This window comes from Aulostomus chinensis, chromosome 13, assembly GCF_037954235.1.
Source record: "Aulostomus chinensis isolate RoL2024-O1b breed Wild chromosome 13, RoL_Achi_v1.0, whole genome shotgun sequence".
NCBI classification, from domain to species: domain Eukaryota; kingdom Metazoa; phylum Chordata; class Actinopteri; order Syngnathiformes; family Aulostomidae; genus Aulostomus; species Aulostomus chinensis.
Genome location: NC_141332.1, coordinates 24,660,145 through 24,915,953, shown reverse-complemented (window position 1 = coordinate 24,915,953; position 255,809 = coordinate 24,660,145). Strand labels below are relative to the sequence as shown.

General features: G+C 44.1%; 6 protein-coding genes and 2 long non-coding RNA genes across 19 annotated transcripts in view; 5 read left to right on the top strand and 3 right to left on the bottom strand.

Moving 5' to 3' along the window:
- The window catches only part of adad1 (adenosine deaminase domain containing 1 (testis-specific)), a 7,281-nt gene extending 2,579 nt beyond the window's left edge, over positions 1-4,702 (bottom strand). Inside the window, exons 1-9 of one of the 3 annotated variants that reach the window (XM_086222271.1) lie at positions 4,564-4,702; positions 3,364-3,534; positions 3,049-3,189; positions 2,044-2,214; positions 1,764-1,835; positions 1,446-1,571; positions 1,023-1,146; positions 387-557; positions 68-143 (exon numbers count right to left, since the gene is read on the bottom strand). In XM_086222271.1, the coding sequence (XP_086078397.1) occupies positions 68-143; positions 387-557; positions 1,023-1,146; positions 1,446-1,571; positions 1,764-1,835; positions 2,044-2,214; positions 3,049-3,189; positions 3,364-3,534; positions 4,564-4,624 (1,113 nt within the window). In that variant the 5' untranslated portion in view covers positions 4,625-4,702. The other 2 variants (XM_086222272.1, XM_086222273.1) reach the window with 2 other exon arrangements.
- Positions 4,703-12,475: 7,773 nt separating this feature from the next.
- Positions 12,476-90,878, bottom strand: LOC147251497 (uncharacterized). 4 transcript variants are annotated; one of them, XR_015118958.1, is made up of 8 exons: positions 90,779-90,878; positions 89,920-90,087; positions 89,672-89,800; positions 63,374-63,484; positions 38,371-38,479; positions 25,561-25,701; positions 16,053-16,139; positions 12,476-14,469 (listed from the first exon to the last, which is right to left on the bottom strand). It is a non-coding gene; the product is annotated as an uncharacterized LOC147251497 (long non-coding RNA). The 4 variants fall into 4 exon arrangements; XR_015118959.1 differs by lacking the exons at positions 12,476-14,469; positions 16,053-16,139 and adding an exon at positions 24,621-24,893; XR_015118960.1 differs by lacking the exons at positions 12,476-14,469; positions 16,053-16,139; positions 25,561-25,701; positions 38,371-38,479 and adding exons at positions 54,684-54,837; positions 55,033-55,157.
- On the top strand, positions 72,810-94,232 carry tlx2 (T cell leukemia homeobox 2). Of its 5 annotated transcripts, none has more exons than XM_086222264.1 (5): positions 72,810-73,994; positions 80,247-80,459; positions 82,032-82,269; positions 85,035-85,215; positions 94,122-94,232. In XM_086222264.1, exons 1-5 carry the CDS (start codon positions 73,472-73,474, stop codon positions 94,170-94,172), a joined length of 1,206 nt encoding a protein of 401 aa, XP_086078390.1. In that variant the 5' UTR covers positions 72,810-73,471; the 3' UTR covers positions 94,173-94,232. The 5 variants fall into 5 exon arrangements, with proteins under 5 accessions (XP_086078390.1, XP_086078393.1, XP_086078394.1 ...); XM_086222267.1 differs by lacking the exon at positions 94,122-94,232 and adding an exon at positions 85,617-86,848; XM_086222268.1 differs by lacking the exon at positions 80,247-80,459.
- Positions 94,233-95,807: 1,575 nt separating this feature from the next.
- On the top strand, positions 95,808-113,553 carry npm1b (nucleophosmin 1b). The gene is made up of 11 exons (XM_086222261.1): positions 95,808-95,885; positions 96,206-96,288; positions 96,772-96,891; positions 97,375-97,468; positions 98,621-98,712; positions 99,074-99,129; positions 99,312-99,384; positions 103,181-103,279; positions 108,263-108,358; positions 108,451-108,525; positions 109,747-113,553. The coding sequence occupies exons 1-11, from the start codon at positions 95,837-95,839 to the stop codon at positions 109,798-109,800; spliced, it is 891 nt and encodes a 296-aa protein (XP_086078387.1). The 5' UTR covers positions 95,808-95,836; the 3' UTR covers positions 109,801-113,553.
- Positions 113,554-130,421: 16,868 nt separating this feature from the next.
- Positions 130,422-142,057, top strand: fgf24 (fibroblast growth factor 24). 2 transcript variants are annotated; one of them, XM_086222263.1, is made up of 5 exons: positions 130,422-130,514; positions 130,705-130,741; positions 135,393-135,561; positions 139,892-139,998; positions 141,768-142,057. In XM_086222263.1, exons 1-5 carry the CDS (start codon positions 130,483-130,485, stop codon positions 142,038-142,040), a joined length of 618 nt encoding a protein of 205 aa, XP_086078389.1. In that variant the 5' UTR covers positions 130,422-130,482; the 3' UTR covers positions 142,041-142,057. The 2 variants fall into 2 exon arrangements, with proteins under 2 accessions (XP_086078389.1, XP_086078388.1); XM_086222262.1 differs by having other exon boundaries at positions 135,393-135,570.
- Positions 142,058-190,247: 48,190 nt separating this feature from the next.
- Positions 190,248-196,611, top strand: pcgf1 (polycomb group ring finger 1). 2 transcript variants are annotated; one of them, XM_086222260.1, is made up of 9 exons: positions 190,248-190,380; positions 192,117-192,222; positions 192,340-192,492; positions 192,646-192,717; positions 192,916-193,021; positions 193,246-193,288; positions 194,978-195,061; positions 195,596-195,676; positions 196,423-196,611. In XM_086222260.1, exons 1-9 carry the CDS (start codon positions 190,294-190,296, stop codon positions 196,471-196,473), a joined length of 783 nt encoding a protein of 260 aa, XP_086078386.1. In that variant the 5' UTR covers positions 190,248-190,293; the 3' UTR covers positions 196,474-196,611. The 2 variants fall into 2 exon arrangements, with proteins under 2 accessions (XP_086078386.1, XP_086078385.1); XM_086222259.1 differs by having other exon boundaries at positions 194,975-195,061; positions 196,423-196,606.
- A 4,591-nt stretch (positions 196,612-201,202) lies between these two features.
- On the bottom strand, positions 201,203-203,346 carry lbx2 (ladybird homeobox 2). The gene is made up of 2 exons (XM_086222258.1): positions 202,735-203,346; positions 201,203-202,216 (listed from the first exon to the last, which is right to left on the bottom strand). The coding sequence occupies exons 1-2, from the start codon at positions 203,057-203,059 to the stop codon at positions 201,750-201,752; spliced, it is 792 nt and encodes a 263-aa protein (XP_086078384.1). The 5' UTR covers positions 203,060-203,346; the 3' UTR covers positions 201,203-201,749.
- A 10,405-nt stretch (positions 203,347-213,751) lies between these two features.
- Positions 213,752-217,396, top strand: LOC147251491 (uncharacterized). The gene is made up of 3 exons (XR_015119073.1): positions 213,752-214,722; positions 215,363-215,665; positions 216,833-217,396. It is a non-coding gene; the product is annotated as an uncharacterized LOC147251491 (long non-coding RNA).
- Positions 217,397-255,809: the final 38,413 nt, after the last annotated feature.

Sequence of the window (255,809 nt, the reverse complement as noted above, 5' to 3'; positions counted from 1 at the left end):
ATTCTCCTTTGTGTACCACAAAACCAGCCTCAGAATCCTCTCAGAAGGAAAAGTAAAAGTACAGCACCTTGCCCTCAACGGACAGGTGGAGGCTGATGTCATTGTTGACTTGCCACGCTGATATGGAGAGCGGGTTCAAGCGCCTGAGAATAAAGCAGAGTGCTGATGAAAAGCATGTCGTGTTTGCATTCCTAACAGTAGAATTCATGCAGCAATAGTTTACCCAAAATGGGAAACACAGGCTGATGGAATTGAATAAATGCCAACAAAGCAGCGGCATTTGATTTAGTGCAAAACAACATTGCCAGCGAACATTATCAGTACTACTGCAAAACAGCTGTGATTCAAGTTGTTTTTTTGGCTCAATACCACGCGTTGACACTAACAGCCTGGAGGGGATCTGGGCTGCACCCTTCGGCAGCTGGTTCATGTAGAGGTAGAGAGTGATGCCGCTCTTCAGGCAGACGAGGCCGCTGCTGCTACTCTGCTGGAAGATTGACTTTTTTGTCAGGTTGGATGTTTTGCTGAAGAACATCAGCAGGTGCCTGTACAGGAACCTGGTGACGACACAAAAATGGATCATGGGAATAATGCTTTCATTCTTGCTCATTGTTATGGTGGTTACACTGCTACCTGGACGAATTACCATTCTGGAAAAGGTCATCTAAGCTGCCCCACAAACTAAATTCAAAAGACTGAAAAGTACTGCAAAATGACTGACGCATTTCAACACGATATCTTTACCGACAACTGATTTTACTTAAAATTTGAAACATGAATCACACAAAAAGGTAGTTTTGTTCTTTTTAAATTATTTTCAATCATTTTTTGTTGTTCTACACACTGATCTATGAACATGTTCATAAGGCCCCCCTAGCCATTATTTTCTAGGACAACCCCGGTCATGATAAAAGCCTACAACATGTCTGCTTTTGGCGCATGAACACCTGCATCACAGAGTAACGAGGAGGCAATATTTGTGTGGATGCAAAGATCTACACACATTCATGTTGGTGACGAACCTCATCAGTGATCGCCTCGCACTAACCACCGCATGGGAGTCGTGCACAATGCGTCCAGTCGGCGATGCGTTTTCTTTGGTATTGAAATTTCCGGTGCCAAGAGCCACCACCTCATAGCCACTGGCTGGACAGAAGTTCACACAGTAGCGTTAAACAAGCTTGGCGGTTGCTTACAACAATTATAACAGAACACAAACCTGTAGTGACTCTGGTCATGTGACTTTTCCTTTTAAATTCCCAGGAAATATCAGCCAGACCTTAGTCTGGACGCTCCAGGTGAATTTATGCTAGCTAGTTACACAACACGTCACTACCACCAGTTACAGACTAACCCCGCCAAACAAAAAGGAGCAGTCAGAACAGTTTGACTAACCTACCATCTTAGCTGGTCACCCTGGAGGTTTAATCTTTGTGAACACTCACAGGTCTGAATGATGAACGCTGCCGTGGTGCCGGCACAGGCAGAGAACTCTGGGTGGCTGTTCATCAACTTGGTGAGCTGATCTCTGATGGTGTTTGGAATCTGGAGGTTGTTGGAATTGCTCCTTTCTGCCAATCAAGAAAATACAAACCAAAGACAAAAATCACGTCATCTGCTCTGATGCGTTTCAGGATTTCCACCCCCCCAAAATGCTTCACCAAACCCTACGAAACAAAATGTCTTTTCAGTACGGACAATTGGTTTAAACTGATGAATTCAAAGCGATTTTGCCATGAAGGCAAGAGACGTTTCAGTCTTACCAGGAACGGCTCTGTGAGGATGAACATCTAAGAAGGAGGGCCCCTCTTTAACAGGCAGCGGTGGAGGGGTTTCTGGTGAAAAGAACAATCAAGGAGGGAAATGTAATGTGTTCTTTTCTAATACTGCTTTACATCTTCATCAAGGAGCAGAAAAAAAGCTGTTTTAAAGCACTAAAGCACTAGAATTTAAAAGCATTAAAAAAAAGAGGACACAGCAACAGAATCGGGTTTTGAAACAGGAGAGGTGGGGGCATCATAACAAAGTGGAATGTAAACTGACCTTGTGACTCAGGGAGGGCAGTCGACCGACTTTCCAAGGCGGGCAGCAGATCCTGCAGGGCGAACTCTGCTGCTTTGAGCCGAGCCTCCTTCTTTGTTATCCCCATGCCAGTCTTGTGCTGTACCCCATCAATCACCGCACAAAAGGCAAAGTAAAACCCCTGAACGTTGCCTGCACAAATCAGAGAGAGTCGAAGAAATCACTCCCTACTAAATCCTCAACTGTGGCTGTGGATGCTGCTGGTGGAGTCAGAATTTGAGAGCCATGACTAGCCAAGTCTCTGCTTGTCATCATAAGCAAACAGTATGGAGGCTGATTTTACTTAAAAGACCCTCAAGCAAAAAGTGAATCAGTAAAACATTTGATGTTAAATTGAGTTGTTGTAAAACCCTTGAGTCTTCTGACTGCATGGCCGGTTTCTGGCCATTAAAGACAGTCGTCTTCCTCCCACAGACCAGGAAATCTCAGTTGTTAGCACAGCAAACAGATACAATAATACACATGTAAACATGCGATATAACAGCAGCAAAATCTACAAAGAAATATACGCAGTACAGACATGAGGAAATTAAAAAATAGCAACAGTATGCTTCCAGCTGGTGCATTTGTTTGAACCGACTCATGAGCGATGCCACAGTTAGTGTCCGTAGATAAGTGAGCACACGGCTGGATGAAGCTCTTTCTGCATAATGGAATCAGAAAAAGTGATGCAGCGGTGAAAAAAAAGAAGTTTTAGTGAGCTCACGGCACCAGTAGGACAGTATTTTTAAAAAAAATACACAAATTGGGAGAAATATCACCCATCAATAGTCGCCCTCCCTCTCTGCTTTGGAGCACATCCAATGGGATACTTTAATAAGTAGTCAATCAGGAAATGCAGTACTTTTAGAATAGGCTATAAGACATAAATCATATGAATAAAATGTCAAAACACAGGCTTCTTAACAACTGGAAGGCTGTAAAAAGAATTTGAACACACACACACACACACACCGTTCATTTTACCTGGGGTCACAGTCTCTTTCAATTCCAGGTGGAAAGGTATGACCTGGGCGAGCTGATGAAGCAAAGACACAGCGTTGGTCTCACCGGACATGTACCTGTCAATCATCATCTTGGGTGTGATCTTTGGTTTGCCAGCAGCACCTAAACCGGTGAAATAAAGAAACACATCAAGACACACAGGTTCACACCAATATAGACTTGGACATTAAGTTTAAAAACCACAAATGGCTACGCTATCTAACCAGGTGTTATATAAAGCTTATCAATGTTGATGAGGTCCTGTCTGTTTCAAACCAATGACATTCTGCAACTCACCGTAACAAAATGTGTTTCTGGACAGCTCCTTGGGCAGTGGCGGCGGAGAAGCAGTGAATACTGATGGTGAAGAAGGCAAATTCCTCATGAGAATTTTAGCAAAACATGCTCCTCGGGAACCCTGAAACGATCCGCCAGCGGGAAACATCTTGGCAACGTTTTCTCCGAGACCTTGGAGAACAGGAGGACCGTTAGTGTGCTGACACTTTGCAACACGGATACCTTAACAAAATCCCAAAGTGAGGCCTGAAGACTTCCAGAAGTCCTTAAAATGACACTGACCATCAATGTTGTCACGCCACACCGCAAAGAAACAAATCCAACCGCTCAAAACGTAACCTGAGGTTCAGAAAACCAAGCTTTTACTGGATTGTGTGTATCTGTTGGATGCCTGCACTCAACAAACACGTAAATATGGTGTTCAATGTGCAGGCAGGCATCTTCTCAACAACTAAGACGACGACTACCCAACACACACACTCCCATAGTTACTTCCACTGTGCGCAATTTCAAATAAGGCAATTAGCATCATCAAAACATTACTTGCTAACACTAAGCTAATTGTTAAGATACATTAACGGCATCGTCCTCTGTTACATCATGACAAAATCATATAAATATAAAATGACACTTGGAGAGAGAACTTATAACACTTTTTAACAATTCTTTTTTTTTTAATGTAGAACAAACTTAATATCCCGCCCCCATCGGTGTCAAGGATATTTGGCTAACGTGTTCGCTCAAAAATGGACGACAGCTAGCATGCTGTAGCTTAACGTTTGACACCCGCCTAGAAAACCACAGCGAACAAACTATAACGCCGCCATTCCTGTCAAATTCGAGTTCTTATTTATGGCACGAAGCTTCATTTACTCACTCGTTCTTTAACACGAACTCGACGCCTCTCTTTCTCTCTATGGATCCGCGGACACTGTCGGTTGATCGACGGACGACGCGCCGAGGGGAAAGCGGGTGTTTGGGCAGCTCCGACTGTTACACCGCGGGTTAACTGAAGCGGAACGTCGACTTCCTGCTTCTGCCTGGAGTTTTGTTGTTGTTTTTGTTTTATTTGCTCCGCTCTACTGTTCCAAATCCTTAAGTACCTAATTTTAATTTGCAGTAGCGGGTCAATAAATTGCTTAAACCAGGTTTATGTCCTCTAAAAAGCCTATAACTTATTATTGTCTGTGCTTTTCCTACCTGTTACAGACGAATGACTATGAGGATTAACTGACGATGCAGGTGTGTCGGGGTAGGTCATGCTCAGCCCCGAGTTTAAACTCACAGGATAACATGGTCGGACTGAGGATGCTCAGATGAGCTTTCTATGTTTCTGCTCTAAAATGTACCAGTATGAGTTTTATCTAATAGGATTTGTTAATTTAAAGGTGTTGTATCATTGAAGTAGTCAGGGGGGAAAAAGCAGATTACTTTTGTTTTGTTTCAGTAATAAATACACTTTTTGACGGAGTGATTCCTCAGTGACCATTAACTTGGAGGAAGGCCTTCTTTAAAAAAAATCCTCAAGAGAACATCCTGGTGAAAAAATATGAATGAAAGAGTATATTAAACATATTGATCACACATGAGGTTTTTTTTTTTAGGCCAGAAATAACCTCCATTTTGTGGAGCAGATAACTTCTCTGTTTCCTCTTCTCCATGTGCAACAAAATAAGAAAGCAATAGAGAGTCTAGATTTACATTTTCTAGCCCCACTTAAAAAGTGTGACACGTAGAAAGAAAACCAGAAATCCCAATTTGACAGTTAAATCTCTTGCTGTTCCAGAAACACTGATAATGTTTTGTGGGGAATAATTCAAGTGAGTGGAAATTAAAAGGTGGCAGTAAAGGTGGGCATTCCTCTTTCACCTACTATTTGTGGCATATCGGGGAAATAGGTGGAGCTTCCCCCTCCTCCTCCTCCTCTTCTTCTTAAACTCTAATTTGCTCACAGCAGAGGTCATACTCCCACTCGAAAAGTGAGTAAACATGATGCAACTCTGCAATTTAATCAGGAAAGATGAAAGTAGCATCCAAGTCACAGTTACCAATGCGTGCCTGGGAGATTTTTCTCTAATTTCCGCCTACAGGGATACATTAATGACACATTTCCATTCGTATCAGCATGGGCATCAAAGTTCAGTGCCTGAAGACAAATCAAGCTCATCTAAAAGGTTTAGATTCACAAACTGAATCTGAAGTGATGCAGCCAGTCAACTCAGCTTAGCATCGTGAGCTTGAAGCAGCTAGCTTGCCATGTCTTATGAGTTCTGACATCCGCTGCAACTCTCAACACCTGGACAATATCCTCACTTACTATTTTAGACTCAATCTGATTGAGTCAAACGAACATTTTCCAGGCTAACTTAAATTCATGCAGAGCCTGAGTGCAGTGCAGGGTCTTCACGCTGCTTGTGGAAAGGCAACTGCCCCAATCAAAACTATCTGTAAGTCAAGGGACTCTGAAAGCCTCTGGTCTCACTTTCCCCCTTGAAGAATCTCACATGAGGCAGCGATTAGCAATTGCAAGAGCACAAACGTTAAATGGAACAAGTGAGCAGTGAGCCTGCAGTGAGCAGCGGAGGTCCCCCACAGGAACGGATACGGTTTTTGCTCACCCACGTAGTTTGGGGACGGCCGCGTATCGACTTCTACGAATAGTAGGAAGCCGTCTGAAAACAACTTTGCACACTCCATCCTCCCATTTGTGCTCCCACAAACAGATAAGATGAAGGAAAGTAGCTGAGTCACTCAAGTGTGAGTAATCGCCTTCAACCACAAGTGACTTTTCCCATTAGAAGCTGGAAGACAGTTTGTTCTTAGGCGTCTCTCTTTGATTTCGTGGGCCTGTTCAGTTGGTTTGTGGGCTCCATTTTTACACACATAGATTGCATGTTTGAGCACCTTTATGATTCGTGTTAAAAATCCAGTCCATCCATCCAGACGTACTGCTCCTCCTGTGCAGTAAAAGGCGGAGGGGTATATGTCCAAATTGCTTTTTAAATAGCCAACATAAGGAAACAGCTTGAAAGGCCCGTTAAGATGCAACAAATATTTATGTTTCCACTGCACTTTGCAGCGGAGCCGTAGGGTTGAAAGGTTTATCTTTCTAATGCGGGGTTGTTGTTTGCTCCGGGTGGAAAAATCACAACGGCCCTGATTGGAAATGAAACTGTCAACCCTGGAAATGTTTTCTATTATTAGTATCTTTGCATGCACACGCCTGAACCCTCTCACCAGGTACCAAAGGCTAAACCCCTACAGAGAGCGGAGGAATCCCCCCCCCATGAGAAACATTTTCAGGACGCCACCATCACATTCAACCCTCTATCCACTAATGAGTATGCAGGTGTTGCAATGAAAGCTATCAGCAGCTGCATATATATAGCACGTCCCCCGAACTTTAAAATCTACATAAATGCCAATTTCTCCACTGTGGGATGAATAAAGGCTTGTCTTATCTTAGATGAATGTTTCATGGTTTCCTGTTTGCAGCTACCCACAACCTCAACTGATGGTCACTTTCAGGAATGAAAAGGATCACAAATATTTATGAGTCATCTTTTAACCACTATTCTGCCTACAGATAAATATAGAAGCAATTTATGATTCGACTCTTGCTGAATTTCTCCTATTGGCCACTAGAGAGCAGCGTATGAGTGGAGAAGAACTTGAATCTGCGGGTCAAAACCACGTCCCTCACTGCTCATTCTATGATTCACACGATGATGGTGTTTCCAAAAGACTCTGCAAAATCTAAAAATAAAACAGGATAGAATAAAGAACATTTAAACAACTGTAATTACAACAATAATAATAAAAATATCTTTATTTTTACCACCACAACCCCCATCGCATTCAATTTAAATCATCGAAAAAATCTGGAAAAATGAAAATAAAACTGACACGAGGGTTCTGCTACAGGGAGGAGGACCGTTTGCACAAATATCTGTCATCTGAACAGAATGTAAGATAAAAAATTGAATGCATTGCAGACAGAGAAGTTGCTCAGAATTGAAGATCTTGTATGACCGAAGCACAGGACGAGAAATCAAAGCTCCAGGTCCCAGGGTTAACACATGCACGCAAAGGTGCGTCTTCACGAGAGCGATCGCATGAGCTGCTGTACCGGCCAGAGCGCCCCCGGACCACCAGGAACCAGAGCCGAGCGCCCCATGGCTAGCGCATGTTCTCCCTGACAGCACTCCACCATTGATAAATAGCAGCAGCTCTTCTCCAGCCTGCTGGTGCAGTCGCGTTCAGCTGCAGCTCTCCAATGCGTCTCCACAGCCAAGATTGAATCTTCCCCATTCATTAGACTAAGTGGATGAGGCTCTCTAATAGGGGCTCCCTTCCCCTCAATAATTGCCGTTGATTGGCGTAAATTAGACCCTAGTTGCCAGACGAGTGATTCTCAACGACGATAATCCGATTCCCAACTCAAACTAATAGGATTTTAACTCTGGCTTTGGCCTAATGTCCGTCTGCAAACCCTGGCTGTGGCCCTATGCCCCATCTCGCCAGTGTCCTCTGGATCATATCTGGGCCAGGCCACGTTGAAGTGGTGTGTGGATTTGGCGAGGCTGGGTGGGGTGGGGGGGTTAGGTCATCGCTGTCCTTCACCCCCCATACAACATTCTTGGCATCCATTGGTCATTCATGGGTCACATCGTGGAGGGAACATGCGTGTGAATGTGACGGGAGTCTGGCGGAGGGTGGAGCAGAGCGGATGTGGGGTGATGCGTTGCTCCAGCTCAGGCCTGGACAGCCAGTCGGCTCCAGAGGCTGTGCTCTAAAACCTGGTCTGGACTGACCTGACATCCTGATGAATCCAATTTGTATGTTCAGAGCAATGTCCATCTTTGGAGGCATGCATTGGAAAGCTTTATGAATGCTTCAAAGGAGCTGTGTTCATGATTTAAAGGCTTTTTTTTGTGCACAATCACCAAAAATAAGGATTATTCTGTTTTTTTTTTTGGAAAGAATGAACCCTTTACATCCCCAGAATGACTAAGTGGCACAAAACTGTCTGTATCATCTACAGGATGGACCAACCCTGGTTTCTTTTTAAGTTTCCTTGTTTCCTTTGTCATACTTGTTTAAATTCTTACTCGTATTAGGCAGTTTAAGCGGCGTCCTCTCAAAACACACTCGTGGAGGGTCTTCTGCTCTGTTGTCACTGCGGTTTGGCACTGAAGGTCTCGGCGGAGCAGTCTTACACCAGGACAGGCATTTTATAGTCCCCCCCCCCCCCGTGAAATTACCATAAACGTGGGTTGTTTTAAATTAAAAACAATTTTTTCGTCCCCTAATTGACAAGTGGCGTCATTATCTTGCGTTTCCAGGGTGTGCGGACTCATGTGACGCGGTACTGAAAAGAACTTTTCACCACAAAATCTATCAACATCCATCATCCGTTACCAACCGTGCTCTCCCAACAGCAAGTCTGTAAGAGGAGTACACTGAATGTCCTTTTGTCATTCACTTGATAAGGGGACGGTGCTACTACTAAGGCCCGAGGACTAATGAATCTCCACTCCATTACAGCTGAATCGGACAGATTGCTCTCCTGGAGAAATGAATTGAGTTTTTTGTATTTGTGAGATCATTCTCCCTCCATTAACTGCTCTTTATCCCGTCTCTTCATCACAGGCAAATCAGGTTAGGCAGCCATGATTAGCTGGGGTGGCCTCCCTTTTTAAAAGGTAATTGGGTTTGGCGGCTCAGCTGATAGTGCCATTAGGACCAATAAAGGCTGGGCTTGGCTCATCGAGTGAAACAGATTCTTCAGCAGCAGATGGCAGACGGAGCGAGAGGGCTCTGATGCATTCAGGCCGAAAACAAAGTTTGTGTAACCAAAGTCGTTTCGGGGCATCGTTCCTGCCCCTCTCCACACCTTCCCCTTCTATCTCTCCGCGGCACTGGTGGTGACAGAGACAGCTTTTAATATTAGAGCTGGAGCCTAACACTGGTCTATCATGGCTACGTCAGTTTGGGCGTACACGCTCTCCTGCATGCTGACGTACAAAACCTTTATTTTTTCTTGATGATTTAGAACAAAGTTTACAGTAAAGTTCAACTGTAAAATATCCCACGTCCGCGGCAACTACCGAGCGTTGAAAAACCACATCAAAATATAGTTCAGCTGACATACTGGTATCAGAATTTCATCGAGCGCACTCACACGAGTCCAGGCTGCCCCGCACCCACGCCACTGCAGGCCAGAGCGCACTTACATCACCGCCGAGCTGGGCCACTGGTCGAGAGTCCGGCAGATCAGATGTTGTATTTCACTAAAAGGAGCTGGGAAAGAAGCCAGTGAAAACCCACGTCAGGCTCTGCGGAACCCACTCAGAACCAAACACACACACTGAACAACAGGTGACAAGTTTGCACCCTGAACGTCCCGATACTTTAACGGCGTGCAAGCAAACAGCAGGCGGAAGACACGCAGCCCACATCTGTGAGACTAAAGTCTTCATGGAGTCATTGACAAAAAGAGCAACGTCACATTAACAAGAAGCATAACAGAGATAATAGTACAGCAGGATTGAGATACTTCTAGATTTACTGAGCTCACCGAGAACTTCTCTGTGGCTACGGAAGGCAGAGCGAGCGAGCCGCGGTGATTTAGTTTGACATTAAAAGGAGACTGATGGCTGACACAAGCTAAATTGTGGAGGGGGGGGAGAAAAAAAACAACAACTCAGTTTACAAACACTCCAGTGCATCGGCCAGACCGGTACGTTCCATGTCTTCTTTATCCAGCAGTGTGCTCAGTAATTCACATGCTGGAGCGTTTGTAAATGTACATTTTTGGACAGTTACGCTCTCGTTAGCTGTCAGTCGTCATTAGCTTCAAGCTCCAGGCCACAGTGAGCAGCAGCTAGCTCTTCTGGAGGCTCAGAGGAGGGATGCAGGGACCTGTGTAAGCTCATAACTGAGGGCAGAACCACTTTTTAAGTGTCTGATCACTGCTTCACCTCAGTACGGTTGGCCTGGTGTGGGGAGGCCCCAACTCACCAATACGGGTAGGAGACTCAAAAATCCTGTGTTGTTGAAAGCCAGCATCCTCACCTGTTCGTTCAAAAACCTGCAGTTGACAAAGATCTAAGATGTTGGACAGAGACGTGCTGTGCGACCAAGGATCGATTCCCCCCAACTGTATCATCTGCTGTCATCTGGACTAAAGGGAAGGTGAACTTGCCAATTCCGAGAAATCCCGCAAAACCCCAGGATAACCTTACTGCATCTGGGGCTTCGTCCTATAGGAAAAGGTGCATTAGTGGTGACAGGCGGGCCGATGGGGACTGGTGCTGATGGGAGGTTTAGACGGCTGGAGGTGGGCTTGTGTATTATGTGGCTGGCCATTGCTGTGACTGTCTCCCTCTTATCTCTTCCACGGAGGGGGTCCAATCCCCACCGCTCCTCTTATCTCCACGTTATAGACGTGGTATCTTCCCCTTTTTCCCGGAATCTTCCCAGTTTAGTGGCATTAATATGTGAAAGGTGACTCTGCTGCCATTTTTCGCATTCTCCACCAATGGCAAACTTAAGGAAGCCATCTTCATAGTATCATCTTTAAATCATTTGTGAGATTTGATTTCCAGACATACTACATCCATAATATGATCAAGTGGGTTTCTGGTGACCTTATCAACCTTGAGGACGGCCGTAATTTTCAGCGAAATGAAGCAAAGCCAGTCTATGAGAGTTCATTGCCTATTTTGCTTTGCCGATATGTTTTCAGACATGACGTATTCCCAATCAGGTTAAAAAAGAAAATGTGAATGATCCATTTTCCTCCCGTACTGTCTCCGCACGGGCGATGATGTATTGTTGAGGTATAACCAGAGAGTTGTGGTACATTTTCACCTGAGAGCTGCACATTTCCAGCCCTTCTAAATAAAACATTGTGTCGCCAGGCGCCGGTAAGTGTCCCTCAAAGAGCAGTGGGAGGAAGGGCGAGGGTAAAAAGCGTCCAGGTTAAGTTGTTTGAAAGGCCCCGGGTATTAAGAGGCATTTTACACTTAAGAAGTTGGTTTCGCTGGGTTTTCTGTTTCCCCTCTTATTGATTGATGCTCAACTATCAATGCATAATAGAAAAGCACTCAGAGCAAATGCAGGGTTATGGCCTTGGGAGGGAGTCGGCTGACGAGACTGCAGCACCCCCCCCACTCCAATGCCATTATTGGCCCATAAAGGATCCCTCGGGAAGGCCTCGGTGTTCAGATCAGCACACACCAAATACCCAATTAAAAAAGGCTTTAAATTCCCTCCTCCTTCCTGGGCGAAAATCAATCTGAATTCAATCTATTCGGCTAGGATTCCGACAGAGCAGGTAATTGCCTATAATCGGTCAGGTAGGTGACAACAGCTTAAAGGGGAGACACTAATACAATCAGGTATTCGCTTTCAACGCCCGTCCAGGCTCAGGCCTCAGCTGTCGAAAACCAGGTAGAGTGCAGTTTATGTAGCCATCGGACAAAGGTGTGTGTATAAAGTTACACAAGTCTCCCATTGTGGTGCTCCAACAGCTGATGAAGAGATTCTGCAGCGGAGTGATACTTCCTATGAAGACAGGACAGATCTGCAGCTGTTCAATGATGAGTTGGCCAGAAGGAAATTAACCATCATCATAAATGATTGCTACATTCGGTCTTTTTTTTTAGGGGGGGGGGGGGGGGTTCAAATAAAACTTTGTTGGTTGTTGCAGATGAGGATTTTTATTATTTAGGGCAACAACAAAAAAATCATTGATTGACAGTTAAAACAACTGCCACGTTCATCAACGTTGAAAACAATCGTTAGCTGCTGCCCATCAGCCCGCGACCACATTTGGGCTCTACTTATTCCGGCTATCTTCTTGTTTTTATTGTTTTATTGATGTCAAACACTTGGCTACATTTTATTACATGAAAGATGCAACATAAATAAAGTATGTTACTGCAACCTTTGAAAGTAGACCGTTAAGGAACTGGCACTCACATTCTTTTAAAATAGGGTTTTTTTTCCCGCATAATTTGCAAAAACCACAGTCACGTCAGGATTACTTCAGCGAGGTTCTCAGTAAAGACGGGGGCATTACTTCATAATAATAATAATAATAATAATAATAATAATAATAATAATAATAACAGCATTAGATGAACAAGGCACTTAATGGAGGGATGCTGCTGTACATAATCCCACCCCACCTGTGCTCACAGGCTGCCTAATGTTTTTTGCTCTCTCTGGAAAAGCATTCGTCATTTTGCAGGCAGCCAAACACCTCCTCCATGTTAATTAAATCTCTCACGGCTGCCGTTGAGCAGGAAGGCACATATATATGTGCACGTGTGTGTGTGTGTGTGTGTGTGTGTATATACACATACATGTGTTGGATTCTGAGATCCACTGATGGCTCGTTTTTATCCACGAAAAGAAATTCACAAGTAAAAAAAAAAACAAAAACAAAAAACAACGTGACAAACAGCAACGTTCGGGGATGGAATGCTCGAGTAAAAAGTGGTAGAGGAACAAAACAAACAGAAATACAAGCAACGTTTGTCTTTCGGCAAAGAAAAGTAAATGTTTGCGCCTCGGAACGAACTTCTCTGCATCGTTTCTTATTAACAAAATGAATCAACTCTTGACTAACGAACAGTAGCGCAGAAACAACTGCAATACACTGAGAGGGATCTGCCTAAAAGTCACATGGTGTTTGGATTTTCCATCTTGCAACTGCAGCGGAGCGGCACGATTAATCAGAATATAATGAAAGTATCATTATTTCCCACGGTAGTTTTCAAAAACGCAGGACGGCACGATGTTCGTTTAAAGGCTGTGTGTCAAAAACCCCTTTTTAATCAATTATTGCTGTGCTGCAGAGACGTCTAAACATGATCTCCCACAAACTTATGAGAACATCTTGGTGTGGTACGGAACCCCACAACAGTCACACCATCATCCTTGGGATGAAAATGAAAGTAGCGGCGTAAAAATGAACATTATCTTCCAATCATCACGTCCCAGTTCCAACATCAAATATTTCCCCAAAACTGCATCCTACGCGACACACGTACTCCGCTGTACACGTCGCTCTCTGCTGTTGTTAGGGTGTTGTGAGATCATTTCTTTCCCCGCTGCCTTTAACTCCAGTTTGCCTGACTGGTAACATGATGTCCTGAGGTCAGCAGGGGTCAGCAGGTCAACGGCAGAAGGCTGCAATTAATGGATCTCTCAATAAAACGGGAGCTAATATTACCAACTCCCTCTCTCTCTCTCTCTCCTTCTCTCCCTCTCTGAGTCTGACTTTGCCAGAGTGGAGAGGGAATTCCTTGTATAGCAGACAGCGCGGGGCAAACAGCTTGGCTCTTGAAATTACTTTCAGTAATGGGTTCAGGCTTCAAAAGTGGGAGCGCACTTTTAATTGACCAATCAAAAGGAAACAAAGCAGCCGATCTTCAGACACGCAGCAGAAATCCAATTGAATTTGTTTCATTTCCTGCCAGATCCATTGCCGTTTTGGAACGCTGGGCAGTACATCAGTGCAGTTGATTAAGAATATATCAAATAGCCAGCTACTTTGAGAGACTTTGTTGCACTGAAAATCAGATTTTCCTCTTTGATAGCATTGCATTATCCCTTTGGTAAGAAATTAAAAAAAAAAAAAAAAAAAAAAAAAGGAAACGGATTGAGAAATCCTAATTCAGTGATTTATGAATTCACTTTCAGCTCTTAAAAAGGATCAGATTACGTTTTCTACAGAATAAGAACGAATTCAATCATGACATCTACAGTCCAGATTTTCACTTAAAAGGTGTGTTTGTGCAGTACATTTACCCTCTGGACTCATTCCATGATTTATGACTCTTTAGACGTAGGTTGTTGAATGACATTCCCATCCAAGTGAGGAAACAGCTTGAATGAGGAAAGGGAGGAAGAACTGAGGGAGCAAACGTGACTGTACAGCAGTCACTGGTCACCATCAGTCACAGGGAGCCGCTGCAGCTGCTCCCAGTCACCGTCACTGAACCTGCTGGGCAGCGTTTGTCCATCAGGGGGCGTAAAACACTCTCAGTTGCAGATGAATACACTGATGTTGGGATGTCTCTCAGATTTCAGCTGGAAAGAAGCAAGTCAAAATGGCATGTAATGATATCCCGTCACAAACAAGTACCATTTGGTGGACAATTACTCAGAAGTAGCTGCAAATACATGAAAGGAAGTGGTATTAAAACTGCAAAATCCAAAGTCTTGTCAAGCGTTTCTGGTCAAGCAAACTTACTGCAATCATAAATTTAACAAGATTTTATTTTCAGGCAAATATAATCTAATTTCATCAAATCTTAGTAAAGCACAATTACAGACTTTACTTATTTCAACAACACCAAAAAAAACACACCCGTATTTTAAAATACGACTATTTGATGAAAATCAAGCCTCTTTTCTCTTTTTTAAGTGAAATGCTTTTTGTTGAGTGATTCTGTCATATAATAAGGACTATTTTATTCTTTTTTTTTTTTAAACAATACATTAACAATTTGTGGCAGAACCTTTGAGAGATACTTGAGGAGAGCAAATTTTCAAACCAGGAAATAATCAGTTCTGAAGTAAAAGGCCTTGATTCAAAACTTTACTCCGTTGAAACAAGGAGGTGTTCTGGCACAAATCACTCCACACTTGGCTTACGTCAATTTAGAAATACTGTGTGGCTACAACATATCCTCCCCTCAAGATCATCACCACGCTCCACTTTTCTTCATTGTTGGAGAGGAGAAATGCTTTATTTGGTCATTTTGGAGCCTGCAATTTGCGGAGCTGTTGAACAGTCCAGGCGGACTGCGTTTGGTCCGGACTGAGTGAGATGGTGAAGACACACCAGCCTGTTTGTTGGAACGCAAAATGCCAAAGTTGACAAATGTTTAAAGAAAAATAAAATGAAAGTCCTGCAGGTAAAAGACACCCACTACATCTTTACAAAACACGAGAGACTGAAAATTAGAACCGACCGGAAAAAAAAACCATGCCAGCAGTCGTGCATACGGTCGAAAACGAGCATGTAGACAAGCAGAGCCGGCAGGTGTCAGTCACTCTCAGCACGTCTACCCGTGGAACATTAATCTCTGCACTGCCTTTAATACATAACCCGCCTTGATCAGCCAGGAGCGAGACGGCGCGACACAAGCAAGTGTATTTATTCATTTCCATTCAAGGCTGAACCTAAAAAGACCTTAAGATTGACACCAACTATGAAGCTTTTCCCAGTGAGATTAAAAGTGTGCGGTATTTTATTTGTAAGTGCAATGATCACTGCTGTTGCTGCACACTCGTAGGACGATGGTTCACAACTCTCCGTAAGATGTCTCGTGGATGTACGGAGGAAAAATCCATCCGAAAAAAAAACCCATTCCTTTTGGAAACCAAATTTGTCTTCAAAATCCTTAAAAAAAAAAAAAAAGCAGCACGTTTTTTTAAATTGAGTGTCAGAGGAGACGAGTGACTGAATCTGTTGCTCTCACAAGGACGGCGAAGGCTGCTGCGAGCGGCTTGTATTTGATTTCACAGTGAGGTGGTAAACATGCTGGTCTCTTCCACATCTCTGTTGTTCTGACACGCTCAGCTGAGACAGAGCAGCTCTAAAGTGTCAGCTTGAGGATGTGGGAACTGCAGGTCGGCTTTCACACACGCAAACTTGCACTTCTCACCTTTCAGCCCGCGTTACCGGTGGATGTAACTCTAAGTGTCCCATTGCTGCTGCTGATCACATGCTGGCGAATCGTATTTATTGAGCCCTGGAAAAAAAAAAAAAAAAGGTGAATAAAATCAATACAGACATACATCGCTTTTTCACGATCCCGTATCAATAATCCAGCCTTTTTAATCAATATCTCTGTAGATTGTGTTAAAATAGTAACACTGCCCATATATGTCTTAGCAGCTTATCTCTGTTATTGTTCAGGAACATGCCATTAATTTTCAATGATACAATTTTGAATTACCGTATTTTCCACACTATAAGGCGCATCGGATTATAAGGCGCACCTTCAATGAATGGCCTATTTTAAAACCTTTTCCACATAGAGGGCGCACCGCATTATAAGGCGCATAGAATCTAAACGACTGTAGTGGCTGGGGTTGCGTTATGCATCCACTAGATGGAGCTGCGCTAAAGGGAACGTCAACAAAACAGTCAGATAAGCCAGTCGGTCAAACTTTATTCGTAGAATACAAACCAACGTTCTGACAACTCCGTTCACTCCCAAAACAAGATAGTGCATTCACAAACGGGGAGGGGAACTTTTCCCTGATTCAGTAAACACGTAAAAGAAACAGTCAATCAAACGCTAGTGCAATCACAATATAGTAACTCTCGAAATAGTGCAAACAACAATATCTAAATAACTCAACGTTGTCCAAATGTTAATGTCCATATTCACAATATCTCCCAAGCCTCGTTCAGTAGTAAACACGTGAAAGAAACACGTAAAGCTCACTCTTTCAGTTCATTCCTCATCCACGAATCCATCGAATTCTTCCTCTTCAGTGTCCGAGTTGAACAGTTGGGCGAGTACGGCATCCAACGTGCCCGGATCCGTCTCGTCAAAGTCGTCATTATCCGAGTCAGTGTTGCCGTTGTTGTCTGGCAGTTCAGTGACGATACCGTTTTTACCGCGACGCCCCCTGACTACGGTAGCCATAATGAACCAATATTGATCCACACATAAGGCGCATCGGATTATAAGGCGCACTGTCGGTTTTTGAGAAAATTCAAGGTTTTTGGGTGCGCCTTATAGTGCGGAAAATACGGTAAATAGTTTTGACTCCCTTTTTTCCTTGTATTTATTCGTGTATGGTGATTTGCCAGTTACTCGACTACCCAGGTGGGACACAGCAGGCTGGATATGGAGTATTGTGATATGTTTCATGTCGTATCGGATCACGATGTATCGTGACCCACATATTGTGATACGCAGCGTTCGGACCTCGCCTCTATGTTGGTTTATGGCCAACGTGGTTCGGCTCAAAACCGGATCGGTGAGGCGCCGGTTAGCTCGACATAACCAGAAAACCGGTTCAAGAACCTAATTTTCTTCCCTAACCAACAAATTCCCTGCGGTTTAAGCATCATGAAGGAATTTGATAAGAATCTAAAAAAGGCTTCCAATAGCTACGCTGGCCCGGAACAGTCCTCAGGATCCAGGATCTCCAGTCCGGGTCACCTCACCCTTGCAACTTTTCCACAAAATTTCCAAATGACGTCAAACTCTGCCCATCTGTCTCTAAAATATCCCGCTGACAAACACGCCTGGTGGCGGTCACATGACCAGGTGGTGTCAGAAACAAGGAGCCAGCTATTTACCTTATTTAAGTCCAACGGTCCAAACATACGCGCCATTTCCCTTTTTCTCAGTATGCTTCCTTCAACAACGTGATGTGATATCAATATGTAAAGCGTGGGCTCTCTCAGGGCTTATCATTCAGAACGATGGTTCCTTTGTCTGCTGAAATAGCATATGGCTATTAGAGCTGATGAATCCCGAGAGGTGGCTTTTATTAACTCCATCTCTTGTTGATAGGTGTGATGGCACCAGCGTTTTGAGGGCGGGACACTGCAGCTGCCGAGGCACAGAGGGGTTTCATGTCCCCACACTGGGAGCTAAACTTAGGCCCCGAGGATGTGAATAGGACCTCTCGCCCTCCTGCTCTCCGCCTTTCTCCCTCATAGGCCCATCAAGCCTGAAGGCCACCCTGTTGACACAGAGTAAATCAATGCTCCCTCCCCGCTCTGACGTCCCCTCACTGCTTGCCCATCAAGAGAAGTTGTCCACACATTGGATATTCCCCCTCCTCGGCCTCTCTCAGTCTTTATTATTTTAATTAATCAGGATCGCTGCACCTGTCTGTCAATTCTGCGGGTCGCCATTCCTCGCAAAAGTAATTAAAGTGGCTGGCAAGGCATGCTGGGGGTTTGGTTTGGGGCAGAGATGGCGGTGCAACGTTGACAAGATGAATCGGATACAGATGCCAGAGCTTTCATTAAATCCACTCCTCCCCTTTCGCTCTCAGCACCCGAAGCCTTCTTTGTGCTCAATCAGCAGTGGCCAGGTAGGGAAAGAGTTAATAAAGCAAAGTGTGTTGTTTCTAATTGTGCGGATGAATAAATGATTGCTGGAGGACAGCTTGATACTCATGTAATAGAGGCCCAGATCATTCTATCCACAAAGATATCTGTCTGTCGTCTGGGTAACTGAGGAAACATCCAGGTCTGAGATCAAGAGCCATGGAATGTCTGGATATAATCAAATACGATATTTAGAGATATCACATCAATTAAAACATTTCAACAGATGTTCTTCTCATCCCGGATACGGAGCCGTCGACATTTTAGATAAATTCCCCGGCGCTTGTTGCTAAAGGGTTAGCGGCAGCTGGTGCATCGGAGGAGAGCAGCCGAGTACATGAAGCCAGCAGTAACAACCCTCAAAGGTACAATTTGTTGATGATCAACTATAAATCGTGACAAAATGAATGAGATACAAACACTTTGACATACCGAAAAAGTTCTGGCCCGCTGCAACTGAGCACGAGAACTCGTTAATTCGAGCGTAAAATCTGTAGGAGTTTAAATACGCACCTACGGTTCGGCGAGGCGGGATGCAGTCAGAGATGTGGTTTGCAAGACAAAAGGAAACACAAACTTCCTTAGCGTGAGCTCTCATTTGTATGTGAAAGAACAAGATCTCTCACACAAGCAGCAAAAAAAAAACAAACAAAAAGAGTTTCCTGCGTAGGCTGGCTACAGCCGCCACTCCCTCTGACTGCTACCGTGACTCGCTTTTGCTGAGCGAAGGACTCCTTCACACCTCAGTGCTGTGCTGACTCACCGTCACACCGCTGAGGAACAAAACACTGGCATAACCGACCCCACCCGTTTAGGTGCTGACTTATGACTGCTGTAAATGTACAGATTTGTTTTCTGATCGTGAGATCTGTTTAGGTTGAAGGCTCGGGTGAGAAAACCCCACACACCGACTTCTTCACTTGCAAACAGAAAATTTTTGGTTCCACGATGTTTTGGGGTTCACCTGTGGTCTTCTCTGCAACCGCTGTGCAAAAGTTTTGGTTTTGAAATCAAAGAGTTGAAGAAGTCCCGGCTCATCATTCACATGAAAACGCAGTTTGGTGCCTGACGTTTAAAACACAGCGTGGCAACTCGGTTTGTGACGAAAGAAAGAGCCCGTCGACTTCCTTGATGACACGAAAACAAAACCTCTGACGTTCCGCATGAACCGATGCACCTTTCTGTGCCTTTCTTTTACACACGCACCATTTCACGGCTGTGACCGCCTCTGCCGCTGACTCAGAGCACAACCGAGAGAGTGTAATACTCTCACGTGGAAAAGGCCGTCTTACACTACTGGGACTACTGGGACTGAAAGTTCAGACCCAAACCTGATACTGAGCTGCCGCCGTGACATCCCAGTCACCTCACCCCTGCCGGGCCTCGCCTCCCTTCCAGCTTCATAGCCTCTTGTTCTTGTTTTGAAAGCATTACATATGACTTTATTGGAATCATACATCGGTCACCTGGTGCAATCGCATCTTAAGTCATATCTGTGTTAGCTTTATGGCTCCGTGTTTCAATAACCTCCGGCTTGTAAGCACCTTCGGGCTGACACAGAGGAAAAGAAACGTCTCTGTCGTGAGTATTAACTTGGCCTTCTGGGGGCAACTTGGTGTCAATAAACCCTGCTGCTGGCAAGGCGACGGCAGGCTGGAATGGACAATCAGAGCGTCTGCGGGGGATCTGCAGGGATACATAACACGGCAGGGGCTCTGGGAGGCTCCGTGTCTAAGTGGGGACTTGGGGTCTTCCACAGCATTTTGGGTAATGATCTGCATTATGAAGCATCAGAGCACTTTACGAGAGTCCCTGAGAGAGTGGCGGCGGCGGCGGCGGCAGGGTTATTCACCAGCTCAGTCAAAACGAGACGTGACGCCATGTAACCTGCCGAACAAGGCCCCAGCTAAAGCTTTCCATTTGGATCAGTTCGCCAAAACCTCCCTCACCCCCTCCCTTCGTCACCCCCCCTTCCCGGGCCAGTGTCATCTTCTCCGAAACAGGAGCAGAGTGCTTTAAAAGGGGAGATGGGAATAGACCAGGGGGAGGATTGGGAGGGAAATGTGATTATCATCAGAAAAATGCAATGAGACAAAGAGTGTTTAATGCACAAATGCACAAAAAGTGATATTTTATTACAGCTTGAAGGCTTTCAAAAATTACTGGAAAAGGCAGGAAAATGTGTCTGAGATGGAGACTCTGAAATGCCTGTTTAACAGGATGTAATCAGCTTAACCCTGATGTGTCCTGTCCTTTTCACGCCAATATATGTTCCTCTGACCCCTGATTTGATTAAGTAAAACTTCATTTTGAGGGGGAAAAACCACTTTGTTGCTATTACTGGTGCATTTTCAAGATGGATGAATGTGGAAAAAAAAAAAAAAAGAAAGAAAGAAAGAGGGCTGCACATCGTTTTTGATGTCACTCCTTCAGCTGGTCTGCTGAATACACGCCGTCTCCCTTGAAAGGAGACTCTCATATTCCCATAATTCATGCTGCTGCAACATGAGATGACAGTGTTTAGGATGACCATGAATTACATTGACCATAACTGAGAAGCATTTCCTGATTTAATTTCTATAGAAGCTGAGAACGGCAGTGCTTGTAATGACTTTTTTTTCTTCTTCTTTTTTTTTTTTTTAATGCGGTTATTCCAAAACACGGAAGCTCATTTTCTCTGGTTGATTCATCTTAATGTCTCAAGACAACAAAACCAAAACTCTTCAGGTAACGCAAACATTTCACTTGTGGTCTTGAAGCCCCCTTTTTTTGTTTTCCCTCAGGATAACAGGTGAGCTAACTTGTCATTTATTTTGTTGTATTAAAATGAAAAAGACAAATGAAACCGTTAGAGAGCAAGCTGATTTAACTTGGAATGGTTTTCTCGGTACAAGGCGTTCAAAAAGTCATTAAAAGCATGATTATTCTCTCCCTGCGTAGTTTAAAAAATTTGAAAAATTAATAATAATAAAAAAAAAAACTTTGCCGTGCCCTTGTGAGTATAATCGCTGTTAAATTAGGGCTATTTTTCTGCCTATTTTGTCTTTAATTCACAATAAATTAAATGAATTTTTGTAATACATTTCCAGCTTCCTTGAAATATTGTGGCATGTAGAGCACATATTCCTTGGAAAAACGGACCTATTTGGATGTAAAAATGCCCACAAAACCTGATGGCACTTTTGTAAATAAAAACCTTTTTTTGGAGAACTGAACGGAACTGTGGTGAAACCCTGATACATCTGCCTCTGTAGCCGATGAAACAACCCTCGCCCGGGATCAATAAACCACATCTAAAGTGCCGCAGACGCGCTGCATCAGGTCGGAACGAACTAGCGCATCTTATTTTATTTTAACTAGCAACTGTTAGTTTCAAACACCTCAAACTCCTGGCGTGATGACAAAGGGAATTCAGAGGGAATCACTTTCAACTGGTTTTTATTCCCTGATCAGAGAGTTACCTCCATCTCGCAGGAGCGCAGACAACAAACGGAGCGCAGCGCAGCTCCCTCGCCTGCTGACGGAAGGCCTGAGAGGAGGCGGGAGGGAAGTTTGTTGACGGCATTTCAGCTTGAAAGATGACAAAGTAACTCAGAGTCTGATTATTTCATGATCTCAAATACCGGCTAGACTAATAAATACATTAATTTGAGAGAACAACATCAACAACAACAACAAAAAGATGAATAAACACAATCATGGGCAGTTCTTTTATTTGTATGTTTGTCTTTAAATGTTACTTCAGGACACTCCATCCTTTTGCCTTGGGTGTGTTTGGCATGAAAAAGTTCAAACTTATCAAATGTAACATGTTTGTTTGTGTTTCTTAGAATCTCTCTGAACAGTGAAAACTCAATAATTCAACGTTTTCAAGTTTTAAACTTCCACTTCATCAGGAAGCTGCCTGCAGGAATGAATCAGGAACTCTCCCCGTTATGAAACGGGTCTGAAAACGAGAAAAGAGAAGTCATTCGTTCAAAAAAAAAAAAAAAAAAAGACTCTCAACGTGTGTGGTTATCTTATTTTTGTGTGCAGAAAACAAGAAGACGCCACTGAGTCACTGGTTGACATCTAGTTAAACATGGTTGGTTGGGTTAAGGTTGTGAAACTGGTAGTTGGAAACAAGACTGGACAGGATCCAAACAGCAGTGCTACGGAAGCCCAGGAACCTCTTTTATTTTTAGCTTCACAACCACCACAAAACGGACATTTTTAGCACCTCAGACAGCATCTTTTTATCACTGTTTAGCCGAGTGGAGGGCTAAAGTGGTGGTCGGCCAGCTCGGCTGTGGGAGTCCCCGGTTCATTCTCCTGTGCTGCCCGCCGGTGTTTCCTCCAAACCGGGACGCCCGACATTTTTGGCTTCTCATGCCCCCAACGTTGCATCCAGTTTTCTTTACAAAATCACATCTTTTCAAGTCCGGTGCCGCCGAGAGGATGTTTTCCTCGTTAGAGTTGTGATTTAAACGGGACCATCAAGCCTGACTAATTATGTGCCTTCACAGGAGGAACCGGTCCACTGCTCTGTTCTCTAGCTGAGATCCATCAGGGCCACTGGATCCGTCTCTGGTCTGGGAGGAGTCATAACCTTGGCGCCGTTCATGGTCAGAGACTAATGAGCCACACGACGGGACTCACAGCGGGGTGATGTATTGTTAAGATTTGATGCCCAATTAAATCTTAACGTGTATTAAATATTACATGAGATCTGCAGTGGTTGACATGAGACTTTAAGAACTGCGGCGACCTGCCCTGGGACGTTTAAACCAGCTAATCAGCTCATCCACCGCCTCATCACACCGTCTTTGCTCCTGTTAGAAATGCTGACGTTAAATTTGGTTTGTAGAGACGTACAGTACATCTGGGTTGGTTGTGCCGGGATATTCACGCAGCTAAAGGAGAGAGAAAAAAAAAAAGAAGATTTATCTCGGACTGATAATCAAGTTGGTCGGTTATCGGCCTACGAATTTTACCGGACAGAAGAAGCGGGAACGACGTTTTAGGACGCCAACTTTGTTCGTATACTGTTCACAAAGAAACCTTCCAACAAACACGTTATTGAACAACAACCTTGCACTGGATTGCTGTAAATTTTGGAACAGAAATGTTGCTGCTCACGAGTGTCGACTCTAAGAATCTGTTTGGCTCACTAAACGTGCTCATCAGCCCTGAAAACAGCCTGCGTGCCGGTCGATCCCTAAATTTAACCCGGCAATCTATTCTGGTCTTGTCAGTCCGAATTGAGACATCCATCACTTAAACTCCTGACTGCTGCCCTCAAAGTCAATCCAACTGCAGAAAATCCCGTTTGCTCAGAGGCTCCACAAAACATGTCAGAGGACGCAATCAGATTACGATTTTGAAAATCTCCTCAAACCTCCGTGAACATCTCTTCCACTCCAAAATGGATTCACGTCATTTCATGCTGAAACCTTTTGCTCTCAGATCCATCTGACAAATCTCCATCTCCCCTTTCCCTTTTGTTGCTCTAATAGGTAACATTATCCCATATTAATGGTGCCGGCGGCTATGAGCTGCTACAAGCTGAGCGAACGGGTGACTACAGATCAGCCGGGTGAGGCGGGCAGATCATTAACCATAATTACCTCCAGCTAATCCACTTCCAAGCGGTACAAAATAAACAGCCAGGCCCATTAGAGGAGCTGACTGTCAGCCTGCAAGTGGCCTGTGGCTCCTTTGGCAATGATCTGAACCCACATGGGGATAAGAGAAGAGGAGGAGGAGGAGGAGGAGGGAGGGGCCGCCTGAGTGATGGCGAGCTCCTCTTCTACCTGATTGGGGGTGAGGGGTGTTACAGCGTGGAGGGTGGCGGTGATGTAGCGACTACATGCTGGCAGCGCTGGTGCTTTTGTTTTGCTTCACCCCCCCCCCACCTCCTCCCTTTCATGTACCCAGATGGTGTTCATTTTGACCTGCTTTGTGTTTGCCCCCACCCCTCTCCACTTCCACCTCCCATTCATTCTCCACCCTCAGGCGTTTTCCTCCTCTCTTTCTCCTCCCTCACACTCGCACAGTGTTCACCCATAACATTGTGTCACGTCACATGATTAAGCTCTTTCACTTGCGTTTGCCAATGATTTATTTGCTCAACCTTTATTATTCAGTCTGAACGTCTTTGTACCTTCTTGTGGTGAATATTCAATGAGCTCATCAACAGGCCTCCAGTCGCCCAAACCAAACATTTCATTAATTCTAGTCTATTGAAGCAGGCAGGTAAATGAAAGTCAATTCATAGGTGTAGAATGACATAGAATCCACACTGTTTTCTATTTAATTATACAGTTTGCACAGTGTTTAATGCGATGCCTGCAAAGAAAATGTCTAATATTGACTTTTTCAGCCTCATCTTTCACGACAGCAGCGTCTGAGACGACACAGTTGTGGGGAAAGTCAAGAGTCGGTGCTGAGTGATGACGAGAGAGAGAAGGAGAGAGCGAGAGGGAGAGGGAGAGGGAGAGAAAGAGAAAGAGAGGTATCAGGCTGGTGCCAAAAACCAGAATAAAGCCAGAATCCTGTCACAGGCAAAGACGGTCGTGTCTCATTTCTTGCGTCATTTCACATCATTTTTCCAAAAGAACTTCAGTGCAGGAACTGGATGGGACCGGGTGATACCAAACCAGGAGGCGGCTGTTTGGGAACCCTTTAGGGAGATTCATTTTTTTCCCATTTGTAGTTGCAAGTGTAACACTTTTAAACCAAGTCTTTTTAACCCCAACATTGTATTGTTATCATCCCCTGACTTATCGTAGGAGGTTGGGTCAACGTCTTCCTAATAGACCAGAGGTGGGTGGAGCCACCATAAAGTACTCAATCAATTACGATTAATTGTTTAAATTATCAGATCAAGACAAACGCAACCAAATCGACATAAACAAAATATGAAGAAGCAATGCGCAAATTAAGAGCAGGCCGAACAAAATCCCTCAGCAACAAGAACAGCTCATTAAATCTTTACACAATAACATAAACTGTTGTTATAGTCTGTGTTTGTAACTGTATCCCTGTAGCAGGGATTGTGTGTCGTCATCAGGGTGCGTTCGATTGGTGAAATAAAACAGGACGACCCTCACCTTTAAGTTGATCCTTCATTTTTCCTCCTGCCGTGGCCCGGCGGCGTCATGCTGCAATTACACCACAGGAACACTAGGTGGCGGCAGGAGCTTCTAGGCTGCTGTGTTTTCGTTATTTCAGTGTAGCTCCAACCATAGTAGCTAAAACAGCACAAACAGTTTTGGGGGTTTGAGTTAATAAAAGTTAAAAAGCAGTTTCATTTACTGAAATCAAAGCTGAGAATTGTTCTCAAAGCCTCGCGACACATTTAATGTTTTTGCTCAGTGGAGAAAATCAGGAGTGTGTTTGTCTCAAGTCTGATTTCAAAATAAAGTATAGAGGATGGGCGTAACCATCCTTCCATCCATCCATCCATTTTCCTCCGCTTATTCCTATTAAGGGTTTGGGGATGGGGGTGGAGCCTATCCCAGCAGCTTTCAGGTGAGAGGCGGGGTTCACCCTGGACAGGTCACCAGTCCATGGCAGGGCCAACACATAGAGACAGACAACCATTGGCTCTCCCAGCCACGCCTACGGTCAATTTAGAGTCTGGATTAACCTGGTCCCCTCTTGATGTCTTTGGACTGTGGGAGGAAGCTGGAGTACCAGAGAGAACCCAGCAGGAACAGGGAGAACATGGAGACTCACCCAGAAAGACCCCGTGCTCCAGCCATGGCTCCACACACAACCTTCTTGCTGTGAGGCGACAGTGCTGACCACCGCACCACCGTGCCACCCTGTACATATATATATATACATACATAAACATATATATGTATGTATATATATTTCTGTATGTGTGTATGTGTATATATATATATATATGTATATATATATATATATATATGTGTGTGTATGTATATATATTTCTGTGTGTGTGTGTGTGTGTGTGTGTGTATACTTCCTGTTGTGGTTTTGGTTAACATGAGCTGATTGGCCTTTAAAAAGCATCAAAGCAAAACAAACCTCACCACAGCAGCAGGAGCAGCTGAGTAACTCATAAAACAGAGAAAGCAATTGGAATTGAATTTCCACACAATTAGAACCTCTCCCTCATAATGAAATCTGAAAGGGGATTCTTCGGGCGTTGCTCATTATTTTCTTTGAAACGGCAGGCTTTTGACACAGGAAATTCAATTCATCAGGTGCAGGGGAGACTTCATTTTGAATCAACGGGAAGTGGGAAGAGTCCTGCCAACGGCTTTTTAATTCACCCCGAGCTCGAGGCTGACACACTTGAAAAGAGAAAATCAGATCGGTAAAATCAAAATGCTAACCAGGAGTGCTGGTCTGACAGGCCCTGGGATAAACACAAGCCTAGCAATTTATTGTTACAAGACAGAAGTGAGATATAAGAAGAATCCACGGGAGATGTTTGTTATCTCACTGGAAAAAAGAAACCCCTTAAAACTGGAGAAACACGCTGGAGCACTTCCTGAACTTTTTAAGAGTTTGAAGGTTAAACGAAGGAACCTGCCAAGGTCACTGCCCCCACGTCACAGTGGCTGGCAGCTGAGTGGAGCGAGAGGCAGGAGAAACCTGACCGTATTTGATTTTGCATGAAGAAGCAGACCAATGCTGCACTCTGGTGCAAATACAGCTTCCTGCGTCCAGTAGGTGGCGTGAGAGAACACGCACTTACCACATATGATGTTGCTGTACGTCACATGAAGACAACAGAAACCTTCTCCTGCTGTCGACCAGGTGGCTCTGTGACCGCCACTCAAATCAAGCTTGTGGACCTGGTCGAGGCGGGACTCTCGTCAAAAATCACACTGTTTAAAACTCTCAGTCGTGACAGGAACACGGCACTACGTTCTTCCAGTGTTTCTGACCAGACTTGTTAAGATCTGGTCGACCTGCTGGGAGGAAACACTGCTGCAACCACGACCTTTCTGGCAGAGGTATTATTAGACTGCCAACGTGTCTCAGTCAGCAGAGCTTGTGCAGTAACTCACATATATTAATGCACATAAAACAGTTTATTTGACGTGCTTTGACAGTCTCCTCTGGCACCTCTTCACGGTTAAGTATTGCCAAGACCCCAGGCCAGAGGGAGCTCGCTAACTGTACTTCACGTCTGTTGACAACACTTCACAAGGAGCACCAAATGGGCTGCATCAGAAATCAGTAAAATGTTTCATAAATTACATATTCTGACTGAAAACAGGTTCGTCAATGTCCAGTTTGGCCTTGATATCAAAAAGAGCCACTGCCTCTCCTCCTCCAGATGGCGCCTTGTGTGGCAGCTTCAGAGTCCAGCCAGAGTTAAATGCCTGCAAATAAATCACCTGACCGGAGGAGAGAAGACAGACAAACTGCAAATCAGCGATCGGGTTCACCCGACACGAAACACCGCAAAGTTATTTGGTTTCACCAACAGGTGCATTTGACTCAAATTTCCACGGTGCTTCCTTTTTATTTTGAACAACACCTGCTCTCACAAACTTTTCCAGATCAAGTGATCTTGTTTCCAGCAGCAGCAGCAGCAGCAGCCCAGAGCAACACTAAAAGCCACCCAACCCAGGAACAACCGGGAAACATTAACCGGCCGCTCCGCTACCCACTAATGGATCGGACCCATTTCATCAGCAATCTGACATTTAATGAATATATATTTTATCTTCCCGTGCCAGTTATCGGAATGTCCTCCCTTTTCCGAGAAATGGCCGCCCTGGGACTCTTTTGAACGAACCTTTTTTCCTTCAGCAGGCACCTGTACGCCAATCACACGCTGCAACCGGCCCACAATCCTCCCTTGTTTTTCCTCTTCTCTCTCTGTCTTCAATATGGTACGTGGATTAATAATTCATGACCAGTTATTAGGGCCAGTTCAATAGGAGATCTGCTGATGGAGGGTCGGTGCTCGGCGAGTGTGCCCGGAGGGATGCTGCATGTTGTTGTGTCAGCCCCCATCTGCCAGAATGCAATAAGGCAAACAATGGAGGCCTTGATTTCCACCAGCAGGCCCATAATCTTTAAATGGCTATTAGCTGAAGAGTGCAACCAGTCAATAACCGACAAAATCCTTTTAAAAGCTTCTCTCCCTCTCTCTGTGTCTCTCTCACTCTTTCCCTCTCTCTCTCTATTCCTTTTAATCTTTCTCAGTCTCATTCTTTGCTCTTTCTTTCTGGTCACATGGGGACACCGCTAAGATAAAACTCTCTTCGTGAAAGTTTTTTTTTTAATGCAACCAGCAGCGAGCAGTTGCTTTTATCAATGGCGGTGGTCACGATGAGAGGTCAGCGTGAGTGTCGCACGGCCTATGTTTGGTACCTTAAACTAGCATCATCCAGAGCGCCAGGGATGGTGGATTTTTGTATGCCAAATCTGAAGTTAGCATTGCCACGGATTCCCCTGGATTAGTGCGGAAAATAATCCCTGCTGCAAACAAAACTGTCCGATCCTCCCGGCTTCTGTCAGGAAGATGATCCTCCCTGGAAGTTATAAGCTGACGTGATATTACGAGCAAACTACACCACAGATGACCACAACTCAGCTCCTCGCTTCAACGCGATGATGTTTAATGTCCTCAACGGCCTCTGCGGTCTGGTTTAGCCACAAGACACAAAAGCTTCAAAATGAATGGCGGTTGGTATTTAATGATCGATTTTATCCTGTAGAAAAAAATGTGAAAATGTCACAAACCTCCTCGGACATTTCTCACCTCTCGGCAACCAGAGGAACCGGACACGGAACCCAAAACACTTCATGTACAAAAAAACAAAACAAAACAAAACAAAACAAAAAGAACGTTTGTAGCATTCAAAACATGGCGCTTGTTAAAATCCTTAAAAATCCACGCCAGCCTCAGGAAAATGTTTTGTCTGACACGTCTACCTAAAGTTAAGGTAAGGACAAGTGTCATTGAGGCCCGACTCCCTCCGAGTCCCACCACCTGAGGAGTCTCTGTGGCGAAGGGCGTCTCCCTGTGGAACGTTCTCATCTCAACCCTTCGCTTCTACGCACATCTTATTCAACTTGATTAAATCTCATTGACCAATTAACAGTTTAAGAGTATTTTGTCGACACACAGTCTCCTTTCTCACGCCGCTCCCGTCTGTTAATAGTCCTGAAGTACAGCGGCTGTCTCCCGGTGACATAACGGTGATATATTTTTGCTTTCGCCATCGATCACAAAAGATGAAGCTCAGAAGAGATTGAATTACTGTTTACATGGATCAGATTAAATTGTTTTTAATATACATTGTTATGAAAGCAATAATCTTTTTTTCTTCCATGGCTGCAATCATACCCTAATAAAACTCATATTCATTAGTGTCAGGGAATATTCCCTGCTTCCAATCTGCAGTCTTCTACCTGAGTCGCGGTGGCGGAACACATTCTGCCGTCGAGCTCAACAACCGATCAAACCACGGATCACGAGCAATCAGCTGACGGCGCTAATGTGCTTCTACTTGGAGGACGGATTCACAGCGAGTTCTTAGCGTAACGCCACCTCTGATCGGAAGGATGACATCACTCCTCGTGCTGGTTTTAAGATTTTGGATGAAGGCAAGTCAAGGTTTGAGCTGAAATACAACTCTGTTAAGCTGAAGGAACCTTTGTTGTCATGGTTACCGCAGCAGCAACTTCCCCAATGATTGGAAAACTGATGGAAAATCCCAGAAAAAAACTTCACGTGCACTCGGCTTTAGCTCCACACACACTCAACGGCTCAACAACCACAGCACAGCGCGCTCAGTGGAACACAAGGCTCTGGCATGAAATATCAATTTTGGGGACTTTCCAGAGCGACCACTGGCACCGTTTCATTTACGTCACAACAAAGGCCGCTCCTCAGGTGGTTGACGCTCACGCGGCCTCACAAACCGCTGGCAACCACACATGGACAACATCAACGTGGATTCGCGTGAATTTAGCCGTCAACTTTACTCCCTTTTACATTTGATTTTGTACCCCGAGGAGCGCTCGTGAGCCAGTGTAGGGCGGTTTTACCTGAAGCCCCCTCTGGATATCAGAGCTTCCCTTTCCACGGCAAAGCCCACCGACTCCACAGAGGAAGCACTCATTCAGCCCCGCCTGCCCTGCCTCTACTTCCTCCGTCCCCCACAAATATGTGCTAATCTTATAGCACCTCTAAACTGACTCAGAATTGCACATTTTCAAACAAATTTTTGCTGACACATCAGTATCATAAATGTGTAATTTAACTTGCTCCAAACATTCTGTGACGTGCAAGTCATAATCATTCAAACGCGGGGCTTTTTTTTCCCTCCAAGCTCCTCACAAGTGTCAATTCTTAAGAATCCTGCGGCGTCTCTCACTGCTGCTCATAAATGAACTTTGGGAGAAAAGCAAATAAATTACAAGGCTGTTCGGATAAATGACAAAGCACAACTCGGCATCATAAATCTTCAGAGACGCAGACGGGAACATCCTCCCTGCTCCACCGGCACTCTGGCGCTCCCTCCACAGCGGTCAAGTCAAAAACATCATCTCAAGCAGATTGGCACCAAGGTTACCACATTGTCACGCATCACGACTGGTGTTTTGACAAGCCGGCGTGACCTCTGTGTTGCACAATCACATGATTGCAAATGGTCAGGTCAAAGGTCAACGCTAATGGATGCTGTAGCAAGGGGAGCGGCTTCACGTCTGTGAGTGTGTGTGTGAGTGTGTGTGTGTGTGCGTAAGAGTGTGTGTCAGTCGTGCAGTTTCAAAGCAATTCAGCCACAGACAGGGAGTTTCCATGAGGCACTTATTTTGATGTACAGCATCATATAAACAACAACTGTGTGGAGCTTGAAAGCTCTACTTTGTAAGGTGAGAGTAGTTTGAGAACGCTGAGGATTTTACACTGCAAAAAACAAACAAAAATAAAAGCCTCAGCAAGTACAATTATAAATACAATAATAGAATTGATAGCAATTAAAAAAAAAAGTCATTATGTACACGAGAGGATCACTTAACAAGGAGAATCTAAGTAAGGAAAAATAAGGGGTTCAATTTACGACGATTTATCCTTCTGTCGAGGAAAATTATGCTCACTACAGTCGGACAAGATTTTATTATCTTATTGCACACACGCAAAAAAAAAAATCTCAACAGGGTTTGGGTAAATTTACTTGTTAAAAATGAACCTCCTTTATCATCTAGAGATGCAAGAAGCGCTTCTGTTTTCTGACTAAGAATATGACAAATATAGTTGCTGTTTGTTTTTTTTTAAATTGTGTTTAGAAACTGATTTGGCTCGGACAGAATAACATCATGAAGGCAATGAGGTCATGTGATCGCCAGCGTTGGTTTTGTCCATTTGCAGCTGCGTGATGAAATTTTGGGGACGGAGGTCTAATCTGTGTGATTTTCGATTTAATCCAGAACAGGACCTGATGACCTCATATCACCCTGTCCAGCTAACCATGAGCTTTAAATATGCTTCTTTTTTTTTTTTAATGCAGTTATTGTCCATCCTCCCCTGATACAGAGAAGAAGGAAGACCCCCTTCTCTCCTCTGGGCTGGCATCAGGGAGCTGAGACCCTCAAAGACCAGCTGGGCGCTAGTTAGCTTAGCTCGTTAGCTTAGCGTGGCCGAATGTATTTTTCTCCTGTAAAATGTCTGAGGCTGACTTTCTCGGCTGATGTGACGTCTTCTTCACATAAACGTGGAGAAAAGCCTTGATGTCAAAGTCACTGACACAGAACAAAAAAACAAGAGTCAGACGACCGATGGCTTGATTATCGGATGCGAAATAAATTTATCATCTTTAAGACTGTTGACAGTTGGTAAGTGTTTGTACCGTGCTGGGACACTATCAAAATAAAAGTTGGCATTCTTTGATGACACCAGTGCGCCTACGCAGGAAACAGAACATATGAAGGCCCAGACTACATAGGAAACGCCTGAATATGAGCCCCAACCTCCTCCGTCTCTTTGTGTCCTGTCTCTCTTCCTGTCTTTTCGTCTTACTCTTTTCTACTCTCCCTCCCTCCCGCGCTTGCTTCGCCCATTCCGTCTTATCTTTTCATTCTGCTGCCTCCCCGTTTTCCAGGTCTGCTTGTTCTCTTTCCCTCTTTTCTGCATTCTCCCTCCATCTTGCCTCTCCCCTCCCTCGCCACCGCCGCCTCCTCTGCATCCCTCAGTATCCAACCAGTGGAGAGTCATCCATCTTCATTGGGGAGACACATGTGCTGTTTTGACAGTAAGGGCTCTGACTGAGCGAGCGGAAGGAAAGCAGCAACCCCATGACAGCAAAGACACATTATCGGTGGGAAAACACATCCAGCATCAATTACTGCAGCCCGTCCGACTCCACCAACACTTTGGGTATTAGCTGTTGCTGCTGCCGTCTGCCTCAATGATCCCCCATCACTGGAGACGTGTTAAATCAATTTTCGGAGTTAATTCTCTATTAGTCAGCGCCGCGTGTTTGGTGCGTTATGAAAAGCGCGGATCCTAAATGATTTGAGTTAATTGTGTGCAGTGTTGTCGCGTGTCTTTTACTTTTTGATAATTACTTTTGTTGGATGTCTGTTCTTTGTCTGATGCTACCGTTGCTCACGCTAAGTGCCCACCTCTCCTCCTGCTTGTTGATCTTCTTACCTGATCGGTGGAAACACCGGGCTTTCATTTGTGCGGCGCCAAAGACTCCCGTGAGATCTTGTGATCACCTGCTTATCATGTGATGGAACTTATTCCCACATTTTAACGACTTCAGGGCCACAAAATATAACTTGTTCCTGTGCTTTTATCAATAGAACGCAGTGTAACTCGTCCCCATGATGTAATCCCTTAACGGCCATGTGATGCACCTTGCTCCCAATATTCCATGTATGAACATGTGATGTACCTGATACTTTGATTATTCCGCAACCACGAGATGAAATTTGTTCACACAACTTGATTAACTGGTGGCCACAAGATGACGCCTCCCTCCCGGTGCTTTTTCTATTTTTAATCCATTTGTAGCGATGGAGATAACGCAGTAACGTGTTGTCACAATTTCTTACGTCCCACGACAACACATTAAAAGATGGGAACAACTTATATTTTGTGGCCAAAGGATCTATATCTTCTCCGTCTGCAGCCTCTCCGGTGCTCCGTCTATCTGCTAACAGATAAAAACTGTCATTTATTCATCCGAACACGTCGGGAGGTATTACCTCACTGGCTGACCGTTCATCACATTAACGTCTTTTCACAAATGACAGTTTGATTGATAAGGGGCAATCAATCTGATATTGGAAACGGCGGCGATGTCGAGCCGTCCTGTAATTGCTGTCAGAGGTGATCTCAGTCAGTGTCCTGCCAGTTGGAGCGGTATTACTCTGACCTGAAGATGACAGTTCTATTAAATACGGCGTCTTCAGGCTGAGCCCATGTGACATGCACGTCCAGGACAGTTGCCATAGGGGCATTAATGACATCGCTGTCACTCAAACTGTCACTCGCCTCAACTGGTGCTTTCTCTGTCAGGAAATTAAGTGAACACCTTTGAGGAAAAGTCAATAAAACAATTTAACTTATATTTCGGAGAAATCGTGGTCTTTGTACTGATCCATTCATTAAAAAAAAAGAAAAAAAAAAAAGTGACTGACTTGCAGTTGCCGAGGCTGTGAATGGCGACTCATCTCATGTGTAACAATGACATTTTTACCAACCATGTGTCTGGAATTTCATATATATATATATATATATATATCTTTTTTTTCTTTTTTTTTTTAAGTGCCCAGAGAAATACGATGATTTCATTCATTTCCTTCTGATGTGAATGACCGAATGGAGGGAGTCTTGAACTGGCTGGAGTTGTGTGATCCATCAGCGAGCATCAAGTCAGCAGTAATCTTTGTCAAAGTTACATTATCAGCATGAGCTAATGCAGTGCAGATGTTAGAAACGAGATTAATTTGCTCTTAAACTGTATTACCACACAATCATAATGCAGTTAATGCATGCAATTGATGTTCACTGTGATGGATTACACAACTAAGGCCAGTTTGAAGAGTCCACTGATGTCTTTCCAATGTACTGCAAAGTAAATAGCGAATTAAAATCGGTAGGAAAAAAACAGAGCCGTATTAATTCTGATGGAGCAAACTCAACTTACTGAAAATGGCGAGATTTGCATCTTGAAACAGGGCACGTCTGTTGGGTTATCACGGGGAATATTTGTAAAAATATGCAACAAATATAAATTGAATAGAACATAGTTTTAACAGCTGAATCCCCAGGTAAGGGGAGTTACATATCATCTACCTGTTCCATTCAAAAAAGACAGTATATCCGCAAATACTTGGAGGGAATTCCTTCAAGTCTGTCACAAAGTTCCGCTTGGGCTCGGGGATGAACTGAAAGGTCAAAAGGTCAAGGACAGCCACCATTAAACCTCCTTCTTCTGTATTCTCTCTGAAAGTTACCAGGGAAGTCATATGACACGATGGCCGATGACAAAAAAAAAAGAAAAAGAAATAGTTGTAATTTCTTAAAAGAATGTTTGTTGGTCCCTGTGGGGGCGACCGAGGAAAAAGGCTCCACATTCACAGCCTCTCTAGGTCGTCTTCACATTTTCTCGTGTATCAAATGCTGATAATGAATCCACTCCATCTTCCTCCCCACTTATCCTCCTCATCATTACCCTGTGTTTCACAAAATCCCACCTTGTCGTCCTGACATCATGCGGATCGCAGTAATACGTCTTTGATTTACTACCAAAATGATCCTCTGCGATTTTATTTGTGCCTAATGTTGTTTTTAAAGTTGTCACATAAATCAAGTCAAATCAAGCGGAGGAAGAGGTGATTCTCCCTTCCTCCCTCGAGCATTAGCTCATCCTTTTCTCTCAGACACTCTCTCTGCCCGGCACTCACTTCCCGTCTGTAGGCGCTCATGCCGGGACGACGCTCGCTCTGTGCTTCCTCTTGACGACCCTCTGAGGTACATTTGATGTCAGAGTGAACAGCTTGTTTTCCTTTTCTCCCTCTGATTCGCTCTCTTGCTTCTTATTTCTTCTCAAGTCTGAAGTGCTGTCATGTTATTGGACGCAGGTTTGAGAGGCCACCGTACCAGATTGATGGGCACCAGGGAGCGCGTCCGTGACACCCGGGCCGGCCTGAGAAGAAGCAAAGAAAGAGCTTCTCTCTACCCCCCATCCATCATCCCTGAGCCCTAATCACCCAGTGATGGAGAACATCCAGGTTGGAGGTGGAGAGAGTTCTGGATGACAGACGTGCGTGTGTGTGTGTGCGTGTGTGTGTGTTTGCTGCACAACAAAAGCCCGTCTGTTTTCTACCATCAGCCTCTCCAGCTTCATTTATTCATCCAGGAAAGCGCTCGTATAATTAAGGTGTCATATCCCTGGAATAAATATCATACCAGGACCATCACCGTGCTACACCTGAGCTTCCCAAAGTGGCGGTTGGAGATTCAGATGACAGGAAGAAAAGATGATCCTCAGACACATAAAGAAAAATAATCAAAAAAGCCAATATAACAGATCCAGAAAATGATCAAAATGAAGCTGAAACATTTATCTTTCAACCAATTCACCAGGACTCAGTAGCGCCCCTTACAGCCGGATGAGGTTTATCAGGATCCAGAACCTACAGTTGGATCCAGATGACCTTCAAAAGCTGATCACCAGTCAACACCAATATCTGGTGCCGGTCTGTCATACTGCATCACAAGAGGCAATATCATGATATATATTACAAATTAGATATATAAATATATGAATGACAATTTGTTTGACACCGAGCCACACACACACACACACACACACACACACACACACACACACACACACTCACCACAAATGACCCGTAATCATTGTGACCCAATAACTGCTCGATTATTTCACTAGAAACGTCCGGCCGCTGTCAAAGCAGCTGAGCATGCCGGTGAAGACGCAGCAGACATACAGGGAGGACGTGGGACATCATGTTCCACGCAAAAGCGTAAGGCTTTAATTGCTTCTTTAAATTTCAGTAATGGGTTTTCATTTCACGGAGGCAATTATTTTGTCGGAGCTGGTGTCACGTTTTTCCAGAGAAAATGATACACACACTTGAAAAAACCAAGGCAGCCTCATCAGCAATTACGTGACTCAGAACTTTTCCTGCAGAACATCCATCAAATCCACGCCCCCTCCCACGTCCTGCTTTTGTTATTTGTTATTTGTTACTGGAATGATTAATAGTCGCTTAGAGTATTATTGCATTGCATGCTGCTGCGGCTCCTGCAATTACACAATACTTAGCTTCTCAGCTGTCAGCGATCCATGCAGCGAGGAGGGGTACGGCAGGTTCGCACGGCAGAGGAGCAGCAGCTGAGGTTAATACACTCACAGAGGGGATGTGTCACCTTGATCTGTTTGCCTGACAGAGTGTCCCTTTGAGTTATTTCCTCTCATAGCTTTCAGTGTCCGCAGCTGATATTACCCTGAAATACTAGAATTCAGCCGCAGAATGGCTGTGAATGATGAGCCACGCAGAATAACAGGTAATTTATCTGTTGTTATTGATGGCTGTTGTGTTGGGGAGTGAGACAAATGTCAGATGTAAAAAAAAAAAAAAAAGGACTTCCTCTTAAAGGCCATGACAAAATGGGAACAATGTTTTTGTTTTTTTTTAAATGTATCGACACAGTTAAAGATTTGTGAGCTATCGGTGATAGCTCATCAAGCCGTGCTTTCCATCTTCATGGGGGAAAAAAACAACTAGAAAACCCCTAAAACCCAGTGACGTGGGTTTTATCAACTGAGTCTTTTCCAGAACACGTAACATAAACTACTTTGTTATGTCAAACCAAAGCTGTAACTGTACAAGCCACGTACTATCACATGATCCCTGTGGACGGAGGTTCTTTTTACTCCATAACCACTGAAGTAGATCAGAACAGGCCGACAGACAGACCTGACTGGGACTGACGGCCACGTCTGCTTTAAAAGGAGCATTTTCTTTCAAAGACGTCATAAAATGAAAATGACAGGTTAAACTGTCGTTTTTTTGTTTTGCACGATGAGGGAATATTACGCAGAGTTAGGTTACTGGTGGTTTGCTTGTTTTCTTTGATATTATTTCCCGAACAAGATTTTGGCTCAGGCGGCGCAGTGGTGCAGTGGTCATCTCTGTCGCCTACCAGAAAGAAGGTTCCGGGTTCGAGTCCCGGCTCAGGGTCTTTCTGGGTGAGTCTCCATGTTCTCCCTGTTCCTGCTGGGTTCTCTCTGGTACTCCAGCTTCCTCCACAGTCCAAAGACATCAAGAGGGGACCAGGTTAATCCAGACTCTAAATTGACCGTAGGCGTGGCTGTGAGAGCCAAGGGTTGTCTGTCTCTATGTGTTGGCCCTGCCATGGACTGGTGACCTGTCCAGGGTCGCCTCTCACCTGAAGGCCGCTGCGATAAGCTCCACCCCCGTGACCCTTAACAGGATACGAGGTAGAAAATAGATGGAAGGATGGATTTGGGCTCAAAAGAATCACGGGCCTAAGGCTTCCTGTCCCACATAGAAGCCTTCTGAGTTCAGAGCTTTAAGCAAACAAAAGACAGGATGGCTTTGTACTGTTTTGTGCTACGAGGTAGCGCTGAGTCTTAAATCAATCATGAAAACATCTTCAGGCTGGGATTCTTGCCAAACGTGTGAGATCTCACCAGGCGGAGTCTGGTTACTAGACAACTCCTCTAACATGGCAAAATGTCCAAACTGCCAGCCTCGAGTAACCACGGTAACACTGTTTACTGAAAACTCACAGCCTTCACAAAGGTCTCAAGATGTTTCTCGGCGAATTTTAGATGGATCTGGTTGATCCAATTGGAGGGGTACACCAAAATGTTTAAATTACAAATAAAATAAAATACGAACAACACACTTACTGTTTCCAGTAGGTGGCGCTATGACGCATCTGCTCCAAAATGTAAAGAGTTCATTTTTGGTCCATTCACCGAGTTTGGTGAAAACCGGCTTCATCGTATTTGTAGAAATCTGCAAACAAACAAACAAACAAACAAACATTACCTCCTTGGCAGAGCTAATAAAGCGCTGGAGCAAGAGGAGTGCTGCAATGTAAATAAGAAAAAAGGGGATACTACATGACCTCATTCAATCCAGCCATTAGTTCTGAAGTAATGCACACGCTGTTATTTCAGGTAGGAATGCGGCTCGTTTATCAACGTCAGATGAAAGGTTTTGCAAGTCAGAGATCCATTAAAAGCTGGTACTAAGAGTTCCTTTCAGAATATTATATGAGAGCTATTAGTTTCCACTGTCCAACACAGTAAAGATATGATTGACTCTCATCTCAGGGGGCAAAAGTTTTATCTCCAAAGCCTGGACTGCTCTGCCAGCATCAGTTGTTAATGTAATGACTAATAAAGGCATGTCAATCTCTTCCTGCGAAGGAATGCAAAACACACAGCATATTCATGTCACCAGAAGGATTTTCAATTTCGCAAGTTTTGAAAAGTTTCCTAAGACATTTCATTTTTCGACCTTGAAAATGAAGGAACCAAGCCAGACCATCTCATGTTTTACCAGGTAAATAAATATCAGGAAAAATACGTCATTTAGAACAGCAAAGAAGTGATTCAGGACTCTTTCTGACTCATTTCCAAAAAAAACAAAAATAATCTGTGGGTGAATTGCTGCACCCTCAGTTTGAGGCAAGGTATGTTTATCAGTACATTCAGACACACAGCAACTCCCAGAGGCATAGAAATACAACGCCATTAAAACATTAAGAAGACATCAAATCGCGTTTAAAGACCAAAGAAAATAAGACAAGGGAGACTTTAAAAGATGACGAGTACGAAAAGCAGAAACAAGCAGGTGCACAGCCGACACATTCTCTACATGAATCTTTTTATCCTTTAAGCCGAATGAGCCGACAGTTTCAGCAGACGTCAGAAATTCAGGAAGCTTCCCGAGTAAGCTTCTTCACCTTATTTGGTTGCAGGAAACTGAGTTAAGATTTATTCACGCCTGAGACCGTTTAGAGATTTACAGTCAATGATTTTTCAAATCTGTCCTTGTGATTTAAGCCCCAGTGGGGTGAGCGCCGCTGTCTTGATGTTACTCTGGCAGCACCGTCCTGGATGAGCTGAGGTGATCTGCTTGATCGATGTTAAGCCCCAAGAAGGCAGTTGCAACAGTCCAGCCCGATGAAAAGTGATGAATTTATTTGCTTTTCTGCGTCTTATCAGATTGAAATCCTTCAATTCTTCATTTGTTTTAAGGCGGTCCATAATTACACCCAGACTTCATGCTTGAGTTGTGGATTTTAGTGTCATGAAGTCAAAGCGATTTCTTTTTTGCAGTCATCATCAATTATTTCGGTGTTCTTAGTTGTAGATCATTCTGGCACATCCGCTCCCCCACAACTGAGCAGTTCACGTGTTGACTATGTTATGTAAAGTTGTGTCATCTGCATAAACTTAAGGGACAGTATCATATCATGTGCCATGGTCTGAGCAATAGGGAGCACGCAGATACTGAATAGAAGAGGGCCAAGAATTGAGCCTTGAGGAACTCCACCTATTTGTTTGCACACATTGATCTGACACTTTGCTGCCGAGACTCAAATATTATTTTACATATATGTCATCTAAGCTGCTACGGTGGCAGTACACTGTAGTAATGGTATTTTTTAAAGCTACATATCCCTTTTGTTTCAAAATTTTAATCCCTACACATACTTTAAGCAGTCTGATTGTGACTCGATTTTAGTTTACACCATTCCAAAAACTGCACAAAGCCTCTGACACCATTGTCTCAAAAAACAACAACAATAACAACAACAAAAAAAACATAGAGGGGAAACCTCGATGTGGTTAAGGTTTGGGGGGGTTGTGGTATCTTGACTCATCTTAGCGAATGTGAAACTCGAAACATAAATAGAATTGTGTGGTCCGCAGGAAAGCGCAGAGCAAAGTTTGGTGGTTTGACGAGCCTTCCACCTCCGCAACGCTGACACACAAAGGAACGTCTCTTGACTTCCTCCTTTGTTCTCCAATGTCATAACGACAACAGTCACTAGAGGGCGCTTTATGGGCTGGTAAAATGCTCGCATTGTTTTGCTGAGGAGTTTGATCTGACTTCAGCTGCTCCCGTGTTGTTCTGTTCGAGCCTGCGATATTTAAATGTGCATATGAAGAGCTGCACATGCAAACTGCGATGAAATCGATTTCACATGACTGCCTCATATAAACAAACCAAAATATTATAATGATAATAATAAAACAATTTGTGAAGCAACAATCACGTGAATACACAAAATTTATGTTGCTGGAAAAGCAGGACCACAAGTTATATCAAAGGTAAAGTTTGATGTCCTGACAAAGTGAGGAAACAGAACTATATGAGGTAAATCCATCGAGTATGATGACTTGTAATCTTTCAACTTGTACTTAAGTAGGTTGTAATCAACGTGAAAATTCAAGCCATTTTATTTAAGTTACGTGCATCAACAGTTGCATCATTCTTCTCTCCTCGGGTACTTTACAGATCTGTTTGTTCAGTCTCGTCTAAGATAAATGGCTCCTGTCATTCTTTGGTTATTAGATAAATTGGGTTTATTTTTCAACCTGTCTCCTGCCCTTCAACAGAGAGAAAAATCGTAACAAAAAAAAAAAATGTGAAGATTAAGTAAACAAAATGTCACATCCCGTCTGTGAAAACTGTTCTTCGGCTCCTATGAATTTCTCACGTATGAATTGACCCCCGGAACTGAGAGAGCAACATGGAAATTCCCTCTTTAAGATTTCATGTTCCTCCTCTCTCCACTGTCTCTGCTGGCGTCGCCCATTAAAGTGTTCATGCTGTTCACTTTATCATTCTTATGACCCCCATCTTCGACATCAGTACTGAGGCTGTCCTCCCCCTCTGTCTCTAATTCATCATCCTTTATAGAGACTAATAGGCTTGAGGTGACACCAGGGAAAGCCGCCGATGATTCCTAGCTGCTCAGATCCACTCAGAGTGAAGGGTTTTCATTTGCCTTCCAGTCACGCTGATATTCATTTGTTTCAATGGCACCCAATTTTCTGCTGGCTTGCAGCACAAAACGGCAAAACTCTAAGAGTCCTCTTAAACAGAGATGAACTAGTTACCGGTTTCCTATAATGGGTATTTTATTTCATGATGGCTGTATATGCAATAAATAAGTGGAAGGTTGAATACAGTTTGCCTTACTACAAAGTTTAAGGCACCAGTTTTGAGTGAAGGCAGCTTCTGTGGAAAACTTACTTTTGAACAGCCTTTTAGGATATTTACGGTAACGTGCAGCATAAGAAGGCTTGCGATGTTAGCAGGCTTAGTCGAGTCCAGCTAACATGCTAACATTAGCTACGACAAATGGATCATTCTACATTTCTGATTACAGTAAAGGAGTTGTGAGACAGTACAAGATGTTTATTTCTTGGTAATTAAAAAAAAAAAAAGCACAATTTCACATTGCTAACTTATTTGTGGGTTTTATCCTAAACATCCCTTTTCTAGCTCTTGTACCAGGAAACATCTAATAGGAATAAGAGTATTATGAATATTTAAGTATAAATTCTGAGTTGCAGAGGAGGCATACAATATTGCAATACGCAAAAGAGAAAAAAAAACAATCTCAAAGTATTGTATTTCCAAAAGTGTTATTTGTTTAATCCACAGACAGCTTATTAGCAGGCCGTTTTAGATCACATCATCAAAATAAATTCTAAATTATTAGATGAATTACCAAATTGATGACAGCATCATTCGCCCGCCCTGATTTTAGACAACGTGGGAAGAAGATGCTAAATTAGTCTGCACAACCGTTCAGCTGTTAATAGGATTTCCAATAACAGGTAGCGTTTATTAAACCGACTGCCGTCTTTGGGGAAAAATATTAGGTTGAGAAATGGGGTTCCTTTTCAGACTGAATAATGAGGGATATTCATTCAGTCTGGACTGCTTCAGAAAGGCTGACTGCCCTCCTGTTTCTCCTGTTTTGACGACTGTGTCACCACTTAAAATGACAAGCATGAAGCAAATATACAATATAATAATGCTTTTAACCGCCCAGTGTTTTATCAACAACTACTACCTGTCATGAAGAGCAGAGTTAAAACAGTAACCGTATCCGGTGCGTTCTAGACCATGTGGAACGTTCAGTTGCAGGGCCTGGCGTTTTTACCTCCCAGACACACTGCAATTACTGTTCCCGACAATCAGTGGAGCTCTACATGTACAGCATCTTAAGTTCAAAGTGTCAAAAGGACAGATTGGAGCAATGCATTAAAAAAAAAAAAACAATAAGAAAAGTAGAGTTGGCTAAATAACACTTTAAAAAAATTAACACAATTACTGGGGGTCCTGTAAATGGAGAGCTGTGGGGGACCAGGGGAGGGCAGCAATATGCCTTGGCTGCGTCTAGACCGCCAGAAATTAAAAGAAGAAGAAAACAAACAGCGCACGTCGACAAAAGGAGTTTTCTATTGGATTCCTGCAAAACGGCGGTGGCTGCGAAATCATGCAAACCTGAAGTGTGACACTTGACTGGGAGGTCCCAGTGACCACGCCACCAAACCAGTGCACTGATCTGCTTCTCTCCTTAATCAGATGGTGAGGCAATGAAAACAAAACAACTGAAAGCAATAAACATGAACCCAAAGTTGGGTTTTTCTCATGTTACACCTTTAACTTTTGCCTGTTGCACTGAACTGCTATCATCAGAATCCACTCGATGGTTTGGAAACAGACGACTGCTAATTTTAATGCCTCTGAAAATTGTAAACGCTGGCAGGTTTTTACCGGTGCCCTCTTTCACAGTTTGTCTTAATTTCAAGGAAATCTCACGCAGACCGACTGAAAACATGTAGACAAATTGCGGCCCCGGTGAAAGGGGTCAGATCTCAAATCTCAAGCAGATAATCTCAGAGCAAAACTTCCCATCTGCTCTGCCATGCTGATCGGGCGTCCCAGAGGAGCGCTTAAACAGACTGTCTAGAAATTAGGGAGTGCAACCAAAACTCTCGATGGAAAAGTTGTGTGACTGTTGGAAAGCAGTTTATCAGCAGATGTCATGACAGGAAATTTATGGTGGGAAAAAAAAAAAAAAAAAAGAGCTTTTAATCTAATTGCGTCTTCATTTCAACAACAAGTTTTTCTAAATGACAAGTCGGGGTAGCATGTAGTACTGATATTAATAAGAACTATAAAGTATTGGTAGCATGTGAGTAATACACCTGATGACACCATAAATAATCCAGCGCTAGTAGTTGCTGGGTCACACTCCACCATCACATTATTTTGTTCTAAACTTCTCCAAGCAGTTGATCATCTTTCGGCCACATGAGCTGAGTTAAAATCTGATTTTGTGTCACCAGACAACACGGATGAAATAAGATGACACCACTGAGAAAATTCAGCTGCTTCAAACACGCCATGATGAATCCCCTCAGATAAAACGCCTCTCTAAAAAAAAAAAACGTCCCCCAGCGGTCAGGTGGTACTGCGGAGTTATTTTTGTACAGCGCACCTCGAGATATAATCGTCCTCAAAGGATTGCCAGAGGTTGCCACCACCTCAGAGGCTGAAGTTGACCAATAAACTCACTTTCATGCAGCTTATGCGCCACAAACGAACACCTTTCTGCACGTGCCCCACCTCCAAAAAAAAAAAAAACTTTTCCGAGACGCAAGATAAAATTATTTATGTATCAATTCAATTAATGCAAGTGCCACACATCCTGGAAATCAAACTTTTTATTTTTTTGACTGAAAGTGCCACTGAGCAACGTTCACATGAATGCACGGGGCGCGAGTGAATGCTAACGCTAACGCCGCAGTTGTATGATTCATCACTAAGAAACAGTTAATAAACTGTCTAATACTAAAAACCTCTAGCACGCTGCCCTGTGACACCACCTTTCAAAGCCCAAACCGCTGATGGGTTGACTTTGACGCGTGGACTCTGGTCCCCATCTTAGAATCATAACTGTTCATATGGGACAACGGAGCTAAGTGCTAAATCAATGGGGCCGGTCTCTCTGATGAGGATATAGCGTTACCAAGACGGCTGTGGCACGAGCTGGGACGGTGTTTCCCTGGGGGAGACTTTTGGAGACACACCACCACCAGACAAAGTTTCCATTTGTGGTTTATGAGTCATGTGTTAATAATGATCATTAATTTGGTAAGTCACCTTTTCGATCAATGTTCTGTCCTGACGACGACGGCTCGTCTTCTCTGGTCTCGCATCTGTTTGGAGGGTTTCTAATGAGTTCTGCTCCAAGTTTAAAGATGTAGGTCGGACCCTCACAGAGGAAGAAGAGAATGATAAGAATAAATGAGGCCTGAACAAAGCCGAACATACTGGTTTCAATTCACCCCACATCTGTAACGTGTCACATGACACTTCATGTTCCGCACTCAGTATCTCCATTTTACTGAAAGATCATTTTTCAAAACCTCATCTTCAGTTAATCACTGTTTTTGCAGTCATGCCTGCGTTGCGACTGGACCAGATTCTTGATTGTGATCAGGGCCGGCTTGGCGATCATTAGGGCCAGCGGTGCTGTTCTCGGGCACGGCAAATTAGCTCACCCGTCCCAAATGGACATTACGCATGCGTGCTACACCCAACCGCGCTGTCGGGGAGGAGTCTGGGCGATGTTGCTGCCACATTAAGTTGTTTCCATCATTAGGCTCGCTGTTGCTTATTTCCCTTGTGAGTCGTGTGTTGTTGTTTTGAGGGATTTGTCTATCAAGGTTGGATGTGAGGCTCTGTTGAACATTTATGTGTCAATGATTATGTGTCCCACTATATGTCTTTTCTGTTGTCTCTTTGAATTAAACTACAAATCCCTTGAAACACATTGATGAAAATGAGGGTGTAGAATTCAGACAACATAAGCATTTGACAAATGAGCAATTTCTCAAATATCTCCACAGTAGCAGTAATCAGGGCTTCTGCCAGCGTCTCCATCGCTTACTGTGATAATGGAAGCTAATACGGTGGATTTGAATTAGCCATAGCCTCTAGTCCTTCCAATGTCTTTTGTGTAACTCCGAGTGAAAGTGGAACCGGTTCAAAAATGCTTCAAACAGATCTCACCCTGTCGCAAAGAACGCATCCAGTATGCAAAAAAAAAACAAAATAAAACAGCACTTTATTCGAGGAAGGAGGTATTTTTAGGAGGTATAAGTATTTTTACTTTTGTCCTGTATATCCAATTAAGTTCACGCCTCCCGACTACACGACTGTGCCTGAATTAACACAAGAATCTGTGAGTCTATCTTTACTCTCCAAAGGATTAAAGTTAACCTGCACCCCCATCAACACGCCCGCCCGCCACCCCACCTCACCCCGGAACATACGGGGGGCTCTAAAAACGGGGAAGGTCGCAAGCAGACTGAGCAGTTGTGCCTGGAAACCTGATAGAGCGCCCCTCACCCAAAACTTAAAATACCAGCAGAGATCAATAGCCGCAGCATGTTAGTTATTGTCCAGCAGAGAGTATTGAAGCAAGCCAGACAGATCCCCAATGCGTCTGCAAAGATCTCCGATGACCATCGCACTTAGAGCTGGGCGAGAACAGTTTCTGTCGAACTCTGTCCCTGCTGGGTCCACTCGGAAACCCACCATGAACAACTCTACATATACGAGCTGGATTCAGGCGAAACATAATTCTTTTAGGCCAGGAGTGAATGACTTTATTTTCGCAGTGCAGCTGAAACACAATCCTATTCGAGAGTTTTGGAAGAAGAGTCCAGGTGATTTATCAAAATATTCAAGCTAAAATACCTCTGCGAAGATCTCAAAACTCCATCACTGTTTTGGCCACTTGGGGGCAGCAGAGGCAGGGCGTCGACGTCTCATCACCGAATGAAGTCGCTCTTGTCAGCAGTTGCATAGCTTGGCAGATAAAGAGCTAAAAATTAGCATTCATACCTCGTGTTAATACCTTCATATGCTATGTTTCATAAGCGTGAAACAGAAGGAACCAACCATAAGTGAGATTTTGGCCATATTTGTAGCATGTGACGGAACAAGTGAGTGACACGTCAGAACATTTGCTGCCGTTCTTTTTCTTTTTTTTGGTAACTTTGGAACGCCTTCAGGAACGCCCCCGCATTTTATTTCAGGTTTTTTTGCTGCAGGTGTTTGGACCCCGATCTCTGGTGGACATGCGAATACTGAATATTTACACTCTTGTATCCTCCTCTGAGTTGATTTTTGTCTCTGGGAACTTGTCAGGGGGGTCTGGCTCTGTTCGCCAGCAAGCTGATAACTTAATCTGTGTTTGATGCTGGAGAGGAGAAGGTGCTATTTTTAGGGTTTTCTAAATGAAAGCAGCTGCCAACTTCAACAGAAAATTGTGTCGACAGCAGATGGAGGAACGGGGACAGTAAAGTTGTGGACCAAAATCTAACACCTGAAGCTTCCTATAAAGCTCCAAAACCAGTCGGGTACACAGAGCGGCGTTTGTGATTTGTCTGGAGGGCGGCACATATCACGGCGTTCTTGCCCCGAAACTTTGTGCATAATGTGAACTGTATTCATGAGGGCAAACAAAGTGAAAGTGTGAAACGCGTTCATTTTTCATCAACAGAAGTAATAAAAAGAATTGTTTATTAATGTCTATTAAGAAAAAAAAAAAAAAACACCCAACAAGTCCCCCAGAGAAGGAAAAATGCAAATAATTGTACATTTAATGAGTAAACCCTCACCCTTTCTAAAACAATACTGAAGACACAATAAATTATTTTCCTGTTTAACATAAAGAAAAATAAAACATTTCCCCGCATAATTAAAAGCTGGTCTGCAGCCTCTGGGCGTCTCAGACATCTGCTCAAACTGCGAGAAAAGATGAAAAACAGATCCTGTATAATCAGCGAGGCCTTCTGCGAGTCAGTGAAAGTGCACCTTACTCAAGACGCCTGAGTGGAATGCATTCTGGGTAACGTGCTGTCTCGCCCTCATGTCCATCAACCTAAATAGCAGCAAAGACAGAGCACTTGTGGGCCACTCCGGCAGATTTATGGGCTGTTAATGTCTTCCCCTGTCACCCACTGTATCCCTGGTGCTTTTGTTTTGTTGTGCTGAACGCAGGTTATGAATCTTCAGGTAACGCTGTGATAAATCAGGTCGACTCACTCTGAGCTGCTTAGTTCTGGATGGTCCGGCAGCCTGGATCAGGCAGCAGGGGTCAGTCAACCCCTGGGGGCAGTGGGGGTCAAGTTTAGAGGGACTTTCTGGCAGATGGTGTTAAGAGTTCAGTCTGTCACTCAGGAAGAACACAAAGAGGAGAAAAGACACTCTACGGCTTTTATTGACTTGTGTGTGTCCCCATATTGACCCCGCGTCCCGCCAAAACCTTCCCCAACTCATCTCCAAAAATGAGACACTTGAGGTCAAAACAGTTCTGAAATACCACTTATTCCCTTAAACAGCTACGACAATCTGAGGGACGCCGCCCACAATGTAATGTTGACCAATAGCAACTCCTGAGTTCTCCCAGTTTGGTTTTATTTTCCAAATTTCCGGGAGGGAAAAATAAAACCTCACGAGTGTGTGAATGTACACATGACGTGACACAGCTTTATGAGAATACAAGTCAACTAAAAATACAGTCACATCGTATTTGTTTGAACCCAATTCTCAATGCAGTTGCTTCCTTCAAAGTTTCCAAATCCCTCCCTGTGGAATATGGAACCTCTCAAGTTCTGCCTGCCTTCTCTCAGGGAGGCTAAAGGTACGGAAAAGATCATCAGACAGTGACGAAATCATGAATTTCAAAGCAATTTCTTTTTCTTTCTTTTTCCAAAAGTCAAACTTATGAGTGTTGGTGGGTTCAGTAAACCTGTGCTTCAGTACAGTTGTGGCGATTGTTGCAAATATTTGAGGCGCTGTTAAAAAGAAAAGGCACACACGGTGAGGGAGCGTTAACTGTTCGTAGCCTCAGGCCTCAAGCCATGGCTTGGGTCAGAGTCAGCACACATGACCCGACTGAAGGCTGGGAGAGGATCTGAACTGGGCAAAAGCAGACTTTTTTTTCCCAAAATCGCTCTGGAAAAGTAGCAGATGACATCGGTGCAGAACGGACTTCTAACGCTCATGATTCTTGAATAAACACAGCTTTTGTTGCTTGCGGCCGCTGAACATTTAGCGAGCTGATCAAAATCTGACTGCACTCAGATACGGTGTTGTTACGTCTGACTAAAATATCTGGAGCCTCCCATGACCTGGAGGACAAAGACCGAGAGGCGGCCCGTTGCTTTTACACAGAGAGGAAGTTCAAACGCTTGCCACGAAAGAAAAAAAAAAAAGCGATACATGGCACATCCGTCAGAATTGTGCTGCTCTGCTTGAGTGTTCGTGAGCAAACCAACTCAGTCCATCCTCATCGCAACAAGGTCTTCGGCCTTTTGCAGATAAACGTCAGAGGGGAGTCTGAGAGATCCTGCAGGATTTTTGTGACTTCACGCTAAATCATGACAGCCTCCGCACGCGCCGTGCGTTTCTCTCCATTAGTCACCTGTTTTGTTCGTAGGGGAGCCATGTTCATATTCTGATGTTAATCAAATAAACAGCACATGTTTTACACGGGTTTACCATCCCACAATCATCGCAGCTTGCTTGTATTCTAATGGCATAATTATTCTAATGTTGATTAAGCCACTAGGGTAATTAGCATTTTTGATTACGATTGCACCCACAGGTGAATTGAAGACAGGCGAAAATAAAATAAGGGATAGAGAGAGAGGGAGAGAGAGAGAGAGAGAGAGGGAGAGAGAGAGAGGGAGAGAGATACAAATGTCAGATGTGAAGGGAGACAGTGGTATAAATTAAAAATCTAATTGTTTGCATTAAGATTGGAGAGAGGGTTCAAGTCTACAGCAGGAGTGATGTGTTGGAGCGGTGCAGCGGAGGGAAGTCACAGCCTTTGAGTGAGCGAGATCAGATTCCTGACGCGAGAGAGCAGGGTGAACCGAGCCGTGACTTAAGGCACCCCTCTTAGTGTACTTTTTTCTTGCTTTGGGAAAACATGTCTGTTGAAACAGTCAACAGAGTGCACTGACGCACGGTGGCCTAACCCTGCATTTACTCAGGTTACCCCATATGGACGCCTCGCCACATGGTCCCCACGGTCCTCCAGCAGCAACCACGTCTCCCTGCCCTTGAGAGGGACAGAGGATACGTTGAGAAGATATGGTGTGTGTGTGTGTGTGTGTGTGTGTGTGTGTGTGTGTGTGTTTGGGTTAGTGTATGCTGTGTATATGTAAGTGGCTTTGAAGTTAATTCTAATATTACAAAAACACCAAAACCCCTTTTCAATGACATAAATGCCGTTTTAAATTGCGCCCCAAAACACAACAGCTCTAGATGTCAGGGACGCCATCGCACCAGATCGTTTCAGGAGACGTGTTTCTTCACCAAGCGTTGCATTTGATCTCCTGCTTCTATACAAATAAAATTATGATATCTAGAGACTCTATGGATCCTAGACTTAGATGGAAGCAGTGAATCTCTAATGCTGCTTGTCAGCACCATGTATATCTATACAAGCCTCAAGGTCCAGCTGCGACCCAACACACTTTTATTTTTATTTGGTAATTTCAGTTGCTAACTTTATCTTTTGTTTACACCTTGGAAAGAGCGACTCAGGTGAAACCCCAGGTATGTTTACCAGCTTTTTCCTGCTCACTTGTGATGAGATGTGGCTCTTTAGACACCGATGATGCTTTGACGTTTCAAGTAATTAAACAGAGCCCTGCCTATGGTGGCAGGAAATAATATTTTGCTCTCCCGCGCTGGTAAGACAATCTGGAATCAGGTATCTAAGCTGTTTCACTGAGGAAGAAAAAGAATACCAGCTGTGTTTTTACAATTCACACCCTTGAGCTTTTGCACATTTAAAAAAAAATGTGGCTGCATGTTTATTTTGGGACAGTAAAGGCAGCACTGAGGGCTATGGCACGGTGGTGGTTGGTGGTGGTGGTGGGGGTATGATGAGCTGTAGCACTCATCCATCAAGACCACTTACACGCCATAGGATCTGTTCTATAGCTAAGGGGGGAAATTAAGTTATGGACCCACATCTGCTGATACCCGCTGGTTCATTAGAGGATCCGCCTGCTTAGGCAGCAACTGTACGAGATCAACACACTGCAAGAAAGAAGGAGCCTCTTTTGAATGTTCAACCTGTCTCCTGTTGAAAAGACACACTTCCCCAGTTTTAAGCCTCTGTCATTGTGTAAATTGTTAATTGACTTCTTCACATTTATCATTTCTTGCACCAAAGTATCTCTTTTCTGTCCCTGTAAAACCACTTCTAACATTTGATAACTCATCCACAACTTAGCGGTGTGTAAAAATTCCATATCTAATAAAAAAAAAAAAATTCAGATTTTTTTTTGTTTTTTTTTGGTGGCACTCCCCCATCGCCACGACCCGCAAATTCTCATCCGCAGAAGAGAAGACTGCGGAAGAAACTGCTGTAAAACGGTGGATGAATCGTTTAGAGCGTCGCACAACTCCTGTGTCATGACGAGACCCGCTATCAAAATCTGATTTGATCACATTTGGAATGTCTGGAAGAGCTGCGAAATGAAATTATGTAATCACATTCACGTTGGCTAACTGAGAAGCTAGTAGCCACCTACAGCTCCAGCAGTAAAGCAGTGGGTAAACTCCCATTAAATGACTTGATTCACCATCAGAATTTGATCAGTTCGGTCTGATCGCATTTGGAAATTCTGAGTGGCCCCACAGTGAAATTATTTATCAACGTTTGTCAGCAGAGGGGTAACCAGAATTAAGCGTTATGCACATTCAGCGCTTTTGGCTGACGTAAACAACAGCCAGCGAACATGACGCCTCATTTCCTCTCTGAACAAACACCACCTTTCACAGGGCTTTTAATAAGTACAATTAACCTTTATCATTCAGTTTGTGTGTGCCATACGTACGTCTTGAATATATTTCCCTGTAAACACGATATCTGATTATCACTCTTAACTCTAACCCCCTAAAACAGAAAAACAAAGATGGATCTACATTTCTTGCAGCGCGCCTCCTGAGTGGCGCTACTTTCCACTTTGGGAAGCAGAGCAGAAGACCAGACAAGAGAACCGGGCTCGAGATTCAGGGGCCGTTTGAAACAGGAGGCCCTGATCAGCGTGAGCCGACACCTCAAAATTAAACTGATTGGAGGCAATTGGTTTTGAGCTCATGTTGCTGACACTGACAAAAAAGTTAGTTGGGTGTTGTTTCAACTAGTGGAGGTGAGGCGCTGAGCGACGGCGCAGGAGGGGGAGACGGCCGCTTTCACTTAACTTGCGAGGATTTGTTTGAAGGTGATGATGTGTGATGCAGATGGTTGGTTGTTGGTTCTGGTAAATAAATGATTTGTTGACAACCACTGTGTCCTAACTTTATACTAAACCATTCAAGCTTAAGCATTTGTATGCAGTGAAGACTGGGGGGAAAAGACAAAACCTTTTTTCTTCAACCAACACACTTGCCTCACGTCAGCTTCAGCTTTCCTGTGCTCTCTGACCTGAATTCCTAATCTCCACTGGTATCAGGAGCGTTTCTTCTTTGAAAGAAGAACAAAGGCTTTTTCCTACTGACTGGCTTCGGTTTCTACGTCTGGTTTTTTTGGTCCGATTGGCTGAAGTTCGCCTGTGACAGGCAGATGGTTCGCGCAAAACATGTGACGCGACACGAAAGTCTGATGATTATCACCAAATGGTGCATGACCAGCGCACCCATTAAGTCATTTTGGCCTCATCGCTACAGAGTTATTACCTTTTGCATTTCTTTTGACACCATTCTTTTCTTTACTCACTTACACTGTGCAGGGACTGTATGTCCTGTCTTTTGAGTGCAGAGCTCTTGTTTCACGTTAACCCATAATCGTAACTCAAACTCTGTCTGTTCTCGTACGTTGGGAGCAGAGCCGTAAACGAAGCTTCTTTCTCTCGCTCTTTATCTGCCCTGTGCTTATTATTTGAACGGACTGCATTGTTGGGGAAAATGCTTTAATTATCAACAACTTCAAAAAAGGCAACCATGTCCAGGATTTTGATGACCGCGTGTATGTTGAGACGAAAAATACAGGTAGGTGTTCTGCTCATTTGAGTAGAGCCGTGTGTGGATGACTACTCTGGTTTCCATCTATAAATCGAACTTTCCCAACTTTAAGCTCGTTGCAAATTCTTTTTTTCTTTTTTTTTTAAGTTGCTCTCAGACGGTTGCGACTGTTTGAAACATGCTGCTTTAGTCTCTTGAATCTCTCTTCCTTCCAGCATGTAATCATTCATTGAGGTCATAAACTGCAACGGAAACTACATATTTTTCTTTTTACCACAGCAGCTGATACATAAATAAAGAGGATGCAAGAAGATACAATAGAAAAGATTTTGATTAAAAGACAACAGACAGCTGTTTTTCCTACTGTACCTGTAATTTCATTCAGGGAAGCTTTGCTGACTGTGCACTCTAGGTCAGTCACCCTGCAGCATGCACGCTGCTCACCGTGCAGCAGTCTTAGCTGTCCACGTTTAAAAGGTCAGAAAACGCCCCAGTAAGTGCATCTTCCTACTAGAAATGTCAAACGTAAAAGCAACTCGTTGTCTTTTTAGGTGTCCGAGCCCTCCCTGTGTCCTTATTGACAGACAAACAGGGTCCGAATGAGAATATATTGAATATTTCCCAACAGTTTGAACACTTTGAACCTTCAACCATGGCCTCACAGACTTTTCCAAAGCAGGACTGAATATGCTTGGAGCGCCCATCTCCATCCATCCCCGTGCTGCCGCAGACAGTGGAGCATTTTTCAATTAAGCATTTCATTTCTAACAGTTGAAAGCGAAGCCACTGAGGCTTGAAATGTATGAATGATGGCACTTAGTGAGAAACTGCCGTCCACACATCATCAACCAACATCATTCATGCACAAGATTGCAAGATTAGGCCAAGTCATAAGTCAAATGTGTGATTCAACATGCCTTCCTCCTGCCCGTATCCCCTCTAATGCTGCAGATCAGCAGCCGTCGGAGATGTGAGAGCCGGAGGATGCTGGCTGCTCAGCTTGCTTGTCCCATCAGGGCACTTCCTTCCCGAGTATTGTTTTTCCATCTTATCTCGACCCTTCAGAGAAGCCAATCTGGACTATAAACAAGTGTTGAGACTGGAGAGTGTCAGGTTATTAGACCAAACTGATGTCTATGAATTTGCCTGAACTGTCGTGAAATACATGTCAAGAGGTCTCAAATAAGAACTCTCAATGCATGCAGTTAAACAGTTGCAATATAAACGAGGAAAACTGCGCTTGAGAGTTGGCAGACACACGTTTTGGTGCAGTTTCGCTGTTGTTTTGTTGCCGTAGCTGTTGTTAGCCATCAGTCGCTATCAGCTGAGAGCTAAATGGATGTGGCTGGCTCCTTCCTCATTCTGGAGTCACCAAGAATTGATGCAAGATGCAAAAAAAAAATCTTTTTAAGCTCAAGACACTTATTTGTCATAATTTAAAAGGCAAAAAAAAATTGGGGGCTAAGGAATAGCTTTAAAGATAGCATATGACTTCATTTAGCTTCATGCTAAAAATGCATAGCTGGATATTTCTGCATTCTTGAGTCAAAATAAAGTGATGCAGGAGGGAAAAGAAACATCTGCGTGTGCTTAAGGTACATTTTTACGAAGTGTAGAGATGTTTACATTTCTGCACCGAAATCACAATACTGTATATTTTGCTCAGCACTGAAGTTACAATGATTAAGTTCCAAACGTACCAAACAATGAGTTTCATTTGTCCGCTGATGTTAGCCAGTCGGTGTTGTGTTAGCTGACATGACGAGCAGTATGTGAGTAATGCCACGCTAATGTTAAGATCTGATAACGGCTCTGCTTTTAACTAAGGATTCGTGAGCTCTAAAGCAGATCAGTGAGTCCGAAGGAGGCAGAGCAGGCAAGTCTACGTTTGTAAAGCAATGGAGAACGGACGGCAGTCTTTCCTGTAACTCAGCTGTTTCGTCAGTGACGGGAGAATCTGCAGCTACAGTCTTCTCCCTTATCTTGAAATATCAAAAGGTTTGTTTCATCAACATCGGCGTCTTTACTTTTAATGGCCATTAACCCCATCTCTCCTCTGCATCTGTCAAGGTGGTGCAACTCAAGCAGAAGATCAGAGATAGCTTGACGAATGAACGGACCCGTGCTGGTTTCATTGAAAGTAGAGACATGGTGGTAGCACTCCTGTTTCTCCAAACACTCTCAGCTCGGTGCCGGGATTATAATAGTCCGACATCAATGGTTTAAAGCTCATACATCACCTGTACAGGGATGGTGGATGAGGGTGTTCTCACACACTGTAAAAAAAAAGAAAAAAGACATCCTGTGTAATCCAGAGATCTGTATCGAGGCTCTACAAGAGTAGCAAAACTGCAACGGGTCAAACTTATTTCCCTGTTGATGGAGGCACATTTTAATGACTGCAAATCTCATCCTGTTTGTGATTTGTCGAATGAGTTTTTAAAATTGATGTTTGACCCCCGTCGGTTTACCTGCTGTGTGATGCTCTTGATGTCTTAAACAGATGTTTTTAATGCGGTTATTTTGTGCGTAATCGCTCTGCTTTTATACGTTGTGTTTCCACCGAGGAACCATGGCGAAGACAATTTACTGTCACCTGCAGAGAGACAGACATTAAATTTTTGCTTATTCTATTTCTAATTATTCCTACAAGGAACATTTGCAATAAGACCGCCATGAAATGCAATTTCTTCATTACTAAATATTTGAAGTAAATACCGCTGCTGTAGTGTTTTATGCAGGCAATATTTTGCAGTAAAATTACACCCAGCTGGGTGTCCTGCTTGGTTGGCCTTAACTTGCGGTCATGTGACAGCGGAGCATTAATGTTAGCCTGAATCATAAAGTGGCGCCGCATGAGACGAACCAATTTTTACTGATTGAAATACTTTGGACCCCATTTCCCGAATGTAATTATCACCAAACTTAACCGTGAAATGCAAATGTCTTCTGCATATCGAGCTTACATAGAAGAAAATCAAGCTAGCTAAATTTAAAAAAAATCATATCTGAACAGACTTAACCAATCAGACACATCTTCAAGGTTTATGACCTCCCCACTGCTAGCATGGATGTTGTTAGGGTACCTTTGCTTCTCAGTGAGTCAACAATCGTGTTTCCCTCAACGTATTTCGATGCGCATTTTGAGGAATCATATTACAAAAGGCTGATGGAAACCGCAAAAGCTAAAAAATAAACCTCTCTGTTTTGCAGTTTTTAACTCTTGGTTTGTGAAAGAGCAAAATGTGAGATGGAAACTGCCGTGTTGAAGCAATCCCAAACATATTAATGCGCACCTCATGACCTGCAGGCTCTTTACTCGACTCCATATTCGTAGAATTTTGTTTAATAAAACCAAACATACGTGTTTGTATTGGTGCTCATCTCAATCATTCAAGCAAATGCTTGAGAACTGCACTCAGTCAAGGACAAAATTTACTTTAAATCAGAAATTTCACTTTAGGGAGTTTCGACACTCAAATAAAACAATAAAATCATGAAGTGGAATTGTTGCTGACAGATGAACTGGTCCGGCCATTCAGAGCCAGCGTTGAGCCACTTCGATTATTTGCTCAGTTTTAATTGTTAAATTCTGAGTCCTATCTTTGTGCTTGAAGATATTTATCACTCCATCAGCAGAGGAACTAAATGGCAGCTGAATACGGTATGTTTGCTTTATCGGTACTCCTGCCCTGGTGCTCCTAGTGCTCCTGGCGCTGCTGGCCCTGCGACTCCCCTCACGTTTGGAGGCTGTCAGCAGGTCGGCTGAAGGAGCTGAGAGTGCAGATGACAGGTGGAAGAGCTGAGTGGCTGCACAGGAATGAAAATGGCACAGTCCGGACAGCACGGCGACAAAACGTTTCAAGAGGCTGGATAGTTCAGAGGAGGCAGGAGATGCTATCCAGACGCCCCTTTAGTTGAAGTGTTCATTCCATGAGTCAGTGTGTCGATCACTGGCCACGAGTGGGAGGGAGATGTGAGGCTGCTGTTTTTTCCAAGCAGTGATCCCCAGGCCTCAGCTTTGGCAAGACAATGGCAGATGGGAATGTGTCAATATTAGCAGAGGCCCTCTGCATGCACGGACACGTTGCACAGAGTTCAGCAGTGTCTCACTCCTTCTCCGACTCAGCTGCTGCCGTGTAGTTTGTGAATGGTTTTCCTCTCTGTAGCTCTTAAGTGAGTCTTGCAGCGCAAACTCGTGCCTGCATGTCCTCCTGTTTGTTTTTTGAAAGATCCTTGGGTCCGGCTCCAATAAAACGTCATTACTTTCGATTGATCTGAACCACAAATAATCTTCGAAAATGAAAACATTCAGACAAGCCTGAGAAAGATCCAGTTGTTGTTTTGAAGTCGAGCCCCACCCAGCACCTGCTTCATTATCAACATTAAAAGCAGCAACAGTCTCACTTTAAGCTCTGACATAAATTAACTTGTGTCCTTCTTAATAAAAGCGCCATATCTGGTTTCTGGAGGACTACGAGCTAATGCATTTACCTCCTGCTGGAAGGCTGTGCTGCCGACGACAGAGACGTCTCACACAAGCTGTTGAAAATGTCAGCCGCTTCACTCATTCTTAATCCAGATATTTCAATCCTGACACTTTTATGGGGTGGACAGTCAAAGGAGAGCAGAACTTGCACTGCCTTGGAACAAAACAATCACCTTAGTTACAGTAGCAAGGAATTTGGCCAGGGTGAAAAGACGCAGATGTGGAGGATCACATTTCAGATGAACACTGATACGCTAATAGTCCCAACAAGCCTCCGCAACTTCTCTACACACAAGTATGTGCCACACTCGCCTTGAACAATCAAGTCTTTGTTCCATAACACATTCACTAATGTCACCTTAAAGATTTCATCAAAAGCATCCCCCCCTGACCAAAACAAAAAAAAAGGTGGGGGAATAAAGAGAGACAAGGTGAGACAGCTGAAATCCTCAAATAGCTAAAAACTGCTGCGGCTATGTTGTCGTCCACGTATGGCGCCCTCACCACTAAAGTCTAGTCACTGCAAGTGGATTGACCTCGCTTTGTAACCGGAGACGAAGTTGTTCTTTGGAATTTATAAACTTTCATCTGCGCAGTCAAAACCTTTCGTCGCAAACGGCTCAACGTCTTGATCTGCCGTCAGTTATCTGTCAAGAAATGCAAACACCAGACCAAAGATCAACACTTGAAGGAACAGAGGGTAGCAGGAACGCTGTGTGACATATTTTAACGATGGGAAGCTCGGAAGATCTACGGACACTGAAGGAGTCTTGAGAAAGCAGCAACATCACATCAGAAGTCATGCAGTCACTATTTTCCTGTTTTTTGGTGACCGAATTTGTATTCAATTTTCAAGGGAAAGAGTGCAGGTACGTGCATGACCCGGATATGAATTATTCATCATAAAACCGATGCCAAATCCCAGATCTTGCAGAAAAGCTCTAATTTTTTTTTTTTTTTAAACAAAGCATGTGCACATACACGTGTATGCAGTCCTGACAGGTTTCATGACATCTACGTCAGAAAAACCTCATGTGGCGCAAATGTAGAATTACGGATGTCTGCAAAATTACAGGCGAAATTCTGAGACAGCAGTCGTGCTTCCATCAAAGTATATCGATGAGCATTACGACGTGTCGCGTTAGGAAATATTGATGGGAACTGGAAGATAGAAAATATGATTTTTGCAAAATGATTTCCAGCTCACTTGATGTGCTTTATTTGCCTCAAAAATGAGAGATGGAAGAAGAGCTGGACACAGCGAATCCAAAGCACACAACAAGTGTGTGTGTGTGTGCGCGCGTGTGTGTGTGTGTGTGTGCGCGCGCGTGTGTTTGGACCCAAGAAAGTAATCTTCAAACTTATTGGATTGTCCCGGCCCAAGAGGTATGATGGGCGAATCTGAGAATGTTTTGTTCAGTCCGCAGCTCCTTCAGAGACCTCATGGTAGTGCCCTTGAGCAAGAACCACTGATGGCTCCAGATGAGCAGGAGTGTGTGTGTGTGTGTGTGTGTGTGTGTGTGTGTGTGTGTGTGTGTGTGTGTGTGTGTGTGTGTGTGTGTATGTGTATAAGTCTGGGGACAGAAACAAGGGCTTGCATGCGCACTTACAGCCTCATTTGTTTCCAAGCGGTCTCAATCAAAAGCAAAGCTAGCTTGTGGTGCTTCGTACAGGCAGCTAACTACCTTAAAATTCCTTCTCGTCCTTCTTCCTGTAAAGGAGCAATCATTTCTTCATTAGCCTTTTATTTGTTTCTAACTGTTCCACTTCAGGGGTAACTCGCACTGATTATTTGGGTACTCTTAATTACAAAAGGGAGATCGTGTGCCCTCCTCGCTAAAATAAATGTCTCTCTCCGCCTCCCAGAGGGCAACAGCCGCTTGGAGTTGGACTGTATCTGATTGCATTTTCCAGGATTGATGAAGTTATCAAAATACTGACCAGACTGACTTGGACCTTATCTGGCTTGTCCATGAAGTCCTTAAAACCCTCTCTTTTGCCCTCCAGGTGAGGAGGATTAAGAGGAGAAATTCCTTTATTTCCTATTTGTTGGTTTTTCAGGTGTTTTTTCTCCAGAGAAGCCCGAGGGATGTGAGCTCAGTCGCTATAAATTACATTGCAGTGCTGGTTCGCTCTCCAGATAGCCGTTCAGGAGGTATGGCTACCTTCAGGATCTTTTCATTTTTGGTGCTGTTATTAAACACACTGATAGAATCGCCTTCCCCTAGTTGATTCAGAAATGTCACGGCTGACAACAGAAGAAGAAATGTGGTTCGCTGCACTTTACTGTCACCTTCAGCATTCCATCAAAGACACAGGCACAAGTATTTAGCAACCTGCACGCGCTCAGAAGCACTCACCACCAGACCAGCGCCATATGAAGCTAGGCTCTTATGTTTTATACACAACAGCAACATACAGAAAGAGCGAACTTAGCAAGGGGGGCCAAGGAGGTGGATTAGTGGATCAGGTGGTTTAGTTGGATGCTACCGATGTGTCCCCGTCATTAATCACGCATCTTTAGATGTGAAACCTTAAACATAGTTGTGCATTTCCTTTGTCCATCTGTGCTGATGAGGGTGGGAGCAGTGAACCACACAAGAGATCCAGTACAAAACAAAACAAAACAAGCTGAAAGAGACTAAAAGGACTCCAAAGTTTCTCCTTCAAACCCGCGCCATCTTGACATAAAATACAGAGTTGTTACAGCCACAGTTCAGTCCCTTTAATCTCATACAAATAACAACTCTTGAAACGTACAAATTACATTTGGAACATTTACCAGACCACTGCAGAGGATGGGGAACCCAAACTGGACTCTGGCTCACAAACCAGAAACCTTGTTTCCAACTGCTACTCTCACATTTGACGGTTGACTGACTTGGGGGGGGGGGAAAGACACGAAACAAAACAAAGCATTTGCTCTTAATTTGAAACACCGCTTTTTTTTTTTTTAATTCAAATCACAGTAAAAGTTCATAAAAAGTAACCGTAAGGAATCTGTGGTTGTGGAGGTAAATGTGGATTCTTGTTACTGCACAGCACGTTACACCGTGATGGTGTGACATCTATTCAAATGATGTGGAAGCGCCGTGTAAACAGCGGCAAAGGGGAAGTCATTTCAGGTCCTTTGCGGCAAATCCTTATACACACGCACGCACGCGTGCGCAGCTCTGTTGAGGTTAGGAAAACACCGGTGGTTACGTTATGGCTGAAATACACTGGAGCGTTGTGCAACACACCGTCAGGTTCCTGCTACACTTGCTGTGTTTGTTCTGTCAGCCTTGCGACACTCATGGAATGGTTTCCATTGAGACTCTGTCATTCTAAACGCTCAGAGGACCGTGTAGTTGCCCAACGATTAAAAATAATAATAACAAAATAAAATAAAATAAACACTGGCACAAAAATGTGGTTAGTGTTGTGACTCCAACTGAATGCAGTGATTGTGCTGCGCATTAGAGTAGACCTGGTGCACCAGACTATGTGAAATGCTGCGTCGTAAACAGGACTTGAACACATGCACAAGCACACGCACACAGACACACACACTCACACACGCCTAAAGGTGGCATTTGTTTTCTTTTGTTTTGTTGTTGATGAGTTGATTACAAGGTAAGTGTGCAGAATGTAGCTTCCCCCTGACTTACATTCACCTCATGCCCAAAGTTTCTAAATTCCATGAATTACATGATCGATTGTTTTGAATTGTATCATACGTACACAGTGATGCACACACAACATAGAGTATGAACACCTTCAGCGTTTTCCTGGACAGTGACGTTACCGATGCTCATCCAAAAATCCTGGAGTGTTCAGCTAAAAGGCCTTAAATCTGATACTCAATTGATTACGAGCATCGAACTCAGTGTACATTAATTCAGTTTTGGGCCATTAAAAGGAGGAGAAGAATGCTTGGGCTTGCAAATGGCAAACTATGACTGTCAACTGCATGATGTATGGTAGCTTATTATATTCCCCTCATTATGATTAATAACATAGGAAGGGATCCTCCATTCTTGTCAAGATGGGAAATGTAATTAGCCGCCTTGGCTGGCGTTGCAGCCAGGCCTCCTCTTGGCTCCTCGCTTCCCCAAGATAAAACACCCAGTTTACAGCGGGAGACTCAACATCAAGTGCATAAGTCCAGTGTTTCATTTCACATCCTGTTTCCTCTTAATGTGTTTATTTCACAGGGGGTAGAAGCTGTGCAATTGTTTTACAAGCTTTTATTGAAACTATGTAGAAAATAATTTAAGAGGGACATGAACCATCCATGTATAATTTATCTTCCTTATCCCAAGATATAGTACGTGCTACCAAACTGCTGAATTTACTACAACCATGTAGAACAAAGTGATTCTTCTCCCAAAAAAGTGTTTTTTAGCCTTTTGAGTACTCACAAGTAAGTGTCCCACCACTGTGTCACTTATTGGTGACTCCAGAAAGCAGAAAGAGACAGCCACATATATTAGCTTGAAGCTAACGGCAACTTATAGCTAACGAAAGGCCCAAAGAGTAAATTTGCCAACTGTCAAACACATTGTCCTGAATGATCCATGTCTTCTTTATCCATTCCTATGCTCAGTAATCCACAAACACTTGTGTAGAAACAAACTATCGCAAGTAGCTTCAAGCTAAATATACATGGCTGGCTCTTCCTGCGTTCTGGAGTCACAAAGAAGTAATGCAGGAGAGAAAAAAAACATCCTGAGCTTGAGACACTAAGAGTACTTGAAAGCCAAAATAACCCATCATTTTTGGGGTAAAGAATTGTTTTAAATCTAATAGTTTTCTGTTCTCGGGAGGACGGTGATATTTCCTGGGAGGAGGTGAGCACTGACTAGCTGGCGTAACGATGAAGAGCAATAGGAGGGCATTCTCATCACTTCCTGCTGCTGCTGCACCTGCAATCAGCACCTATGAGACAGATCGTGCTAAACATCAATTAATGCAACAATATCCTCACGGAGCAGCAGCAGCAGCCCTCTGATTACATTAATGGCCACAATGAACAGAGACACTGGTGGAAGACGGTATTTCAGCGCCGTGCTTTATGAGAAGTGCGTTTAGCTTTTTTATGATAGAATAACAGCTTTAACCCACTTCATAGCCTGGTCCCCACCCCTGATATTCCGTTATTCTTTTGTTCAAATCACAGGAACTCAGGCAGCAAACAAGACGTCTAAGGATTCATCTCCGGATGTTCCCGCTCATATTGGGGACACTCGTCCAGGTTTTACTGCTAAAAAAATAAGTGGAAACTTTTGCAGTTTAAAAAAAACCTACATTATCAATCCCATTTAAAGCCTTTAAGGTGGCCATTCAAGTTACAGAGGTGGTGTACCAGCAAACAGTCTCCTACCAGCAACATGGATATGGTAGGATGGCCCAGCCGCATACACCAAAGAAAATGTGGTGATGTTTGTCGCGTTTGGCTTGAAAATATTTATCAGTTACAGAAGAATTTGTCACGAAAGTCAAAGGTCACTGTCACCTCACATGAGCTCAATATTTCAGGTTTACCTTGAGGAACTGTTTTCAAATATCCTGACAAGCACTCAACCATGATGCTGTTCTTCTAGTTGGCCCACGTTAAATCCAAACATACCAAACACCATATCAAATTAAAACAGTAGATTCCTTTAATACACAGCTGTCTATGTAACCTGAGAATATTTTCTGTATCAAACACATTTATAATATGTATATTTTGGTCTGCATGACCATCTTGGTAAATGTACCACTTTTATGATTGATTTTCAAAACGGAAACGGAACCGTTAGCAGCAGAATGCTATCGTTATGCTAACGAATGACACAGCTACTTGTTAGCAACCACAGTTTTTAAGATATATAAATAGTTTAAAAATGAAATGAATGTATTTACAGACATATTTTATGCCATACAACAAGAGGGTAAAATATCTTAAGCCCGTCTTAACCACAGACTTTATGTCAGGCTTAATATAAAAACAATCTGACTTTGACACAGGGGGACAAGATGCACAATGATGTCATCTTACATCTGGATTTTATAAGTTTAGAAGTATTATTATTTACGAACTGGTTCTAAAAAAAAAAAAAAAAAAAATTTTTAAATCCAGCAGAACAACCAGCAAAACACAAATAAAATCTGACACAAACAGCAGATAAAGGTTGAAGTCCTGCAGAGTGAACACAACAGCAATCACATCTGCCCTTATTGGCCTGGGTTCAACTCCCATCAGCCCCCTCTGCTCTGCCTCTCAGCCTCAATAAAGAAAATAGAAGTGTGTGTGTGTGTGTGTGTGTGTGTGTGTGTGTGTGTGTGTGTTTACTGACCAACTCTGCTATTAGAAGATGAAGAAGACGAAGAAGGGAAGAAAACAGCAATCGACTAACAGCAACTTGCGATGGCGGGCTCTCATCCATCACTCTGCATGTTCACGGATGCTGTATGAAAACACAAACAAGCAATCAATTGTTTCGTGCACAGCTTGAGGCCTCCTAATAGAGCACATTTATCTGACGCCGCGGCAGTAGCCCCAGCAATACTTTAATTTGTGAGACATTATGTTGAGTTAATGCCTACCAGGTTGCTATTCGGGGCGGGGGGGGGGGGGGACTTGGCACACGCACTGCGGCGCTGTAAACGCCGGCACGGTGGCTGTATTGTACTGGGACGCCATGATGTAAATGATCTCACCTGCTGTATTTTTAATGGGTTGTGAAATGAATTTATGTGGGAATATTTGCAGAGGAATATTGCATTGTATCACGGTGTAATTAGAGAGTAGCTGCCTCAGACAGAAGCTGCCGGTTGGTTTTCTGTTGATCCTTCGACCGCCCCTGTGATTGGAGGCCTGGTGGAGGGAGAGCGAGTGAGAGAGAGGGAGGGAGGGAGGGAGGGAGGGAGGAGATGAAGAGAGGCGGAGAGAAGCCAGGCTCTCTAATAATAATGCGCCCTCAGGCCTAATGTGCATCTCTCTCTCTCTTTCTCTCACTACATTTTATTCTTCATCATGATGCCAATAAAGAGTTCATTTACAAAAGCCTGTTTTAGCCTCATTCCACATAATTGGTTAATTTCTCACTGTTCCTACTGATCAAGGCCTCTTTTTTTTTTTGTTTGTTTGTTTTGTTAAACTACAACATCAATTACAATGTGTACATTTTTCTAATTTCATTTTTGGAGACAGTTGGTGATAAAACTTGAACGTATTTCACTTGGGACCAAACGCAGCTGAAGCAGGGGAGGAAGGCAGATGCCCCAAGTTCTCTCTGTCGTAGAACCTCCAATCATCTTTGGATCATTTGTGGAGATTTACTGGATATTTATGAAAACATTTTGCTGTCACGAGACAAGATTTTTTACTTTTTTTTTTTTTTTTTTAAATATCACCCGTTTATCCAGTATGTACATGTGAATATTATGTAAACTAGTTTTATACAGATAATATTAACTTTTGTTAGTACTGGCATAGATACTGGCCAATATAGATCAATATTTTATATATCTATCTATAGATATATAAAATATAGTTCTATATATAAATGTATGTAGCTATACTGAGATATAAATAAATGTGTATATTAGAAGAAAATATTAACTTTTGTAAGTACCGGCATAGATATTGGCAAATATAGATCAATATTTTATATATCTATCTATAGATATATAAAATATAGTTCTATATATAAATGTATGTAGCTATACTGAGATATAAATAAATGTGTATATGCATACACATATATATACAAATATACATACATATATACACGCTTGAGCACGCACACCTATGTTTATGTAGTTGTGCATCTTTAGTCTGATGATCTTCCCTCTGACTTTTTTTCAAGTTACAATAAATTTTGGGGCTCTTCCAGGACCTTTGAATGATACTATAAATTAATGCCTACCTATTGATCATCATGGTGACTGAAAAAAACAAAACAAAACAAAAACAAAAACCCACCAAGAACAAAAATTTGATTTTTTTTGTTTTGTTTCTCTGATAAACATCTGAATGGGGATACTGGTTGCTGGCGGTTTCATTTATATAATTTTGTATTTTAATACATTGGGGATATTTCCATCGTGATTATGTGATGATATGTACTTGACATCTGGTTTTATTTAATTGTCAGGCAATATCAGACAACTGCTTCGTTTTCTGCTTATTTTTAACTTTGTTTTTGTGAGGTGTCTGAAATAAAATGCCGATTACCAATATCATCATCATCATTATTCTTCCGAATGAAAGTATTCAAAAAACGACAACATTAAAGCCCAAATGGAGAAAAAATGACAGCAAATTTTATTGTATATTGACAAACTGCAAATGGACATATTGAATATAAAAAAATATAAAATGGAACAAAAATACACATTTAACCAGTAATCAGGAAATGGCCTCCACACACCAAACAACTTAAGAAAAATAATGTTATTTTTAAAAGTAGCTTTTTATATATATATATATATATATATATATATATATATATATATATATATATATATATATATACACATACATACATACACACTCTTTTTTTCTTTTTTTTTTAAATCAGCTCCATAAAGACACAGGCAGGTTTATGATCCTCAGAATATCTTTCATACACTTGTGCTGCTGGCAGATGTTCCTCCCTCCCTCCCTCCCTCTCCTCCTCCCCGTCCAGAAGAATCGCCCCGGGCCAGTCTCCTCTCCTGCCCGCTGCCCAGGGTTAGGGAGGCTGAGCTCGGCCTGACAGCCGGCTGGTGGCTCTTCAATACGGCGGAGGAAATTAAATTACCGCTCCTGTTGCCCGCTTTGTAAACAAGACAAAAGCCAATGATGCGGCCAATTACACTTGAATACGACGCATGTGTAGGACAGAGCAGGCGGATTCTAGAGGCTGCAAAAGTCAGAAATAGAATCCAGAGCCTTGATTATATCATCCGGTTCAGAACGTCAGGGATGGTTTTAAATATGAATTAAAATGAATTCATTGTCAGACCAAAAAATAAATAAAGGTTTAAATATTAATACTGAATATTAAGGCAAAAACATAAATAGGTGCACGATAGTTATTTTTTTTAAATATTTAATACTATATGATAGGAGTTAGTACGCGTAAAAACTTAATTATCTACAAAAAACCCTTTTTTTTTGGCACCGTCTTTGCAGCAGTTGAGCAGTTCTGGTCGAAATTGTTGGATTTCCTGCAGAAAGAAGAGGGGGAAAAAATGTTCAAAAACCGATGTTTCCGGAGGTTATTTGTTGTCTGCTTAAGAGTACCGATTGAGAAATAATGGCTCCATTCAAGAAATAATTGACTTTGCAGCTTTTTCAAGTCAAAATATAATAATAATTCATAATTCATATTATTATTATAGTGACAGTTCCTCCTAACCCTGCATGAACATGCCAGTGAGCTAAATTCCCCGATGAAAATGGCGATCAGAGTAAATAAAAAAGCTGGTCTTTATCCAAGCAAATTAGATTCACCTAAATAGTTCACCGGAGGCACCGAGCAGTTCCTGTAATTCACTTTAAGGTTCACCAACTTACTCAATAAAGCCCCGGCCAGGAATCTGACTGATGTCTAATCGATAGTTTTATCTGAGGCAAAACAGCTGGGAGGAGAAAAATGAATCGGTCTGCGTTAAAAGCCGAGGAGGTAAAAAGAAAAATATATAAAAAAAAATAAAAAAGTCCTAGCGTGTGACGTCTAATAAAGGAACGTTTACTGTCCATTTGGAACAAATACTCTGTCAGGAGCGAGCTGGAGGTGAAACATCGGCGATGATAACAATAATGATGATAATTACCTGTCGTTCTGGAGACCTGTCAGTAGGAAGCCATCCCTCCATCTTCATCGTCCTCAACCTGCATTTCAGCGGTTTCTCCTCTTTTTTCCCCCACAATGTTTTGACACCCCCCCCCCCCCCTCCTCCTCTCCTCTCCTCTCCTCTCCGGCCAGTTTCGCGTCGTCTGATCCGGGCAGGAGGCGCCAGATTTTCCCCCGAGGGCTGTGAAGAGTCAAGGACTGAACCCCCCGAAAGCAGAATAATGTAATCCTACTCTCTGGATAGAAAGGGTTCCACGGTGCACGCATTTGTCCCACACGGGTTTTGCAGAACCCCGGTGGCTCTCTAAGATCCTGGAGGCTGCAGGGAGGTGACGCTCCATCCACAACAGAACCCTGGTGACTGCACTCGGGCTTCAGGACGGTTCTGTGCCCGGCGGGACAGAGGCAGCTCATCAAAAACGGTTGAACTACTGAACGTGAATTGTAGACATTTTGGTCCTGACTGAGACACAAATGTTACAGTTTCCTTGCAGCCATAAAGGCAGGGAAGCTCCTTCACTATGGGAGGAAATGATGTCATGGAATCTATCCATCCATTATTCTATCCATCTATATCCCCCAAATGCTTTGCCCTCATCAGGGTGTCAGAACAACAACAGAAACACTGACATAAGGGCATGAAAGTTGTGCAACAGATTTGGTTCTTTTTTTTCTCTTCTGTTTCAGAATCAGAAGCTGAGGTTTGGGCACCCGGTGCCTTCACGCTCTGCTCTCTGTCAGGAGAACCAGCAAATGCATCTTGCGCGACAGCTTTGGAGGATTTCGGTTCTTCTAGGAACCCTGAAGTGACTTTGGACTGTTTGCAGTGGAGTACCAGACGTGTTTTCAGCCTCCAGGGGAGAACCTGCGTGCAGCTTCTCATTCATCTGCAGCTGCTCTACTGAAGGTTACAAAAGTTTTAACTGCTTGACATGCAGTCTTTTTTTTTTTTACCAAAATATAGGTCACTGCCAAAGCCCCCATCCACCAAAACCTGTTCTGCTCATTAAAACAATACAAACATCCTCTATTAATCAGCTTGTAAGTCTGCAAATTTTGACCAAACAGAAAAATTCAAAAACAAACAAAGGAACTCGTGGCTGAGTCTTGTTCAACCCAGCACGTCGGCCTCCATGTTGCTTTACAAAGACATATCCAGGAACCATCAGCGGTGTCGTTGGTGAATAAATACAATTTGACAAACCCATCAAAAACAAAACAAAAAAACCCGTTTCATCAGCTTCTGTACTTCATTTCTAATAAATTGATAAATTGCTGAAATGGCAATATAATATCCAGTTGAGTAATTAAACAAATGATGCATGCAGTAGAAGAGACATTCTTAAGAAGTCTTTAACTTTTGGATTATTTCTCCTCACAAAAGAAGGAAGGTGTGTGGGGGGGGGGGTTGGACTTCTGGCCTCCCTCCACCGCTGAACCGTTTTGTACGAGTGCCTCTGTTGTGAAATTCCACCTCACAGCAAAAGAGAGCCACTCGAGGCCGAGGTGGGAGGAGGACGACAGACCTCGTCAATTCAGCTGTCGATGTAGACGCGCCCGTTACCAGACGACTTCGCCGCCATGCGCCCATTACCTGGCGGGTGAATTCATCTTCTTTCATTGTGCAACTTTTCTCAGCCGGCTGACAGCTGGCGTGACCTTTTGGTTTTGTTTTGGTTTGGTTTTTTTAATTAAATATCAGGACCAAGTGCTTAGATTTTCAAGGACATTCTTGAGAAAGCAATTATTTTCATCCAGAAGCAAAAGTAGTTTTTTTTTAAGTATTAATTTTAGCATCCCCTAATTAATCTGATTAATGAGGTCATTAAGCCTGTTTTACGTGCTTTTATCACTGTAAAAGGTCCAAAATTTAAAAAAAAAATACAGATATTCTTGTCAGTGACAGGCAGCATCTTGGAGTACATGGAAAACACAACCAATAATAATAATAACAATAACAACAACAACAACAACAACAATCATAATTTGGGCTGGGAAGCAACTAGCGGTTGCACCAGCATCCTATTTGTAGTCCCAGCAGGAGTCTGATTGTTGTCACAGCTCAACTTCAGCCAGTGTGTGTGTGTGTGTGTGTGTGTGTGTGTGTTTCCCTTTTTCTGGCCTCTTGTGTTTTTGGTCATTCTAATGTGCCCCCCCCCCCCCCCCTCCACCCCCCAGGCACTCGAACCCCCCCCCCCCCCCAAATAAAAGCCAAACCAAACACAAGGTCACTAATATATGGAGGAGGCAACTGTGACAAATTCCTTTTGTCTCCGCTTTGCTGGTACTTTATTACCCAGACGAGCAGCATCGCCCGGAGATAACGATTCATCACGCACAGCCGGCAACCAAAGACAACGCCTCTGGGCAAAGTCAGAGAGTCAGAAAGAGAGAGAGCAAGAGAGAGAGGGGTGGGTGGGTGGTGGTGGTGGTGGTAGCTTAATTATCAATTGGGGGTTTATTGTGTTAGTAAAAAATGCTGATTACAATCCTGCACAGCGCCATGCAGCTCCTCTAAAAACATACATTAACTCCACATTGGCATCTCCAGCCTGCAAAGATCGCTTCACTCTTCAACCTTAAAATGGATGCATCAAACTTCCTCGTTGGCAACTGACTCATGGAGGACTAGAAAGCAGGAAAAACAGTGAAATAAGCAGTTGACATTAAAAAAAAAAACCAAAAAAACGCAAAATAGTATCCACCTGATCAGCACCAGCTGATGGCCAATTGTTTTAAGATATCAGTGCAATACATGATACATCAGCTTTTTCCAAAAGTTTCCAAGTGTCATGATACCATCTTGTTTTTCTACAGAGACTGTAAACATCTGTTGGTATCGGCTGTCAGCAAAATCGTTTGTGAAATATTTATATATCAGATATCAGCAAAGACAAAAACAAAACAAAAAATCGAACGTTCTTTTCTTTAAAATGCAGTTTTCCTTCGCATAACAACACAGTAGAAATACGAGAGCATCACAGTACCCGGTGTGGACGGTGTGGTTTGTGTAGGTTGATAACATCTCGGCACAATGACGCTAAGAATGTGTGGGTTTTTTTTTTTTTTATTCTAAATATGTCCTACATCTTTGTGGGTTTTAATTAAAAAAAAAAAAAAAAAAACCTGAATGAGGTTAAAGGTCACGGTTCAGTTTGAGGAGTCCCAGACTGCACATAAGAGGATCATACAATGTTTAGAAGTCATTTTAATTCCCTTACGCTTCATTGTGAGGGAGGCTCATGGGAAGTAATCATGGCAAACAGCTTCAACTGTTGAGAAGAATAAAACAAGGCACGATGGAGGAGGGGTTCCCGCTGTCCTCCTGACGGTTAAAGCTCCGCACTTTCCTTCGCTTTGGGTTTGAAAAACTCACTCAGCTTCAGCCCGTTTGTTCTACTTTTTGGGGTTTTTTTTGGGGGGGGGGGGGGGGGTTCATCAGCAGCCTGATTTCTTGGGCCCATGACGGCAGGAGCAGATGTCTTCCAGGGAGGAGTTGGGAGAGTTCTGTTGTTCCTCCCCAAGCAGGATTTTTGATGGATATCCGAGACTTTACAACTCATTGGGCTGACAGCCGATACCAGTGTCAATATTATCTGTATAACATCTCTTTCTACACACTTGAAAACATTTAGATACTGTCCAAAAAGTACGATTTGCTTCTAAAATACATGAAAAAGTTCATAAATTACACATTTACCACATTGTTTCCTTAAAAACAGTAGCCTAGTTTTGCTCATTTGGCCGATACGATAAAATCATCAATATCTCCTGATACTTCTACCAATATCCTATCAAAGAGCCATGCAGCTGCAACTAAAACTGATAACTCCCAACGATGTGAGCGCATCCTGGACCTGGGGGGAAGGGTTGGGGGGGGGGGTTAATAGGGGGTTTCCACAAATAACCTGCAATCTGACCTCATTTTACAACCAGCGGTTCATTAGTTACAAATATTCATTAAAAATGTGTGCAGATACCAAGTGACCAAGTGTTCGTGCTGTCAGATGCATTCACCTGCTAAATAAGTGTCAGGTGTTGGAAGACGTCAGGGTCGTACAAGAGTACAATAATAATAATAAAAATAAAAAGCCTGGGTTCTCAGTCTGATGTTCATCATTTCTCTGTAAGGGAGGGCGAGACAGAGATAAACGGGGAAAAAAACCGACAAATTTGCATTCTTTCCACACATTACATGCAAATGATTTGACACCACGTCACCTCGTTTTGGTCTGTTAACAAACAACGTGACGGCGCAATCAAGACGCGAGGCCGCGCTGCTGACGTCAGCATCCAGCCGGGAGAGACGCCTTACCCCTGAAGAGGCTTTCAAACATCATTTCCCGCCTTCCTGCCAATACAGCTTCCTGATTTTTTTTTTTATTGTTGTTATTTATTTGCATAAATTGTGGCCGACTCCCGTGTCAGCGAGCCGATCCGAGTCTTCTCCTTCGATTCATTTGATGGTGACGCGCAGACATAAACAGGGCCTAATGCCGCCCTCCTCCTTATTGATAATGGCCTCCAATTCACGCAATTGATTTTTATGCTTCCCTCCAGCGCCCTCGAGCAGCCGAGAGATATCTTTATCCGCGCGGAAAGTGAAATAAGTACGTAATAAAACGGTGATATATTAAATTCGGGGTTTGTCCCCCCCCCCTTCATCCGTCTCTCTCTCTCTCTCTCTCTCTCTCTCTCACCGTGTCGCACTTTTATTATGTGTCATTTTTCATTTTTATTGAATTGAGAACCCGGTGATCTGCGGCGTCGCTCCGGGCAAAAAAAATAAAAAAAAAGGTTAAATAATTTTTGCAAATCAGCCACGCACGTGGTTGCGTCTCTCCATCCATCCGCTGAGTCCATTTCATTACTTTTGGATAATTCACGTCGGAGTGGACCTTCATATCAGCCCCTGCACTGCCCACTTCCCGGTCCAAGTCTGCGGGTTTATGGCTTCATTGTTGCGCAACAGATTATTCCTTCTGCGGCTCATTCCCATAAATCTGGTCCCGGTTTTTGTTGAGTTGGCAGACAAAGTTTGACCTGATTTTATTTTTATTTTTAATTTTTTTAAACGAAGGTTGGAGCTCCAGCAGCCCCTCTCAGGCGGCATCTTATCCTAAAGACCCACCAGAGGCCTCGCCAAAGACGGGCTCCCCTCAAACTGGACACGTTCACTACGGCTCCTCGCCTTCAAAACAATCACGACTACGAGGACTTCCGGGTCAGAGACTGACAACATCTCGGTGCATTCGCGTCCACACGTCAGCTCACGAGGCGCCTGATGTTTGCTGCTGGGACGGCAAACGAGTTAACAGGAGCATCATAAACTGGTTTTACACACGATTTACCTCCGTAAGGTCTTATTAGCCCTTAAACTACATTTTCTTATTCATTTGTTGATTTTTTTTTGGGGGGGGTAGTTTGACTACAGTTCATAAGTTTTAAAGTAGCTGCAAAATTACCTGTAAAGTAAAAAAAAAAAAAAAGGTATTAAATGTATAATCATAAAGCAAACAAACATGTTGTTTAATATTTTAGCTAAAATATAAATGTTCCTGCGATGCTGTTAACAAAAATTAGGCATTAAAAGCATCTGACTTAAATTAACGCTTATTACAAGAGCCTTAACCAGAAAGAGATGGGGCTTTTTGGGTTGTTAAACCAAACGCAGCTAAGATATTTCTGCACAAACTCCACACGGGGTTTTTAATTTTGTATTTTTGAATCATTTCCTTGATTCGCGCCTCCGCGGCTGTTAAAAGGCACCAAAGCTGGCGTGTGTGACAGCAGACCGGCTGCAGGAAATCAACAGAGCTGCGGCGTCTTTAAGAGACGCGAGCAAAACAGCTACCGGAGAGGGAGGAGGGAGGAGGGAGGAGAGGGAGGCTGGATGATCGAATGGCAGCTTTTACGCAGAGGCTCGTCTCACCTGCTGAAACGCACACAACGGTTCCGCCTCCCGCTGGTTCTCATCGTCCACCGGAGCCTGCGAGGTCACAGCTTCGTTTCCTCTCCGGCTTTGTTTTTATTTGGTCTCGATTTGGAGGAGAACAGCAAAACGGCGGGTGTGTGTGAGTGTGCGTGCGTGTGCGTGCGTGCGTGAGTGCGTATCCCTGATATCCCTGCCAGAGTAGGTGAACAAAAGCGCATCAGGACTCTCCAGAGAACAGAACCGCCTCCACCAAACCCTCCAAAAAAGGAGAAAAATCACGGATTTGTGGCTGTGGGTACTCCGGAAAACGTTTGGCATCTTGGAAGCTGCCGGGTGGCGAGTTGTCTGGGACAGAACACGCTGTTAAAGATGGAATACGCCGTTTCTTAGCACCCAGCGGTTGTTGTTGTTTTGTTTTGGGGTTTTTTTAGGGAAAGACTCGCTCCAACTGGTGGACAGAAAATAATGGCAAGGTTTTGGACACATCACGGGCTGGACACGCTCCTTCATTCCCTGGAGTAGAGCAGGCCCCGAGGCTTCCGAACAGACTGACCAAGGAAGAGCAAACCTTCACGTAGCGGCAGCACACCAACATTTATGTGACCAAACAAAAATACAACTGAAAAAAAAAATACCAAAAGTGCGCTGATCAAATCTATTGATAAACCGCAACTATGGAGCACACCGGCATCGAGGAGGTGAACCAGACCCACCAGCAGCAGCACGAACCCATCAGCTTCGGGATCGACCAGATCCTGAACAGCTCGGACCAGTCCAGCGGCTGCATGCTCCCCAACCGGACCGGCGACCCGGATTACGCGCTGGCCCCCAACGTCTACAGCAACGGCTACAACAGCGTCTACAACCCGGCCTGCTCCATGGCGGCGGCAGCGGCGGCGGGCCTGGCCGGCTCCTACAACGTCAACATGAACATGAACGTCAGCATGAACATGAACGTTAACGTGAACTCCGGGGGAGCCGGAGGGGTGATCCGGGTGCCGGCGCACAGACCCATGCCGCCACCTCCCCCTCCCCAGGTGCCCGCCGCCACCGCGCCGCATCAGCCCCCTTCAACTCACCCGCCGGCCATTGGGCCCGGTATCCCCTCCGTGCCCGGCATGGGGATGGGGAACGCCGCTAATTTCACCTTCCCCTGGATGGAGAGCAGTAGGAGGTTTGCCAAGGACAGACTGACAGGTAAATAGCAACACCTGTTTGTGTTTCCCCGGTTGAGAGCAGCTGGAGGCTGGAGGCTGGATGAAGCCAGGCTGGTTTTCATTTAAGATTAAAAAAAAAAAATTGGGGTTTGCAATAATCTAAAAATAACGAAAACAAAATCATATGCACGCGGTTGCACGGCGCTGGAAGGGCGGGCTGATGAACGAGGGGAGAAATTGACATGGACGCGCTGATGAATCAGTATTGGACGATCACTCTCCATTTAACCGCGGATGACGGACGGCGCTGCCCGGGTTCTTTCATGAAGATGAATGATTTTTTTTTTCTTCTTCATGAGCCAATTGAGAAAGCGGGAAGATGAGTCATATTAGTAATAACATCTGGCAGCTTAAAAGCGGTGTAACAGTAGACGACACATCATCGTCATCATCAATATTATTACTATTATTATCATTATACTTTCTCGGTGATTACCTCCGATAACAAATGCCATCTTATTTAATCAGTTTTGAATTTATTCCATATTTATCCAACGTGAAAAATGTGTCTGAAAAACATTTTTCAGACAGTTTATTTAATTCACGTCTTGCTTGCTTCACTTTACCTGAACACACACACACACACACACACACCTGAAACTATTTACTTTGAACTCTGAATTTGCTACTTTTATAATTATTAACTCGGGCAGGAAACCTAAACAAGCTGCTGCTTCTTTTACACACAAATCAGCTCAGAGAAGACATGATAATAATAATCTGCTCCACTCTGAACGTGTATGTCTTTAAATAAATGAAGAAAAAAATCCTAGCAGCATTGAAACTCTTTTGATTGGAAGAAAATTACAATCAGCAACAACCAACATTGTTAATTTCTGAACTGCTTACCATCGATCCTACATACACACACCCTTGCAGAACGATATATATCTATGTATTAGATATAGATATCTATATATAGATATACACACACACACACACTTTTTTCCTTTTTGAATCACATTGAGTGGATAATTCATTTCAAATGTCATATTTTTTGTTTTCCTGGAGCAGCAACATCCAAATAAATAGTTTTAATCACTGGAGTAGATGATCAGATTATTACTGTTACTAAGGTGATTATTATTACATTTCTAGTGCTGGGGGGGGGGGGGTGGGGGGGTCTTTGACATGACCTCATCGTTATGAAGATGGAAACGAAGATACCCCCCCCACACACACACACACACACACACACACACCACGCATTAAATATTGACTGTTCCGTTCTTTCTACCTGCTGAATTATTAACTACAGGGGGGCGATATGTCAACTGCAAAAAGATACAGTGTAAAGAGGCTTATCAATTCTACTCATAGTCACCGAGGGCCTCTCGTTTAATTTCTCTCAGCTTTGTGTCGCTGTAATTATTTCGCAGCTTATATCTTTCCACTGTATTGATCATTCTCTCTCTCTCTCTCTCTCTCTCTCTCACACACACACACACACACACACTCTCACTCACTCACACACCTCCAGATTTAGCCTGCTCTGGTTCCTATAAAAGGCCTGTTAATCAAACGGACTATCATCCATCCTGATGGGCTGGGAACCATTTTAAATGTCGCTTCTTCTTGTCTTCTTCGTCGTCGTCCCCCCCCCCCACCCCCCACCCCAACAAGTTGAAACCGGTGGAAAGAAACGACTCCGCGCAGCTTTAAAAACAAACAAACACATTTTTCCAAAGAATCCCGAATCTGACCGCCGTGAGAATTCGTTTCTTTTCCTCTCTCCTTTTTTTTTTTTTTTTTTTTTTTTTGCGCGCGCGGATGTAAAAGGAAGCCGTTCCCGTTGCGCTGCGCACACTGGCACGCGCCCTGATGGCACCGAGTCGTAACTGTAAACCGAGACTGTAAATCGAGTTTTAATTCTGTCACTCTGACGCAGAGGATTAAGATTCCGGGGTGTTAAGTGCATCATAATACATCTTTAAGAATAATAGAGGAGAGTTCATGCTCTGCGTATTCGCGAGGCTTAAGGACTCGTATATTTAAACAGATTTACTACATCAGATTAATGCGGCGCCTCTGGTTTACTGGTAGGGTTTTTTTTTCTCCATTTTTTTATTTTTTTGAGGATAAAACGTGCAGAATTTCATAAAGCGAAGACGTGATAGAGGGTCATTAAGAGGGTATATGGACAATAAACAGCACCACAGCATCGTACAGGACGGCCTGCACCAATTAAAACATAATGAAACCCTTTTTTCTACCCATTAATTCTCCGTTTATTGCAGCAGAGCGGAGAAAAACCGTATTTTATTTGCGTGCCGCCCCCCCCCCCCACGCCCGCTGCTCCGATCCTGACAGCAGACAGCGTCCCTGCCTTTTGTCCCGCATACTGTAATAAATAGCACTATATGTTCATGTTATATTTCAATATCCCCTTTAGAATCCTTCACGGATATATTTATTAGATTGCTACAAAGGTAATATCCGCAGTGGGGAAGGGAGGCGCTGTCACCGAGAAGTGTTATTAAGTATAAGTGGTTTTATTATGGGAAACATATTCTCCACGGTGGCATTTTATTTTGTGTTATGCTTATGCTAAATTGTATTACCCAGGCTGCAGCTTTTGTATTCTCAACCATTTTATTTTTTTTATTTCGCCGAGGTGATGGATGTAATATCTATTCTTTTTTTTTCTTTTCTTTTTTACACAGGAGCAATGTAATGTCTTTTTAAACATATAACTGAATACATGTGGAACTGCAGGCTTTTCAGGAAAACTGTTTGCAATTCAGAAAAAAACCCTAGATTTAATTTCACAGGTGATGCTTCAGAAAACTCACCAGAGTTGAATGTGACTCCCCCCCCCCCACCACAACTTTGATTTATCGTCTATATTCAGACGCGTCACGCAGATATTTGACCACCAGAAATGACATTAATGAGATCCTCAGAATTTAAATTTTCAAAATTCCACCCCCCCCCCCCCCAAGAAAAAGAAACGATCATGACCTGGCCTCAATTTCAATATTCTATAAAGGCAGAATATAAGGGGACAAAGAACACATTTTTATACTGCAGTGATATATTAATAGGAATTACTCAAGAATAATTTATTCTATATTTTCTTCAGGGTGAGGAGGGGCAAGTCTATAAATCTTAATGGACCATAGCATTCCTTGTGCTCTGCAAACCTGCCGTCCCAGCGTTCATGAACTATTCAAATGTCATATCTCATTCCTGAACAGTTTAACACGTCCGTCCGAACACTCAACCGGAGAAACGCCGTCTCATCTGCTGTGTTCTCGCGTTTAAGCACACGGCTGCTGGGAGGGAGTGCGGCGTTTCCCTCTGAAGGTGCTCGCAGGTGCCTGGTCCATTAGTTAGCCGTGCACAGACGGCCTGAAATAGCCATCTAACGCAGTATTATTCAGCCAGACCTGCCGCTGGGAGCAACAACAGGCCTGCACGCTCGCTCGCAGTGGCCTGGGACGCTGCAAATGAGAGGCTAAAATTATACCACGTGTGTTTAATGGGCATTAAGAGAAATGTCAGATTTAAAACACATGCGGAAGAGGCGGAAAGTCACACGCTGTTACAGGCCAACGCTGGTGCTACTCCACCTGGATTTATGAGTTGGGTTTTTTTTGCAAAATATTCAGGAATATTATGTGCAATGTTGGGTACCATTTTCAGTTAGGAAGGTTTTCATTTGCCGCCAGAATTTTCCTCCCAAAGAAGGTTAAAGTTAAAAAAAAAATTATATATATATATATATATATATATATATATATATATATTCAAGATATGTACTGCTGTTAACACTGGTGGAACTGACACTCCAGTTACATTCTTGTGGATTCCCCAAGTCAGCTTTTACAAACAGCATAAACACGTAAATAAAAGCTGCACATCTGTGAATCCACAGCCTGCGCAGATAAAAAAAAAAAAAATGCCTCACATAAAAATATATGCACTATATGACACAGTACATGTGGGAATACAATGGGAAAAAAATCGTTTCATGATTGATGGTACAGTAAGATACTGCACACTCAGTTATATCTATTATTTTTGGTCAAGCATTAATCAATAAAATGTCTTCAAATTTAACCTCACACGTAGGAACGTTACTTGTTATTATGAACCTAACCGACGTTGTTAAGACGGATTGGACTGAAGCATCTTCTTTCTTATTAGAAAACAAAGCAGCTGTTGTGGGAACAATCCCTGCTAACACGGATGCTACACGGCGAGCGTTATTGAAACATTACGGCAATATTGTCACTATAAACTGTGATTAAACAGATCCTCATCCAAGTCCCACAAGAATTATTACAGAGATGCAATTACTACTGCTCCACGTACTGTGAAACTTGTTATTCTCGGAACGGTAGGAACGGATTAAAAGCAACAATTGCGAAGACGGAGAATCGGAGAGGAGAAATGTAGCGCCATCACGGTGAACCGCCATTGCTCGGCTGCGGTAATTTTAACGTCAGCTGCTGCAAGAACGTTCATACAAATCATTTGCTCTCGTAGAGCCGTGTTCAGCGTCATCATGGGACGCCGCCGCTACCTTGAAACAATTAGAGGGCACGCACACACACACACACACACACAAATTGCTTCATGTTCCACTTTCAATCCAAATTGTCAGCGTGTGAATGAATTTTCAAGTTGTTGAAAATCTGAGAGCGGCAGCAGCAGCAGCAGCAGAGGCGGCGGCAGCGGCAGCGGCAGCACGTGGCCCTCGGGGGACACCTATGCAGGTGTTTTCATATTCATTGTGGCTCCTGGTGAGCTTTTCTGACAAAACAAACACAAATAAACACCCTGTAAGACAGCAGGCAAAACAGCTTGCCAGGGAGGAGTGACACCAATACAGAGAGAAGGGAGAGAAAGAGGCAGATTTTGCGCTTTCCATTAAATGAGAGTGTGGCTGGGGAGTGGATCTATGGCCAAAAACGATCTCATTACATTTATTGATCTTCTGTTTACCCGTGGCTGACAAAATAGACAGGATTCATAGATATTTTATGGTGCAGGAGATAAGCTGTTATTAATACCCTGAGATCCATGAAAGGGAAACGCCAAAGAGGAGAAAACACAGCAGTTTGCATGTGCAGGTCAGACTTTTTTAGAGGCATGAATAAAAAAAAAAAAAAAAAAAAAAAACAGCCGCGACTCGACTGCGTATAAAAATGATGCGACATTCATTCCGCATGTCTTTTAATTTGGGCAAAATTGTTTGGATGTCAATGCTGCGATCTAAATGCGGAGTGCGACTCGGGAAGGACCTGAAATCATCAAGGCCTGATGTTTGCTGGGATCTCTGCCAAGCAAAGAGGTTCTCTTGAGCCAGTAGACTGGAATATGACGTTAGTGGTATTTGGCACACATTTTCAAGAAAACAGTGCACCTCTCCTCATCTGGATTTTTGCAGGAGGTCGTTTTGTGACTTCGTTGACATTTTTTTTTTAATTTATTTTTAAACAGCCTTAAATAAATTGTGCAACTGGATTATCAGTCAGGGGGCAGGGGGTTGAATGGTTTTCTATTAGGGATTTTTTTTGCCATCAAACTGATGAAACTGAAGTACTCGCTATGAGGTTAATGTGGACGAACGCAGTACAATACAACGGCCCTGCAATAAATTCTTCAGAAAAGTGATGCATTTTAGTCGTGTTAGAAGCTGTGAACTATTTAGAAGTCTAAAGTTAAGAGAGGTGATCTTGTGGGGGAAGCCCTTGAGCAAGGCCCTTAACTGTGGTTGTGGCTTCCAGGTTACAGACGCTCCTCCAAAATTCAGTTCTCCCTGAATAAATAAATGTTAGGAAAGAGTTTGAGTGAGGAAAAATTAAAAAAAAAATAAAACAAAAATCATACAAATTACCAATAACTCTCTCCAAAACCTAACTTTAAGTTTCAAAGGTTTTACAACGCCGGAGATGTCATTAACTCGTATTTCTACCTCCATGTTTCCGGTGAATGACCCTAACTGTCCGACTGATTGGCTGCTTGTGTTTTCTTGATTTATCTTTCCAATCATGCTACCTGTCACTTATTCCTCTAAATAGCAGATATCTCATTTTGGACCAAAAACCTTTTGCAAATGCTAACTTAAGAGAGGAAATCACATTAAAGTAGATTCTGTTCATCATTCAGGCTTCCTTCATGTGATTAGCTGCTATGCATTGGTGCCCGCCTGGCTGCTGCTGCTGCTGCTGCTGTGCTGCTGCGCTCCAGATGTGGGACCTCACTGTGTCTCCCTTTCCTTTAGGGGAGCAGGCAGAGGAGAGCCGAGCAGGAGAGGCAACAGGGGGGGTAGGGGCCGCCGGGTCCCTCTGTCCTCTCCCCAAGGGAGACATCGGCAGGGTCCCTGTCTGGAGCACTGTGGAGACATTAACTAAATGCTATTACCCCGAGCTCGCTCACCTGCGAGACGGCAATGGCCTTCTAGCAGACTATTCTTTCCCTAAGGGGGCTTGCCCAGGTGAGTTACCCCCTCAATGACCACCTCCCCACCTCACCCATCTGATTCACAGCTGATATGAAATGCAACCCTCTGGGTTTTTGATTGAAAATGAACAATGTTGTTGATAATGTCATTTAAACACACCAATTGCTATTGCATGCAAAAGCCACATTTGACTCTGAATTGCTTTCATTAAAATTATATCATGCATTCCAGATTTCTAAACGTCCACCTACTCCTTTCCTTTTTGTACAAACTAGAGCGCTGTTTCTTTTTTTTTTTTAAACTGGCTTGTAGTTGTAATTGCATTTATCTTCTTCAATTGGCAGCTTCTGGGCCTTCTCTCAGTCTCCCAAAACACACAGGCTTTTCCAGAGTTAAGACAAAATTGACAATAATTTTATCTAACCAAGGACTGGAAAACAAGATTGTGTTGAGGGTATACACACCGAACCTCATGGGAAATAAGTTTATACCTCAGAAACAAACATCATTCCAGAGTGGAAATGGAAATAAAGGACATTAATCTTAAACCCTGAAGTCAAGCACACAATTACTTATAATTTTATAGCATTAATTCTAATGCTAACGTGCACTGCTTTTTAACAGTCATGAGGTACATGATGGTTAAAGCCACAATCCTCTACAGAAACTGGGCCTCGTTCCTGAAATATTATTACGCACACATTGTATCTGAAACATAATAGAATATTTTTAACTCTCAATGCAGCCTTAGAGACAGCAAGCAAAGCAGGAAGTCTTGCTTCCACATAGGGACAAGAGGCTAAATATGCTTGTTTTTACACACCTGGATGCAGCGAATATCTGCTGGGAACACTGGGAAGAAACCTGTCATTTCGTTCAACCTTTAGCTTGTTTTTGGTCCTTGATCAATTCGACACCTGTGTCAATGAATAAGTGAATTTTCAATGTACTTGGCTAATTGCTGAACTGATTTGGTCTTTTTTTTTCTGACACCCAGATGCTTATAACTCTGAGCAGAAGCCCACTAACGCAAGATTAAGCTAGCCAACAGTCACAGGACAAAAAAACAAAACGTTTTTCCCACAACCTGTAAATACTGGACAGATCTGGGCTAATTTTGGGCACATTTGGCAAGTGGAATATCCACTTGGTACATCAAGCAAAAGTTGGCCATTTGGTTCACTCGTGGCTCCTTAGCACCCTGTCCTTGGGCTTTCTGACATTCCCAGCAAAAAAGCATACTTCAATTAATTACATTACTTCTATTATTAAAATCTAATTTTGTACTTGGGGTGAAACAAACTGGAAATCACAGGTTTTCCAAAGGAATTAGCTTTTCCACTGTCTTACATCTGGAGTTATACACTCCAGATGTAAGAGAGCCGTGACGGCTATTGTGAACCTCTTGCAACTGTCAATCACCCAGGCTTGCAAAGTCTTTCACGTTACAAGTGGGACACAATACATGTCAGGAGCAAAGAGGTAAAAATCACGCCACAGTGTGTAAGAAAAATTTTATGCATGACAACATTTCAGGAGTGAAACCAAAACCTCAAAATAAACTAAAACAAATATTAATTCTATCCCTTGAACTTCCCATTTCAGCTGCCCTCTCGCCTTTCTCGGTGACCCGTCGAATCGGCCACCCATACCAGAACCGAACGCCGCCCAAGAGGAAAAAACCTCGCACCTCCTTCAGTCGGGTGCAGATCTGCGAGTTAGAGAAACGTTTTCACCGGCAGAAGTACCTGGCGTCAGCCGAGCGAGCCACTTTGGCAAAGGCCCTTAAGATGACGGATGCACAAGTCAAGACCTGGTTTCAGAACAGACGGACAAAATGGCGGTAAGAGCCAGGCGAAGCCATTCAGTTCATCTTTTATTGGCATTTTAGTGCAGTATAGTAAAGATAAACTCCCCCTCCTTCTTGTCATTCTCACAACCACATGCTGTATTTCTCCGACATGATCTATTTAAGCAAAACAAAGAGGCCTCGGCAGGTTTTTCAGAAGCTGTTTGTCTTTATGAGGATAGGAAGTACGCTCAGAAAAAAAAAAAAAAAAAAACACTCCCTCCACTTTTTCTTGTGCCATAAATTGACAGCACTGAAAGCGTCTCTGTTTTGCTGTCAGATCTGAAACGAGCACTGATGTTTCACTTTACAAACACACACAAGTACAGGCGTCATACAACCACAACACCTTTTTCTGCTGAGCTTAGCTGCCAGTCGAGGCTGGTTCACTTGACCAAGCACAATTACCCCGACCTCCTAAAAGGCCTTTTTGAAAGCTGCTGTCCGAAGCAATTCTGCAACGCTCATGGGAGGGTCGATAGACGGAAAAACACACACTCCTTCACTTCATTCCGATACTTGTTCATAATCATTTGGAAGTAAATGAATAAAGAAATCAAATTATAAAGCCTTACTCTTAGTTAAAGCAACAGGACGCCCATCTAAAAGTACATGATGCACCTTTTAATGTTTTCAAAACTTACCACCATTAGTTTAGAATTGAATCATACAACACTTAAAACTTGTACTGAACAGTTTATCCACCCTGTTTGTCTTGATCAAACAATATTCATTTTGGTAATCCTTTGTTCTGCTTTAAAAAAAAAAAAAAAAGCACAAATTATTACCAGAAGGCTGATTACAGAAGTAACGCCAAGAATGATTTGCTTAAGAAAAAGAAAAATCAAATAAGAAATAAGAGACTCAAAGGCGTTTTGTGAGAGAATTGTTGACTTTCGGAGTCGTTTTGCAGAGATGCAAACCTGATGGGATGAGCATGAGGGATGTCTTTGCATGACGACTACCCGACTAACAAGATGATGATCAAATCAACTGACAGCAAACTGGATTATGATAATGCTGTTAACAATAACGTGTGGCTAATGGTGCAGGTTGGTGTGCATGGAAGAGTATTTTACAGGTGTGCTTCAGCCCCACGATTCCTGAAGCAATTATTTTGTTCCGTCCCAATCTGAAAGGAGCCATTCTGCTTCATCCCATGTTGCTGATAAGGATCATCCAAAACATTTCTTGGCTAAAGTTAGCAAACAGTACAAGTGAGAAGTGTCCCAAATGCACAGTCACAGAAACAATAGATACTTACTTACTGTCATGGCATAAAAATGCAACAAAACCTTGTTTGAGAGCAATCCACTCCAAATAGCAGCATCGGAGGCGCATATAAAATATAAACAAGGTGATAAAATAAGTAATGTAGAATAAATAGTCAAAGGAGTTGTAAAACCTGGACGTAAGTGACTGCCGTCAAACGTTTCTCAAAGTCAGTGTGTCTTTTGGTTAAATAATCCTGAAACAAAGTTCCAAGCTCTCATAGACCTCACAAAGCTTTCCACTTGGTGCTTGAATTGGTGTTTCAGTAAGCAGAAAAGTTACTTTCGTTAGTGGAGATTATCTTGCTGAACAAAAACTGCTTAGGCTTTTTTGTTTTGTTTTCTGCGATAATCCAAAATCCAGCAGAAAAATCAGACTGGCCTTTGGTTGAGGAAACCCATGGTTGTGGTGACTTCTGGGTTGCCTACAAACCGGTGTCACCCCTGCAGCACTATAATGGAACTACAAATCAAAAGAAAAAAAAAAACACAAATTGGATTTCATCCATTTCATGGGCACTTAGGACATTTTCAAGGAGTCCATTCATATAACATTACAAAATGCTGGAAAACTCCGGGATCTGCTTTCAATTATGTTGAAGCATCATTTTAAACAGATCTGCATGCACAAGCTTATGCTGTGTTGCAGTCAAACATTGGTGTTTTTAGCTCCTACTGATACAACAGAGGACTTCTTTTAGTCAACAGTGAGTGAGGTTGATCCTCCGGCCCCTCATCTGTAACTCATCCTGATCCGATGTCAGATTGCCTGAAGCTGAATTTGCAGATGTTGAATAAATGCATGCGATTTGCAGATTGAGACACTTTTCTCCCAGTCGGCCTCCGATTCCGTCTGCATTGCTTTCATTTTGTCGTCTTTTGACTGCTGTACGCTTTTATTAATGTGGCCAGTTTACCAAAGAGATAAAACATTTCAAAGCAGAAGCAATAAAAATTCAAAAGATTGTGGGTCAAGTTAGAATCACTCTGGTGTGCTACAATATCAACAGGAAAAACACATTTTTGACGTGTGGTTGTAAAAGAAGGTGGCATGGCTCAGAGGTAGAGTGGCCGTCTAGCAAACGAAGGGTGGCTGGTTTGACCCTCACTTCCCCCGGTAACCATGTCCAAGTGTCCTTGAGCAAGATACTGAGCCCCTAATTACTCCTGATAGCCCTGCGACGGACTGGTGAACCCCGGGCAGCCATTTTGAATTTAATTTCTGGATTCCAGTTGGAAATTTCAACTGGAACACCTGACGAATCCAAATTCTGACTTCAGAGTTTAACTGGAAACCACAATAATCTCATGGCTCCATGTCGGTCCAAACTTTCGGGTTTGGAGACACGACCGTTCTGCAAAACACATTTTGTCGATATGAAAAGTTCGACTGAGCCAAACAATGAGACATTAATCTCTCTATAAAAACAAACATGAAATCGATCTTAAACTCTGTTCTGTACCCGTCTGTCTCGTCCATCCACCCAGGAGACAGACTGCAGAGGAGAGAGAGGCTGAGAGGCAGCAGGCGAACCGTCTCATGCTACAGCTTCAGCAGGAAGCCTTCCAGAAGACACTGAGCCAGCCTCTGCAGCCAGACCCGCTCTGCCTGCACAACTCCTCCCTCTACGCCCTGCAGAACCTGCAGCCCTGGGCAGAAGACAATAAGGTGACCTCCGTCACCTCCGTGGCATCTGTAGTGTGAGTGTGTGGCTGAGTGAGTGTGTGTAGAGGGAGGAGGGAGGGCGAGACAAAGCTAGGAATGAGATGTGTTTATCATCAGTGTGAATGGAAAAAGGGTGAATCTGGTCAGTCTGATGTTCGAGGCGCAGCACTATTATAGGATGTCATAGATAAAAGATAACGGCTATGGAAAAAAAAAAAAGAAAGAATGGACTCTGTACTTCCTCACTGATCCTTACCAGCACACATAGAGAGATTTCTTGCTGCCAAGAACACTGTACAGGAGTTGTACTGATGTCACAGATGTCGAAATTAAGCAAGTCTTAGCTCAAATATCTGTGTTGAGTCATTTTCCTGCCTTACACAAAGTTTCCGCTTTCCCTTCAGCTGTCGGTCTAAAAGAGGAGGGCACTTTATCCCCAAGTGCCAGGAAACAAATGGACACCTCTGTACATGCCCAACTATCAAGACTGCCCCCCCCCCCCCCCCTCTCTGGAACCTTCAAGAGGCAGCAGAGACTTTCTGCCAAAAACCTGAAAAAAAAGGCCTCTTGTTTTCCCTCTTGACTTTGTACAATGTAGTAGATGCATGTTTCAACCCTTTTCTGTATGCGCTCGGAAGTACCATTGAAGTCTGCTGCTGTCGGGGGAGGAACTCCTCAGCTGCAGTGTTCATGTGGACTGGTGGTGCTCCTGATCACGGATGCCTCATAATGGTCAATTTAAAAGGGTGTTTTATATTAAATGATATTGTGACTTTTTGAAAAGATGACAAGCTTTCTCCGTTTTTTTTTTTTTTCTTGCCTCTCTTATTTCACAGACATTATGAAAACCACAGAATTAAACTATGGTTTTACTACAAGTAGTTAGCCTCTTGAGCTTGCTACGAATTAAGTTCCAAACCACCCAAAGATACAGCTGGACTGTATCAGAAGCAATACTGTTTTTATCCATAAAAACTGATGACTACAGCTCCCTGGTGTGAATGGGAAGGTGTTAGAGAGAAACAGCAGCATGCTCAGCAAAAGTCTCCCTGGATACATTAAGGTTTGATGCCAAATTAGAATGAGTGCAAGAGCAAACACACCAGTGGTGCAGCTGCTACACAAACGTTTGAAATTTTGACGTTTTGTTTTCTTTTGATTTCACTGGAAAGCCGCAGAGGCCTTTGGAGTGGCCTCAAGATAAAAGGCCTTTCCATGCTTTGATTGATATCTCTTTGCCACTAATTAAAGAGTGGGAACATTTTACATCTTTTGACCACAAACGAATCGAAGCGTGGGTACAAATTATTCTTGTCAAAGATGCGGAGCAAGTTATCTTATGATCTCATGGCCACAAATTAATCAAACTGTAGGGACACCTCACATTTTGCGGCTACAAATTTGATCAAATAGTGGGAATATTACACTTTGTGGCAAAATATTTATCAAAGCATGGAAACCTACAAAAGAAAAGATATTTTCCCCCTCTCTACTTTAGAGCTCTGCAGAAAACCTTGATGGCAGACTAAGTTCCAATTCCTCTGACTCCAGAAGACTGGAGAATCTTGTATTTCTGCAGTATGAAAAACAAGAGCCTGGGATGCTCATTAACCATTTTCTGTGTGTGTGTGTGTGTGTGTGTGTGTGTGTGTGGGGGGGGGGGGTTCATGATGTGACTCTTGCAGCTCTAAACATAATGAATTCACTTCTTGTCACATGACAGTCATCGATGTTTTCTTTAATCAAATTTGCTAGAACAGGAATTCTATGAATTTTAAAGAAAATAGTAAAATATGAGTAACGCTGACAAAAAAAATGACAGTTAAACTTGATGCCATTTCGCTGGTACATCATTGTTGATATCTACCTTGGTTGTCAAGGGGAATCATGGCCGACTAGACACCAGTAAACATCCGTTATCGCCACATCTGCACTATCAAGAAAACGTTTTGCACCCAAGTCATAACAAAAGCAGCTATCTGGAGGTCCGGTAAACATGTCATTCAGGTTCCCTGCTTGTAAATGAGCCTTCAGCATCAGGAACGTCAAGGGGAAATGGGCTCCGCCTCCTCTCCTCCAAAGGAGATCATTGGATTTCAATAAACATGGACCCTCCTAGTGGGGACACACCTCAAAAACCTGAGTGGACACAAGTCCACAGTAAATATCATGTTGCTTTTTGGAACATCATCTGTCTGCGAGCAGGTTGACGATCTGGTTGGAAACAGCTGTCTGCAGAAGCAGCCACCCCCATTACCCTTGTGCTGTCTCTGAAGCTTATGTGCCATCTTTAGCTGGTATTTAGGGCGTCTTGCCTGGTTGGGATCCTGTCAATAGCAGGCAGTTCTCCAGGTGACGCCTACTCAGCCCCCATTTCCTCCACTTTTCAGTGCTTTCATCTCTCTGTCTCTGATGCCTTGAAGACGTGACTTGGCCCATTTGTGAAAAATTCCTCCCCGTGCTGTTTTCTAAACCACGCATTGTGTTTTACTACAGGTGCCTAAAGATTTTTTTTTCTCCTCTCTTGTCAAGGCTCAACATTTTTTCCTCACCCCATCTCTGTCTGCTCGTCCAACGGAATGAACAAGAGCAATAGGCTCTGCATGTATCAGACTTCCTGTCAAGAACAGGCGCTCAACAAAAAGTATTAACAATGAGTCTGTTAGCAGACCTGCAGCCATATTTTAGATTACACATAATTTCGTCTGTCTGGATTCTTCATTTTATGTCAACATTGAGAGCTGATGGATTTTTATTGACATGTTTGAAATAAGGTCTTTGCTTCTCATGAGCTTAAGGTACAACGTTTTGTTCTACAGCAGAAAATATGTCAGTATGTACACACTCAAGAATTCTGAAACGTTTGAAAAATGTCTTAAAAGTGGTTGCTCACACATGGCTAAAGTGCGTTGCACGATGCCTTCTGTCTTCAGTTAGCAGCTGCCATGTCAGCTCTCCTCTCTAGTCGACTGTTGAGGGACCCATTTGGTGGGTTGACTTCAAGACTGGTTCTGATTTTAATCGATTTATACCAGATGTAGTAAGATCCATTTGCAGCTTCTGTTGCCACCAGATTCGAACCCCGCCGCCAAACTCTTTATTTATCTAAGTGTTGACATGCAAGGCTGTGTTGATGAAAGGATTTTACGGTTCTTGACTTTAAAATCCAGCAAAGGCCCGTTTTAGGTCCCAGCGCAGTGTGATACTTCTCTATAAAAAGAGAAGTGGCTGAGGAATTCTGAACTGCTCACTGCTGAGCTATCAACTGTAAATCTACATTTCTGCAATCACTTAAACGGGTGCTCAGTACCCGTGCAGTAGTTTTACTGCGATGTTTTTTAAGTTCAGGTTTTTACACGTGGGCTTAGGCAAACGTCTAACACTGTTGACATTGGCCCAATGTAGAAATTCAAAGTCGTTTTGCTCTGCTGCATTTGAAAATATCGATCCATTAAAGGCTGTACTTGACAGGAGGCGGGACGCCCCAGGGGAGGGTGGAATATTACATTAGTTATCAAAAGGACATAACGGATATCGTCATATGATTTTGTTAAAGCTGAGATTAAACCGTTTTGTGGAATTTTACTGGTTTTCGTGCATTTCAGGAGTCACAAAGAGTGAAATGCTGAGGAAAATTTACTGTTAACGATCCAGAATAATCTGCACCCTCTGTGCCTTTAAGAACACCTGTAGGTGGCAGGAGACAACCATGTCGCCATGGTGATTATGGGTGACGCAAGTTGTTTTTTTGTTCCTTTTGAGGAGATTCATGTAGAATGTTAAGTTGTGAGACCTGAATGTTGCCCAAGATGACACCTAAACACTGGAGGGCGGTCAACTCTGGTGGGATGTCACAGATCTTGTCCTGACAAGGTTTAATACTTTGACCATATTTCTATTGTAAGCAAGAGCTACGCCGGTGTGACAACATAAACAGAACGCCATCATCATCATCACAGGGACCGAGTATAACAAAACATGAACATGAATGCGTTGACAGTAGCAGCCGCAGCAGAGTGGTGCCACTGAGGTTCAAGGACTCCCTCAGCCATTACAAGTCAGCTTCCCATTTATACTTGGAATTCAACAAAAATGCAACATTGTTTTGCCATTTAATTCTCACTACATGATTCAGATACCCAGCAAGATGTCTTGGTTGGTCCTCTATCACTTTTAAAATTCAACTATATTGCACAGTGATATTGAGAGCACACAATGTTGCGGCATACTCTGCATCTATCAAAAAACTACTCTTGGTCAACACATAAATACTGCATTTTCACAGTTGATTAACAGGATGACAGAGGAGCATCTGTTTCATAAATGTCTGTGCTGCTTTTGGTGGATGACAAACTTTCCCATACGATCTAAAGAATGTTTGCTTTTAAATTACTCATTTGAAGTCTGGATTTTCCTCTATTCGACTAGTAGACTCATGATCAACCCCACCCTAGCATACCTTTGGTCCAAGGAAGACCTGATCCCGTGTCAGGACTCTGTTGTCCATCATCTCCAGTAGATCAGACGCATCTTTCGAGCTGTGGTTTGAACAGCTCTGGCAACTTCTAGTTTCCATGCTGCTAAAAGCCTGTTTTGGAAAGAGTTAAAATGGCTTTTTTGTACCAGCATCCTAGTTTTCTTTGGTATAACACTGAACATGACAACAATACAGTTACTTAAACAGACAATGCGTGTAGACTTTCTTACCAAGCCCTTTTGTTTGCCAAAGTTCAACAGTCGATACCAGTGGGACTGAACCACATAATCTGTGTGCAGGGGCAGCCGGGTACAGATGTCTGGTCCGGCAAATGACTGCTGACATTGTGGAGAGGAAGTCCAAGACCACTATCCTCTTGGCCATGGTCTTCTCCACACCTGCGCTTTTTAATGTGAGCCATTAATGTAGATTAAAAATTCACATTAGAACAGTTTACTCCCAACACCTTCCAAATACTGCATAAGGGTTAAATTCTAAAGATTTCACAGAACGTTAAGGCCAAATAGAATACTGCACAATGCTGTTTTTGTTCAACATAAATGAACATAGAGACAAAAAAAAACTAAAATATTACTGTAGGTGTTAGTTTTAAACAAGATAATTAAATCATTACAATACACATTAAAAGAGACTTGATGCATGTAATTAATATAATCGACGGTAGCAATTTCAGCAAAGTGCAAAATCAATGTTCTGGCATTAATTAACTTCCATGTCAGCTTGGTGTTTAACACCGCTAGCCGAACAGCCAAGCGTGAACTAGCTTTAGCAAAAGGTGTCAACAGCCCGCGGACAAAGCTAGAAGCCTACGAGTAAGAGTCATGGCCACTCAGACAAACAAAACTCACACAAATTCGTGCTTAAAACCTTTTCAAACCCGCGGTCATTCTCCTCAGCTTAGGTGAACTAGCTTTAGCAACAGGTGTAAATGTCCGCGTACTTAGCTAAAAGGCTACTCGTACGATTCATGACCAGTCAAACAAGCAAAACAAACACAACTCATGCAATAAAAAAACATAACACTCCACATACCCTCACAATAGAAAAAAATACATAAATAAATTGTACCTTAATTGTTTTCTAATGAGCTGCTTTTCCGGCATTTGGTGGCTCTCGCCCTGGAGCCACGCCAAATTAATCTCCCTCACTTTTGGTAGTCTAACCAATGGCGCACCGTTCAGCTGCGTGCTTCCGGAATAACACCGGAAACACTTCAAAATAAAAGACTAATTTTAACCGACAAGGCTCTTAACCAGATCAGGCAGCGGTGACCCTTGATGAAATACTTCAACGGTCATTTACAACAGCCGTTTTGATTGAGTGAGTCAGTCCCATTCTAATTTGCTATACAGCTTTAACTGGTAGCATTAAAGTGTTCTACATTAAAGTTAAACATAAGCAGCACAAGAAACAGTACAACAGCTGAACAGCAACACTGGAATGTTGTAGATAATAATATGCATATCCCAGTAAAATAATTACTCTTAAATTAAAAAAAAAGATCTATAGGTTTAAGCTTTACCTTGTCCACCTTTTTTGCATTTTTAACACACTAAACTGCACTTAACTTTTGACTTCAATTGTGCGATTATTGGCACTTGAAACCTATGAGCAGGTTCTATTCACTGAGGATGAACATTACAAAAAGGTTCTGCATGAGTAACCTTGAGCTGCAAACACTATATATATATTTAATAGAATATAGGTTGTGATGAAGGATGCACCAACCTGACTTTTCAGTCCCGATACTGATATGGAAACCTGGGTTAAGGCAATCAGTTGAGTATATTTAATCAGTGTTAATATTAAAGTGTTGTTATATAAAAGTTTGGAAATGTGATATTTACTGGTGTATTTTGTACTGTAGAGCAAAATGCTACCAAACATCAAGCTTGTTTTATCTACTTGTCTTCAACCAATAACGTTCCTCACATTAACTCATTGGTAGTGTTTAGGACTCGATCCTTCATTCGGTTTATGTCTGCTCATGTTTTAAAACCTGGGTCAGGTGATCCAGCAATGTTGCAGACATAACACATGCATACACGGGACCATCAATGTATATTTTTAACACAGTAGTGTCGGATCAGTACATGGAATGGGCCAAGATGCAAGTTCGGATAACAAAATGGGTGTTGGTAAGGAAAAAATAGTATCAGAGCGTACTGTATGTCGGACACATGATGACTTAAAGCCTATAAGTCATCAGGTTTCTGACATATATTTGGACGTGATCATGGAGGAGTCACTTCCAGCTCAAGTCAAGTGAAGAATGCAGAACTGGCTCTGCAGACTGACAGCATGACATCAGAGACTGCTGACACGACACGCTCCCGTGATTTTTCTCTGTCTACAACTCGCCCTCCCTTCACTTACACACGCTCACGTATGCATGGGCAAACAGTTAGACATGTCTGCAAGGCGACGTGCAGGGACAAAAACCCTGCAAACACTTGCTCAAACACAGCAATGTCAGATTACCAGAGGTCCCTCTCTCTCTCTCTCTCTCTCTCTCTCTCTCTCTCTCTCTCTCTCTCTCACACACACACACACACACATACACACACACACACACAGAATAAAAGATGATCCTTTTAGTGTGAAATAAAAATTCAGGAATAAACTGTCATCATAAGTAAATTTGCTTATAATGTCAAAAAGAACATTTACATAAAGCAAAAAAAAAAAAAAGTTTACGTTTACCCAAATAAAGCAAGTTATTTTATGCCTTCATCCACAAGAATTTGTCCTGCAGTGCCCCATCAAGCTTTCAGACATGTACAAGAGAGAACTTATTCCTCTTGAGTAATACCAGTGCATGATGAAGATTTACAGATACATTTGATACTGTTTCACAATGTGAATTTGGACACTCACGATGTGTCAGAGTTTAAAATAACCAAGATAAAAGAGTGTTTTTCTTTTTTGGATACGGTCTATTTAAAGAAATTAAATATCACGGTGATAATCGACTGAAAATATGAAAAATAAGTAGATTGTTTGTTAACAGAAAATTGTCAATTCAAGCCCCTGCAAATGCAACAACCATCCCACTGAAGTACCTTTGAGCAACGCTATAATCCCTCACCAGTTTGGCAGCAAAGACCAATGACCTCCAACTGGCATCAGATGAGGGACTCGTCTCAGCGCAGCTTTTGATACCATTGACCAACATATCCTTCTTCAGAGACTTGAACGTGTCACTGGCATTCAAGGAACTGCACTAAACTGGTTTTAGTCATATTTACTAGGTCCATCTCAGTTTGTACTAAGTAATGATAACCCCTCTGAAACCACTGCAGTCAGTTATGGTGTTCCACAAGGCTCTGTGCTTGGACCAGTCCTCTTCACTCTATACCTGCTTCCTCTAGGTCACAACACTCCATTAATTTTCACTGTTATGCAGACGACATGCAGCTGTACTTATCAATGCATCCGCATGAAACAAATCAGCTGACTAAACTGGAGGCCTGTCTGAAGGGGACAAAAAGATTATGGAGGACCCATAATTTCCTTTTATTAAACCCTTACAAAACTGAAGTTATTGTGCTGGGCCCAAAACACCTTAGAGACACCCTATCTAATGAGACAGGTACCCTGGATGGCATCACCCTGGTCCCCAGCACTACCGTAAGGAACCTAGGAGTTCTCTTTGACCAGGATCCTTTAACTCCCACATTAAGCAAATCTCTAGGACTGCTTCCTTCCATCTATGTAACATTGCTAAGATCAGACACATCCTGTCTCAAAAGGATGCAGAAAAACTGCTCCATGCTTTTGTCAGTTCCAGGCTGGATTACTGCAACTCCCTCCTATCAGGCTGCACCAGTAAGTCCCTAAAGACTCTCCAGCTGGTCCAAAATGCTGCTGCCCGCGTGTTGACTAGAACTGGTAGAAGAGACCACGTCTCTCCTGTACTGGCTTCTCTGCATGGCTCCCTGTCAAATTCAGAATAGAATTCAAAATTCTTCCATCTTCTAACATACAAAGTCCTCAACAGTCAGGCTCCTTCATACCTGACAGAGCTCCTAGTCCCCTATTATCCAGCTAGAACCCTTCACTCCCAGGATGCAGAGTTACTGCTGGTTCCTAGAGTTTCTAAAAGTAGAGCGGGAGCCAGAGCCTTCAGTTATCAGGCTCCCCCTCCTGTGGAACCGTCTCCCAGTTTTGGTCCAGGACTCAGACCCCCTCTCTACCTTTAAGAGCAGACTTAGGACCTTCCTTTTTGTTTCGGCTTGTAGTTAAGGCTGCTTAGGCTGGCCCTTAGATATGCTGCTGTAGGCTCAGACTGCCGGGGGATCTCCCATGGTGCACTGGGCTTCTCTCTCCTCCTCTCTGTCCTCCTGTATGTGTCATATATAAATCCTACTCATATGTGTTACTAACTCATCTCCTTCTCCGGAGCCTTCAGGCTCCCCAAATCCCAGATCCCAGGTGCTGCTGGAGGAGGCTGCAGACCTGAGGAGGCTCAAGCTGCCACCCGTAGCTCCACCTGCTCACGTCCCCGTCTGTCCATCAGTCTCTTCCCTTCCTCCCTCTTTATCTCTGCTCCATGTTCCTGCCTGTTTAAAAGAAGGTTTTCGTCACCGCTGTTGCAGGATGTGTTTGCTGATGGAGAATTGTTGGGTGTAGATTCATTGGCGGTGCATGCTGTGATGCCGCACACTCACTCTGCCTCCAATTGGACAACGGACTGCTCAAGTTTAGCGTACATACACAATCAAATGTATATGTGCTTTGTAGAATTTGGATGTGTGTTATTGTTACGGTCAACCAGTAATAATTGTGGTTATTTGTGATAGCTGTTTCAGGTAATTGAGTGTGTTATTTGAAATTTCCCGCAAGGGACTAATAAAGCATTCTGAATCTGAATGAATGAATCTGAATTGAAGGAGTGAGGTACGAGACCTGCTCTACTTGTAAAGTGTCATGAGATAACTTTTGTTGGGATTTGGCGCCATACAAATAAAATTGACTTGACTAAGACAATGAATAAAATTAAAGAAATTAAAATAAAATGTATTCATTCATTTATTTGTTTGTTTGTTTCCTTTAACAGAGCCCATTAATGAACATGAGTACAAAATAATAGAGGAAGGAAGAAGCTGTAAACATGCACAGCTTCGTAGGAATGCTAATTTCTGTCAATGCCAGTGGTCAAACTGATGGTTATGTGGTCTTTCAGACACATAAATTTATTTCCTACTTATATGCCTTCAAATGAAAATAAAATATAAGGTTGTCAGTTTACACAAAAAGACAGGGAAAAAAGGAGACAGAGGTATGATTAAGCCGTTATTTTTCCTCCAACATCAACAGTCACTAATAATGATATCATAATTCAATGTGCAGTTTGAAAAGTTTTTCACTCGTTTCATTTCTCCTGTAATATCTGAGATTGCGCCGGCTCTCCATTTTATTATCAATAATTTTAACAACCACAAAGACTCCTCAAAGGCTGTGAGTGCCCCCCGGGCTGGACTTTTAATATCACCGGCCAAAGGCCTCTTTTATTTAGTCCAAACAACCCATTAGGCGCTGGACATCAGGGATAATAGCCCACACTTAATATAAAAGTTGATATTTGTGTTGAAGCCATTCAACAGCTCAGATAATAAAAATAATTAATACTTTTAAAAAAATCACAAAAAAATGTTGAAAGACATTTAAGATCAGTAAAATGTTGTCGGCAATGTTCTGCCTTTTAACATTTGGACAGAGACATTGATTTCAAATAAATACATTTAAAAAATAAATATATATTTATAAATATATATTTATTAAAAAATAAAATATATATATATATATATATATATATATATATATATATATATATATATATATATATATATATATATATAAATACATATAGTATAAGCTTCTCCAGTTCATTGACAGTTATTTTCCTTCTCCTTCTCCAAATTTACTTGCTTATTCGCGGTCTACATCACGACATTACCCTCTAGTGTTTATCCCGTGCAACACTCCATTTACTTCGTCCCGCCCAGTCTTCAATGCTATTGGTGCACACTTCTGTGACGTTTACACCGTCTCTGCTTCGTCATTGGCTCGGCAACGAGTCCGTCTCGACAGTGTTCGGGGGAAGTGTAAACACCCACAACAAAGATGGAGGACGACATTTCAGATTTGAGCAGACCACAAATGTATTTGTTTGGTGAGCTTGCTTACCTTATGTAAACCTGCAGCTGTTTCTGTCGCACAATCAGCTATAACGCCCGGCTAGCGCACACAATTGGGTATTTATCAATGTTAGCTCGAGGAAAGAGGCTCTGTAGCTCGCTAACCTGCCTGCCCCCACTCGCGCCAAATAGCCTCCATTGTTAGCTAGCAGTGGAAAGCAGGGGATGCTATCGCTGTTTAAAAGGATCACCCTTGTGTTAAAAAATATTCAGTGCTGTTGTTTAATCTGTGCGGACTTGATATTCATTGCTGTGTGTGTGTGTGTGTGTGTGTTTTTCCCCTCTCCTTCTTTAGGTTGCACCCTTAAATCGGACAAACGAGAGTTCAAAGTTGACGTTGACGACGATGAGACGGAGCAACAGCTGTCACTCAAAGCAGTAAGGAAGTCGCTCAGTCTGAATCCTGTGGCCCTGTTCTAATTCATACCTGTTTATACAGGAAACACAACGGATATTACATATATGACGTCAAGTGACCATACTGCCCAAACACACCTCCATACTTATGCAAGCCAAACCGTTCTGATCATCAACATAAATAATGAGGTTACAAACCGGTACAAGTTGGACCAATATTCGTGACCTGTGTGGAATGTTGGCTGGGAAATCACCAAAATAAACACTGTGAAAATACAAACTAAAACTTAAAAGTTTCACAGTCTGAACTGCTAGATTGAATTAAAAAAACAAAACACTTGTCTTCTGTAAAAGTGTCAACCAATCTGTAGTACCGTTTTATTGGTCTTATTACAATAAGATTTGAAATCATCTATCAGAGACGATATATGGGAGAGCCCCACTGAAGAGTAGTGTTAGTCTGGGTATGCCTGGACGGGGTAAATGATTCTAACGCTGTTTCAGGCGTGTCTGGGAGCCGAGGCTGAGGATAAGTTCCATATGGTGGAAGTGGAAGGCCTCACTTATGATGGGAAGACCACCAAAGTACCGCTGGTTGTCCTGAAGCCGTCTGTCCTGCCCTCGGTGAGCCAGAACCAACGCTGACACCATTTTGCAAATACATTAGTGGGTGTTCCATGAAGACCAAATTGTCGATGACACACTATATACTCATTGTGTTGTTCTAATAGTTCCACATGTTGTAGCGTAAATAAACAGTTGTATGTATCCATTTGGATGCAGTCCTTGCCGTGAGTTATCACTTCACTTCCTGAGAGCCTCCATGCAGATGCAGAAGCGTAGTGGTTTAGCACTGATTTTGGATACACTGAAAAATACGATTTTTGCATGCTTTGTCGTAGTAGTTGGAGTTTATACTAACAAAGAATACTCGCTACTAATAATGTGTGTACAAATGTATTTTAATTTTTCTTAACAGATTACATTTCTTTCTCCTTTATGCTTAGATAATGAAAATTAGGGAGAAAGAAAGATATTCTCACTGGATGAACATACATAGCTATGAAGAGAATGTAAAATATAATTTCATTGTCATTTATCGTTTAGATGAATTTAGGGGGGTTTGAGATCACGCCTCCGGTCACCTTCCGTCTTCAGTCCGGCTCTGGACCAGTGCATATCAGTGGACAACATTTTGTTAGTGAGTATGAAGGGAACAGCTGTTACACACACACACACACACACACACACACACATTACCACAGCCTGGGTGTAACAGTGTGATTACAAATTGAAATCCGGTTGGTCGTCTGTTGTGCAGCAGTCTTTACAGGCCCATAGAACTACCAAACCCTTTTTTCTGGTTCCAACTCCAGGCCCACTTCTGAAAGCACCCAGAGTGTTTGAGAGCGCGTTGGAGATGCAGCGTTGGTTCATCTGAGTCACATTAGTTGCTAATATGATAGGCAGTGTGAAACATAAAAGCTTAATAGACTTCTTATTCTGGCACTTGTTCTGGATGAGATTAAACACTTGACCACACAGGGAGAGAAGAAGACCTGCTGCTCCGGGTGTCAAGAGAATTGTGGGCGCGGAAAATTATGACAGGTCACTACAATCGTCAGGTGCTGTACCAGTGCAGCGTTTTACCCTCAGCTGAGCATTTTTCATCTCTTGAAAATGTTTTAATTCCAAGGACACAGGCTCTGAGTCTCGCTGCCATGTGAGAAATAGCTTCCAGTATGATTTTCAACATCTTTCACTGTTAATGGGTGTAACTCTGATCATGCAGTCGTATTTGAAATACCATTTTGTCCCTTGTGGCATTAACTTGAGTTCCGGCATTAGAATCTGTCCTCACATACACTTGTGATCCGACTTCACAAATTTGTTCGCAAAGAAGAAAAAAAAAGTTTGCAAATCAGATGTGTTTTTGCTGTTAACCAGCAGGAGGCAGCAAAGCTTTGTCTCTGCTGGTCTGCAGGAAATTAAAATGGTCAGAAATCAAAAATCACACAGACTAAATTGAGTTCCAGACAAACCAGTCAACACATAATGTGTGCCTCACTCGAATTACATCTGTCGGATGAGAGGAATAAAGCCATGCTCGTCCACATTTTGGCTTAAAAATCCATCCTTATGGTTTTGTCCGTTCAATCAAACAATCATAAATTATCATGGTGAAGCCGCTCAGAAGAAGCTATCCTTCCTTTCCTAGTTTAGGCTTTAACTCGTCATTGGATCCCTCAGGATGCATGTAAACAGTAAGTCTGCTCAGGTGCTACGACAGCCGGCATTCTTCAGGTGAGTGGGAATTAAACAGAACTGACCTGAGACCGGTGTTTGTTTGTAGGCGTGAAAGATTCAGAGGACGAAGAGGAGGAGAATAACACGTCGCCGGTGAAGCGTCCTGCTAGCCTGATGACGGGGAAGAAGCCTGTGATGGTAGCTACCGCAGTTCCTTCTTTGACTGACCTTTGCTCAAAGCTACAATAAATTCTGCAGCTTTTCTTTTAGATTTACTTCAATGGCCAAAAGCACTTCAGCGGTTTCCTTTAATGAACGGAATTTAATTTCTTGTATAGGATGTTTTGTGTAGCATTGCTGGATATTTGGTCGCCGCACACCTCATAAATTTAGTGAAGATTCTTGTATGACATCTCTGCAGAACGTCTGTATTAAGAATGCATGCTGTTAATTTATGATACAAACTTAATGTGAATTCTAGAAATTAGAAGAACAAGTGGAAGTCCAGTTTGATTTGTACCAAATGACTCGTTAATTAACTGAATTCACTTTTTTGCAGAAGAAACTAAAGATGGATTCTGATGAAGATGAAGACAGTGATGAGGACGATGACGAGTGTGTTTGCCTTTATTCTGAGTTTCTTTCATAGTTCCTCCAGTCACTGAGCATGGCACATTGAACATCACATAATATACACTCAAATTATATATGATGATTTTGTTCACAGGTCATTTTGTCATATTTACTGGGTTAACGTCCTTTTTTTTTTCTCTCCCCCTTTCACCGTGTTTTTGTAGCGACGATGACGATGATGAAAGCGATGACAATGATGTGATGCCTCAGAAGAATGTCAAGAAAGAATTCAAAAAAGTAAGCCCCCATTTAAATGTGACTTTCATAACATTGTAATGTCAGCACATGACAGTTTAGGCTTGAGTGTTTCTATCTCCTTGGACTGTGTCCAATCCTCTGTTGTCCACCAGGTGCCAGTGTTGCTAGACGCTTGTGCTCGGGGGTTTTTATGTGCGTCTGTGTCAGCGCAGCCAGCTCGCTGCTCCCTTTGTGTTTCTACTGCATCACTTAAACTCCCTGAGACTGTATCCTGTTGTAACATTTCATGTCGGCAGGCCCTTCCCATTCCTGCACTCACTGACCGTCCACCTTTTTGTATGAGGCAAAACATGGAACTTTTTCATCCTGTTCACTCTTGTACCCACCTGTTTTCAGAGAGTAAAACACAGGGTCTGTGTGGCGTAATGATCGGATTTCTCCTCTGTAATCTGCTTGAATTCTCACTGTCTCACCAACAAGGCGGCACTACTTCACGCCTGCACACACACACACACACGCACAAACACACACACACACTCGTGCTCAAATATATATGACATGAATGTATCTGAACATGTAAAAAAAAAGTGCATCCATATCTGCAAACATTAATACACATCTTAGCTGCACACACACGCGCACACACACACACACACACACAGTCTTGAGAAACGTCTTCCGTCATCTTTGTGTAACCCTGCATATCTTTGTCCCTCTGTCATCCCACTGTTAATATGATTGCTCCTTTTTATCGTCTCTCGTGCCATTTCAGCTGTGCACCTGGACTTCGCCTTTGAACACTTGTTTTGCGTGTTACCACAATCACTTTCAAGTGTGTGGGTGCATGTGTGTATCTGCCCCCCGCCCTTTTTTTTTTTTGTACATTGGTGTCTGTTTGTGATTTCTCTTTCCTTGAGAGAGAAAAAAACAAAACAAAACAAGCAATCCAAGTGCAAACTGTGCCAGGCAAAAGATCAAAGCAGGGCAGATGCACATACCTGCGACGTGAGTGCCGACTTTTGCCTCGGGGTCAGATGACAACTGAGCGTTTTTGTCACCTGTTGATTTATTCTGTTGTCTCCGCCAATTCTTCCACCTCAGGTGCCCACACCCCTCCCCTCCACAACCTTAATCCCTTTCTTCATACCAGTCCTCTTTACCCATCATGTTACACTTCTAAATAGCGACGCTCTGGTCCTCATAACTGTGCAGTATTTTTATTCTAGTTTTTCTTTGCAAGAGTTTGGTTATTTAATCATTCTGTGTTTAGTATGAGCCATTATGAGTCTTAAACTGCGTATTAACATTGAAAACTATCAAAAGTAAGGCTCTGGTTGTTTGCTCATATCCTTTGTCTTGCTTATGTAAGGCTAAAACACGCCGGCGTCAGGTGACGCCTCGGCACCGACAGGAAATGTTGTGCTTTAACATGAATGGGAGGAGGAGTGACACGTCTTCATAATGGCAGGATTGTGGATCGCGCAGCTTGGGAAATTACTCCATCTCAACTCCCAGTCTCTCCTCATCCATTATTTAGAGATGGCGATAGCAAGCTGACAGAAATGGCTATAATGGAAGCTGAGAGGAAGAGATGCTAACAGAGTAGCAATGGGGGAAAAAACAGCTTTGTTCAAGATTTTTTTAGGAGGTTGCATCTTTAGTCTTTGCCAGATACAGAAAACATGTACAGGAATGTTTGATTAACTTTGCTTGGTGACACTCTACATAAAACACAGACTGCTTTTTTTTTTTTTAACTGCAACATGGACCAGAGTGAGACAACACTCTTAAAAGACACTGCCATGAAAACAGCATTTTCAAACATCCTGAACCCATATAAGGTCATAATCGGAGTAAGCAACAATTAGACCAGGATCTTTGTCACATTATTGAAGTTTGTCATCGACATTTATACACCCCAATACGACTGGAGCTTTATTACACTCGGTCCAACTTCCAGTGTTTATTACAAAAGTCGGGTCCATGCACAGTTTTCTACATTATTAGCCCAAAAAATTCTCAAAATTACCGGCTGAAACATGACAAAGGTTGCAGGTTAGATTCTGATGTCAGAAATAAGACGTGATGTGGGTGGATGTTCAGTGTTTAGCTCGACTTTGATTATTGTGTTGGATTATTTTCTCAAGGTAGAACTTTGCGATGGCTGAGGGACTTGATATTGGAGTTTGTCTTGGTACTGGTACACCCTGTACGCAGTATTCCTAAGACTGGAAGCAACAGTTGCTACATATCCTTATAAAACTGCACTTCTCTTGTCGTATCAGTGTTTTTGTGTTTATACATAATTTGCACATAAAAGATGAAAAGTTCTTCACATTTTCAATGACGATTGAATTTCACTCATGAATACACAAGTATTGATGTTGGTGTGTGTCTGCGTCTGTGCGGTGCAACCGAGGGCCGGAGGCGTCGTGTTGTTTTGGGTTATGTGTCAGTCAAGAACGCCTTGAGGGACTTTCTTCAAATTTCCACTCGGACTGAAGGATGAACTGAAAAGATTTCGGTGGTCAAAGCCCTCGCATCCATCCCACTCCTATGAACCTGATATCTCAGGAATGCCTGGAGGATATTTCGGTAGAATCTGCTGTGTATAATTATTTGTTTTACGACAGGTGCTGATGATGTTATAATATACTATGTTGGGACAAAATTAAGTTCTTGAAAAGTCTGATTCATCAGCTATGATGCAAAACACTGTTAAAAAGGTTATTGATTATTTAGGCACATTGTAATTTCAGTAAGGTAGAGTTAGAAAAACAGAACAAAACCTCCTGCACACTTCTCCCCTCCCTGGTCTCTGTTCTCAGATCGTATGATCTTGCTGAGATCAACACAATAACGACACTCGTTAATCTCACAATACAAAATGAGCTGGCTAATAAAGCTGTCACTTTTGAATCTTTTGGAGGTATTGCTCTAGGAAATGTGTAATTGCCTTGTAGTAGTTATGTCAACACAGGCAATTACACTTGAAACCCATTCCAGAGTTGCAGGGAAAGAGTTGATGCTCTGGAAATGCAGGTCGTGACTGTTACAAGGTAATTACACAGGTGATTTAGAGCTATGGAGCCCCGATGGGAAGACCTCCCTTATGGATTTAACAGTGAAGGATTATTGGACTGCTAAACCTCTTCATAATGAGAAATTATAATCTGTGTCTTGTGTGTCCTCCATAAATGTATATACCAGTGTTACTCAGACATCCTTTCAGATTTGGCCGCATATCATCCCCCAATTCTGGCTTTAGTTAGTAGTCCTGCAGGGATAAAATTTTATGGTGACATATTCATAGTCCAACTTGTAATTATATTTTAACCATACAGCATTTGAATGCCTCGTGGCGACACCACAGTTGGAAGCATGTCTGCATATGTTCTTCAAAGCTTTAAATGACAGTTTTCAAACAACATAAATCACCCATTTGTAGGCAAATATGCGTAAAAGCTGAGGATGACGATCCAAATTAAACCTGAACAGATCAAGTGTAGGACAGTTGTGTTGTACTAGCAGTGTCATCTGATGCACCTTCGAAAGGAAATTGAGTCTTTGATTTTTTTTTTTTATTGTTGTTGTGTTTTTTTAATGTTTTCTCATCAGTCAAGCAAAACAACCGAGTAATTACAGCCAACAAGGAAGTGGTGTTTTTGGTGGCACCTGTCTTTCTCTCAGAGGTTGACTCTAAAATCTGTTTTAGCTTTCTGTTTGCAGCTTTATGTGTGTCTGTGCTGCTTACTTAAAGAAGTAGTTTTTAAGGTCTACGCATTTTCTAGGGAACGTAAGGCTGAATGTGTTGACTGTTGTGCTGCTTCCTCAGAGCCAAGAGTCTTCAGCCAAGAAACCCAACAAAACTCCAGTGAAACAAAACGGCCCTGCAGGAAAACCATCGGGATCAGCAGTCAAACAACAGATGAAGGTGGGAGAAACTGTTTCTGATGCCTGTTTTTTTTTTTTTTTGTATGAGTCCCCCCCCCCCCCGTTCAATTTCTTCCTCAAAACCATCTCTAAGTGTGTTGGGCGGTTCACGTCGCGTAGAAGAAAAACAACAAGCAATCTCAGAACCTCTGCGGTGAGAGAGCAAATAAACACAGAAAAAGCAAAGCACCTGCCAGTGTCCTGGTGAAGTATTTCAGATATTGTGAGATTTGCTCTTCGCAGGGTTAAAAACTGGTGAAAAAACAAATTTAAACCTCTCCTTAAAGCAAAATGCAATATACAGTGTTTTGCTCATTACCAAACATATAAACCCCATAAAAACACTTTGATCTTGTGTGTAAAATTACAACTGTAGCCACAGGGTGTCTGTGACCAACAGGGATTTATTAACATTTAAATAAATGGAGCCTGAGAAAACATGTAGAGCCTTGCCATTCTTCAGCTTAGGAATGTGATAAATGCACATTGCAATTAGCTCAACCTGATAGTAAATTTCTTGGATGGAATGTCTTGGGAAGCTGCCTCTCAAAGCCCAAATCTTGAACTCTGCCTTTCTTTAAGTAAACACACCTGACCTTTAAAAGGGTTTCCTCTGGGGCGAGGTTTAAACCTGTGACCCCTTGGCCTCACCTCACCGTCTTGAGTTGCAGCCACCTTTGATGCCCCCCCCCCCCGCCCCCGCCCCCCCCCCCCCCGCAACCACCAAGAAAATCAGGAAATGCAAATTGGCAAGCTTGCTTTTCTCTTTCTTACACATTTCATGTCCATCTGATAAAATGATTTTGTCAGAATCTCAGTTTAGATAAGCAATTACATTTTGACATGTTTGATAAAACATGGCTTCATCTAAAGATGAACCACCTCACTCACCCAGCACACCTAAGAAAAGTGTCCAGTTTTTGTCTGACCCCTTGAAATGCTTGGGGGGGGGGGGGGGCGTTGTAGCTGATGGGCCTCTGAAACCATCCTGCAAGTTTAACTCTCTGGCCCACGGAGCTTCGTCTGCCCCATCCCCTCTCCTCTCCACTTCTACACAACAACTGTTCCCTCTCGACAACCTCTTCACACCCCTCACTTCCTGGACACACCTTCTCCCAATTGCTCTCATTACCAGTGTTTGATGTCTGGTGCAGCTTGCGCTTCCAGATGCCCCCAAGGAGTGAGGAAGCGGGCGTGGATGTCTGTTTTTTCTTTCCTAAATGCAGGTGACTGGTCATTAGATTGGCTTGTCAGATCTGTTGCCAGTACTGCAGTTCTCACCTCTCGCAGCCCAGCGTGGAGCTGCACCTTCTTGCGTAACAGTCTTGACATGAGGACCAGTTAACTCGACTTGTGCTGATCTGAAGTAAATTTATCTTGCAGCTGGTGTCTTTTGATTGATGAGTTTTGGGAAGTTAATGCCTTAGAGCAGACGTCAGAGTCGTAAACTTGTTAACCACCTCACTCAGGCTTATCCCAAAAGGGTGTGAGTCATTGTTTAAGCGACTGATTGACATGTGTTACAGCAGGTGCCTATCTGGATAGCATTAAGTGTAAGGATATTTACCTCTGGGTATGACTCCCCAGATTGTGTTGTGCATGAAAAGTGTCCAAAGGACTACCCCTATAGTTACATACGTTACCTTATGTCGTGGCCCAGACACTGATCACCAAGTCTCTCTTTCCAGTAAGAGGACATCCCTGGGCAGACCCGATGAGCAAAGGTGTCGCAAACCATGTGTTTGCACACGATTGAAGACGAGAGATTGCATGAAATGATAGTGTGCTTGTGATTAAGTTCCATGTCTCGTGGCATCTGTAATCAGTGCCTGGCCCAGATGAAAAAGCTTGGCGTTTTGTGTTTATCAGCTGTTTCAGGTCCACAGCTGTCCTTTGGAAGTCAAGAGCTGCCTGTAAATAATAAATACATAGTGGATTTGTCTGGCCAGGAGCCAGCAGCATATGTGCTCTTTTTTTGTAGTGGGTTATGTGTGCGCCAAGGTTTTCTTCATTTTATACCTTTTGATGTGTGCTATAAAATACAGGTCTCTTGGGGACAAGGACAGATGATTGCATTTTTCAAACTAGACAGATCTTTTATACTCTGAAGCTGATTCCACGTGTTTTTAACCATTTCTCAGGTCTTAGCCTGGATTTACAAATGACTGACCGTGCACGGTTTTTGGTGCAATCAAGTTATAACCCGTGACATTTGTTAATTGCTGTTAAGAAAAGAACCTTCCCATCGGGGTAAGGACAACTGCATCTGATACTGAATCACTCTTGAAGGCGCGCTGGGCAGTTCTAATTAGATGCAGTTTATTTAAAGTTCAGTGAATGTCTCCTCGTAATCGGCTGGGTGCTTCTTACGTGTGTGTGCTGAACACCAATGTCACTGCTCGGTTTGCTCTGCACATTTACACACCACTAACGAACAGAGCGCTGGATTTGAACCAAGAAGCCTCAGTGTTGCGCTTCAAAAGAAGGAGTGCTCTTGCTCGGATGGATCACTATCAATTAAACAGGTGGAAAACCGGAAATTAAAGCCAGCCCGGTGTAGAGAAGCAATATCGTGATGCCGGATGGAGCGACACAGTATAAACACTTTTATCTGCCATTCCTCGCTTTCCTTTGCTGAGTAATGTAGAGCTGTTTTGGTCTTTAAGCCTAGATACTTCACACTGGAAATCAGGAGAGCATTTGAGAACATAACCATCTTCCTGGCTCTCGCCTGCACGGTGCTGAGGAGAGACGCCGCTGCTCTCCTTGGTTGTCAGCATCCTCCTCTCCTGATGCAACTTATCAGTTATTAAGGTGTTTTTCACTCTGATGGTGGAGGGAGAAACTGAGCTCTCAGTAAACAGCAAAAACCGACTACTGACTTGTTGGCTATCAAACAAGCAGACAAGAGTAACATTACTACTGACATCAAACGCTCTTGATAAACTTAATACTAGTGAGTTTACCTCATTGAGTTGGGTTTTATTTTCTGTTGCAGCTGCGGCTGTCGTGAGGTCAGAGGCTGGTGGTTCAGGGTCTGGCTCTGCTTTGTGTTGTCTTGATGTAACGTTATAAAAATGCAGTATCTCACCATAGGACGCCATTCCCATTGTGTATCACTGACAGTCAGTACCGGCAGTGACGATTGTGCGTGTGTGTGTGTGTGTGTGTGTGTGTGTGTGTGTGTGTGTGTGTGTGTGTGTGTGTGTGTGTGTGTGTCATCAAGAAAATTTAATAACAACTGTGTGTGTAACACAAACCATGCAGTCGGTTTTCACTGTGAAAAGTCACTGTTAAAGACTTTGTGTCAGAGTGTGTTCCTAAAAGTCGAGGAGTTTCAGTTTGCTAAACAACAAGGGTGTTAAGGTTCAGTCACCTGCAATCCCCAGACTGATGATGGAATAGCCTGTTAATCTCATCAGGGGGCATTAATGGCAATAAATTTTGGCCTTTGAGGGCATTTTGTGAGTTATTGGAGACTATGTAATGTATGTGTAGCTCCCCACGTTGTGATGGTGAAGTGTCCCTCTTTGGTTGGTCGGAGCAGCTGCTGAGTAGTTAAACCTCACACTCAACGCAAGAAAACGTTGAGCATGGCAAGAGTGCTTGAAACCAAATAGTCGGCCGTCAAAAGAATTTCCTAACTCCCAGAACTTTTCAGGAAAAGGCTCTCAAACTTGATTGCGACAAAAAACAACAACAACGACAAAATAAAGCATTTCTGTGTTTATTTTGAATACAGTATCGCCGCTCTGGAAGTCATTTTGTGGGTAACTGATCCGGGATGTATCTGAAAAATTCCATCGTAACAGCAAGCAATAAAGGAAGTGATCACTCAAGCTCATCACTGCTGAATGGAGCCCAACAATCTTTAAATTACATGTAAATTCTGGAGGGAAAAAAAAAAAGAGAGAGCTTGTAGAGTGGCTACAGCTGGGCTACAGATCCAGTGTGTCATTGTATAGCGTTAAAGATGCAGAAACATCAGCTATCAAAGAGAGAGAGAGAGCGCCCATAAAAAACAATCACTGGCCTGGATTTTTCTTGCTGTGTATGTTTCTCTATGCTTCTTTCAAACACGTCTCTGGCTTTCAATGAAACCCTGCAATTTCTTTGGATTCCACACTGCCTTTGCATGTAGGGACAAGCTCTGTGGTTTGTGTAACATCCACTCACCGCGTTATGGCGCGCGTGTGCGTGCGTGCGTGCGTGCGTGTGTGTGTGTGTTGTTCACACTCAGACACCTCCTAATTGAGGACCTGTGGGGCCCCTGCTGCCCAGGTCTGGACACACCTGTTGGCCTGCGAGCTCGTGCTGCCGTCCTCTTACGCATAAAGCACCTGACGATGATTTATTATTGACAGTTTCATGTTGAACAGACACCGCGGCCTCTTTTCTCAAAGTCGTTCATTTGATCTCCATATTGATAAGTAAATGTCAGGAACTCAGCTGCTCTTTGCTCCTGTAGCTCTGCGGTTAGTGTTCGCCATCAATGGAAAAACCCATTTGACAAACAATGTCAATTGCTCATTGGAGAGTCAGGGCTTGCCCTCTCCTGCTGGCAAACAATAAAATGATAATTTGTACCTGATGTATTTGTAAAAAAAAAAAAAAAAAGACGTTGTAATTAGAGTAGAATTTGTTGTCCTATCTTATTCTTTTATCTCCTTCCAGCTGGTTACTCACGCCAAGTCTGTAAACACAGACCCAGACTAAATGGGTCACGAAGCTCAGACTGGCCTGTCGCTCACCGCAAATTTAATGTTCGAGAAATATTGTATTTGTTGGGTTGCCACACCACAATCTTGATGAATTAAAGTCCACATTAAGCCAGAGAATACAAGTTTATTGTAACAGTTGAACTTGAATTGAAGAAGAAATATTGAGACATAATTTGCTATCTTATTTTATCAACAGCTCTGTAAATCTTTCTCTATTTGACGTACCAATCAGTGTTTCTTATCTGGCTAATATATTTTTCCAGACACCTGCTCCAGGAAGAGACAAACCCCAGGCCGGGCCATCTAAATCTCTGTCTTTGGCTGAGATAAAGAGCAAGTTGTCAACGGCAGCCAAAGAGGTACGGCTGTCATCCTGCTGTGCAAATTATCACTCTTAATTGACTGTGTGATGGATAATACAGCTGATGATTTAATGTCCTCTCGAAACCAGGGAAGAACATTACCCAAGACAGAGCAGAAGTTTGAGAATTTTGTCAGCAATTCCTTCAAAATCTCAGACAAAAAGGTAAGTTGTTAGTGGTATTCTCTCTTCCTCCCTTCCCCTCTCTCTCTCTATCTATGTCTTTATCTCGCTACACACACATATATGTATATGTGTGTACATGGTTTAGAACCCTGCAGCGTCTTAGCTCTCACACATTATCTCTTTTGTTTGTTTTGTTTTTGTTTTTTTTCTCGCTGCTGTGCTCTCTTATTTCATCTCGCTCAGCCGAGGGAGTTGTTTACTGCCTGGCTTGCAGGGATATGTCATCATGAGCATGTTTACTTCAGGCCTTATTTTAGCTTCAAGAGCTCTTTTCCATGATAAATACACAGGAATGCATTATTGTTCCTCATACAGTCCACATACTTCACACCATCCAGTATGCCTCAAACCTCTCGCCAGAATAGTGTGCTGCCTTTGAATTATATTCATTTTGTGTCAGCGGGCTCTTTTGGAGATGGAATGGGAGTACACCTGCCAAGGCAAACTCTTTCCCAGTGATTTACTGGAGTGTGTGTCTTTTGTAGCCTTAATGAAGGGACCAGTGGTATGTTGATGGTACCAGTCTACGTTCACATTCAAGGCCTTTGACCATCCCATGAGAGGGTTTTTCTAAATGCAGAACCTAAATCTTTGCCTGTCATTTTTAGAAGCAAAACAAGAGTCCGTGCACGTCGTCCTGCAGCGCGTGAGTTCATCTTCCAGGAGGCCTTAAATTATTACCGTTACCTGAATTACTCGACAGAGCGTCAGATAGAAATGCTCTGTGTGTGTGTGTGTGTGAGTATGCATCTGTTAGCCTTTAAACGGGCTACACGAGCGTTCGTTTGTAACTGCTGTTAAATGTTAACTCTACAGTTATGAGAGCAGGTGAAAGCTCTTCAGAGTGGAGCGAGGGCTTGGTGGACAAGAAAACGAATGGGGGTGGAGTTGAGTTGGAGAGAGCTTGTTGATCCCAGTGTGTAGAAACATCTGTGGAAATGCTTTGGTTTCATCAGCCAAGGCTGAGATTCGTCAGACCTGAAGCACCTAGTCATATTCTCTGGTATGTACTACTGCCCCCACCCAACCCCTCGTCTTCCCCCAAAAGCCCCATCTAAACTCAGCGTTCCTGCAGGCAAGACGCACAAAACCATGTTGTAGTAAAAGTGAGTCATGTGTCTCATGCTATGTAGCACTTCATTTGGATGATTTATAATTTCTCTCTCGTTCTGTGTTGACCCCTCCCCCTCTCGTCCTCAGGTGGTCAAGGACCTCTGGAGTTTTGTACAAACACTGAAGATTGAGAAGAAGTAACAAATATTGTTCTTCGGATCGTTTGTATGTTCTGTATCCTGCAAGGGTTTTTAAAGGCACAGTCAGCGAGATTTCCTACTCAGCCTTATTGTGTCAGCGTCACTGACTATGACTTGGAATGATCTGCAAGGGCTTTTTCACACCTACACCACCTCCAGCCAGTGAGTTTTAGGAGCGTTTCCCCCTCGGTTCAGTTTGTCTTCATGGAGAGAAAATGCCAAGAAAACGGAAATGCATCTTTATGAACCGCGTGAGAATATCCACTCAGTTTATTGTCAGATTTGTCTGTGGCAGGAGCAGGACAAAGGTGGACATTTCCACGTTTGGAAAAAGCCATAAATCATTTACTTTGTTTCTGCTTTCATTCACGACAGATCTGCATGAATGTGGCCCAGTTTTGCTCATCAGGTCGATACTGGCATATTAAATCACCAATATCTGCAACCCTAAACATCACCAAGCACATCTGGTAACAGGAACTGCTGGGCTCAAAGTTCACCTGCTTGTTGGGTCGACTGGAGTTCGGCTCTGTCAGCCCCAAGTGCGATTGCTGCTCTCGACGCCTGGCCACGAGCTGCACCAAGGGGGAAAGCCCAACACGGTTTAGTTCACCTGGACGAAACCAGGCAGGTGTGAATACGCCCTTAGATGTGAAGCGCATCATGGAGCTGGTTCATCTCTCAGTCACAAACTCGCTGGTTCAGGTTTAGCAGATATCCCATCACGTGCCAATCTTTCCATCTATAGGAAAGTAAAGTGGTCGCACAACCAGCAGACCCGCTGACCTGACGCCTCCTTCTTGAACCAAACAGCTGCAGGTAACCAATGCTTTGCTCATGTGAATGATTTAGTTTTTAACAAGATTTTCAGTCAATTCTCATCGTTTAAGTTTGTCTTAAGGTCCTGTCTGTTTTTGCACAAAACAGAGTGCGATACATTTTTTGAATATATATCGATATAGATACAGATACACACCACAAGGAGTTTCCAAAGTTTAGATACTGCTCATGCGGGCACTGAGAAGTGAAGTATGAATCCCTGAACTGTGTGTGTGTGATATTTGAAGCACCTGCTGCTGGAACATGTGAGGTCACAGGGGCGACTCCTCTCCTTCCCTGTAGATGTGAGATTGGCGTGACTTCATTTCGCTGTCTTTTGACCACGCTGCTTTCAAAAGTGAAGGCTTAAACCGCCCAACACCCTTCAACCCGATGAAAACTGAGGTTGAGCTTAATTTCAGGTGCTTCGCGTCTGTGACACTGTGTGTCCTTGTGAAAGTCAATAATGCAATAGGAGATATTGCAGAATGTGCCTTTAAATATCTCTACTGTAAACTGAGATAAGTCCCTTTATGTGTGTGAATTTCAGTCGTGTAAAGAGGAATGGCGGCGCTCACGGGGGGAAGCTCTCAGTCATCGGACCATAACAGCATATTTTTCCTATTGAAACGTAGGTTCTGTCCGGCTTTCCGAAGCATTTTAGCTTGCAAAACACGCTTAAACATCGGCTGTCATAATTGGTTTGTACATGTAATTATCCCACACGAGGTGGTCGTACCAACTCCTGCAACTGCAACAAGACCAAAGGTTCCTTTTTTTGTTGTTGTTGTTTTGTTTTCTACAATAATAAGCGGTTGTAATCATTAAAATAGCTCAAAGAAAACAAATTCAAGTGAAATCACCCGCTAGTCTGGTAATGGTGCATATCTTCAAACCACTTTTCTTACCAGAAGTCACACCAGGAACGCACGCCTTTGCTTTTTATTATGTTGTCAATTAGGGATGCACAGTTTTATCCGCCGTCCGCGAAAAAGAAGGTAAAGTTCAAGGTTCTTTCATCGTGCTTTTCTTTTTAGATTTTTTTTTATTGTTGTTGTTTGTTTGTTTTTTTTGTATGAGGTTTTGTTGTTTCCGTGGCACACAAAGGGGGAATTTTTAAAACGACTGTCGTCCAAATTGCCATCAGAATCTGTGCATCTCCTCTTTTAACGCACTGTCTACGTCATTCTTGGGTCATCCAAACTTTCGAATAATGGAATCCCTCTGATCAGGAGGCCTTCGTACGAAGTGTGAATTCACATCAAGACTGTTTATATCTGCCATAACTCCGGGGCGCAGCCATCACAGTGATTATAACCATAATTTGTCTTGCTCTATAAAACCAGCGCAGATGTTATTTTTGTCTTGAAAGTGACATACATTATACGCAAATAATTAAAAGCAGGGAGGAAAGATAAACGAACTCCAGCGGTACATTTACAAGTTGGCACCGTCTCCAGTGTATGTCGCTGTGCTCTGCTGAACTAAAACACAAATACAAGCCTATCATTAACATGGATAATCTTGGGGTTTTTTTTGTTGGGTCTTTTTTCTTGTTTTTTTTAACAACATAATCATAAGGTATAGATCAGAAAATTACATTAGTGCAGCGTGACGTCACCTTTACAGAAACCCCATAAAGTACTCAACCCCGTAATTGTTTTTGCACTCTCGTGTATCTGAGGACAATAAGCATGCACTCGCGCTGCGCTCGTGTTTATGGCCCCGTGTAATGTCTTTTATAAGCCAAATGTTGGCAGTTGGATGCCATCTTTCACCTTTCAGATTGCTTCATTCCGCTGTCCTGTCGTCTGTTGAAGGACGTTTGCAGTTACTGCTTCTAGACTAATTTGGAATTATTCCAGTCCCCCCTGTGAATTTGCCCGATTCTAGATGCTCGCTTCATCTGAGCGAGTTAACACTTGGAGGATTATTTCTGTCTCACGAGTGAATGGCAGATTTAATGGCTTTTTGTCAAATGTGATGGTTTCGTTTCCTCTGTAAATAGTTTTTCTTGCTGATATATCGACCATCATGGCAGCTCAACGGTGTTTTCACGTCTGTTCCTGCTTGTCGCTGGTTTTGAAGCTCAGATGAGTTGATACATTGTTTTTGTTTGTTTTTCTTTCATTGTTTTTGATGTTTCGGGCCAGAACAAACGATTCTCTCCATGGTGGATTCATCTGCAGGCTGCTCTCACAATCATTTGTTTGGTCTATGAAATGTTGAGAAATTATGAAAAAGAGCTCACCCCCCCCCCCCCAAAAAAACCCTGAATTGTCTGTCATAAATGTATTTAAAAAAACAAGAGAGAAAATCCTTTATTTTACTGTCTGGAACCAGCAAAAGTTTGACATTTTTGCTTAAAAAAAGACTTGACGATTCATCACTTATCAAACTACTTGCTGATTGATTTTCTTGCAGTTGATTAACGATTAGTCGTTGGAGCTCTGCTGATGTAGAAGTATTCAAAGCACTCTCTTTTTTTGTCGTTGCTAGGTTTTAGTTTAGCCCGGTAGATCATTGTCATTGTTCCGATTAAAGGTGCGTGACTTTTTTATTGTTGTTGTTGTTGTTGCTGATAACGTGCTTCACGTTCAGCTTTTGCTTCATAACTTCAGCATTACGCGATTGCATCTAACAACTACAGTTAAATGGGCGCCGTGATCCTAAAAGTCGGCGGTTGTATTTTATGGATCCAACCTGAAATACCCCGAAACCCCTGCGCCCGCTGGGGGGGTGTCTTCATTGCGAGCGCAGGTGCCGACTCAACTTGTTCGTATTTTATTGGTCACTTCATGCATGGCTGCTGATGATGGATATCAATGGGTTGTTAAGATGAACAAAGTCATCTTGCTTTCTTTCTTTCTTTCTTTCTTTCTTTTTTTTTTTTTAAACCTGTAACATTTACCTGAATAAAACTGGTTTTAAGTGACACATTTGGACTTTTTTTTTTTTTTTTTAACTGTCAACCAGAGAGAAGCGTTTCTTGTACCGGGGCAAGTCAACGTGTATTTCTCGTTAAGAGGTCTGAAGTATTTTCTGAAGATTCGTGTTGCATCGGACCACATTAGTCAGTTTTTGTTTGTCCGTCATGTGTAAATGGACGCAAGGTCATGGAGGTTTCTTTGTGTGCAAAAGAGAGAAGCTCTGCTGATAATAATATGATAATAAAACTAAAACGGAAGGATTAAGACCCAGAGGCCGACGGGTTTGAAGGACTTTTGCTCTGAGAAATCAGGCTCTTCAATCTTCAAGCCCACCCTGAGGACCCCGGACTTGGATTATTTATGCCATTTTTTTTCCCCCCCTTGCATCACGATCCTTCCAGTTTATTATTAGTAATCAAAATGTGTGTGAATCCTGAAATTTGGAATGGCTGGAGGTCAGTATTTGCCCTAAAACGAAGGGATTCTACGTGGATGTGTGTCCTGCTCTGTTGACCTGTATTTTATTTACTCTCCATGAATGTTGGCATTGATGCTTCAATGCCCCCAATTGTCCTCATTAATTAACATATTCCTCCTGATGCTCATCCAATAATGCCCTCGTTAATTGTGTTCACCATCAGTCTTTGTTGTTACCACTGGGTGGCGCTCAAGCCCAGGCGTTAACTTCAAAGCAGGCCTGTAATGATATAAATTGATTAAGTCTTTACCTGAAGTGTGAGTCAGGCATTACTTCACTGCCAGCTGAACGCTTTTTGCCCCATAGCCACGGGGAAGTGAGGCGCGCTAGCGGATGCAGCCACGGGATGACGCACAATTTTGTGTTCCAAACAAGACGACTGAGAGGCACGTGGAAATTCCCCCCCTTTGTGGTTGACTTGAATTCCAGTCCTGGGTTTGACTGAACCAGCCTTGAGGTATTAACACACACACACAAATCTCAGTTCGCTCACACACACACACACACACACACACAAAGAAAGACAGGTACGCCTACAGGAGTAAGGAGCATACTTGCAGGCTTAGATTTAACTCCGTATAAGCAACTAACACTCAAAATATGATCCTCATCCAGGGGACAAAGAACAATGAGATGACATTTAAACGAGAAAAGGGGCAGAAAACAGCATTTTTAAAACAAAATGCGCTTCTCAGACGTCCATCATGACCATGTCAACCTGTCCTCATCTACCGGATGAAGGGACGTTAATGCCGAAGTGCGAGTGCTGTCAGAAGTCAGCCGTTGCTCGTGCACCTGAATGTGAGTGGAGTTCACCCGGGAGAAGAAACGTGCACGCCAGTGGGTTGTAGGAACTGGAGGTGCGTGTGAACGTTGGGTCTGAACAAATGCATGAAGGGGTTTCAGGTTAAGTTTCCAGTGACGTTTACATTTTTGTGAAGCTCATTGCAGACTTAATAAAACAAAATTCAATACCACTTTGAATAACATAAATCTGTTTCTGGCAAAAACATTGAGCAGAATCACTGTACTGGTTCTGTATTGATTTATTTCCATATAAATTATTGGGGGGGACTGACAGGCTTTGACTTTCCTGCGTACTTCGCAGCCTGACGTTTCCCTCTCATGCTTTTAACCTGCTACGGATATGTTACTGCAACAAAGATGTAAGTTCTTAATCCTATACGTTTAAGACCTGTCAAAACACTCTGGATCAATTTAAGATCCAGCAGGAACCCTGAAAACTGCTACTGATCTCTCAAAGCCCCTTTAGTGAAATACATTGATTGTCGCCATAGCAGCGATTTCTTTGGTAGCAAAGTTGTTCCAAAGAAATGTGCGCACTCTCGTATTCCTCTGCCCGTCCTGCTTCTTAGTTTTCTGATGCGTCACCTTGAGTGTCGCGAACGCGCCAGAAAACAAAACAGTGGAGTTAGGAAGCAGCGTGGAGGACAGGGATGGTGTCGTGGTGGTGAGTGCTGCTTCAGTGGTGACAGGCTGAATTTGAGGCCAAGAATAAAAGAAATACCTGATGCCATGTGGCAAAAAAATCACCATGTTCACCTGAGTTTTATGGTCAGATGAGTGCCGATTGAGGCCGGACCTGATAAATACCCGTCTACTGAACCGTTTGACCAGGATCCAATGAGCTCTTTCCTACTGCAGACAAAAGCCAGATGTTGGTGGGTTTTTGTATCGGTGGAAAAGGGGGTTTTGGAGTAATTAATGCAGATAATTGTTATTGGATTATCATCGTGAAACAAGAGGTGACCTGCAAAAAAAAAAAAGTATTTGCATCTCCATTTCCTTTGTAAATGAGGTGAAGTCAGGCTTTACTCGTGCTCGCTGCTCAGAAACCACAGTGAGAAGGGTATCAGTGCCCTGCGTTTGCCAGCCAAACACAACATGACAGCGATTAGGGAAATATCACCCTTTTCTCTAATCCTGCGTTCACACGATAGGGACAGGACAGTCATGACGGTCTGTTCTCAATCACAGATGCCTGAAAGCATCAAAGGACAGCCTCTTCCCCTGTGCATGTGTGCCAGCTCTTTAGAGAACAGGTGTCTTGTTTCGTGAGTGTATTAGTGCCCCCTATTAAGAGCGTGCAGGAGAGGCACAGGACGGGCAGTTTGTGCCGTGTGAATGCACGACTGTACAGCCATCTGCCTTCAGAGCCCGGGGTCTCAGAGCGTCTGAGGAAAAGGCCGTAGTGGTGAATAGTATCTGCTGTTGGGAGCCAGTTTCCCACAAGCAAAAAACACGATTTGATGATATTTCCAGAAACAAGCGAAGAAAAAGACGAGGTCAAGTTTGAGAGGCTAAAATTAGAAGCCGCGGTTTCGTTGACAAAAATAAGCTGAGACTTGAAATAGAAACAGGATTAGGATGCACTTCATGTGATGGCAATAATAACGTTTAGCAAGAAATTAAAGGCCACATATCAAAGATAATGTCAAAATTAACACAAGTTGGCAAAACACTGGAATGCTTGTGTCTGCCAGAGACACCTTTTTATTTCCCGAAGTACTTTTTAATCTCACACTGTGACAAATGCTCCCTTGGATTTAACCTGATAATTATGATAAGAATACATAGAACTTCTGTTGTGCTTTAGATGCTTTACATAAAGGGCAGGCGATCAGAGGAAGCGTAGAATTGACATTTATAAATGTCAGTTTATGTTAATAACCAAGTTAAAGCCGTTGCAGTTTATTTATGAAAATCCCCAAACATTTTCCTAATCTGATCAGACATGCTTGAAGCAACAAACGCTCTAATCCACATTAAAATTCAGACATGTAAAGTCACCACTTCGTTACCTCTTTTGTTAGTACAGCTTGTAGCGACTAGTAAGTAGTATCAATTAAAGTACAAATTTCCATTTGATACAATCACCCATCTTGCTGCCAAGCGTGTTACTTCACATGCTTCTCCCCGCACGTCTCGTAAGTGTCAGTGTGTCTCTCTCAAAGACCAGGCATTCTTTTCCATGAATCTCAGGCACAGATTATGCAACCTCATCCTACACTGTTCTCTAAGATGCCTTCAGGGAATGCTAACGCTACTGCCAGACTGACTGTATCTCTCTCTACTCACAACGCCTCAGCCCGCATTTTTACAATTCCACTTTTGATAGCGAGAGGCAGGGATGGCAAGTGCAGCTAGTCTGATTGGGAGTATCGTCGCCTCACACAGACGGATACACAAGTCTTTCCATAGCGAGAGCCTCGGCTTTTACTCCTCCTTGTTTTCCAATGAAATCAAGGTTTTTGTTTTGGTTTTTTTTTTCATGAAAATAGCAGAAGTTGAACAAAGAGCTGGAGAGAATTATAGTCGAAAGATCAGTGGGTAAAATGGAATCAGTCGTAAAGCGGCGATAACTGAACAGTGCATTGATTCGTTGACGGAAAGGCGGATTTGTCCGGTCTCGTCTCTTCCCCAGCAAAACTGATCAAAGCTCTAACTGTTAGTTTTTGTTTTCGTTGTTTTTGATGTTGTTGATTACATCGATGAGGCTTTGGGTTTCGGACAAAATTGGCTAAATGAACACGTCACTTTAGGTGCGGGAGAAATTTTCACAAACTTTTGTTTTTGTTGTTGTTGTTGTTTTTCAAATATTTTTTACATTTTTTTTTTTTTTTAGACGAAAGGATTCAACAATCGTGAAAAAGTTTGACAGATTCATATGTGATCAAATAAAATCACCATTCCCTGCCCTCTGTAATTGTCGAAAGGCACAGACAAGAACGGTAAAAGCACAACCAACAGCAATTAAAGGCATCGACTCCAAATTCCAACGCAGTGGGAAATTACGTATGAAGAGGAAATCAGGACAACTTGTAAAGTGACGCGTTATAAAAAGATACGAGACGCTTTGTAAAATAAGTCATGTACGATCAGTAAAACCGTGTTTACAAGGTTCAAACCTGCAGGACATCTAATTGAGGGCGATATTCTCATACTCCGTCGCTGGTGCAGAGAAATGTAAGGTCGTGTCTCTGCAGGCATGTACATTTCCGCCCTCTTTTTTTTTTTTTTTTTTTTTTTCATGACCCAAAGGGATGTGTGATTTTAAATACATCTGTGTGTCTAGTTTTGAAAAAAAAGAAAGCCTCAGTCCACAACAACAGGTGTTGTTAACATGTGTTAATAGTACTATATAATAATTTCGGGGGCCTGGACATGCGGTCAGTACTGTAACTGGTGATAAGTGTTGTTGTGAAGATCAAGTGGGCTGGAAAGCTACGCAGTGTTTGTCCTACAAAAGAAATGGAACATACAGATGTGGTGAAAAGGGGAGCATTCTTTTAAAACGGCGCTGCCAAGTTTGCACTTTGGCGGCCCCAAGTGGCAGTGAACGGCACCTTGGACTTGAGGATTCTTGGACTCTTTGCCTTTATTCATTAACTTGTATAATTTGGACGGATGACCAAAATAAACTTTTCAGCGTTTGAGCCTCTCTCTCTTTTTTTTTTTTTTGGCGCACAAGCAAACAAGCTCAATCTGATTCGCAGATGTTTGTTGAAGGATGAGATATTTCCGGCGCAGCCCCGGTTTGTCCTTTAGGCTGATAAGAACGTTCAATTTTCGCGCAGAACTCCTGGATCTCCCCAGAAAGCTCCTGCCAAGATGTCAGAATCTGTCACAGGCGTATCCGAGGCAGCGTGTTGTTAAGAAAATCTGTTTCCTCAGGTAGTTTGTACTTAACATGTCAAACTTAAACTACTGAGTGTGGTCTATCAACCCCCCACATGTTCCACCCCCACCCATCCCTCCCATGACGATTGTTTTGACCTTTGCTCTGAGGAAATAAGGCCGACTGTGCTTGATGTGACAGGTTGGCATATCACCTGGATACCAGCAAATAAACGAGCGGGGAGAAAAAATATCAAGGGAACATTTCAAGCATTCAGAGAGAGCTTTCAAAATGGAACAATGACTTTAGCCCCGGGGAAAAAAGTGATCATGCTGGTATGTTTATATTAGACCGAAAGGAAGCCATCATTGTCATCACCAGCGATTTTCTCTTTCACGGCACGATTTTGACAGTTGACTGTATCTTAATAATTCCTTCTATGTTTAAGTCAATTGTCACGGATGATGTGCTTATATAAACATTTTCTTCACAAAAACAAGCAGTCGACTCTTCTGTCAGTGCTGGTGAACTCCGTGGCATGATCACCACTGCTGAATACGGAACAGAGCTATTTTTAACCGTTCCACTCGTATGAAGTTCTCTCGGTCATAAACGAGGGGCCTTGAAATCACCAGACTACTTTTTACTTTAATTTGTGTTTGTTTATTTTTGGCTGCTATTGGGAATATGTGGAGGTGGGGGTGAGGGTGCGGGTGGGGGTGCGTGAGGGTTATTCATTCATGAATTCGGAGCACTTCAGCAAAACAGACATTGAGGGAAGTAATTGTGCAAATTAGAGGAAGAGGTGGGGAGTTCATCATCTATCTTCCCGTAAGCAAACCCTGGCCCTGTAAAACAGTTGGTACAGCAATAGGACATGCGGTTATTAATACAGGAGAGGGAGGTGCGCTCACCTCGACAAGCGCCAACACGCGAGTGCATTACCTCTACGGCTGCTATGGCAAAGATGTGAGCTGCATTCCTCTACCCACAAACTCACAGTGGTTTTTTTTTTTTTTTTTTTTTTGTCGAATGTAAAGTGGAAAAGACTCAGAGGAGTTGCTCGACTCAGGTCTGGTGGGTTTTGAGGGGTCAAGTTTTGCAAATATGGACTCACCTAAACTTCTTTTGGCTGCACCTCCCTCTTATTCATCTCGAAAAGATCAGACATGCGTGATGATTTTGGAAAAGTACCTTTCATTTCTTTGGTTGTCAGTTGTTTTGACTAAATGTTGGCAGGGGCAACAAGCCTGTCTGGGTATATATTGCAAAACTTGATTTGAACTTCTCAACCTTTATCAGCATTTTTAATAAGTTATTCAGTAAAGGATGAAATAGAGAGACTATGACTAAGAATAATTGCACCAGTCCAGTATTGCAAACAATTTAGTGATTTGCCAAATTCTTTAATGACTCATTCATACATTCAGAGTTTGGCTCCGTCTCTCCTGTTGAGATTAGGTGGAAAACGTCAAATCCTACAATTCCTCCGGATCAGAACGTCAGAGGGGAATTTTGAAACGTAGAAATATTTTATAGTCTTCATACTACCTGCAGCTGATCGCGGCTGGGTAAAAAGTAAGGACATGTTTGTGAAAACACAGTCCTGACCTGTTGTGGCTCAGCAGGCGCAGCAGATTGGCTGTTTATCCTTTTATCGCAATCTACAGACCAATAAGGATGAAGGGGCTTGCGCGTGTTCTCGTTCGTCGTCCCTGCAGTTGAGAACTACGAACCTTGCCTGCAGGTATCCTCTGTGTTGGAAGTAACAACTGAACTTCTCAGCTGGACCGGAGAGTCTCTGGAGGAAGCAGGCTGAGAAGCCTCAGGTGAACCCTGGCCTATCTCTCTCATTACCGAGGCGTTCTAAAGGCTCTACAGTAGCTAAGTGCCAGAGGTGGAGGAGCTGGTTCCAGATGTGATCGAGCTGTCCAGGCTGAAACGCCTGTCCAGGGTTATACTGGGGTCAGGACAGTGTTTGTGAACCGCTGGATTTCTCTTATATAAGGGGAGTGGGTTGTGCTCCATTTATCATATTGCCTCCTTATGTTCCCGAATGAGTTGTGCCATCATGGTGGAGAACCTTGTGTGTCTGTGTCTCCTCAGAGCTTTGCCAACATGGGCCTTGGTGCCCCCGCAGGCTCAACCAAGCCAGAGAGGATGATGGGTGGGGGCCAGACTAACCCCTCCTGGGCAGGAGTTGGAGCACCAGCAACCTCTGTGCTTGGGCTAGCTCCATCCTGTGACCACTGGTCTTGCACAGCACCGAGATTCAGCCTCCCGGTCCTGTACAGAAGCAGAACTGGGTCAGTACCAGCCCTGGAGGAAAGTAGAAGCCTACAAGACCTGCCGTCATACCGTCCCCTCACTGGCAGGGAAGTAAATGTTCAGGCTGGCCCCCGTCATCTGCTCGGTACCAGCAGGCTCTCCCTCCTCAGCCACATCCACGTAGCAGGTCCTGTACCCTGACCTTGGTACACCTGGGCCTGCAGTGGTTGCTCACTACCGTTGCTCTGTCGTCCTGCGGGTTTTTCATCAGACTGATTGCTCCTCCAGAGGGAGCTTCAGGAGGTTGAAAGCGTAGCTCACTCAAACCGTGACTTCAGCCAGAACTGGATGAGTGGACACTCACGAGTGACAAGATCAGGTCCGGTTAAGGGGCGTTATCTGTTCACGTCCGGGCTGAGCAGTCCTGATGTTCAGGGTTTCTCATGCTGCCGCCTTGAGGGAGGAGATTGAATTTAACATGCAGTTTAATTTCCCCAACTTAACACAGGTTCACTTCACTTCTGAGTACATTTACCTGTTTCCCACTCACCTGTCCGAGCCTTAGGCACTACACTTACCAGATCTTTGACAGACATGCCTCACTCAAACCACTGCTGCGCAGCAAGGTAATTTGTCAGTCCCCAAACTTCAAAAAAGCCGATCTCTGTAATGACTTTCGCCCTCGAGCTCGATGAGGACGCTACACACTTTGCATGTGGGAGTGAATCATAACTTCTGCAGCCTTTCTGCGTGTTTTACAGTTGATCATCGGTTCAACGTGGCAGCGGAGACGAAGGTTTGTTTTTCTCAGTCGTCGCTCAACAGGATAGAAAATTTAAGAGGAAGTAATTGTTTACTTACGGGGGGGGGGGGGGGGGCATCGACCAGCTCATGAGGTGCAGTAAGAGATTAAAGAGTAGTGTAGGTGTTAGCAATTCAAAAACTCGTTTACAGAGGAAACGCTACAAAAATCAAGACGGGAAAGTGTCACTGTTGTTGTGTTTGGTGTTAAGATGCCCAGAAGCGTCTTCAGAGGAGAACTTCCCTTCCAGTTACGATTCCAGCTTAAAAATGCTTTTCTGTAGGAGGAGGGACCACCCACCAGTCGAATATGATATACTGCTATTGCCAGTTTTAAAATTTATCACTAAACGAAGCCCTTGAGCTCTATGACGACAAGTATTCCTGAACAGAAAATTAGTTCCCTTATGATTTGACAGCTTGTAAATTACAACCTACCTCCCAGTTTGAGGGAGGGGAAATTATTTTTCCTCCATCAAGATCTGTTGGTGTTCTTGATATCGAGGTAATTTTTGCGTCATTCACCTCAGCGTCACTCCTCCAGCCCTCTGACGAGTGAAGCTTTCGAATAATGCAAATGTTTCAAAATCAGCACCTCCAAAAGTACAGTTACACAGGGAGGTCTTCAGAGTGTCCTTGAAATACTTATATATATATATATAGATATAGATATATCTATATATATATAGATATATCTATATATATATAGATATATATATAGATATATATTCCGCAAAAAAACTCTCGATGATGAACGCTATCGATCCATCTCCAGCAACACACAGCTTGTTTAATTTGCAAGGCTCGCAAATATAAATGAAGTCAGTTTCTTATTGAGTTTTTTTATTCGAGACCTTTTAGGTCAAAGAGAAGGTCAGAAATATTTTCCCTCGATAAAATCAATCTAAAGGTTGTCGTACCTCCATTTTAGGACCCGCGCCATCAAGAAATGTTCTGAGATGAGTTTGCGGCACTAAATGCTCCTGCAACATCTCAACATACTTTGACAGTGAGTCCACGTTAATCATATTTCATTTTTATCTTTTGCGTTATGTAAATATAGCGGAAGGTGATGCAATCCGTTGCATATTTCCTTGATGGAAATGGAGCAGATGAGCAAAAAAAAAAAGTATATTTATCTATATATATATATATATATATATATATATATATATATATATATCAGTCATATCAAAGCAGGATGGGTGTGGAAGGGTCCTGCCCTCTTTTCAGTGGGTGGAGATGCCAGCCTGCCTTCAATTTGTACATCTTACATCTGGAACGGCACATTTTTTCCCTGTTTTTCCAAATAACATCTGCAACTAAAAACTCCAGACAGGTAGTTAGAGTCGATCGGTCATGGATGGATTTTCTCTCTCTCTCTCTCTCTCTCTCTCTCTCTCTCTCTCTTCTCCCTATGTTGTGCTCTCTCCCTCCCTTTTTTTCTATCCCACAAAGCCCAGAGGCTAGTATTTCACTGATTACAGAGTCCCTCCATTTGAATGGTCGTTTGTGTATTGTCAGAACAAAGGGGCGAGCGGCCTCTGAAGAGGTGCTAGACAGGGGAATGGATTGGGCTCAGCGATTAGGATGAGTGGAACTGCAGGTTCAGGCTAGCTTACCAGAGCAGGGGCCGCTCAAGGAGGGACTCTAACCGCTGTGCTACATTTCAGGACTGTGAAAAGAGGCAGCAGCTGCACCACAGTGCAATCCTCAGGTCCAATCACAACACAGCGTAACAACTTGTCGGACCGCTAACGTGGCTCTGGAGCGCTGTGTCCCCGTACGAAGCTGAAACTTGGGTTAGGGGTTCATTAAAATGTCTTTCCTAGATTTTCTTAATGGTACTCTAAATGTATTCTGCAGGGGGGGAAAAAATCCTTTTGAACATTTGAGTCACATAAAAATTTCCAAACTTTTATCTGCACAGTGGTGGACCGACACCCGCGAGCAGGCTAGCTTGGAAGTGTCCTTGTAAGGCTGATTCAGATCAAATCAGGTGCTGCAGTGTTATTATGGCAGAGTGGGCGTGTCATTATAAGGTTTGTTGGATCCTCCATTTTCTCTCCTTGAGCTCAAACAGACTCAAACTGAAGGAAGGCCATCGTTGTTTTCGTTGGACTGCGGCCGAGGGGCTCCCCCGGTCTGATCTGGCCGGGCCACCGCCGAGCGACACCAGGTTATGTTTCCCCAAAAGTTGACTCTGGTTCAACTTTCTTTTTTCTTCTTTTTTTTTGTGGACTCCCATCATTCAAACAAATGAGAATCTGCGTCTTCACCGCAGCGGCTGGTTCGGTCTGAACACAGCCTAACCCCCGAAGACATGAAACAGCTGGAGGTTATTTTTGTCGAGTCAAAGCAGTGATGTCAGACTGCTTCGCGTCTGCAGCGCCTGCCTCCTACAAAATAGTTTTCATTCGAAAACAATCAGGCATCCACACTGGCCTGTATAGGTCACCTGTAGGAGAGATGCTGTTATGGAGCAGGGCTGAATGGCTGCTGACAAGGTAATGTGATTTATCAGCAGGGTGAGAAAGCTGGAAATTTACAGGAAGTTGTCGTCTTTGCTGCCAAACAGCCCTGATCTGCTGCTGCTGCGTGCAGCCTCTTAGGCGACCGAGTGACTTGAGACCCCACAGAAACCGGCTGACCGCCAGTTAGCTTAGCACAATGAATGGGAGTGGATGGGAGGTGTTAGCAGACCCTATTTTGCCCTCTCAGCTCCCTGCTGATCCTCTTTTGTGTATTCTGGTTCTAACTGATAAGGATCAGGATCTCGTTGTATCCCGAAGTAATCAGCCTCGTCCTCTCTTCCAGCGACGGCAGTGATGGCTGGTAGCTGTCCCTCTCCCAGTCGGTCACACAAAGTAGTTCCTGATTCTGAAATTACACTTCCTGTTGATTTTAGATCATGATTTCATACCAAATGTTTTAACCAACTCCAGTTCCACGAATGTAAGCAAGCAACATTCTGTAGAAAAGTGTACTTGACAACTTTTTTTTTTGTTGTTGACAGAAGTACGCTAACAGTTTCTATCCATTATGCTAAGCTAACTAGCGCCTCAGATCCCTAATGCCGCACAGAGAGGGTTTATCTATCTTTTGTTTGGCTCTGAAGAAGACGGCTAAGAGCAACAGGTCAACATTTTGTCTTAAGCTACCATGTGGCCACTTGATAATCTGGAACTTAAGTGGCAGGAAACAAAAACCGTCCTGTAAAGATTGATTCCCCCCCCCCCCCCCCCCCGCCGTGTTCCTTTTTTTTGTTTTGTTTTGTTTTGCAATGGGCCTTAGTGTTGTGTCGCCAACAGACTGTGATTAGTATAGACAGGTAATTTTGAAGACGAGAAGAAAAAACAAAACTGCAGTAATTAGTTATGAAAAGTTCCCAAATCTGATAGTCACACAATCACATCTGTTGCCACAACAAGGGAACAACAGACCAGATGCACCTGATGACTTGCTTTACAGACAGCGCAGTAATCAGATAAGCATTAGCTTGACAGGTTTCGTCTTCGAACACTCACTTCGTACTTCTCACCCCCGACGTGAGGGGCAATGACTTACAATCAAAGTCCTCATCAAATTATGTGGGTGAGCTCGGGTCACGCGCTTGGTGGGCTTCTACATCCTTTTGATTCTGAAGCGTCACCTTTTCAAACCTGTTTTCAAGCTTATTTTAATTTATTTTAGGCCTTTGAGTCATTGATTAGGCTTGTAAACTGACATCCGTCAAGGCGCTGAAGATGGGTGTTCAATTCGGCGGGGCAGCCCAGTGTGTTTTTTTTTTTTTTGTTTTTTTGTCAAATAATCACATTTCGTTTCAGTGAGTTCTGGCCAGTTTGGAAGTCTCGCAATAATTTAATGCCACATTACAAACAACAACCCACCTCCCCTCCCCATCTATTAGGTAATTGTGGCCCTCTAAGAAAACAATTATGGGGTTGTTCGATTCAGGCAGGAACACACACACCAAAAAAAAAAAAAAAAAAAAAAAATTTAAAGACCTGACAAAGAACACTTACATCATTTTACTTCCCAACACTTTCACCACCAGTCCACCCAACTCTGAGGGCTTATTATGTCATTAAGGCACTCGTATTGTTCAAGAATCGTCTGAGAACAGAAACAAGACTTTTTGATTACCTCTGCATGTCCAAGGGAGGTGACATTTATCTGTCAAACATGGGCCAAAAAGCTGGAGCACAAGGGGTCTGCCGAGTGATTGTTATTCAGTTGTAGCGCTGTGACACATTTTGGCAGTTCCTTTGTGCTGAGCGGCGGCCAAAGAATTCCTCCAAGCTAGGATAGTTAAGTGAGGTCTTCAAAACGCATGTAGTCACATGAAGTGCATGTGTTAGTAATAGCAACAAGAGATCCCGTACTTTTGTTTATGGTTTTGGACAACTTTGAGGCTCCCCGCTGGACCGAGATGGAGCGAAACATCATTCATTTTAAGCAGGCGACTGAAGTTAATGGAAACATTCATGTGCCGTGCGTGTACCGCGGTGCTCGGGGATGATTTGTTGAGGAGCAACGCTTTAATTTTCACCTTTAACTCCCACTGCCTCTCCCCTGAAGAGCCCCCCCCACCCCCCCAAATTCTCTGGCCCCTTCCCTTCAAGGCAAATGGCCCTTAATGACTCCATGCAAACAACTTGTGACGGGGGACAAATTACTAAAACACTTCCCGCCCCCCGCCCCCCCATCTCCTCCTCCTCCTCCTTCAGGTGATACTTGAAAGGTCTCGGAGGTGAGCTGGCTCCTCTCTCTGTCACCCTCCGCCATGTCAAGGTGTCGCGACCCTGTTACAACCTGAGCCTGCGTTAGCGGCTGGGCTTCAGTAGCCTACAGAGGAGCGTGGCTGATGTGTGAAAAAGGATGTGAGAGCGTGTTTGGGGAGGTGGGGGGTTGGGGGGTGAGGTTAGCATACCCTAATGGGGTGAGGCTGATTTCAGTGAGATCAGAGGAAGAAGGCCTTCCCGTTTTGGCCTTCACATGCTTGTCGGCCTGTGACTTTTAGTTTAAAGAAAAAAGGGGTTTCTGGATGGCTTGTACGGTGGTCGCCCCTCTGCATCGGTTGCCTCACCTTGGGAGTTGAATGGGACACCCCTCGAATACGACTACCCACCCCTCCCTCGCCGCCCCGGCACCCCTCTTTTCCTTTAAGTCAATATGTCCGTGTCAGAGATGAAAGTGCAAAGTGGGAGGGACGCGGAGGGGGTCCTGACACTAATGTAGTACATTGGGCTTCACTAACTGATCTGCCAAGTTCTTTTGTCAAGCCTTAAATGCCTGCTAGGGCCCTTTGAACCGCGGAGCGCCCGCCCGCCCTCAGATGCCTCCTCCCTCAGCTTCAATGAGATATCCCCTGTGACATTCCCACAGTCTCGTCGCTGCGGACAGACACGCATAGCTGCACGGACGCAGCGAGGTTCAAATTCAAAGGCTTGAAAGGAGTCTGGGAGTCGTCTAAATAACATCATTCACCACTCTGCAGCTCTGAGTTAAAACTTCAGTTCCCGTTCAGCGGGACTGAAACGGAACTGGCAGAAGCGTCTGCGCGCGGAGGATCGTTCCAGGTCTGAAAGCACTTTCATTGGCTGCCAAGCACAGCAAGCCAGGTAAACCAAGACCTTTAACTTTTAGATTTCTTGTTTTTTTTTTTTTTTTCTCACTCCTTCATTCTTGCCGGCTGATCTCGGCGGGTAACCTTACCCCGGCTCTCCAGTGCCCCCACCCCTCCCGCCTCCTCCCAGCCTCAGAAACTGGACATTCAAACATCTCTGCTCATTCATGACGCTCGCTCCTGTTGCACCCCAGCGTTTGATGAATTGGAGCTGTTTTATCAGGCACTTTAGTCACATGACCAATGGTTTACATCCCCTTCCTTTCAACCCCCCCCCCGCTGCAAATATCTTAATATATCCTGAGGAAATAAAATACATAAAACTGGCAGCAAAGGTATTTGTCAATTCAGTTTTGTTTTGTTTTTTTTTGCAAACGCGTACGTGAGCGTCTCAACAAATTCTGTAGAATTCCACTCAAATTCAAAATTCGGAGGCCTGAATTTAACGCTGAATCATTTTTTTGTATTTTTGTTTTTATTTTAAAGTTCATTTACGATCCGGAGTGAATTAAAACGGTTTCATTTGGTTCTGATTTTATGAATGTAAGTAAACCTTTAATTTTTTTTCACATGCTGTTTTCTTTGTTGATTTTGCATAAAAACAATAACCAGCTTTTGGGGTTTTTTTTTAAAGGGAAAATTATTTACATCAAGATGAGAAAGAAAAGGAGGCTCATGGACGATGAATTCTTTATTCCTGACAGCCAGATGTGTTCATGTCTGTTTAAAAAAAAAAAAAAAGACGTGCAGGAACGTCGCCGCTCCTGTCTTGTGATTATTCTAGATAAGCAGTTGGATATCTGCTTCCTCTCTATCAGGGGCCTTCCTCCTCCTCCTCCTCCTCCTCCTCCTCCTCTCCTTCCTAGCTCAGGTGACCACATCCAGCTGCAGCTCTCTCTCTCTCTCTCTCTCTCTCTCCTCTCAGTTGTGGATTTACAGTCATGCTCCGAGAGCTTTGTCACAAACATGTGCTTAAGAGGCGACGAGTGAATCCACAGTGCTCTCTCTCTCTCTCTCTCTCTCTCTCTCTCTCTCCCTCTCTCTCTCTCTCTCTCTCTCAGCCTCTGGGGGAATTGCTGTTTATCACCTTGTTCCCTTTGAGTCTGCTGCCCTTTTTCTTGACTTTCAGGGAGGAAATCTTTATACAGGGATGAGAAGCAGCTGAAGAACTGAACAAATTGTGTGTGTGTGTGTGTGTTTTTTTGTTTGTTTGGTTTTTTTTTAATGTTGCCATGATCCCTCCTCCCCTCCCCCCCCTCCTCCCCCCAGGGCAGACAACGCCAAATTAGTCAGGCGTTAATTACCTGCATCATAGTTAGGGAATAATTTACCTGCGCTGTGGTTGACAGGATCAAACCCACATCAAGGCTTTGCTCCTCGTGCAGACAACACGACGTTGTGATCCAAATTGTGAAGCAGAAGGATGGAATATACAAAACAAAACAAAACAAAACTACATGTCAAGATAATAAAATGTATTTTTTGTTTATCTGTTTGCCTGCTGATGTTGACCAGCAGCTGGAGCTCCTTTTAATTCCCCACTAAACGCGCTGCTGGAAGCCCTTTGAAATCCCCAAGATGGGAAATTATGTATGTAATCATTTAGGATCATTTTGAATATCAATGGGGCTGGAATGCCGAGGATCCAGTTTTAATGGGACAATAAAGAAGAACCACAAAGGTTTTTCTTTTTTTTTTCCTCTCCTTTTTTCTTTTTTGTTTAATGGCAGCAGGGATGTGGGTTCATTTTTACTGCTGCCAGCTCTGAAGCGCTCGTAAACACATTCACACCTCTCTTTCATTTAAATGCGGGATAAGTTATAGCACATTATTGAAGAAAAAAAAAAGAGTAAAAAAAAAAAAAAATCAAGGCCCGACAACAACCTGCATTTGAATGCTGTCTGGGAGCGCGGAGGGCCAATCCACAACCCGGCCGGAGTTCAAAAATAGGAGGAGAGGGAGACGCGGTTTCAGTCGCCGGAGCCAAAACTGATCATTATTAGAAGAAGAAAAAAAAACGCGTTCAACAGAAAGAGAGCGAAACGATCCTATGGATCATTCGAGGAGCGTGGAACCTCGGAGCAACAACCTGCTCTCAGCTCCGGGAAAACCGCTGCATGTCAGAACATCAGATAAATTTACACCCTGTGAGGAAAAAGGAAAAAAAAAACGTGTGAAATTAAATATTGTTTTTTTTTTTTTTTAAGTAAGAAAAAAAAAAGAAATTCATCTCCTTGTTCTCTGTGCAGCGTTTTGCCCCACCGACAGGAGGGAGGGGGGGGGGGGGGAGGGAAAAAACCCCTCTCTCCAAAGCTGATGGTCCCAAGATTACCCTATCAGGTGCAAACCGCTGACATGTTTCCTCCCACCAACAACAAAAAAGCCTCTCTGTGCCCAAATCTCCAGCCGCAGACGCACAAACACCACTGACAGGCACTGCTGCGCCATCACCAGCCCCCAGACCTCTCCAGGGATCCGCTGCTGCTGACATTTCCACACCCCTTCTTCTTCTTCTTCTTTTTCTTCTTCCTTTAAAAAAAAACTTCTTTTTTTGGGATAAGTTCCTTTACGCGAGTTGTTGTAAAGGTGGAAGTTCCTTTCTTGTTGTGTTTTTTCCTTTTTTCTACCACCACCACCACCACCATCGCGGCACTTGGTAGAATAAAAATGACCCGTGCAAGGTGTAGAAATCCCCCGCAGGTACGGACGGAGCTCAGGAGCTCGTGATCTCTGGAGCAGCAGGATTGGGATTGTGAGGCAAAACTTCGAAGGATATTTTTTTTTTTTTTTTTTTGGAGCGAGGGTTTTTTGTTTTTTGTTTTTTTCAGAGAGCGAGAGAGAGCGCGCTGAATCCTCCCCACGCTCGGCACCGGCTGACGGAGGGATTTCAGGGGACCCAATGTTGCACTCCGTGACTCCGCTGCTCTCCAGTGATCCACCCGTACGCCGGGGTTCAGCCTCCTACTTCCCTTCGGAGCAGCAGCAGCGCGCGTAAAGGACGCGCGGCGGAGCGGAAGCGAAGAGAAAGGAGGAGGGGGGAGGGGGGGGGGAAGGCGATTTCGCCAACCTTTTCCCGGGGCTCTAATTCTGTGGAAGCAGGTGTATTTCTGCGAGTCAAGATGTCTCCACTGCCTTCGAGGTTCATCTACCTGTAAGTGTTCCCCGCATCTCCGCGCATTAAATCAGCACATTCTCACCAATAGAAGCCGCTAAAATGCTCCATATTTGCGCGTTGCTGTCATCCAGGTAGGCTGCTTTTTTTCTTCATGTAATTGCCTGTGTGATTCACCCCCCCCCCTCCTCCCTTCTCCCCCCCCCCCTCTCTCTCTCCCCCCACTTAGGTGTTTACATTTCCTGGTACTCTATTTCCAGCTGCAGGTATGTACTCCCACGTTCAATCCTCTCTCTCTCTCTCTCTCTCTCTCTCTCTCTCTCTCTCTCTCTCTCTCTCTCTCTCTCTCCTGTGTGTGTGTGGTTTTCAAACTGGTTGCCTATAATGTCATCAAAGTAGCACACGGAAACAGGACCAGAACAACGAGGGGAGAATTGAGGTTAAAACACGTGTTCAAGTCGCCGGAACTCTTAATTCGTGTCCTTTCCATGGTCCTACGCTGTAAATTGCTAGTAAAGCAATAATATTAGACACTTTTTTGAAGTATATATATATATATATATATATATATATATATATATATGGAGAGAGAGAGAGAGAGAGAGAGAGATAAGAAATGATTCCGGGATTTTACAGCAGGGTTTCGTGGCTCCGAGGTTAAAAGTTCCTCTGTGAGCAGATGGGCTCCTCTGGCTCTCGTTGCTTGGGTTTTTATTGGTCGCGTAATGATTTGCAGGCGTCTGCTCACCTAATTGACGGCGCGCTGTGGCTGGGATGAGACGCACGGATCAGTTCATTGGGTTGGATGCGGCGAATTTTTGCACCGTTGAGAAGCTTAATAGCGTTAAAGAGGCAGGTTCTGCGCTCGTTCTTAATAATAAGGCAGGCAGTGTTTGAGCTACGCAGTAGTCCGTCCTCCCCCCCCCCTTTAATTATCACCATAACAGATTACACAGACTTTTTGGAATTTTACCATCATTGGGAGACTTTTTCTTTGGCGAACAATTTACAAACGTTATAAAACATTATAATTATAGCTGTTCTTTTTTTCCCAAATTAGCACCAGCCAGCTCACTTCTGTCAAAAAAAAAATCCTGGTGTAAATTTCGTGGTTCATGATGATGACTATCATTATCATTATTATTATTATTATTATTATTATTATTATTTGCGAAAGGGAAAAAGAAGGGGGGAAAAAAGAACCCCCCCTCCCCCCCAGAAGAGAAATGTTATGTAAGTCTTGATTATTCCGACAGAACTGACACAAACAAAGTGTTGACTGGCCACTCCTCGCATAAGACAAGATGAGGTTCGTGCACAGCCTGGCCCGGGGGAGTTCTGGCTGTTTGTTGTGGCTCAGTAGAAGTGTGTGTGTGTGTGTGTGTGTGTTTAAACAGATTGATGCTTTTATCAAGTACTGGAGAAGCAGGGCGTCTCTTAAAAGATAAAGTAATAACCCAGAAAGTCTCGTCGCTCGTGGTCTCTCCGTGATGTTGGCCCACTCAGCGCCGCTCCACGCGGCTGATGGCTCTTACGTGTCACGCCGCGGTTGTGATTTAATGAGGAAAAACAACAGAGGCAACCACAGTTGGAACTTCACTTTGTGTGCACTGCCAACAAGAGAGAGTATTCTTTTTTTTTTCTTTCTATTTTGGTGTGTGTGACCCTTTGTGTGTGTGTGTGTGACAAGCAGATAGTAAGGTGTATCTTTAATGGATGCTACAGCTAAGCTTCCTCCGTGAAGATGAGCACCAGACGTTTGAAGTTTCAACCGTATCCGTTTTCATGCTGTGCCTTTGAAGAAAGACGACAGGGCGATAAAAAGTGTTGTCGCTGGCGTTCGCCTCAGCCATGAACTCAGGCTTTCCCTTGACGTGAAACGCAACCAAACACACCTTCATGTTTGTTTAGAGATGGCGGGGATTTGAGATAAATCCCTCAGCGGCTCAGTTCTTCCTCAGCTTCATGCTTTGAGGTCGGATTGACAAAAGATGATGCTGATGTTTGTCTTTTGGAAAGGATCCACTCTTTCTTTTTTCTTTTTTTACACTTATTACTCTGCATATAATCCCACTTATTTAAGAACATCACTGCCACACACACACACACATATATATATGTATGTATATATATATATATATATATATACATAATATTTTGCTCCGCACTTCCCAGGCGCGAGGCTGCAGTCAAAGTTCTGACCTCTTGGATTGTTTATGGATGAGAAGTCCTGTGGTTGACACCATCTCCCTCCCTCTTTCTCGGCCGGGGTGGCTTCTCATGTTAACCGCTCAGCTCTGAAATGCATGACATCCAGGGTTTTTCCTTGTGAACACCCACCAGACGCGGAGAGTGTGAGGAAAATGTGAAGCTGTGCATGAGTAGTACTCTGCTGGGAGCGAACGTTAGAAGAAGCTCAGCTGATGCGGTTGTAGTTTTGGGTTGCACCAGCTGAGTTGAAACGTAGCCTAGTTTGAACTCCAGCTGAAGCTCAGCTAACACTTTGAGGGTTGCACCAGCTGTCAAAGTTCTCCCAGGATGAGGAGGAGATAAACTGGCTGTTTATAACCGGGCACCATTGGATTGTTTAACCAATAACTCTGGCTGTTTGACATCAGTTGAGGCTGTAGGTTTTAATCATCACCTCATCGTGATGTTTGTTCCTCATCTACCAAAGCTGCCTTTTAGCCTCTTGGAGCAGTTAGGATGAGCCTCGTGTCTCTGTGTTGCACTCAAACAAGGACAAAGGTTAATCGTTAAACTGGCTCGCCTCGTCGTAGCGTTGAGTGGTCCTTCACCCGACGTACACGCTTTGTCCCTCAGTTACTCACACGTGTATTTCTTGACCTCACAAAAGTGTATTTGTTTCTTTCCTGCATCACTTCGGTGTGAATGCAGAAAGAGCCAGCCACGCGTTTTTAGCTCAAAGCTAATTGGGGTTGCCAGCTAAAACAGCAGCCCCCCCCCCAAAAAAGATGTCTGTTTAGTAGATGTCTTATACCCAGGAACCCGCAACAGAACAAAAAAACTATCAACACTATTTTGTTTGGCACTGCCGTGAGCGATGCGTGTGAGCTACATCCATAGAAAGTGCTCGCTCGCGGTTACACGACGCGCGTTCGCGAGTCCTTGAAAGGCAAAATTACACGTTAAGAGTGAGGTATCGCTTTAAAGGACAACTTACCCATCGCTGGTGCGACGGCAGCTGGACCTCCAACCACGAAGCTCATCAGTTTGTGTCTTTGTTTTACGAGCGGCCGAAACGTTTTAGTCACACGGTCGAGGTTTAGATTGATTAGCGGAGTCCTGGTGGTTGAGAGTCTTTTTTTGTTGCTGCTTTACCTTCACGAAGACGTTTAACTTATCTATACTGTGTCTCGTAAACTGGAGTGGAGGGAGTTTGGGGGGTTGGGGGGAGACCGGCTGGGTATTACTGGATTACAAACAGCACATAGATACACATCTGAGAAAAACATTTAGAAAAAGAGAAATCTTGGCCTCAGGATTTCCCCACTGTTTTCAATAAATTTTCATGCCTTGAAACAAATAGGAACGCACATATTTGGAGCATCAGAGGGTAAAACAGTTTGACATCCAGCCTTATATATGTCGTCACATTCCCTCGTGCCAAAAGTAACATTATGGGCGTGTTTCCTAAATGTCAAGATACAGAAGCTGTGTCCCAGTCTGGGGGCTGGTCCACATTTCTAAACCAAATATGTCATAATGAGTCAACAAGTTAAGTCCCATTTAAAAGGCTCTCACAATCTTGTGTGCAATCTGTTGGACATTTGACGGCAGTCTTCTTTCTGATTTGACATTGCAAGCTGATGCATGCGCCGGTTTGTGAACAAGTAGGTCCAACCCTGAGTGGGCCGCGTCCCTCCGAGGATTAGACACCAGAACTGGGGCACAGCTTGTATGACACCAGGTGCAGAGGAGCCAGATTAGGAGCCTCAGTAGGGTTCGCACTCGCCAAAACTTGTTTGTTTTCCTCTCTGAGTTTAAGGATTTTTTTCTCCTCTTTTCTTTTCTTTTCTTTTTTTTTTTTTTTCTACTGTGGCTGCAATTCCCCATCATGTTTGCTAGATGTCATTAATTTGCTGAAGTTAGAATAACAAGGACTCGGGGTATGTAATGTGTATATAATTAGCCACCTGAGAGCAGCCACATAAAAAGCCATTACTGTGCAATTACCACACCATACAGCTGTGGAAATGGGATCTTGGCGTGAACTAAGATTCCAGGGCTTCTGAAAGTATACGTTTCCTCTCGCTCTTCCATATGTCGAGTTGCTTTTCTGACGTGCCGCTGAGGTCCGCAATTTCCCGTTTTTTATGTCAGGTCTAAGGTGACTCATAAACATCAGACAGGTGAATTCTGAGAGGCGGGTTTGTAATAATTCGATGAAAAATTCCTCCTACAAGAATGTATTTGCGGTGCGAGATGCCTCTTGCCATCCCGCCTGCTGTGTTTCCTAATTTATGGACCCTACGTCGCCTGCAGGCAGATATTTGTTTGATGATAGTGCAACAGGTCTGGATGCTTCAGGTGTATAATTGCTAGTGGCTTCCTTGCTTGTGGAAATGGAGTACAGGTTTATCAATATGGCCCAGGGCACATACTAAACTGCTCTTTCACCACAGAGCAACATTTTGCACTTGTTCTGTGAGATTTTTGCCCAAACTTCATTAACACATTTAGCAGCTTGTAAATGCAGCGCATATAAAATGTAAAAAGCAGAGAGAAAAACACTTAAAAGCCCCAAGTACAATTTCCAGGTTGTTAATCTCAGTTTTATCACTGTTTTCTTGACACAGGGCCCATACATGCAACAGCACTGGTCCAGTGTTCGTCATCTTTCTGTGTTTCTTCATCCTCTCTCTGTATTTCTTCTCGTCTTACCCGTCTGTGCAGGAATCCCAGCAGAGCTCTGCTGATTTCAGGTTTTACATCGAGAACCACACAAGGAATCCCGACGACCTGAGCAGGAAGCAGGTACGGATCTACCAGCTATACAGCAGGACCACGGGCAAACACGTCCAGATCCTGGGGAAGAAGATCAACGCCAACGGAGATGATGGGGGCAAGTATGGTATGGGAGAACTCCTGTGCATATCACCTGACACCTTAGCTAGTCGGCTCACACTGACAGTGGAGAGAGTGGCAGAGAAACTGGCTTCTCTGGTTGTTCACTGCATGGATTGGAGGTTGTTAGCAGTGCTGGGGGATTGGCTGGAGCCAGAGAGGATGGGAACTGCTGGTTGGGGAAAAGGTTGGTTGCAGCATTTTGTCATCCAGAGCAAATCTATGCTTACTTAAGTTGAAAGTCTGTAAGGAGACAAAAATGGGTCGGAAGTTAAACACTTTGCCAAATGTTGTTTCCTGTTTCTGAGTGGTGGGTGATGAGCTCACACGGGGGTGGAGCGTAAAATCCCGTCATGGCTTTTGGAGTTTTTAATTAAACTGAAAAGAGTTTGGAAAAACCTCGTAAGCCAGCTCGATAACAGGCTTTTGCAAGCGGATACAGGCAAAGCTTCGGCGAGCAGTGTCAAGTATGGTAGCCCTGAGGTGTCAAAAAACAAACACAGGGAATGCACACAAACCATCCTCACCCGGAAAGCAAGTGGACGTCAGATACCAGAGCCCACTATTTTATATTTAAATGATAGTAAAGTTTTCATCTAATCCAATCGACAAAACAACAGTTAAATCAGACTGCATCACTACACGGCGAGAAAGTGGAAGGAGGATGGACAAACTATGGTCGTACGCCGCTATTTGGAGCTGAAAACCGGCTCTGGAGGTACATTTATGTCCCCTGGAAACCTCCTGAATCTCACACGCGTTTGCGACGCTCCTTCTCGTCTGTTTATACTCTTGTTTAAACATTTGAATTATTAGAAACAGTGGACATTGACCTAGCAGAAAGAAGCTAACAAGGCTAGCAGTGATATTGTGGGCACGCCACATGCGCAGGTGTTGAAAAACAGAGTCATCCTATCCTTGCAGGCGCCTTAATCCGTATTATTATGAGATTATAGCCTCCTGGTGTACGTCTGTGAAAATGAGACGTAAGTAGAGTCAAATACAGCAGAGTCAGACAGAGGAACAAGCTAGCAACAGAGGCGGTAGAAATCTGCCGAAAGAGACACACACACACAAAAAAAACCACTTGTCAGGTTGCTGAATGGACCATTTTTAGTCGGGGCTTGTTTTGCGCTGCCATCACCCAACATGGTCTCCTCTCTTTGTGGATTTGTTTACCAAAACCAGAGCGAATGAGAAAGCTGCTGATCAGTGAAGCGCTCTTTGATGCAGTGGCACAAACATAAAACAGCGGGACATGTGTTGTGCTCTGCTGCGGATATTTTGCTCATAACAGCTGACTCATGGCTCTGAAATTGCTGCTCTTGAATGCCTCTGAGTGAGTGTGTTCAGTCGCAGATGCGCAGAGGCAAAGTTTCCTCACTGCTTGTTAGAGCTTGAGTGGAAGCAGATCCAATTTCTCCCATGAGGCTTTGCCAATTCTACCCTCCGCTCCTCCTCCTCCTCCTCCTCCTCCCCCGGCCCCCATCTCCTCCTCCTCCTCCTGCCCATCCAGCTGCAGTACCTGGCACCTGTGAACTCCTTTGCACTCACTAATAAGGCTCCGGAAGATATTCTCTATCACTCTAATCCACTCTCAGTCACCGTCACAGCAAAGGGCCACAGGCCTCCGCCGGAGAAACATGTTGCTTTGGTGCAGAACCTTGTGACCGCAGCGTCCAGCGAGTCCTCATTTGCAGCCTAAGTGGAGTGACTTATCATTCTTTGTAGGTTTTAGCTGCGCATATTCACTACTTTTAAGAGACGAGAACAATCCCTTTGTCTGTCATAAATGACGCCTGCCCTGAGCAGATTCTGGGTCGGGGGCTTTTAAACTGATAAAAGCTGGACTCTTTTCATCCACGCGGGAGTTTTTTTTGACCGTTCGAGGTCCTGCATTGTTTTAACAACTAGGTTTCCTGCACAAGAAGCAAATCATAGCTTAAAGCCAGACGCGGTTACAGCCGAAAGGGAAATGTTTCAGTGAGAGTTTTGCTTCCTGCCCTTTCACGGACACGTCAGCTACGGGGGTAATAATGCCCATTCTTGTGATCGCCATCGGCTCCCTTGACCAACAGCAAATGGATTTTCAATCATTACGGGGAAAAAAGCTCTTTGACAAACGAGCGTTATGAGTCTCATATGCTTTATTCAAAGATATAATCAATTAAACAGCACTTTTATGATTATTGAAGCATAAATGCCAAGAGGCAGAAGCTAATGTTGTGCTGTGGATGAACCTCCCGCGGACGCAGGGCTTTCATGTCCCCGCAACGAGCCTCAACTGCTTTCATCCCATTTGGCCACTTGTTAGCAATCACCATTTTAAACAAACAGAGAGTTTCAAGAAGAGGAGCATTTACTGAAGTACTTTATTCAGTAGAACAAAAACAAAATCCAAGTGGTTTGACCGCTGACCCTATTCCAGGGATTAAGCTGAGAACCCATTCTCATTCCTGCGTCTCTCCGTATCCAAATATGATTATCAGAAACACTTGTGTGACCGATTCCAGACTTTAGGAAATCAGCTTCTGGACCCTGCAAACTAGCTCTTTTCATTTTTATGATTTATCCTGAACTCGGAGCTTCTTGAGCCGACTTTTATGACATTTACTGGTTGTCTTAAAGACCTAGAATATGTGGATTGTAGTTTCGAAACGCTTACTCTGTAAATAAAAGCACCGCATTCCCTCCTCTCTGAGCTCCGTGTTCCTTGTTAGTGGTATTGATGATGGCGAGACTCTACTCCGTGTTTGTTTTTGCTGAACTATGACTCAAGAAGCCAAGTTTGCCAAATCAACAATGGTTTACCGCCATCGTGTGAAGACAGAGTTTGGACGTGGTTCTCCGAGAGGGAAATATTGTTTTATCTGATGTTCTGGTTCAGATCTCCATGGCTGAGGTTGAATTTTGGACATCTTTGCAAAAATCAGTTGACACTGAGAGGAAAAAGTGCTGTCAGATGGCTCCCCAATTGACTTTTAAAGGTGCATCATCTCACACACACACACGCGCGCACACACACACACACACACACACACACACACACACACACACACACACACACACACACACACTGAAACACGGGGGGGGGGGGTTTGAATTAAACTGCCATCTCTCAAAGAAGAGAAGACCAGTTTCACCTTTAACTCAGGTCTTCTGCTCTCTGCTGTCCCCCTGGGGAGGGGGGGGGGGGGTGTAGGGAGGGAGGGAAGGGACTTCTGCCCTCCAGCCCATCCCGTCCCCTCGGCCTATTCTTCCTCTGCTCCCTTGAGCGCCACTGAATGGACCTGTGTGTTAAACAAATGGATCATCTTAACTTTTTGATTGAGTGAGCACAGACTAAAGGGAACTTGAAACCTAATCCTGAGGGGCACATAACCGCTCCACAAATGTTTGGCAGATCTCTCTGCCGGTCGAGGGGCGAGCCGAGACAAAGGTGACCTCGCAGGGGTTAACATTTAAGATGGGGGGGGGGGGGGGTTAAGGAAAATAGGAGGCACTGGGACGCATCTGGAGAGTGGATTACTGTTACGTTACCTCAACTGTGTTGAAAATCAACTAAACCATCATAGTTGTGAAGTATTGAGCGCGTTCACGTCACCACGAGTCACGAATGTACGTGCGGGATTTGGTCAGATTAGATTCCCCTCCTCGACAGGAAGGACAGTTGAATCCGAGGTCCAGTTTATATCAGCGGTTCCAGTACACAATTGGAGGCCGAGGTATTTAACACGCAGAGTTTTCTGTAAAAAAGAAGAAAAAAGAAAGAAATTGTACCCATCAGTGGTGGATGATTTGTTGTGCAGTTTTTAGTTTTTGCAAAAGTTGAGCATGATAGGAAAAAGGTACAGCAGGACCTGAAAACTGTCCAACAGAAATGGGAAAAGCACGCAGGGGTGGAACTCAAAACGATCAGTGTCGATGTGGTGATCGGCCAATCAACGGTTCAAGGTGCTTGATGCCAAGTCCGAGGGACCCCTGCTGGGATCTCGGCCGCCCTCATCCCGACGCCCTGCGGCTTCTTTCAACAGCCCAGGAATGAAGTGTGAAGCCAAATTTTAGCACCTTTGTTTGGGGGGGGGGGGGGGGGGCGAGTTTATACATAAATAAACGTAACGGATGACGTGGATGGACACGTAGCGCAGGGCCGCTGAATCTGATCGCATCAAAATGGTGTCGTGCCGTATCAGCAGATTCTGCGTCATCGCTCAGGGAATCCAACGTCCTGTCACGACGGGGGGAAAAAAGCACGTTTGCCGGCATTCACGGGAATCCTGGCGCAGTTTAGACGCGGCCCTAACGGAGTCTACTCTTCTCTGTTCCAGCTCTTCTTGTCGTCGAGACCGAAACCTTTGGGAGTCACATCCGAATAAAAGGAAAAGAGAGCGAGCATTACATTTGCATGAACGAGAAGGGCAAAATAGTGGGAAGGGTGAGTATCCGTCTCCACTGGGGAAGTGTTTCTCTGATTGTCTTTTGTTTTGTTTTTTTAATATCAGAAATGTTACAGGGATCTCTTAATCCCAGCTGCGTCAGCCTCCGATCTGCTTTCTCCTGCTGGTTTTTGTACGCTCCAACAAAACCCCTTTGATAACTCCCAGCCATTCTTCCATTACGTAATGGGCCTACTCCTTTGACACTCGATCAGTCAATTACAGACTGCAATCACCACAATGCATTGAGAGACTAATGGTCACTTAGGAGGAATGCCATTGCAATTATATCACTTAGTCGCACCAGGTGGCCGCCAGCGTGGGATGACTGCATGTGACTCGGCGAGCGCTCGGACGGGGGGGTGGGGAGAGGAGTTTCTGGAGACGCACCTGTGATTCCCCCCACTTTGCTGCATCAGTGAGTCATGATGTCAGCGCCAACGTTTTCGCTGTCTCTCATCGGGTCCATCCGTCAGACAGGCGCGTTTTGGGGTTTCAGTTGCAGGGGTATTTAAAAATGGACTCCCTCCTGGGAACTTCATTAAACAAATGACAAAATGGCATTTGTCACCGTCAGCGGCTTTCAGCTCGGTTGATACGGGAGAATGTGACGCAGCATAAATCGCATCAGCGTGGACAGAACCGGCTAAACACGCGGCGGCACCTTCTTCTTCTGACGGATGTTTTTTGTGTGTGTGTGTGTGTGTGTGTGTTTTTGGATCTCTGAGTTCAAGTGAGAAGCCGATACTCGGCTCTCATCTGGGGGCGGTGCTCGGCTAAACTCCGTTAACCACCCACGCATTCGCCGTACACGAGTGACATCATCAATTGTAGCATTTATCCAAGAAAGTTAAATCTTGAACGTGAGTCTTACATATGGCCCGCGGTGGACGTGACCAGCCCATCGAAGAGGTTCTAACTGTAACGATAACCGTTACAATCACGGGAAAACTTCTCCTAAACGTGACAGAAGCTGAATATCGTTTATCATTTTTATTATTGATAAACCAACATGAGCTTCGTATGATCCCACCTTCAAGTTCTGCTTTGGTTTGGGCACAAAAACACTTCTCACGTCTTAAGTGTGGCGGCGCAACCTGGCACTGACAACCGTCACCGCTCATTCCTAGGAGCCGGAAAAAACGCTTGCCTGTGCTGACATCTGGAATGATAACTTGTTGGTTCACCCCTGGGTTTCAAGACCCCGCGGTCCATGTCGCCACAGGACCTACCCCCCCCCCCCCCCCCCCCCCCCCCCCCGCGGACGTTCACGGCCCCCCACAAGTGCGGTCTCACCTGTTTCCTGGTACATTCGCGATGCTGAACACAGCAAACGGCTTTTTTCAGGGGGTGTATGTGCAGTGGAGAAGGATGAATTTCTGCCGTTTGCCCCCCTGGTCACTCCCTCCACGCACCTCCTGAGAGTCGGCCGCCACCGCCGCCACCGCCTCTGCCGCCTCCACCTCACGTATTTGCTCCCTGTGACAACACAGCTCGCACATTTCTTTCGACAATTTTTTTTCTCTCTCTCTTCAAACTGTACAGGCCCCTCAAGTGTTTCTCTGTTTAGATGCACAGAATACTTGTCCCGGAATGTTCTCGTCCACATACTTTGTCCCAAACGAAACGCTGGTTTTCAAGGAAGTGGGACAATTTAAAGCACACTGGAGCAGAAGGAACTTAGGCAATGGAAATAAGCCGGACCGTTCAAGGCTCATTCAGCCACGCTAATGATTCATTAACGTCCCGTTTTCTTTTCCTTTCTCAGCCCGATGGAAGGAAGCAGGAATGCGTCTTTGTCGAGGAATTCCTGGAGAACAACTACACAGCTCTGGTTTCGGCTAAGTACAAAGGATGGTACCTCGGCTTCAACCGGAAGGGGCGGCCCAAGAAAGGCTCGCGGACCACACAGAGGCAACAGGAAGTCCATTTCATGAAGCGCCACCCGAAAGGCCGGGTGGATCCGCTGGAGGAGTTTCGATTCACCACAGTAACTAAGCGGACACGAAGGGCTCGACGATTAAAACCCAAGAGGAATTAACAGGACCGATGTGGGACAGCACTAATTTTCCTCTGGGGGGGGGGGGGTGTGGAGGGGGGGAGGTAGGGAGGGAGGGAGAGGAGAGGGGTGTTGATGTGGGAGGGAAGGGGAAGTCAAAAAATCTCAAGCTCCTTGTCTTAAAAGACTCCACTTCTGTAACAGAAATACAGACTAAAAGAACAAAAAGATGTTTTATTTTTGTATTGTTTCAGGACGACTGAATATTGGTTCCCTGGCTGATTGCCCGACTGGTGGATTCTCCTGGGGTGATGATGTCAGTGTGCTAATGTGTCTGTCTCCTTATTTATACTGGATAAACTAAAGGACCTCTGGGAGAATCGGTCGCCGTCGTCCTCAGACACATTTGAACTGCGAGCTGAATGTTTTTTGTGTTTTTTTTTTGTTTTTTTTACAATGGGGACTAAAGCAGGAGCTGACACAATGTTATAAAAATCAGCCAACTAGAGATTTATTGGAATACCTGTTGGTTTTTTTTGTTTGTGTTGCCCCTGACGACGCGGATCCCATACTTTCCACTGGAATCAGACACCATGGAGATGAGAGAAGAGAGGTGGCGGGCTGCAGGTGACACTGCGCCGCCGGGATTACTGTGTAGCTTTGAGTGCAATATTTTACAGGTCTCTCTCTTCCTTCTTTCTTTTTTTTTCTTTCGTCTTCTTCTTCTTCTTCTTCTTCTTTTTTTTTTTCCATATGTCTCTCAACCTCAGCTCGCGGATGGAATGCGCTCCGAGTACTGTGTGATTTCTTTGACACATCCACGCAGCCTGTGATTCAGCTAAAACACAACATGCTCGGACTCGTCAGGCAGCAGCCGTGGCCGTAGTCTTGTTTAAGAAAACAATACAAACAAAAACAGTGAATGTTATTAATAATTCCACACCGTCTTCCAACTTCGTCACATTTGGCAGATGGATGTTAATCCCTTTTTTTTTTTTGCGTCCTCTGAGCAAAAATGACTGGACTTGTTTTCTCTCCCTCGCTCCAGGAAAGGATGCCTCGGCGCTGTGAGCGCGAGCTAGCTGATGTTTTGGGGTTGGTGATGAAGACTTCTTCTACCTCCGTGTTCGTTTTGTTTATCCTCACGCAGTCAGACTGTCTGTGTTCAGTTAATCTCACGAACCTCTCAGTCAACACTGAGATGAACCGGGCTCTTCTTCCTTTTCTCTTTGGGTTCCCCCCCCCCCCCCCTTTCCAATTTTTTTTGTCTCTTTTTTTGGGGGGGGGGGCTGTGAGTTCATCTTTGCTGCTTTCACTCGAAAGTCTCAAAGATGCTCTTTTTTTTGGGGGGTGGGGGTGAGTTGGGTTGGTGTAGCTCCATGTTTGTTCGTCAGATAAATGCTCCACGGGCTGTAGCTCATCCGCCCCTGACCGCTCCATCAATCCACATCCAGGCTTTCCCTCGAAAACCCCAGATGACCAACTTCCCCGGGAAAACACTCCCGTGAACGGCGGTGAAGTTTGTGTGTGAACCCTGCAGGGGAAAGCGTCTGCTTCTGTCGTTCCTTCGCCAGCCTCTTGTCTCCAGTAGTATGTATTCACCTGTCTACTGGCAAGTTTTATATGAGTTGTTACTAACAACATGACACATTTATGATTTTTTTTTTAAACAAATGTAAGCAAAAAATAATTTTATGACTATTATTAAGATATTTATTGCCTCCCTTTGTAAATAAAATGTGATGAGTTTTATTTGGCCTCTGTTAATAAAATGAGGACTATATTTTAAATAGTTTTTAATGTTGTTACTGCACTCAGGAGGTGGTTGAAAGTGTTGTTGAGTTCCGTGAGGTGAACACTGAGAATCGCCCGGCTGAGAGAGGCGCTGCAGGTCCAGATGGGCTGGACATAGAGTACATTCCCTTCCCTGCATACTGCCAAGGTATGCATTTTTATATACAAACTCAAAAGTGTGAGCGCTGCTTTTAAGGTCAGCGCGTTTGAAATTGAGAAAGACCTCTTGCAACATCCCCTGGAGCTTTTTACATAGTGACGGTCAGCGAGAGTTCACCGGCAGCTTCCTCTTTTTTTTTTTTTTAAGATATTGACGCCGTTACGTAATTATCAAGTATTGATGGCTGAAAAGTACCCTTCTATACCTGCATGTTTAATGTCAGCACCGTGGGAGATGTGTTGATGTGTTTGTGTCAAGTGCTCCCTTGTGACGGAGAGCCGGTGGCCTCACAGACGAGAGTTTGTTCTGTTTTTTTTGTGACTGTGAGCTCCGACTTGTTCCCGGCGCTTTGATTCGTTTTGTGGCCAACAACATAAAACTCGTCCCCCGAGATTTGATGAATTTGTGGCCACCAGATGTAAGTTGTTCCCTCGCTGACATGGACGCCGAGGTCTACCTGGCGCCCTCAAACGAATCCATGGGGTCGCGGTGGTGAGCGGCGGATCGATGGGGTTAATAACCTGTGTTGATGCGTCGAGCCGGGAGGGAGGAACGGGGTCTCCTCCATCCTCCAGAACAGCAAACACACAATATTTTAGACATTATTCCATCTTTAAAAAAAAAAAGGAATGCAGAGCAGCACATTTTAAAATGCTGTGTGCTGGAATGATGTTTACAGTAACCGTCAGACTGAAAGATGGCGGCTTTGAGGGAGAAAAAAATACTTTTGTTTAAATTCCTAGCGATGCTATCAGCCCCCCACCACTCCACTGGGTAGTTACCTTCCACAGCCCCTCGTTCTGTCAGGGGATTTTTGAGTGTCTGGTCTGCTTTTAAAGGTGGAAACACAGTGCTTGATGTGTGACCCGAAGATTCACTATTAACAGATCGCTGCTGGAGATCTGGGGTGGGGGTGGGGGCACTGGGGGGAAGTGACAGCAGGATTTTAAAGAATGTTTCATGTCCCTTCATCTCGTCTTCATCTCTTTCAACTCTGCGTCGTCTCCTCTGCACGAGAGCCGTGATATTGAGGGGGAAAGGGGGGATTAATCGCAGTGAGAGAGGGGATCGTGTACACGAAACAGGATTTCGCCATAAAATAACCATTCCAGTTACTTAAACATGCGGGCAACAGAGAAAATGGGAAATCTGCTTGACGAGAAGGGGCTTTAAATGTTGCAATATAGTTTGGCGAGGCTTTGCCTGGGAGTTCAAATCAGTCTTGAGGAATTCAATCAAGGCTTCTTTGAGGGGAAAAAAAAAAGAAAAAGGAAAAAAAAAGCTTCATATTCTATATATCTGAGCAAGAAGCTTTTTTCTTTTCTTTTCTTTCTTTTTTTTTTCATCCACATACTTCAAACTTGACCAAGCACAACAAAACTGCAACTGGGTATATTGACATTTAAACGAGCGCCGATGGTTTCCAACGTGTCGGCTGATTTGCAATAAGGGGACGACATTTTTGCATAAGCCTCCCGCCAGGCTTTTCTCTGACTCGACCTTTGATCATTGGAGGCTAGATGGTCTTGGAACTGGACCAATAACTTCAAAATGAAACATAGAATTCCTTTTTTTGCAATGGCCCGCCCCTTTTCAAAGGAGGTGGAATCTTTAAATGCAGTCCTGCTTGCCAAGTAGTTTATATTCTATTATTAGAAAATCTCAGCCCACTGAAGCTGAGCACAATGGATACAGTATTGCCCGTCAATGCAGAGAAAAAAACCTGCGGTTCAGAATAAGTTATACAAATTTTAGTGGAACAACCAAGAGTGGTTCTTTGGCCTGATGATCAGCAACCACACACTTAACAATTAGCCATGTCAACAGAAATGCTTCAGACACATTTTGTCTCCCCGAATATGAAAAATCGCCCCTCAAGGTCAGTGAAAAATAAAACTCTTGACGCCAAACAAAACAGAGAGTTCAAGCTCGTGCCATTAAACGTAGTTTCACGTCTCATCATTTACTGTCAAAACAGGAGAGCAGCTCCCGCCCGTCTCACTCCTGCTAAACCACAGTTGACTGGTCGCCTTTTATGACTGCGAGCGCCACAAGGGAAACGCTCACTGTGTGATTGTCAAAGTATTTTTGTGCTCACGGCTGAGCGGTGTTTTTACAGGATTACAAATGTGCTTACTGTACGTGGAGTTTTGTGGAAAGCCAGACCTCTCCTGTCTGTTCCACATAACAACATGTGGCCAGCGTGTTATGAATAATGACCCAGAAACAGGGTCCGTCTGCACCGGGGCGTCCACCGTCTCCAGTATTAGTCTCAAGTGTTTGTTCTCTTCTTATTTACTGGGACAATTATTATTATTATTATTATTATTTTACATAACTCAGTCATTAAACCGTGTAAACGAGCTGGTGTTGAGATCCCCAGTTCATTCGTCCAGCAACAGCAACAAATAAAACATGACCACGATGGTCAGTCAGAATCCCATCGATCACACGGTGACGTTTTTCCACGATAGAAGGAATTTAGCCTGCAAACGGCATCAAAATGAAAGCATTGAAAGCAGTTGTGTGAATATCAGACGGGAACTGGAAATGAAGTACAGACAAACCAGAGTTAATCACTAAGATGAGAGCGTAGACGGAGCAGTGGCTGCTTGAATATGCAAGGAATTGTTACTGGGGTAACGTGCAATGTCACAATAACGCGCTGATGTCACGCGTCGTGGACGTAAAGCAAAACTGCAACTGAAACGAGGAGAAAAGAAGCAACGTGAATGCTGAGAGCTGAAAATGTCTCCGTTCGCTTGCATTGTAAAATGCTGAATATTTTTGTCTAAAAAAAACAAACAAAAACAAAACGAGTATCAAAGGAATAAATCTAAAAATACTCCTGCGATAGAGTCTTCAAAGAGCTCAGAAGGCAGCTGAGAGCATTAAGGAGCTGCAGGCCGCCTAAAACTAAAGGAATAAAACGTTTCTGATCCGACTTCCTATTTTAATTCATTTAAAACGATTCTTTTTTTACATGAACCAACTTTTTTTTTTTGCTTTCAACCACTTTATTCTGATGTCAGATTTTGGTTTTCTGCCTCTTTTGTACATTCTCAGTTCCCCCTGCCAGCTGTCCTGGTGATTGCTCCGCCCCCTACCTCTCTGGAGGGGGGGGGGGGGGGGGAGTGGAACAATCGCCAGGACATTGGGTCACATGACATGAGGAATAAAATAACTCTTGATAAAACACCCGGCGAAAGAGTAACCGATGTGGTTTGAATAGAAGCGTCGTTATGAGAACTTCCAAACACACAATGACTGATGACAGTAACGTCCGATTTCTACGGTATACAGTTACACAACAAGTACTACGAACCTACGAGAGTATTACAGACTCCACTTTGAACTCACAGGTATTCGTTTTAGTCTTCCTGCTGTGTCACAGGAGTAGAAAAAAAAAGGGGCCTATAGAGGATCCCAGAGCAGCAAAACAGCAAGTACACACACACATACAATAAACTTTATCAATCGGTCCCATGTAGACAAACATACACAGCAGCAGCAGCGGCGGCGGTGGCGGCGGCCCGGTCCCGGCACCAGCAGATGCCAGGTGACACAGCTCATTAACTTCTCCTTTCTCCTATTCTTTGGGCTCCTCATTGTCTTGAGATATGAGATGAGCCTTTGTTGAGAGTTTTGCCCCCTTTTCTCTAAGCCAGGCAGGGCCCATAATTAGTGCTTTGCGCTGGGCGTACTTTCTCACAGGGCTACGACACAATTAATCAGCACTTTCCCACCAATGGGCAGGAGCCGCTCGATTCAGTAAAGGCCAAATTCTTAAGTTGTGACGCCTTTTTTTTTTTTTTTTTTTTTTCCTTCTTCTTTCCACTAACACAGAAAATAATGTCAAAGAATAGACGTTACAACTGCGGAATGATGAAGCCGCGGCGGCGTATTTATAGTCCAAACTCATTTGTAAACAGGTTTTGTTTGCTACGTTGCCAGGTTTTTGTGTTCTCGTCACAACAGTTTGTTCTGGAGAGCTCAGATCAGGGCTGCCCAAGGTGGTGCATGCGGGCCAAATTTAGCCCCGCATGATTAGTTTTTGTCCTTCACATATAAAATAATGATAATCAATTAAAAAAAACGATACTTTGAAACACTTCATCTGAGGTGAAAAGGCTCTTTTATTGCTCCGTATTCATTATCAACTGTTCAGAGGGTGGCGCTGCGCTCCGGCTTCGATGGCTGGCCTGATACCTGTGGAGTCGGGATGTTTCATAGCTGCTACGTCCCCTCGCTCTTATGTTCTCCACTTCCTCCATGTTTTTTTCCCCCCTTCGTGTCGTGCCATAACACCTTTAATTTCCAGTTGTTTATTCCACCAGTTCAATCAGTTTGGAATTAAAATGACTGACAAATCAACAGGTCTAAACACAAAAAAGTGAAAAAACAAAACAAAAACCCCCCCCAAAAAGCAAACAATTGAAAGAGAGTCAAAGTCAAATCTGTTCTTCCTCGTCTGATCATATTTGATCAAAGTCCATCCACAAATGTGAAAGACGCGGATGACGCCAGTCCTTCTCCTGTTTCGTCTCCCGTCTTCGACCTCGTAGTTCAGGTGATTTTAGTCCCCAATAACAAGACGAGTTTGTCCGGAGAGAACAGAAACACAAAAATCCCATTTGAGCGAAGCGTCTTCAAATGTTAAGAACACGATGAGGCAACAGCCCGCCAGAGCTCAGCAGCAGCAGCAGTTTGAATCTTTTGTTTCTCCGTTTCTACGACGGTTGCTGGGTTTTCCTTCAGTCCGCTGGAAAAAAAGACAAAACAAAAAAAAAAAAAAAAACGACTCGAGTGCCGTGATTGCACCTGAAGGTCACCAGGTAACCACAGGTCCCCCGTCAGGGGGGCAGCAGGGGCCCCAGGTCTCCTGCTCCGGGCTGGTGTCTGACGGACCTTTTTAACGTTCTAATCTGAACTCACACACCTCCAGTTACATTTGACTATCTAATGTTTGAGAGACCGTAAATTCTGCTTGTCAAGTATTGAGATATTATATTTATTTTATGTATAAAAGGTGACCTGTGTGCTCCAGCGGTCTCTTTTGCTTGGGTTTGTGTAGTAAATCCCGGCCTGGATATAAATTATGATAAAAATGGTAATTTCATAATTTTAAAAGGTGAAAGCCAAGGTACTCACAGACACACACACACACACACACACACACACAAATATATCAAAGTCTCTTTAAGAAGACTACACTTGCACTGATGCTCTAAGAAAGTCCAAAACCTCTTTAATTTTTTTGCACCTGCGGCCATTTCTAACTGAGAGGATTGGGTTCAACAGGATCTATGGTCTCTATCTATATACATTCATATATATTTATATATATATATATATATGAATCCCACAGGCCATCCAGTCCTCCTGTCAGGGAGTAATTTGGGAATATTTAACTCCCTGGTGGAGGATAGATGAGGAAGAACAGTAGGAAACAAAAACAACAACAAAAACAGCCATGCAGACCTTTCACCTGAGGTCGAAGCACAAGTCCTCAGCTGCTAATCTGACATGTGTTTTCATGAGCCAAGACAAGCAACCCTGCCATGGTGGCTGCTCTCCAAAACTAATGATGTCAAGTGATTCCCTCAAACAGAATCCCTTTTAAAACAGAATGAAAGAGGCAGCGAGGGAGGGAAGTGCGGGGGCTCCAGGGGTCCAGCGAGGGGATGAAGAGACGGGGGTGAAACAGGTTGGAGCAAAGAAGAAGACTGGTGGTGACATCCCCGTTGTTGAAAAACTCCAACCCAAAGACCCTAGCAGCTACTTCCTGTGCCAAATCTTACCCCTCGCCACTATCATATCATTATACACAAAGAAAAGGGCTCACTTTTTATTTACGCCATCATTATTGCCAGAATATTGCTTTTAATTGCTGTCCTGGATTCCCCACCGCAGTATAGGACGAGTCTGAGACGATTACTCAAAGTAATGGAGCATAATGATGTCTCAGAACGGCCCCTGAAGCTCAGGTCAGGGGTTGGACAATGTGAACATTCAGCTACTTAGCTTCCTTTGCAACTTTGTGACAAAATCTGTTTGCCCAACACCAATTAAGATGCCTCTCCGTGCGCTCTGGTCAATGGGTTTGACGGAGAGGGTCGTCCAACGAGTTGACATGTCCCTGAGCACGAACAAGCTGGCCTGTGTCCTCGCCTCAATAATTGGTGTCCCTTGCAACGTGCCGCTTCCCAGGGCTGTCCTTTGTGTCCCCATGGCAGTCCTAAATGAGGGGAGTCAGGGCTTTAATGGGACTCCTGTTAGTTTTAAACAAACACGGGGCGACCCCCTACTGTTCAGCATGTTGCATAGAACAGCTGGGAGTCTACAGAACTCTCACTTGGGAGCCTGCAACCCCCACGGAGGCCCAAGGGTCCAAAGCCCACCCACCCATTGTGGCTGTGATGACGTCTTCTCAGGAGTTCCACACTGCTGCTGTGTTGAGCAACAACGTCAGCGCTCTACTTTCAGTGGCCTGATTGCTAGGTGTGCCCACAGTTTTGCAGAGGGAGGCGGGACATCACCCAAAGCTGGCACGCGATTGGCTGCCAGAGGGGAACGTCTACCAGCATCCCCTGCCAGAGGGTGTTTCTGTACCAACAAACAAGGGAAGGAGATGGCTTTAGCTGGGATTAGCTGTGGATTTGACTGCAATAAGAGGATGAATTTCCACAGATTAAATCAAGGAGTGAATGTGCGGGCAGATTCTGGCAGGTCTGAGGGGCTCTAGCCAACAGTTTTTCTAAATTTGCGATATTAACGAATCAGTCCATCTTCAGCGGCTGGCCGGGCGTGTGCAGGGGAACATCTCGTCAGAGGTCTGTTTCTCAGTTCCCAGTCGGACATCTTAACTTGAATCTCCTCAGAATCAGAGATTCCAGATGAACCTGCTTTGATGACCCACCGTCTTCAGCACTCTTGTCTCAATCATGTCCCGTTAAATCAGTTGTGTGCACGGTTCTCCTCAGCAGCCGTTTGTAGACATGTTGCTACAACATTTGTACACACAAAATACCACATTGCGAACAGCTGAGACTTGTAGTACTGTGGAGTCAGCTCGGTTGTGACGTTACTCCAAGTTACAACCTCCCAGGAGCATTTTTGAATTCTTGACACAACGATTCCTGGGACATGTCATGGTCAACACAACCTTTCAGGGATGATTGTGAACGCTCCGCCCTCCCGCCGCTCAGCGACAGCAGGCTGCTGTCCTGGCGCTGTCTTACAGGTTCATCCTCCTCGGACACCTGTGGACCAAAGCATCGGAAAGATTGTTTGATGGCCTCTCTGACGCAAAAAAACAAAACAAAAATAAAACCGACAGTCAAAACGGGGACAGCTCTCGTGAATCCAGGATCACGATGAATCGTTTCCAGTAAGCAGCACAATTAAAGCAGCGATGAGGCGCTTAATTCCACAGTTGGTCAAGTTCATGCCCCGACACGTCATCTCGACGACGTGTCCACGCCACACATTCCTGTTCACACTTCGCATTCCCAGTGCAGCTCTGAATCATGCCTCCTACGGGATCTTTTCTGATGACTCTGCAGCAGCGGGGTGTTTTAGGGGTTGGATGGGCGTCGGACTACGGGTGCAGGAAACTATGAGGACGTGTCAGACAAGCGGCTCTGTAGAATCGACACTTCTCGTATTCAGCACGGTTTAACATATTCGTCGTTGTGCTGTTCTCACTGCAGGGGTTTGCACTGGGACGCTCATCCTTCGTGCTGCTGGGCATTTCTGGGATTATGCATGAAAATTGCACGCAACGTTTCGTATGATATACCAGTGATTCATGACAGTTCGTGGCTATATCTGCTTCCCCTGACTGTCATCAAAAAGTTCATATCAAGTTATTTTGGAGTTTCTGCACACATCGTATTCAGTCGTTGGTATTTGAGGATAAACCTTTCACAATGCAGCTTTAACTTCCAGCGCAGCCTCTTGAATTTCAACATCTGAGCTCCTTGATTTGCTGGGAAAGGAACATCGAGGCGCCCGGTCTGAATCTCATTGAGGAAGCAGGGAGGATTTGTCAATGGGGCTCTTGAGTGCAGTGTTGATGTTGTGTGGCTAATGTGTTTGCGCTGGCTGTGATAGAGGGGATTAGCTCCTTTGTGGTGGTCTGCTGGGACCGCAGACTACTGGACTTTGAAAGCATACTTGCCAACTTACTCACAGGCAAATCAAAGCCTGTGAACAATTGTTCCCTCAGCACCTAGTTGACAGGTTGACCTCTGTTTCGGAAAAGGTACGCGCGCACGCACACGCACACACACACACACACACACACACACACACCAGAGCCTGTACCTCACAGGCCGCAACCAGTGTTTGTAGAACAGCCGTGGGTCAAGGTGACGAGGGGCAAACATCAAATAAATCTTCTCTAAGTTGACTCCCCTTCTCGCCAGTCAGCCAACAATTAACCCTCCTCCTCTGATTGTTTGTGAGTCAGCGTGAAACCTGAATCTGCACAACATTTAAAACTCACCTCCCAGTTAAGCACAAACAAGTCCACAACAACTGCGTCATTTACTCTCCCCTTGTCTTTTTTTGTTGCCCATCACTAACTGCAATTCTATGACAGCGCAACGACAAAAGCCGCCGTTTGCACACACACTCACACTCATACGCGACCTCTGCCGTGACCCTGCCAGTGTGTTGACAGTAAACTGAAGCCGTCCTAAGTGTAACCCACAAAGGACCCAGTCTTTGTTATCTAGCACACTCCCAGGAGGCCCGGTGAGGATGGAGCACAGATACGAGCGGGTAGAATTACCTCTTAATCAAACGTATCAACACTGAAAACGCAGACACACCAACTGTTAACAGCACTTAGCCACCACCGGACAAATGAAGCCAGTTGGCAACGTAACAGAAGCAGCATTCATCCCTCAAATCTATTTTGTATGCTATATATTGTGAAAGTTCCCGGCAGCATCACTGGGGATTAAGGAGAAATTTATCTCTTCAAACAGTTGGTGAGCTCCATTGGTGTTAATTTTGTACCCAAGCCACAGGAGCTCCTTCACCTACTCAGCACAGGGAGACGTTGGGAATCATTCTAGGTGAGAGGAAGTGATCACCAGGCTCTTTTCACCACGGACCTCAATCAAACCAAACATTCCTGATGCATTCTTTCAGTTTCAGGCTGTTCCTTCATGAAGGTTTCACTGAACGTTGCTGAAGTTTAGACCTGTGCTTTTCCTGCTTTGATGAGACAAAGCGTTTGCTCTGTGTGTGTGTGTGTGTGTGTGTCCTGTTAAGGGTTGCAGAGGGGTGGAGCCTATCCCAGCATCTACGGGCGAGAGGCGGGGTTCATCCTGGACGGGTCACCAGTCCATTACAGGACCAACACATACAGAGACGAACAACCATTCACACTCACAGCCACACCTACGGTCAATTTAGTGTCTGGATTAACCTGGTCCCCTCTTGATGTCTTTGGACTGTGGGAGGAAGCCGGAGTACCAGAGAGAACCCACGTAGGAACAGGGAGAACATGGAGACTCACCCAGAAAGACCCTGTGCCCGAGCCGGGACTCGAACCAGGAACCTTCTTGCTGTGTGGCGACAGTGCTGACCACTGCACCACCGTGCAGCCGAGTTTTAAATGTTGCTGTTTTGTTTTGTTTTTTTTTAAATTTTATTTACTACATTACAGACTTGTGCAAGAGTTTCGGTCCACGCTGGAGTTTCCACGGTGCAAGAAGTGACATGCATGTACAGTATAGGCTGGGGAGTCGGGGGGTGGACCTGATCAATCAACTGAGGTTAGACTGAATACACATGGAGCCAATTGGCAGCAGCTCAAGCTGTCTAATACTGCACATCATTCTGGGCTGAAACGTCAAGAAACACGCATGAACATTCCAGCAAGAATTCACCTCTGCATGTGAAGACGGATTTTCAGAACGGCTTTGGACGTACAAAGAAGGAGAACAGCGACATGTTTGTGATATTCATGTTTGAGGTCTTTCTGCGTGATCACATACATCATGCAGAAGAGGAAAAAAAACCCCACCTTGATCATTTTAGCAGGGTTTGTGTTTAACTCTAGAGAGCAAGATAAGGAAAGGAATGCCGGTGTTTATTATTACAAGTGAATCTTCAGAAAAATATTTCCACAGATTCCACAATCAAAGTCTTTTTTTTATTAATATTCTCTGATATTAAACTTCACCTGGGAAATTCCCAAACAATTCTGAAGCCACGTAATGAACGACTGGATTTTTCATGGCCGCATCCTGCAGGTGTTATCACAGCAAGTTTTGTTGTTTTTTTCCAAAAGATTGATTGACTTGATTCTTTCACTGGCGTGTTATCCACTTAAGCCCCGCCCACAAGAGCTCGGAGGGAAAAACCACAAGACGTTAAAATGACCTGCCTTCTCTCCCAAACCTGCAAGAATATTTCATAATTGTATTTATAAAGCCTGAAATCAAAAATCTGACCTGGGACCAAATATGACCTCATGTATCAACAAACCTCTTACAGTTTTCGGTGACCACTTGAGTCGGCGGCGGGTAGAACGGGTAACCCTACTTAAAGACGTCCATCTCAACGTTGGCTTAGCGATGCCTTGACACTGGAGTACGAGTCTGAGTTAAACGAGATTAGTTTGAGTCCTCGTTCGCGGCAGCACGTGAGCACGGCCGAGCCTGGAGCTGCCACACGGCCACCAGAACCCTGCTGAAGCACCGACAGTTCGTATTTTACATAAAAGCATTTGAACCCTTTTCTTTTTTAATCATTAAAGAGACTGGCGGGTTTAACAATCCCACGACAGTCAATCAGTGAAAAGCAGCTTCTACGACACCGACCCGTAACGGTACCACAGCACGCTTGAACACGTGCAGCCAGGAGAGGATAAAGGTTGCACAAGAGGGAGATTACGGACGCGTCAGATGCTCGTAAACGTCCCCGCGACCCTCCGGGAGCTCGCTGAGGAGCCGGTGCTCCCGCGTCCCTCCAACATGTCTTGCGGAGCTGATTCAGCCAACGACCATCTTGATATTGTTTTATGGGATGAAGATGGAATCGTAGAACTGCCCTGGGGCGCCTTTTAGCAGAGCAGAGGTTCCACGTCCGTGCAGGTCCTCTATCTGTAGCGCCCTAAATTTGATGGTGTTACATTTAGACGTGTGGCGTGAAAACAACCATCATCATCCCATCCATCCCAAAATCTGAGTTCTACTTTAGATGTAGTACTCTGATGACAGCGTCTCCAGTTTTGTCAGTGCGTGTGCGTATTGTTGAGGTATTACTTCTCAGTGGACATGCAGCCCAGGGCTGGAATACTGCTGTATCCGTTATAATCACCACAACTCTGCAGGTGGGAATGTGAGCCCAGAGTTTTAACCCCTGACCACTGGAGCAAAAAACACCACGCGCAGGCGACCGTTTCTATTTCCTAACGCGCTTCACCTTGTTAACATTTGTGGTCACAGAAATCTTCCTGAAGAAGCACACGCACTGTGGGGGACAAGCAGCAGGACTGGAACGCGTCACTGGTCGATCTCTGTTCTCTCATCCTCTGTGTGGTCTGACAGAACATATTAGGCTTCATAAGGGAAGAAAATGGCTCCGAAAGTATGACAGGTATGATAAACTTTTCTCTAAATGTAGCCCAGTTGGAATGCCCGTCTAAATAAAACACAGACGAACATGTTGCTACAGGTGACAAATAAAATAAACTGGTGAGACTTCAGTGAATATCAAGAGGTTGTTTCCAAACAGCTCTGCGTGAAGTCATGGTTACTATCACGGGCGCCGACACCAGAAATACCAGCGGGTTTTTATAGTTGGGGATGATGCTTTTACATTGGCCGCTGTAACTCTTCCACTCTGCAATATCCAGCGAACGTTAAGCACAACGCAGGGAACTGACTTTTCACCGATCTCAGGCTTTATCACAATAACTGAAGAGTCTTGACCTGCAGATGTGCGTCTGTGTTTGCTCTGCGGTGGGAAAATATCATATGAATGTTTTGTTTTTATTGCACTGCACAGAGAAGTTTCCCCACACAACCTCAACGAACATCTGTCTTGTCTAACGAGCGAAACCTGAGATTTGGATTTTACACACAGGAGCAGAGTAACGTGTCCACATTTGACTTACTAGGTGGCGCTAGAGAACACACACTGACTTTTTCCCCACTTGGCGGGCTGCCGGCGCCCTCTAGTGGGCTGTGAAATACCTTCATGTGTCACTTCAATTGTGAGTGAAATAATTTCTTAGAGAAACTAATTTAAAAATGTGGTGGAAATGATGTGTTCACACCATATTTAATGTGTAAAATATGTCAGAATAATGCGTTGTCGTCATCAGTACAGGACAGTCAGTTTGACAAGCTAACCGCTAACTTAGCGGCTTGAAGCACACAAATTGCATTTGTTGTCTTTATTGTATTAATTTGGTTCACCCCGTGGCGCTGTGACCCAAACCCAGCTTGAAGCGCGTCAATGCACCTTTAAACTTGTAAAGTTTGGAAAAGTTTCGACCCCCCAGCAGCATCAAGGTGGTGAAGTGTTTCTGACCGGATTCCAGTTGGATCTGATCAACGAGATGTTAGCAAACCCAAGTGCAAAACAGGTAATCTGTATCTGTTTATCAGGAACTGGTAAACTGACGGTAATCTCCTGGTTGTATTGACTCAACAACAATGTCAACTATCTTGTTTGGATTCAGGTAAGAAGGCAGGAGGGGAAACACTGAGACCTCAGACACAAAGAGTTCCTCCATCTAATAACTCGTGGACAATTGCCAGTTACGGCTTATGGGGAGGGTGATGTAATGTTTATACAATATAGGAATATTTCACTTCCCTGTCAAAGCAGTAACTCACCTGCGTTTATTCAATCCCCGAGGAATCCTCAGCTGCTGCGAGGGTGGAGAGACAATGATCGGTCTGTCACTGAGAGGGGCGGGGACGGACGCCCGGCTGAGTGCTCCGTCTGAGGTGAGGAGGACCTTACAGTCAGAGCAAAGAAACCTGACTGAACCAAACCCGGCCTAAGCGATCAAACTGAGCAACGTCAGCTACTGATTCGCACCCGAACTGGAGATCATCTTCTGGTTGAGAGAAGAAAACCGCCTCAGGCTTTTCTCTATGGAAGGGACGACGTTAGCTGTGACCGACAGCAACGGACAGACGTTTATGTTTATTCCCACTGGCTGATTGAAACACGGCCAACTTGCGTTGCCTGTTTTGCAACATTTACAAAGTTCACCTGAACGCTTCACTAAAGCTAAAGAAATACGACCAGTGTGGTGCCCGATGAATGGTTTTCTGAGGATAACAATGCCAAGTCCCTTTCATCCTGTTTGTCAGTGTTATTCATGTGTTTATGGATAATATTTGCTCATGTGGTCAACTCTTTAACTGGGTTAACTACCACCAAGGCAGGCAGTGGCCGTGAAAAACACTCCATGCACTATTTAGTCGTGTTTCTTTCGTTCGCTATTTAACTGCGAGTAAAAACTTCAAGGCTTGGCGAGATACCAAACTGATATGAAAAACTGCATTTGTCTGACTTGGTCCTTGCTGATGGATGGCGTGAACTTCAGCCTGAGGAGATGTAACGCAGCCTTCAAACGTGCACTACGAGCGGGGACGACGGCTGGACCTCAGAGGGAGCAGCACCGTCATCATGATGAAGGCCAGCAGTAGTGAGAACAACTTCTCTCCGCTGTAAAGAGCTGGGTTTTTAAATGCAGCTTCAAGCAACAATATGCAGTGGTTTTTAGCATAAACTAATGGCGTCAACGTCGTCTTGAACGCCTGCTTCTGCCCCAGGGTGTTTGAGCTGACGGCGCTCAGAACTCCCGCCAGCTGGAGGAGCTGCCATCAGGTACTGGAGGCTAGCCTGGACAGCTCACGCTTACAACTACAGGATGTTTATGCAGGAAGCAAAGAAGGGGAGAGTGGAAACTTGCTAACTGCTAGTCACTCATCAGTGTAACTGATGATGTAACTGATGTCCGCCGATACGTTTTTACCTGCAGCCGACACATCTAATAGTCTCCGATGGAAGCGTCACCTCTGCTCTGCCACCAGCGGCGACGGCGTGGCGAGGTACAGAGGGGTTTTTCTGCGACAATTCTGACGATGGCGTGTTGTCCTTGCTGCCTCTGAGGTTCAGTCTCTTAGAGAATGTATAGGAGGAAGTACCTTTTACCATTTTTACTTCCATACCATCGTGATCACACGCTGCGCCTTCAAGACGCTGTCAAATCCTCTTAGCTGCGGACTTTCAGGAGAGCATCAGGCGTTTTTAGCTGGTGGGGGGGGGGGGTGCTTTTGTGGATACACGCCCAGATACAACAAAATAAGTAAAACTACTACTGTGTGTTCCAGATCCGCGGTCACGGTAATGAGATCAGTCATGAGCACGAGGGATGTCACCGCTGAATCATCCCGTGCTGGATCACTCCTCTCTGTCGCAGTCTTCTTGTCAAACTCAATTGTTTAACTTCAAAATCATCCGTGCTGATTTCATTGTTGGGGAACAGCCAATTGAAAAAGAAAAGAAAAAAAAAGACTGTCACACAAAAGTCACAAACGAAACAGTTCATTCGACTCGCTGTGATTGGTTGTGGTTATTTGGATTTGTAAACACCCTCTCTGTGGTTCAGCCTCACGTCACACGTGTCGGACGCTGGCCGTTTCCATCGCGTCCTGCTGCGAGCTTTCTCTGCCCGAGCGGGGAGGAGGTCGACCCTATCACGGACCGTGGGACCTTTGGTTTCTTGATGATGTTTCTTGATGGCGCGTTGCCTTCGTCCCCCCCTGAGGGTCTTCCCTTTTTTCTCCTGTTCGGGATACATGAGTGCCTTGGAAACCTAAAGGCCTGCAGGCTTTGCTGGTTTTGTTCCAGTGCAGCTGCATCACAGCAACAGAGCAGCCAAGTACTGTTGAATGTGCAGTTAGCAATGCTTTGTGTGTGTGTGTGTGTGTGTGTGTGTGTGTGTGCGTGCGTGTGTGTAATGCAATTACCAGACTATGCGTGACTTGAGACAATAATATCAACATAGTTACCTCACTTGGCTACGATCCACCAAAAATATGCAAAGAGGGCACCAAGGAGCGTCATCAGCTTTGACAGCAGAGCAGGTGACAGCGCCGGTGTTTTGATATGATTGGCTGGGATCAAGCGGAGCGGCGGTCTGACGTGCAGTTCAGGAGGAAGAAGAGGAAGAGCGTGACGCAAAACAGAGAGGGTGAAGCGTCAGGATCCCTGCTGCTGATACGGTACAAAGGTTACTGAGGTTCCGCAAAGGAGGCAGAGAAACACGACGTACAAACAATACCGCCACTACCACCAGTACTCACTGCCCGGGTCACCGTGTACCTCAAACTACCCACCGGTAACATTCAAGAGCAGAACAGAAGAACAGAGCAGTTGTATTGTCACCAAGGGATCGAGCCCAAGGTGAAATTAGGATTCCCAGCCTTACAAGCAATGATTCATAGCATACAAGTTTCACGTATTCATCAATCCACAACAGGTTTAATGAAATTCAAGCTGTAAACGATAACAATATGACCTGAACCAAATACAATAAACATGATTTATGCCAAACCTTAAAGGTTAGAAGGTGCTTCTAACGGAGCTCTGATCAAATCCAAGGATTAGAAAATAGCTTGTGGCATCGATTTGAGCTGATTTGTTGTGTAGCCTGCGTGAACGCTGGGGAAGGGTGGGATGGCCTCGTTCTTGGCTCTGGATCTCTGTCAGTTGGTGACTCATCAAGATCCAGAATGAACCCGGGACACTTGGCTCAGTCCTCAGACGTCCCCACCAGCAGCAGGTCCAGTCCCTGTCTCTTATCCATATAGAAGGCTAGCGCGTGACTTAGCATGCCCAGCTGCTAGCACACAAGCCGTGGCTCCAAGGGAACCTCCCATTTTTCATCTAAATGTGATAAATGAATCGCTCAGAAGCGAAAGGTTGTTCCCATCAGTGTAAACTTTACCACGTACATTCATACAGGACCATTTAAAAGATGCAGTTGTTTTCTAAAAAAAAAAAGTTACACGCATTTTAAAAACAGCTGTGGGTAACTTTCACCAACTCGTGTTAAATTTCACGACCTCTCCCGCCACCGGGCGCACAGTTAAAACGATGCGTCAGCATCAACAGACCAACTTCTGACTGATGGAAGTTTTGTTACAAACGTTGGCCTCACATCACCATCCGAACAGCGTCGTAGCCAGTGAGGAGGGGCGGAGCCTGAGGGTATGAGGCGCAGAGGGAGTGGCGGGGTGATGTGGGGTCTGCCTGAGAGTGGGGTCATGGGTTTAGTCATGTTCTCAGGGAGCGTCGCCGCAGACGGACCAGGCTCACACTCACGGTAATGCCTGGGAGGCAGAGCGCTGGGCTCTGCTCAAAATCAAACCCGCCTTTGTTTAGCTTAACACCCTCTAAATCTGTGAGGCTGAAATAGACTTCCAGTCTGGTGGAATCGGATGCTGTCAGGTAAACTGGGAATGTTTTGACAGATTCCAAGGTTACTGAAGTATTTTGATGAAAGTCGAAGCAAAATATTTTGATAAGCAGAATGCTGTGATCCAAACTATGTGGAGCTGGTTCTGTTGCTGGATTGGTATGAGAAAAGAAGGTCTCACCCTGCTGGCATGAGATCAAGGCCTATCTAAACCACATAATCATGACATTAAAATCAACTGACTTACACAGTCCAGACACTATAATGATGGTGTTAATTCTTATTTAACTCTTGTCAAAGGTACATGGCAGGTTCTTATCCACTGAGTGTGCAAAGGAGGATGCTTGACTGTATTTACAGGTGCAATTTGGGAAATTTTAGTAACCTAAAAGAATCCGTCAGGCAGGTTTTATTGGCGACTTAAAGATTTGTTCTTTCCACTGCAATTTAATTTCATATTAGTCTCATTAGGCAACCTCACCATTTTGATTTTTAATCAGTTTTTCAGTCGATAGCTCTCTTTATCGAAACACTAATTCCAACCACAATGTTGTCAGGCAACTTCAGCTGACTGCTGCCCAAAAATGAGTTCATACAAGCTGATAATGGGCTTGAAGAATAGAAGTGCGAGACCGTAAGAATGCGGCGTCAAAAACCAGAAACACTCCTTTTACCGGCGGAGCCAACGTCAACAGAGCCGTCATTATGAGCTTTGGTCACAAACTGCAGTAAAAATAAAAGACAACAACCTGCGTATCCCCCTGTGGAAACACATCCCTGCTGTCGATTAATGGAATTTCCAGTGTGTTTCTGTAATGTGCTGCCAGAAACACGTCGTCGTGACGCCCAACGTGCGTGTAGTGACAAATGTTGCAGTCAGTAATCACTGTAATCAGCCGAAACAGAAACAAAAACAGCTCCGCTTGTGTGACTTTGCCGTGCTTTAAGCGTTGTGAGTTTTGATTGACATTTGCTCGCGTTTCAAGTCCTGGTGCGCCGAGCTGTCGGGGGTTTTCTCATCCGGACGACATCGTCAGACGTCGGTCGCAAACTGTTGATTGTTCGGTAAAATAAGGCCCGGTAAAAGGTGCGAAACTTGTGAACACGCAAACATCCAAAAGGCGATTAAAACAAAACACATCCGGAGGGAGACGATTTCCAGTGTCATGGTCACATGGTGCGTTGGCCACCAATCATTACGCCACTTCCACCTTTAATTCTGAGGGACAAGAACTCACAAAAGAGCAATTCCGCTTCATCCAAATGGCAGCGGAACGACACAAACCTACACTCAGAGTGACAGCTTGTGTACGCAATAACGAATAGTTCTGTGGGGGGAAAAAAGAAAAAGAAAAACCCATATACGAGCAGAGTGTTGACAGTTGCAGGCGGCCCCGGAGAAGCCTCAGCGTTCGTTCTCTATTAGAGCAATAAAACCCTAAGCAGGATTATTTAACATGATTTTGTGTTGACGTGTCTTTCTAACATTTCTCCAAAACAGTCACTGTGAATAAATTACATATGTGAGACCGATGCAGTGGAGAAAGCAAGACAGATTGTCCACGAGCTCCCTCGTTACCATGAATTAGTACCGAAACCGTTTCCATTTTTCATAACATCCAGCAAGTGCATTGTGGGAATTACTGGCGCAGCTGGAACACATCACCGACCAATCAGATGGTTTGGCTGCAGCTATGTGTTTTATAAGAAGCTGTGTGGTCTCATCCTCAGTGTAGCGGAGTATATTCGGCTTCTTAAGGGAGGGAAATGACTCTGAAAGTATGTCATGTATGATAAACCTTTGTCTAAATGTGGTTCCGTTGGAATGCAGTTCTAAATAAAACAGGAGACACAGTTGCTCCAGGTGAAAAATAAAATAAACTACAGTCGATCACTGAAATACCACTCATCTTTTTCTGTGCAGGGAAGTAAAGACGCATTCATTGTTCCCATGAACAATCACTAAACTATGGAAGATCTAATCTGTTGAAGTGTTTTGTAAATCAAGGCTTTCTCCGACAAAATACTTTTACAGTACTTCTACTGACAATTTGTGACTGAGTACAGTAGCGGAGCAATAAGTCTTTAATCCTGGAAGCAGGTCGGCTGTGGTGCACGCCCGGTCCCCTCCTCTCAAACTAAACGCAGTTTTTAAATGGGTTTCAGTTAAATACGTGAAAGAAGGTCTTTGTTGCCACTGAGCTGATTTTCAGCAATAATCATCACAATAAAATTTAAAATTGGTAACTGGTGTTCGGTGGAAGGAGCCCGCCGTGATTCCTATTTACGGTTCAACCTGCAAAATCATGTCCCGCCTGCAGGACTGTGTCTCAATCTCTTGAAATGTTTTTTTATTGAAGAATAAACTGTATTCCAACCCGTTGAGGCCCAAAAAGGCCAGGAAAAACCAGTAGTATTTTCATAGAGAACCTCCTAAACCTGAAGGTTGTCAGTGAAAACTTGTCATCGTCCACAGGAACCTTGAGTCACAGCCTCTGCAGCAGATAGAGGCACGAGCAGGGAAAAGCTTGGATAATTGGCTTCTCTGTGACTTGCCTGTGCCTCGCTCTTCGTTAGATTTTTTTTTTATTTTTTTTTTTTGTAAAAATCAATAAATACCTTCAATGATGTGGACGTGTCACCAGGTCTTAAAGGGAGAGCAGCCCGTGTGTTGCGTCAGGTCTGAACGTATGAGAAGCCAAATCTAAAACCCTTTAATCTCCCCCATCACACCCTGACAAGGCGTACGCTGCAGGACAAAACCTGCGTTGACAGAAATGAAAATCATGAATGCAGCAGTACTTATAAATGACATCATCGCGTCTTATCGTTCTGATTATTTGGGTTTTATTTCTTAAGTGCTTTTTTTCTCCTCAAATGGAGATGTTCCGTTCAGACAGTAAAAAAGAAAGAAGGAAAAAAAGCGCAAAGCTGCAGAGTTATCGCTCTCTGATGAGGATAAACGTCATCGCGTCGTCCTGCGTGAAATGTGTCGAGCGAGGATGTGTTCCCAGGATAAACACCGAGTGATAAAAAACAGCGGTCTGTAAGAATTATGTACCTCTAAAAGCAGCATAAAACACCGAGGATTGTGTGTGGTTCTCAACGGGGACAAAGATGTGAGGGAAGAAAACCTGACTGGATGAACCGCATTACCTCGCACGATAAAACAGCTTCACGTTGCTTCCACAATCTGCTTGGGACCAGGAAGAAGTCACCAGAAAGCTCCCCAACCAGGCAAAGCTTACACATTCACCATGTAACAATCAAGAAAGAAATATCCTGTTTACAGCGCAGACGTTCAGAACATTCCCACTGAATATCTCTTTGTTACGCTGTATTCTGATGCTGGTGATTTTCTGGCTGTTCTGTTGCTGAAGCTACTGGTTTTTGGTTTGGACTCCCCCGTAGCCTGGTGAACAGAGGCTTTTGTGCTCAATCATTGAACAAGTAGAGGGATGGAGAAAGTGCACCTCTACCCCTTTAGCCTGCAGTCTCCCGCGGAGGGAGTTCTTAAAGACGGTCATGGCTTAGCCTCGGGGAAAAACATTGACTAGTTTGATGTACTGCACAGTTTTCACCAGACACAAATGTGTCTGAAGGTATTTTAGTGCCGCAGTAGTCAGGTCGTATACCATACAGGAACTGCACCACCTCTCTGTCACCTACGTGCTCCCCATCAGCCTGCCTCGGAACCGGTTCTAAAGAGTTCCAAAGCTGCAACTTAATTTCAAAGCCTTGGCACATCAGTCAGGTTGCACTCGACTGTAGTTACAACAAACTGACACAGACTGGATAAGAGAGAAGGACCCGACCAACAGGTCTGAAAAGTGAAGCCGAAATGTAAGTGGCTTACAGGGGAATCTGCGGAGCTACAAAACCGAGATCAGAAGTCAGGATAGAGACACTCCACGACGCCTCTTTTGTCCAAACATGGTCACGTCTGGTTCCAAAATACCAAAAGGTGACAGCCAATTTAGCAAACCTGGGGCTTTAAAACAAGAGACTACAAAGCAATGAGTGACATCATGCTGGCGAGACCTACATCCTACATATGCAGTCGGTGATAATCCTAATAATAAAAAACTTAAATGCATCATACAGAGATCCATTTTTTTTATTGTGGCAGCAAAGCTTTTAAAATTTGGGCTCAGATCCATGAGTGATTCCTCCAGCGAACCATATGTTGAGTGGACACCCTCTAATCTTGTTGGTCACGGATTAGGAGTGGGCTCGGATTCTTGATTCCAGCTTTAGTTAATTTAATGACCCCCTTCACTGCATGCTGCCATGCAGTTGCTGATTAGCCGAGAATGTGCGGAACACAGAACGTGGTCCTGTTTCGCGAGTCAGCCTCCCTCCTTTGTTTGGTTTGAGCGAGATCTGAGCGCTGGCTGTCGCTGATCTCAGGAGAGGCATATGTGCCACGTCGCTGTCAGGCTTTCAACCTCGCATCCCCCTCAACAGCAGCCCAATCGTGAGCCGGCCACACACCTCGAATGAATCCGGCAAGTAAACATTCTGGTTAGTTGCTACCGCGGACGAGTTAGTAGGTTCAAATGGATGCTCCAGCTGGTCACGCTCAGCACTACCACAAACCAGCGCTGAACTGAAAGGGTTATAGTTTGTTTTCAGCTCAAAACAAAGTATGTGTGTATTACTGAGCATGCGGCTGGATAAAGACGATGCGGGTTAAACCGGATGAGGCACCTGAGGGTTTGCAAACAGACGCTTTTGGACAGTTTTGCTGTCGTCAGCCGTCAGTCGCTGCGGGGGCTAAATAAACGTGGCTGGCTCCTTCTGCGTTCTGGAGTCACAAAGAATACAAGCGCAAGCACGGAACAGGTCATGCTGGAAGGAAAAGTGCCTTCTGAGCTCAGGACACCTATTTGTGAGTAGTTGAAAGGCAAAGTTTTAGGGTGAAGTATCAAAAGCCAGAATCGCTTTAAAAAGTACTGGGAAACCATCTCATGAAGATAAATTGGCCGGTTTTTAAAGATCATATTTTTTTCAGTAAGTCTGAAGTAAATTTTTGCTCATTCCATTAACAGATTATTATAATCAACTAAAAAAAAAAAAAAAAAAACCTTCAACTAATCACATTTGCTTGTGAGGTGAGCGACAGCCACACAGACATAAAATGTACCTGGAGCTCGCCGTCACACAAAAGCACAGCAAGGACGATTGTGAGAAACGTCTTGCGCAAACCAGTTGCATCTGTTTATCTTCGTTTGCCCTCCTCCATTTCTTCTTTCACTATTGCACGAGACCGGTTCTGTTTGAAAGCAGCAAGGCAAACACGCAGAGCTCTTTCATCTGCAGGCTTTTAGGCCTCTTGTCCTTCTCATAAAGGTTGAAGAAACTCCACGGCCCACTGGGTCACATGAGAGAGGGGCCTGATGTGCCGCGGTGCGGTGTAATTATGTGAGGAGACTGTGGCAGAGATGCTGGGATGTAGCAGATTGTAAAAGCTGCCACACTAAGTTTACCCACCTTTTTATTTGTTAATTTATACATCCCTTGGGTTTTTATTCCCTCTAATTTGCACAGTCTGGATTTATCTCTTCTACATCTGCAAACAAACAAGCTAAGCTGCTCAGTGATGAATGGTAATGCCCTGAGCTTTGTCCATGATCCCTCAGTCTGGTGTTAATTAGCACTCAGGGACTGAGGCTGACCATGACGTGATACTGGGCCTGATGTCATGGAGTCCAGCAACCTCGCAGGTCAGACGCCACATTGCAGATTGAACTCTTTGATGCTCAGAAATGTTGAGTCATTTGTTATAGCCCTTGGGTGGCATTGGATATCATCTTCCCAAGCCCGTCCCGCGACTGATCACTCTCTGGAATAGCGATGGAGACATTAGACCATTACCCTTCGTTTGGCTTTGCCAGGTTGCAGGAGTATGATTCCCCCAATGCAGAAAACTGATTTTTCCCATCTGAGTGGAGAACAACAGGGCCGCTGTAGTCACAACAGAGCAGGGAAACAGCTCTCTATTGTCTTGTAGCGTAGTTTAATTGTGAGACAGCTGATATTTCAAATTCCAGTGGCAACATGAAGGCAATTGTTCATTTGAATGAAAAGCAAAGCTGAAAAATGTGGCTAAATTTAAAAAAAAAAGAAAAAAAAAGACAAACTTCCTTCAATCAGTCAATCAAACGATTGCTTTTTAAGACCAAACAAGTTCATCAATTAAGTAAAGCAGACATCCAGCGAGCTCTTCATTCAATTACATGAACAGAACGAATCCAGTACGCGTCTTAGTTTCTCTGTGAGACGTTCGCTTACGAGTTCAAACACCTGGAACCCAGATAAGTTAGCACTGTCAAACCAAGGGGTTTTTTTTCCAACAGGAACAGGTTTGTTTTGTTGTTTTTGTAACTCCCTGTAATAAAGTCTGTTGTTCATACAAGTTGAAGATGTTTCAAATATGTCAGTCAATACCACAGTCATGAAGTGTTTGCGATATCTTTTAAATACAGAGGTTGCTAACAAGTGGTTAACGAGACGACGGCGGTTGCTGCCGAAATTTAATTGTCATCACGCGGGAAACAAAAGAAGCGGGAATCTTGCGGTGGTGGTGCTGATGTCATGTGTCAGTGTTGTGGTTCGCTCGTAGCATGAGGATAACTTTGCACAACTAACACTTGCGTTTGTACTTTCAAAATCATGAAAGTGGCAGTCATTTGTGAAGAAAACCTTGCTGACAAACCATGCAAATCTCAAGAGTTTATTTTTGTTGATAATCCAAAATCGTGGGTAAAAATACGATTGAGGGAACCCTTGGCAATGCTAGCTTCCAAGACGGCCTTCAAAAATACGACAACCCTGCAGTAGCTAGAAGAGTCGGTCTCCATGTGCACCCAGCTCATATTGTGCTATTCGGAATACTGCATTTCCACAGTGTTTTGTGGAAACACTTCCAGGCTGGATTACTGCAATTCCCTCCTATCAGGCTGGACTACTAAGTCCCTAAAGACTCTCCAGCTGGTCCAGAACCCTGCTGCCCACGTGTTGACTAGAACTGGTAGAAGAGACCATGTCTCTCCTGTACTGGCTTCTCTGCATGGCTCCCTGTCAAATTCAGAATAGAATTCAAAATTCTTCCATCTTCTAACATACAAAGTCCTCAACAAGTCAGGATCCTTCATACCTGACAGAGCTCCTAGTCCCCTATTATCCAGCTAGAACCCTTCACTCCCAGGATGCAGGGTTACTGCTGGTTCCTAGAGTTCTAACAGTAGAATGGGAGCCAGAGCCTTCAGCTATCAGGTTCCCACCCCCCCCCCCCCGTGGAACCGTCTCCCAGTTTTGGTCCAGGACTCAGACCCCCTCTCTACCTTTAAGAGCAGACTTAAGACCTTTTTTGATCAGGCTTGTAGTTAAGGCTGCTTAGGCAGGCCCTTAAATATGCTGCTGTAGGCTTAGACTGCCGGGGATCTCCCATGGTGCACTGGGCTTCTCTGTCCTCCTCTCTGTCCTCCTGTATGTGTCATATATAAATCCTACTCATATGTGTTACTAACTCTTCTCCTTCTCCGGAGCCTTTGGGCTCCCCACATCCCAGATCCCCGCTCTTCTGCTCTCTTTCCCCCCAACCGGTCAAAGCAGACCTCGGTCCCCACTGATCCTGGAGCTGCTCGACGTTCCTGCCTGTTAAAAGGAAGGTTTTGGTCGCCGCTGTTGCAGGATGTGCTTGCTGATGGAGAATTGTTGGGTGTAGATTCATTGAAGGAGTGTGGTACTGGACCTGCTCGACTTGTAAAGAGTCATGAGAGAACTTTTGTGGTGATTTGGCGCCGTACCAATAAAACTGACTTGACTTGCTCTTTATTGTATCAAGACAAATAAAAAGTAGCAGTAGTCGTGTGTACTACTGCAGTAGAGCTTTGATATTTGGGGGTTGTTGCCTTGGTTGTTTTCTCATGATGAGATTGATGAGAGTGATTTGTCTCTTGACCTTTAGCTTGGTGCAGGAGCTAACCCCCCAGCACCACCATGCACACACACGCACGCACACACACACACACACACACACACTCTGAAACGATTCAGGGTATTTGGCTCCATAAAGTGTGAGGGTGATGAAACCTGACAATGTTTGTATTTTACCTGAAAGAGCAAACCAATGCCCTTCCTGTGTCCACGAGGTGTCACTCGAGAACACACACACACACACTCTCACACACACACACACACACACTCTCACACACACACACACTCACATTCTCTATCTAGTCATAACCTCGCCAAAGTCTTCTCAAATCAAACTCATAACTCCTTCACTTCTGACCAAATGTGAGATGCTAACCTACTGTTGCCAACAGGTGGCGCTACTACTAATCTGCCCCAAAATGCTTTGTCCTGAGCCCATGCTACACTCCTCCACCACGTTGGGTGAAAATGGCCCCCATAGTTTCGGTCAGCAGACAAGATACATCAGCACCAAATACATCACCTCCTTGGCTCTGCAGAATCAGACATGATAAATTTCATATTAAGAGTCTTTTTTTTCCTCTCCATTTCCTCCAAATCTCTTCTGTTTGGATTCTTGCTGTCTATTTCTGCATGGAAGCGCTTTACTTTCTCTCCATCTCCACTGTCAAGGGATCCAGTTGCTTCTTGTGAACCGCGAAAGGCCCCACAACTCCGCCAACGAGCCGGCACATATCCTCCTGCAAACTATTTGCAACATTTTTTATTCAGGTGTCTGCTGTGACAGCACCACTGTCTTTACTGGCAACTTGGCTTCGACGTGTGTCAGGGAGCAAGCACGAGCATGTGCGAGACACCCGATGAGCGTACCAGTCAACCGATGTGTCAGCCCAACAGAAGATGATAAAAACAATTTGAAAGAACACAAACGTCAGCCTGCCACGTAGGACTAGGGTTACATATTGTACAACACGATTGACTGAAAGAAAATAATTTCTGCGAAGCTGTTTTCAACTGTGACAAATTGGTTTGGCTGAAGAGTCCTCCATGAATCTGGGAGGGAGCTTTGCATGGCGTTTCTTTGCCGGCGCGTTCTCTGTTTATGTAGTTTTAAGGGCAGAATATGCTGCATTATCAAACTGCATTTTGGTGATTTTTTTTTGTTTTCACACCGCATTGACATTAAATCATGAATAGTGATGTCACTCTCTCAACGTGAGGCAACGCCACAGAGCGTTGATGCAGACGAGCCTGGTGAGAGTGGACTGGAACCAGCGGACGGCTGATGAAAACTTTCAACAACCTCTCCTCTGACAGCAGGGAGCTAGAACCTAATAACCATACAGAACCAAAGATCCTACAAGAAATCCTCCATATGGTACTTAACCCAGACTCCAATGTTGTCAACCACAGAAAATGAGGCACTGGCAATTTATCCGCCAGTGCTGCATGTTATTTCTTCAGGTCTCAGGCTCTTGTGGGGAAGTAGGCGTCCAAATGCGTCTTCAAGAGTCCATGAACCAGAAGACTTTTCCTTCCAGGATGTCGCTGTGGTCAGAGCATTTCTGCGTGGTGACGTACCAAATGGCTTCTCGTGCTTTTACACGTTTCTTGTATGCTGACCGTTTTCTGGCATTACCTGTGGATTTTTATGCTCTGATCTGTTTCTTTTTTCACCACTGTCATTTAGTGAAAGTGGAAACCTGAAGTGCTGCTGGATGGAACTTCTGCAATCGGCCAGTTTCTATTAGACCTGGAAAACAAGCATCGCCGTGGCCTCCTCCAACAAGGGAAAGCCGACAAACGAATCGGACTTTGAATCATTCCAGAACATAAACTCTGTGGCAAACAACAGTTCATAACCCTCACAGGGTCTTGCCCAATTAACCCCTTTTTCATGAGCTTTGAAGTATAAATTCGATCGGTAGCATGTTAGCTTTGTCCCGTACTCCTACGTTCAATCCACATCTTCAGTGTCACTTTGCACTGCAACATCTTAAGTCTTTTTTAATTTATTATAGTGGTATTTACTTTCTATTTAATGTTACTTATGTCCTAAGCTTACATTGACTTGAGCTTTTATTAAAGGGCATTGTACCTAATATGCATTTGTTGTTGTTGTTGTTGTTTTTTTACTCATTCCTGCAGCACTACTAGGTTCCATCACGGACCCTTTGGGATCTTGTTGGGTTTTTAATTGTTGCCGTCAAAGACACCAGACTTCCGTTGACCAGGCATGACGCTATGATGTGCTACACTGGTTGTGATTTGACTGACTCGGGGACGTGTGACGATTGGGGTTTCGTGGGAAATGTTATCTTTAGAGGAGTTAGGCAACCACACCGATGATTTTTCCAGAACTGGCAAGTCAGATTATGTTCTCACCTGAAGCAAACTGACCTGCGGTTCAACTAGAAGTGAACCACGACCCACTAAAACAAAGGCCGATGGTGCGGACCATTGTGTGAGGAACGCTTCACTCCTGTAATTGCGCTCGGAGCCGTGCTCATACGGTTTCCAGTCCAGTGCAGCTGTGTCTGATATAAAATCTTGTCTGTCTCCTATGAAGTTCAGATTCTGTCTGGACTGCTTCTCCAGCATGTTTTGTCATTCAGGTACAGTTCAGGTATGGGCTGCATTAGCGGACACTGACACAAACTGTGGACATGAAAGAGAGCAGCGAAGATGTTAAATCCAGCGTCACCCAAACAAACTGTGAGAGTTTCTGCATTTCTCTAAGATGCATGGTAGCCAGAGCCTGATCACCACGGAAATATGTCAATATTTTCTTAAGCAAAAGGTCAAATATTTAATCTATCCGTACTCATTTTTTATATGACAGCTGAGATACGGTGTCAGGTTTGCACAGTTAAGATAAATGAAAACATGCGCTGTTTGACAAGTTTTCACATTTTCGAGACATTCTGGATACAGCGATGCTGTAAGAGACGAACAATGAGGCAGTAATGAGGACAGCTCAACGGTTCGGATGTCAAAACTGTTTTATCAGTGCTGGATGGAGCGTTGCAGTCCTGAATGGGTCTGAATTATGAGGAAGGAATGGTGGGCACTGCAGGTGCAAACAATGAGCAGAGTAGAAACTTTTTGAGCTGGGAGACATCTCGTGCTTACACAGTTTACAGCTGTAGGTACCGCCTTACAACCAGTAGGGGGCACTACCATGGTAACAAGGAAAGTAGACCACCTGCTTCCTTTCAGAAAATATTGTCAGTTTGCTAGAGCTGCAGATGTGCGATGAATAGTCCCCAAATAGTTTGAGTCTACAGTCCATCTCTGCCTCAGCAGCAAACTACTTGTTGGTGCTAGAGGGGTGGAAATAACTCACTGATCCAGCACTTTTCACTGGTGTTCTTTGATTAAATGGCAAAGAGTCATTTTGGAGGAAAAATATGACTTCAATAATAGACTTCTTCTGTTGTCGCCTCTCACAATTCAACATTAGTTTCTCTCTAACAGCAGATTTTATGACAAAATCCTCATCTTGGACCCCATTCTCAATTGGATTGGAATTTATAACTTGTTAACTGTGTACTGCACCAAACATACCACTGTAATATGGCTTAAAGAAAGATAAAGCTGTCTTTTTTCTTGCCTAAATTTGCTTCCCACTGGTACCAGGTTACAGTGGGAGAAGGTGACGAGAGGTATCTAATTTGAAACGGGTTAATCACCGTCTAAGATCAGTTACAGTTATTTAACGGTTGTTTTGTTGAGTTTTGCAACCGCAACCTATAACTGCCGTTGACGCCTAACCAGCTGATTAGGCTGCTTCTTGTCCAACTTCTAGTCTATTGCCTAACTTTTAGTTTAACGTATGGAACTGCTGAAACACTTTATTTCATCATGTTCGACTGTGAGTGATGAGTCTGAATCAATGACTGGCGCAGTTTATCCTGAGTATGAAGACGTCGCTGCAACCTTCAAATTATGACAGTGTACTGTAAAACAGTGGGTGGTGATATGTGAATTTCAGAAATATTAAACATGCAGTGACTCTTGTCATTTTGTGGGGAAATGTTATATGAAGCTTGGCAGTGGCTCTCAGAGTGCACTTTCACTTGGATGTGCTTCACTGTCATGGAGGGAATGTTGAGAGAAAATGACTCCAAAGCTTCTTCTAGTGTCTTCAGACTGCAGACTAAATAATCTGTCTGAAAACCAAGAATCATCGCAGTCAAAGTTAAGATGAGTTTCGATACTTAAAAGAAAATGGGGACACGCACACGCACACGCTATAGCTGCACATTCCATTTACTACCGACACTGTGGTTGCTGGTTTGAGTCCCCGTGTCACTGCCTGCCTGGCAGGGAGTTGGACACAACTGGACAGGTGAGAAGCCAAAATGACGGGATTTGCGTTCTGGTTGCTGCACTGTCACCTTCCTTCCCTGTACAAGGGGCAACTGGTGACTCCATATCAAGGGTCTAACACTCAAAATACCTTGTGGCAGCTGATAATCCAGTCTTGTCACAAGGGGAAGGTGGCACGGTGGCGCAGTGGTCAGCACTGACGCCTCACAGTAAGAAGGTTCCGGGTTCGAGTCCCGGCTTTCTGTGTGGGTTCTCTCTGGTACTCCGGCTTCCTCTCACAGTCCATAAGACATGCAAATGGGAATGAGGCTGATTGATACTGTAGGTGTGAGTGTGAGTGGTTGTCTGTCTCTGTGTGTTGGCCCTGGGATGGACTGGCGACATGTCCAGGGTGAACCCCGCCTCTCGCCGCTGGGATAGGCTCCAGCCCCCCCCCCACCCCCCCGCAGCCCTTAACAGGAATAAGCAGAAGAAAATGGATGGATGAATGCAATATATTTTAGGGAGTCCTGGTCAGGAAGGCGGCATGTCAGTAAAAACTGATCTTACTTTAAAAATTAAGTCTAGTCTATTTAAATATTTGCTGCATGAAAAGAAATTTACATGGCATAACACAAACAATATCTCAAAGGAAAAGAAGAAGCAAAAAAAAAACCAAAACAAACCTTGCAGATACAGAGTGATAAATGTCATATTTCTGCATTTGAGTGAGTTCTATAAAAGAGTTTAAAACAAAAAGGTTTTAGAAAGAAACTAGCAACCAGTTCCCTTCAGGGGAGTTTGTAAAAGTCCTTCACATGCATGAAATGAAGGGGGTTCTTCTAAGGTAATGGTTTGTGAACTCCCGCCATGCCTTTGGGACGTGGAAGGAGAACACCGTCAGCCCTGAGTGCACCCTGGGGACATTTAAAAGAATCACATTTTGACTGCTTAAAGAAACTGACAGGAGGACTGTGTGAGAATGATAGAAAACCTCACAAATGTGTGATATACAGCCTGTCGTCATTCCAAATTTACGGTGGATGGACTTCAAGGATGAGAGCTCTCTTCTTTTCCTGTTCAGAATGATGTACTTTCTGTATAATTTATCTACCAGAACATTGTTTAAGGGTATGTTAACTTCTGAAATACACCTTAAAGTTAAGATAGGGCTTTTTTTTTCTTTTTTTTTTTGTGCATGAACAGTGTAGAAATACTGGCAAACACAGGAAAACACTGAGCCAAACCTGCCCCGCAGTGAAACAGACTTAAAAAACAGAGAAATTCAAACAAATCATAAAATAATCTTCGAAAGTGTTTCTCTTCTCTCCCTCCCTGTTTTAAACTGCAGGTGATAGAAGCACTGATTTAAAACCCCTGACTGTTCCACCACCAATTAGTCTGGTGTACATTTACATGTGTGTGGGGCTCATGGACACTCATAGATCATACTGACTCAAGTGGGAGCTGTTTGGCCTGGAGCAGCATGAATGAATTATAACAGTTTCAAGTTCGTACTTGGAGGCCCCCCATGTTTCGGGGATGAATTAACTTCCTACAGTGCCAAACTGAAGATCGTGATAAATCATCTCGTAGTCAGCTTTTTAATAACACGCATGCTGTATACAACACGAGTAGACGGATCAATATTTGAGACACGTAACACTGAGGAGAATCGTTACACTGAGAGTGGGAGCCATCTTCCCCCCTTTGAGTATCTTTAATTTGCAAAAGGAAAAACTAAAACTGTTGTTCCTGTGAGTGCCGCGGCTGCTTTTCCTCGTTAATTTCGCATATTTTTATGAGATCTGTCTGACTAGAACTGTACGTACATAAATTTGCGCCAATCAAATATTCATTCGGCATAAGTTTTCTTCCAACATTTAGCTACTTCAACTTGGATCCTGCATCATAAAACCAACATCATAAGCAATGCCTGCGCCATTTTCCTGATAGTTTACTGTAACGGTTTGTGTTGTTTTTTTTATGTATGCCTTTTTTTGCCCCCCTAAGTTAAGGATTAATGGGCGACCAGGCTATGTTGCCCACTAACACGGGGCTCGGTTGCCTGCATTGCTGCTGGCTTGGTTGGGTACAGCGGATACAGGATGTGGTCGGCCGTATCTGCCGGTGTGAAGTCCTGGCAACCTCGTATGACAACCAGAGGCAAGGTGTCGTGGAGTAGTTGAAACCCGATAGACTGCCTAAGCATGTTTTCGACAGAAAGTAGATTCACTGGTGAGGTAAATCACCCCTTTCTAATTGGAAAGATGTGCAAAATTTAAAAAACAAAACAAAAACGGACACCCTCTTCTTACAGACAACCGTAGTTTTGAGGTGATTGGGAGTAGGGCTGAAAGGAAAGGGGCCTCATTTTGAGAGTCTCCAGATAGCATCGCCTGAAGATACACGTGCTAATGTCCTGATTGCTGCACAAGTGGCGCCTCTCGATTCTCCAACGTGCACCTGAGAGCCCCTACTGACTGCCGATTGGTCGGCAACGTGAGGTGCTCTTTTGAATGGCAAAATAGATAAATAAATACATAAATCAACCCTTTTGAAATGTGTTGATCCATTAATAAAATATCCAAAGACTTTTTTTTTTTCTTTGTGAGGGACGTGGCACATTGACCGCCACCTAATTGTACGGCCCTTTCATCTGCAGACTCTAAGCAGAACCCAAGACCCACTAATCAAAAGGTAATGTTGAGGAGAAGCCTGGAGACATGATGGAAGATAAAGAGGAGGGATAAAAACACATTGCGAACCTCTCTGAACTAAACATCCTGCCCTTCTCAAACCAAGTGGTCTTTGTCCTTTTTTTTTTTTTTCTTTCTCCTCCACACTATTTGCTAATGAGGATTTGGGGTCAGAGTAATTGTTGCAGGAAACCCGCACTGATCAGAGGTGCAATTTGAGGGAAAATGAGGTTCTGCTGAATGACCTCATCTCTTTGGTCAGGCAGGCCGGGCCCCGAGGCTTTTCTGATTTGTCGTCTTGGGTCAGCAACATCGCATATGTGGGATGTGTATGTTTATGTGTGTCACAGACTCAAGTGAGGTCGCTAAGGGGAAAAAGTGCCAGTGATGATGAGTCTGTGTGAGGAACCGAGATGATTAGACCACCTATAGATGATTCAGGTTCCAGTCAAGGAGATTTTCTCTGCTTTGCGTAGACGGGCGGCTCTTATCAGACTTCTCACAGCGGGAGTCTGATTAAGCTTCGTTTGATGAAACCGGAATGCGGACTGATTTAACTTAAATTGATTGAGCATGGGTTAACTTATGGCATCAGTCAGTGTTATTCCACGTAAAACAAAGAATAAAGATAATACGATGACTGGGAACTGGGACTCCTGTCTAGGATGAGTCACTCTGCTACTCCTCGACCGTCGTGGTTCCATCAACGCTTTAGAAAAGGTTGATGGAATCAAATTTTTTCTTTATTTTGTGATGTAGCAAATCTTTCACTTGCCAGCCAGCCCTTACCGATGTATTCCAAGATATTTCTAAATATTTTATTCATCTCTATGTAACTACATGGCCCACAGCTAGCATGACAGAACAACTATACCTTGCCCACGTGAAGGAAACTCCTCAGGTCTCCTGTTCATTTTCTGCTGGTAGATGCGACAGAACTAAAGGTTTATGACATGTCCGTACATTTATATTTGATCCGCCCGCCTACTGGCCATCACGCCCAAATTCTCCATTAGCCAGGAGACGCCAAGCCTCCACTGGTCCCAGCTGTGCTCAAACGTAGCAGGGGAGGAATGCCAGTATGCTCACTTTTACCACTGGTTAGAGGTTGGATTAACTCTGGCATCTTTTGATCATCCGTACTCGATAAACTCTTTCATGTAGTTGAACTTTTATGGAGACGCCACGCAACATGGATCAAAGGGCCACTTTTGACCACGTTGATTATACAGTCAGATTTGAGCTTTTAACATCATTATAATGGAATTTACTTTGATGGGAAGATATGCAACAAACCCCAGGAAGCCATCACGTGCACAGCGCATTGGAATAGTGAGTCAAAAACAAACCACCATGACAATCCGCCAGTTTCCTCCAAATCGTGCCATACAGGAGGGCGCGCCACAGATCCACTACTCCATATAATCAACCAAACTACCGGTCAATTGAGTCACACCGGAAAACGATATTCCTGCAGACAAGGACGGACGAAAGGCACCGCAGCACCAGAACCTCAAGGAAACGTTGCTTTTGTTAGAAGTAAAACAGAGGACACATAACTCAAACTTTTTAAGAGTTTTAGCATATTCTGGCTTACCAGGAGCTTCTAGAACAGCTTCACTAACCTGTGGCAGAGATTATATAATCCCTGAAACCCTCGTGGAGAAACCCATGGCGGCATCTTCCCTAGATACCCAGACCACCTCAGCAAGCTTTGTTTGACTCCAAGAGGTAATTCATTTGGGAGGGCATTTCGGTTGCTTGTAGCGTGCTACAATTCAAAAATCCCAAATTTAAAAGCAGCAAATCCATAGTATATCAGTGTGTATTGTGATAAAATAATAATGACACCAGTGCAAACATAACCACGACGAACTTTTACATGTTAAATCCAAAAACAACCTGACATATGACATACAAACCCGCGACTCTCCCCCTCTTAATCTCTCAGCCTACATTACAGACCAGGAAGCAGCCACTCAAACCCCCCCAACCCAAAGGCAAGAGCAGGCGGGAGAGCACACCTTGGACCGTGGAGAGCAAACAGGGGACGGGGGGGGATCTATACTTCACACAGCACATCTCTGGCACTCAAGGCTGGGCAAAAGTAAACAGTAGTTCCAGCAGGTCCATAATAGATGGCACCATCCCTTTTTATACAGTAAATAGATGTCAAACAGAGGTTGAACAGCAGTAACCAGATTACAAAAGATGTGCAACAGCCCGGGATTAAAGAAGAATGCCTTCCTTTGATCTTGGACCACTTAGTCTTTGATTCCCTTTAATTACTTGGAGCACCTGCTTCCCCTACATAAGCAGTTTTTTTGTTGGTTTTAAACGCTACTCAAGACTTTTCCACCCTCTACTCCTTCACCAAGAGATTTCAACAGGCAGTCCATTACGTTTAAGATTTGATTTCACTCATAAAAGAAGCTTGTATCGGAAGGATTCACGACATATTTACGGGAAGATTAAACGTGGTTTTTTTTTAATGTAAATGTAATCACGGAATGGTTAAAACTGCACGCAAACCTTACATAAATGAAGCTTTTATCAATTTAAAACTACACATCCGTAGGAAGGGGCAGGGCGTGTCATCGAGACTAATTAAAAAGTCTGTTGACCAAGTCTCTTTTTTTTAAAAATAAGGTAACCAGTCCTGCTACTAAAGGGTCGTATCAAAGCGAAAGCGAAAAAGAATTTGCTGGACTATCAAATATCGCTTAATATTAGTGTGATTTATTATATCATCTCTTCTGATAGGTACTCATGAAATGCACGGCGCAAAAGTGCCGTTACCATCCAACTTTCGTCCTACACGGATCCCTGAGAGCGAACGCTGAGCATCAGCACGACAACTGGCAGAGAAAAGCCGGGTTCCCTTCAGCGGGTGAGATGTGGCGGCGTGGGCTGGCAATCTCAGCAGTTGCATGCTACGGAAAGGAGATAGAAAAGATAGATGAAAGACCGCCTGCATGTGAGGCTGGAAGACAAGAAGATGAGATGAGGATGAAGTCTCCAAAACAATTCCATTATTGACACAGTAGGTGCAGGCAATAAGGGTCTTCTCTTCTGGGTCCTCATCAAAGTTCTTTATAGGAGGCCAAAAAGGAAATAATGCACCAGCAAAGCTTGAACCAAATCACTCTTGCGCATCAAAGGGTTGCCATTATCTCACCCAAACACACACACACACACACACACACACACACACACACACACACACACACACACACACACGCATAAGCACACGACATTCTTGTGGGCATCTTGGACCAGCGTAAGCCTTTGATGTTCATTTATCTGGATAGCTACTGTTTCTGAACCACCATGTTTTAAAGATTGGACCGAGTTCCAGTTGGTTGAAGAAGAAAGATGCTGATATTTCTGTAGACAGCATAAAAAGACGAGCCTTGTGCACGGTATGTTAGCGGAGCGTCAAGTCCTCCAAATTAAAAAAAACAAAAAAAAAACAAACAAAGCACGTCACTGTTCGGTAAAACTCCAGAACTGAACATTAAAGTGCTTTTTGATCTCATTTTCCTGTCAGTGGTTTGGTGTAAGGAAAATTTCTGCTAAATATTTAACACGTTTTATAATCTGCGCTTTTACACACCAAAAGAACCTCGGTCATCTCGAGAATAAATCTCAATTTGCTCTATAATACTGTTGACTAGTTATGTTAAAGTTCTATGTTTTTATTCATCCATCTACAACATCCTCTATACACACAATATTTCTGCTTCACAATAATTTTAGCTCTTTCTTTTCATCCGATCAGTGGGGTAGGACAGGCTGCCGTAACTAAATCTTGCAGTCCTGGACTGAAAGTGGTGGCTGCTGGTGAATGTCTCGCAAAAGTGGAAAAAATGTTCTCGTGAGCACGTCGACAACAGCCATTAGCACGCACCGGTTCTTTTCCTACTCGCTGGCTCATCCATGTTGTGGTCACGAGTTGAAGTCCAGTATGGGACCGAACGCAGGTTACACCCATGTCACCTTCTCTCAAGCTAAACAGCCATCCTGCCATTTTCTCCCTTTTATCCTGTTAAGGGTTGGGGGGTGGAGCCTATCCCAGCAGCCTTCAGGTGAGAGGCAGGTTCACCCTGGACAGATCACCAGTCCATGGCAGGGCCAACACATAGAGACAGACAACCATTCACACTCACATTCACACCTACAGTCAATTTAGAGTATCAATCAGCCTCATCCCCTCTTGATGTCTTTGGACTGTGGGAGGAAGCTGGAGTACCGGAGAGAACCCACGCAGGAACAGGGAGAACATGCAGACTCACACAGAAAGATCCCATGATGGAGCCGGGGCTCCAACCCAGAACCTTCTTGCTGTGAGGCGACAGTGCTGACCACTGCAAGCTAAACATCACCTTTCCCTTTTATTCTCAGTGGAAAATACAACACTACACTGCAAAGTCTTGTTCCTGCCTCGCGACTACGCAGATTGTTTTTGGTTCTGGGTCAAACAAGGCACATTTCCAGTCGGGTTGGGTTGGTACGGGTGCGTTTCCACCAGCACTTGGTACCACTTCAGGTGGGTGGATTCAACGGCCGAGAGTTCCCCGGCGTAACTTGTGTATGACACAACAACAACAATGGATGACATAGAGGCCTGTTGCTTGGTCTGTGGTTTTTGCTAAAACTAAAAGTGAGGGACAACAGACAGGCAAGACTTCAAGCGATGAAACAGACATCCAAGAAAAGAATAAAAGACTTTACCAAGTGATGACCAGTCGTCCGCCGAGGCCAAGATGATAGGAAGTAGACGACGTAAGTGGGTAAGTTACCCATTCAGCGCCCCGCTATGTGTTTACGTCACATTTTGGTCCCTGCTCGGCTCGCTTGGAACCCCAGCGGAGCAGGGACCAAAATGGTAACGGTTAGTCCCGTGTTGGGGCCAGTGGAGAAGGGGCCAAACCGACCTGACCCAGGCCAAACTGAGCCAGTGGAAACGTGCCCTTACTGATGAGTCTGAATACAAACAAACCAAAACACCAACCGGATACATGTGTCACCAACAGTATGTTTGCAGATGAAGCACGGCTTGGTCTCGAGTTTTGTTTTTAGCTAAGCAACATTTATTCGATTCATAATTTGTGTTAAGGTTTCTATCTGTGGGGAGTCCTGTAGCCAGTGGTTGAAGAGCCTCTCGTGTCTTTTGGTTCAAGTCCATGCAGAGATTTGCTTCTCTCTCCCTGTATTTCCTGTCCTCTGTCCACAGTCCCTTCCTTGGCTGATAGAAGTACAAATATGCTATATACAGTAAATACTTGAGTCTTGTTGTGTTTCTGTACAATTTAGTGCTGATTTTCAAACATTGTGTACTCAAGCACCCAGTCTCCTGCTTGTGGACTGCTTTTTTTGCTACTGTCACTGCAACTGGCAGTGCAAGAAAAAGGAACATGGATTATGCACCACTGCTGGTCAGAATTTCAAGGGCACCTTTAATTGACAAGGGAAATGACGATACTGGCAAAGTGCCTTCAAATTAAAAAAACAACAACATTAAAACAGGCAGTAACGAGCCTAATACTGAAAAAGCAACACATATCAGGCACTCGCCTGGCCTGCATCATCCTTCAGGATATGGATGATGATTCCCTTCTGCTGAGTTTGTTATCCCTTCACCCATATTCTCTTAAATGCCCATGAAGATAAGATGGCTGCGTGATAGCGGAACATGCACCTCCCTGCGCAGACCAGATACAGGACGACAAGAGGGGCAAGTGTACGTTGGCTCTTTGTGCGTCTTGAATTCCAAAGGGAGCTCAGTGTGGGCAGGGGGAGCTGGGAATCCTGCATGAAAAGACGCTTCCTGTAACCTTTTAACCACATCACCTTAGAACAACGAAGAACATCCAGGACTCCCCCTGAGCCAAACGGCCATAAAAGCCATTTGCTCCAGTTCTCAGATACAACAGAAGCGTTTTGTGCCCTCGCGACGGATCGGTGTGGGGGAAAAAGTAACGATGTTTAATAAGATCTGGTAGAGTTGGGGAGTTGTGATGCTTAGCAGCCGTCTCCCACTGCCCTGCTCGTCCAAACAGTAGCGTCCTCTCACCTCTGGCAACAGGGATGGAAAAACAGTCCAGTTAAACACTGCAAATTCCTGTAAATACCTGTAAAATTAGCAGAGCTTTTAGGATTCAGGAAGTGGCTGATTGGACTGCGCCAAGTCCTGCCACCTCACGGGGGTGGGAGGTGTTTTGGTTTCAGTTATTTAAGCGGTTATGTAGTTGAAGTCTTAATCCAGTGTTCATACCGTAGGTAGTTTCCCTTTCATTCTCTTCTTTCTTGAGTTGAGCAGGTCAGATTTGTCCTGAAGTTTGGTCTGTTTATTGTAACTATAACCTCAGTTGAGTTGCGTTGAGTTGACCACTTTCATGGACCCAGAACTTTGCCATAATTGTGTAAAAGTTAAATTGTTGGGGTCCGTTTCTACAAATCCACCTGTGACTCCTCGCGTCTGTTGGCTCAGTCCTTTCCTACCGCAATCTGAATTTTCAACCATAGGCAGTGAGCACGTCTGTGTTGAAAAATAGACCAAAGGCCCGTATTTCTGCCATTTTTATTTTTTTGGCACAACAGATGCATGTATGTATAGTTGGGAGTTATTACTTGGAAAAAGAACAGTAGAACCACGGCAGACATTGGTTGTCTGATAGAGATTAAACCTGCTGTTGGGAGTGCATCTTGAAATGGTTCCCATCGGTCAAATCTCAAAAATCTTTTGCTTCCTAACGATACGTTCCGAGAGTGCCCACTTAGAGATAGCAGCCGTGTCTGAGGGCCCGCCCTCGGAATTTGAACGTTACGCAACACAAACCCGATCCACAAATAACCTGATGTTTTATTATTATTCCGAGCGAGTAGATTGTGAGCACATGCAAGAAGAATCAACTGATATTAGAGCCGTTTTGTGTGTGAGTGTGTGTGGGAGAGGGAGAGAGAGAGGGGGAGAGAGAGGGGCGGGGGAGCGACAAGGTGCTCAGTATTTCAGAAGCACATTCATAAATGAGCCAAACACATCAGTCTAACAGAACCAAAAAGATTTTTTGACAAGAGGCAGCAGAACTCTAGGAAACACAGCAACAATTTCAGGTAACAGAACTCAGACGTCAATCTGTTTTTTTTCTGTCAGATTGCTAATAAAGTACAGCGAACAAGGAATAGCGCGTGACGGTTGTTAGCCCCAGCGAAGTCAGAGTGACCTCTAAATGCCTTCTCATTTCATCCTCGCATCCCAGTGGACCTCGAATGCCAAAGTTGGAAAAAGTTGTCTTCAGAGATATCGTGTGGATGTGAGGGGACAGCGCTTCTGACCTTTGACCTTCAGCCATCAAAATATGTTCCGTTCCTCCTTTGAGACCCACTGGATGCTTACGCCAGTTTAGATGAATTCCCTCAAGATGTCCCGGCGACACTGAATAACAAGAACGGGACAGATATTCTGTATTTGCGACGTTTCACCTTCAACGTCTTTTCAGTTCATCCTCAAGTCCCAGTATTCGTGGGGGGTTTTTTTTCAATGAGGAGAAGTCCCGCTGTCGTAGTTTGAGGATTAAAATAAAAGGTTCTCATTAAACGTAACCCAAAAAGCAGCAAAAGCGGTTTTGTACTTGCGTAATTCTGAAATTTGACACCCAACATTTTAATTTAAGTTGGTTGTATGAGCACCGACAAACAAATAAACAAACAAACAAACAAAACAACAACCCATCGATCCAACCCTCCTCATCAATCACATCCAAAGGTCCACGGGTCATGAATTTCGTAGAGAGAAGTCCAAGCCAGGTTATCACAGCTCACTGCGTTTGGTGAGTGTGCACTTGATACTCTCAGAAGCAACGCAGATCCGAGCAGCCAGATAAACTCTGCACAAAGCTGCACACACCCACTCTTGCCTGATGAAAATTCAGTGGATGACGGACAAAGCTCCATTGTGCCACATTAATAAGATTTAATACAGAGCTTTATTTTCCTCTGACACTGGCAGGCCAACTTTTTCTTATTGGCAAACTTATCTCAGCATCTTTCAATCATGCTGAGATTATTATTATTATTTGACCTCTAGCTTAGTTTTCAGCGGCATCGTGGCTCTCACAGCTGCCGTTTCATTGCAAGTATGAGATGAATTACGGGGGCTTTTTTTTCAGGGCGTCTCGGCCCTCGCCAATTGTAAAATGATACCGCAGAGATTCCAGTTCGGGTTAAACTATGGAGCGAAATACATTTGTGATGGCAAGATATTTAATCATGGCAACATAAGAAGAAACATGTCAAAGTAAACGCCAGGTCGCTCTTTGCCAGGGCCTGCAGCTCGCGCTGATGTCATAAAGCTAATGAAAATCAAAGCTAGCCAAGTGGATCAGCCACGTTTGACACACGTGCACCGAATCAGGTGGCGTGTTTGTGCGGTGATGATGTTGAGGGATGGGAGCACGTTTGGCTCTGCTGTCTGAGTGTCGATGGAGTGGTTTTGTTGCTGCTCGTGTTTGGGTGCTTCTCTCCGTGCCGTGTAGCCTTGGATGTCAGTTCTGTGGTCGGTTAGTTTGGTCTGTAGCGGAGCCGTATATCATGTATGTGTGATTATGCTTCTGTGCAACACAGCCGGGGGCCTGAGGAATTAAGTTTTTGGGTTGTCTGTCTGTCCACCCCCTTCCTGCTGCGTCCTCTGCTGCCTGTCAGGCGGTCCGCTGTCGGGGGCCTCCGGAGCTCAGTAATGCAGAGAGGAGAAAATAGTCTCTGTCTATTTGTCCGGCGCTAAAAATGATGGGTAACAACTGCGCTTCCCCCCAAAAAAGTTGCATCGAGAATCGAGGGGAAGGATTTTGGTGTTCAGAGGTGGAGGTCACTGTCACCTTAGTTGACGAAACATCTCAGGAAGGCGTTCCTTCAGATAGGGCACAAATGGTCATCAGGATGAGGTGAATAGGCTTCCATGGTTCAAAGGTCAAAGGTCACTGCAAAAAAAAAAAAAAAAAGACACAAATCGCGCCACGTTTTATAAAACTGGACTTGAATGTCTGATGGCATGAAATGATGACATTTTATATCCGAGAGGTCAAAGGCCAAATGAAATGTGACACTATGATATTCTAAAATAAACAAAAACAGGAAGCGCGCTCTTCTGGCCGGATTCAGTGTCCTCTCAGCAACTGTTGTTGAATAAGATTCCCTTCAAGTCCGCGCCACATACACGAAGAGCCTGGACACACATGAATGTGAGCAACGGGAGTCTTTGGCGGAGGCGCACAACTACTAAGCGATAATTATACTCCTCTTTATTCCTCTTTCGCGTGAACTGATTTTTTTCCCTGTTTTGAGATGTTTGAGGGACAGCTGATTAAATTTCCTTATTTCCATTTTCTTTGCGTGAATGAATCATGTTCTCCGTGAGTTTGCATGCTGTTGCTACGTTGCTCCTTCGCGGCAAATGTGGCGTTTGTTATTCTGTTTAACTTTCAGGGCACCATATAGGGTGCAGTTTCTCTTGATCCATGCCAAATAAAGAATAAATCAAAATATATATGCGCTTTTTTTTTTTGGAGCTGTAATGAAAGAATACATGTACTCTGTGTTCATTTCCACACATCAGGACCGCAGAGTGATGTGAAATGTGCGGCTGTGGCTCGGGAGAGTGGATGCCAACAGAGTCTGAATGTGTTTTAAAGTACATGGTAGACTAGAAAAACATCACGAGCGCGGCCCGTTTATTTTGCATTGTGTCACGTGTAATTAACTTTATCTTGTTTTGTTCCTTGATGCCTTTCATGATTATGCATGCATGATACGCGTTTCTGTTAGCTCATCATGGGACCGCTTTCTCATTCGGGCTGGCAGGTAATTTTTGTGGCATTTATAGTGATTCAGATTGTGATATTTGGGAGTTTGGCTATTGTGCCAGGGGGAGGCCTAAGGGCTTGCCCTACATCATTCATTATGCCCTTGGCCACCAAGCAGCACAAGCTGTACTGCTCTGGAGTCATTCCAAAGGGGCTCTCGTCATTAGCTTGCCACTTGGCAGCCAATTGCTGGAGCAAAGAAGACAAAAGCTGCAGCCCACCCCTGCATGCTCTGATTGCTCCGAGAGAGAGAGAGAGAGAGAGAGAGAGAGAGAGAGAGAGAGAGAGAGAGAGAGAGAGATGGGGGCCTCCTTGTTGGCATGGTGGAATGTAGATTCTCATTGCCTCATTGCAGGGTGCTTGTTTAGTTGGTTTTGGTTGGATGTCCAGGACAGGGCTAAATGGGGTGTATGAGTTTTCAGTTGATTCATATCCCTGCAATTTCAATTCTTCATGCCTGATTTCATTAGGTGGAATAATAGCCGCCATTAAGCTTAAGAACAGACACAGAGAAGACATTTGTTATCCACTTACACTTTTTTATCCTGTCACTTTCACTCAGTGAAAAATAATCCTCAGATTTTTCATAATAGCTGTGTTTTTGTAGTCCTGACAGGTGCACGATCCAGCAGATAATAATTTCCAATAAAAGTGAGGGATGGGAGAAATAACTGTCAGATTTGTAAGCACTCCAAGAAAATAGAGGTTCCATTGTCCAAGTTTTGACATGAAGTATTGACAATAAATGAAAGGCTTGGATCTGTCTTGATCCTCTCCTTTCTCTATTTTGCCTCCTCTCTCTCTCTCTCTCTCTCTCTCTCTCTCTCTCTCACCATCTTCAGACCTGTGGATTTCGCTGCGCTGTGATCCTCTTGTGCCTCCAGGCCCTCAGGTTATTCAAAGCCCTGTCAATCAGATAAGCAATGACCTCGCAGACCCAGCAGATAAGACGTTACATGGCGAGAGGAAATGGCAGACAGCAGGGGACACAAGGCCCGACTATGAAGGCTCGGTGAAGCGAGACGGATCACAACGGCTCTTCAAACTCAGAGAGGCTGCCAAGAATGAGCATACAGTGCTCGCGCCTTTACTATCTTTGAAATTATATTGATTGAGTCTGATTTTGATCTCGCTGGCAAGTGCTTGTCTGCCTGTCGGCCAAATGACGGGAGAAGAAAGGCTGGGAGGTGTCACAAGTTTTCTTCTCTCAAAAAGAAAAGAGGCAAAGTTTGTTTTCCTTTTCTTTTTTTAAGGAATGAAACGATCATTTAATTGTAGTTTCACTCAGATATTTTAGGCAGTGGCTGCAGGTTTTTAATTACATTTCCTAAACTATTCAATCTAAACTAAATTAATAATGAGTCTTAATTAACAGTGATATTATAAAAGCATTCGTAAAAGATTTAACAGTATAAATGGATGTTTTATGCAGTACGAGACTCACTCGGATGTACAGAGAAAGAAAAAAGTGTTGGCAGAGGGGAAACATTATCTTGAGGCCACGAGATATAACTCGTTCCCTCAGTTTACTTATTTCCAGGTCACACAATGTGACTTGTGCCCCCAGTTTACGTTCTATACGGCCTTGAGACATAACTTCCTCCCAAAAATGAAGCTCTTTTGTGACCACAAGACATCACTTGCTCCTCCTATCCAGTTATGTGTCACGGCCGCAAGCGAAGCACGGTGAGCGAGGCGGGCTGTACTGAGGGAGCGAGTTCCATCTCCGGGCCTCGAGGTAGGCTTTCCCTCTCCTGCTCCTGCGCCGCGGCCACTCCAGGGCGCCGTAGAGGTGGTAGGAACAAGACAAACTTTCCAGTCAATTCGTTACACTGAGAAATTACAAAAGGGCGAATGAAGGGAAAGTCTTTGTTTAGGTCGGCAGCTTTTGGGTGGTCTTCAGGTTGGAAGCCCTCTGGGAGGGATCAAGGGGACCTCCACATATAATACCAATACGCCGACCTGTTGGAACAGGGTAGACCATAATTCAGTTGCAAATCAGCCACACTAAGAACACATTTTCTTCCTCGTTCGAACATTATTTTTCTAGAAAGCTATTATGTTGTATTCTTTCCATAATTAAGTAATTGTAAGTCATTTTAAAGCATAAAAATAGAAATCTTAGAGGCACATATATTGTATAAATGCGTGACATCTCAATGCTGAAAAAAGCCAAAGCAAACACAGAGAACGGCTTAACACAATGTAAACTGCTGATTTAAATAAGTCGGTTCCAAACACATAAGCCACATGATTATCTGGGGAGAGGTTTGTGGAGCCCACACACTCTTTCATTACAACACTGTTTCACGTTCACACATATTAAGGTTTGGGAGCTGCCCAGGACAACCGCCGTCTTCTCCCGGTGACTACTGAGCCGACAGTTCAGTGATTTTCTCAATGGCCCCTGGAGAGTTGTTTTGTTGGGGGAGGTGAGAGAACAATCACGAGCTCTCTGAGTGGACAGATTGTCGCTGCAAAGATTAAACACACACACACACACACACACACACACACACACACACACACACACACACACACACACACACACAGAACCGGTCACACTCGGTTTACTTACGCTGTCGTTTTTCAAACCTTAATAGTGACTTGAATATTTAAACTCCACTTTGCATTTTCAAACATGTTTATTTTTGCACATTCCTGCAACACTGAGTGTGTTTACACCCTAATAAACTGATCGTAATCAGTTTTGAGGCGTTGCCAGATTATTCAAGTGGTCATGTAAATGGTACAGTCCGATATCCTTCACCCAATAAAGGTGCTTATTGCATAATTAGACATCCAATAAACACACAGATTTTTTTTTTTGCCCAATCTGCTGCTCTATTCACTCGATGAATCTCTTTTGGTTTGGCTCAAGTGTGGACGCGCTGCTGGAAACCTAGAAGGCTGATGTTAAAATGTAAATGTGACAGGCTGCATCCATAACACACACACACACACACACACACGAGGAGTGAAACACTAAATTCAACCGGTGCATTCGGTTGAACCAACTTGCCGGCGCTCGTTGCCCGTAGCGCTGAACCAGAAGAGTTTGTTTGTGGAAAAGCTGAGCATAAAGAAGACATGGAAAATACCGGAAGAGGCATTTTTAAGCAGATGTTTAGGGTCATTATTTTATGGTAGCCGTTAGCTTCAAGCTAAATATATGTGGCTGGCTCTTTCTGCATCATGGAGTCACAAGGAAGTGATGCAGCGGTCGACAAACAAAACAAAACAAAACAAAACAAAACAAAACAAAACAAAAAACATTTTCTCGGGGTGGAAGATCTCACGGTCACTCATGTTCCAAACCCATCAAGCTGTGTGTGAGTGTGCTTGTGCATGCTTGTGTGTGTGTGTGTGTGTGTGTGTGTGTGTGTGTGTGTGTGTGTGTGTGTGCGCGTTGCTGATGACGGAACACCAGTGTGAGGCTTTTTGTTTTGCTTTTCCACTGAAGCAGCACGCTTCTCCACCCTGGAACACCTGTAGGTCTGCAGCTCACATTTTTCCCTTTGATATGTACATAGCTTGAATACCAGCACTTACAACACCATTGCCAACATAAATTAAATCTGGGCCAGTGCCAGTAACATGGTTGCACATTATCAGCAGACTTCCAGAGTATGAAACATGAACATTCCCCCGTGCAAGCTTGCAGGATCCTTCCAGTCATAAGTAGGTTTTTACACGTCAAATAAAGATGGACCTCGACTCGTTAAATCAAGACTAAGTGTAATGGCAAAGTATAACTTGGTTTAATAAACGGATGCTTTGTTTTACCCACTGCAGAAGTTATTCATCCATTCTCTAGTTTTAATATATATATATATATATATATATATATATATATATATATATATATATATATATATATATATTTTTTTTTTTTAAATGACACAGCCAGGATGCGTGGGTGATGTTGCCTTCCAGGATGTTAAACGCACAGGAGCTGATATGCAGGGCAGCAGACTAAAGTATGAGCCTACAGTGCCCTCTATTGTCTGAGCCGTTAAATGCCAGCAGGGTCGGGACCAGAAACTGGGAACGAGGCCACGCAAAACTCCAGTGACTTTCATTGCTTTGACAGGATTTTAAGTTTTGGTGAAGCCTCCTTTGGCTTTAACACAGACACTAAAATGGAGCCCAACAACTTCAAAAACTGATCTACGACAAATCTGCACACAGGACAGCTCACAGGAGTTCACATGCAGTCAATGTTGCAGTGCGTTTCGTGCAAATTTATAATTTTATAATTAATATAATCAAGTTTTTTTGTATGTCACATATAACAAGTTGGGAAAGAATCAAAAGACCGTGACAATTTAATAAATACGCTTCAGAGGGGTGGTGGACAGGCAACATTCATGTGGGTTAAAACTGACAGCTGAGTGTCTACGTAGGTATGGGGATACAAGTTGTTTTTTTACGATCACATTTGTTGACTAAATTAAAAGTGATATTTTTGGTGACGTTCATTTGGTGTCTCCCAACTCAATAGTTTTACACGAAACTCCCCTTTCTTTTGATTCACACATACAAACTTGTTAAATCCTCCACGATCCTGTCTGGAAATTCTGTTTTTAAATACAGAATGGAAACCACAACCCTCCCTGCTTAAAAACAAACAAAAAAACAACAACAACAACAAAACAGTGATAATTGACTTTATAGAAAGGGAGGGGACCTGACGTGTCCAGCAGTTCAACAAGTACATTGTGTTTTGTTTTAATTTTAAATGATTTTAATGACGTAAATGTAGTAGTTTTCTTCACAAGTGTCAAACACACAGTATTGCTCGATCTCGATCTGAGTTAAATAAATAAGCAATAATTAACAATAAACATGTGAGAATCGCAATGGGTTCTCGTGAGCTGTAGAATCATTTCCTCTTTTTAAATTTGTGTTCATGACTTTTTCGCCTTTATTCGGTTTACATGAGAGCTCCCAGAACTCCTTCTTGTTCGTGGGTCGTTTTTAGCATCTGCTGCACGGCCCCCCTTTCAGCGTGCAGATATTACACTTCCGGTTTACCCGGATGTAAGCATAATTCCTAAAGATGGCGGAACAAGGTCCGATGGCCATAGCGATGCGGCTACGAAATCAGCTACAGTCCGTCTACAAACTGGACCCGCTGAGGAACGAGGTGAGCGGTCGTGTTCCTCCGGCTCACCCGCACGGCGGCCGACGCCGGCGGGGGTTCGAACAGGGGCAGAGCCGATTTAAACGCCCGCATGACCGTGGAGTTCGTTGTCGTCTCCGCGGCGCTGATGGGGAGAGAGGGAGAGCGATGCTGGAGCGCCGTGAAGGGAGCCGTGTGTGAGCATGCGTGAACGGTGGGAGTCGACCCGTGTTGTTCGGCCTCGAACGGCGGAGCAGCCGCACGCCTGAACCCCTGAAACAGAACAGTGCGTGTCTCGTTTTAGCGTCCCGGAGCGGGAGGGACGAACCCGGCCGGGGGTCCCGCCGTCATGCCGGTGACCTGGCAGCGACCCTCGGTTGTTGTCGTCCGCGGGTTCCCTGTAGAGTAAGCGCGGTTGGTTGAACCGGGCTGCTGTGTGTGTGTGTTTGTGTTTGTGTGCGTGCGTAACGGAAGTAGCACCGGCAGCAGTTAGCTACATCACTTTGTTTGCTGTGGTTGGATTAGTTCGATTCCTCGGATGCCGGGAAGTAGTTCAGAACCTCAACCACCGCTCACGCTCGGCCTCTGCTCGTGTTCCTACTTATCCGAGCTCCGCGTGGGAGGCAGGGCGAACTTCTCCACATCCCCTCGGTCCTTTTCACGTGGAGGTCAAAGGTCAGGCTCATTTACAGCCCCAGCGCTTCTGCAGCTGGTGGGGATTACACCCCCCAGTTCACTGGTTGGAGTAAGATCAGAATCCAGGTCAGCAGGGAGGAAGTGTTTCATCCCACCCAGAGGTGCAGTACAGGAGGATGAACATGGAAACACAGCGAGAGGAGGTTCCTGTGTGACAGCCGTGCGTGTTTGAGATAAACTGTCCTTTCGTAGGATCTTTAATTTAGAAAGTAACTGCGCTGACCGATGTAAACGCCTGATCGGAAAACACAGCCTGAACAGAACTGAGTAGACTGACCTGGAACTGTTCAGAGTGAAGCCATGAAAGTTTTATACTTCATCTGGTTTTAGTTGCATTCAAAGCTAATGCTACTGCTGCTGCTGCTACTACTACTACTGCTGCTGCTGCTGCTACTGCTGCTACTACTGCTGCTGCTACTGCTACTGCTGCTGCTATTACTGCTGCTGCTGCTACTGCTACTGCTGCTACTACTACTGCTGTTACTGCTACTGCTGCTGCTACTACTGCTGCTGCTGCTGCTACTACTGCTACTGCTGCTGCTGCTACTGCTACTGCTGCTACTACTGCTGCTGCTGCTGCTACTACTGCTACTGCTGCTGCTGCTACTGCTGCTACTGCTACTGCTGCTGCTACTGCTGCTACTGCTACTGCTGCTGCTACTGCTGCTGCTGCTGCTGGTATATTTCAAGTTTTCCATGGGCATCGACCCAGAGTTCATCTGGATGTTGAAATGAACCAGTTCCAAGACCAGTATGTAGCTTCTAGTGACATCCAGTGGTGGCTCTGCTGATTGCAGCCCTGTCACCTCTCACCCCAGAGAGCAGGAACGCGGGAGACCCTCCGGTGTTCCTGCAGGATTATTCACGCTCGAAACCTGCACCCATCTTGATTCAGCCTCTTTGACTTTGACGGAATTAAACTTTATGAAGCTCCTGTGTCAACTTACGCTGTTGTTAGGTTTTGATCTGTTCTGGACTTGGAGTTAAAGGTTTTAGTTCACCTATTAATGAAGATGCTGCCATTTCTGCTCATGTTTGGTTTTTTTGTGTGTGTTTGTTTGCAGGAGGAGGTGAAGTTGAAGATCAAGGACCTGAACGAACACATCGTCTGCTACCTTTGTGCGGGCTACTTTATAGACGCGACGACCATTACAGAGTGTCTGCACACATGTGAGTCGGACATTTTAAATCTTCCCCCTGTGCTGCTGGTCGATTTAAATAACAGATGTTGTAATGGTGTCACCTGGCTAAAGTTTTATTCTTTTTTCTTTTTCTTCCACTCCTCAGTCTGCAAAAGCTGCATTGTGAAATATCTGCAAACAAGCAAGTATTGTCCAATGTGCAACATAAAAATCCACGAAACACAGCCTTTACTCAACCTCAAACTGGATCGAGTCATGCAAGACATCGTCTACAAACTGGTGCCTGGACTACAAGAAAGTAAGTCAGAGCTACAAAGAACTACAGCTCAACACTATGCACCCGACTGTCATGGCTGACAGTAGAATGTTGATTTAGCTGCTGTGGACTTGTTTTGTTCAGCTCCTGTGACCCTTTTAATAGTTGATATATGTATTTTTCTTGTTTGAGCAGGTGAAGATAAAAGAATAAAGGAGTTTTATCAGTCGCGAGGGTTAGAGAGAGTCATCCAACCTGCAGGAGACGGTAGGTTTGCAAGGTTGTCGAGGAGCAGTGTGCATGAATTCGATTGTTTTTCAGAGAGCGAACGCACGATTCACGTGTTTTTCTTTCCAGAATAATCACTGCTGTCGCTCTGTGGCTCAGGGGAGGAGCTGCAGCAGCTTGGCGTCTGTGTGTTGTTTGGGTTGCCCACTCACACTCGGCTCTCTTCCCTCTCTCCAGATGCTGTGCCGGATGCAGCAGGTTTACCGTACACAAGCTTCGACCACTCTAAAGCCCACTTCTACAGATACGACGAGCAGGTCTCCCTGTGTTTAGAAAGGCTAAGGTGAGCCGCTCTCACGATGACCTGCTAGTAGAAAAAAATAACCCGGCGCACTTTTGGTTGATTTTGTGAGTCATGACCTGGACAAATATCCCTGGATCCCTGTTAACAAGCCAGTCTTTGCAGCCGCTAGAAATTCCACGCCGGATACAAACCCATCTGTGTGGAGCACCTGTTTCAAATACCATTCAATTTTTTTTTTTATCTCTTCTGTTTTGTCTGTGCAGCTCGTCACTCGCTGGGAAAGATAAGACGAAACTCACACTCCACGTAAGTGTCTCACGCCGCCGCCGGCTGATAGGATCTGCTGTTGCTAGGGGTTGTCATTTTAACTGAAGTGCCAATCGGTGACATCACTTCAGACCAGATCATGGTTTCTTCCCTCACACAAATACACACGCTCAGCTTAGTGTTTAGAGTATGAGTTCTGCTCTCAGCCGGCCACCAGGGGGCGATCAGAATGACTTTTGGGAAGTTTTGCTGCAGCGGCTGCCGGAATGTCTGTGTGGATTCTTGTACTTGATGGATACTCTAGATGGGCTCATTAGCTGAAGGATAGGTAGAAGTGTGTGTGTGTGTGTGTGTGTGTGTGTGTGTGTGTGTGTGTGTGTGTGTGTGTGTGTGTGTGTGTGTGTTACGATGGAGGTAGTGCTGGCGAGAGCCCAGATTGTACTGACTCAAGACAATTGTAACTATTGTTTCAGAAGCCACTGAGTGTCTCCTCACTGGCCAGTAACCTGTTGCAGAAACCTTGATCAGCCAGCAGAGGGGGCCCTCGTGTAACAAATCCCTCTAATGGCATTGATCGACTTCCATGTCGAGCGGCTCTTTATGGATTCAGCTGGTCTGCAACTCCAGTGGGTGGCTGAAATATTATCAGACATCCTCCTTCATTTGGTGTTCAGGCGATTGTGGACGGGAATGCGGTCTAACACGATCCACGTCCTGAACCTAAACCACTGACTGACCTCTTTTGTCCTGTTGGGACATATCTATGTATCACCATGCGATTAGTCAGGCCTTGTTATTCGTTTCTCAACCAACTTTGCTCCTGAAGCTGGTCTGACGGCCTCTCACGTCACCGCTGGATGATATGACTTCAAAAACAGCAGCAGAAGTATCTGTGACGTTTGTCTCTGTTACGGTTGATGGGGGAAGGAGTAACTGTGCGTTGCAGTTGCTCCATTATAGATTATCTGATATGCTGATATTTGTCAGCGTCACAAATCGATACTGATTATCGGACTGACTGGCCTGAGGGCTGTGGAGCCAGTGGGAGGGTGGACGTGTTGGCCCTGTGCCTGTCGGTCTTCTGACAGAGACTCGAGCCTCTTCCACACTCCCAGAGAGGAGATTTGGAATCCTGACATCATCATTTATCTTTTGCGTCTTTTTATGAGTGCTTTGTTGTTGTTTTTGCGTGTGTGTGTGTGTGTCTGAGATTATGTGATGTCATGGGAAGATGCCAACACCTGCTCCGAGCGCCGTCGCTCTCATTCCTGACTGCGAGTGTGCAGTTGCGCCCCACTCTTAAACACGGTGTCGACTCATAAACCAGACCAGCATTACTGCAAGGTCACTGCAGCGCTCTGGCTTTGAATTTGCCTCTTACTATTTGGGACTTGATGTCACCGCGTGTTCATTGTTGTGTCTTTTCTTTTTTTTTTAACACATTATTGTGGTATATGACCTTGAGTATCAGCACAACATTTAGCTTCTCATGCTCCAAGCTAATGAGCCTTTGGTTGGCGACAGACTTTTCTTCCTGTCAGTCTCAGAGCAGCAAGTTACATTGACAGGAGGTGAAACTGTGGAAGTTGCCGGCAGCTCCAGGCGACACCTGGAGCTGCCGGGGTCAAACGGGCAGTAGAAGCCCTGAAGTTGCACAAACCAACAGCACATAAAGTGTCCAGTGAAACTGCTCGTTTGCACTAACGTGGGGCCGTGTCTCTGCAGCAGAAGTTTGTGCGCTGTTCTGTCAGAGCGGAGGTGAGACACCTACGGAAAGTGCTGTGTCATCGGCTAAACGTGGAGAAACACCAGGTCAGTCACCAGTCCTCTTCCGTTCTTACGCTGCATCAAACTAACGATGGTGTGCTAATCGCTTTTGGCATCAACTGAGTCAGAAATGCAAAGCTTTCTCCTAGTGTGTCTATAAATGAAGTTTAAAAAAAATGTGATGATTGAACTGCAGTCTACCTGTTTACCTTCATTACACCGCAGCACTGGAATGCAGCGGGCGTGAGGGCTGTGGCGCCGCACGGCGCTGATTAAAAAAAATGTTGCACATTAGCATAAATCAGTGTGGGAGCCCTCTCCCAGCAGTCAGAAGTCCTTCTATCTTGAAAACTGCGTTTGAAGCGTTACTCTGATTGAGGCTGCGATGCAGCGTGCTGATTGGCCGACCCCTCAGAGGCAGAGCCAATGATTTTTCTCAACAGTGCGATGTGGCGTCGCTCTGCAGCCAGTGGGGAGACGAGCCTCACTTGTGTGGCTCCTCGTCTGGATTTCACACATCGGAGAAATCACAGGTGTTCTGCTCGGGCTTCACATCTGCTGGTGTGTTTCTTTGTGCAGGTCCAGATGTTGTTCAATAATGAGTCTCTCCCCGATCACATGACCATGAAACGGTTATGGTTATCACACTGGTTTGGCAAGGTAAGGAACCACATAAGCTGCTTTTACACTTTCTCTCATGTGATGTGTTGTGGCAGCTAAAAAATGTTAAAGCACAACTGAGAAGACACTGAACGACTCTGAAGATCACCTGATAGTGACTATTTTGACGGATTGCGCGGCACTGCTGCGACTCACCACATCAGGAGAGGTAGAGCAGCTCAGGAAGCAGAGTTGGCGCGGTCGAACCGCAGCCTCAAAGTCGGCGGGTGTTCTGAAAAGATTCCGGCTCTTCTTCTGCTGAACGCCTGCAGGCTTCAGTCGCCGTGTGATGCTGACGTCGTGCGTTTGAGGTGCCATCGGCGCACCGTGTAACATCAGCGTGGCGCTTCTGACGGGCGCGTATCCACTTCAGAAATCCCAAAAGTTGCGTTCGTGAGTGAAAATTATCTTTCTGAACACAACATGCAGGTCTCACGCGTTTGTCTGCCGCAGGAGCAGCTTTAGTCAGTAATCCAACGTGAAAACTGTTGGCTGTTAGTTGGAGGGAACTCGGGCGAACGCTAACTTCCTGGTTGGCCAGCTAAGATACCTGCAGCTCGTTATCTCGTCTCTTTATTTAGTTGAATATAAAAACACACACACTGAGGCAGCAGCAGCGTGGAACCCTTTGATTATGAGTCGTTAGAATATTTCATATCCAGAAATTGCAGCTTGAGCGACAGATGAAAGCGTGTTTGTGTGTTTATGTGAGTGTCTGTGTAATAATTGCATCTTGTCCTCCGCAGGCGCAGCCGTTAGTGCTCCACTACACCATAAAAGACAAACGGACCAGATAGGGCTTGCTGTCTGTCTGAGGACGGCTGTACAGTTTTTTGTTCTATAGATAATCTATTTTAATAGTTTTTCTGTACATATACTTATTTTTTTCTTGTTTTTGTATTTTTGAAAATAAATTTTAAAATGAAAAAAAAAAAAAGGTAGTCGGCTCTGGTGTCTTGAGTCCGGTTCGCTCTCTTTGAGGTATCGATGTCAAAGCCCTCGTGTGAGTCTTAACTTTCACGTTATGGGCGGCGTGGTTCAGGGGTAGAGTGGCCGTCTGGCAACCGAAGGGTCGCTGGTTCGATCCTCGACCCCGGTGACCATGTCGAAGTGTCCTTGAGCGAGATACTGAACCCATAATTGCTCCCGATGAGTAGGTTGGCGCCGTGCATGGCAGCCTCCACCATCAGTGTGTGAATGTGTGTGTGAATGAGACGACACTGTGAAGCGCTTGGATTGCCGCTAAGGTAGCAAAGCGTTCTATAAAACCGAGTCCATCTACCATTTACGTTCGCTCAGCGCCGTCTTTGATATCCAGGTTTCGATACTGGATCAGCCGCATGTCGGTTTTGGTAACCGGCCAAGAGGCAGCAGAGGAAACACTTTTAAAAGGCACTTGTATGTCTGCCTGTCTCGTCTCCATCCAAATGACACAGTAAATCCAGTTTTATGGGTTTTTGTTGTTGTTGTCCTTGCATCAAGTGAGTGGTTGAGGGTTTTATCAGCTTTATTTGTCAGATGTTCCGTACTTAAGAGCTCTGAGGCAACAGTGGGAAGGCCTGAAACTGCAGAATCCGGAGGGAGCGACTCCCAACTGCCGCTCCAGTGAGACTCCTAAGCCTCCGTGTGACACGCTAGCCGTGGTGCTGGTTCGACGAGAACGGCGGCGTCTGTTCATTGAACGAGTTGAAGTGGCGCTGCATTCGTTGCTTCAGTGCTATCAGATATCCAAAGAGGCCTTTTCACTCCATGCCGAATCAGAACGTCTCATGAGTAAATCATCAAGTTGCCTTTGTTTTTTTTTGTTTTTTTTTTAACCCTTTAATTTGTAAAACTGCTTTGAGAGGGGAAAAAAAACACCAAAGTGCTGAAACATCAAACCGAAGAGTTGAACCAGACGAATCAAGTGAAACTGGTTTTAATTGTGTGAAAAAGCTAAGAGAACAAAAAAGGCAAAGATTTTTAACGTAAATGGAGTTCATACAGTTTTTGTGTGTGTGTTTGGGGGGGGGGGGGACTCAGAAGGTCAAAGAAGTTGAAAATTTCAAATTCCAGGCTCGGAAACGTTTTTTTTTTTTTTTTTTTTTTTTTGGACAAAATTAAAGAAACACAAGATCCAGGAAAAAGTCTTGGGACATTTGCTCCAAACTCCCTGACTGTGAGTACACGATCTCCTCTGATGAATGTTCGGTGAGCAGTACACTCTTTAGTGTTATGAATTTCTTGGTAATTTTTGTTTTTAACGTGAAAGCTGATGTTCAGTTGTCCTGTGGTTAACTGGTTTAACTGGGTGTGACACCTGCACAATGAGTCATTTGTGCAAAGGTGCCAGTTTGGCAGCTTTTTGACCTGCAGGCCCTGAGACCTCCAGTTGATCTGGCCTCTCTGTCTCTGTGCTGGGCTCTACTGATGGTTTCCCCTCTATAAGCAGCTTTGTTTCACAGGAAACACAAACGGAGCCTCCCGAGCTGGCCGCCGCTAGGTGGCACACTTGTGCTTCTGAGGCACCAGAAGTCGAGCTTTAATGCTGATCTTGTCCAGTGCGAAGGGAGCGAGACCGAGGAGCCGAGCCCTGCCGGATCACATACACACAGCCTCCAGTCTTGATCCAGGTCTGTCTCCACGCACACGCACACGCACACACACACACACGCGCGCGCGCGCGCTGCAGCAGGAGCGGTGTGCACTGTCATTTGGAGGGGAAAAAAAGCAATAAATGTGCTGAATGAACTTGTAGGGTGAGGGTTTTGTGACGCAGCTGGTTCGAATGTTTATTTCAGTGCCAGAGACGAAAGTCGGTGCTTTTAAAGGTCAAAGGGGAGAAATTGTTCGAATGTCTAAGAGACAACGGGACGCTTTCCTTCAACAATTATTCTGACCAACTAATCTGACGGTCAGTCGAAGGATTCACTAACTGAAGGCTTAAGTCTACAAACTGAAATGACGCGCATCTTTCCTTCCCTGCAGGGACAAAGTGACAAGTTCTCAGTCCAACTCTTCATTTTCTTCCATAAATTACAATAAAACATTTTATATTTAACAGTCTGGAACCATGAAATGCTTTATATATATATATATATATATATATATATATATATATATATATATATATATATATATATATATATTTTTTTTTTTTGCCTTGACAAATATTGAAATAAAAAAACGGATTAATTTAAAAGAAAAAAGACAATTTTGTGTTGCAGCTCTGTTTTGGTGTGACGTGCGCTCGCCATAACTTAAAGCGTTTAAAAGCCTCATTTAAAGGATTTAAATAACACATTTCCACAGCGTGCGTGAATGTAGATGTGCTTCCCGCCCCCCTCAGAGAGCAGACGTGCCCCAGTCACCCTGATAACATCCAGAAGTGAGTATGAACCCCTGGCTGCTGCCCTGCGGCCACGTTTCTGAATGATGAAGCAAATGACCTCCCCTGGAAACAAAGAAACAGACATAAAATAATAATAATAATAATAATAATAATAATAATAATAATAATTTGCATCCGCGTGCCACGCTTCTAGAGCTCGAGACCTCCCCGTGAGGATGCCCCCATGTTGGAGACACAATCAGCCGAAGCTGCTGTGACCTTTAAACCAGGATAGAGATGTTTGGTTGCCTGTTGGGGGCTCAGTTAGATGGCAACTTGTCGCTCCCAGCACGCGTGTGTGTGTGTGTGTGTGTGTGTGTGTGTGTGTGTGTGTGTGTGTGGCCCCAATGAAGTGGATCAGTGATTTTTGGAAGTGCACTGGCTGCTTATGATCACCTACAAGTCGCGTTTGATTTTCTTCTTTCTCTCTCTCTTTAAAAAAAAAAAAACAACCAATCAGTGTTAACACTGGAAATAAATCCGATATTCATGCACTCACTCTGAATTGAACACAATATTGGTAAAAGTTAATGACATTTTGATAGAAAATATAGCGAATAATCGTATATCGATGTGACCTGCAGGAAAAACACGAACAAACAAGTGTTCAATTATAAGAACGAGGTAAAAAAAAAAGAAAAGAAAAGAAAAGAAATGAATCCAATTCTGACAGCAAATGCAGACGCCATCCTCCTCCAACGGTTCTTTCAAGTCAATGGCATGAATGTGGTTTTCTCCTGGCTGGCGAGGCTGAAAGAAGACGCGACGCTCGGACGTTCCCAGACTCAGACGTTCTTTCGTTCGGTTTTTTTTTTTGTTTTGTTTTGTTTTGTTTTCCTTTTTTAAATTTCAAGCTGCGTCCGCGGCTCCTCGTTCCTGCTGCCGGCCCGGAATAAAAAGGGCCTACTTGACTTTTCAACCCCCAGCAATTACAGCCGATTGCCTCCATTGTGCCGGCTGGTCTGCTCTGCTTCCAGCCGACGAAAACGTCCCTAACGAGACCTCCAGTTCCTCCTCTAACACTCGCATCTGCACCAGAACCGGCTCGTCTATCACTGCACGCAGTGAAGGGAAGGCTACTTTTCATCATTAAAAAAATAAATATCAGGCTTAATTATGTGTGTTTTTAAATATAAATAAATCGCTGTTGCATTTATTATTGCTTTCTATTTGATTTAAGGAAGGAAACCTGTTGCAACTTTTTTTAACCAATAAAAACAAACTCCATTGCCATTTTTTTTGTAATTAATAAATGTCTATATTTATAAATTTGAAGGAAAAAAGAACTAGAAGCATCGGAGCATGACTAGAACCTTCCTCTTCTTCTTCTTGGAGTCACACCTCCAGCCAGCAGACGCGCAGCCTCCCATTGAGTTTTATTCATTAGGAGCCTCACACCGACCCGTTTGCTATTCATGGGGGATTTTTCTTTCTTTTTTTCTCTGTTTCTCTCTCTTTTTCCCCCCCAAACTAGTCAGGAGTGGCAGATGCGTGCCATTATTGCCCGCGGCTGGCTGGAAGCTGTTTTTTTTTCTCTTCTTCTTCTTCTTCTTCTTCTATGTGAGGCAAAGGCGGGTTAAGCCAATCAATCATGTCCACCGGTTGTGTTAAAGACGATTCATAGAAGGAGGGGAAACATATGGCGCATGGGTGGGAGCAAGACCGGGACCTTCTTGTGTCAAGATGTATTCAAAGCCCCGCGAAAGAAAGAGAATAAAGGCGGCGGGCGGCTGCTAATTGAAGTCACGGCACTTGAGGACTCAAAGCCGGAGGTCAATGATACCAAAGGGCCCCCCTTTGTTTAACCAGGCGGGGCAGATTTTATGTAGCGTTTTAATTTCTCCCCACAAATCCTGCGATGACAATATACTAATGATGAATTCATTCATCTGACATTCCTTCACTCCTTGAGTCTTGCTATATTCTTCTTTGTGAATTTGAATTAGAAATGCACAAATCGCTCTATTTAAAAAACAAAAACTAAATTCTTTCCCACCGAATCATAATTATAGGATATCATATTCTGGCTCTTTTAAATTAAAAATAATAATTTGTCACGGTCTTCTGCAAAATCACACATCCAACCGCGCCAGGAAGCGTCTTGAAATATCGTATGACCTTTATTTACATAGATGCTGATTAAATAGAACGTTACAATAAAATTTTCGTATTAGGACGTTCGACCTATGTACACAGGACGTGTGCGGGGGATAATCAGGCCTGCGAGCTTGCAGAAACACTTGTCGCTCAGGAGGAAACAACAAAAAAAAAGATGACGAAGAAAAGACACTTCATCCATTTGTGTCGGCGGCTGTGCAGGTGAAGGTGAAGTCAGGTGAATATTTGGCAAATCCCATTCTTAAAACAGTAGAAATGGCAAAAAAAAAAATAAAAAATAAAATTGCACAACCTTCAACCTTCCACCAAAGTGAATTATTCTTCAAATGTTCACGCAGTCACTGAGTCCTCAGCAGCCCGGTGGATATTCCTCCATCCTGCCTCAGCCTCGGAGAGCTGTACAAGTCCGGGTAATAAATTAAAATGGAGGAGAGAAAAGAGGAAGGAGGAGGAGGAGGAGAAAAAACAAACCTTTCCTGAAATGTTTGCCCCTTTAGTCAATATCCGTGCAAAAGTTTGGCAGTAAAAATGCCCCCATTTTTAAAATTGTTGTTGTCGTTGTTGGTATGAAAATCCACCTCACTGTCAATCGTCCACCTCGATCTCCTCGTCGTCCTCCGAGAACTCATCCGTGGTTTGGTCTCTAGAGGAGGAAGGTGACTGTGGGAAGCCCCCCCGGTGTCCTTGGGAGGTCGGGGACACGCAGGGTGATCTGGCCACGGGGCCCCCACCCTGCGCGTCCTCGATGTTGTCCATGGTGACCAGCTTCTGCAGGGTCTGCGGGGTGATTTTCTTTAGTGATTCCACGTCCGCTTTCATCTCCTCCAGGTCCCGCTTGAGTTTGGCCCTGCGGTTCTGGAACCAGGTGATGACCTGCGCGTTGGAGAGGCCCAGCTGCTGCGCGATCTGGTCGCGGTCGGCCGGGGAGAGGTACTTCTGATACAAAAACCTCTTCTCCAGCTCGTAAATCTGGTGGTTGGTGAAGGCCGTCCGCGACTTTCTCCTCTTTTTGGAAGTCTGCCTCTGCCCGAAAGCGTTTAGATGTTCCCGGCCTGAGAATGAGCGGAGGAGAGAACATGAAATCACAGCGCAGGTTCACGCACCGCACCTGAGCTTCTGCGCCAGACTCTGACTTCTCTGGATCCACCTGAGCTGATATCTCCATGTCTATCAGTTCAAGTCACCAGACATGAATTCACTCGGGACTTTAATTCACCCCAGAATCCAGATTTTCTACTGTCTTTTTATTTTGTTTTTTTTGGCACAAATTGACTTCATCAATGCACCATTCAGGGTTATTTATTTCTTTTTGAGGCCATTTTTACAGCACATGCACACATGGGCCCGCATGGACCTTTTTTTTTTTTCTTTTTTTGATCGCAGGTAAATAAACTAATAACTAGCACGTGCTGGTTATGTATTAACCAACACGTGTAAAAGTGCACTTTCACCCCCCCCCCCTCCTCTGACCAGATAACCACGCAGACGTGTTATCACTTCGGGGTCAGAGGAAGCCTGCTAGCAGAAAACCCTAACCGTCACCGCCGACCACAGAGAAGCCTCGTTTTACCTTCCGCCGCCTGGATCACGCTGACTTCCAGACCCTTGAAGGTTTTGCTGGCCAGTTCCTCCAGCGCGCACAGCGGCGAGGAGGGAGTGGTGATCCCGTTCCTCGCCGAGTTGGAGCCCGTCACTTTCTCCAGAACCCTGGGCGGGCAGATACTGGCCACCGACTTTTTAACCGAGGGCTTGTTCAGGATATCCTCTATGCTAAACGGCGTCAGCGGCTTGTTGGAGTTGGCGGGCGGCGGTAGTTGGTCCAAGGGAGCCCGTCTCCTCTCCTCGCCGCTGGGCTGCAACAGAGAACCTGCCTTCATGTCTTTACTGGAGGTCATCGCAGTCCCAAGTATCGCTGCTTGCGGCTGAAGTTGCTTATTTCATTCAAGTCGCGGGTTGAAGCGAACGTTTCCTGCTAATACCTGGATACTTCTAACAGCTCGCCTGAGAGCTTCCCTCCCAAATAACCATGCCTCGGGCGTAGCTGTGGAGGCAGTCGGGACTGTATCCCCCCTTTACAGAGTCGCGGTTCCTCTCCCGAGCTCCATGGAGATCTTTAGGAAGTAGCAGACTGTAGGAGGGGGGTGAAACCCTGCGAGGAGGAAACTGTCTTAAGCAGCAAGAAGAGAGAAGGAAAAAAAAGAAAGAAAGCGACTGCTGCTAACGAGTTATTGTTGATTGGGCGAAGTTCAATTAGAGAAACACTAGACTACTTGCTGACCCGCTGCTGCGTCTTAAAGGGCCGGACCGTAATAACTAATTGGACGTGAGGAGAAGGAGGAGTCCGCTGCTGCTGCTGGAGGAGGAGGAGGACGAGGAGGAGGAGGAAGATGCCCCCAAATGTTTATGCATCGGTTTCCCTCTGCTGGCCTGTTTTCATAGAAAGGGAGAGTTGGTGGTCGTTAAAAATCTCTACATTATGAGAAGAAGCGGAAACTCTTCTTTCGACGCGTAACGTGCGTAATTACGCACCGCGCTAGAATTCACAACCAGAACAAAACCTATTAAAGCACTGGATATTGAGATGATTTGAGGAAAAAAAAAAGATCTGCAAACAGAAACTGTTTCAAATGAGCCCCCCCCCCTTTCCTGTTTCTGCACGTCAGGAGATAAATAATCTAGTACACATAAAGACCATTTAATAAAGTGTGTAGCGGCGGTGGCACCTGAAGGCTCGGGAGGTTTTCAAACATATTTTCCAGAATGAATAAAAAAAATAGGAAGTATAAAATGAATCATGTAAATGTACGGTGAAATATCTTTATGGATTTTATTTTATTATATTTGCTGATATATGTATGTGTGTGTGTGTGTTATTTTCCTGTCGTGCAGGTAAAATCTGAAGAAACAAGCAACTCATGGAGGCGATGAGTCCTCGAGGAGCTGGAGGAGGCTCAGGAGAAAGAGAGGCAGCAGTGGAGAGGGAGGAGGAGGAAGACGCGGAGCGGAGCAGCAGGTACGCCCGTCAACAGCAAAACAACTCGCTTGAGTTGCCACGTGTATCCCTCCGCCACTTCTTCATTCGCCTTGATTGTTTCTAATCAAATATGAACGAAATATCAACTCGGATATTGTGGGTGAGATGGGTGAGGCAGCCTGGCAGCCCTCTCCAAACCCCTGACATTTAAAATAAAAAAGCCTGTGCGTTTTTCTTTCGTTTATGATGGACATGGTGACACTTTTACTCCAAATAAACACAATAAAACAATAAATTTAGCCCACTTTTTTTGTTGTTGTTGTTGTTGTTTTTTTTGCGGGGCGTCCTTCAGCTGGTGGCTGATACAAAAACCTCACCAACCTGCTCACAAGTGTTAAGTTTTTGTTGTTTTTTTCTTCTTCTTCTTCTTCTTCTTCTTCTCTACCCCCCCCCCCCCCCCTTAAACGCATCAGTGTATCCTGACCCATTTGGATAAATCCCGCCGCCCAACAGGAAGCCGCGCGCAGAGTCTTGTGCCAACAAGAACATATGGTGACATTGGTTTAGGGACAGAGGTATAAAAACAGCAGGAGATTCTATTAGCTGCCTTGGAGGTCCACCCTTTGGTGGCAGCTTTGAATGTGTTTCTCTCCAAAGCGGGAGCAGCAGGAGAGGGAGAGAGGGAGCAAATTTGGTTTGGGAATTTGGAGGGAAACGCGTTTAACGCACAGGTAGAGCTGAACATTTACCAGCATGATCCTATCATCACCACTTCCGTCTTTCTTTCTTTCTTTCTTTCTTTCTTTCAGGGGTGCATGATATGATCGCTCTGTCATCGGCATCTCTCCCTCCCCCAACTTCTCCATGAGGTAAATATGTGATTTATAGGTTTTTCTAAATGTTTTAGAAATACTAAAAATAAAAATAAAAATGTTTACATCTGCTTTTCACGTGTAACAAAAAAAAAATCATGCAAGCTGTTTTTTTTTCATATAAATACAGATATTATGGGAAATTGGCCCAAATTTTTTGTAAGATATTTGATATCAAAGAGGAGAAAAAAATCCAAATGTTATCTTTTTTGTTTGTTTGTTTGTTTTCCAGGACATGTTGTAATGGTAGTGAAGTATTTTAGGTTTATTTCTCCTCTTCACTTGCTGGTCTGGGTCACTGCCAGTTCTGAAAGGAGGGAGAAAAGAAAAACCTAATCAGTTTAGTTTTACTGATCATTTGAGGGATTTGATATCGAGAATAAAATCCTGCTCTGCGGTTCATTACTCATGTAAAACTGGGAACATTTCAAGACTTCTTCTTCTTCTTTTTTTAGTAATTCAAAGGTTAATTAGAAGCAGAGCAGCTGACATCATCAATCACTGGTTCTTGGTGTGTGTGTGTGTGTGTGTGGGGGGGGGGGGGGTTTAATTGGATGATTCGCTTTGCTTCCACCTCCTATCAGCTCCTTCCTCGTCACCTTCATATCGTCAAACACCGTCCCTCCATTTCTCTCTCTCCTGAGCTGCGAAGGGCCCGACGCATCCTTGAGCCCGGATCGAGGCGAACCTCCCACCCGGGAAAAGGTCAGCCTTTCTCTCATTAATCACCGAATTAATTGAGAGCGATCGAAGCGAGCACCGGAGGGAAAAATGCCTCAGGTACCCAGCCCAGCTGCAACCGGATACTCGTGGAAGCTGAAGACAACAAGAATATTCCTGTAAATGTAATTCGTTACAGCGTGGTAACGCGTTACTGGTCACCGCCGCAGGTGTTTAGCACTTCGAGACAAACAAACAAACAAACAAACAAACAAACAAAAACACAAAGCTGTCGAGAACTGAAATGAAACAGAAGTGAAGAGTTTTTACTTCCCCGGGCTGCAGGACAGCACTGAAGGCCTGCGTCAGGAACAAAACACAAACACCCGCAAAATATCATTTAAACTTACATTTTATGAAGGAAAATAATCAGTAGATTAAACCTAATATTACATTGTAAAAAAATAAAATGAAAATAATAACAATTACAAAGCAACAGAAACGTAACACATGGTGAGCAGCCCGGTGAACAAAATGCAGTCAATAATAATTCACTTTATTTGATCAATCAGATAAATTATAAATATTTAGGAATTTTGTACTCCATAATTTTTATATAATTCTTTAAAATGAAAGCCGTAGGAAGCAGAAGGCCCCAGTGGGGCTGATATTGAGTGTGTGTGTTTTTACATGTTAGCGCCTTTCACCCGGAGGAGGACGCAGCTCCTTGGGACGGTTCATCGTTGCCGCTCACGGCTGCGGAGGAGCAGCTCTCCACGCAGCGGGTCGTCCTGGATTATGAAACAAAACAGCTGTAAACGCCTCCCAGCAGCAGAACCTGATACAGGAGGCTGCTGCTGCTGCTGCTGCCGGCGGGGGCCAGCCGACCCCCCCCCCCCCGGCTCGCCTGTGTGAAAGAGGAAGGTGCGCGTTCATGAGTCTATTCTGGGCTAAAATGCTGGATTTCAACGTGCACTTGTTAAAACATATATTACGGTAAAAAAAAAAAAAATCCAAACGAACTGAAAAGATTCCTTTCTGACGTAAACACACAAAATATATGATAAAATTTAGGGAACAAAAAGAAAAGTCAATGAAGAGAACACCCCCCCCCCCAAAAAAAAAAATCCCACTATTTTCCCCGAAGTGAATTCCACTAATAAGACTGTAAAATTTCGTTGTTTTTTTATGGCGAATCTGCATCCCTCCCCATTTCTCCCCTCTCCCACTGCGTCCTGTCATCAAAATGACGTCATCATGGCTCGAACTCACCGCTCCTCCGCGAACACACACACACACACACACACACACAGGTGTTCATCTTGCACAGCCCGGCTGACGTGGTGCGTCGCTCACGCAGTGACGTAGCCGGTTCTGATTGGTCATTCGTCTGCATCAGCATGCTCTTCATCCTCCTCCCTGTTTTTTTTTGCCGTCTTCTTCTTGTCTTTTCCACCAGAGGTTCTGATTCTTCCCTGCCGTCTGGTAAATGTCTTCTCCCGCGTCTCCTCAGGTGTCAGACTGTTGCTGCGATTCCAGCTTCGCTTCCCTGCTCCCACCGCCCACCTTGACCCACTTTATCACTCCGCTCTGAGAACGAGATCCATCTCAGGCCCTGCCAGGCTCAGGTTCAGTTGGTGCAGAAGGTCAGAAGGTTACCAGGCTCTCAGGGTTTATTCCTGCATTCCTTTTTTTAATATCACCCGGTTAAATAAAAATGAAAATAAAAATGACCACACTTTGGTCTCTGATGTTGTGTCCAACAGAGACAAAAAATAAAATAAAATAAAGCCCAGGTGTTGACAGGATTTCTGCTGAGGACTGACAGTCGATGTCAGCCGTTAAAACAGTCGTTAGGGTGGAATCCAGGCTTGTGGTGACGATGAGGATGAGGATGATGATGAGGATGAGGATGAGGATGAGGATGAGGATGAGGATGAACCCTTCAGCTGAACCGATGTTTTAGGTTTAGAGTTGATGTTGGTGCAAAGGCCTGATGACATCTCTGCAGCACTTGCGCACATAAAAAAAAAATTGGTCATTAATCAGCAGATTTGATTATTTTGTCCCCTTTTAATGAATCTTTTTTTGTGTTGGTTTCGCCTGTTAACACATTAATGACTAAGAAGTACTTTTGCTGATAAAGGAAAAAAACGTGTCTGGAATGTTTGGAAATTTGGCCGGCAAAGCAAACTTCCGCTCACATGAAAAAAAGAAATCACTCTTGGATTTTCAATTCGGGCTTCTTCTTCTTTTTTTTAAAAAAAACCCCCCAAAAACTTCAATTGTTTCCCTTACATTTAATATTTTGAATGTTTATATCTATATCTATATCTATATATATATATAAAGTATATCTCAGCAAGTCAATAAGGGATTGTGGCCCTTTTATGCCATACAGTAAATTAAAAAAAAATTACACTGAAGATATTATAATTCAAAAAACTGCCCTGGCAATGCAACTGCTGGAATTTCCATAACTTGTGGTGCACACAGATGAAAGGCTTCTATATTTTCCAATCAGTGTGTTTGGATGGAAATATTAGGAGTCGGTGAGCGGTGAAAACATCGTGGTGGACGAGTCTTGGGTTTCCTTTGTGTTTGGTGACTTTTATGTGATTTTTTTATTCCATGGCAGCAAAATTCCCAAACCTCCAAAAGGGAGGGGGATGATTTCTTCTATCCTGACTGGTTACATTTATTTAGTTTTTACACACACACACACACACACACACACACACACACACACACACACACACACACACACACACACACACACACACACACACACACACACACACACTCTGGACTCCCTGAAGGTCTGCAGAGATATATGAGCACATGGTTTCCAAACACCTCTGGACTCAAAGCTACTGTGCACCTTCATTTTAGTTCCATGGCCCGAGATCACACACACACACACACACACACACCCTTCTCTCCCGGGGGAGCTGAGTCCTCGCTGCTCTCTAAATGGCCCACCAGGGTCCATTTCAGACAATAAAGGAGGAAGCGTGGAGGGTTTAAGCAGGATTAAGGCTACATGTGTCTCTGCTGAGGCGCTTGATTAGCTTCATTACTGAGTAATTAGTGCAGAGGCTGGAGGGACACCATGGCGTCAGGATCATCGTCAGTATTGGGCCGTTGATTTACGTTTGCTAATGGCGCTGCAGTCAGAGGCGCAGCATCTTTTGCACAGACGACGTGGGCTCCCTCACAACGACGGACGCGCACTGCATCATTAAAAGAGACAAATTGCTCTCCCCCACAAAACGCGCTTCAATTATCTCCATAATAAACTACACAACACACTTTTAAAGGTCATATCTCGCAGCGTTAACACAGGAGCTCATAGGTGGATGGCAGGAAGGTTCCCGTCCTTTGTTGAAAAACTGAAAAAGTTCAGCTAGCGTTTTCCTGAATTTGGCGACTCGCAGTTATCAGATCGATTAAAGTGAGACTGAAACTTCTCGAGATTCTGAAACCTGAAAGGTGGCTGAAGTTGGAAATGATAGCCAACAATCAAAAATCCGCTTCCCAGAAGACACGCGTTCAGGCTCGTAACACGGAAACCTAGAAGGAGCTAATAGCTACAGATACGGTTCGTTTAAACCCTGCGTATTAATGTGTGTGTATCATTACTGCAAGGAAATATGCGCGTAAAGAAGAACATGGTGCAGACGCGCAGAATAAATGTTAATAGTGTTGTATTTATGGTTGCACTTTGGACCGATGTGTCTCTTGCCTCAGTTCAAGAAACAAAACGCACAGTGTTTACACCATTTGTGCATTAGTTTCACATTTTTGCCTCTAAATGAACCGAGCTAAGATTTCATGTACTATATATATATATATATATACGTATATATATGTATATATATATATATATATATATATATATATATATACACATATGTGTGTGTGTATATATATCTGTATATATATACACACACACATATATATGTATATATATGTATACACACACACACACACACACACACACACACACACACACACACACACACACACACAAGAGCTGTGAGTCCGTTCAGGACTCTGAAGACCTATCTTCTCATGTCACTGGTCATATCTTGGCAAATGAAGACAAATGTCTTGTGTGAGAGCACCACGTTCCAGCGGAGCCCTCCACAAATTAATCACTTGCAATTCTATCCTTGACCACTGGGGCGCCCGGCGGGTCCCTGATGCAAGAGGTAATGAGGGCCACATCCCCGAGTCGCTCCTTGAAACCTTAAAAAAAAAAATTAAAAAAATATATATAGAAAAATTAATGAGTGAGAGAAGCTCTCTCTCTGGAGAAGAGATGGTGTGGCGCCCCGACCTCACCCCTCCAAGTCTTCCTCTCCCTCCTGACATGAGGATTTCATTAAGTCCTGAGCAGATACCCCCCCCCCCCCCCCACCATCCACTCAACTCCATCACCACCACTCACCCCACCATCCCCCATCCCCCCCCCCCACTTTTGCTCTCTCCTGCTTTGCTCCCAAACGAAATGAGGAAATAGCTCGTCTGGTCGTTGACAGTCCTGGGTTGGGCCGTAAAGATAAATGATCCAAAGTATTAAAGTTTAACACGTTGACAAAACCCACCTGATCTGTGGGATTAATGCAAAAAAAAAAAAGTGGAAAAAAGAAAAGAAAAAGGGGGAAGAAAGGAGGTCGGAGGAGGTCACAGGAGAGTAATAGCAAGGCAAGGCCCAACGATATTTAGTGTACGTGCGTACGTGGTGCTGAGAGGCGGAACAAGATGAGATACAAATGTGAGGAATATCAGCACGTACACCTCCATGACATCTTATTTTCGGTTGTTTGGAGGCAGCAAACTGTCTTTCATCGAAGAGATTACATCACGGCGCTCCGTTAGCTCAAATTAAACCACGCTGGAGCTGGTGGTGCAGCTCGGAACCCCTCCAGTAGTCGTAACTCGTTCTGAGTTGTACGTTGCCGTTTTAAAAAACTTCTTGCTGCAGCCTCCTGAGTCAGCACCGCAACGAGAGCGGAAAAGGTTCTGCTTCCTGAGAAGTAGTTCTTATTTTTTTTATTTTTCCGATAAGGTCTTTTCATAATTCATTGAAAAGTCTCAGGACAGTTTAAATATTTTGTCCTGCTGTGTTTACACGCGTTTGCAACTCTCGGTGTTGTTTCTGGCCCTCAACATATTTCTGCTGGTTATTTGAGCCTGTCGGTGGATTGCGGCTCCTCGGGCTGCGACGTGCTGCGATCCAGACGCATGGTCTTATCTGACCTTTAATCGGACCTTTTCGAATTCTTTATCGATGTGAGTGTGGGTGAACCGCCTCATTGTTTTTGTCCTCTCTGATTGATCCCCACGGGAGCGTTGGAACTGAGGTTGCGTTATCTTCCATTTAGGAGGGAGGGTTAAAGGGGGAAGCACGGTGTGCAAACGTTGCCCCGCACTCCACTCATATTTAGATTTTTCATTTTTATTTTTTTGTATTTTGTAGAATTCACAGTAGTTGTGGAGGTACTTCAAACTCTCAATGAATAGCACTCACGCTTAGTCCAAACACTAACAAATATACTCTCTTATTGGTTCCCTCGACCAAAAGCCACTGAGAATTTATTCTCGGATTTATAATTATTGCAAAAAAATGAACTCTGTGGTGAACAAAAGCCTTTGTTTCAGGGAGACGCGTTCATTTAGCGAGTAAATTAACAACAGTTTGATTGCTGCTTTTTAACTTGCTTGTGCTTTTATGCTTGAGTTTGACAAATAAGTGGAAAATGAGCCTCAGAAATTAAAATTTTTGTTCTTTTTACATTCATTTAATTTCTTGACGGCAGTGCAAAGCATTGTGAAATTGTAATTTCCAGAGCTTTAATCATCTTGAGGGTAAATTCAACCTCCATCATTAAAACCTAATGTGAATTATGAATGGTTCTGATGCTGAGACCAGACCTCAGCTCAGCAGGGCAAAACAAACAGGGAGAATTATTGGCAAACACACTCCTAGCTGGCCCGATTAGGATGCGCTTTGCGATATAATGAATGTGTCCGTGTAGGTGAAATATAAGCTATTAAGTGTATCCCAGCTGGGGCGCAGTGCAGCACTCACTGGAACGTGTTTGGATGTTTGCAGCCAGCAGTTAAATCATTATTATTGCCTTCTAGTCTTCGCTGGAGATTTAAACTGGAGATGTCGCTCTAGGGGGAGATTTATTTTTGAAATATTAAAATATCAAAATGCCTGGGATACTCAAGCCTTTTACCAATAGCTGGAAGATAAAGCCTGCTTGTCTGATGATGGATCGAGTTGGGATCCTTTCCTGTCGCTCGTGAGAGCATTCAAACAAGTTACATCCCAACATTACACTTTAGTTTTACGCCATGTTCAAATGACTTTTAAAACAAATGATGGTACGAACACATAAAATAAATAATAATGACAATAATAGGGAATAATAACTGAAACACTGAATGTTGGGTTCTTTAAGAATGCTTTTAATCTGACAGCGCTAGTCTCCTGTCCCTCATAGCTTGTCTTTATTTGGCATCAAGATGTTATAATAGACAAGAAAAAAAGTGCTGGAAAAATATAACCTCAAGGAAGCATAAATATTAAGGGAGTGAAAACACTTAGCAAGGTCTTGGCCTGATATCTGTCCATAAGTCTGTCCCCATGTCTGTAAATGTTAGGGTTAACTCGCACGGCATCGCAATCATGAGCAATGAATCCACAGAGAAAAACTCCTGTGTCCCCTGGAGTGTCGAGCCTTTTTTTGTTTTGTGAGAGGGTTATTTTTCATTTCCTGGCTGGAATCAGGACTTCAACTGAGAGGGATCTTCTTCGGTTTTACCTCCAGCTCGGAGGTCCCTGTCTTCCTCCTGAGCGACAAACAGCAGAGAAGTCAGCCCACGATTTATTATTAATTCACACTCGAAATAGACATTGGACTCTATGATGAGCTTTGATTCATGATGAAATTTACAGACGAACTAAATTGTAAATAAGATCATTTAAGTAGGCAAATCCATCATTTCAAATCATCAGAGTTACATTTGTCTCGAAAATAATAAATACGGGATGATGTATGGCGAGCTTGTGATTATTAAAAAAATGAACTCTGCACACTAAACACAGCCAACAACTAAATCATTCAACAATATGACACTAAGTAATGACTAAAATTGATTTTATTAATGTAAAATTAGTCGGCCAATGCTACAGTGTCCCTAGCAGTGGTCTGCTCAGTGGAGCAATGTCATGTCGTTCAAGAAATAAACTGCTGAGTATTGGTGATTGACTCATAAAAATCTAGTATTCAAGAGAGCCATGTGCTAAACAAGAGTAGAACCTCGTCAGTGGAAAGAAAAACTTTGGAAAATTAAAGTTTTATTTTAGTTCTTGTGCTTAGTTCTATGAGAATGTTATCTATTGGTGTTTAGTAAGCTAACGTTATCTGTTGGTTTTTGTTTTAAGTTCTAAACTAACATTGTATTTTTGTGTTTATTCTTAATTCTAAACTAATATTATTTTTCAGTGTTTATTCTTTTCTGACATAATCTCTTGGTTTTCGTTCTTAATTCTACGCTGATGTTGTATGAGCCGGTTCGTTCTAAGCTAACGTTATCTTTTGGTGTTTTGTAAGCTAACGTTATGTTGGGTCACATGGCTCGGAGGTAGAGTGACCATCTAGGAACCTAAGGGTTGCTGGTTTGATCCTCGGCTCCCCTAGTAACCATGTCCAAGTATCCTTGAGCAAGATACTGCGCCCCTAATTGCTCCCTATGGCCCTGTGACGGACTGGTGAACCATCCAGGGTGAACCCTGCCTCTCGCCCACTCTGTCAGCTGGGTTAGGCTTCAGCCCCCCCACGACCCTTCACAAATAACCGGCATAGAAAATGGATGGCAAACTAATTTTATTTTCTGGTGTACTTTCTTTTGATGGTTTATTTTGTAGTTCATTCTTACTTCTAAACTAATACATTTCTTGTTTATTCTTATCTGAAAACATCTTTTGATTTCGTTCTTAGTTCTAAGCTGACGTTATCTTGCAGGGTTCGTTCTATGCTAATGTTTTCGTTTTAGCTTTCCACAGAACTTAATGTAATCTCTTTTTGTTCGTTCATATAATTCTAAAATGTCGCCGCATTTGGTGAGAGTTCTTTGTCCGAAACCAACATTATCAGTTGGTGTTTGTTCTTATTTCTGTCGCTCATCAACCTGCTAATTCGTCTCTTTCAAAGCCAGTTTGTTTTCATGCGGGAAGTAGACATTTCTTTGTTGCTGTTGGACTACTAGGAGGCAACCACTTGTGGCAAGACTGGACAATCAGTGGCCCCCAACTATTATGTCTTTAAGACCCCTGGCTTTGAGTGTCCTCCCTATTTTTATACCCAAAATTCCTTATATTCATATTAAAGTGACGCTTCTTTTAGTGGCCTTAGTAATCACGGCTAAAGGAAAAAGAAAATCTTCATAAAATATTTCATTTGGGATCTCAGTAGTATTTTGCATTCACTATGCAATTTTCTTTTGATCTGTGGCTCGCGATGAAGTTTCAGTTTTGGCATTCCAAGAGAAAAAGTCAAAGACTGTTGGTTTGATTGACGTTGTGTTGGGAGATCACCTCTTTCCAGCAAGCAACCATGATTTTCCCCTTGACAAAAGTGCTTATTTGAGCCAGTGGACTTTCCAAACTCTCACCAAATGTTTCTGTGCCTAAACCGAACCAGACCTTAACAGCAGAAAAGACAAAAAAATGATACAAATCCTGATTTCGCAACACTGATTTGTAACAGTAAACACGAAACATTGTGTGTTGTATAAAATGGTCAAAACAAAACCATTAATATGGATGCCGGAGGACTTTTAGTGTAAGGTTTGATCAGTGTGAGACTCTGATCAGTGGTAGTATTTAATATCTTTCCTGGAAAATACTGGAAAACCACTGTTGCGCAATAGGAAGTACATGTTTAACATTTATAACGGGTTGTAAAACTAGGAGGTTATGAAGACTAACAACTCGAATCATCCTGCAGTTGGCAAATATTACCAGAATATAAAAGTGAGAAATGCTGATACATTTTTTAAAATATTTATTTCTAAGTTACCGTGTACATTAATAACCATACATATTTTGCATTTGATGCATTTTACCAAACTTAGCTTCAGCTAATTTTTCATTTTCAGTTCCTTGGCAGGTTACACACAACACGCTTAGTTACAATAATGGTACGTTAACATACATGACACATAATAGAAAAATATGCAATTAATCACGAGGGTATGAAGTTCGATAGAATAAAAGGAACATATATAATATGTGATGGCACATTAACATGTTGTGGATTCAAATTTTAATTTGGGGACATTTTTATTCCGGCTGGGATTATCTTTAAGATTTGCCTCATACTTGATTCAAGGTTAGCCAGGCACTTTTTCTGTTTAGTATCTGTGTGTAAAATATTTAGTTTGTGAACATTTTCAACTGAATCATTTAAGGTGCCTATACTATCAATTGCCTCTGATCAACTCCTCCAGCATCCACTGTCAACAAGGGTCTCGGAAATATTTCTAAATGTAGAAACTCAATTTCCCAAAGACTTTGTATGACTTGGAAAGCAACAGAAAAGGATGGGGGTGGGGGTGGGGGGGCAAAACTTGAACACATCACTCAATATTGTGTCCCACTTTTGCTTCCCGAGGGTCGACCGTCTGTGTGCAGTGGCCATGGCACACCCCCTCGGTGACCACATCCGCCATAAAGCAGCCGGAGATGAAACGATATGGAGATTATCGGCACACAAAAAAAAAAGCCTCCCAGCTTGTCACTGGATGGAGAGTGTATTGTACATCCACATGTATTGAACACAAACCTGTCAGCGTCCGTGACAGCCCCATTCATCACGCACAAAGCCAATCCTGTCAGCGGCACAAAGCGCCGGGCCCGTGCCTCCTCCCTCCCCCCCTCTAAGTGACAGCATTGAAATGAACATTAGGACACCCGGGTACGTATTCAAATGATTTGTTTTTCTGCCTCCCACTGAAGCCAATTTCCAGAGGCTAATAAACCTGGGAAATACTTCATCTCGCTAAAACATCACCAGGTCCCATGGGGGGGGGGGGGGGGGGTGATGCCATGGAAGATGTTTCATCTCTGGAGAAATTTTGTGTTTTCCAGAAAGTGATTTTCTCAGATGTGGAACCGGTGAGGGACCAGGAATCGCGGTTATTGTCTAAGCCCGCGTTAGTGGGCGGAGTCAATCCGAAGGGGGGGGGGGGGGGAGAGAGAGAGAGAGAGAGAAGGCAATCATTTTCCAGAGTGAACCGACACTCAAGAGGAGAGGTTCTCAACCTGGGGGGTCGGGACACAAACAGGGGTCGCAGGATCATTTGTAGGGATCACTCAATGTTTTCAGACTGGAACCTTTTCTGTATGTGCTGCCTGTAAGAGGGATTCAATTTGTCTTGGCAGGGATTTAACTGTGTGTGTGTGTGTGTGTGTGTGTGTGTGAGAGAGAGAGAGAGGGTCAAAGTGTTCCTGCACTTGAAAACGTTGAAAATAAAGTATCAAAGTTGTAAAAATCAAGGTGACACCCCATTCTCCGTAAACTCACATTTCCAATAAACTCACATTCCCCGTAAACTCCCTTTAAGCGCACCAGAGAAACGGATTAGGAAGCGACTTCGCTAACGGACTGCTGAGTCTGGATGCTGTTAGTTGCAAAAAAAAAAACAATGAGCATTTTGTTTTATTTCGCATTCATTTAGACATTTATTGCAGAGAAAATGGGGGGGGGGGGTAATCTTTCCTTTTTAAATTTCGGTGCGTCTTTGAGTCTACCTGGATGTATGCGCCATCTTCCCAGACATTCCTTGAGATGTCAAGAGACTGAGACGGATATTGCAGGTGTGTGAGGTGACGATGACCTTCAAAAATGTTTCTCGTTCATCTGTGAGTCCCAGTGGAGGTTTATATATTTGTGTTTGCGCGAGATTTGAATGAAGTCCCTCAACAAGAATGAGACAGATGGACGTATAGAGATCCAAACAGTATCAGGATCTGTGACACGCGTGAGGGATTGTGATACTCTTGTCTTTCTGTGTTCATACGTGTTTGCCTGTGTGTGTGTGTGTGTGTGTGTGTGTGTGTGTGTGTGTGTGTCCTGAGTCAGCAGAGTTTCTGTAATTACCCATGGATCCAGCGGCTGAGGGGCTTTGTAGCGCTGACAGGCGGAGCATCATTTCCCTGAGTGTTCCCAGGGACCTGAAGCCTGCAATAACACCACTCAACAGGCCTATCAAGCTGATCCACATCACATTTCCACACAATTGCAAACACCTAACCTGTTTACGCTGTAAACAACCACGGCGAGCTAATAAAACAACTCATTTCTGTGTGAGGATGTAATCCAATGGAGTGCCTTCTTAAATAAGGTCTCTTGTACTGCGCGCAATATCGGGGCAAAGAAACGCTGGTCCCAATATATCTTCGATGAACATAATGAGACTTTTCAATAACAAATTCATAAAGAATGCATGAATTCAGGCAGGAACTCTGTCGACCGCGTCCAGCCGAACGTTCACATCACTTTGTGTCACTGGGAAGATGAAATTCTCCACAACTTGTCCTCTATTGATGGTGAGTCAGACTTCATTGTATGTGCCGATCTGACATCTTATTGACTTTTAGAAATCAGTCATTTTGTGTGTGTGTGTGTGTGTGTGTGTGTGTGTGTGTGTGTTGAAGCTGTCACACTTACTGGGAGCTGAGGGGGCACGAGGCCTTCCGAATGAGAGGGAGGATGTCTTTACGCGTGGAAGGTAAGGTAACCGTGTTTGTTACTTACCAGCGGGAGCAGAGCATCACGAGTTAAAAGTTACCGCAGGTTTAATCAAAGGTACAGGTGGATAATCCAGTCTGTCCTCTCCTGTTATAAAAACAAAACCTCTGCGATATTTTACATTTATTCAGAAGGCACCAGGCGTCGATCGACATCAATAAAATGTCTCGCCGGGTTGAATTTGTCGTTTAAAAATTTAAAAAAACAAACAGCTAAAATCTCATGTTGTGTGGACATGAACATTTAGGTGTTTAGTTGGTGAGCCAAGTCACAGAGAGCAGAACTACAGATTAACGTGGGCTTCAGACATGCTGAAGTAGAGTTGCGGTCACCTGACGCTGCTGCGGCGCCACTAAAAATGGATCAAATTTAATTCAGTTGGAATTTAAGTAGTTTTCCATGATAATATGCAGCATGAAACTATTGAATAGAACTGGAAATCAAACAAACTACCTGAGTAGACGATGTTGCAACGTTGGCCTTCTCACCCTTCCTGACTCATTACTAACCTTTAAACTTCATTTTGATCACAACTAGACATCTTTAATCCATCCATCCATTTTCTTCCCCTTATTCCTGTTAAGGGTCGTGGGTGGGTGGAGCCTATCCCAGCGGCTACAGGCAAGAGGCGGGGTTCACCCTGGACAGGTCGCCAGTCCATCGTAGGGCCAACACATAGATTCACACCTACGGTCGATTTAAAGAATCCAATTAACCTCGTCCCCAAATGCATGTCTTTGGACTGTGGGAGGACGCTGGAGTACCAGAGACAACCCATGCAGGAACAGGGAGAACATGGAGACTCCACAAAGAAAGATCCCATGCCTGAGCTGGGACTGGAACCTGGAACCTTCTTGCTGTGAGGCCACAGTGCTGACCACTGCACCACCGTGCCGCCTTGACGTCTTTAATATTTAGGACAAAATATGATTAGATATACTTTTATAGTTCCCGTAGTACAATTTGTTTTGGGCCTTCCTGCAGTTCCACAGACGCTCAAGATGTCAACACTCCCACAACAGTTACAGTAAACACACGCAGCCCCCCGAAGATGACGAAATATCGCCAAACGCTAATAATCAACACAACGCTGAAATATCAACATGTTATGATGACAAAATCTGTCTGCAGATGCATAAACAGCTGCCAAAGTACTCAGAACCACAACTCTGGCGGCTGCCAGCAAAGAGTGGGAAAGAGATGGCAACGCTCATTGGCCTGGCAGTCCTCTCCTGAGTCGGGCTCATTCCTCGCACCCGTAAATATGCAGTAAATTTCCCAAATTATTTTAATACCTTTACTACAAACAATCACTAATGACTCAAAAAGTATTACCTTTTCACCTGAAGAGTGGTCAAATCAGACCCGTCACAGAGTAGAAGAGACGGGTTCCAGTGAGCTGAACCGGTCGTGTGTCTACTGGAGGTATCTCCAGCGTCTCTGCAAGTACTTTTGCCACACTGCCGATGTTTGGCTTCAGGTTTTGGCCAAATCGGTTCACACTGCGGAAACTGGTTCTGAGAACGGAGGGTTTAGTAGATTCCGCCAGACCACTTCATCATCAAGACACAGAGATGAAGTTCACCTTATATTTTATTGTGTGCCTACAGCAAATAAATCCACTAAGCTGCAGGAGAGAGCTCATTTGGAAGTCAGTGCACCATTCCTGGGTGAATACTTTCCCCATGTGCTTTTAGTTTTAATTAACCTCTCAAAGATACTCTGTTGTCGCTTCCTGTGTCTGTGCCAGCGAGGTTAATGATTTCACCAGTCCAGGGAGACTCTGCAGAGGACAGATCAATGCACCTCAATTCCCTGCGCCTCATGTTCAGTCTCACTTGCCGGACCACAGTGAAAAGGAGCAGGAGCCGATACTGATTGTGTAGCGGCGGACACCCTCCCTCCGACACGCGTGTAGAAATGTTGTGCATGTCAACACAACTCACGCACAGAAACACAGACCTACGTTTAATTAATGCACGCAGTAAACATATTAAATGCGCACGGAGGCGCAAAACTCATTCCGCTCCTCACACTCAGCACATTTCGTGTGTATTTAAATGCTAACTGATCGTTCATACTTTCGTCAGCTGTGGTTGTTCGAGAAGAGATGGTGAAAGAAGGCCGCTGCTGCTGCTGCTGCTGCTGCTGCTGCTGCTGCGAGTTCTGATGCAACCTGATCGCATAGAAACACACAACCTATCTGGCACTGCCTTGTGTGCCCCTGACAACAGCGACAGCAAATTCACTGCTTAAAAAGATGTGTTTTTGATGTGTTAAAACAATGATGGGTCCTGGCGGTTCAACGCTGCCATGACAAGCTGCTCGTAGGCGGTGGCGACCTGAAGTGTTACAGATTGTTTGTTGTTTAGTTTAGATTCTAGATTATGGCTGGTTAAAGGACACATGGATTATACTGGACGGCAGGCTTGAGAGTTTGTAACAGGAATAGCAGTCAAGAGGATCGCTGTTAGCTTCAAGCTACCTGGTTTGCTCTGTCTGCATTCTGTAGCCCCCCCCCCAAAAAAAAACAAACAAACAAACAAACAAAAAAAACCCACTTTGTTTGCATGAAGTTATGATGAACATTTAGGATGAAACAAGTCGAAACTCGAGTATACAAAATACTCCTAACACTTTCAGTGGACTGTCATGAATCTACTGTGGGCAAAGAAACATATTTCATGGCTAACTGTCTTCTGAGAATGGATACTTTTGTGGGCTGGAGCTGCTCGACGTTCCTGCCTGGTAAAAGGAAGGTTTTGGTCACAGCTGTTGCAGGATGTGCTTGCTCATGGAGAACTGTTGGGCGCAGATTCATTGAGGGAGTGTGGTGCTGGACCTGCTCGACTTGTAGAGTGTCATGAGAGAACTTTTGTTGGGATTTCATTCATTCATTCATCGTCTTTCGCTTGTTCCTTTCTATTAAGAGTCGCGGAGGGGCTGGAGCCTATCCCAGCGTCTACGGGCGAGAGGCGGGGTTCACCCTGGACAGGACGCCAGTCCATCGCAGGGCCAACAAACAGAGACAAACAACCAGTCACCGTGCAGCCTTGTTGGGATTTGGTGCCATACAAATAAAACTGACTTGACTTGGCTGCTACTTCTGAGCACCCAGTATATACAGTATAGAAATATATTTCACTTTTTTCTGGTTGAAACTTGCAGCTTCTTCCAATGCACCGGTCTGCAAGGTTCTGACACCTATTAGTACGTACCGCTGCAATTGCACAAGACAGTGTTTGGTTTATCAATGACAATCCTTTTACAATGCAACCAGACAGGCTGAGTTTCAGGCAACGGCCAAAGCTGGTTTGAGTCACGATGAGACGGGCCAGTAAACGCTGCTGCAACTTTCACTGCAACTGTCAGGTCAGATTGTGGATCTGTGGTCTGAACTGGACTTGAGAGGCACGGCACAAGTGGCTCTGGGGCGTCAACGTTAAATGCACTGTAAATACACACGGATATTATCATGTTTGTACATGGGCATCGCGCCCCCGCTGCGAGTTCACCCATTCTAATGATAGCACGAGAACATCGGGATAATCGGTTGTCCGCAAACGAGAGGTACGTTTAAGCTTTAAATAAAGTGCTTCAAATTCTCTGTAATCCTTTAATGAAGAGAACGGAAAACCAGCTCCAGTTAATAGTGAACTTGTCAATACTGAGTAGAAAAGCTCCAGGTTGTGTTTACTTATTTACATGTTCAGTCAGGGATCATTGACTTTGTGTCAGCGTGGATGTTTATTTTTAAATGATATTGATTCTGAGGTTATAATGACCACCTTTGGGAAACATGCCATTAAAAAGTCACGTTGATGGGGAGCTGCAAATCTGTCACCGAGGAGTGAAGCTTATACCGTATTAATTGGCAAAATATGTTTTAAAGAAAGAGGCAATTATGAATTGCTATTCGTGCAAAGAAGATATGCAACCTTTTCCCCGACCTAAGTCTGTTTGCTGCCAAAAACAAAACAAGTAGAGCTCAGGACCTGAACCCTAAAGTAGTCTATGGAGTCTAAATTACATAATGTCAGGCTCGGTGGACCGAGGGGGAGTAGCATGGTCCCCCCATGCCCAAGTATCCCTATAGAACAGAAGTGTGATGGTGGGAGCAGAGGGAGGAGCAACGAGCAGCACATCCCTGTAGGGTGAACTGGCAATCCATGACTGGGGGGGGAGTTGTGTGTGCGTGCAGAAAACAGAAAATACCGCATCGCGGTTGCATGCATCTGCAGCGTGTGTCTGTCACAGTGACCTTGACCTTTGATCACTAAAATCTTTTTTTTTGTTGTTTTTTTCTCAGGTCACCCCTGAGTCCCAGTGGATGTTTGTTGCTAATTCCGGGGAAAAGTCCTCAAGGTGCTCCAGAGATATTGCAAAAAACAACAATGGGATGGGGGGAAGCGTGGATGGACGACCCCAAAACATAACCCCTGTGGCCTGCGGCATTTGCAGGCACGGAGGGACAAAGAGGGGCAGTTGTGGAGTGTCTGTCAAGGTGACTCAGTCAAACTACACTTTGAACAGTGCTGTTTTTTGTGACGTTAAACGGATCTACGCCCTCATTTAATGGATTCTTCCATGGCTCGTGCTGCACCCTTCCATAGGCAGAGGCTCTTCCATGGTTGATGTTTAGTAGCTTTTCATGCACCCACATTTATAATAATAACTTAAAGAGATACAAATATTGCATTAGCATATCCAGATGTGTTATGTCTCAGTAAATATCTAAACACTTGGAAACAATTTCAAGGTTGCTACATTTCCACATAACTCCCTTCAGACACGATGAATTATTATTTTAGAAAGTGCATGATAGAGCTGTTAAACCACCAGAACTAAGTTGGCCTGCTGACAAGAGGACGGCGGCGCCCCGTTGTGTTCGTCTCAGCACGTCTCCACGACTATCTGTGAAACACTTACTCTTCCACTCACAATAACCACTTCCATCTCTCGACTCCCTCCCTCCTTCCCACAGCTTTGATATATAACAGAACTCGGAGGGAAGATGGAGTGGACGTACATAATCAGAGCCGGGCCCTTTCCCCCCGTTGTGTCTCCATCAAACCACTGCTAGCAAGATCATCACCGCTATCCTAAGCTTGTGAACGCCTTCGAAACATCAAAACTGACCGACTGCAGGGAGCTGCTGGGACCAAACACCACATTCACAATGCGGCAGGTATGCAGCGAACTGGCTCGCGCTCTGAACCGACCCCTCGCTGGGCTGTGTTCACATTTCATTGTCTCTATCTGTGGAAAATTTACCCCTTTCCCACCTATTCCCGCTCCCCCGCCTCCTGCATAGAGCTGGCAGCCAGGATGCATCAATCACTGCACGCCAGGGGGATGATATCATGGCACATTGGCAGGTCTATCTAAGCAGGGATAGGGAGGTTTTCGGAGCACTAACAGAGATAAATTGAACTCCACTTGGTTCCATCCTGCTCCGTGAGAACCTCGTCTTTATCAAAGCTGGAAGATGACGAGCCTGACTCGTGTCCTCAGCTTTTGGCCCGCTCTCTTTCTCTTTTTCTTCTCCATATTTGGCAGTGTGTCGTTCGTTTTCACCAGCAACTAACTTTGTTGTCTCGCCTGCCCTGCAGTTGAGAAGTCATGTTTGTGTCACAAGTCCGGATAAAGTTTAATGACGCAAAAGTGCAGATGATTTCTGATAAGTGCAACGTGATCCTGGAGGAGCCATTTGCATGATCAATAAATCCAGCCTCCAAATGGCTTGCAAATGTAAGCAATTGTCAACAGATACTTCTCTTCTAATGCTTTCAGCCTTGTTAGAAGCTTCTTGATTTATTGAAGAAGAGGAAGAATAGAGAGGGCAGCGGCTGCACAGAAGAATTTGACTGGCATTTGCAAATTTTCACCACAGACCAGCTGGAACTATTTTTATGTAAAAATGGGGGGAAAAGCCAGTGATGAGCTTCTTGCCAAAAGACTCTTTTACACCAAGATTTCATAATCCCACCATAAAAATGACCCGGCCGTCAACTTGTTTACGCAAAACCAAACAACATGTGCATAATGTCGCCCCAGCATGGGATTTTATAGTGTTCCAGCATTCTACATTTGCAGAACACAGCGTTGTGTGTCTAGAGTGAGCTGTCCCTTTTCCACAGATGTCGATTTTGGCGCTGTGACTACTTCAGCTACTTCAGCTGCTGGCTCGGTGCCAGAATGTTCTGTTCTCCCTTTCTGTCTGAAACAATGGCACAATATTCCCGCCATGGACAGAGGGTACAAGAGGGGCTAATGAGGATGTGTTGCATTAGGTTTAAATGTGCAAAATGCGACCACTTGGTTGTACTGGTTATATTGTTCAATGTGACGTTGTAGTTTACAATCTATTATGACTGAAGCTAGGCAAGCAACGTCTAGCAAGTTAATCTGAACCAACAATTTAGCACCTCCTCTCCTGTTCTTCTAATGGAAGCTTGACTGACAGAGACGAAACTGATATGGGAGAGAAAATCTGGTTTTGCTTTTGCCTCTTCGGCTCTTTTGGCCTGCGAACGGCAATAAATCCCACATCCAGAGCTCTTAGATTGACAGACCTGAGCGCCGTTTGATGTTCAGATGTATGAGAACAGCCTCTGTGCATTCCAGGGGCCAAATGCAGTTTGGCTGTCATCAGCGGGCCGACATTTGGACATCGGTGCCATGCATGTCGATTAGACATGCCTCTGACAATCATGTGTCCAAGATAATCTTCACCTTTTCACCCAAGCTAAACAGCTGTGCTATCAACACAGAGGGGAAAGCATCTGTTGTCTCATTAACAAAACAAGTTAGAAAAGACAAGACACTGATAGAATAAATTAAATAGTTAAGGCTCATAATAACTCTAAAAATACAGTTACAACGAGAGCGATGCATTGTGACATGATAGAGAGGTTAAGCAAACAGGAAAGAATCGAGAGAAGGAATTTTAGCGGCGTTAAGTTAAATGTGTGATAAGAAACAAGGCAACTTAAATCTGCAATAAGTGTTCTTCAGATAATGCTACGTAAGATGAGATGAAAAAACAAGAGTCTGGCGCAAAGAGAGTCAAGATGTGAGGCTTAGTTCTCTGCTCCAAACAAGTTGTCCAAGCTGGACAGTGCTCAGGGTAATAAATTACCCTCTCAAGTACACTGTTGAGGGTTTAAGCGCAGGGATGAGGCCAAGGGAAAAGGGAAAATTGCATGACCTGTCGACCTACAAACTCTTAACCCCTGGCCTAAGTCCTGGGAGCCTCCCCGAGAGCTCTCAAAAAAGCCAAAGTCAAACATCACATTTGGACTTTGTCTGCCTGACCTTTACACGTGCTGTCACTCCCAGTGCTCGCTACTCCCCTTCATTTCTATACACCTACGGTCAGGAGGGAGCGAGGGGAGCTACTGAGGATGGATAGTCTTGGTGATTAAAATTAAACACACCCCCAAGGAATTTCTTGCTGATTCTCATTATTCCCACATTATTTTTTTCCCCTCCTCTCGTTCTTTCCTCTCGCCGCTCCTCTGCAAAGACGGGAGAGGTAGTCAACGAGTGAGAGACACGCTGACAAGTGGGTGCTAAGTGGATATGAGTTATGGGCAGTTGGGCGATGTGTTTGTTTAACCATCTGGTAGCAACTCCCTGTGTTTTGTGATGGAGTGCCTGCAGAGGGAAGGGGTCCAGTCCCAGTATGGATGCACACATACATTGTTGACTTGACGGGGTCAAGCTATAGGAAGGCGGCCGACCTGAACGATTCACTTCCGATCAGCTCACAGATTCTGCAGAAAGTGATTATCCTCACCAGCTGGTATCCAGCTAGCATTCTTTATTGATACGTGTTCCTGTGGCCGATTGCCCTCATATCTTGAAATAGCTGTCAGCTTTGTTGATGTGTGACGGTAAAGGACTAATGGCATGCGTTGCTTCCTCTGCTCTGTCTGTCTCTGCAACCTCGTCTTCCTCTGTGAGTTGAAGAAGTTCATCTCTCTCTCTTTAAATCGGATCTGAACCCGCAGCGTACATCACCTGAATGTACTGTGACTTACTAATCTCAACTGACAGTTCCAAAAACTCTAAAAAACATTGAAATTGTTGAAAAGTCCCATCGTCTTGAAGTCAACAGGATTTTGGAGTGGGTTTGCCTGCAGTAAGGTCACAGGTTCGCACCAGTCGAAACAACTGTAGCATCTGTCAGTGGTGCACTTGATGACATGTGACTAAACGAGGCTGCAGAGGTTGTCAGGGACATTAAACGTCATCATGCCAAACACAGAAGACGTGGAGGTAAGTGGTAAGTCTGCAGTTCAGTTACAGTCTGATGATTATAGTCTTAAGATTCAAAAATCATTCAAGATGTTTATCTCGCTGAAGAAAACGTATAAGTCTCCTCAACTTTTGCTTGCCAGAGACTTTATTTTCTGCAATAATTCAAAAACGATCCCAAGACAATGCTAACTTCTGGGCCGGCCTTCGGAAATCATCATCCCTGCTGGACTCTACTGCTACTAATTCATAAAAAGAACTTTGATAGCAACAGCCTCTGAATGCTTTTAATCAATTTTGAATCAAAAAAAATCTGTGTACTGTAAACTTTACTGCTCAGCTTCTGTATGAGACAGAAACATGCTATAAAAACAACAACAACAACAACAACAACAACAAAAGCCTGTATAAAACTGCCTTTCTCTTCATTTAATATATTTATTTTAAATCAACAAGCACCTGAAATGATGAAGGCTGCATCAGACTGTGAAAGGAGGGCAACCCTTTTGCCGTGAACCTGCGGCTCATGTTTGTTTACGTTTGGAACATCATCACCCGGCCGTGGTCCGTTCCATAGAAAAAAAGAAAAGAAAAATACATTAAAAAAATATGCAGTGTCAGCGGGGTCATAGGGGCTGTGACTGCTGGGTCATTCCACAATATTCATAAAACGCAAAACTAATTTTTAAACAATAAAGGATTTATGTCGTCAGTCGTGGTTCCTTCTCTGTCCCTGTGACAGAGGCAGTTATCTGGTAGCAGGGACTTCCTCTCTCTTTGGCTCGTTCATCCTCTGTAATTACGCGTGAGGATGCTCTAACCAAATTAATCGTCTCTCACTGAAGTGGTGACACAGAATTCTGAAGTAATTACACAGCCTTTTAATAACGCCGACCAGCGAATTTACTTTTTAATCTCAGCCTGCTGAATTATTAAGCAGCTGTTTTCCCGTCTCTCTTGATTGCGCTGGTGGACGGGTTCTTACAGTAAGAGAATTTAAAAAAAAATAAAATCAAACTTTGATCTGGAAGCAAACTAAAGAAAGAAATTGATTCAAGATACAGAATATTTGAAATATTTCCCCTCTATGTGCTTCCTTGCATCATGGAAGGTAGTTTAGGAAGTAGGAAGCCAAGATTTCACTTCATTACTCTGCTTGGTTTAAATATTTATTTCTGTTGCATATTTTCAGCTGTCGGGGACTGTATCACCTGGAAAGAAAAAAAAAACAGACAATTTGATGTTCCCTTTTTTGTTCCAAGGGGGGAAAAAAAATCAAACGGACCAATGGGCAAACTTCCATTTTCACCTTCCACTAATATTAATGCCTCACAAGCTTATAAAAGCAATGTTGCGTGTGCAGCAGCGGGTTAGTTAGTATTGGCAATCACAGACTTCGACTCTCGCAAAGTCCAAGAATGCGGATCGATGAAAATCATTCTCCACTGCGAAGGAGAAGATGGAAGTTGAAAATCCTGATTCCCGCTTCAGCACCTCATTCTTTTTTTTCACCTCCTCCATCTCAGAGAAATGTCAGGAGAACAATAAATGTATAAAAGGTCAGCAGCGTACTAACAGACCCTTCCAAGATTTCATTACATGTGCTGTTGGCTACAGCCGAGGCGCTTGGGCAACAGTGCTGACATTTGGTTTGTTTTTACAGCATGTTGAGTCTCACACATTTGTAGCGCCTAATAATGTCAGAGGCAAAGATCTTGGGGCAACTTGGTTGTGTTTATTGCTACCGTGGAAGGACGGAAACACTGTTATGACTCAAATCTTGAGACCACCATTGACAACACAATCAATACCCGAGGTAATGCCTTTAAAGTCCAAGAAAATACCTAATATGTCTGTTTTTCTACTTCTGATTCATGCGCCATGATTACTGGTGTGTGGGTTTTCTCTACAGGTCAGTAAAATGGTGTTAACATCGCTTAGGTTGGCGGGTCAATTCAGAAACTGGTCACTCTTATTAAGGGGATGAATAATCAGTGGAATGTTCTTGCTTCTCTGAGTGTGTTTTGGCCGTGAAGTCGAGGTTCAGTTATTCTTTCACTGGTCCAGTTAATTGCCAAGAGAATTGGCTACAAGATGCATATTTCTGTTTGTCAGGAGATGGCGCTATAGGAAATGTTGGGCATGGCTGGAACACAGGAGCAGGAGAAGACGACGTCTCGGTCATTTACTGGTTAAAGATGGAGGGAGGTTTCGAGGAATTCCTCTCCGTAGGGCAGCTTGTGACGGTTCTGCGGTGCCGGCTAGTTCCGGCCATGTTGCTGCTGTCTGGAGATAAAGACCAGGTTTTGAAATATCTGTGAGCTAATGGGTTAAAGATTCACTACGTCAGAGCTTATTCAAAAAGAATCTCCTATTTTGCACGTTTTCACACATTTTAGGAGTATTTGTGTTGTGTTTTGTTTTGTTTTTTGCTGTTTCCATCAACCTTTTCTTGTACCTCGATGGAAACACCACTGGCGTTCAGTTCGACAAAACACACCGAGAGGGATTTGTACACCTGAAGCACAGAAAACCTAAAAAAAAAAAAAAAAAAAAAAAAATCAGATGCCTGCCTGCATATGAAGAGATCCATGTGAGTGAACAGAAAAAAATAAAAGGCCTTTTGTAATTTATCACTATGACTGTGACCATATGAAGCCATCAAGCCCTCCTGAGGCTGAGGAGCCCACACTGGGTCAGCACCTGAAAAAAGACAGACAGCTAGAAAGCAAAAAGACGGGCGAGATGATGTACACTTCCATCCCTTTGAGCTCGTCACACTCCATAAATTAAGCTCAAGTTATATTTTCACATGAAGTCCCTGCACTCGCCCAGCGTTTGCCTCGTAGGTTCGTTTCCACAGCCCCAGAGAACCAGGAGAAAACAGGCACAATTTCCCCTCTGAACACATGTAATTTAGATATGAGCAGCTGATCAAGTGACCACGGCGCAGGTTAATAAAGTTTTGGCTGCAGCGTGTAAATTGTCAATTTGCTTTGGCTGGGCGCTTGGGGGGGGGGGGGGGGCGTGGGGGAAAAAAGCACAGTCGGGTGACTCAATTGACACTCCCTCCAGGTCAGAGGTTAATGAATGATTATTTCTCTCTCCCAGCAGGCGCTGCCCGCTCTCCCGTGGCCAGGAGGGTGAAAGAAACTCAATTTAGGCTAGATAAATCCCAGGGAGATAATTTACCCTGATTTAATCAGTACTGAACTGATTGTTGCCCACAAGGAAAACATAACCAAGAAGAATTGGTTTATTGATCTCCTTAAAAACCACACATACTTGGAGTGGATTTAGTGAGTGTTAATCCATAGAAAGTGGTTTAATGGCCAGTGATTACTGTGCATTATTAGTGAAGCCTTTGTAACTGTAAATTATTCACAAGGTCCCGTGTGAAAACTGGTAGTTTTCAGCTATTTGTTCCGTCGGTTAAGCTCAGCGTTAGAGCGGGGAGCGCTTGTGGACATTTTATCTGTATATGTGGTACATTTTTCCCAGTGATGCAACAGCTTTGAAACACATTATTGTGTGAAACTGTCTGCGTGTGACCTGAACTCGAATGACTCCTCCTGACTCCTGACCCAGAACCTTGCTCACGGAAAACTGCCGGAGCAAAATGAGAGGAGAGACAGAGTTCAGGATAGATTTGATTTCACTCCAGGGCCAGGTGTGGGCTTTGTACTTGCCACGAACCGTACCGCGCTCCAGCCTTCCCATCCAGCGGCTTATTATTTATACCCACCTTTGCAGGCAGCGTGTCAGCGTAATTGCTAGTGCTTAAATCAAAAGTGAAAACACAGGAAACTTCATCCGACGTTGTGAAAAATCTGAATGTTTGCTGCAGCTTCTCAACATGCGAGTTCTTCTCCGTTCAAGGCCTGATGCAACATCCACGTCAAAAAAAAAAAAAAAAGGTTTCCTATCTTAAACATGTAATGATAGTCATAACAAAGATAGAGGAAGTAGAACATTCGTTTGACCTGCATGGAGGGTTATTGCCCACCATATTAATTGTGAAAACAATTCCGAACTTTAACCTGAGCGTTTCTCGCATGGAGAAAACTTGTAAGGAACATATGCTCTGAAACAAAATTCATTTATGAGCTTTTTGTCGCAGCTTTAATTAGTAGACGTAATCTAAATGTCTGCTTACATCATAAAATCCTAAAAATACTTATTTCTTGGAACACTTTTGTCTTTAACAGCCTTTCATAGCAGCTAATCTTCACCCTCGGTGCAGCAATCCCATAGCGCCCCATGGCTGAAATTTAGTGAAGAATTTTGTTGAGAATTTTACAGAATTGCATCACAAAAGGTTGATGGTAAGAGAGTATTTCTAAGAGGCCCCTTGAGAAGTTTTTATGCTTGCTTGGAGTGGGTTTTGGCTCGTAAATACGCAAAAACACTCCTGCAGTCACGTGACCGTTTCCACTGCCAGCGTCTCTCTGTCTTTTCACCAGCAGAGCTCTTCTTCTTCTACTTCATAACAGCCATCTGTACTGTTGCCTACACCGCCACCTTCTGGTGAAAATACGCTTTGCTAGTTTATTCTCTGCAAATCAGTCAACGGAAATGTGCCTAAATCACAGTTTGCAAAAACAAATTGCTTGACAGTGAAACAAAAACACACAACTATCATGTTAGTGTAAAAGGTCAATGGCTAAAAAACTGACTTCAGCCCAGTTTCATTCACAGAACTTCTGGCACGAGCCTGCCTGTTGTTAAAAGCTCTCCACACTTGGACCCTGAAGTGGTGAATTGTTTGTTAAACTTGAGACAGAGACGTACCGTGACCAGGGTGTAAACGGGCATCAGCAGCTTCCAAGAGCACCTGCGAGGTGTTACACACAAATGTTCACATGTACCAATTATGAATTTATGTTGTTTTGAGAGTGTACTTACAAAAATTATGTCTCTCAATCAGCCGATTTTCAAAGTATTTTGCTGGTTTTGAAGCGATGGCACTTGACTTGATCCTGACCTGAATAATAACGAGCTGAGATACGACTCTCACATGCGCCGCAGTTGCTCCAGGGTGCTTGACATGGCCTTGCTCTGCGCTCCATACAATTTCACTGACATGGCGTCCTTGGAGCTTGAATAAAGGTTCAAACATTTGTGCATCCATGAGGACGTCACTGTAACGTTTACCTGCATCTGCTTACTAAATCACAGATGAGATCAGTGGGTTATGGAGCAAACACAACCGTGAGTCCCACCCAGTCCCAATTTTCTGCAGCGGTTCAAACATTTGTCTGAACTGGTGCGGGGGACTTCATTTCTCACGTCGGTGGTAGACAGTTGTCCTGTGGGTTAATGGCTCACTGAAGACCTGAATCAGACCCAGATGAAAGCGACCTAAAGGCCCCTCATTTTTCCCCATTAATCATCCTTGTTTTTCTTCAAGCTGATCTTTTCACCCTGTTTTTAAGTACCTGTCTGTTTTCTAGAAGGGGGCTCGTCCGGGGTCCAAGGGGCCAACTGGAGGCCTGTCCGATCCCAATCCCCTCCTCCCAAGCAGCCCCAAGAGCTCTGAATCAGGCCCCTAGGTTTAATGGCTTTTGTAATGGCAAATTATAAGCTGCTACAAGGGTAAGATTAATTGAAGGGTGGTCTCAGGCTGTTGCTCGGCTCGGGCTACGGCGAAACCTGAGATGTTAGCGTCGTACTAAAAAATGTGGGCGGCTGTCCGGTTGACCAAAGGCATCAGAGTCTCATGAACTTTCATGACGTTTTACCGAGGCCTATATTTTGGTTGCCCAGAGGGGCCATCTGACTCTAAAATATCATTTGTAAAATTAACCAATTGTTTTGTCAGATTTTTCAGCACCGCCATCATTCCTGCACTAATAGATTTGCCATGAGTCAGTGACCACTTACTTCACTCCCAGGATATGCGGTTACAGCGCTCAATATTATAATTTGGCCCCCGAAAGCAGAAAAACTAAAGCTCCAAATCATCTGTGTTACAATAAGAGAAGTGATAGATTGTAATGTGTGAGGAGTAAAAGAATAAACAACTACAGCTTCAATTTGTCAAAATAACCACAAACGGGTCCCGGGACTCTCCTCATTAGTCTCAGCGGGACGTGGAGCTCAGCTCAGGCTCTACAGCAACAAAGAAACCAAGGCTGCACCACTGAAGCAGATAATGATTCCCAAACCTGCGCTCACACATCCAGGTCTCTTTATTTGCCTGCTTCTTTAACCTCGATAAGAACTTCCTCAAGGTCTGTGAGACCGCTTTTAATGAATCTCTTATCCTGGATAAAGCACTGATCGAGTTAATCACCCGTCAGCGTTTAACGATGGCGCTGCAAACCGCACATTAGTACTCCTTCGATGTAACAGAGGAATTTTTACCCAGCAAAAGCCAGCACATCTTTTAGATCACGTATTTTAGCAGTACTACTGGTCCAACAGATACTTGCATCTTTACTTCATTGTGATCACATTTGCAAGGAGATGTCTTGAACATTCCGAACGAGGGTGAAAGAAGATATTTCTGAACCTGCTCTTGATTTATGGAGAATGCTACTTCATCAATCACACGCTAAGTGAGGCGCTCGTGAGGGTTCATTAGTAACAGCTTAGTTAATAATGCTAAGTTCCATATGAGAGGGCTGAATGAGCAGAAATTAATGCATAATTAATCATTTATTAACCCCTTTAACCCTTTCAAAAAAATTATCCCTCAAGTATCACCCTTACCTTACCTCAACCTCCCCTTCCGTCTTTTGCGTTACCTGTAGCTTGTATTCCGTCATACGGTGGTGCGAATAACTCAGGGTTCTTGATCAAGAACTGCACTTAGTGCTGAGGTACCTATATTTTCCCCAAGTGTTTACATCTTTACGGAGGTTTTACTTTTACTTTACTTTCCTTTTGTGCAAACCCATCAATTTCTTGTTACTTTTGTGTAGGAAACATGAATTTACTTTCATGTGTGAGGCTGTTAACTTCAAGAGGAAACAATCAGAACAACAAAACAGGGAGATGCTCCACTTTGACCAAGAGGAAGAATACACCTACATCATGGAGGACTTTAATTCTGATACTTCAGTCAATTCAAAGTAAAGCGCCTCCCTTTTACAAGAGAACTCTTTTCATAGTGGTATCTCCACTTACGTACGTCAAGGACCCGCATACCCCTTCCACCATTGAGAATTTGGGAACAATAATCAAGTGTTCCCTTATTGTAAAGCAAAATGAGTTGCCTAAATCTGAATGTAAAACCTTGCTGCACTCAGGATGGACAGTAAAACAGTGTGACATTCACCTTTTCACACCTCCAGACTCGGTCAGAGCGAGCAGGGTGCATCAAGAGGAACTGCTCGGATGTGTCGACATTTATCTGCTCAAATCTGTCCATGTGGATCAGATTTTCATTCTGCTGCTAAAAGCTGACAGTGGAGTCTTGGCAGTGTTTGCCTCCGAACAGCGTTTGACCTCTTCCAAGTATGCAATGGAAGAGGAGGAGGCAGAAAGAGGAGAGAGAGAGAGAGAGAGAGAGAGAAATGCAAACGAAATGGGAGGCCCGAGCACCCCACTCATATCTCATCTCTATTAACGGGTTTACGGGTGACCTCAGGGATCCTCGTAAAGGTTTACGTGGAGGTTTCAGTTAGAGTTCCCTTTAAAAGAATGAAAGAAATTGGTTAGTTTATGGTTAGCCTTCAGAATTTTACGGCATGTTTTACTTAAGTTCCCATTTTTACAGATCCTGGTTCCAATTAGTGGAGCAGCGGCGCAGGAGGCTAAACTGACCTCCTTGCTACTCCGAGGGGCAAAAACAACAACAACAACAACAACAACAACAAAATTAAAGAGCACTCAACCGACGGCTGAGCTCCCAGGACACGTTCGCGTCAAACGCAGAGACATGGAGGTGGAGGTCAGCGTGGAGAGTTGATGCCACTTTGTGGACAAGAGAAAAGTGATCTCCCAGCATGAAACCTCCCCTGCAGTCGTCCTTTAAGTGGAAGTTTGGCAGCGTTCAGCGAAGAAATATTAACAGAGACACCGGTCGAGCTTAAATTGAAACGACCTCCTGATTTATCAGCGATGGTGTCCGCTGTAGGGCAGGAGACATTTTTTTGTTTTGCTACTGTCAAGTTTTATATATAGAAAATTACATATATAGTGCGTGTTTTATGACAGGAGTTTTTCAATGGTAACTTTGTCCTCTGATTTTCTCAGCAACAAGATTTACAAGTGAACCTCCAACCGGACTCGGTTGCTACGGGAGACGAGGATGTTCAGGTGTGTTTTCCAGTCTCTCGTTTCTCTCGGTCTAATGATGCGTCTGCAGAATACGGGAATACAAATACTTGATCGTCGTGTTATTTATACAAAGCGCAAACAAGGATGAACTAAGACGTCATTAAAGAAAAGAAAAAAATCCCATCATGAAAAATACAATATGTCAAGCGGGATGAAGAGGTAAGGAAAACCATATTAGATAAAAACAAGTACGAGTGGTCATGAAAATAAATGAACACCAACGCTTGTAATTTGCCAAACAATTCATGTCCTCATCCAGCCCTCTACATCAACATTATCATGCTGGAAAATTAAGCCAGTCAGGGATGAGAATTAGTTTCCCCATGTCCTCGTTGAATCAGCAACTTTACAAGAATCCCATCATGAACAAGCAGGTGCTCCGTGTTTTATCGGGCAGCCGCTCGGTTCCTGTGGGAAGTCTCCTTTCATTGTTTGCATCCAGAAAGTTCGAGAACCTGCGTTGTTATTTTTCCTGGTACTGAAATGGCGGTGAAGACTTTGACGAATGAAGCTTTTTCACGAGAATCAAACAACCTTTCCTGTCAGTTCACCTTCCACTGTCCTTTGTTATTCCTCCTATTTTCGCAGCGTGTTATGTTAACGTTTTGCCAACTAAAAAAAACTAAAAAAAACACAATCTGAGTTGGATTTTTTTTTTCTAACCCCCTGGAAATCAACATTTGTTCCTGAAAATACTTGCGCATCAGTTCGCCCGCCGTCTGTCTCTGAGAGCCGACGAAGGATGTCCTGGGAAGTTCATCTCGCTGTTTATCTGTCTCTTCAGTAACAAGAACAGTGGTGTCGCGCATGTCCACGATATGTGCTTCCTCACAGATGTTTGTATGTTCAGACAAAAGAAACATGGAGGGAAATAAGCAGCTCCTTTTTTTTTTTTTTAACTCCCACCCATCAAACCCTGATTATCATAAAGAAGTTGTCAGAGACAATAATCCAACACAAAATCAGGGTTAAGTTTATTGATACTGCAAAGCTGCTTGTCTATGAAACTCATTTTTCGAGGGGAATGCTACTCATGCAGCATCCTGCGCATCTCCTGTGTGCCTCTGGGCCCTGCTTTAGGAAGGAACTTTGCTCATAACACAGTGCTCCTGCATACAGGAGCTTTATTAGGCAGCGGGGCAGCTGACTCACCGGCCAGGCAGCTCGCGGCTTCCACACGGGACGCGACGGCAACGGGGAGTTTTCTATTTGAAGGTCGAAGGTTTTTTTGTTTTTTTTACTGCTACAGTTTGTTTGCTTTGGTGTGAATCAGCTGATGAGTTTGTTTTCACTCTGAGAAAAAAGGGAACAAAAATGTGCCATTTTTTTTTTATTGTTTGGGGTGGAGCAACACAAGACAAGCCGCTCCAACTCACCAAAGCACACGAGGTTTCAGGAGCTGCTCGACTTCAACCTGAGGAGCTCTCTTGGTGCTGGGGCTGGATTGAGGTCCAGATTCATACAGCAGATGATCCAGAATCCCTGTAAAGGCTATTGATGCGGGTTGTTTTGGTCTGACAGAAAGATGTTGAACCACGCCAAGGAAGGAAAGTTCAATATAAAGTCAGATGCGGACGATGCAGAACTGCTTTGTTTACTCATAAGTTTTACAATTAGGTTGAAAAATAAGCAACATTTTGGTGCTCGATGAAAATACCAACAAGAATCTAAATGATAGTCCACCAAAGGTAAACAAAATATCATTGATCATGATCCCGAGGTGAATAAGGGATCACAAACTCTGGAGCTAAAACAAAGATTTTCAGATGTTACCAGCAACCACAAAGGTAACACTGCGAACTGGAGCTCACCACGAACGGCAAAATTACACCAGTTAACTTATCATAATCTGTACCCAGATACCCTTCACACCAACCGGAAAATGCTCCCGTGTGCGCTGACAAAGCTCGTGATGACTCTCACCTCGTCTACCCCGACCCAGATGGGAGGCAACAGTTTTAGTTTAGCCGCCAGCATGCAGGCAGAGTCCAAGTGCTGCCTGGCCTCAGCAGTTACCACCAAATCCAAACTGGAACCCTGAGAGGGATGCAATTCAGGCCTGATGGCCAGGCATAGAGGAGGGCTGGCGGCGAGTCCAAAAACCCTGTTGACTCACGCCTGTGTAGCAGCATCACCTGGCCTCGCTCAGGGACAAGCTTAACCGCTGTCATCAGTTCCTTCCATGCGGGAATCTGTCATATCTGGAGTTGGTAAAGATTCAACTGGACATCCTCTGACGGTACTGATCTTACGGGCTGATGCAAGTGTGGCTGCACTGAAATTCTTGCAAAGAACAGAACAAATGACCAAGTGAAGAAGACCTTTCAGTCAAAACTAACCAGATGTATTTCAGAAATTTACTGTTAATGGCCGTTTGAAATTTGGTGGCCTAATCTTAATTTGCATGATGCCGCAGAATTTGGTAGAAATTGTTGACAAGACTTTGAGACGGATCATTTCTCACGAGCCATCTGGTGCTGGTTTCTGTCGGCACATCAGAGTGATTTTTCTGCAAAACAGCGGGACATCAGATTCTTGAGTTTTTTCCAGCGAGGATGCTCAAACCATTTCCCTAAGCTTTTGGGGAAAAAAATGCTATATACTTGGCTCTTTTTTTCCTAGAAAGACTCCGATGCTTGCTCCACTTCGATCCATTCTTCTGGACAAAAAAAAAAAAAAAAAGCCTGATGCACAATTGGTCGCGCAGAATTGTGAGGTTCTTGTGCAACACCAGCGACCAGCGTAAACGTCCCTCCCGGACTCCTGAGGAGGCGTGCTAGCGTCAGAGGCCAGGCTAGCCCACAGAGGGTTTTGGTCTCCTTGCGTGCGCTCCCAGGCTGTGGTCGTGACTTTGAGTTGAGTGTGGGACTGTAACTTCAAGCTAAATGCTGGACATTCAATTTCCTCTCACTCGAAAATATAATTGATCAGTGTGGACAAGTGTGGATTAGATTTTGGGGAAAGGTCACATTTTGGACTAAAATAAAGACAAATAAATGAATTACAGCAGCTGCAAATAGCCTGACGTTTTGCTCCAGGCTGGTGATTACGTGGCTTGTATATCTGGCATCAGTGTATATCGGGAGGATTTTTTCGCTCTCCATCCATGTCGGAAGTGTAAGCAATTAATAGTGTTTCTCTTTCCTTGACTGCATATGCACAGAGACGTAAAAACGACCTCAGTCGCTCCTGGATTCAGTTGTACAGGATCAGCAGTCGGTAAGAAGTAGGCTGAAAGGTTTCAGAGGACAGAAATCATTAAAAAGTAAAAGTAGGTTATGCCAGAAGCCAGGAAGGGCAAAGGTGGAGCTCATGGCAGAATGTGAGATTATAGAGAGAGTCAGAGAGAGAGAGAGAGAGAGAGAGAGAGAGGCATGAATAAATAGAGGGTAAAACGTGTGAAACAAAAGAATCCAAGGAGGGACAGAAGCAGAGAGGAGAGTAGTGAGGCCTTGCTTTATTACATCCTAATATGCCTCTCGTCCTCAGCCAGCCAGCAGAAGAGTGCAGAGACATAATTATATCCCCTCCCCGGGCCGTCTCCCTGTATTAGCGTCTCCTCTAGTTCACTGGCTGCGACAGAGACAAATGAGAGAGTTTTTCCAGCAGATCATTCTCATCCGTTACTGCCAGTTCCATGTGATAGATCGTCATAGCTAAAGCGGGGCAATAGATCACAGCGTAAAAGAGACTCGCTAGCGTACCCCAGCGGAGCGCAGCTTTACAGATCATCACCCGCCTAATGCACACTTGGGTTAAGAGTCAAATCCCGTTAGTTGTTGTGCTCCCGCACTCACTCTCCCTGTCTCCCCATTAAGCCGAAATAAATGGGTGCGATTGTCCCGTTGACCTCATGCCGACACTCCTGATGTGATGTGATTCCCTGAAAACACAGCCAGGAGTAATTAAGGTACCAGGGTGTTAAATCAAATCAAGATGTTGCTTTGCAATTCAGCTCTTGTGTCTTTCAATCCAAGTAGGTGACATCTGACCATTTCTACACATCAAACAGCGGCGTCTGTTTAGCCTGTAGCCGCTGGACATCGGGCTCCTCTTGGGTCTGGTTCTGAAAGCCAGTTGGTCCCGTTTGGCATCTGATTTCAAACTGGTAAAACTCTATAAATGTCTCTTTTATCACATCTCTTGTTTCCTGGACGGATTCCACGTCTAGGAAGTCGGCATTGCTTTGCTAGTAACTTATTTGGTCATAAAATGAACCAAAACACAGAACAAACTCTTGGCTTTGTGTCATCCTTTGTTGTCTTTTAACACGTTCTCAGATTAGTAACCTGCCAAAAGACCTTTAATCACCAGCCAGAGTTAGCCGAGCCCTTATTGAACCACCTCGCTTCTGGTTCCTCTGAAAGTTTTATTTCTGTTCAGGAAGGCGGCAGAGAAAAACAATAAGCAAACAAAAAGGTGTTATGAAGAAAATATCAAAGTGAAATTTTGATTGAAATGCTCTTCCGGTGAAATCATGGAGGATCAAGTAGCCCTGCAGGGATGATGTATCTTGGCGTTTTATAAATTGGATTATAAAATCATTGCTAAAAAATTGATTGATTATGATCAAATGTTTAATTACTCTTTTATTATTATTATTAATATTATTATTATTATTATTGTTACTGCTGTTCTTAATTAAAAAGCTAGCCATGTCCGTGGACCTCATTTCAGGCATTTCAGCATTTGTACTGTTTTTGCTCAGTGAGAGAGGGAGTTGGGAGAAATAAACTCCAATCCATTTAATTGAAATATTGAAAGATTTACGTGAGGAATCAACTTCATCTCAGTGGCAACACAGGACATATTGCAATGTTGCACATGAATGAATACAACTTTTGCAGACAGCTCACCAGTTAAAAAGGCAGACAGGTTTATTTTCATCAGACAAGGTCCAAGTGTGACCGTCTGACGACTGTGAACACCAACAATGACAACGTTGGTCCCAGTTGAAGCTGGGGCGCATTTATCACAAGACAAGAGGAAATTTGTAATGGGCTGAATATGAGAAGGAGGAAAAAAAAGATGATAAAAATGCCGGCATGGCTCGGAGGTAGCGTGGCTGTCTAGGAACTGCAGGATCGCTGGTTCGATCCTCACTCCTCCCGGTGACCATGTCCAAGTGTCCTTGAGCAAGAAACTGGGCCCCTAATTGCTCCTGATGGCCCTGCAACGGACTGGCAACCCATCCAGGTTGAACCCCGCCTCTCACCCAATGTCAGCTGGGATAGGCTCCACCCCCCCAACCCTTAACGGACAAGCGGTATAGAAGATGGATGGACAGATGGATTAAATATGAGCTGTTCAGATCAGAGACGCTATGAACAGGATCGCTTCAGTGAGGTCAAACAGGCGGCTCTTGATTCTACTTCTCAAAGTACTTTGCAAAACCACAATATCCCATTAAAATACGCAGTCTACAAGTAGGTGTTGTGTACTCCAAACACCTCAGCCTTCACTTCTGCAGCACCACTCCTTTAAGTGTTTAGCTCAGGTCTCAATCAGGGGGAGTGAATAGACGTCCCTAAATAGTGCAGCGCCTCTTTATATGCTGCTAGTAACACGGCGAATTAGCACGGCTGCACAACATCGCGGATTTCAATTAATTCTGATCAGCACAGATGTCGCATCACTCTCACAAGAGGCAGGCTCATTTTAAATGTAAATTGAAGCTGTTAGACCAGGAGAGGGATACTTGGAAACTGTGAAAGAGACAAGATTGATGTCCACAGAAGCTTGCATGTCATTTACAGTGTTATAGTTTTGCCTTGTGTTGAGTGTTCAAGAGGATTAATTAGAGGGGGGAAAAAAAATGATAAAGTAACAGCGTTAATGCAGCAAATTAGGTTACCGTTCCCTGCTCTCGTCCTCTGTGTGTGCGCTAATTGGCACGCACTTTCTTGAAGATAGGAAGTCAGGAATGACGGGGATGTCCACTGCAGCCCTTCGGTTCCTGACAGGAGCCTCGGGAGCTCACAGGGGTCGCGGTTTGAGTGACCCCCCTCACCCAAACAGGATATGCTTAAAGAAGGATGACGACTTCTCTAAACCTGGCCAGCTTTTTCTGTAAAATATGTCAGAGGACTCATTTTTCTATTCCCTCTCTCTCTGGAGGTGTGGGAACCAAGGCTGCCACGATGACAGCCGATGTGGCATCAGCTGGTTCGATGAAGTCACACTATTGTTCACTTTGATTAATCGTTCTGATGGTTGCGACCTCTTTGGACCGCGCTTCCTTCGATGACTTTGATGTATGAAAGTGCGAAAACAGACGAGGGGCTATCTCGCTGTTTTCTTTTGGACCGCTTCCCTGTCAGACGCCTGAACTCCTGAGGGGGAAAATGACTTGAAACATACAACCAGTGAATTGATGGACCTGTTAATGACCTTCGGTTTGCAGTAGGCCCTTTGCACTATGGCTCACTGACAACAGAGAAGGGGGGGGGGGGGTAGCTGCCGTGAATCTGTGTATCCAGTTCATGGTTTTTCACGGCACTTGCTGTCGGCCATGTTGCATGCTGTTAAAGACACGCTCGGAGGGTATCCATGAGGCCAACGGCGGTGGCAACAGTTCATCTATAGCACAAATGCAACATTTTAGTTTTTTATTTAATTTTTTTTTTAAGCTCCCATGTTATGTGACGGATGATCGTAACAGGCTTGTGTTTTCAGTGACACTGAGGTTACTCCAACCGTTTCTTTGTTTGAAAGCGCTTGTTTAAAATGGAAACTACGGTATAAATAGAGCAACTGCAACCTTTCCTTTGTGGTAATCCTTTTTTTTTGTGTTTTTTTTTTGGAAAAGCTCTATCGGTTTAAACACTTGTACATCAGCATCTTAGTACGAAGGCAGAGTGTTCCCACCGTCTTTTCCTGATACCTCGACTGGCAACAAGATTCACCCCAACAGGTGTTGAGGGTAACGACAAGGTCACAGCTCTTCATATTTGGCTTGCTAAAGACTGGCGACAAGAAACCTGCAGCAAGAAAAGAATCCAGGACACTAAAAGATGTGATTTATCACCTCTGCCAGTTTTCTGCCAAGACGACATGAAGAACGATCACTAGGGTTTAAAAACATCGTCTGTTGCCAATATTTTAATCCGAGTGTGTCCACAGTGTGTCATCCTGCACTGAGCTTTTATACTTTATTACACAGGAATCCAGAAATGTCAACAAAAGCCATAAATATAATTAGAACTTGACGTTTTGTTAATGTGGTTGCAGGGCAGTTTACAATTTCTTGATGGATTACAAGGGAGATGAGGACACATTTTTTTTTTAAAAATCATATGAGGAAAAAGGGACAATATTCCATATGAAGTCAGGCTTCATTCCTCGAGCAAAGATTTTCTTTGACGTTGTGAATAAGCTAAAAAGATAAAAATGAAAATACAGTAAAAACAAACAGTGGGACAAACGAGCTTCACGTTGAACTAAAACTGATATTCAGACAACACCAATCCGTTCCTCAGCGACGGTCACAAACCAGCAACACACACCAGGGCTCCACATGAGCGCTTGTCCAGGATAAATGGAAGAGAAATTAACTCAGCGGCCCCACAAGTTAAAAAGTGCCGTGTCACTTTAAAAAAAAAAAAAACCAAAACAGAACAAAAACAAAACATAAAAATAATAACACTACATTCAGGGAATTTCTACACCGAAAGGTTAATTTCAAAAGGTTAATGTTGTTTCCATCACTGGAGGGTAAATTTAATCGACTTACATTCATTTTAAGGAGAGTTTCCTGAAGCTCAACCACCAATCACCCTTAACTCACCCCTTAACATTCAAGAATCTTTGTCCCTGAACACACCATTATTTGTTTTCGAGGCTCGTTGTCCAGAAAAGCAGCATGTGAGTTCCCACGATGTGATCAGGGCTGAATCAAATGTTGATGCTTCTTTGGCAGCACAAACAGAATTGTTTCAGTGTTATGAAGTATCAAAAGTTACACTGATAATAATAATAATAAAAAAAGCGTATTGGCTCCTGCAAATCTGGTTAAACAAGGCCACACACACACATCTGGAGCCCCATAACCCCCCCCCCCCCCCCCCGCAGCGATTGGACATCAACTGTCCTCCCATCAGTATCTGAAGGTGGTGTATGTGTGCGTGTGTTTCTTTGTGTGTGTGAGACGGGGAAGAACAGCCAACCAAATAAATTCTTGCTGTCACCATGGACCCCTCCACCCCCCCCCCCCCCGCATCACCACTGCCACCCTTGCCCCTGTCCCCAAACAGCGGCATACGGCTGTCATCGCCCAAAACAAGATGTCGTGTCAAAGCAGGAAAATTACACAATAACGAGGCCCACTAGAGATTAGGCTAATGAGAAAATCAAAACACAATTTAATTCTTGACAGTGGCAAAGCGTCTTTAAATTACCTCTCGTTGTAGCATGCTGATTAAGAGAAGTCTGCCACTCAGCCTGCTGCCGGCTATAAATAGCCTTTGGGCTTTTTGGACCACACTTGGCTTCCATCATTGCAGGGGATATTAAAAGCACACACACACGAACACACACACACACACACACACACACACACACACACTCACGCGTGCGCGCTGTGCTTTGCTCCACATAAAGCAGCTAAACGTTTGTGCTGCACTCCTGCTCTCATTCCTCAAATGTCGAACAATTCAAAACCGTAGTTGTATCTCTGTTTTCATAAAGAATCCCCCGGACACGGTCGATTTGGACAAAAGCGTCTGCTAAATGAAATTGTAGAATTGTAGAATTGTAGAATTGTAGACACACGCTCGCTGAGTTCCTTGAGGAGACGGTCGGTGAGCAAAGTGGAACCTCCTTCGTACATCCATGCTAAATATGGAGCTAGCAGGTGATTAGCGTAGCTGTGCGTGCAGACAGGATGCAGGTAGCAGCGACTGGGCCGGTGAAACTAGGCAACAATGTCTTATTGACGTTGTGACCCCCCCCCCCCCCCACACACACACACACACACAGCTTTTTACCAACACGGCATCTGCAGTTTGCTACCACTTTTGATGTCATGATGGCAATTAACTGGCAAAATGTAAGCTACAGCATGTCAAGAAATGGCCACATCGCTATTCCCAAACAACCTGCAAGCATATGGCACCAAATGTTACACTTCCCTAATAGCCCCTGAGAGTAGCTGTGCTGCCATTAAAATGAAAAAATGGAGGGTTGCACGGAGACGGCTGGCGTTTCGAGGGCTGAGCCGAGAGCTGCCGATTGATTCTGCCAAGATTATGAGTGTACAGGGTTCTGCAGTGCTGGAAGATGTTGCGCTTTCACAAGTTACAGACCAGGATGGAAGTCACACTATAATTAATCAAAGTGTTGTTTTTTTTTTTTTTTTTTCTCATTGGCAGCACCAGAGTCCAATGCACTGGAGCAATGCCTTGCTCAAGGACATGGCAGTAGGGTCTGGCATCATAGCTGTGTATGTGTCCTGAGATTCGATTTTGAGTTGAAGGCAGAATCTGCTGGTGTGGTTGAAACACTTAGCGTGAAATTATTAACAATTTATGAAGTTATGAACATACCTCATTTTAGTAAGAATATATCTAATTCACTACCACAGTTCAAACCATTTCATCTTGGGGAAACACACATTTAAATCCATCCATCCGTTTTCTACCTCTTATTCTGTTAAGGGTTGTGGGCGGGGGGGGGGGGTGGGGGTGGAGCCTATCCCAGCAGCCTTCACCCTGGACAGGTCACCAGTCCATGGCAGGGCCAACACATAGAGACAGACAACCATTGGCTCTCACAGCCACGCCTACCGTCAATTTAGAGTCTGGATTAACCTGGTCCCTCTTGATGTCTTTGGACTGTGGAGGAAGCTGGAGTACCAGAGAGAACCCAGCAGGAACAGGGAGAACATGGAGACTCACCCAGAAAGACCCTGTGATGGAGCCGGGGCTGAAACCTGGAACCCCACATTTAAATCATTAATCCACAGTGAATTTAGCAGAGTGCTAACCACGAGCTACCTTTTCCTGGTTACATGTAGGTTGGCGTGGAGAAATACGAAGAAACTGTCACACAACCGTCACAGAATAACTAATTTCACCATCAGAATTTGGTCTTTTTGGTGCGATAACATTTGGAAACGCTTAAAAAGCCCCCAAATTCAAGTTTTTAATCCAGATTCAAGTTAGCAGTAGGCTAACCAGAAGTAGCCAGCGCGCCAAGTGTTCTCTCGGCAGGGTGGGATTGTCACCAGAAATACTGTGAAATGCAAAGAGACGTAACACACGGAGGAGCTTTGTAAAGGTCTCCAGTATGAGGGATGCGCTGTAATTTTAAGTCAAATTCAACGAAGACACAATGCTTTATGTATTCATACCTATCTCAGCACTTGTATTAAATTACTGAATGTTTTATTTCATCTGGAAAAGTTCTCTTTTGAATCAAAGTGCACCTTAAACAAGGAGCGTGATGGTGTGTTTCAGCAGAGACGGACGCGGGAGGAGCTAATGACTCGCAGTGATGGATATTTCTTGCCCGGTCAACTGAGTCCTCTCATTAGAAATCAGTTGGAAAGTCTGCACGCCCAACAGATCAAACCGCTCCACCATCAGGAGGAACCTGTCACATCGCCAAAGAGAGTGACCGGACTCTTGATCCTCTCCACCGCTTACATCTTTCACCGCCTCACCGGGACTTTGATTGCCAACATTGAGCAGCCAAGCATCTAACGACATTTTCCACCTCTTTTCCTGCTCCGCTGCTCTCCTCTTCGCTGCTCTCGCCGAGCCATATGGCTGACGGACACGCTCCCCCATTTTTCAGATAACTTCTCAAGCGAGAACACAAGCGCCAGGAAGATGTACCCCACCCTCCTCCGCCCTCTTCCCCTCACCCAGCCATGACAACTATGTTCAGAGGAAGGTGCAACCACAATTACTGCAGCCGATCGGTGCGTTTGGGTTGAAATTTAAACCGAAGCAAAGCAGAGGTCATGCACCACATTTCAGTTTGAATTTCTTGGAGTTGTACATTTACTGTAAATCTTTGTTTTTTTGGGGGGGTTTTTTGCAGGTAAACTTTGACAGAAAGCGTTATGTTTATTTTTTTTTTCAAATAATATGGATGCTATTACCTGCTGATGTCTTGAGAAATAATGAATTTTTTTAACCATAAAAACGCCGCGAAAAATTTTAAAGCAAGTTTTTAACTTTCAGTGTAGCATTTAATCTATAGTGTGTCAAAAGTAGTCATACGCTGACGAATATATCACTGCAAAAAATATGTATTCACTCTAAATCTTTCTATTTCAGCGTACATTCCCCCCCCCCCTTTTTTTTGCGATGGAATGCTTTTCATACAGCAATTTCACAGCAAAATGACCATGAGAAAGCCATGAACGCCGGCAATACTCCACATTATCTCCGCTTCCCAGTTGCTTCATCCAGTCTTTATGGCACGCATACCTTAAATAACTGCAACCTCTCCAATCCTCAAAGGGCTCCGCCGCTGAAAGAGTTAAGACTTCCTCTCCTGATGGCCTGATGTTGGCAATGCATGACAGCGCCAGTTGACAGCGCCGGCTATGGATGACAGATGACGGTGGAGTGTTTTGGTGTGTGTGTGTGTGTGTGTGTGTGTGTGTGTGTGGGAGGGGGGTGATTATGAAGATAAGATGTTCTTGGGACTTCTCTGACACTTCCCAAACAGACACACACACACACACACACACACACACACACACACACACACACACACAACACCATCATCACAACCAAGACGTTAGCCTGTGTCAAACTCTTAAACACATACCTGTGCATGAAGACCTACACACACACACACACACACACACACACACACACACACACACACACACACACACACACACACGTGTTCCTCCCAGGCATCATCCCATCTATTTGACACAGTAATTACAGCACACGCTGATTCCAATGATGGATGAACTCCCAGTCTGGGATGAGCAGTCTCTCTTTCTTTCCTCCCACTCTTGTCTCCTTCCTCTCCCCAGTGCCCCACCGACACACACACACATACACACACACACACACTCACACACACATACACACACACACACACACACAATCATGCACACACATATCAGCCATGTGACACACTGTAGCTGGAGGAGGGTGTGAGAGATTGTTGATGTCAACATATAACACTTTTGAAGAACTTCCGTGTGGTGAATCAATTTATTGCTACAATCCGACCAATTTGTTCTTTTTTTAGAAATCCGAAATTCTATGATTGACTGCCATTATTATGTCTGTGCTTCCTAATATCATCATAATACTGATCTTCTTGTTTTTACCTGCCTGTCTGCCAAAGGGGCGGCCAAGAATAATGATTTTACAGCACGAAGAATTCCTCAGGAGGGGCATCGATTCCTCGCAGCAGGAAATCTATTTTTAGAATTCATCACAAAAAGCAGGGCAGCGTGGAAGTGCAATAAAACTGAAGCACGATGTCAATCATATATTTATGTATATATATATATATATATATATATATATATATATATATATGGTTTGGAAAATATATCAGGGTGAATGTAGATTAATTAGCAACATCTGAAATCTCCCAATGTCTCACTAAAACAGCTGTTTTTGTACAAACAAATTGGACTAAACTGTGTTAAGCAGAGATCATTGGACGCATCTTGGTCGCCTGCCGAAGGACTGAAGAAATGGTGTATTCATACGCCGTTTGGTGATAGCAGACTGCTGGTGTGTGTGTGTGTGTGTCGGGGTTAAAGTAACATTAGCGTGGTGAGTGGCAAATAAGTGGCCTAGAGCACAAACGAAAGGATAATTCTAACTATTAACAATCAAGAGAAGGGCTTGACTTCCTGTCAGGTTATTTCAGAATAAAATTCTCAACAGCAGCTCTGGAAAAAAAAAAAAAAACCCACAACAGCAATACAGCATTGCTGTTTTTATTTTGAAGGCAAGGCGTCTGTTGTGGAAGTTTCCTTGTTAGCAACTGAGGAACTGACTCTGGTTCTTCTGTCACCCATAAATTTTGTTTACAGTATATATATTTACAGTACCTGTCTTTTAACTGTAACAACTCATCATGTTAAGCAGTATTTCTCATTTACTGTATCTCGACCTTCTTAGTGTGGGAGCGGTGGAGTATTCACGGTGGACTGGCACCACGGCAGAGTCTTGCCGGCACATAATTGAGTTGTTGATGCGGCACACAAAAGGAGAGGCCCCGATTCAATTTGGCCCCCTTCGTCTCATCCAACTGCCCTTTGTGTTTCATTAAGGGGACACACGAGCACCTGGCAGGGGCCCGGGGAGCCGCCGTCACCTTGCCTGGAGAGCAAGGTGACGGCGGCTCAACAAGATGTCTCAAGACATTTTTGTAGGTCAGATTTTGTAGACTGGACTTTAGCTGCTGACTCATCTTTCTCTCACCCACGGGGGGAAAATAATCTCGGTGTTTCTGAGTATTTCATAGCGTAGACGTGATGTAACAAACTGTCCATCGTTTATGACATATCCTCATAAATCAGCTTCCAAATTGACGATATTGCCATTAGTTGGACTTTTCAGTTGCTATTTTTCCATTTTTTTTCCCTCCTGGTTTTGAATCCCACCAGGGTTTGTATTTTCACTCAAACTTTGAATTGTGACGACGTCTCCGATTCGAACTTTTACCTGAATTCGTTGATAATGTTCAGTCGTGGAAGATCAGGAATAAGAGCGACTGTTGTGGTTGGCAGTCAACAATCATCTGTTGGTTGAGAGTTTGCTGCATTCGAGGAAACTGCGTTTTTATTTATTTATTTTTATCAGGAGCCTTTTCAAGACCAACTTTGCTCTTCCGCTGTTTGTCTCAGTTATCGCGGGATCTTTGCTTTTCAACCACCTTCTCAGGAGACGCTCTAAAAACGGTTGCTGAGTATCGAGGGTGCAGGAAAAGAGAAGGGAGGAGGCATCACCGGTTGGGAGGAGGGTGGTGGAGGAGAAGGAGGCCTGTCGCCTCAGGCTGTGGGTGAAGCGATTCTGCAAAGGTCTGTCCTGCCCATCCTTGTCGTTTACCGGGGGAACCACCCACCCCTGACGCATCAAAACCTGTCAGAGGGAGAAGAGAGGCGGTGAGGTCACGCCAAACGGACGGCTGACCCTCTCGACGCCTGCTGATGTCTTTTTCATTAGCCGTGGAGGAGGGGGGGGGGTGGAGGGAGGGAGGGCTGCCGATCCGGTCGACTGCCCCAGCGAATTGGCCTGAAACGCAAGGCAATCGAGGCTAATGTCATTGCCCACACAAATTAATGCAAGTGCCACAACACTGTGAGTGCTGCGATTAATATGGAGGAGGCTCAGGGAGGAGTTATCTCATCTCCTTATGCATTTGATGATCTATGCAAATATGCAAGGAGGTTTTAACTAAAAGGATAATCAAAGTGTCGCCCGATTAAAAAAATTAGCTCGGTGGGATTCTCAGCCCAGGATTTAATCTTGGATTGTAGTTTTTGAAGTTTTTTTTCTCTGGAATTGAGAGCTTCCAAGTAACTGCAGTTGCTAGCATGTTGACAAGATGTTCGAAAAGTCAATTTTGTGTGTGTGAGTGTGTGTGTGTGTGTGTGTGTGTGTGTGAGTGTGACTAAAAGTGCGGCAGGGATGACATCCTTTTGCAGGCCAGTGCAGGTTTTAGCATCACCTTGACAATTCCTTTGAGCTTTTTAGTATTGCGGGATAAAGTCTTGGTGGCTTTCACAGTTTTTGAAGCATAAATGCAGTTGTTAGAGGTTCAAAGCTAATATTATGCTAGGGATGCACCACGCTGCGGATGCTTCGCGCTTCCTCTGTGTTTGGCGCGATGACGTTTAAGGCACACGACGAGCTCTGTGGTCTCCTTTGGCAACTTGGTAGCAGCCACCAGCACGAAGACACAAAAATGCTCCAAAACTCACGAGTGCACAGTCACGGAGGCATCACCCCGCTCGGTCCAGCCGTGAAAACAACGCAAGTGTTGCGGACGAATGTCCCTTGTAGTTCCAGTCAGCCGTTTGACGGAGGCGCACCGGTCGCATCAGTACACATGGAGTTCACAGCCCAACCTGAGCGCACAAACATGATTTAAAACTTTCCTTTTGAATACAAGTACAACTGGGAATGCTAATCAGTAGTATTTTCCAGTTGTGATCAAATTAGTCCAGCAGCTGCTAATAAGGAGTAGGACGATGGTGGTGGGGATTAATGTGGTGTTTCTTTCCTCTCCAAATTCTAAATTTACAATGTCCTCTTGTGTTTCCCCTCAATTTGGATTATTTTGACGTGTGAACATCCTAGACTGAAACCAAATATCAACTACTGGTCATTCAACTGGGCCTTGGGGGGGTAAAAAAACAACAACTTGGCTCCGGCTTCAACCGTAACTGTTTAACTGCTCATAAGGCCCTCGCATGAATCACAACCACACAATGGTCTGCCAGTCCTCGTATAACCGAGGCCTTTTCCGCCCTGAAATATCGCTGCGCTTCCAGAGAGGATGTGAACATGGGCCGTGGGCACATTGTTGGCCTTGAGTCTCACCACACTGCAGTCTTCCAGGGCTTTTGGAGTAAAGAGGGGGGGGCGGTAGTTGGTAGTCTACCCCTGTGGTTTCCTGTTCGCATGGCTTTTAGACATACGGGACACGCGGGACGGGGCCACTGTGACAGGCTCCTCACAGGAGGCCAGTAAATCCCTTTTCGACGTCAGCGACGTCTTTGTGCCGTGTGACGCGTCGATAGCTGACAAGTAGGTGAAAATGAATTGGCTGCTTTTCCGACAGTATGACTCAGCGCCGCCTGTTTATGGAAGGAGACGGTTCAACACTGGCTTCCTTCGGAGAGACTACAAGGCCAAAATAATAAGAACGCTCCACCCCGCAGCAGCAGTAGTAAAAGTAAGGAGAGCAGCTTTAAGGTTTAGTGACCCAGAAGTGGAACACAAACAAGTTTAAAATTTAAAAAAAAAAAAAGCAGCATCAGTCTAATTTTTATTGATGGGAACTCTTATCAATCTCTTTCTCTCTCTCCATGCAGCAGCAGAATAATGTGCGAACAGGTAATTGAGTTTTTAAAGGTTTAATTTCGGAACTGCAGGACTTTAAATTCGTGATAAACGGTTGAAGTCCCGAAAGCAAGACCTTTCTTCGCGCCACCGTCCTACGAGCTGGACTGAGTCTGAGCGGCAGTTTGGCTTTTATGATTTCCAGAGTCCCGCTCGCTCACGTCCGTAAATCACGGCAGAATTGTCATCACCTCAGGAAAGGAAGACGTTTTCTCGCTCTGTATCCTTGTCATGTTTGCACATTGGCATGACCCTCTATTGTTGTGCGGGGCCAGAATGGAGCTCTTTGATGCGCTAAGTGATTTACGGATCAAGAGGACATAAACAAATGGTTCATTCAGGACTCGGGGCAGGAAGCGCCCTCCGACTTCAAATAGGAGCTCTGAAAAACAATAGCCTGCTGTCGATTTATCTCCTGTCACATTATTTTCTCTTGCTGAGCTCAGGGACAGAAATCGGAGCGGAATCTACCCCCCCCCCCCCTTTCTGTAATATCTATTGAGTTGCCAAGACTTATGATTTCAAGGATCGCTTCACATATTTCCAAGTTTAAAACATGTTGATGCTCAGCACTTGCGACATGTTTACACGTCTCACAATGCGAATAATGAACTCCCGGGCAGACGCAGCCGGATGCGCAGGAAACAGAAACTTACTTTTTTAAACAGCCTGAAATTTGACATCAGCCACAGAATTTAGTTTGTGTCTCAGCTCACATGAAGATATTTTCACGAGTGTGTTTTCTTTATTGTGTTGTTCGTTTCAAGGCGGGATCGCCTGGGACTGAGAGGCGTGATCGAGGTTCCGGGGTGTTGATGGAGCGCACGGCGACACGTGAATTCTTCCTTTAATTCGCCGTTGCGCGTAAACCGACCAGCCAAAGCGTTAAAACCACTGACAGGTTTTGTGTTCAGTAGAAGACAAAAGCCTGGTAATAAATCCTTTCATGAGGATTATTATTTTTTATTGACTCCGAAAGGAGTTCATTTATTTTAACGGTCATTTTGAAAGCTGTAGTTTGCCGTGCTGTTACACTTTATTAGGTTCTGGAGTACCGTTGAGCAGCACCACTTATTACGGCCTCAAAAATAACTTGCATCATGAATCCTCCTCTCCAGCGCTTCAAACAAAAGCTGCACATTACAGTCCTCATGAAAGTCATCACACTGAAGTCCCAAACTCATGGGTGGTTTTAATGTTTCGGCCGATTCTTGCATAGGTTCACATTTCATGCGTGATGTATCAAAGATGTTTCTCTGCAAAAGGACATTTTTCCCCCCATAGGAATTTAATGTAAAACCTGTACAGTCGTGAAGCTACAGGTGAAATAAAATGTTTAGGGTTATAAAAATGGAGGGGGGGGGGGGGAATCCTGCTGAGTGTAGATGGGGAAACACTTGCAAAAGGTCCAGTTTTACAAGAGTCTGATTCAGTTGCTTTGAAAGAAATAAAAAGAAAAAAAGAATATCAAAACACGAATGCCCCCCCCAAAAAAAAGCCAGAATATGTTTCTTTTAGTTGCAAATACACGATTAATACCAGAATAACGGAAACTACAACTACGTTGTGTCAAATAGAGCAGTGTGTTTGGCTTCACCGCCATGAGGACGAGCTCAAGGATTCATGTAAACTTTAACTGGGAGGTTCCTTGGGCAGTTCAATTTCTGGAAACCCTGCCAACACCCGGACAGACAGAAACCCCACGGCAGCTCTCACCCTCCGTGGATGCGTTCACATTCCCACGTGGTGACGAGAGCTCATAAATCTTAACATAACACCATAATCAATATCTGTTTTATCCGGGGTCAGTACCCCTCACACCGGCCTGCCCCGCTGAGGGTGCTCAGTCGAGGGCCGGGTGGTGGTGGGGGCGCCCCGTTGTGTTACACGGCGAGAAATAATCATTCATTAACCCCCCTGACCCCACAGAGGAGGGGCCGAGGTGTAGATGGAGACGCTCATTGTCTCGTCCTCTCTGCAGCTGAGTCAAGCCGATTGACAATGCACATAATAATCTTAAATGGATTAACTGGCTGAACACGCCCCAGAGTTCCCCTTTCAATTATGGAGCGAATGAGTTTATCAAAATAGAGCCCAGTGTGGATAGCAGAACCCAGGAGAACCCAGGGGATTACATGGTGTGTGTTCATGTGTGCGAGAGAGAGAGAGAGAGAGAGAGAGAGAGAGAGAGAGAGAGAGAGAGAGAGAGAGAGAGAGGGTCGCTTGCAGCCTTCAGGGCAGACAGGGACTCACTTGGAAAGGTTTTTTATAATGGGAGGAGAGGGCAGACGAAGGAGGATAAGTTGTTGTATGTGTCAGCGTGTGTGTGTGTGTGTGTGTGTGTGTGTGCGTGCGTGTGTGTGTGCGTGTGCGTGCGTATGCCTGGGGGTCTTAGACATGTCATCTCTCAATAAGCTCCCTGAGGTACAGAGTTTATTGTCACTGTGAAGAGCCTGACAGACAAGGTAATCAATCTGACAATTTGGTATTGCACGTCTCCCTCGTTGCCCCCCTCCCCAACACACATGCACACACATGCACACACACACACACACACACTCACACACACTCACACACAGCGCTGTACTTGTACTGCAGTGTTTCTTGCTCCAGTTGTTTAACAGCAGGTGGAAATTATCCTCTTGTTATCTCAGCTCTCTTCTCACAAAATGAGTGAAATGAACATTTGCATGGAAAGTGCCGGAAATATGTCTCCTCTCCAGGGAGGGATTAGAAATCTGACATACTCTGACAAGGAAATAGCGCCACGGAAGAGTCAAGGTGCCGTACACAAACCAGAATCACGAAAAATCAGCTCATTTCCCGACAAGCTGTTCTTATTCACCCTGTGCACTTACACTTTTAAAGAGGAAAGCACTCAAACAGGACCCCCAGCCTTCAATCAGGGACAGTGGCAGCAGTTTCTGTCTCTTATTTCTCATCTTAAGTCTGATCTGTCCTCGCTAACTGTTCTTTGTGCCCAAACTTCACCACGGCGTCGTCACAATCATCTTAAACAATATTAACTCATAAAGGGAATGCCCAACACTTCACTTGAGGTTCTCTCTGCAGGGATTTGCGCCAACACACTGATCACTCGTGCAGCCGAACATCCAGCTAATATTTTACGGGAATGTGTTAAACTATATTTCAGCTTTATTGTGAAAATCCAGAAAATTCAACAAAACCCAAAACAAACTCTTGGGCTAATTATTTTGTTCCTGTGTTTAATGAAGGGAAACCTGCTGCAGCAGCTCAGCACCGTTTTCTCCGTTTGTCCTTTATATCCAGATGGTTTTATGAGCTGGACCCAGATTTGCTGCGAACATGTGATTATCAACATTTTCTTGAAACAACAGCAGAGTTAAAAAAAACAACAACAACAACAACAAAAACTTAAAAACAAAAACAAAACTTCTTAAATTGTAGACATATTTTATGATCGCCACACCTGCTTCTGCTGAGTTTTGGAGTTAATTATGCTAAATAAAACTGCTTTGCAAGCACAGATTGCAAGTGAATTTGTTGCCTAAGCAATAAGGATGTTAGTCTGTACAGCACTAGAGAAAATGCAGGCTTTCTTTCTAGCAATCCAAAGCAAGATTTGTTTCATCGATTGATGAAATAAATATGTGCATAAGTCTGCAAATTATTCATATTTTTACTGAAAAAAGAGGATGAACAACCCAAATACCCCATTTGTTTTTGATATAACACTCCCTTTCTGCCTCTTAAACTCATCTGTGTGTATGTGTGTGTGTGTGTGTGTGTGTGTGTGGCTGTGCGTGTGTGCGCACATGCCTCCTTTGCTGCGCATTCAAGTGTTACTTGATCTAAGTGGTTTTTTGAGGGCGCAGCGCAGACTCGAGTGCAGCGCTGCTGCGGCGTGTTGTGACAGCTTTGATTAATTTGATAATGATGACCTATTGTGGCGTTTTATGCTAAGGTAAGCACAGCTGTCTGCTCAGGTCACCAGGGGCAGCAGCAGGTCGCAGCATAAGACAGTTAACTTTGTTAATGGAGACACGGCCAAAGGGGAGCCTTAGACCAAGGACAGCGATCAATGAAGGAGTTTTTAATGAAATGGACAGTAACCTTGAAGGAGATGTGGGTCGTCGCACTGGCAGCGTCAATGATGTCACCCTGACACTTTCTTAGGTGTTCCTTTCTCTCTGTCCTTTCTGAGAATGTGTGACACATAATAGAGGGGGAAAAAAAACAATTCACACCTGATTTATGTTACAAACAAATGTGTTTCTCTCTCTGAGAAGTAGAAAGCTGCCAACCCCCCATTTTCACCTCAGCCTGCACTTTGAGCAGGGGTGTTTCTAGGTAATTGGGGGTCCCTGGCAAAAGGGATCCGGGCTGCCACCCTTTAGTCTCCAACCTGACCAGTATTACTCAACTAGCTGCTGGCATTAAATGGTTAGTTTTCTACTGGCTGGATAAAAAACAAACAAACAAACAAAAAAAACCTGTTTGCTGCTGGGAGAAACCAAACCCTTGGCATAACAAATGTGTTCTGTGAAAGGGATTCTCACTCATCGCTGCCTTTTTTTCTTTGTCTCCCTGTGATTTATTTTCCAGATGTGTCATTGCAGTCTCCTGCGCATGGCCAGTTCTAGAATTAAACGGTTATCTACCGCCATAGTGTAATCAGAAATCTTATTTTGGGGGGGGGGGGGGGGCAACCAGCTTGGGCCCCAAGCATTTGCATGGTTTGCCACCCCGTTGCAACGCCCCTGACTGTGAGAGTTTTCCTCTTCCTCACTTTCTTAACTGGGAGAAAACAAGACACCTGATAGCGAGCCGGGATGAACAGTGAGTCATCACTTTCCAACGTCAAACTGGAACTTGAACCTTTAATCCTCGGGATCTCACAATCCAGAGAGTTGCAGATTCCTTATCATTTACATTAATCTCAGGCATTCGCACCATGTCATGAAGACATGAGCTCCACTTACTTAACAGACACAAAATAGGGCAACAGCCATGCTGATACTTGTGTGGTTTTGGCCTCACAACCATATCATGTACTAGATAGTAAATAATAATGTAATAGGATTGCCGGGGGGATGCAAATATGTAATGCTGACCACTTTATGATATGGTTTTCAGACATGATGAGCATAACATGGATCTGATTTAAGTTTTCTCTTAATTCAAAGACAAATATCTTTCACTACCAAGCGCTTGGGAATTTTCAACACATCCGTCGAGAAGTGTTTTGCACCAGCGGTTGGAGATTTACGCAGTCCCGCTGCGACTGAAATGACAAAGCCTCTCAGTATCTTCGCATTTATGACGATCTCAGCAGTAAAGATCTGCAGTTCTCACCTTCAGCTAAAAGTTCAACCTTGTTTCTTGCCAAGTCCTTTGAAGTGATCCTTTCAGGGGAAAAAACCCCGCCAACACTTGTCCATAAACTTTGCCAGGCCCTGTACAAATGCCCCAATGTGAAATTAATACCTATTTCAAACCACCACCGCATACACTTCCTGAACTCTAGGAGGCTTGCCATAAAAGAAATCGGCTATCAAGAAGACAAATTGTAAATAAATCTTTTGCCTGCATTTGTGGAAAAATCTGGATGAAAACGATGGCGAAGGAAATCCAATCTGTTCTTTGGAAATGCCGCATCAATGTAATTCAACACAACACAGCAGCTGTAAGGATGACACAGATCGTTTCGAAATACTTCT

What these genes read in the sequence shown, in the direction of transcription:
- tlx2 (XM_086222264.1), top strand. Translation starts at nt 73,472, where the DNA reads ATGGAGCACACCGGCATCGAGGAGGTGAACCAGACCCACCAGCAGCAG. An exon ending in CCCTAAGGGGGCTTGCCCAG is followed by an intron (nt 80,460 to 82,031) that starts GTGAGTTACCCC and finishes TTCCCATTTCAG; the next exon opens with CTGCCCTCTCGCCTTTCTCG. An exon ending in CCTGGGCAGAAGACAATAAG is followed by an intron (nt 85,216 to 94,121) that starts GTGACCTCCGTC and finishes CGGAGCCTTCAG; the next exon opens with GCTCCCCAAATCCCAGATCC.
- npm1b (XM_086222261.1), top strand. Translation starts at nt 95,837, where the DNA reads ATGGAGGACGACATTTCAGATTTGAGCAGACCACAAATGTATTTGTTT. An exon ending in AGCCGTCTGTCCTGCCCTCG is followed by an intron (nt 96,892 to 97,374) that starts GTGAGCCAGAAC and finishes TTTATCGTTTAG; the next exon opens with ATGAATTTAGGGGGGTTTGA. An exon ending in CAGTCAAACAACAGATGAAG is followed by an intron (nt 103,280 to 108,262) that starts GTGGGAGAAACT and finishes ATATTTTTCCAG; the next exon opens with ACACCTGCTCCAGGAAGAGA.
- fgf24 (XM_086222262.1), top strand. Translation starts at nt 130,483, where the DNA reads ATGTCTCCACTGCCTTCGAGGTTCATCTACCT. An exon ending in CCTTCGAGGTTCATCTACCT is followed by an intron (nt 130,515 to 130,704) that starts GTAAGTGTTCCC and finishes CCCCCCACTTAG; the next exon opens with GTGTTTACATTTCCTGGTAC. An exon ending in AGATGATGGGGGCAAGTATG is followed by an intron (nt 135,571 to 139,891) that starts GTATGGGAGAAC and finishes TCTCTGTTCCAG; the next exon opens with CTCTTCTTGTCGTCGAGACC.
- pcgf1 (XM_086222259.1), top strand. Translation starts at nt 190,294, where the DNA reads ATGGCGGAACAAGGTCCGATGGCCATAGCGATGCGGCTACGAAATCAG. An exon ending in GGTGCCTGGACTACAAGAAA is followed by an intron (nt 192,493 to 192,645) that starts GTAAGTCAGAGC and finishes TTGTTTGAGCAG; the next exon opens with GTGAAGATAAAAGAATAAAG. An exon ending in AGACGAAACTCACACTCCAC is followed by an intron (nt 193,289 to 194,974) that starts GTAAGTGTCTCA and finishes GTGTCTCTGCAG; the next exon opens with CAGAAGTTTGTGCGCTGTTC.
- lbx2 (XM_086222258.1), bottom strand. Translation starts at nt 203,059, where the DNA reads ATGACCTCCAGTAAAGACATGAAGGCAGGTTCTCTGTTGCAGCCCAGC. An exon ending in CGTGATCCAGGCGGCGGAAG is followed by an intron (nt 202,217 to 202,734) that starts GTAAAACGAGGC and finishes GCTCATTCTCAG; the next exon opens with GCCGGGAACATCTAAACGCT.